The sequence below is a fragment of the Opisthocomus hoazin genome, chromosome 3 (genome assembly GCF_030867145.1).
Source record: "Opisthocomus hoazin isolate bOpiHoa1 chromosome 3, bOpiHoa1.hap1, whole genome shotgun sequence".
Lineage (NCBI taxonomy): Eukaryota > Metazoa > Chordata > Aves > Opisthocomiformes > Opisthocomidae > Opisthocomus > Opisthocomus hoazin.
In genome coordinates, this window is record NC_134416.1 from 31,073,486 (window position 1) to 31,361,843 (window position 288,358).

Consider the following 288,358-nt stretch of genomic DNA (forward strand, 5'->3'; position numbering starts at 1 on the left):
CGTGAACAGGCCTTTCTTGCTCTGCAGATTGAGCCAAAAATCAGAAAGCACGGAGAGAATGCATCAGGAGCAGGAGAGAAAACAGCAGCATGAAAATCGTCATAAGGTAGAGAAAATAAAGTTTGATATCAACAGTTACACAGAGTAAATAAGTAAGGACTTGGCTGCTTTAGTGCATTTTTTGGATCTATTCTTCATCAACTCAGTATCAACTCATGTTCCTAGAAATCTTATGAAAACGTTCTTATCAAAAAAGATATTTTTTTATTATTATTGCGTACTTCTTGATGTTTTTCTTCCAGCCATTTCTCTTTCACACTATATTTTCTTTCTCTTTAAAATTTATTTCTCTCAGTCTTCAGCTACAGAATTATATTTTCTATATCTATTTCTCTTGGTCACTTCTCCTGCCTTCAAGAGATTAGGAGATACCTGCTTTAGTTGCTGAAATGGGCATAGTCATCACAAAGACAAAAATAATTGAAACCCTGACAAATGCCTCACATAAGTGATCTTACCCTCAAAATAGCTCCCCGAGAGAGAGAAATCATCTTGCAGACTAGGAAATGATGCTTGGGTTAGATTAACTTGATTCATACCTCCTTGAACAAGTACCGGAGTAACCTAACCTGAGTTGCCTCTGCTTTGTGCAGAGAGTTGGACCTGATGACTTACAGAGGTCTTGTTGAACCTAAATTCTTCTATGATATTATGATTCTATGAATTAGAAATTCAATTCATAATTTCATATTTAAAAATTTTTTTCACTTTCAGACTTTCTTCCTCTCTGAGTTCACTGGCTCTCTGAGAAATCTTGCAGGCAAACATGAACCAAGATATTCTGAAATGATACTGACTTTTATGGCTCTAGGAATTTTCCTAGTGATTCTACAATTATGTGTGACTTTTTACCCTGTCACTTATCTTCATCTTGACTTAGGTTCTTTATAAAGCCATTGGTGGAGCTGTAAGACAATACAGTAAAGTGCACTGGCAGTATAAGTCAGTTCTACTTTCTGATGAGATAGCCTTACGCCTGCAGTGAACCTTGTCTAAATAAAGAACCACAGATACCTGAACATCGGCAATATGAGTGTGGTCCTGGCACGAATGCATATTCAATGCAACACTCCCTCCTACACTGTTAAACTTGTTTGTTGCATTCATGTCCTGTAAGACTTTTCAAAAAGTCAAACAGAATTCATATGAACACATCTACGAAAGTCTCATTCCACGAGTGAAAGACCAGGTGTTCAGAACATCTTTTCCAAACCAGAATTAAATGTACCAGTGTGAGATAAATATAGATGCGTGAGATGTGTGATATCTACCCTCAATCTTTGCAGTTTATTATATCTTATAATGAAGCTCTCTTCTCTTTAAAAGTTCCAGCTGGTACTATCAGCAGCTAAGCAACACAGAATGCAGAAAGGACAACAATTTTTTAGTTATCATATGAATTTCTATTCAGAATTGATATACAGTATAGTGAAGGATTTTTGTCCTGTGTTCAAAGCTGGACATGGGAATTTTTAACGATGTCTCTGTTTGCTTTTAGTAATCACCCACTGTAAACCTGGGACTACAGTCATCTATAAAGGAAATACTCCACAGTGTCTATGAAACCCAGTTGGTAAATGGGCTTGTTGGGACCACAGGAGACAGACCTCTTCCTGGCTTTCAAAAAGGCTAAAAAATATATAACTAAATGGAAATTTCAGTTTTTCAATTTTGCTTCCCTGCAAACGTGCTCACTGCTTATTAATTACTGCTGGTAACTGCCATAGGCAAGAACAGAAAAATCGTCTTGGTATTTGATACAGATAAAAATCTGCAAGAAACTTATAAGGTATACAACTTGAATCACTGAAGTACTTCAACAGCTCCCATTTCTTTCCAATTGCATTTTTCTGCTTCTTTCCTTCTTTACTTGTTTACTCACCCTTTCATCTTTGTTGATTTTTTTCTCTCTTTTCTTTAATGTCTCTCAATCTCATACACACATATCTACAAACAGCCCTCTGTACGGAGTTTTAAATTCTTTTCTATTACTTTTTACCTTCTTACATGTCCCATGAGGCTCTGACCCTACTCCTGTATGTTCCTGCCCACAGTTACTCATAAATATTCAAAGGCCTTTCGCACCATTGCTGGCGTTTCTTTCCTCGCATAAGCATTCCTGAATAATATTTTTCACTTCAAAGATCTTCTCTGTCCTTCATACGTCTTGTCTCTTCCCTTGGCACTCAAAACCATATGCTGCTACTCTCTTTCCTTACCAATCTCTTTCTTTACCTGTGTGGTCTCCCTCTCTCTTCCTCAAACACGCTCACAAATACTCAGGTGCTTTCATTCTCCACGATTCTACTCATACCATTGGTTTTCTTTCTTCTTCCAATGGATACAGTGTAAAGGAAGGAGGTAGCTCTATTTATGGCCCTGTGCTTTTCACAATAAATAGCCACAGCGGTCCTGACAGGGCAGATGAATGAAATTCCAGTTACAGTAACTTATCTATTTCCATTTCCGGGTATTACACCAATAGCAGACGCTACAAGATACACCAGGAAAAACAGAGCTAGCGCTTGCTGAGAGTGCAAACAAGAAAGGAGGTCCTTTAGGAGAAGAGGAAAAACAAAAGGGACAGTATAAAGTTAGTAAGTTCGTGTTTCTTTTACGTCAGTTACAGTGATTAATTCACAGAGTAACAAAAGGAAAGAAATTACCAATACACTGGAAGCAGAAAAGCTTACTAGATCTCATAATACAATCCACTGCCCTAGGAACAAAGAGAGGATAGCTGTAATACTCCTGCCTATCAAACCTCTGTACGGAAGAAACTCCACACTCCCAGCAACTATCACATTCCAAATGCCACTTCCACCACATTTCAGAAAGTTTTGTCAAACATCAGATCTGAACTTTCTGAATAATTCAGTTGATTCGTTTCTTTCTTTCATCCCAAACCCAGAAAGAATGGAATATCTCTGTCCTTTTCACAGCAACACTTTTCATATAAAGAGACCATTTGCCCTCATTCTTCTCAGACTAAATAAATAGTATTCTTTTAACTTTTACACATCTTACTTTCTACTTGTTTTAATATTTTATTTTACTCTGGACTGTCCTTAGTTTGAGACCAAATGCAGTTGGCTTCATCAATCCCTAGCATAAAAATAATTTGTCCTGTCAGATGTACTGTGCAGCTATTAATTCATTCCACAGTGAGGCTATCTTGTCTTTAATGGTAGCACGCTGCTGACTCATATTTACTTTACAGTCCATTACAGCCCTCAGATTCTTCTCTGAAGTGCTGCTGTTTTACCAGTACCCTTTGGAAGTTACTTTTTAATTTTTCTTCCGAAACGTAATTTGCATTTGTTAGTACTAAGTTTCCTCCTGATGGTTCCGAGACGTTTCTGTGATTTGTTAAGATCATTTTGACTTCCAATACTGGCCACCAAAGTGCCAACAGGTCCTTCTAGCTTCCTGCCAGCTCTGTATTTCATGGTTTCATCATTCACATCACTAAGAATCTGAAGAACAGAAAATGCCTTTAAGATCAGGCATTTAATATAAAAAAAAATATATCACATAAGGAATTCTGCTTAAATACCATTATTTTTGGTTAGGCAGAACATGCCTTCTTCAAGACACCTGCCTTACTCTTAGGATACCTAATGATGGAGAACCTACCACATCCCTACGTCCTGCTACTAGGTGTTGCCAAAATTTTATATATCTAATCTGGATGTGTTTTAATTCTGGCCATTGACCTCAACTGTCTGAGTAAGGAGATTGCATCTGTCAGGCACGGCTTTTACTTCCAGGCTGTTCCATACAATGAGCAAGTATCTTTGCATCTTTTTTGATAACCAAACAAGTGAAAATAAGGTAAATTTCCATATCTTGGAATTTTTAAATTGCTTCTTTTTTTCAGTAAGCTTGCTTTTCCCCCTTCCCCCTCCTCCTCCTTCTTGTTTTCCGCAAGATGTATTATTGCAACGCCTTGTCTCACTAGCGTTGGGGATCATCCCACCTTCCTTTGACTAGATAACGTTAAAAACGTCCCATTAACCACAACCATCAACCATAACACCACTGCAAGAGCAGCCTGCCCGCCATCATCCGAAGGCATCTTGACCATCCCAATTTCCAGCAGGAAGTCTGTCTGAGTTACAGGTGTTTCACACATCGCTTTCCCTTAAATCCACGACCATGTATCTGGACGCACCAAAATAATCAACCCGACACCCAGATGTTGTCCGGCTTGTTTGCACCTCCGTCACCCACACTACGACCGCATCCCTTTCTGCCAACTTTGTCACCAGCGACTTCGGGTTTTCCTGCGAGCCGCGGCAGGACCGGCCCGCCGCGGGACCCCCGTGTGACCGTGCCGAGACCCCTCCCCGCCCCCGGCTGCCGCTCGGGCCGCTCCGCCGCGGTCGCCGTCCCACCGCCGGAGCCGGCCGCCCACGCTGCGCGCTGCCCCCAGCCGAGAGAGTGCTGACGGCTCGGGCTGGCCCCGCTAAACCAGACCGCACCGCAGCGGGGGCGAGCCGCGCGTCCCCAGCCCCCGGCGGCGGCGGCGAAGGCCGAGGCTGAGGGACACCCGCCCCGCCGGGGACCGACCCGCCCCGGGCCGCGCCTGGGCGGTGTTCCGCGGCCGCTCACGGGAGCGGCGTGCGCATCCCCGCCCCGGCGCACAGGGCCCGGGCGGCGCGGTAACCCCCGGGCACACACACACCGCCCCGGGCACACGCACACCCCGCGGGCAAAAGGCGCGTTCACGTGGCGCCGGCCTCTGCTCCGTGAAGAGGGCAGCCCGGCCCTCCCGGCGGAGTGGGCTTCGGTACATTCGTGAGAGGAACGGTCCAGCGCTCCTCCCCGGGCGGCGGCGGCCCGGCTGCCCGCCCAGCGCGGCCGTACGGCGGTGGCGCGGCGGGGCCGCCCGGTGGGCCCTGCCCGTTACGGCGCCTACGGGGCGGGGCTATGCAGATTTCGGCTGAACATTCTGGAGTGGAGGGGAGCGGCGGGGGGCGAGGCGGGGCAGGGCAGGGCAGGGCAGGGCGGCGAGCCGAGCCGAGCCGAGCCGAGCCGAGCCGAGCCGAGCCGAGCCGAGCCGAGCCGAGCCGAGCCGAGCCGAGCGGCGAGGCCGGCCTTCCCCGGGAGGAGGCGGAGGCTGAGGGGGAGGAGGCTGGGGAAGGGAAGGGAGGGGTGGGGAGAGGAGGAAGAGGGAGGAGGGAGGAGGAAGGACAGGGGGAGGTGGTGGCTGCTGCTGGGCAGAGAGGAGTCGTGCAGGAGCTGCGGCTGCTCTCGGACGCCACATTCCCTGCTGACGGGACTGGCGGTGAGGATGAGCGAGAGCTGACCCTGCCGCCGCCGCCTGTGAAGTGTCTGCTGCTCCTCCTCCTCATCCTCCTCCCTCTCCCTGCTGTGGGTGAACCTGCGCTACGGGCTCTTCACGGACACGGAGGGGGGGGTTGGTTTGTTTGTGTATGTGTTTAAGGCAAAGAGAGAGAGAGAAAGAGGGGGATCTTCCATCCACTGAAGCGCGGTTCACTATGATCGTTCTCGCATCCAGCACTGGAAGCCGGTTGGATTTCGTGTGTCAGCCCAGGGTGTTTTTCTTGCAAACCTTCGTTTGGATTTTATATGCTACAGTGTGCAAAGCGGAACAGTATTTCAATGTGGAGGTAAGATCAGCCGTCGTCGAGCGTGTCTGCTTCCCCCTCTCCACCCCCCCCTCCCATTTCTTTCTATCCCCGAGATCGAATAAAAACCCGGTAGCCAGCCAGCCTGCCGGCCGTGCCTCCCCGCAGCCCGGGCACACGCCTGTGTCGGCAGCCGGCAACGAGCTCCCCTCCCCGGCCCCCCCGCCCCGCCGATGCGTTTCGCCCGGAGATCCCGTTACCGGCGGCCGCGGAGCGGGGGAGCGGGGGCCCTCGGCCGGGCACGGCGGGGACCGGGGCCGTGGCGTGTGAGCGCAGCTCGGGGCAGGCTCCCCCAGCCACCTCCCGGGCTGGGGATCCCGCTGCGCTGCTCCATTTCCCCAGCCTTGCTTTTTTTCTCTTCTGAAAGAAGAATGAATGGAGGAGCGTCACGGGAGCTGGCGGAAGGGAGCCGGAGATTTTGGCACGTCGCTTTGTGGTAGGGGATTTGACAAAGTAAGGTCGTTTTTCCCCTTTAGGCGTAACAAAAAGAGTTGCCACTGGAAACAGTGAAACAAACGGCATAAAGGTGCAGCTACAGCACAGAAGTTAGAGGGTGTGGAGGGCCGGGAAACAGAATTTTTCCAAGTGAAAAAGAACATCACAATGTGGGGATAGCTAGATGGGGCAAACCCTGAGAGTTGACAGTGACAGTGAGAATTCAGTGGACGCCCACTTCCAGTCACTCTTTCATACGCTCCCAGTTTTTCCTTTTGGGGTTTATACGTAGTGCCTTTTATCAACCAACATTCTTTTACTGACTACCACCTTTGCATATGTTCTTTCCTATGTTTTTCTCCCTCCTGTCACTCTGTTCTGCTGTTAGCCCTTTTTCTTAATCTGTTTCAATGTGATCTATTTCCCTCTTCCTTTCCCAGTCTGTTCAGCTTCCTCATCTTTCTTGTTATGTGTCTCTTTACTTTCTACATGCTGTTTCAGCTTCTAATCCATAATTCTGGTTTTATGTTAGATCCCTGTGTTCCTTCACTTTTTTCTGTCCTGTCAGCCCCACTGCAAACTTTCTGCTGCACCCGTACACCCCCCTCACTCATCTGTGTTTCCGGTCTCTTTCATCTCCTGCGTTCCCACATTTCTTTCTCTGAGCAATGAAGTACGTGTCTTTTCCCCTGTCTCGCACATATGCACACTTGCTTGTTTTACATGAGGTCTTGTTCTCACTCAGTGACACTCATTCTTGCTACCGTCTCTGGCGAGATTGCTCCTGCAGATGCCTCTCTGTTTCTAGACTGTCTCCCTTTTTGTCTGAAGTTCTTACCTGTACTTCTTCTCCCTCTGCCTTATGCAAGATCACCTCAAACATATAAAAAAAAATCACTTTTCCTTTCCCGATGTCTGCTTTCATTCTAGTCTTTCCCTCTCTACAGGCAGTTTCCCTTGCCACATGCAGTCCTCTCATGTTAAGAACACACATCCATAGCTTCTTTCCATGACTGGTGTCTCTCCAGAAAGGCTTGCCTTTTTACTCCACCATTGAGATCTCTCCCGATTATAAATCCTAGTCTTTTTTTCTCTGTCATCTATGCTGTAGTCACTCTTATTTGTTCCTTGTCACAAATGTGCATCTCTGCTTCTGTTTGATGGTAAGCTCTTTGGGGCAGGACGCATGTATGTCTTCTTACATGTTTGCGTGGTGTGTACCGTGCTCGAGTCTGGAGTGCAATTGTGACACTTTGGCTATATAAATGCTAAAATCGCAAATTTCAGAGCGCACGTTGAAGTTTTAGCCTTCTTTCGCTCGTGTCCTCAGCTGCCTTCTGTGGTGACGAGCAGGGGAAGGCAGCGTGGAAGAGAGGAAGTCGCTCTCTGTCTCTTCTCCAGGCTTCACGGGCTGTCCCCCTGCGGGGTAGCGGGAAGAAATTCCAGCGACAGAACTTTCTCCTCCCACAGTAGTCTGCTTTGCTGGCATCTGGCTCTGCTGGAGAGACGGGCGGCAGATGGAGCTAGTGTGGGAGGAGAAAAAGATTGGTTTAGTCAAGTGGAATATGAACAGGAGGCCAACTCCAGTCAGAAGGAGATTTTATGAGGAAAGAAGGGAAACACTTTCGTTTTTTCAGCCTCTTCCATATGGAAAACAGCGCATTTTGAGGGCAAAGGCAATATCGGGAGCAAGAAACCCTGCTGGGTGGAATGAAGTAGCGCGCGTGTGTGATGAGGGCACATATTTCTCCCTTTGGAGTTACACCATCTCCTGTTCTTCCTCCAAGCCCTTCTGAAACAAAGTGTGTTGTCATATGCCAGTGCTCCTAGTCTCTTTTCATATTTAAGTCTTTGAGCCACAGATTGCCAGGAGCCAAGAGAGTGTTCCAGGGAATTACTCTAGTATTCAAGAGCTGTCCTAAAATACGGGACTTTACCCGAAGCCACTGCCTGTGACCACTGTCAGTGACATGGTCCTGGGCTAAATGCACTGGAGATTTGGCCCAAAACAGCCATTGCCATGTTCACACTGTTTGTATAGTGCTGAAAATTCAACTTTCTTTTTGTTTGGAACAGCAAAGGCTAAAAGCATCGGAAATTTGAGGCAAAGGACTTGGCAACAGCATGTATAAATTGTGCTGTACAATCCTCCGTGTCAGCACAAGTGCATAGAACAGTTGTACTTTATAGTAAATTGTGAAAATATGGCAAATATTTCTTGTGATGGTAAGAATAAATACGCAAAGTAGGGTTCAGGAAAGAAGTGGTGTATGTTTAGTTGAATGAAAGGTCACTGAATAGATGCTTAGAGTGGTTGGATAGCAGATTTCTTTTTTTTTTTCATTCTTTCTTGTCTCTAAATAAAGTGCGGATAATACCTGTTGAACTTTATAAAATGCGGAGTTCTTCTATTTCCTCTTGTTAATCTGTCTGATTTAGTGTTCATTCCTGATTGATAAGCAAAATCTTTGTAGCAGTGTTAGATTTTTTGGTTTGTTTGTTTCAATGCAGGTTGGTTAGGCTGTGAGCCAGGGCAACTTTTAGGAGATTTTACTGTAGGTCAAATATACTAAATAGTAATGTTACGTTTTCAAAGAAGAACACAAAGCTGAAGTTTACAAGCTTGTATGGACGTTATACTGTTCTTCATAATTTTGCTGGCCCATGGTAAAATTTCTTTTAACCAAACACCCACCTGGATGAAGTCCTCGGGTTCCAGTGATAGCTGAGTTGTCAATCCTGAAATGCATTCCTGTATGTAGTGTCTCATGTAACAGCTATAGCTGGATCTAGGCTTCAGGTCATGGAGTGTGGGTCTCTGGAGGGGCACGCTTGCACTCTGAGTCAGTGAGAGCTTTGTGGTAAAGCTGCGTGAGAGATGACTGTCAGCTGACAGTTTAGGTAATCATGCTGGTGTTTTAAGATTCACATAGTCTTACAGATAGGAAGATTTTAGTGTTAATTTTCAAAGTTCACTGATTATCAGTGGCATTTTTGTGAGACTTTGTTTCTGGCATCATGAGAAAAACTAGGCGATGCACTGTTAGCTCCCTCTTCTCAGTGCTGAGCTATTGGTCCAAAACAGTAACTGCAATGAGTAAGTGCACTAACAGAAGAATGTGTCCATCAGTGTAGAGTTTTTCTACTATTTTCAACTATTTCTGTACACGAGCAGGGGAGAATGTCCATCAGTGAGTTAGTGAATGGAATAATGGTTATTAAAAGAATATTTTAAATTTAAACAAACACACAGAAGAGAATTTGTTACTAGAAAATGACAGAGCAACCAACTTTGTTCACACACACCCCCCCCCCCCCCAGTTCCTCACTACGGTAATAATGTCTGGTGTTGCTCCAAGATTACTCCTTTGTGTGTTATTCAGAGTGTCTATAGATGGTCTTTCACAAGTATCATCTGTACAGACTATATTTACATATATTTATGTTTTCCTAAACCAAATAATATTGTACTATTTGAGCTGATATTATCCTGTGAGTTTATCATCTAATGTTATCAGTTAGTTTATGTATATATTTAAAGAAGTATGTGTATATGTATTTTACTATGAAATATTCAACATAATTTGAAAAACAATGTCACTATTTTGTTAAGGGGGAAAATAAGATTACCTTGGTCAGAAGACAGGATCGGCATGAATCTAGAAGAAGATTAATCTTCAGATCCTAATACTGCCTGCCCTTACTGAGCTGAGAATCTGCGTAAACCCTGTTGAGCAAAGAAATGTTTTTAGACTTACACCTATTTTCATTGACTGTATCTGTGATGTGGGAAACACTAGAGAGAAAGCGTGCTTCATCATCTCTCTCCTCAAGCTGGCAGTTACGCTCTATTTTCCTTCCTCTAATGCTAAATACAAAGACTTGACTCCCTAGGGGAGATCTTAAAATTACTGTTATTTTAGTGTGAGCAGCTGTTTAAAACAATACAGTCTTTTCTCTCCTCCCATTTTCAGAGGTGGGTATGTTAAATCGCATATTGTGGAACAAAATACAGTGGAGTCCAAACTTCAGAAAAATACCATCAGTTTCCTGCATGGTAATAAGTGACTAAGAACCCTGTTGTTTTCATTGTTAGTAAACTTTACAATTAGCCTCCAGCTCCTGCTGAATGGCAATGTATGACCTTTTCTTCCATAGGCTTTGCATCTTTTAAGCTTAAAACCAGACCAGTTTAATTCTTCCGCTGGTAATTGAAAAGGAATATACATGTGGGAGGGGAAAATACCCTCCAATATCAACTTTACACACTTTTCCACTAGTGGGCTTGGTTGTCAGGTTTGCAAGCACAACACTGTGTTTTTATAATTTGTTAAAATGCAATATCAAAACTATAGAGAAACAATTAAGGTGGTTTTGGTACAAATAGTGCCGTGTGTCCTAAAAGTAATTTACAGTATTTTCTGCATTGTTTTGAGTTACAATCAGTATGCATGATTCTTAGTTATTTACATTCTGAATCTCACTCTTGCATAAGGCATCAACTAAATTAACTGGATTTTTGTTAGAACAAGAAGTTCAAACTGAAATTATTAGAAGGATGAAGAGGAGTTATTGAATCAGGTGGTGGAGGTGGTTAGTGGGTGAAATATTAGTCAATAAAAATATAGATATCATGTGATGTATTTCCTATATGCTTACTGAAGAAACACAGATGCATAGAGAACCTGCTGTAAAGGCAGATAAGGAAAATAATTGGAATGTTACGTGTCTGATAGGCAACAGAACACTCTTTAGTCACAGAAGACAAATACCTGCTGTATAATGAACGGGCTCTCATCTGGCATGAAGAAATACAGGTGGAGGCTGCTAGTTGGCAGAGTGCATTCTCTGCTGTAATTTAAACAATAATTCCTGTTTACAAAAATTCCAGCAGATCTATTTTCTGCTGTAAAGTATGAGATTATGTTGTGCTACTAATGTTGGAGGGAAGTTTATGGGTTCTGTTGCCTGTATTTTGTTCAAAGACAGATTGAAAATATGGTCGCAGTTCTTATGAGTTCACAGTTGTCAAAGTATGTTAGATCTTCGGTGCAAGACATATTTGTTTATAATTGTAGTTCGTCTTGTTTTCCTGTTGCCAATTTTTGACTGTTTAATGTTTAAGCATCACAGCTATTAGTGATTCTCCGTTCTACTAAAGAAAAGAAATAAAATGGTTAAATAGATTTATGTAATCACCTTGTGCAAGATAAACTTACCAAAACATGTATTCCTAATGTTTTCTGACATGAGATGTTACTAAAATAAATACACGATTTATTAGCCCACCAAAAAACCCTGAGCAAACCCAAGCTCTCCTGCTTCCATTATTCAGAAGGCATAGTGTAAAAGTCCTCCGCAACCATTCATTGTTTCTTCAGAGTGGGTATACTGTATTCTTTAACTGGTTTAAGATTTATGCTGCTCTTTGTCAGTTGTATTTGAATCCATCTAAAAGGTCAGTGCGTGCTCTAGGCACCTCAGCTCTGCTTATGCACTCAGCAAGACTGAGTTGTAAGAGTTTATAAAGATAGAATGTGGTATTATATAGATTTTAAAACATTTCAAACTGCATCTGTTTTCAGTATTTTAAAGTCTGTCTCATCCTTCTACTTTACCGAATGATCGTTTTGTGGAGTTAAACTCTGGAGGACTTTGTGTTGATGCTTTTTGAAGATCCTCAAAGTAACAATGTAACTTTTTTAAAAAAATTATTTTAATTACCCTGTTTAAATTGGTTAATTCTTCTCACCTCTCTGTTTTGGATTCCACTTTATTGTGTAACCTGTTTGCTATCCTCAAACTATGCTGTTGACCATAAGCTGAAGGAGCAGGTTGAGTCTGCTTAATTGGTTATCTGTGATATGTCAAATGACAGACTTGCTTTCATTTTGTATGAGGAAGACCAGGATTAGTGCTGCAAACATGATTTTAGTTGGCACTGAAATGGATTTGAAAAATGATTATGATTAGAGCTTTATCCTTTAAAGAAAGGTCATGCTATTTGAAACCTTTATTTATTGGTTGCCTGGCAACTGTTCATTCATGTTTCTGCTTATCATCATTCATTATAAGCATCTTTGCTGTACAGTAAGAGCAATTAAGTGGTAACAGTTTACTTCTGTGATGAATTTAAAATTGACATAAATTACAGAAATAGAAAATAATATTTCTGTAGTTTTACTTATTAACCGAAACTGTAGGTAAAATGTTTCTCTGCTTATTAACAGCTAGTTTATACCAGCTGAGGAATTACCTACACTTCAGCTGTGACCATAATGTTCCTAGCATACCTTTTGATGTAGTACAGCGCATAATTGACTTAGGGGCTTGTTCAGATGTTTTTGTCATGTTTAAAAACTCCTGTTAATTTCAAGAGCAAGGATTCAGGGTGCAAAGAAACTTGTCCCCTGTTAATTTCAGTATTTAGCGTTAGGCAATCCAATCTCAAGTGCTGAGGCTTGAACCCGGTATTGGGAAAGAGGTTTAAAATTCTGGGATTAAAACTGCTGTGACAGGAGATGTGCAGCTGAAGCAATGAATCACAATAGCTCTGTAGAACGTTAAAATTACTTGATGCTTTCTCTCTGTAGAACAATAGCAGTTTTTATGACACTGTGAGAAAACATTCATAAAACATATTATTTGACAATTTTTTTGTGACTGTGGATGAAAATATTTGCTTCTTGTATTAATTCGTTATGGATCGTATTGTGATTGACCCTTGCGTGGAATAGCAGTGCAGAATGGGACAGTTGTGTATTCGTGCAAGATGTCTCTGTACATTGGGAGGAATAATGGAACAGATTCCTTATGGCTGCACCTTAAAAGAGCATCTGTCACTGTAGGGCCAGGATGGAAGTAGATTTGTCTCTCTGCTGCTACCTCTTGGTAGCAGTGGCTTTGCCTCTCTAACAGATGGCTCGGAGATTGGGGAAAGAATGTCTCTCCAGGACTGACGCCTTCCCCCTTGAGCTTCTGGTTGTATTAACTCTCCAGTACTCTTCGTACCAGGCCGTGATTATGGGGGACAAAGTAACTGCTGTCAGACGAATCCATATCGATTTTCATCAGCTTTTCCCAGTCACATGGCATGTCTGTAATACATGAATGAATGAATGAACTGAATCATAGAATCATAGAAAAATGAAGGTTGGAAAAGACCTCTAAGGTCGTCAAGTCCAACCATCACCCCAACACCATCATGCCTGATAAACCATGTGCTGAACGAACTGGTTTGACGGTTGTAGAGATAATTTGAAAAGTAATGCTAACCTCAGAAAATCTGATCTTTATAATGTTTTTTGTCATGATCTTGTAGAGAAACAGTTGTTTTATTTCATTGGTCCTGTTCATTTTTGCTGACATGTAATCACATCTCCACTTACAAGTGTGAAATACAGGTTGGTGAGGGGGAGGCGTACCTTTTCGAGAAAATTACCAGCTGAAAGGCAGACAGAAAATTATCAATTTCTTTAAAACATAGATAGCAAACCAGGAAAGCAAGCATCCCTTTCAATAGGAAGGAACATACTTCCTTTAAATGTATTGGTGGATATTTACAAAGTGTACCAAAGAGGATATTGCTTCCTTCTTGTTCTGTATCCGGATCTGAAGGTGATGATCCTGTTATATTTTTCTTTCTTACCTCAGATGTTGGTTGTGTGATGCTCTTCTAGGAAATCGTTTTGATCCACTGTCTTTGGTGAGAAATTGACAGATTGTGTTTGTCTACATGTTGTGGTTTACATGCTGTACAGAATAGTAAGAATACATTTAATTGCAAGTAAAATAAATGATCTGTCTTCCACACAATAAAATCTACTATTATTACTCAAAGTAATAGTATTATATTGCTAACTGTACAGCATGATTTTGGTCTTGCAAGTGAGGCTTTTTTTTCATCTCATTGCTTCTGTGTATTTAAAAAAATAAATCCCCCCCCACAACCCAAGACTGTGGTCCATTTTACAGTTTTCCTTATTGATTATGAAGTGATGGATTCTGATACCTCTGTCCTTTGTTACTCATACCTGGAATGTCAGCTTTGGAAAGGTCTTTTTTATCTCTTTCTCTGTTGCATGTATTTTTAAACATGTAGGAAAAAGGAGGTGATGTGAGTAAGTGACTGAGGCACTGTGCTGATGGGCTGGAGATCTGGGTTGTGTGCCCAGTTCCATCATGAGTCTTCATATCAATCACATAGCTTATCCATCTTTGTAACCTAGCTTGCACAAATGTGAATTGGGCTAATTCAAGAGTATTTGCTGCTTTTTCCAATACACGTCAAGAACAATAGAGGTGATGTAAAAGAGGAAGGAATACATCTTCATCATTTATTTGTCTCATGACTGTTTCACTTTTTTTCATAAAGAGTGGTAGAGGGTTATCATAAAATGTAAATACAGCATTTTAATTTGATCATCTGTGTAATCATTCAAGTAGTGAATATGTTCAGGAGATGAGTACTGGAGCAGAAAAGATGAAAAACATGTCTGTAACACTTCAAACCCTGGTGGCTTGTTTAGTTTAGTTTAGTTTTTTTTAAAATGTAGGTGCCAAAACTTGATAGAGAACATTGTCAGTAGAATTATGTGAAGGGTGTGATTAGATGAATGAATATAGAGAACATCACATTCTCTTTCAGAATGAAAGTTTGAATAAGATGATTTTTGTTAGCCAAATATAAAAACAAATAGTTTGCTTCAAAATATATTTAAATAAATGTAAAAGTCTTAACAAACAAATTGAATTTTGGATCAGACTGTAAATATTATGCAATTGTTCCACAAACATTCATATTGCCCTATCATCACAGTACCTAAGCTTCTCCTTTTTTGTTTGCGTATCTGTGGATTTTTATGAAATACACTAAAAGGTTGGCCTTTCACTGCCCCAGGTATTAATGTTTTTTATTAGACACCACTAACAGGCAGACACGCTGCTCACATACTCCTGGATGTTAAAAACTTAATGGTGGGAGGATGAGGCGCAGGGGAAATAAGAGATTTGCTACGCGGGCATGTTAAGTATGACAGAAGTGGAAAGTGCATCTTGTTCTTCAGGGTTCCTGAACCATGAGTTCATCTTATGACTTTCCTTTCTTCTTTCAGCTTTGCTCCTTGATTTTCTTTTCTTTGATTCTTTTTTCTTATCTCCTGTTTTCACCTTTTTATTTCTTCTTTTTTTTTGTCTTTTCCCTCAGCTTGTCTTCCTACAAACCATTGCTTGCAGCCAAGGAAAATCATTGATCATTATTGAACCACAGAATCAGAGATATTGCAGATAGGAAAGACATACCAAGAGCCAGTTTCTCTACCCTTGAAGGATTGCTAACTATTGTATATTTGTTGGAGTTTTGTCAAGTCGAGTTTTAAAATCCACAGTGGCGAGACTTCCAAAATTGGAATTGAAAAAAAATTGGTAAAAGTACAGTGGGGAAAACTACAATGGAAGAATTCTTTTCAATAGACTTTTCCTTTGGCTACTGGCAAAAGTTTGAAGTTGGCTCAGGTTAGGCAATTTCTGAGAGAAAGTGATGTCTGTTCTATAATCCAGGATGACAGCAGCTGTTTATGAGCATAGATGGCATGCACTGATTGGTAATTCAGTGTATTTGTTTGACTTTACAGAATGAAAAATACAGGAGGGGCAGAGAGAAATGAAGGATTGATTTAAATTTTCATTCCATTTGAAGTCCTTAGCGCAGTTGGAAGGGACTAACGCTGCCTGATTTTGAAAGACAAGTAGATATGTATGGATTGCTGACACGGTCTCAGGAGGGCTTGACTAGTTTATGATGATTTTCATAAAGCACTATGCCTTGTTGTATTTAAGTATTACTGCCTGGTGAATAAAAATGGATATTAGTAGGAGTGTTACGGATATCTAGGTATTATACTTTGTTAAAAAAAAAAATATTTTTTTGGAATTTCACATATTACATCATTAGTGTGGTCACAAATACAGACTTAAAGATGTTCATGACACTGACATGTATGAGCTATCATAATGTCTATTGCAAATTATGTAACTCTTGGGAAACAAGGATCTTAAGATATTTTATGTGGGAAGGTTGAGTTTGTTTGCTGATATACATCCTGATGAGATTTGTGCAGGATGATTTGCATGTGATGTATTTTCCAGCAAGTGTGCAAGCTGCGGGGTTGGATTGGGAAAAGGATTAAGTTTGAGAGAACAGTACTTAAATTTAGGTGCTCAAATGTGCTGTACATGTTTCCTATATATTAATAACAGTCTGCTTGGTGAAGTCAATGAAACAGACAGACTAATTCAGCTAACCAACCAGTTAATATCTGTATGAGAGTGAGCTGAATCTTTTTTCCGGACTCTGCGGTTAGTAATGACTAGCGTGATTCAGTTGCTTACGTGTAGGCATCCAGCACCATTTAAGGTGCTCTTGGCTGAGATATGCACAAGGCTGGCAGGAATAACCTGGGACCTATGAAAGCCTCATCTTTTCAGGCTGGCAACAGAAAGCCAGACTGTGTGTCCTAAGTCATCTTGGAGGACACTAGACACTTCTGTTTAGGTAACTGCATCCTGTTCCCAATTTTAAGTGATGGTGGAGGGTGTCGAAACACACAAATCTATGGGGCTCCCCCAAGCAGACACTGGCATTCAGATGTTGTCATTTGGGGTTAAATTGCTTTCCTCTGCAGGGGGAATTCATTACGCTCATCTGGGTACCCGGTGCTGTTTAGGCTCTGTGGTCTATCTTGCTTGGCCTCTAGATAATGTTCCAGGAAAACATGGGCTTCCTAAAGGTCTGATGAGATGTCTGTCATCCCTTGAGTAATGTAGATCATCTCAGATCACACCAGATGCCTGTACTTCTGACAAAACCAAGAGAACTCCATTTTTACAGTACTACAGTTTTTACTGTGTCACTGTGGTGCCCTGCACATTGTTAAATACTTTTATCCCTTAGCGCAAGAGGCTAACACTTTCTTACATCTTTAGATCTCAAGTATTTTAAATATTTAGTTAGGGCTATAAAGAACACAACATTTGTTCACTGACAACAAGGCGGTTTTGCCTTCAACCTTAAGACCAGACCTGGGTCTGTTTAAATCCGTGTGAAAGATATTGCCTAACTTACAGTGAATACTTCTGGCACGTTTTATAAACTTAGCGATTCTGACTGTTACATGGCGCCTTATCATAGATGATTTTAAAGGCTGTCTTTCCTTTGTAATCATACAAACCTCTAAACAGCTATTTGTTGCTCTTCAAAGGAGAGAACAGAGTGTTAAGCATTTTTATAAAAAGTAAGTAATTAGACAATATATTTTAGAAGAATAAGCTCGCTAAATGTCTATTGTCTGATAGACAATCCCCAAGAAGATAAAAATGAAAATGAGATTTGAATAATTTCTTTGGGTAAGAGCCCTAGGCCCTCAGGAATAATTAGCTATATTTTCAAGTACTTTTGTTATGTAAACTAACATGTGGATTAATTCAACAGAAATTTACATTTCTGTGTTAATACCAGAATTTAGATCTCAATGTAGGCAGGTATGTAATTTCATTGATTTTATTTACACTGCTTGCTTGAGGTCTTCAGAGCTGTGAAATTAACTGGGTCAGAATAAGAGTGCTATTGGCCAGCTTATGTTTATGTGTTTGCTTATATACTTATTTATAAGTCCAAAATTTGAAATACCTGAGTATGCTACCTGGTGTACTATTTAAATGAGTTTTCTGCTATCAGATAATTATAGAGAGACTAGATCTGTTGTTGGTTTTTAGGTCTGCATTTGGGAAGGAAGAGTGATATATCTGCAATCTTTTATTCCAGAAGAGCTTCCTTTGTAATATTTAGCTCTACTCTATTGTTTTGCACTGACAGGCTCATTTAGAGAAAAACCAGTATTTTAGTTCTTTTGTGAATAATCCCATCATTTTTCCTGGATGCCAAGAGAATTCACTTTTTGTCCCAGCAGTCAGATAAAGATAGAGTCATTGTTCTTCATAGATTAATTGCTTAGATGCCTTTTCCGCTGAGATATTAGAGAATTTTTCTCTACATGCAAGATCTTTCTGAGGAGGTGATGTCAATTTAATTTGGACCGAAAGATTTGTATTCTATGGAAATGTGTTCTTTCTTCAGCTTTGCTCAGAAGAAGGATTCTGTTTCATTAGAAGTTGGTTTTTTTTTTGAATATCTTTATGAATATTCCCTTCCTTCTCTAAATTTTCAGCAGCAAAGGAAATGATTCCTAAGGTGAAACTAAGCTAAATGTTAGAACAATATGTTCTGTGATTTTTTTTTTTTTTATAGATATGAGTGACTAAGGACAGGAGAGCGTACAGCAACTATAGCCTTTCTCATGTTACAACTCTAATACAGCAGAGAAATTTATCATGCCTATTAGCTTTAGCATGATAGCGAGAAAAGGACAGAGTGGGACTTTTAGCTTTAAATGTCCTACAATGCAAGGGTTTTGTAGTTGTTAACTTGTTTTTACAAATGAAATAGCTACATGTGTAGTTGAAAATTGTGTAATGGTGTTTGGTAAAGTATCTAATAAAAAAAAATAAAATTGGTTATTTTTTTTCCCTTGGAACAAAGAATTCACAGAGCTGTTTAAAGAAGTCAACATCCTTCAGATTTATATAGAAATTGAGAGTATAAATACACTTTACTGTATGCTTTCTTTTTTTGGAGCTCATACACTACTCATGTTTCAGTGATAAGAAGAAACTATTTAGAAGAAGAAGGGAATCCACCCGTATTTCATCTATTTGCTTTCACATAACTGTTGTTTGTATACTTATGTACTTACTATCCTAATAAGATATGTGTGTCTAGTAGTCTTGTCTGGAAAACTTCAATGAGATTCTTCATGGAATTGGTCAGATTGTGCCATTAATTTCATTGGGTCCAAGGTTTTGCTTCAAGCTGTTTCAAAAGCACTGAATTGCCAAACATTTTAACTGAGAATATTAAGATTATGTATATATTTAATACATAAGATAAACATTGGTATGGAAATCCATAGGCTTAACCTGTACATAAGGGATAAAATTGGTACAAAAAGAAGTGGAGATAAACTTTGTTTCAACTATAAGATTCAGTTTATGCACAGACAGTGTAAAATCATTACAGGAGTGCTAGTCTTGAACCACTTTCCAGAAAGAATAGTAGGAGAGGTGATGTAGGGAAGAAAAAGTTAACTTCTTTTGCGATGGGATCATACTATTTAATGAAATGGCTTACATGGTATAACTTCTCTCATCAGAAATAAAAGACTGGATTCCTTCCTTGTCCTATACCCTCAGTCTAACAGTAATTTTCCTCATTCAGAAAGGCCGATGGCTCTACTGACAGCCATTGACTGTAGTGTTTATTCTTCTGCATTAGTCTGTCTACCTTAAGAACTCTATAGCTATTGCATTAGACCAAAAATGTGGACTATATTGCATCAATTGAGTTCTCTGCTTCATTGCTTTTTGTCACTTACTCTATTAAGACACCGTGTACAAAAGTCTCTTTTTCCAATAACATTTAATTCAATACTGACAATTGTGAATAAGGCCTGTGGTATCATCCAGACTGGTTTGAAAATCATAAAAGAGCTTTTGGAATATTTTTGGTTGTCTTCCACTTCTTGAGCTCACATTTTTTTTTTTTCCTGAAATAAGAATAAGAAATTCACCATTAAAGAAGAAACTGAATACTTTCATTACATCCAGCAAGCCAAGTCTTCATGAATCGTACCAAAGCTTTAAGATGAATCCTGTCTAGCACTAGCCACAGTGCTCACTTGATATCTCTTTTCAGTTTTGATTGTCTTCAAAATTGTATTTACTGCTATTTTTGCTGCTGTTAAAACTTGCCACTTCAAAAGGTCAAAGTACTTCTAGCCTCTGACAAACACTGTTTTTCACTCTGTGATGACTACTAACATTATACAGTTTGCATAACACCATTAAACTGTTTAACAGTGGCTAACTGGCTGGCCTTGTGCATCCCTATTTGCTTGACCATGGGAGAAGCTGAAGTTTGGTTCTAGAAGTTAGCTAGTGATTGTTTGCAGCACCAAGGAGTAGGTAGTTTTCTAGAAATTTAGCTTTTATTTTTACAGGAACTATGATTTCTCTGATAGGAGAAAAGCACAGATTTTACTGCTTTTAAACTAGGTTTGTGATTTTGTACTCTTGACTTGGTATTGTGTAGCATCTGTGAGAGACAGAGTTGTAGTGAGGTAGGACCATTGTCCTAGAGGTTCAAGATTAGACCTCCAAAAGCAGTATATTAAAATACCAGTATCAGTGGTGACATGTACTTCTAGTCATAAACTAACAATAATTTTTGAACTAAGGAGGTTAATTTAGATAATAGTATTTATATAATATAAATGAATTTTTTGATGAATATTTAGATAATATAAATCCTCCCTCCTCCTATATAATCAGATGTCTTTTCTCTTTCTTATTATATTCTTGTATTTTCTTGGTTTATTTTGTTTTACTTTGATTGAGATACATGAAATTTAAGAAGACAGGACTACTTAGTAGCTGACGGCTTAGATAATATTTTCATGAGAAAAATGCCAGTGATTGATACATATTCAATGGATATTGATTGGAGAGGGGACGACATGACATGATACAGTTGACTGCTGAACAATATAAATTTAAACTTCAGAATTCACATAGTGATTCACGTCATGCACGAGTGAGGAGTTGAAAATCAGGGGAATGAGGGGCCTTTGGAAGACTTGGCAACAGGGATTCTGCTTGTTCAAGAAGGCAAATAGGGAGTTCAACATTATTTTAACCATGTATGTCTATAAAGTGGGGTATTTTAAATCAGCCACCATAGAGGAGGGCCACAAAAATTATCAGAGGGATGGAACACCTTTCCTATGAGGAAAGACCGAGAGAGTTGGGGCTGTTCAGCCTGGAGAAGAGAAGGCTGCGGGGAGACCTTAGAGCAGCCTTTCAGTACCTGAAGGGAGCCTACAGGAAGGATGTAGAGGGACTTTTCACAAGGGTGTGTAATGATAGAACAAGGGGTAATGGCTTCAAGCTGAAGGAGGGTAGAAATAGATTAGACATAAGGAAGAAATTCTTTACTATGAGGGTTGTGAGGCACTGGAACAGGTTGCCCAGAGAATCACAGAATCACAGAATCACAGAATCACAGAATGGTAGGGGTTGGAAGGGACCTCTGTGGGTCATCTAGTCCAACCCTCCTGCCGAAGCAGGGTCACCTACAGTAGGTTGTAGAGGACCTTGTCCAGGCGGGTCCTGAGTATCTCCAGAGGAGGAGACTCCACAACCTCCCTGGGCAGCCTGTTCCAGTGCTCCGTCACCCTCAGAGGGAAGAAGTTCTTCCTCATGTTCAGACGGAACTTCCTCTGCTTCAGTTTGTGCCCATTGCCCCTTGTGCTGTCGCTGGGCACCACTGAAAAGAGCTTGGCCCCATCCTCCTGACACCCACCCTTCAGATATTTGTAAGCATTTATAAGGTCCCCTCTCAGCCTTCTCTTCTTCAGCCTAAACAAGCCCAGCTCCTTCAGCCTCTCCTTGTAGGAGAGATGTTCCAGTCCCCTCACCATCCTTGTAGCCCTCCGCTGGACTCTCTCCAGTAGCTCCTCATCTTTCTTGAACTGGGGAGCGCAGAATCCCCCCTGGAAGTGTTGAAGGCCAGGTTGAATGGGGCTTTGAGCAGCCTGGTCTAGTGGAAGATGTCCCTGCTCGTGGCAGGGGAGTTGAAACTAGGTGGTCTATAAGGTCCCTTCCAACCCAAACCACTCTATGATTCTATGATTTCTTTCCTACAATTCAGAAAACATTGCTTGAGTGGAATGGAGACAGCAAGTCATGAACTTCAAAGTAAGAGCTAAACAGATACACACTGTTATATGTCAGATAAATGCAGTGGATAGTGTGGCTCTCGGTTTTGAAAGAACAGAGGAGGTAATCCCCAGGCATTGCTCTTTGCTTGTATTAATAGGGTTAGATTCAGCTTTTGAGCTATAGTCCCACAAAGGGTCTCTCTAAGGCTAGTGGAATGAATTTAACTTACTATGTTCAGCTTGGATGTGAAGCCCTAATCACATTAATGTTGGAGACAAAAAAACATTTGAAGTGCAGTCCCAGATGACCATAAAACCCTTGTCTTATATAAGATGAAGCAGAGTCTGTACAAGAAGGTATCCCTTGAGCTCACTGCGAGTTTCAAGTTACACCACATGGGTTTATGCTGAATGAACACATTACTGAAAGACTTTTGAAAGAGATCTGACTGTGTTTATGTATAATATGTTAAAATAATGTAACTTTTTGCAGGTTTTCTGGAGAGCTCTATGTAAAAGTATCAATACCATTTAAATTGCTGCATTACAGACTAACTGAAAGTGTTATAAGTCTTGAGTATCTTTAAGTATGTTGAGAAATTTCCAGCACAGATGGTAAACTGAAAAGGTTTGGATGAATTTTCGTATCATGTGGGACTTCTGTGTCTTTCACCTGTTGATTCGCTTGACGCAACATACCAAGCTAACGACAAGTTAACTTGTGGGATTTAAGTTTCAAGGTAACATTTCATGTTTTAAAAAGTGTATAATTCAGTATCAGAGTAACTCTGTCTATGTTGTAAGCTAAGCAATGCCAGAGAAGTCTTCATCTGTCCGTGCAGTTAAATTGTTTGAGGCGTGGCTTCAGTATGTACCACCTAGCACTCTTACTGACCACAGACAGCCACCTGAAGGATTTGAATTCAGGCATTCTGTGTGTTTAACAGTATGGACGTGAGCTGTTGTGCCAGTAATTTTTTTGTGCTGGAGAGTGGTCTCGGGCATATTTAATTTAGACATGACCAGTCTTTTTTGTGGGTGTTTTTAAATGAACGGATCCCGATTTGTCCTTGGTGATTCACTCTGCTGAGATGAGATGTGAGGGGTAAGGGTCCAGAACATCTGTGTCCTTGTTACCATTCGTTGCAGTTTCTCTCAAAAAGTTTTGATGACAGACACTGTTGGAAACCTGATTGTTCTGTTGTTTCTTTGTTCTTGCATATCAATATTTTCTTTGGAACTGCATCATCCAGGGACTACAGACAAAGGTTAGCCCCACGCACTTCTATGGTAGAAGGAGAGTTTAACCAGATTTAGAGACTTGAGGATCAGGGCTTTATTTAGTATCTGTCTGCAGTAGGGTCATACTGGTATGTTAGGCCAGGGCTCAGCCAGGTTTGATTTACGGTCCAGAATGTGTGCCTTCAAATGCCTGAAATAACTTTATTGCTGTTTGTTGCAGACATTAGATTGAGATTCAACACTTTGTCTGTCCTGCATTGTATTTCTTTTGATTCTCTGCTTTCTTACGATCATGTTTTTCCTGGTTGTAAGTTTGAATTACATTAACTGACTATTGAGGAGACAGACATGCTTTTCCCATCATTGTCTCTAGAATGGTTAGTGTCAGGGCAGGTTACCCAGTGCTGTGCTAAAATTGATCAAACCTGAGCTGGAGAAAGCAGCACCCAAGTCTCCAGGTGAGAGAATAGAGTCAACTGACGCAGAAACATTAATTATTACCTCTGATTATGACCTATGCAGTTGGCTGTCATGAAATGCTTCCCTGCAGTTTATATGTTTGCAGCTGCATGTTACAAACTTCCATTAAGGCTGCGGATTGTGGATGATGCAAATGCGCTGGTGTTGCCTCACAGTCAGGTCCGTATCTCTGTGTAGGGTCTCACACTGGATGAAATTTTGCTGGAAAACATGTCCTCTTTGGTGAGAAAGCAAGGCCCCTTTGTAGAATGTGGATAGTTGTATGCTGGTATTTATCTGGGATATGATTCAGGCAAAAGAAGGAACCAGTGCTTGGCATCTCCTGTGCTGAAGGTGAGGTATGTCAAGAGAGCTTTCTAAGGCTCCTTCATTGCTTGGTACTTCCTGGGTCTGTCAAGGAAAAATGCCACCGAGAATTGATTTGAACTGCATTTTTGGGAACTGAGCTGGGATAATCAGCTGTGTTATGTACTAGCAGCCCTCTGAACTCCTCTAGTAGCAATGATCTAGCACTATTACCCTTTAAGACCACATTCAGAATAGTACTGAGAGAGGGAAAAATGAGCCGCCTTCTGCTTTTTCCTTTGCATTTCTGTTTAGAAAGCTCGGCCTGCTACATAGCAGAGGACTTTAGCCTTGATCTGAGGAAGCATGCTTTTGAGAACTGTTTTTGGAGAAGTTAAAGTCAGTTTCTTGAAAAGGAGAAAGTCCAGAGTGGCTTTTTATCATTGATTTTATTAGCCTTCTCTGATACCCTGTGAAATACTGTCTTCAGTATAAACTGTGTACGCAAAATCAAGCTCTTGATATCTATTGTGCTTATTACTCCTACACAAATCAAATGTTTTCTCTTGATCTGACACCTTCCATTCTTGTTTTCTAAGCCACTTCTTAATCTGTATGAGCAAGTTTTCTGATGTCTGACCTTGTAGGTGAAACTGCTGTGTGATGCAGCATTAACTGATTTGAAATCGAGATAAATAAATTGTTCGTCGTGTCACATTTATTGTCTGTCGTATCAGCAATCCATGCAGTAAATTTGTCATGTGCAGTTTTTTTATGAGTTTGGGTTACTCTGGCTGGTCTACACAACATACAGCTTTAAAGGTTTGTAAATCAGGCCATAGCAAGCATTTCCAATTTCTGTCCTGAAAGTGAAGTCAGAGTTACTGGACTGCAGCTCTTCAGATCCTCCCTTGTTCTTTATGTAAATATAGTTATTACCATAAAACATATGGTGCTTCCTCTCTGCTTTTTAACTTCACTTCTTTATTCTAAGTAAAAGAAAGGGTATTGAAAATACAGCAAGACTAGCGACAATGAAACTCCTACAGTGAAATTGTGTCCTGACTGAAATTAATGGGAGTTTTACTCTGACCTGTGAGTGGCCATGGTTTCAGCTGGAGCACTTCTCTTGCAAAGCGTTCAGTTCAAGTGCGAGGGGACTATGTCTGAAGCCATGGAATCCCCTGTCACCAGCTAGAATGTTTCATATTGCTTACTTTTCACTTACGGGGTTAGCTCTTGCTAACATCAGTGCTATTGGATGAGCACTGTAGAGTATGGGATAACTGTAATTCAGGAGAGTATTGCTTGCAGGATGATAATGTGGCTGATAATTTTCCAGAAATGTTTCTTGTCTGCTTGGCAAAGTAGCTTTAAGTCATTAAGACTTACTTCTTTTATTTTATTTAGAAAATGTTAAAATACAACAAAATATCAAATGATGCACACAGCCGCTGGCTCTCTTTCCCCCCACTTGGATGGGGGAGAGAATCAGAAGGGTAAAAGTGAGAAAACTAAACTTGTAGGCTGAGATAAAGACAGTTTAATAGGTAAAGCAAAAGCTGTTCATGCAAGCAAAGCAAAATAAGGAATTCATTCACTACTTCCCATCGGCAGGCAGGTGTTCGGTCATCTCCAGGAAAGCAGGGCTTTGTCATGCCTAACGGGTACTTGGGAAGACAAGCGCCATCACTCCGAGTGTCACGCCCTCTCTTTCTTCCCTTGGCTTTTATTGCTGAGCATGATGACATATGGTATGAAATACCCCTTTGGTCTGTTTAGGTCAGCTGTTCCCTACTTTTTGTGCACCTGTGGGCTCGCTGGTGGGGCAGTGTAAAAAGCAGAGAAAACTTTGATGCTGTGTAATAACTAAATATAGTAATAACTAGCAATAATTAGAGCTTCCCTATGTTATCAACACTGTTTTCATCACAAATTCAAAACATAGCATGAAGCAAACTAGTATGCAGAAAATTTACACTATCTATCTCAGCCAAAACTAGTACAGCAATTAAAATAGTGGAACAAAAACTTAGGTGTCCATGATTCCCAAGTGCATAGGAAGAAATATGGGGTGTCAAGACGAAGTGAAGTTGTGGTGGTAGTCTGGAGGAAGAGCCTTACATTCTTTCATAGTTGCCTAGCAGCTAAATATGACTGTATTTTATTATTACTGCATATAAATGTGCCGTTGTTCGAAATGCTTGACAAACAACGACAAACAAATTCTTACAACGATAATAATGCTGTGTAAAAGCATTATCTCTGCTGCATTTTCTGTAGCACTTTATAGGACGTTTATTGAAACCTTGCATTCATATGCTAGAAAATATTAGTCATCACTCCAGACAGACTTTTCAATCACTCTGTCACAGTCTTATCATTCTTTTTAAGTCTCCAGTCTGTACCGCTTTCATGTTCTAAGACATGCTTGCACTTTGTTTCAACATCCCATTCAGTAAAAGCACACCATCCCTGGTGATTCCTATGGATCCATCACATGCTGTAGGAGTTATCTTGGTTTGGTGGTAAAGTCGTTAAGGCATCATAATATGTATCCAAAAGTTCTTGCTCCAGGCTTCCTTATATATACTAGCTCAGGCATAAGTAGGAGGTTTGATAATTTGGTCTGTGTGATTAAAGGCAAGTCACAATACTTCATGCTTGTTGATACTAGTATGTTTGTACGATTCCAGCCTTGTGAAACTTCAACAGACCTGTGACAAAAGTATGCATTCTTACTTTGTCAAATGGAAATCTTCTAGGATGCTTTTTTTAGCCTATCATACATATACAGATGAGGAAACTGACGTCAGTTATCTACCCAAACATCACTGCAAGAGCCAAAATCAGACATTGTGATTAATATCTTTGGCAAAGTGGTGTCAGACCACTATGTCACACATTTTCCTAATAAGGAGTTTAAAAACCCTTTGTACATGAGCTCAGAAGCCACATTCTTTGCAGGGGTTACACAGAATAAGAAGAAATGTGGATCAAATAACTAACAGCAGAGTGCATAAGGGATGCTAAAGCAACCAGGAGACGGAAAGAGACCGAAGCAACCGTAAAGAAAGGAGAAAACAGCCTCCCTCTGTTTAAAGGTGTGGCTTCCCAAGGCAGAGGACAAGGGCTTGTGCATTCTGAGCCATTTTCCCCTCCTGCTAAGAGCATACAGAAGAAAGACGAAATTGCTTTGGGACAATATGAAATTTAATGCAACTCATGAACAACTATTTCTCTACCTTCTTCTGTGCTAAAAGGATCCAAAGCTCTGTAAATGACATTTATGTCCAGTGTAGGACTCCTGTACGTAGAAGATTGAAAAAGCAGGCTAGTAGCTGAAAACCAAGTCCAAAAGAACCCATTTCTGATGTCCTCTGTCTTCCGTATGATCATGATGACAAAGGAAGAAACTTTATATCAGGAAATGTGATTTTTCTTTATTTCCTTTTTTTTTTTTTTTACAACATATAACCTCAGCAGCCACTTAATCAATCTGTAACAATGTTTCCAGCAAGTTTTCATGGTAATGCTGCGTTTTCTACTTTTCCGTGTGTCCACTTATGCTGTGTCCTAAAGGGAAAATGCAACAACGAGCTCTCATCTATGCCTTTTCTTTGCACATTTTAGAAATAAAGCAAATGAAACTATACATTTTTTCTTTTTTTTTTTTCTTTTTACAAGTAACAGTTTGTAGAAATCAAAAGAGATTTATTGACAGCAGTAGCTGCAAGGATTTACAGGAGTGTAAGTGCAATATTTGTGAAACAGTAGATCATTTTAAGGCAGATGAATAACAACTTTTCCCAAGCTATGTATGTTCAGGAGAGGATAAAAGGCCTGGCTCTGGCGTTACATGAAGGCTGAATTGGAAGTAACTTGCTCTTAGTCCCTATAAAATCAGCGTGGGCATCAGAATCATTCAGCACATTTCCTCAGCTGTCCAACACTTGCTGGTGTTTGTGTTACCGTATCTGGATTTTTTACACATTCATAATGAGGTTTTCAGATCCATGATACTCAGGCTGTTCTGTGTGCAGCCTTGGAGGCAGACCAGACCTGTCAAATCCAATGGAAAATAAATGTAATGGCCAGCTGGCTTAGAAGGCTGCAGTTAGATCATCAAAAATGAAAACTCCACCCGGAGGTCTGCCCTCCTCCTGTAGTGGAGTTTAGGCCTCCAGCAATAGATCATGCTATCCCTACCTGAGCTGCAAGGCTTTAACATTCGATTTTTTACTATTTCGTAATTGAGCACAGGGATTCTGCTTGTTCTTATTTTCTGTCTGGAGTGCTTCAGAGTATCAGCAGAGATTTTTTTGTGATTTAGTAGTCTTTTTCTAGATAAGGGGAACTTTTGTTCTCTGTGTGATGAAATAGTGAAAAGATGTCCCACATGCCTTCTGTCCAGAAAATATGTGACAGTGTCAGTCACATATTGGTACCTGGATTTCTGCATTGTTTCATGCCTAAATATTATTCTGAAAAAAAAAGTCTTCTCTAAAACCAAAAAAGATGTGTTTATGAACTCTTTTAACTCCTTCGTAATTATACAGCTAAGACAAAAGACATACATCAGTATCATGGGTTTTGGTGGGTAGACTGGGATTTAAATTTGGCCTGGTGGTTCTGAGATCAGAGGTTGCCTGACTTGTATCTCCTCAGACTTTTTTCAAGAAATGCACTGATCTCCAGTTCCTATCTATCAGCTTTACCTTGAGAGAAATTGGTCTCAAGTTCTGTATGGCTTACATACATGCAGTTGCCAGTGAGGACACCGCTGAAAAATGTGGGGCTTCTGTTTATGAACTTTTATTTGAACATGGAGAATCTTTTGTGGCAGTATCAGAAATCAGAAGAAGAGGTCTATTATGTCCACTCAGCCCTGCTGTACTTTGGCTACAGTTTTTAGTAACCAAAAATCTGGAAGGGGAAGCGATAGACAAGAATATCACTAGACAGCATTGAGGCTAAGCAGAAGGTGAGATTGGCAATCATAGAGAAAAAACTTAAAGGGGCTGTTCCATACTAGGTTCAGGGTTCTGCAGCCCTAACAGGAGTGGGTATTGGAGGCAATGGCAAGCTCTATAAGGACCTGCTAGGGCAAGCAGTCAGAGACGGTCCTCTTCTGGTTTCAGGGTTACCACACAGAAGTCATGTGGTCCTCTGACTTATGCGCTTGTGGTCTCATACTGTAAATTTTCCCATTATCACCTATAGAGAGCACCCTGTGGCTTGCAAAGGTTATATATATAGTACTATGTTGTACTCATGTGATGTCAGCATTCTGCAGAATCACTTTTTCCAATAAGTGCATAAGCTTGAGGATGTGGGAATATGCTAGAGGGAGTGGTTTTATACGGTTTCTGGAATAAACAGGCTTAGAAGTAAGAAAAAAATCACAAACTGTATTCTAGGAGGTTGCAGAATGTAGTTTGTTTTAAGGTTTATACTTTGTATATCTAATAAAAACATGACCAGTCTCTTGCTTTACAGGTGTTTCGGGGTAATAAAATATGGTGATGTTTAATAACGGGTGCCTGGAGACCAAAATAGTCAAAGAACAGCAATATGCAGCAGGAAAAAAAGGAAAGAATACTGGTTATAAAGTTAAGCTGATCTACTATAAATAATTCAGAAAAGGTTTTCATTTTTTTGTTGATAAAGCATACACAAATGCTAGTTTCATTTAATGACAAACATTAATTGAGAAATAAAATAACCCTTCAGTAAACACAGTTCAAAAGCATTTTTCCGCTTTGATGTAATTTTTTACATTTCTGACGACTATTTTTTTTGTTTAGATAATAAATATGCCTGTCTTTTTAAAGAATGATGAGAGAATTCTGAAAATCAGTATTGTATAGCAACTGTATGTAATATAAAAGGGTAAAAGAAATCTAAGCAATAAATCTTATTTCTGTGTTAGTATTTCTTTTTACCCCTGCAACTGTGTTTTAGTAACAAAAGTGAGTTTTAAAGAGCATGTATCTTTAGTAATTTGTCATCTGCAATGTATGGGATAATCTGTTTGTTTGAAGAGCAGCAATAGCTCTTACTAATAATGGGGGGTTAGTACTTCTCTCATGTAAAGTAATAGTTGTATTTGTGTAAATAGGAACTGCTTAATGAGTCATTTGTCATTTAAATCTTTCAGCGCAGTTACAGCAGATGCTTTTATATCCTCATTTTGCTGCTGCTTTTTTGTTTTTATTATACCTATTGTTCACTGCTGAAATGAGCACGGCTGCTCAACTGATGCCGTTTTTTGTAGGCTCTCTCGGCAAGGGAGGGAGCAGGGATGAGGCTGCATGTAGGTCGCCATGGCGACCTTCATCTTGGCCAGATGCCTGCAGTCTGGCCTGCTCGCAAAACTCCATGCCCTGATGAATTATTTAGCTCTGCTGAAGAAAAAAAATTACAGCAACAGGCTTCTAGTGAGTAACTGAGAAGAGCAGTGAGGTGACATCAGTCAGTTTATGTGCCCCAAGGTTCTCACCAGCTAGCAGAGGGATCAGTTTGCTCTTGCTTTTCTTAAGGCTCTCCCATTAGTCACTGTCCATGTTGGATACACGTTTTGTCAATGGTTATAGACAGAGAATAACAGAATAATAATTCTGTAAGTTGATAGTCTTTTTTCCTTTGATCATCTTTTATTTATGTTTGAACAATTTTGTTCTTCCATTTTTAACAATATACTTTCATAGAGAGTAATTACGATAAGAGTGACAATATCATACATACAAATTATTAAGCCCAGAAATAATGATGCCCAGAATTGCTGTGTGTTTCTGCGTGTTTAGATGATTGTATCGGTTTGTTAAAGAGCATTTGGTAGTCATCAGTTGTTTCTGACAAAGTTAACTGACCTATATTTTGTTTCTGCATTGTTATTGTGCTTGGATTACGCGTATCCTATCCAAAATGCACATAGGCAGTTTTGGGTTTTGAGGCATACTTGCAGGTGGGGCATTTAAGTAGAACAGACAGAAGTTTTTGTTATTTTTAGCAGTATTATCTGCTGCAAGTATGAAGAATATTTGGAATATTGAGGGAAGAGGTAATGTATCAACAGTACACTGTTTTGTGTGGCACCTCAGACTTTGGAGACAAATTTTGTCAGTGAGCCATATTTTTAAAAGTTCAGTCTATAAAGTATTATTCATGTGCATGTATTTCAGGACAGAGTACTGTTATATGTGTGTATAAGACTCAAAATCCCTCTATTTCAGAAGAACTCGTAATTGGAAAGATTTGTTTCATATTACCACTGACTAAATCTCTGTTCGTGTTGAAAAAGTGAAATGTTTCAAATAGTTTTTGAAACAAAACCCCCAAAACACTGACCCTGGTGTTTTTTTGCCTACTTTTGAGCCATGCAATAACTCATCTTATGACCTCTCCTCGTACAACAACGCTAAGTAGGGATTACAAATGAGTTGTGTGTTTGATGAATTCAGTGGGGAGCATGTCTGTGTCAGGGGCTTGAAGTTCAGGTGTATTTTATTGCTTACTCACCACCTCCTTTCAGTTTTGACACGGCAACACGGCATTGACCTTCTGCATGAAATCTGAACCGTCAGAAGGAACGTTCCCTACCTGGCATACTGTATAATTAGACTATGTGCATCTTGAACTAACCCATTGAACGCTACCGGTGCTACCTCTCATCATCAGTGGCTCGCAGATGAGTGGTGTGCCTAACCTTCACTCCATTCGTCTCTGCGGCGTCAGCCTCAACCAGGAGAATACTCTTCACAGCTCTGTCAGTTTGTAAGTTCAAGGCAGGACTCGGAATGAGGTGGCTGAGATTGCTCTGTCCCCTTGCACTCTGCTTTTGTTTTAACCAGAAGTATTAACTAAACCAAAACAGTAGCTAACTATAGTTATTAGAAGTAAAAATCTGCATGTCGGTTATTAAATCCTTATTTTGAAAGAGAGTAAGTCAGTCTAATAATCTCATTTTTCCTTGGGACTCACATTTCTTGAAAATAAAACATGGAACGGTTTGCTAAAGGGAAAATTGTAACTCCTCTATATTTCAAGAAGTCACATGTCAAAGTCTCCTGAGAGTAGCTAACATCTTTGCATCTGCCAGCTGCAAATAAAGATGAATTAGTAAATACAGAGCTCAGTTATAGTCTAGAGAATACAAGAATATGAAGACCTTACAAAGTCACTGTAAAAATATACAGTATAATTCAAAGGCAGACAGCAAATGATCAAAAAAAAAGAAAAAAAAAATGTCATTTTTTATCCGGCAAACATACCATAGTAATAGAACACTCCAATGAAGAGGCATTGCTGGCTTCAGCAGAAAGGAAACACAGATTTCTGACTATAGGAAATTATAAAGTCCACATTTTCTGTGAATAATCAGCAAGTACTATTCTCTTTTTTCATTAATGGTTAGTTTATCACCAGCTTCGTTTTTCTTCATTTACAGGAATATTCGTCATTCTTGGGTGAACTGATTCTGAATCTGGGAGTGGTGCTCTACGTAAGGCTATTAGGTGGTTACTTATAGCTGAAATCTGGAGTTTACATACTCCTTTCTTTTAGATTATATTATTTTTGACAGATGGAACATCTGGATATTGTTATTACATGGATTATATTTACTCCCAAACAATCAAACATGTAAGCTTATACTTAGCTTCACTTTTAAAATCTTACAAAAAACCTGACTTCAATATTGAGAGCATCTTTGTAGAAACCAGTGAAAATGATTGTCTGTGTATTAAATAAATTCCTTGAAATACCATTGCAACAGTGCAGATAAAATCCATTATAAGATCTCATTAGACTGATCTCATTAACTTAGTTGGATAATTTGTAATTCTGAAGAAGGTACTAAAAGATGGGAATGGATTCTTTTTGCTTTTAGAGTAATAACATGTATGGGATATATTTTATTTTGACATATGCATATTTTTATATTTTATATAGTGTCAGTTTATCAATCCCGGTGATTTGCATTACTCATCCAAGGTAATGGCCATCTTGCTAGTGCCATGGCCTAAAGTTATTTAGGACCCTTCAACAGCTTTGATTACTAACTGATAATTACATTGATTTATGAGATAAGTCCTGATTTTTCCAGCTCTGGCTTTCAAAATAACCTGCATGTTACCTGGTGGACATGTAAAAATAATTTCTACCAGCAATATAGTGTTTGGGTTTGGCTGTGACATTTCAGCATTAATTTTAGTAAAACTGGCTATTTTAATAGTACCTCCATGTGCCATTTGCCCTGTTGAAATACCTCAATTTGCCATTGAACCTAGTGAAGAAAGTATTTCAGTCTCCATATCTTTGCTATTCTTTCAAACACTTGAAAGTCATGGTCAAAATACTTCCCTCCCTATGTTGAGTCTGTTGCTGAATGTCTTAGCTATGTTTAGAAGTCAGGTGTAGAACCTCTAATCAGTAGGCTTAAACATTTATCATATCATTAAACTGATTTGTCAATGGTCTAGCTGTATCATATGGTATTAAATTACAATATTCTCCATACTTTTTTTTTTATGTTTTCTTCTGTGGTTACAGAAGAAAGCATAACAACTGTGTTTAAACAGAAGTGTTTGGAGCAAGAATGAATGACATTTTAGAGAAAAATGAGGCTTGCACATCTTTAGTTTGCAGTTTTGTTTAATGAAGGGTTCCTTTAAGATAATGTGACTTTACCTATGCCATAGGAAATGCATTTAATACTTCTTGAAAAAAATATTTATTTTTAAGAAATGTTATAATACTGGCAAGCAAATTTCCCCCAAACAGTTAAAACCCTGTTATTCAGTTTCGTATATTATTGTGGGTGTTTTCCTGACATGTTTTCTGAAACAGAACTTTTTTTTAAGTGAGTTTCAATTTTGGACAGTTTTTATGTAGAGAAAAATTCAAATGCACTGCTGCTACACCTGTCATTTACATCCTAGAGAAAAGGGAAGAGACTTTTGCCCTGTTGTTCTGCAGAATTCATTCCCATGTCCCTGAATTTAAGGAGGAACTGAAAGAAAATATCCTAATTAACATTTAATGCACTGTATGATCTCATAGTTCTGCTGAAGTAGAAGACTGTAATCCATAATTGAAGAGTGTGAAATGCACTTTCTTTACTTTGTGCAATTAAACCCAATATTGTTTAAGAAATACTCATATTAGTTAGGCCTGCCTTTCAAAAAGGCGGCACAAGTGCAATATGGAAGGAGAAGCTTCTATTGTAAGTTGTGACTCAAAAAATGACACTTTAACTCTTGTTTGTTGGTGCAGTGGACTGAATCTCCTTTGACAACTGATTACCTTAATCCTCCTCTGGTATTTTCCATCAGTTGAACATTCGCATGAATAAAACTGAGAAAAAGAAACATGGGATGATTCTCATGACACATTTAAAATTCTGTAGAGACTGCAGAGGGGGATGAGCTCTCAGGGCAAAGATGTTGTCTGGCATGGGTTTGGCGATTGGCACAGCTATGAAAGAGGCTGTGAGAAGGGAAGCAAACCTTAGGGCATTCCCTGTGCTGCCAGACAGTTTCCCCTGCATCCTGGCCCTCTGCAGCTGCCCACCTTCTTGCATGTGTTCCTCCAGAAACTGCTGCTGGCGTGGGTAGACTTCTAGCATTCCAACGAGCACAAACATTACCTTGAAATTAGTCTACATCATTCAGTGTGCTGTTGTTAAAAATAGAAAGGAGCAGTTTCAGACTGATTTGGAAAGCATACGCTTCAAAATACATTTATAAAAATTTGATTTAAGTTAAGGAACAGTAAGAATAAAAAAAATTTGAGGAGTATTATATAGCAATGTCACAGCGCGAGACCACATTGACAGTGTAGAGACTAATGGGGCTGCAGAGAGGTGATTTGTGCTGTGGTTTTGGGTTTCCTTGTTTCAAATAGCTGGGTTTAATCTGACTTCGTCATTCATGAGGCACTTCTTACTCCTTCTGGTAGATGATTGTCTGACAGCAGGCAGAGGTAAAAGTTGAGGGGGGAGGGGGGTTGAGTCCTTGAATTGATGGCCAAACCCATGACGTTGCAAGAGCAATGTACTAGGTACAGCTGGATTCTGTTATTGGTTGTTTTTTGTGGTAGTGGCTTGCTTTGTTTGTTTTTGCCAGAAACATCTGAAGCTTTTCTGATTTGAGAACTTACTTTTTAGTGCCATGGGACCCCAAGTCAGTCACAGCTGTGAAGCAGATGTGTGTAGACCTTTCCCTTACAAGAAACTCTTCAAAGAAAACTGAAAGGCTTTTAAATAAACAAGTAAATAAGTAAATTACCTTAAGGTTTTGTTAGTTTCCTAAGAAAATTCCAAGAACTTAGGAAAGGCAATAGAAATAAGAAGGATTTATGAACAAATGCCTTCCCAGAGTTGATGCTTGTTACCAGAAAACCCATTGACCTCCTGACTCAGCACCATCCTGTGGGGCCCACTGGGGGGAAAAAAAAGCACCCCATGAGCTCTGAGGCCTGGTTATCTGCTCCTTGCAATCATTGCTTCACCTTTTCAAATGAGTTGCAGGCTGCCAGCTCTGTACTGTTATGCAGGTTCCTTTCTTGACCTTTCTTCTCTTTGAGGAAGCTTGGTGTCTTCCCCATGGAAGGAGCAATAGCCCCTTTTCAACAGATTCTACTCCAACAAGTGTTCGTAACTGCCATCAAGAACGACAACCTAGAACTGCCCTTCACAGTTTGTTCACACTAAAAATTATTTCGTAGCAGTAAATGAGACAGATAAAGAAGCAAACTCTATGCCAGTATGACTTGGTAGAATTGACATGAGCATAAACGTGCTCTGTGCTGGTTTATCTATTTCTGTATGTGCAAGCTGGAAGTTAAAAACATAAGACGGTATGAAGAATCAAATGTAGAGAAGGTATAGCCATGTCTAAATAAGAAGCTGCAGTTATAGGATATAATTACTATGCTAAAAGAACCCACAAACCAAAATTTTTATTATGCTATAGTCTGTGTTTAGAACAGCATAGGTATATGTGCACAAACTGGCAATTGCAATGAAGAATGTACAGCATTTGAGTAGAATGACAATTTTAGAAATTCTAATAATTTGATAATAATTTCAGAAAAATACTCAGGCTTGTGTGTAAAGTTTGTTTTTTTTTTTCTGTTTCTGCCTGTGCTTGCTTTTAAAATTGTTTTCGTTCCCTTGCGCTTAGACAGATTTGTGATTTCATCTGAAAATGATCCTACTGCACTTCAAGGAAGAAGGAAATGCATTTTATTGGGGAGGTCATTTCTAAATGTTCCTTCAAAACACACTCAGGCAGAAGTAGTTCTCTGAATAATGCATAATTGGAGTGTTATATAACTTTTATTAATATGATGATCAATTAATTTTTTTCTCAGAAGAGACATTCTTAAGAGCAGTGATCCTGGTACCTGAGAACATGTCATTCAGTCATTGGTGTCTTCTTGATTGTGCTGGTCTGTCTGTGTCTGTGTGTATGTGTGCAGCTCACGGGGTTGATGACTGTGTACATAGATGATAGATTTTTCAGGGGTCAGTCTTAAGAATCCAGAGTCCTTACTCATCCCTTTGGGGACAGGCTGTTTAGTGTCCAAGAAAATGCTGCAGGTTATTTCTTTTCCTTTCATTCATTGTGGAGTTTAGCTGGTGACGTGTGTAGGTTGGACATATGAAAGCACTGCTGCTGTGATGTGGTAAGTGTTTCAGAATTGAGCACTTTTCCTTCTGGAATAGGCTATATGGATTTTGTAAGGCTTGCTTGGTGTGCAACTCCAAATGAAAGCAAACTTTCAGTTTCCATAGAAATAAGTACAGCATGTCTTTAAAAACTTTGAATCATGGCCCTATTTAATGGTATCAAAGAGATTCACCAGCAGTGTAGATCTGTGTGCTGAAGTTGCGAGCTACATGCTGCTTTATTGCTATCTTAACATTTTTTGAATTTCTGGAAGTATTTGTATATGTGGTGTTTCTCTGGTTTTTGAAAAGATGTATTACATCAGCAGCTGTATGGTAGATTGAAGCTGAACAGTCATTCATTAAAATTAATGTTTATGTTCACAGTTTAAAGTAAGGAAATAGTAAGCTTAATATCTGGTTTTCATTTCTGATGGTTACATGTGACAAGCATTGCTGTCTGTCTGAAGCAAAGACAGTGCAAAGCTGCTCAGAAACTGAAAGGCTGTATATGGAAAAGCTTCGGCAGGGCAGCATGCTGGCATCGACTGGGTGTTACTGGAGATTTTGGCTGTGTATGGAAGAGAGAAGAGAATATAAAAGCAAAGAGATATGTGGAAGTTTCAGCATAACTTGATTGACACAGGCTTTCCAGGTCTGTTTGTTATCCTGCTAATATATCCTTATGCATAATGAAATCTTTGAAGAAGTGTCTGGCAAGTAGTCTGTGATAAACCGAAGGCTGTCGGTCAGAAACTGAATCCAAAGAGAAGAGAGTTATTTGAAAAGCAGACAGTAAGTCAGTGAGATCAGAATTTATTGTGAAATAACTAAGGTTACGTGGACATGGATCGTTTTCCATTCCTTTTCAGATATGGAAGGTTTTGCAGGAGCCTGTTCTTGTTTTGCTCAGTAATATTGCTAAACTAATATTGCACAGACGCTGCACAGGTTAAGTGAGAAATGCAAGCTAACAATATTTAACGCAATGTCATTTTTTCCTTTTCAAGCACTGAAAGCTCTTTTCATTTCTCTAGTTTTAGGTACTTACATGCCAAAATTCTTTAAAGCTGAACATACATAGCAGTCTTTACAGTCTAAGAACAATGCCTAAGCATACCAGTGTCTTAAGAAGGTGGTACATCACAACAGGAGATGTCCAGATTTTCCCTAGAGAAATAATTACGCAACCTTGTAGTTGTGATTATACTCTAGAACATTTTCATCTAATTTTTCATCATTTTTATTCCAGAGAGGTTTTGTATCCCTGCAATAGATTTTATGGTTCAGGATTCTTGAGGAGCAGCTAGCTAAGCGGTCAGAAAAAAAAATCTGAAATGTTACTATTGATTATAAAGTTAAAGCAGGCATGGGCATAAACACGATAATGCTGATGTCCTAACCAAACATTGGATGTTTTAGGACAGTATCTAGATGAAGAACAAAAATTGGATGTACAGGAGGAAAGTATGCATGCTAAGAGAGGTTTATCACTTTCCATAATTCAATAGACTTAAGATTCAAATCTGTTTTCAGATCTACTGAGAACTTACCCAAGAAGTTCCTAATGTCAGGGTAGACATTAGTGGAATATGAACTGGTAAATTCATCCACCCTACATTGTAAAGTGCTCCTCAGAGTACCTGAGCACCACTTTTAAATCAAAGTGTGAAAGCATAGCTTTTGAAGGGGAAATACTTGGAGCAGGATGTAGGGGAAGCCTCCAGGTGAATGATATGAGTAACCACTGGCTGTTCTGGTTCAGGAAAAGTGAGTGCTCTGTTTCTATAACTGTTTATAAAACTATCAGACTGCTGGGTATTTCAAACAGGGAAGAGATTTCGTGGTATAACATAGAGTAGGAAGATGTGGGAAATCACTGCACGTGAAATAAGCTTGCATTACAAAGACAAGTTGTTTTAAGATGGAGACAGCTCTGAAAGTTCCACGTCATTCAGGGTTTACTTCTGGAGTATGCTGAGATTTGGGCGTCTGCCTGGAACAGAAGCTGACAATCGTGTTTGCTTCACAAAATAGCCTGAAACTTACTCCATAAGAAACTAAGGCTGTGACAGTAGCATCACACCAGAGGCTGTGACAATAGCCAAGGCACAACCGAAAGAATAGATTGGTTTGGGTGTTCTGAGTCAGTTCAGATGGGAATGCACAATATAGAAAGTGTTTCAAAAGAGCATGAAGCAGTAGAGGTTCAACAAAAGATACAGCACATTGGAAATTAAAATCTAAAAGAGAATTCTGATGTCAGATCTCAGGAATTCCTGTGAGGACAGGCTGAGGGAGTTGGGGCTGTTCAGCCTGGAGAAGAGAAAGCTCTGGGGTGACCTTATAGCAGCCTTCCAGTACCTGAAGGGGGCCTAGAGGAAGGATGGAGAGGGACTTTTCAGAAGGGTGTATAGTGATAGGACAAGAGGGAATGACTCTAAACTAAAAGAGGTCAGATTTAGATTAGATATTAGGAAGAAATTCTTCACCATGAGGATCGTAAAACACTGGAACCGGTTGCCCGGAGAAGCTGTGGCTGCCGCCTCCCTGGCAGTGTTCAAGGCCAGGTTGGATGGAGCTCTGAGCAACTTGGTCTAGTGGAAGATGTCCCTGCTCATGGCAGGGGGGTTGGAACCAGATGATCTTTAGGTCCCTTCCAACCCAAACCATTCTATGATTCTAAGTCTCCTAAGGTATGTTCCCACAACATGATGCAGTGGTTGGTCTAATTAGCTGTGGCAAAACACTTCCATAATGCAACTATGCTGCCTCTAGTTTTTGAGCTAGCTTGTGCAGCTCCGCAGGCAGCATTGTATCCTGCTGACCTACCTTGGAATTCATCTTACTGCCTATGCAGAACAAGAGTGTTACAGCTCAGAGCCAGTCTGCATGGAAAGTCAGGTGACCAGGTAGAAATACAGGCAGAAGAGTAGGAGTCTAATTTCATTAAAACCATTTCCTATGTTGATGTGTCTCACAGCTTTCTGCTGACATGCTTTCCTGTTTCCACCATGCTGTACCTCCCGGTTGTTTCATAGCAAGGCAGCTGGGCCCTCGATCATTACTGAGTGAAATGGAATGGATTGGTTAATCCCAGCTTCCAACAGTACCAAAGCAAGCGTGGCAACTCTGCCACTGGTTGTGGAAGATTTGAGTGATGATGTTCGAATGATTGTCTCATTTTCTCTTAGTCTAGAATTATAATGGGGAATTATTTGGAGGTTGTGTAGTCAATGCCTGCATTTGTACATAGAAAATTCCATCCAGGTCAGGAAGGTTTCTAAAGGAGCCCTTGTGAGGAGAAAGCTTTATATCTTCCTTCTGTGTAATCGCTGTTGAGAAAATATCCAGAAAGCATTCTGGCATGTGATTGGAAATCCAGGTGGAATGTTTGCACTTGAATCGAAAGGGTGTTCTTCAGAAGCCCTGCTGAGGGCTTACCACTTACCTAAAAATGTTTGGAGATCATATCATTTTTGTGCAGAGTGCTCAGGACCTATAACCCAGTTGAGTTTATCGGAGCTTCACAAACAAGGAATCAAACTCAGTAATCTCCTCAGCAGTCAAATTTAATAGGCAAGTTTGAGCAAATTCAACTGTATGAAATTAGAGAATCTCTTTTATAACCAGTGCAGTTGTGCTGGTTTTGCTCTAAAAAAAAAAAAAGGCAAATAGTCTGTTACGTAGATATTTATTTCAGAGAAAATAATTCCAATTTAGAGAATGTTAATCAAAGGCAATCCTGGGGTGAAAAAATATAGTATGTTCTAAGGCGATCTTTATCTGAGGCCAAAAGATGACACACTTTTTACAGATGTTGAGAAAACGCTGAAAGAATTTCCTCTGTTTAAACAGGATTAGATTGCTGTGACTGGAGATGAATTTTATGTGTTAAGAGATACAATTAGAGAGTCAAGGCCTTTAAGGATAAAAATATTTAAGGAAAAGCTGTATGAAATTTGACTTTCTGGTTTTCTTGATAATCCATCTCTTACAATTCTGAAAAATAATTTTCTTTCAAGTATTTGATGGAACACAGCTTGGTCAAGTGGTCTTCACATATCAGTGAAGAATGTTAAAAGCAGATATAGTATACTAAAATTAAGGTTGTAATAACACGAGAGACTAATGTCATTGATTAATCCCTGTTGTGTGAGAACATGACATCACTGCAGAAATGTCTAAAACTAATCTCTAATGTGGTCCTGTCTTGGGCTAGCTCTGTCAGTAGCTGTCAGCAGAGCTATCATTTTGGATGCAGACAGTATAAGGGAGCTCTTAGAAGACAGCACTCTGAAGACGTTTTTATTATATTGCTGATTTTATGACTTCAGTGAGAGCATTTCCTGCTCACTGCTTTTAGCATAGGACAGGACAAGGTAAGAGCCGGATAGAAATTTTTTTAGGGAAAAGCGTGTGTTGGAAAACACTTAACTTGCTAAAGCAGAAATTTTTCATGAGTAGGATTTCTTTCTTCACTTACTTTCTCTGTGATGATACAGTCTTCTAAAAAAATGATGAACTTAGACTGTAACTCTTAATATATTGACTTACAAGGTGTCTGGCATGTGGATTGATAACTCCCTATATTCATCCCACTTTGTCAGTGTTCCATGAGGCTGCTTATGGTGAAATCGCTTAATCATTTGTTTTATAACTTAGAAAGGCTAAGAGCAGAAGGCGTTATTACATCAGATAAAGTGTTGCTGTGTACTGCAGATGCCATGCTAGTACAAGATACACAGTCTATGGGGACATCCTCCCATATGGTCTGTGGTAAGCTAAACTCCTGGCTGATGCTGATGCCCACTATATTTTACATTCTTCTGTAAGTGAATGTAAATGCTGATTTGTAAAACCTGAGTAATCACTTATTTAAAATTTATCTTCTGGGTGGCTGGATTGAATGTTGATTTTGGTAAGCTCTCTCACTAAGATACTCAGTTATTTTTCTTTTCTTGTATGTTCACTGGAATTTAAAATGTGTATGAATCCTATTAGGAAGAAATAGCATTGTCTTTTTACAAATGGTATGTTGTCACTCCACACTGTGTTTGTGTATTGAGCTGTTACGTTCAGAGTGTTACTGCACATTTCATTTCTATGTCTGTATCTTGAAATGCTTGTACTAGCTCAATGTAAGTGACTGCAGCTGCAGAATTTTATTTAATCCTATTGAATGGCACTTCGCTGACTGTTTGAGGCTTCCAGAATTATCTATCCATGTTTATTTTAGATTGTTCAGAATATGATTACTAGTCAGGTTTTTTGTAAGTAGGGAGACAAAAATAGACTGCTTTGCCATGTTCTTCGGTCCGCTATATTTGCATTTTTTTTCTTTTCTTTTTTTTTTTTTTTCCTAAAAGCAGTTTGAATACCTTACCAGGAAGATATTGCAAGGAGTTGTCTGCTAGTCAGTTGTCTGGTTCTTTAGAGTGTTCAATAACTTGATATCTGCTTCCCATGACTGTGGTTGAAAAGGAAATAAATGTCTACTTAATGAAGCATGCCACTAGAAACCAGTTTTTCATGTTTTGCTTGATTTTATTGTTTTCAACAGAAGCATGCTGAAATTTCAAAGAAGGAAAATGTCTTGCAAGCAATTCTCAAATTACATTACAGTTTTCATCAACTAGTTTTTTTTTTTTTAATCTATTGTTTAAATTTCCAGTTAGTATCACATAGTTCTACATGGCTGATGAGTTTTGAGAAGTAAGTGTCTTAGATGATATTTCTTGTGAATGGAGCAAATTTTTGCATCTAAGAATGGAAGATATTTTTGGAGGAGAATCACCATGGCCCTGGCTTCCTTTGGTGAAACAGACTGCATCAGCAGAAGTCAGCTAACTTACTTTCCTGTAAGGACATGAAGGCAGAGTTAAAAGTTCAAAGAAAAGGTGATTTTGCATTCTTACCCAGAGATTTTAAAAAAAATATTTTTTTTAATAGGCATAGCTATTTTTTCAGTGTTATACCTAGAAATTACTAAGATCAATGAAATTGTTCTAAAATGTTTAAAAAGCTCACTGTAGCTTCCTGTTTCTTTTTCTTTTCCTTCTTCCCTTTTTCTGTTCTCCACTTTCTGCCGTTGTCTGTTTACCTCACTCCCTTTTCTGCAGAATTTTACCGAAAATTATACTCCCAAAATGCTTTCATAACTGTGCTGTGTCCCCAAACCTTCTTTCTGCCTTCTCTTTCCCTTTCCTTCCTCAATTTTATCTCTCAATATTTATTACTCCTTCCAGTCTATTTCCATTTCTCGTTGTCCCTGTCCCTCCCTGGACACCGTCCCACCAGCTACCTTATTCTGTTCTGCATTTGCAAAAGCATGTCCCGGCTGATGAAGTTTTGTTAACATCTCAAATGAGAATATGGGCTGAAGCATCTGCAGAACATGGCCTGCTTGACTGTGGGCATAGCAGGTGAAGCAGTTATCCAGGCGTAGCAGAGAAATGGTTAAGTAAGCCCTCCACAGGTAGGTCTGGCAAAAGCTATTTCAGTAATAATTGGAATACCAATATATGCATAAAAATTTAGAATAGGCAAACTTCTGCTAAAAGATTATTTTATGAGGAAGGAATGGAGCGAAAGCCATTGTGTTGAGCTCACCCATATAAACTGAAGAGAAACATGCTGTTCTGCATGTTTTCTTGGCCTGTAACAGCACAGTGACAGACAACCTGCGGTGCTTATCCCAGAGCTCATCAGCTAAAGGCAGCTGTACCTGAACCTCTGACCTTAATTTAACTTGACTGTGCTAAACTGTGGCTGATGTTTAGTCCCACAGTACCAGCTAGCTAAAGCTATTACTCTAAGATTTACTATTTGAAAAACTATACTTTTCTGTCTGTAAGTGACTGCTGAGTCAAATACATGTAATTCAAAGATGGACTGCAATTCCATAAATGCAACTAACTGCTTCCCTGCTACAAAGTGAAATACCCTGGGCCAGCTCCAGTTTTCTACTGAAACAAATAAATTATGTGGAAGATTTTATTACAGTTTTTAATATGCTAGGCTTTTTAGCCAAAGTCTTTTTAAAAAATAAATATTGCCACACAGGGGCATGCACAGAAGAGTTTTTGTTGGGAAATAACACCTCTGTAAAGGTGCTCTTTTTTCTCAATGGAATAATAGCAGAACTCAGGGACTGTCCTCAAGGTCACTCAGTCTTCCTTTTCCAAATGCCTTTGAACATCTGCATCTGCAAGTAGCTAGAACTATGTGGTTGTAGGGAGACTTGCAATTGGCTCCATGTATCACCCATTTACAATGTATGATGCATACAGTATTATTTGTCTGGTTAATTTTTTCTTTGAGACATAAATAATTCTTATTTACTAGTTATTCCTTACATTTTTTCTTCCCTCTCTTACTAGAAGTCAGACTCTTCAGGGCATGAGCAGGGCAGTGTTTGTTAGTATATTATCAGTACAAGAAACAAAACCCAGCTTTTTATTCAAGTCCTTAAAGGTAATGTGGTCAGACTACTTTGATTGTAGTGTAGCCAGAAGTCATCCAGATATTAGTCTGGCATGATATATTTATTGTGTAATAGTATGTAAGACATCAAGTCAGGCTCAGTTGTTGAGTATTACCTTCTGCTGGGTTATAGTCTTCAGATCCCCCATATCTAGGTGGAGTTGCTCTTCTTTTATTGTATTATGATGTAAGGATTGTAAAAATCCCTATTTCTGTGGAGTGCACAGTATTTTTGGTTCTTCCGTTGTTATGCGGATACAGTTAAAAAGCAATCACTATTCCTACAGCTATGCAAGTATCAGTCAATTGATGGTAGTCTGCAGACAAAGATATATGGGAATGTCAAGACACTGTGCAAGTTGAAGTTGCTGTTGTTGTTAAACAAATGCAGACATGCAAATTTCACTTCTGTTCAGGGCACAAGAAGAAAAATCAATATTTTCCAAATGGTGGAAGTATAAATCAGTGTGAATGTGTGAAAGTGTATCTCTTTATTCTCTTGCTGTGTGTTACAGTTTCTAATGGGTTGTTGCAGGCGGTGCACTGGAGAATAAGAACATGTATTGATCATTTTCTTACCTAAAAAGAATAGAAAGTACTGCTAAGGAGAAAATTTTTTTTTCCTTCAAGTTATTTGCTGATATTTGAAATTATTTCCTCAGTTTCTGAGTGTGTAGGTTTCTGAGAATGTGGAGTTCAAAATGCATATGGTTTATACACTTTATATATTGAAATACCCATTTTATGTAACAATGAACAGCTATAACTTTACATAAGCATATAAATGAGAATAATTTGCCTGGTTAAGAACCAGCACTTGACTGAAATTAGACAATAAAGGGAAGCAAGCCATTTTTGATGGGTAGTGGGTTTGGTCTGAATGACCTCTAGTCTAGTCTTTGAAATGGCTCTGTATGATGTGTACCAAGATACTAGAACGACGCTAATATAATAGAGTAGGTATGATTTTCTGACAAGTTTAGGTATACAATGAGCAGTTGTTTGAAACACTGTTTGCAGAAGAGGAATGAGACCTGAAAAGAAATGCTGCAGATTAGAAAGAGTGATATAGGGCCTTCAGATCTGATATGATTTGTAAATTCAGGAGGGTAAATATCACTTGCAACATTGTTGACATACATGCTGCTGTGTGAGAAATAACGACTGTTCTTAGCTTCTGCTTTAATGCAAACACCACCTTTTCCCCATTAATTTGAAATAAAAGGGCTTTGCACTTTTTGTATGGGATTCATTAAACAGATCTATAGGCAGATGTATATGTCCTCTACAGAATGATAATCAAACACTGATGTGACAGGGAATTAGTTCACATAATCACAAGTCGTGATTCATTCTTAGGCTTAATCCTTTAGTTTTGCAGTTTGTATAAAGATACTTTTCTTATCTGGGAGGGGCTGGTGTTTATGGTAAATAGATAACATTTCTTCTTAACCTTTGAAAAAAAATTTTTTTTTCCTCTTCAGAGCAACCGTAACTGCAGAACAGATTCACATGTATTACAAAGCATTCATTTCTCCCTGTTTGAAACACTTTATCCACTCTTCTTTCCTTCTTTCTGCTGTTTACTTTTGACTCAGCACTTTGTGAAACAGTGAAACATTGCAACTGTTTTCAGTCATTCTTCCTTTTATTATGCTCTGTCTTTTTTTACAATTTAGATAGACAAATAAAAAGAACCTTTTAGAAACAGAATAAAAAGGATAGAGGTATTTGCTTCCTGGAACACTGGAATCCGGAAGAGACTTTTAAGTTCCTAAAAATGACTAAAATTAATTCAGAGGTCTCAAAATGCTCTGACAATATAAATGTGTTTTAATTATTCCTTTGTGGCATGGCCTTCTAAAAATATTGTGAACATTTTTGCACTGAACTACAATATATGGCTGTTCCTTCCAACTTTTTATGTACCTGAATGCTTGAGTTATGAAAAAAGGAAGATATTTACATTTTCAATAATTCTATCATCACACATCATTGATGTTATTCTCTGTTTTTAAACAGTTAAAATGAGACATGTTTAACTCCTCTGAGGTCATATCGGATGTTTGAATGGAGAAATAGGGTAATCAAACTTTCAGGGAACTTTTGGGTTGCTTTTCTGTATTGTGCTTTATTGCAAAACTCAGAAAGGCAGTTTGGACCAGATGCTCCGTTCTAGCTCAGTGACTCCAGTAAAATGTCCACTACATGAATGGGACTGGAGCCTTGCTTAAGGCAGACTAGTTATATCCACCCCTCAGTGAGATGCAGGCATGAAACCATTTCCTTCCCCCCAGATACCGCAAGGTCCTTCCACAAGCAAATCTTAAATCTTCCCAGTGACCCGCACCAGCCTTGGAGCACAACTGCTGCTGCAGTCTGTGTGCTGGTACTAACCTTCAAAATTTCCTCAAGAAATTCTCAGCTTTACTTACGCCTTTTCAGTAGGCCCATTGACTTAGATAACATCAATTACATTCTTAGCAGTTAAATATCTGGTTGAATTACAGCACAATGAATCATGATAAACTACACCTACAGTACACAATGCTGGGCATTATTAAGATACAGTTAATGAAGATAATATTTAGAACAAGAGGGGAAGTGTTTAGCTTGGGAGGAATACTAAGGCAAAATCATTTTATAACGTGCTTTATAACTGAGCACCACTCCTGCTTATACCTGTATGACTCTTAGTAGGCATGCTATGCTGTAGTGTCTGAGGCTTATAGTCTAATTAAAACTTCTGAAAAGGTGAGTGAGAAATACAATTATTTCATAACCTAGCCATCTTCTTGATCTGTTTAAAAACACTTTGCAGCTGAAGAATGGTTTTAGGAAAGTCAGCCAGGACTTACTACTTAAAATAATTGATTTTTTAGTTGTTGACCTTAGACACTCCGGCTCAGTGCTGCACCTTTAATTACATAGCCAAGGGCTGCAAAATGCAGGTGCTTGATTAGGTAATCAAGAATTTAATGTCTGACTGCCTAAAATGTTATGAAAGGTAGAGGTTCTTTTTGTGCAGTCAGAATGATTAGCTGCCAGAACTAAAATCTCTGTTAACACAGATGATACTTTACCCTTAAATGTTTCAAATGAGAATTTGATTTATGGTGAAGAGGTAAGGTTTTCTACTGTACTATTAAAAAATACAGAATAGTAATTAAACCACTAATACAAGCAGACATTAAATAAAGCAGTTGGGATCTAAACAGTTATATCCTCTTATAGCCTGGATTTATGCAGCAGGTGAAGGTGGTTGGAGCCTTCCTCTTTAGCTGGGGCACACAGTCTCACTAAGTGTGATGCAGCTGCATGACTGCGCTGCCTGTTGATGCTTACTGCCTGTCTCCCATCTTCCAGCCTCTCGCAGACTGTGGCAGCATCCATCCCTTACTGATGGTGCTCTGTCTGTAGCAAGAACAGGCGACAAATTGTTATTTTTTAATGTTTTTTAATGTTGCTTGAGCCACATCATCCTCAACTGAAATACCCCTACCCTTTATCCCTTCTAAAAATTGAAAATGGCCAGTCTCTCCAGAACTTATTTCTTCACAGTGATTAAAGAGAAGAGCATTCTCAAATACTCCCAGTCACCTCTTGCGGCAGGCTTGGAGCACAACTGCTTGTGCAGTCTATCTGCTGTTGCTAACCTTCAAGAAGTGTGTAAAGACCATTTTTTTTCAGACAAGTTGTGCACCTGGAGTTTGCATCTGCCCAGAATTTGGAGAATTTGAGGTAGTTTCCAGATAACGTTTTAATATGTATATATGATTTATAAATATTATCAAGCAAATAATAATTTTATTAAAGGTAATTATTGATGTCCACATTTACTGATGAAGGCAGTAGTCCAGAGAAGTGATCCTTGCCATAGTTGTGCATTTGCTATGTACAAGTTGGATCAAGATTACTGGGGAGAATGTGAGAGAGAAACCAGCTTTCTGGATCCCATGCTGAGAGCTGGAAGGGGTTGTGGTGGGGGAGCTTCTTTATAGTCTAGTTACCTGTAAACTGATAAAAGCCACTGAAAAGCAGTAAACATGGAGCTATGAAGTACTGTTTTCACAGGAACACTCTTTGGAGCTGAATCACCCTTTAAAACTGACTGCAGTCACTGGTTCAAACGTATTTTGTTGTGCTACACACTATGCCCTGATGATGGCTAAGGCTTCACCAGGGTTTGACGTCCTTGGTGTTTTGAATTTTTTTTTTTTCTGTGTGTGTACCTGCATGGCTGTCAAAATGCATTTCAGTCTTATTTTGAATATGATTATTGCTATGTCTAAAAGAGTTAATTTTTCTACAAGAAAACTGTTGCCCAGTGTGGAAAGATGTGAGAGAGAAAAGCAGTGCTATTGGCATTGATTCCCTTTGGGAACAGCATGGATGTTCTCTAGGCAGGGCCGTTTGCTCTGAACAGCTCTCTGGCCAGAAATCCACTAGCAAATGACAGGAGCATTAGAGCAAAGAGAGCTTCCACTGAAACTGCAGAAGTAGGAAAGATTTAAAAGGACCGTGGTCTCCAGAGGAAGAAGGCTATTTTTACGCAGAAATGGAATCTGAAGGGGGAGAATGAACTCAGCTTCTGGATGAGCATAACATTCATTAGAAGTTTCAGAAGTGAAATTACATTCGCGTGGTTGTTGTTTTCCTGATGAACTTATCTCCACCTCCCTTTTTTTTATTATTGTTCACTTTTTTTCTTTTGCAGGAAGACAGTAATTCTGTGTCTTTTAGAAATTCGTTTGCTCACCTTGAGTTCTTTCTGTTACCAACTTGTTCTCCTTTAAGAAATTGATGATAAGCCAATGTCTCTGTTATAGCCATGTGTTGTCTAGGAGAAATTTATTCAATTAACTGTGGCACTTATAAGGCTTGAAGGGCTAGTTCCAGAGTTGAGGCAGCTGAATCTGAGGATCCTGCTCGCCTGGAATAGTATCAGATTAGAATTTGCACTTGAGAGGGCCAAGCTAACCATGGTTACCATCCATTGCTTAAGCAGAGGGAGCTTTATAGCAAGTAAGGTATATAATTCTGTCACAGCAGACTAGCTTTCACTGAGAACAGAGCTGATACAGGGCTTGGTTTTGACAGTTTTATCAAGAATGAACCCATTTAAGGTGTATGCTTATTGGATCATCACTGGAAGAGAAAAATATGTCGTGGATTTTCAGCAAGTTAAAGAGGGAATAGATTATAGGCTTTTCATTTTAGTGTTTGCATAGCAGAGGAAACGGAAGACAACAGATTGAAAGAAATGGCCCTGAATATAAAGTGAAAGAGAGAATACACTAGGTAGTACTTATCCAGTCCATTGAGTTCACAGGAAACCTAAATTTTTTCACTGCACTTTTAAAAGAAAAATTAATAAAATTTGGATACTGATATTATTTGTAGGGATGCATTATGTGGCAATAGATGATCATATTTTTTTAGTGCCTGAGTAGTTTTTGAAGAAGAATTTAGAATTTTCACAATGGAAAAATGGACGTATGGATGAAGGAATCTGTTTCTTCTTAGCAGAATATGTAGTGCTGGCTACTACAGCAATATTTTGCATATAGTTTGCATATAGCATGTGGTTCAAATAAGTATGAATCAAGTAGCGTATGGAAGTGAAGTTTAGACATTTTGGAACAAGCAAATGAGAAAAAAGTACGTTTGTCACGTTTTTTCGCTGGTGGAATTATGTCCTTTGCTGATTTCCAGTATTAAATCCATAATGGACAGAAACATTGCACTAACGGGAGAAGCCAGGGTGTGGACTTCAGCCAGATGTGTCATTTTCTCATTTATTTTTGTGCCCTACTTTTGCCTTTCCCCTGTCACGTAAGAAGATTGTTTTTAAGTGCCTGCAATTAGATGCCTACTACTGTCAAGCCTTCCTACCCAGTTATGTTTAAGGAAACTGTCAGTGAATGAGTGCTTCTCATTCTGCCATGCATCGGTAATATTTGAAGAAAATTGGAGTGGTCTGTCTCCTTCGGAGAAAAGATTTTGTCTGTATTTGGTAGCTGTTTCTTGGGTGTAGCATCTGTCCCAGATAGAAGCAGTATCTGCAACATCACTGCTCATGCAAATGAATTTCAAAAAAAATGAATAGGCTGCAGGGTTACTTTGCTGTTTCCCAGGAGTAGAGAGGTGCCCCAGATGCACCTTTGTGCATTAGATCTACTTAAAAGAGTGCTAATAAGTCAATTCTCACTTTTAATGTAGGTGTTTTACACTACAAAAGAGGAGAGAAAAACAGTGTTAACACTAAGAAACTGTGATTGTAGAAATACAAATTGGTGTGGGAATAGTGGGCCTGCAATATACACACAACTGCTTTTAGCACTGTATTTGGAAACTAACAATATTTCTAACTCAATTTCCTAAGCACAGATTAATGTTGTGCAGGTTAATGTGGGTAAGTTTTTTCTTCCGTAACAGGAAATGACAGTTTCTAATCTTGCAGGTACTTAAGGCAATAAGCAAAACATACTGGAGTACTTTGAAATAAGGTGAGAATAGATTTTATTAGGTTTATTTTAAGACTTTGAATTTTTGTAGTTCATACATATCAATGTTTTATGCTAACCACAGGCAAAGGAGGTTTACCCACAGTTGTCATTAAACAAAGAATTCAAAGCATGATGGTGCTGTCGTAGACTTAATGAGAGCTGCAAAACAGATACTTGCTAGCATATTTTTTCAGTTAAAAAGGTAAAATCTTCTCTTGCTTAAGTTGCACTTTTAGTATAGTTAGGTAGGTAGGCACTGTATTTCATGATTTGTTTTGAAGGAAAAAGAGGAAATTTAATGCCAAAGTGCCACAGCAGAGCACTGGAGTCGGAAGATCTGGATTCTTTACTTGACTTTGTCTTGATCCATCTTTGAAAATGAAAGACATACTGCATATATAAAATGAATGTAAATAAAATTTCTCTGTTTTTTCATTATAAAGCAGCTGGAGACAGGTTATGCAATCACTTATGAGTCTGTTGTAATAATTACCTTTGAGCATTTCAGAATACTGATTGCAAATTGATGAATGTATGCATAGTTTACAGAATTTGCAGCTTTCTTGAAAGAGGGTTATTAATCTTAGACTATTAAATTAAAAAAATATGGTTTTATGGTAAATTCTCAGGTCTCAGTCTTCTTAAAAAAAAATAGACTTCAGAGGACTGAAAATCCTGTATCGTGTAATGATTTCAAGATCATCCTCTCTCATAAGAGCACTCTGGACATCTGCAGGTTGGACAGGAAATCAGACGTCCCAAATCAGCAGTTCCAGAAGAATCTTGAGATTATATCTCATTAGATGTCCAGAGGCAGAGGTGTATGAACATTTGTGTGAGCAACTGCCCTTCATTCACTGCTGTTGGTCAATTGGTCAAGTCTCGCTATGTGGCCTCTGAGTTGCTGTGGAAATGACCCAGCAGGAGCTAGCAATGACCTGGAAGACTGAGAACTGGCGTGGCAATTATAATAGTGGTCAACACTGAAGTGGCCTTGTTTGCACCCTTGGTATAAAAAAATAGAGGGAATTCAGAGTCTGCTTAAGACTATTTCACATCCAGAACTGACAACAACATTCATTCAGAATTACCTGTCTGCACCACAGGTAAAAACAAGATGGTTAGCAGGTGTGTACATTGTGAGTGAAAAGTAGATTGGAAGGGTACAGTATGCTTTAAAAGGCTACAATATCACAGCAGCAAAGTGCCCCTTAACTTAATGAAAGCCACATGGAACCCCTGCAGAGCAGCAGGTTTGGATGATAGCATATATTTCAGTCTGGAAGCGGATTAGCACAGTTGTAACAAAAGATACAAGCTGATATCTTAAAAAGTCAGGAAAAAGGTAAGTTTTGAGGTCTAGATATATGTCTTTTTTAACATGATTGTGATAGGCTGTGGCTGGATCTATAATCAAGCTGGCTTTGTTGGAGGAGTCCACTATGGGTGTTTTCCATTTGGGGAAGAGAATTGATTGTCTCTTCAGCTGATCCAGAGCTCTTCTCTTTGATCTAAAAGCAGGACAAGTAAAGATTTGTACAACTGGGTCTACAACTAAGGCAGAAAAGTGTCACTAGCTGACTTACTGAGTAAGAATTTAAATGTAACTTCGCAGTCACAAGAGCCATAATTAGAGATGTACATTGTTCAAATTCACCCTTACAACAGCTATTATTATTTTTTCTTTCATAAAATCGCTGTAGGCTCTTTTAAGTGCAGTCCAAAGCCATTAGTGTGTGAAATTAGTATAATTAACTTCTAGATGTTTGCTAGGAGGTATTGATATATTGCTTGATGATGATTCCTGTTTATTTACATCTAAGGTTGAGTATTTAGCCTGATACCTGTAAATGTAAAATTTCCACTTACCAGAGTGATTGTAATTAAACTAAACTAGATCCTTGCTGTTCTGAGCAACAAGAAAGCTTTAAGATAAAGAGGCTCCTCAATAACACTACTTAGACAAACTCGACTTGCTGTTTAGAGAAGGCAGGAAAGCTCTAAGATACAGAGGCTTCTAAAAAATTCTACCCCAGACAGCTCAGCCTTCGGAGGGCAGATGTACCAAGCTACAGAGATAAAGAGGCACCAAGAGGGCAACAAGACCGGCGCAAAACAACCTGGCAGGACACGGTATACGTAATCTTAGAACTGAGTCTGCGCAGAAACAAAGGTTAACCAGCGGACACTGTGATGAGGAGTATAAGCCTTCATATTGAGATCCCCAAAGACCCGAGGACACTAACAGACATGTGTTAAAGATATTAACATATGCTAATTTGTTCTTGAAAAAGTCATGAATATGCTAAACATTTCTTGGAAATATAATGAATATGTGTATTGTGATTGTATTTGACCTGAAATGACAGGGTGTTTGGTGCGCACGTTTGGAGGAGAAAACCCCGTGTGCCCGGCGCCGCAATAAAAAATACCTGCTTAATAGCCCTCTAACTATTGAGTCTTCAGCTCCGGCTTTTCACGGCATCAAGCCTAACTTCTTATTTTAGGCTAACTTTTCCAAAACCAAATAGAACAGGGGCTAAGAAATATTTTAAAATATTTTAAAATACCTATTCATTCTTCTGTAACATTTTCTGTTGAAATGCGGTGAACTCTAGAGTAGAGGCAGATGTTTTCTCTCTAATAATCTGAAGGCATCTTTCCGTTCATTTATTTGACAGTACAAGAAAAGCTGTTTAGAATTACTAAATATAACATCTTTGCCTTGTCAGAAACAGAATGGTGCGAATTACTTTGAGAATTAACCAAATACAAAGCTTAGGGATTCTAGGAGAAGCAGAGAAATAACTGAAAGCTGAGGTTGATAGCTGCATATGTCTCCTTCATTAAACTCGTGCCTCAGGCCCAGTCAATCCAAGGAAATTAAAATTAAGTTCAGTAAGCTAATATCTACCATGCACCTACTATATGCATGTAAATGTCTTAGGTTTTGGTCCTGCAAACTATTGCGGGTTCTTAATGAGATAAAAATTTATACATGTGTAACTGTTCACAAAACATGGAAATGTAATCTTTACGTAATCCCATGATGTGTTAAATATGACCTCATTGTTGTTTTGTCATGTTAGTACATGATAAAATAAAATTTAACACATCCAATTTCAACTGCGCTTTTCAGAAACGAGCGAATGGGGAAGAAATCTTTCAGAATTTGTGATCACCTACGTCCTGTGTGAGCATCAAGTCTCCTAGTACAAAGAAGAGTTGCAGGGAATAAATTACAGGTTGCTAGGATCATTATGTGCTTTCCTTCCTGTGCACTTTCCATTCTGCAGCCTACAGATTCTTGCATGTGTCCTGCAACTGATTGCGAAAGAGTTAAGGGCTTTATTATAATCATAAAAGGCAGATTTTTAGGTGTGTTTTTGTTTTTTTTTTTTTTAATTTAAAGCCTTTAGGTAATATAAGTACGTGTGTGAGAAATGAAAGATATTGTTGAGAGGGGTTGGTCTAGAAAGTTTGGATCCCTGACTCTAGATAAAATAATTGTGACCCGATCCATATTCATTTGCAAAACAATCTTATTTCTTAAATTCCTGTGATGGGTAATTAATTCTGCTTTGTTTTATAGGACTCTAAAGTTCAGTGGACTTTTTTCAGAGTTCTACTTTAGTCAGAAGTTCTCAGTACAGTTCAAGCCTTTTGGCTGTTATTGTAGCTGTGATTCTTGGAACCTGCTCCTGGATAGCAGAGTATGTGATTTCAGTACAAATTTGTGCGTAGCACAATTACATTTAGTTTACTGATAAATCTGTTGTTTTATGGAGAATCTGGTAGCAAGGATCTGATTCCAGTAAATCAGATATTAAATCTTAAAAAATACATCTTGTCTGAGTGCCTGCAACTCATCACAGTAAAAATTCCTTTTCAGATCTCTGTAGCCTGTTGACCTCTTTTTGATTCAGTGATTTTCTGTCTCACAGGCCTGTTCCTCAGCTAAAACATTTTTTGACAAAGTTCATATGAATTCGAACAGATTCAACCATTGTTTTAATGGTCTCCTTTTAAGTTTCTTTAGCATCTTAGTGTAATTCTGTGAACAAGATTTTCTTCAATTTGTCGGTTGAACTTTGGGAACATGTTACTGAATTTCTATAACATGTTCTGCTAATAAGAGAAAAAGCTTTGTTCATTTCTAGAGGAAACTGTAAAAACATCTTACTTTGTTGTCTCAGGTGGCGTAGGCTACTGCAGAAACAGATCAGAGCTAACTTATTATTTTAACGTCAAGGATGAATAAATTTCTTTGTGACAAAGTCTAAGATGGATTCAACCTAACATTTGACCCCTCTTTTTTTTAATCTTGAAATTCTTAATTTATTGAATTTCCCTTGAAACTTGTATCACTTATACTTTTCCTGTGACTTTTTCATAGACTACATTACCCTTTTCAAATCTTCTTTTCATTATTTTCAGCACTACAATTTTATTTCAGCTTTGAAATTTTTAGTAAATTGGAACAGTGAAGTGATGGTGTTACAGTGTCCTGTGGAAATCTGGATCTTGTTGAAGCTCGCGGTTCTTTTGTTGATTTTAGTGTTCTCCTTACTTTTAGAGAGTTATGAAGTTTGCATTTGACCTTTTGGCTTTACTGAGCATGTTTGCGCAATTCTGAAGGTTATTGTGCTATAGACTATTTAAGTTGTCTTCTAGAGAAGAGATGTTATCTCTCAGTATATAGATCTGTGCAGCTTCTCTTACTCTTCTTTAATATCTGTTTATTCTCCACACCAGAGCACACTACTCATTATAGTCTACCATTATCATGAAATTACCATCATTAAATTTTTGAAATGAGCTAAACTATGAAAAAAGTGTTTCTCTGTTACACTCTGTTCAGCACAGTGTGAGGTAGACAGTTCACACAGTTTCCGAAATAGAACCAGATTAAAGCACCTCTGGAAATCATGTAATACATTAAATGCATTTTTAGAATCTCTGATAGTTTTTTTTTATAATGCTAGCTATCTTGTGGTGGGAAAGACTTTACATCTACAGTGGTTTTAATGTTTAGGTTTACATAACCTTAAAGACCACAGAAACCACCTCCTACATCTTGTTGAAGAGAATGCAACAATAAATTCAAATGAGCTGGAGATAAGGTCATCTTAAAAACACATTAGAGAAAGCTGCCTTCTCACCATATTTAGGTTCAGCTAAAAGAAACAAAAAACCCTGGGAGAATTTTCAATGATAACAGCCTATTACTGTATCAAGAACAGGACAAAGAAGTGAGCTTTCTGCCCTCTGGGGAATTTTTAAATATTTTTAAGCACGTGGAAGCCATAATGATTGACATTTTCATAAATGTTTATACTGCAGAGAGACTGTTAAATTGCCAAGCATTTGCTAGTGACAGTGTAAAATAAAGCCTCTCTTAAATATACTGCAGAAGACTGAAAAAGTTTTAACCTATCGGAATTGTGTAGAAAGAATCACATACTGAGGAAATCTCATGCAAATGCAACAATAGCTTAATGAAATGTAAATTAAACAATAAAATGCAAATAATGTCACTGTATTGGATAGTTTCAGAGTCAGTGTTTCAGTTTGTTTGCAGCAGAGTATGTGAAACAAGGAAAATATTACAGAAAATATAGAGTCTTCTTGGAATTTACTATTTATTTGAACTCTCTTTTTCATTTAATTTGATTTTAGGACAATGGAGTGCTACATTTCTGACTCAGATGCCCAGTCTTTAAGTTAGTATTAGTCTGATAAATCAGCTTTATATGAGCAGTGGTTTTAGAATTTAAATTAATCCTTTTAAATTTTTATTGCATTTTTCTAATACATATAACATGCTGAATATGTGGAGACTTTATAAGTTTTGTTATATCCATTTCAAGAATAAAGATTATGTCTTTACTTCCCAGTATATATCACTGTTGACATATTTGCATGTGTGTATGTTTTTATCACTATGTATGCTTATAAAATTATAGATATGATTATTGTATTTTTTACGCAGAAAGTTTTTACAGGTTCAGTTTTTCAATAGATATGTTTAGCTTGAAAAAGAGGTATGAAGTATATGTTGCAAAATGCTCATCTCCTTTCAAAGACAAGCTTGTGATGGTAGGAATCAAACTGCTGTGGTGGCCTGTTGGAGGTTTGTTACTGTGAGAGTGAATGAATTTATGTATCCATCCTTGTTTTCTCCAAAGCCTACTCACTGAGGAAGTAATCTTCCATCACTAGTCTGCTAATATAAAGAAAAAAGGCCTATAATCCCATAAATTATCTGTCATAATGAAGTTGCTATGCAGGTTACCACAAAATTGCAGCTGAATGTTGTAGTGTGAATGGTGGAACTTTCTATTGCAGGTATAGCGTTGTTGCACAATTATCTCTGTGCTGTGACTTCACTGAGAACAGCAGCTAGTTACACCAGGTATTGTCCAGTGTTCTGAATACACATTTCCAGTGTTTATTTTAGTGTAAACTAATTAAGATATTTTAGTAAAGTCACACTTTTAAAAATTATAATCTTTGTAGTTCAGAATTTCCTCACAGTTCTGAAGATACATTAATGAAAATTCCAGTCATAATAAGGTCAAGGGACATGACTGACAGGTATTCGCATCATACCTAGTACTTAAGAAAGCATAAAGGCACTTAGGATTGCATTACTTCTGCCTAAAGCAGTAACAAAAATGTTCAAATCCTAAAAAAAATATCTGTGACAGAATGGGTTTTCTGTTGTTTTAAGTATTAACATTGAAAGACTTGATTAATTTGGATAACAGCATTTATTGTGGTGTTCATAAGTTTTGTAAACACCTTTGTTTTCCCTTCTTTTTGATTTCACTTCTGTTAACATACATGTATATATAGGAACACAATTAATAAAACTCTTATGATGAATTTTAGGAAGGGAATATACTCCATTGTCAACTTGCTCAGCCATGGGGAATGGGGTGAGTCAGAATTCATAGAAATGTAGAATAGGTTGGGTTGCAAGGGACCTTTTAAAGATCACCTAGTCCAGTCCCCTTATAGGCAGGGACGTCTTTCTTTAGATCAGGTTGTTCAAACCACTATCGAGCCTGACCTTAAACATTTCTAATGATGGGGTATCGACAAGTTCCCTGGGCAACCTGTTCCAGTGTCTCACCACCCTCGTAAAAAATTTCCTCCCTTCCAATGTCCAATCTAAATCTACCCTCTTTCAGTGTAAAAAAGTTCCTCCTTGTCCTATCACTGCAGGCCTTCATAAAGAGTCTCTCTCTGTCTTTCTTATATGCCCCCTTTAAGTATTGAAAGGCTGCATAAGGTCTCCCCAGAGCCTTCTCCAGGCTGAACAACCCCAACTATCTCAGCCTTTCTTCATAGGAGAGATGTCCCAACCCTTTTAAATTAAGTTTGAAATGCATTAGTGACAAGAACCTATCTGTGAGTAAAGATGTCACCGATAGGCTGAAGTATTCACAGAGCTGAAAACTAAGGGAGGAACCTGGAAACAGAAGGAAGAAGCTTAAAAATTCCAAACATTGAGAGTTCTCTACAGAGATGTCTGGGGGATAAACTGGAAGATCTTGAAGTTGAACATACATGTAAAGCTATTACTTGGTATGTATTACAGAGATGCCGTGAAGTGAAGTAAAGCAAAGCTGGACTACTGGGTTAGAAGAGTGTGATTTGTTTAGAAAAGACAAGCCAAGGAAAACTGGTAGTTACACTTCATTTGAAAAATGGGTTTATAGCTGTTGATGTTCCAGCAAGAAAGTGAGAAGTAGACTTCTTGAAGGTACACCTTCACTAGCCTGGATAAAGTTATGAAGGGAAAAGGGACATTGTCATTCTTTGAATCTGTTGTAGACAGCTTGGTCAGAAGAACAGAGTCACTAGAAACACCTAAAGGATTTGGTGTGGTTGTATTGGAGAGCGTCAATTACTCAATTCCAAAAATTGTATGGAAGGGTAGAGAAGGTCTGAGATACAAACAACTTTATTTTAAAAGATAAAGAAAGTTATTACAGATAGCATTGCTTAGATTTGGCTGTGACTAAGAGATTTCTGAAACTGGATGAGAATCTGCACTTCGAAGCCAATTTGGGTGAAAGTGACAGTAAAATGGCAATGTTTATGGTGTTACGAAGAAGCAGCCATAGTAGCAGAATGCAAACAACTGACTTCAAAAAAGCATACTTGAACGAATTTGGGGACCTAGTAGAAATGGTCTCCTGGGAAGATAATCTAGAGTATAAATGAGTGAAGGAGAGCTAACAGTTACTGAAAGAGAATGTGTTAAAAGCGGAGTTGCAAACTAGCACAATGGGGAGTAAAGACAGGAAGTATACTCAGAAATATGGATGCATCAGGCTACACAAATAAGGCACATGAAGGCTTTGGGGAAAAAGTTCTGAAGATGTTAAAATGATAGAAAGATAAAGGATAGTGCTGGTCCATTGCTTAGCAAGAATGAATAGCAAGAAACAGAAAAAATCTTCCCCTTCGGCTTTGTAGGCATGCATTTAACAAAATAACATTACTGGGTAGGTACAAACAGAATTGGGAAGGAACAATTTAAAGAATATTAATGTAACATGATGTATTCATGTTGACAGGATCCAATTACATTTGCCCGAAAGTACTTTGAAAACCTAGCCAGCTCAATCCCTGAACCATTAGCAAACATAGTACCTAAATTTGTAAAAGGAAAATTAGACTATTGTAGAATTATTGATTAATCAGTGCAATTTCAACATCTGGAAAGTTACTGGAACAAATTATTAGGCATTCAGTTTGTAGGTACAGAGAAGATAATGAAGCAATATAACCAGCTAGTATGGTTTTGTCAAAAACAATCACATCAACATACTCTAATTACTTTCTTTGATGGGATTTCTGGGTTAATCGGATGTGGGAACAGATCGGATTAATTTTGACTTCAGGCAAGGTTTCTAACACTGTCCCATAAAGGAGTCCATAAATAAATTAGGACAATATGATCTAGATGAAATTAAGACAAGGTGCATAACTAGTTGGAAATGATAACTTAAAGCTGAGTTATCGATGTCTGACTGTCAAGGAAGGTGGACAGTGCTGGGCCTCATTTTGTTCAACATATTTGTAAATGACTGGGTGATGGACTAACAAGTATTCTTCATACAATTTATGGATGAAACGTAAGAGTTTGGAAGCATTTTGAACAATAGGAAAGAAAGATCATTATCTTGAAAAATTTAAAATGTTTTGTATCACTATGATGAAATTCAGTAATAAAAAAGTGTAAAATGTTAAGGGGAAAGCATGAAATGCATAAATACAAAATGAAGATAAAGAACTAGCTATTTATTCTGAAGAGTAGTATCTGAATGCCATATTGAACCACAGACTTTGTCTGCTTAAAAAATCATGTTTTTGAAAATAAACATCAGATGCTATTCTGGTTGTATTAACCAGAATGGTATATTCAGTGTATGTAAATTAATGATTTTACTCTAGAGCTGATGGATACTTGACTATGAAGTAATGTGCCCATTCTTTGCCTTCACACTTCTGAAGAGAGTTTAAAATTATAGCATACTCAGAGGTGAGCAGCAAAATTACAAGAGGTGTGGAAAATTCACTTTTCAGCAGAGAAGACATATTTATTAGGGTTCATATAAATGGTGGAACTCATGACAGCAGTCTTTCAGTAGGTAAAAGGCTGTTGTAGTCAAAAGACATCCATGTGGAGAAACAGCTAATAATTATCTTAGTCTAAAAAAAAAAACAATCCCAAAACCTAAAGCGACCAACCAATCAAAGCCCAGTGCTTTAGACGTGGTATAGGAAAAAACTTGACCTTTGTGAATGAAATGCAAGAATGCTGATTAACATGAAACAGTGTGGATTCTCTTTCACTGGGGATTTTTGAGAAAAAAATCTGTCCCAAGTAGTCTAGATGCACTTAACTCTGCTTTTGGGACAGGCGACTGAATGTTACATACCTTGACTTCAGCAAGGCTTTTGACACTATCTCCCGTAACAGCCTCATAGGCAAGCTCAGGAAGTGTGGGCTATACGAGTGCACAGTGAGGTGGACTGAGAACTGGCTGAGTGGCAGAACTCAGAGGCTTGTCATTAGCGGCGCTGAGTCTAGTTGGAAGCTGGCAATTAGTGATGTTCCCTGGGGGTCAGTACTGGGTCCAGTCCTGTTCAACTTACTGATCAATGACAGAGTGTACCCTCAGCAAGTTTGCTGATGACACAAAACTGGGAGGAGTGGCTGATGCACTGGTAGGCTGTGCTGCCATTCAGCGAGACCTGGACAGGCTGGAGAGTTGAACGCAGAGGAACCTGATGCAAGGGCAGGAGCAGGGTCCTGCACCTGGGGAGGAACAACCCAATGCACCAATACAGGCTCAGGGCGGACCTGCTGCAGATCAGCTCTGTGGAGAGGGACCTGTGTGTCCTGGTGGATGACAAATTGACCATGAGCCAGCAGTATGCTCTTGCTGCCAAGAAGGCCAATGGTGTCCTGGGGTGCCTTAAGAAGTGTGTGGCCAGCAAGTCAAGGGAGATTCTCTTTCCCCTCTACTCTGCTCTAGTGAGGCCCCATCTGCAGTACAGCATCCAGTTCTCGGCTGTGAAGATGTTTAAGGGCCTGGAGCATCTCTGCTGTGAGGAAAGGCTGAGGCAGCTGGGCTTGTTGAGCCTGAGGAAGAGAAGGCTGCGAGGGGACCTTATAAATGCTTATAAATATCTTAAGGGTGGGTGTCAGGAGGATGGGGCCAGACTCTTTTCAGTGGTGCCCAGTGACAGGACAAGGGACAACGGGCACAAACTGAAACATAGGAAGTTCCATCTAAATGTGAGGAAGAACTTCTTTACTTTGAGGGTGACAGAGCACTGAAACAGGCTGCCCAGGGAGGTTGTGGATTCTCCTTCTCTGGAGATATTCAAAACCTGCCTGGATGAGGTCCTGTGCAACCTACTCTAGGTGACCCTGCTTTCGGTCTAGATGATCTAGATGACTAGATGATCCCCAGAGGTGCCTTTCAACCCCTACAAATCTGTGATTCTGTGATTCGTTACTCTTGTACACTTGGCCAGCCTTCCTTTTTTATCATTCTTTGCAGAGTGCTGTCAAGATTCTAGTTTTGCCCTCATCTCTATTACTTTTAGAATTCTATTTAGCTTAATGTGGCTTTTTGATTTGGTCTTTGTATCTGGGGAAATGGAAAGGTTACCTCAAATATGATGCCTTCCTAGTTAATCAGTTATTCCAGATAGGTTTACACATACAGAGGCAGGGAACAGAACTTCTGAATCAGCTCAGGGTGAGTCACTTGCCAGACTGCTGCTATTTATTACTCCACAGATACTCTCTCTGCAGTTTTGCATGAACGCTTTTCTGTCTTGTGGATGCTCCAGAAGTGCATCTGGAGAACAGCAGTCTCTCTGCTGTGAACTGAGAATAACACCTCTCCAGGCTTCAACCTTGTCTATTTTGGGGCTATTTGATCGAAATAGCATCCACTGTATCTGAACACATCACATTAGAGCTAGCTGGAATCACAAATTTTGTCCTCTAGGCAATTCCAGTATTTTGACATTTGTTTTCTATCTCCGTTACTAGATTAGATCTCCTCTGTCACATTGGTTTAATTTAGGTGAGACTCATGGAAGATGTAGTTCAGACAGGCTAACAGGTATTTCACCACTATCTTGGGACAAATTGCGCTGGGCATTCCATTTGCTTGTATGACTGTTGTACCAAAGTAATTAAATAAGCTTTGATGAAGTTATTCCTGATTTGTGGCTGTGTAAGCAAGAGTACCCTAAGCAGATTGTTTCAAACTGTGATTCAGTAAGACAGCAAGGGCCTCCTTTCATAATTGGGACGGTTTCTTTTAAAAAAATACTTTATCCTTTCATTTAAAAGCTGAGAGGTTTGTATGAAAGCATACATGGACAGGTTTTATTTTCATTGCTGATGAAATTAATTTCCATAGATATCCCCATCTTTATTACTTCAATTAAGAGGGGGGCGGGGAGGGATCCTTGGTTGGGGTAAGGAAGGACATTGCTTCAGGAGCAGCAGTAATGTAATCTTTTGTTTATTTTGCTCCTGCACAGCTGATGGGTGATACTTAGGGGTATTTTTTTTTTTTTAAACAGGGTTCTTCTCTTTTTCACAGTTTAAGTGATTATTTATAACAGTTGTTTGTTTTTGGTTTGTTGGGGTTTTTTATTATTTTTGGCAAGATAGCCGCATTTTCCCTTTGGTACATTATGCTCTGGTTGTAACAGTTTATTTATTCTGAAAAATAAATAGTAGACCACCATGTCATGTTGTTTTTCAATGGAAGTTTACTAAAGCTATAAAGTTCCTTGAAATCATTGAAGTATTTGCTGTTTTGTTTTAATGAAAGTAACCTCATGCGAAACTTCTGTCCATTTAAACAACAATAGGAACCGTATTTCTTCATCCATTGCAATGTTTTTGTTTCTGGTCCAATGAATGACAAGTATAGTTTTCATTATTCATTTACCTTCATTGATTAGTTTTGCATTTTACTTCTCTTTGAGATTAGATAGTTCAATCTCTTTTTTTTTTTTTTTACATGGCTGATGTCCAGTAAGTGAATGGGGGGAATTTCCAAATCGTTCTACTTTTTTTACTTTATAGCAAGACCTGCACAGATGCTTTCTTAGCTTTATGTGTGTTTTCGTGGTCTTATTTGCAGATTTTCTCCTTTTACATGGGAAGTGACAATCTAGTATTTACATTTTTTTCAGTCCTCAGCAAGGATAAATTATTCTGCCTTCATTTCCTTTCCTTTTCTCAGAAGAACATGGGCAGAAAAACCTAGGAAAATGTCTTCTAGGAGAGACATTCCAGAAGAAGTACCTGTCTAGTGGAAAATCCATGTGAGCTTGCTTCCTTGTCCTAACATAACTACCTCTGAAATGTTTCTGGTTTTGGGGAGTTCTGGAAAATCGCTGCCATGGCATTCATAGGCTCTGTAAGCATTGAACTAAAATAGGCGCACCTTATCCAGCAGGCCCTCCCTGCTTTCTGTTGCAGAGAGCTCTTCAATCACTTTGACCTGAGTCTGCATCTCTCATATCTGGATTTTGACTTGTCAGTCTACTTCTAGTAGTAAAAGGTCTACTTCTAGTAGTAGAAGTCAAGCAGCACCAACGCCAGTCTCTCTGCTGCAGAGCCGCATGTACTTTGTTGGCTTTTATCTGTGACTTTGAAACTCCTCAGGGTTTTGTCCTTGTTATTCAGTATAATTACATGTTTTAAGCACTGTGTAACTTTTGGCAGTACCAGCTTATATAACAGAATGCAGAAAAGACATTTTTTGATAGCGTTGGTAGTTCATATTTTTTCATGAAGCAAGATGGTGTTTCCATTTATTTGTTTGAATTTGTGATAAAGTAATATCTTATTAGAAAAAGCTTTGTTATACTGCAACCTCTAGTAAAGCAGACATGCAGTTGATTAAATAATTTACTTCTTTTCACCTTTTTCTTATCTTTAATTGGATCTAGCCCATCTCAATTGGACAAAGAGGGCTCTTTGAAGTTTTTCCTCCATGTCAGCTTGCATGTGTAGCAACAAAAAAAAATATACAGTTAATATATAACCAGATTTGACGCAGGTTATGGACCATTCTTATAACAGTAATTAAATGTAATATTAAAAAAACCGCAGTAGATATCTTGATGATTCTTTCTCCAGTACATTGAGTGCGGCCCTCTGATTGTTACCCGCTGTTGGTAATGGAGATTGGCGGTGATGTAATCATGGAGAGAATTCCCAAGGCCATCAAAAGGGACTTCAGGGCATGGGGGCGATTGGTTGAAGGATCGGGGCACAGGTGGTGTTTTTCTCAATCCCATCAGTGGAAGAACGAACCGGCAGGGAAAATGACCGGCCTGGCTGAATAGGGAGCTCTTGCTGGGACTTAGGAAAAAAAGGAGGGTCTACCACCTATGGAAGAAAGGGCAGGCAACTCAAGAGGAGTACAGGGCTCTCATTAGGTCGTGCAGAGAGGAAATTAGAAAGGCAAAAGCCCAGCTAGAACTCAGGCTGGCCACTGTTGCAAGGGACAACAAAAAATTTTTTTACACATAGATTAACAACAATAAGAGGGCCAAGGAGAGCCTCCATCCCTTATTGAATGTGAGGGGGAATACTGTCAACAAAGATGAGGAAATGTCTTAGGTACTTAACGCCTTCTTTGCCTCAGTCTTTAATAGTTAGACTGGTTATTTCCAGGGTATTCAGCCCCCAGTGCTGGAAGATAGGGAAGGAGAGTGGGACAAACCTCCCATAATCCAGGAGGAAGCAGTTAATGGCCTGCTATGCCACCTGGACACTTACAAGTCTATGGGGCCAGATGGGATCCACCCAAGAGTGCTGAGGAAACTGGCGGAGGAGCTGGCCAAGCCACTCTCCATCATCTAGCAGCAGTCCTGGCTACTATCGGAGATCCCAGATGGCTGGAGGGTAGCCAATGTAACTCCCATCCACAAGAAGGGCCAGAAGGAAGATGCTGGGAACTACAGACCTGTCAGCCTGACCTCGGTGCTGGGCAAGATTATGGAGTGATTCATCCTGAGTGCGCTCACCGGTCATGTGAAGAACAACCAGGGGATCAGGCCCAGCCAGCATGGGTTCATGAAAGGCAAGTCCTGCTTGACCAACCTGATCTTCTTCTATGACCAGGTGACCCACATAGCATTTGAGGGAAAGGCTGTGGATGTTGTCTACCTGGACTTTAGTAAGGCCTTTGACCCTTGCAAGAAAGAGACACAAAGTGCCAGCAATGTGGGAAGGAGAAACAAGAGGGAGTTGTGAACAGTGTCAAAAGCAAGAAAATGGATCAAAGGCACAAAGATGATATCAGAATAGTTGAAGACTGGAAGGCATCTTTGGAGACGTTCTAGTTCAAACTGCTTACTCAAAGAAGTATCAGATAAGCAGGTTGCTCAGGGCCATATCCAGCTGGTTTTTTAATGTCTCCAAGGGTGGAGACTCACAAGACCTCTCTGAGCAACCTGTTCAGCGCTTGCCCACCCTCACAGGCAGAAAGATTTTTCTGATGTATAAAGGGAATTTCCTGTATGTCAATTTATGTCAATTTGTACCCATTGCCTCTTGTCCAGTCCCTGGGAACCACTGATGAGAGTCTGCTTTTGTCTTCTTACAGTTACTCATCAGTTAGTTGTACACATTGATGAGATCCTCCCTAAACCTTCTTTTCTCCAGCCTGAGCAGTCCCAGCACTCTCAGCTTCTTCTCATATGGCAGGTGCTTCAGTCCCTTAATAATCTTCACGGCCCTTTGCTAAACTTGCTCCCATGTGTCTGTGCCTCTCTTGTAGTGGGGAGTACAGAACTGGACACAGTAATCCATGACATGATAGGAAATGCATTCAAGGTGTGGAAATAGGAATCCCCAAAAACGTGACAGCATCAGAAGCAGGGCAACTGTGCCTGAGTGATGAACAGCAGGGGCTAGTGGTCCTCTATATCCCCATGGTCCTAAGCAGAGCTGGCTCAGGTGTATTTGCACCTTCAGCAGAAATTTGGTGGGAAGGGGATTTTTTTTTTTAACCCAAAAAACCAAGACTACAGAGGAAGTAGCAAGGGTAAACAAGAAGAATTACTCTGGAGTATGGCCTGCTCCTTTTTCCTTCACCCAGGAACCGTTTGCACACATTTGTATGAATGCATGTGGAGTTTGTGAGAGGAGGAAGAATTAGAGGAATGAGGAAAAGTCTCCAGAATGTTCTATAGGTGTATTTAGAGTTTCTCATTTGGGCTCTGAGAAAGTGCAATGCAAGATGAGCTGAGTCCAAAATATCTGTGCCTATATTGACATAATTCTGAGTTTGATCTGATGTATTGTATGTCTCAGGAGGGCTTTTGGAATTCAGACTTAGCTCTGTGTAAAGCAGGTACCTCTTGGCTAGCTCACAGGGCAGGCAGAATGAACTCAGCATCTCCTGTAACGCACTGTGTAGACTTGTATGGGCCATTGCCAGACAGGCTATAATCTGCTATGGAATCTGTTGGCATGGAAGAGGCAGGGAAGGAGGATGGGGTAAAGCCTGAGTGAAGTGAGTGAGCGAGTACTGTACGCAAGCTTTGTGCTTTGAAATCCCAAGGTGCGTAGTGAAAGAGCAGAAAAGGTAAAATTTTCTTGGAGTTTGTAGAGAGGTCAAATGGGGTGTAAGTAGGAATAATCCATAACTGTGTAGAAGCTGAACAAGGCAGAGGCAGAGCATTGAATGTAAGTCTAAGGAGGCACAGAAGACAGGTGGATGACAGCAGGGAAAGCCGTAGGAAGAGTATCAATCAGGTTTTCAGAGACAAGTGGGCAAATAAATGGAAGCAAACTATACAGTCACATAAAAGAATATGAAATACATGCTTTTTAAGAAGGAAGACTGTTTAAATAGCTGGATGATGAAGGAATGTCTGATTCTTCTAAACTCAAAATTTATTGGAATTTATTTAATTCACAAAGAAGCTGTGGTGAAGCGAGGTGCAGTAGATATCAACTCTCTCTCTATTCCTACGTCTTTATAATCAAAGGGTAAAGCTAAGAAGTTGTTGATTTTTCCAGCTGCAGTTTCTCCCTTTACAGTATAATCACCACACAGCTGCTTTAGAGCATACTTCAGGTTGATCATATGAATTTAGTTCTGCTGATGGCTGCCTGCATGTTTTTATTTGAGAAAGCTTATGCATGTCATTCTGTAATGGTGCCTATTTTCATTTTAGGTCAGTATGGTTATGATGGCAAACAGCTATAAATGGCACTACCAGGTGCAGGCGTGAGAAACCAAGCAGAAGAAACTCATTACAATATACCCTCAAGTTTTCCCCTTGACAGCAGTGTTTCTCTTCTGGAAGATACAAACCCTACGTTTCCAAATAAGTCATTGTAACTCTTCTGGAAAAAGATGTTATATTGCAGCATTATCATTTGTGAGGCTCTTTTTCTTTTGTAGTGGAAGTCTAAAGTGTGTTATATGATAAAAAGGTGGTGGGACTTGAGGTTGTGATGTGCTGTGCATGATCTTTGGACGTGTTTGGGTAAATGTACCAGGTTACATGGTAACCAGCAACAGTAGCACAGGTGTTCTTTTCTGAGACAGATCTGACTGTAAAATATTGTTCTGACTTCCATGCTGCTTTAGGATAAACAATAGGTAGCTCAGTTTTGTACTTGTTCTTAGAGTGGAAATATTCAAGTGCATATATGTTCCGTAAACTCCATAGAGCTGTCATCAGGCTCCAGGCACTAATCCACCAACTGCTTGTCTTTTTTGAAATTATGATGGCTTCTTTTGTTTTCATCCAAAAAACCCTTAAGGATTTTGTGTGGGAGTTTGGGGTTTTTCCCCCCCTCAAATTGAGGAAAATGTTTGACAAAATTATTTGGAAATTATTTACAAATATGAGTAATTTATAAAAAGTCAACTGACAGTAAGGCAGGCACCTTAAACCATATATGGCTTATGTGTCGTGCACAGTGTAGAACAGGAAATAAGCAGCAAAATGGTTTGCAGGCATCATAGGTATACTGCAAAATGTTTCCTATAGGCATATATTGCAAGCTATTTAGAGCCAACTTATTTTTTTTGGCTTAGAAATACCTTTGTTTAAGAAGATCTTATATAAATTTGAATACATACTATTTTACAGTTCTTGTCTTTTATGTCTTCCATTGTATATCCCACTTCTCTCTCTCTCTTTCTCCTTTCCCTCCTGTGAACCCATTCCTGAAGTTTTCCCAGACATGCGGCATTTCATGGTATATGGAAGAGGGTTCTGGGAATTAACAGCCTCCCATGTGAGGTGTATGGCTCCCTTCGCTTAAATCTTTTGTGCGTTATGTTAGGAACATGGAAGTCACCTGCCACAAGCCAGTTTATCCCAGAGATCTGTGAGATTGCGTTGCAGTCTCTGGGTGAACTGTGAATGTCAGGTGATGAAATGTTCTGAGAAAGAGTCTTGAAAGCATGAAGAAATAGTGTAACCTGTATGAAACGGAGGAGAAAACTTCAAGTCAAATTTGTTATGAAATTACAGAATCACAGAAGCACAGAATGTTAGGGGTTGGAAGGGACCTCTGTGGATCATCTAGTCCAACCCCCCTGCCGAAGCAGGGTAAAATTTAGATATCATTCTAACTGGTTAGAATTGCATGTCATTCTTAACTGAGGTTAACTCCATTTTTTTGGTAATGTTCTTTCACAAGTAGCAGCAATATTTCCATCTGTGGGATATACGGTTTCTCTGATATACATATTCTCATGTCTTAGGGGTGTCAGTTTTCCTAGACACTTCAGCTGTATCGGTTCTGCTTTGCTTTTGCTTGATGCAGTATTGAAGTGTGTATTGGCAGGGCTGTATTGTAAAATACTGGTCTGGTATTGTTGTACTGTTTTCAGAGGTGGGCTTTGTAAATGTATCTGCGACATATAGCAGCATATTGTGTTTCAAAAGCAATAGCAGAATGTTATGTTATTTTAAAGTGACTTTTATCACAAGATTAAAAGAGAGAGAACCTTAGAATAGAAATTCAAATCTCGTCTGTCCTGTTGTGTTTCTGGACCTTTTTTGTCTGCATCTGTACTAAAGATGATACTGTCAAGGTAGCTGGAACTGGATCAGAAACTGATCTGCCTTGACAATTTTACCATCTGGAAGCTCTTATCTTTTGTAAGTGAAAGATGTATTTGTGCTTTTTTCAAATAAGAGATATTTTGATTTAGAGTCACAGCTGTGGCCAAGTAGTGCTTGGCACATCTTAAGTGGTGGATGGTGCAAACATTACTTCAAGCCAGGCTGGTTTCTCTTAGAGTCAATCGCTGAGCACAGGTGAAGGCTCTAAGTGGTGTGCTTTGACTTGCGCTGGTTGGCTGTGATCCCAAAGGACTTTTAGGACAGCAGAGGTTTTGCTTTCTTTTGCCTGGCTTTCCTGCCTGATGTACGTTTTTCAGCTGGGGCAAGGCAGAGCTTGGTGCAGGCTGTCAGGATTGGAAGGTTGTGTACATTTCGTGTTCTAAAAACGTGTGAGAGTCGCTGTTCATCCTGAAAAGCACTGAACTTAAACAGGAGTGTGCACTGTTTGCAGTAATTAACATTGCACAATAGATGAGGGGGCAGCACTGTAATGAAAATATCCTAGCTGGACTTCTTCATAATTAGTATAGAGCTGCACCACTTCCAGTAATGGACTGCCATCAAGTCTAAATTGTTCTTGGATATAGCAGAACAGTTTGATAGCTGTTGTTCTAGTCCAAAACAAGGATGACCAAACAGTGGCGTACCTTTTTTTCACAGTTCATACACCATGTATTTCAAAGCAGCATGCAAAATAATAGTAGTAAAACAATAATATGACATCTTGCTCCTTCATTTGCAGAGCACATGAGTGACAGCTGTTGGGTGGATGGCCAGTAAATGCCCTCTCCTGCACCTGTGCAGAGTTTGGCACAGAGATGTGCCAGCTACCACCACTGCCATATGGAAGAGGTGGGACAAGAGACTTTGTTAATGTGCATGTGACTCAGCACTGACTCTGCAGGAGTGACTGCTCATTATACAGGGGAACCTGTGTGGAAAAAATGCCATATTAGACAATGTCACAACCAAGGGGGGCTAGCCAGAGAGCTATGAGGTTTATCAATAGTTTCCTTGCTTTCACGGGCTTGGTTTTGAATAAAGAAGCCTATGGCACGACTGATGAAGTAAAGCTCACTTACAGTTTAACCTAAGGTTAGTCTTAAGTGATTACCTTCTCCCTCCCATTCCACTGGGACTTAGAGATACTAAACCAACATGCATGAAAAGTGGCATCATGCTGTCTGCAATGTGTCCACATCTCTCTCCGCATTTTGTTCAGAGCACTGATTTTGAAGCATTCTTTAAAATAAAATTAAAATAAATCGTGGAATTTGAGGTGACTTTTGCAGATTATGTTCATTAGGTGGCACTACAGCAGCTAAGAGCCATGATAACCTTTAAATCGTTCTCCTCATGTATGACTCATCTAACCACTGCAGATGTATTTTTAATGACAGTGACTGTCATAGGTTTGAGCATCTTCTTCATACTCCAGTTTTATTTCATGTTTGCACTTCTATCTGTAGGCTGCTACACTAGATAGTTCCACGGGACTGTCTGGTCAACAAGATAAATACGACTATTTCTGAATTGTTCTTTTAGTGCTAATAAAATGAAAAGGAGAGATAACTATAAATGGATGAAAGAATTAGAGCGAATAGTACTTCTGGAAGATATAATCTGTTTATGGTAAGTTAGGATGGTAGTAAAAAGATACCATGAACTACTCGAAGAAATAAATACGTTCTTGAATTATGTTACTTGAGTGTTACATTCTGCCAAAGAAATGATTATCGTCATATGTAAATTATTATTGCGTATTATCTCAACAGTGGAAAGTAACCAAAGAGTTTTGGCCACATTTATACTCTTTCGTAGACTTCTGACTGATCCGTTAGAGCTAGTATACCATAAAGCATTGTACCATATAGGTCAAGCAGTTCTCAATACTGATATGAACAGCATCATACCCCAGACTATCACTCTGTAGCTTTCTGTAGTGTTACTCCTGCTGTTTTTCCTACATTATTTGCTTTAATTCTGACAGAGGTTCATTGCATACATACATACTTCTATGTACTATTTCCACTTCCATTTTTCATACTTACGTATGTAGCTACAAAGCTGGCACCACCAAAAAGTAACACCGAGCTTCCTTCAAAACTCAGATGTTGCCCGATTACTGTAGCTACTTTTCTAACATGTCCATGGAAAACCTTGAACTCTGAGCAAAGCACAGTGTAAGTAATTCTACCTTGCTGTCACATTTTGAAGAGTCATACAGAAGGCCAAAGTGTTCCTGCACACCAGAAGCGCTGAAAAGTTCATGAAGGGCATTGTCTGCATAGACAGGGTTGAGTAACCAATGAAGGAATGAAATAATTAAAGTAGTTTGGTGGCCTGGAGGCTGTTGGACTGAGCAACACTGTAATTAAACAGAATTTAAACTTATACCTATTACTGAAACTTGGTGGGACAAATCCCATGACTGGAGTGTGGCTATCAATGGCTACAGGCTATTCAGAAGGGATAGGCAAGGAACAAGGGACAGAGGGGTCACCCTCTACATCAAGAAATGGATAGATTGTGAAGAGCTCTCTCTGAAGAGTAGCCACAAGCAGGTTGAAAGCTTTTGGTAAGAATCAGACAGAGGCAACAAAAGGAACCTTGTGGTTGGTGTTTACTACAGGCCGCCCAATCAAAGGGAGCCTATTGACAAAGCCTTCTTACTCCAGCTACAGGAGGCATTGCACTTGCAGGCTCTCATCCTGCTGGGGGACTTCAACCACCCCAGCATTTCCTGGAAAAGTAGCATGGTGAGCTGTAGATAATCCAGGAGACTCCTGGTGTGCATTGAGGATAACTTCTTAAGCTAGGTAATAGACAGCCCTAACTGTGATGTCAAGATTGGAGGCAGCCTGGACTGCAATGATCATACACTGGTGGAGTTTGCAGTCCTAAGGTGTAAGGGTCAGGCAAAGAGTAAAATCAGGACCCTGAATTTTAGGAAAGCAAACTTGCAGTTCTTCAAGGAGTTAGTCAATAAGACCACCTGGAAAACTGCCCTCAGGGACAAGGGACTGGAACAGAGCTGGCAGTTCTTTAAGGACACTCTCCATAGAGCACAAGAGCTCTCGATCCCCAGGTGTAAGAGATCAGGAAAGGAAGGGAAGAGACTGGCATGGCTGAGACGAGACCTGCTGGTCAAACTAAAGGGCAAGAAGGAAATGCACAGGCAGTGGAAGCAGGGACAGGTACTCTGCAAAGAGTATGGAGATGCTGCCTGGTTGTGTACGGATGGGGTCAGAAGGGCCAAGGCGCCAGCTGGAGCTGAACTTGGCAAGGACTGCAAAGAATAATAAGAAGAGCTTATACAGGTATGTCAGCCAGAAAAGGAATGTCAAAGAAAGTCTGCCCTCCCAATGGATAGAATGGTGACCTAGTATCAACAGATGAGAAGGCTGAGGTACTCAACAAATTTTGCCTCAGTCTTCACTGGCAGTCTCTCATCCTACACCTCTCGAGTGGATGGACCACAGGACAGGGACAGGGGGAGCAAAGTCCCTCCCACTATAAGAGAAGGTTAAGTTCACGATCACCTGAGGAACCTGAACTTACATAATCTATGGGACCTGAGAAGATCTGTCCCAGTGCCCTGAGGGAACAGGCTGATGGAGTTGCCAAGCCACTCTCCATGATATTTGAAAAGTCATGGCAGTCGGGCAAAGTCCCTGGTGACTGCAAGAAGGGAAACATTGCATCGATTTTTAAAAAGGGTAGAAAGAAGAACCCTGGGAACTATTGACCTGTCAGGCTCACCTCTGTACATGTGAAGATCATGGAACAGATCCTCCTGGAAGCTGTGCTAAGGCACATGGAGGACAGGGAGGTGGTTGGAGGCAGCCAGCATGTCTTCACAAAGGGCAAGTCCTGCCTGACCAACCTTAGTAGCCTTCTATGATGGAGTGACTAGATCAGTGGACAAGGGAATAACTGGATATTGTCCATCTGGATTTCTGTAAGGCTTTTGTCATGGTCCCCCACAACATCCTTCTCTCTAAAATGGGGAGATGTGGCTTTGATGGATGGACTGTTCAGTGGATGGTGAGCTCATTGTATGGCTGCATCCAGGGGGTAGTAGTCAATGGCTCAGTGTCCCAATGGAGATCAGTGACAAGTGGTGTTCCTCAGGGGTCCGTACTGGGACCAGTGCTGTTTAATATCTACATCAACAAATGTCACCGTTTAAAGCAGAGCGGCAATAAAATTGAATGGCAGACGCTCTGTGTTAAACCCCTGTGCTCCCACCAGAAGAAGGGAAAAGGAGGAAAAGGGAGAAAGACTTACAAATTGAATATAAAAAGTTGTACTAGTAACACTAATAATATTAGTAATAATAAGAGAAATAATGCAAAATATACAAAACCGATGCTGAGTTTCCTGGAGTTAGGTGCAGGGGCGCTGGCCTCCCACCAGCAGCTGCCAGGCAGCACTAGAAAGTCTTGGACTGGCCTCAGCAGCAGACAGGAACTGGACTCGGGAATGCATGGATCGGGATCTGGATCAGGATTGCAGGCAGAACAACGAGCAGGGTCCTCTTCTGAAGCCAGCCATGGAAGAAGAGAGCGAGACTCTCGTGATTCCCCAGCTTTAAACTAAGTATGACGTGCATGGCGTGGAATACCCAGTTGGTCAATATCGGGTTGAACTGCCTTGTCCACCCCTCCTTGCAAGTGCGACCCTTTGCAACTCCTCACTTGTGGGAGCTAAGAGATCTGTCTGTGACCTTGGCTGCTACAGTAATAATTATAAACAGGGGCCTTGTTTTGCATTCCTTTCCTACCTTTAGCTCAGTGTAATTATAAACATTGGGTGTTATCAAAGCTTTGGCGCAGACAGTGTCTGTAAAATACGCAGCCAGCTTCAGAAAAATACAGTTACTTAAAAGAGCTTGTCTATAAGAAGGATTCACTGAAAGAGAACTGGTTCTGTTTTACCCAAAACCAAGACAACAACGTAGACAGTGGGATCAAGTGCACCCTGAGCAGGTTTGCAGATGACACCAAGCTGAGTGGTGCAGTCAACACGCCTGAAAGATGAGATGCCATCCAAAGGGACCTGGACAAACTCAAGAAGTGGGCCTATGTGAACCTCCTGAAGTTCAACAAGGCAAAGTGCAGGGTCCTGCACCCAGGTCGAGGCAACCCCTGGTATCAACACAGGCTGGGGGACGAAGGGATTGAGAGCAGCCCTGACAAAAAGGACTTGGGGGTACTGGTGGATGAAAGGCTGGACAGGAGACAGCAATGTGTGCTTGCAGCCCAGAGGGCCAACCGTTTCCTGGGCTGCATCAAAAGCAGCGCGGCCAGCAGGTCAAGGGAGGGGATTCTGCCCCTCTGCTCTGGCGAGACCTCCCCTGGAGTCCCGCGTTCAGCTCTGGAGCCCTCAGCACAGGAAAGACATGGAGCTGTTGGAGTGGGTCCAGAGGAGGGCTACGAAAATGATCAGAGGTCTGGAACACCTCTTTTGTGAGGAAAGGCTGAGAGAGTTGAGGTTGTTCAGCCTGGAGAAGAGAAGGCTACACTGAGACCTTATTGTAGCCTTTCAGTACTTAAAGGGGGACTATATGAAAGATAGGGACAGACTTTTTACTAGGACAAGGAGTAATGGTTTCAAACTAAAAGAGAGTAGATATAGACTGGATGTAAGGAAGAAATTTTTTACAGTGAGGGTGGTGAAACACTGGCACAAGTTGCCCAGAGAGATGGATCCCTGGAAACATTCAAGGTCAGATTGGATGGGGCTCTGAGCGTCCTTATCTAGTGGTAGATGTCCCTGCTCACTGCAGGGGGGTTGAACTAGATGACCTTTAAAGGTCACTTCCAACCCAAACTATTCTATGCTTCTATGATTCTATTTTTCAATTAAAAGTAGATGTTGGTTACAAATACTTTGAGGCATTTTAAAAGCTGTGAATAAAAGAGCATGCTATTTCCTGAAGAATTTTTTTTCTGACAGCTTTTCTAATTCATTCTTTTTATGATGTCGAATGGTTTGGAGTAGTCTCCCAAACTGGGGTATTATGCAGATTTGAGGGTGACAGTAGTGTTCTGAGACATTGCCCCAATATTGTGTGATCAGACTAAAGCAAAACATTTTCTTCATCCAAGCTGCTGAATTCCATTGTGGTGGATGCGGCAAGCAAAGTTGTCCTTCTGTATTGACCTTTCTAAAGCTGAACGTGTCAGAATCTCATCACAGATGGCATGCTTAGAGGCTCTTTGTCAGATCCCTTGTCATGGAGATTGTGTTTGAATTTTTTGGTCAGTAAATGGAGGCTGATAAAAGACTTGAGCATTATTTGGGCATTATCTGAAAATGTAACTCTCAAAATCATCTATCATACGATTACATATCAGAAAGTTGATAAAAGTTTTGCCAGCAAAATCAGGTGAAATGAGAACTGTCTTTCCAAAACACTGGTCAAAGTTTATTTAAATTCTAAAAATGTTAAAAAAGTAGGATTTATGAATTCTTGATCAAAATGACAGTAAGCAGTTGACACCAAGTCTAACTTGGTGCTGTTCTTAAGCATTTCACAGGAATAAACATCTGGTGAGGCCACTTTAATCCCAATTTTAATAATATCCCTTTCAGATAATAAATTTCTGACTTTCATGTGCTTTAAGCTAAGCCTTCCCTCATGTGGAAGTCTGCATGAATTTGTAACACACAGGGGAGGACATCTGGGTCTGGATTTAATTCCATGTTTCCACAACCAAATGTTGAAAAAATAACATAAACTTAAGACATTGTGAAAACCAGTGTGTTTGCAGTTCATTTTATTAATTGAAGCACAGTTATCAACAAGAGCTTGGGTGTTACAAGCAACATTAAAGGCATTGCTTTGATACATTAAAGTGCGGTGACACACAGACTTCTTTTTCAAAGTATTGTACAGATTTTGTCGTAAAGATGGAAGATATTGAAATGAAAGCCAAGCCATTGTTACTGGGATGAGTTACAGTAAAATGATAGTATTTAAGGTGTCATATGGATCTATGGGCTTTGTCACTGAAAATAGACATGAAAAATGCCTGATAAGAACTGTGCCTGTGGAGACTCCCTGCCTAAATGTAAAGCTTCTACCTAGCTACCAATTTGTGTCGGTTTTTTATGTAGTAAAAAACTACCGAGTATATACTGTAATAAAATTTAATGCCAGAGCAAACTGAAATGCAGTATGTTTTATCAAATGAATGGCATTTTAAACAATAGAATAGAAGGAAATATACCTCTGAAGGACAGTAAGCAGAGTCAAGTGATAATCTTTAAGCTATTTTGAAACCGTGAGACACTTAATGTAAGAGCAGTGGAAGTAAAATGTAAACACACTGTGAAATTCATAACTCATTTCTATCTGGCTGCAAACACAGTGAATGTGTGTAAGGTATTTTAGTTTAATCAGACTAGTACATGTAGAGTCTGCCTGCAATTCCAGCTGGAAAAATCCATGCTTTTTGGTTTTGTCGCTTTATTGACATAAAAAAGAGCAACTAGATGTGGTTTTAATATCTCAGTGTATTTTTTATGGCTTAGATGTATTGTGCTATTTACATATATGTGCTCTTGTGGTACTTTCATTCCTTGTTTTTATTCCTAATTTGATTTTTTTTAAACAGTTCATGTTCACAGTCACTGTGGAGTTCAGTCTTGTGCATCTATCTGTGAAGTTATGCATTTTATATACTTTATATATTTCTTAACTATCCAGAGTAGTAAAGAATAGTATACATTTTGAAAATATGATTTTATTTGGCAAAAACCTTTCATGATATAACCATGCTGGCCACTTAGAAATTTATGTTGAAGAAATACTCATAGTATCTAGCCTGTGTATGGTTCCACATGACCTACCGAGCTATCTTCCTGAAGAGGCCTTCATTTAATTTTCCAGGCTTTTGAATTTAACAGAAGCATTTCCAGATAATAATTTCTTGCTTGCAACCAACACAGAATATGTGTTTAAGTCCACTATTAGATTTCTCAGTATACCTCTTAGGTGCTGCTCTGGACTTAAACAGCTTAAGCTACCACTTGAGGACTTCTGAGGATTTGTTGTTATTATCCATGTTATTCTTCTCTTTGTGACATCTATGAGCCTTACAAAAACTGAGATGCATTCAAAATTTTACATACAAGAGCACGGAAGACAGTGAAAATATTTGCTGGTTTGGATCACAAAGGTGAATGCCTTCCTTGGTTGCCTGCTCTTCTATATAGGACCCTATCTTGTTTTCATTGTCATGTTCTTTTCCCTAATTTTTTTGGGTCTTTGCTTTTTAAGCAGTTCATATTGATATTCACTGTAGTATATGCTGTCATGTGCAATCACATGTGAAAAAGTCTGACCCAGGAAAACAGGAAGATGTAATGTGATGAAGTTGAGTGTTAGCAGGGCTCAGACTGGGAAAAGAATTTAAAAAAATCATGTCCCAAATTGCATTCTTTTTACAGGGAAGGGAGAGCAGGGTATTTATCAGCATGGATTATACAATACCTTCAGCTTCCACTCAGAAATATGGAAAAGAAAGGTTTGTTTGTGACATCTACTCTCTTCAAGTTTTGTCAAGCTAAATAAGCTCTACTTCACCATCGTCTTTGAGAAGTACTGCCAGAGGGCTGGTTGTAAGGAGTCATCAAATTTTCTGTTATAAAATAAATAGAACCATAGAATCATTAAGGTTGGAAAAGACCTCTAAGATCATCAAGTCCAACTGTCAACTCAACACCACCATGCCTCCTAAACTATGTCCCGAAGTGCCATATCTACATGATTTTTTAACACCTCCAGGGATGGTGACTCCACTACTTCCCTGGGCAGCCTGTTCCAATGCTCAACCACTCTTTCCGTGAAGATTTTTTTCCTAATATCCAATCTAAACCTCTGCTGACACAACTTGAGGCCATTTCCTCTTGTCCTATCGCTAGTTACTTGGGAACTTAAGATTTATGGTCTTGGCTCTTGTCTGCCACAGTCCCTAGCAATAGTCTGTTAGACTGGAGGCAAGTTTGAAGCTCTCCGCCCTCTGAAGAAATACTACTGTACAGGAGGAATGACACCTGAAGTAGTGTGAATGCCTCCACAGAGAAAAGCACAAGTAATAGTGTGGATTTGTATTCCAGTGGTTAGAATAGAAACAGGAGAATGGGACCAAAGACCACTTACTGCTTTTTCTGTTAAAGAGTTTTTCATGCATACTTTTGTGATCTAACGATCTTTTTGAATAGCAAAATCCTGAATTCAAAGCAACCTGAGGAATCTGGGATAATGCTTATGCTATCCAAGGAAAATGCGTTTGTCTTAAAAAATAAAACAAGAGTTGCACTATAGGTACTGCACTAAGACCAGTCAGGGAACCAGGTATTCTACAATAAGTGGTTTAGAGGAACCCTGAGGTACATAAGTTTCAAATAACAGCTTTATAACCATGAAAATATCTGATAGAAGAAAAAATGGAAAATATTCTGTGAAACTGTTGTTCACATTTCTGTAAATTGACTGAAATTGGAAAATATTTGATGATATTTATTAAATATAGTGAAATTGTGTATAAATTGAAGTTTTGGAGGGAAATTTCTGTGTAGTGCAGCATAATTTTTTATGAGCTTTTTTCAAAGAATGTATGCAAAAGTACTGGAAAAATAACTCAAATTCCTCTATAACACTGAAATAGGGAAAGATCTATTTTTAAGAACAGGTCTGTTTGGATGTTCTTTCTCCTACAAAGCAATTCAGTTCTCACTAAAATCACATGAATCTTTTCCAGTTCCTTCAGCCGCAGACTGGTCTGTATTAGTCCCTCTGAAGACCTATGCCCTGTTATTTGTCAGTCCCTGCTGCTTTTTTTCATTAAGGCGTTTGCACTATTCCCTGGAGGCATCCACTGCCGGACCTCCCAAACTCTTCTGATGCATATCGCTTAAATATACAGCTTTTGCTTACAGTAAGCATTACCTCTTTGTGAGGTAAAGTGAACAGGCACAAAAGAAAGACTAATGATTTCTAGATCATGATATGCAAAAATGCAAGTCTAATAGCTACTGCCGTGGTGATTGTATAAGTATCTGTATAAGTATCCCATCATACCTTCCCATTCATGAAGAATTATTATCTCTAAGAAGATTGTTAACTCTAGGAGGAAAATAATGTGAGACCCGTTCTCATAGAAGACTGTTGATCATCCTGCTTTCATAGTAAAGGTCATAGGACTTCCCTGAACTAATTCTTCTTTGAAATGAAGCACATCCATTAGGGAAAAGACAATCTGTCCTGATTTTCAACTTGCCAGTGATAAAAATGTTTCTTAAAACTTTGAAACTTACTTCATTAGCTACTTACCCTTGCAAGACTTTTTCTCACTTTTTTTGTGATTTTGTTGAGAATTGAGTTTATGGTGAGATTTTGAATTTATTTTGAGAGAGAGGTTATTTGCTGAGTGCTATAGTACAGTTCTCAGAATGTGTGGATCGGAGTGAATGGTTGTCAATTTATTGAGGGTGGCAGGTGAAATTCAGTGCTGATAAGGTAATGCATACTAGAGGGGATAATTTGAATTTCTCACATTGCAGATTTCTAAATTAATTGTAGTCACTGAGGGAAGAGACTTGGGCAATGTATTGGACAGCTCAGTGAAAACAGCTGTTCAGCATGCTACAAAAGAAAAATGCTAGGACATTTAAAAACAATTCTAAAAACTTTTATTATCATGAAGCTAATCTGTTGCTATTTTCTTACGTAGCTTTTGTCAGATTCTGACAACGTCATCTCAGGAAGCGATTCGTCAGGAAAAGACAGAATTCTAGAAAAGGGTGAGGAGAAATTTAAGTAAGGGAATGCCTTTTTGTAAGGGCTGTATTAATATTGTTTCATTTGAAGAGAGTAAATAGTGTCAGCCTTAAGAATAAGCAAAGATAAACCGAGTTCTCGTATCCTATGAGGATACATGGAAGGCAGAATTACTGAATGCCTTCTTTGCTTCAGTCTTCACTGCTATGGCTGGCCCTCAGGAATCCCAGTCCCTCTATATAAGTGAGGAAGACTGGCGAAAGGAAGGCCTTCCCTTGGTTCAGGAGGATTGTGTGAGAGATCAATTAACCAAACTGGACACCTACAAATCCGTGGGACCCAATGGAATGCACCCAAAAGTGGTGAGGGAGCTTTCAGATGTCATTGCTGAGCCACTCTCCATCGTCTTTGAGAGGTCCTGGAGGACAGGAGAGGTGCCCGAAGGCTGAAGAAAAGCCAGTGTCACTCCAATCTTCAAAAAGGGCAAGAAGGAGGACCCAGGGAAATACAGGCCACTCAGCCTCATCTCCATCCCTGGAAAGGTGAGGGAACAGCTCATTCTGGAGGTCATCATTAAGAAAGTGGAGGAAAAGAAGGTTATCAGGAGTAGTCAGCATGGATTCAGCAAGGGGAAATCGTGCTTGACCAATCAGATGATAGCTGTCTGCGATGGCATGACTGGCTGCATAGATGAGGGGAGAGCAGTGAACGTTGTCCACCTCGACTTCTCCTCCCCCTCTACTCTGCCCTAGAGAGGCCCTGAGAAACTACTGGAGAGAGTCCAGAGGAGGACTACGAGGTTGATGATGGGACCGGAGCATCTCTGCTATGAGGAAAGGCTGAGGGAGCTGGGCTTGTTGAGCCTGAAGAAGAGAGGTCTGAGAGGGGATCTTATAAATGCTTGTAAGTATCTTAAGGGTGGGTGTCAAGACAATGGGGCCAGACGCTTTTCAGTGGTGCCCGGCGACAGGACAAGGGGCAATGGGCACAAACTGAAGCATACGAAGTTCCATCTGAATGTGAGGAAGAACTTCTTTACTTTGAGGGTGACGGAGCACTGGAACAGGCTGCCCAGGGAGGTTGTGGATTCTCCTTCTCTAGAGATATTCAGAACCTGCCTGGATGAGGTCCTGTGCAACCTGCTTTTGCTGACCCTGCTTGGGTAGGGGTTTGGACTAGATGATCCCCAGAGGTCCCTTCCAACCCCTAAATTTCTGTAATTCTGTGATTCTGTGATTTAGCTTTTTAAAAAATAGTGCTCATCACTTGAAATGGACAGTAGACTTTGAAGTGAAAAGTGCTTTTTTTTAAAAAAACACCTATTAACTGATGAGGTGGAAATAAATTTACCCGGATATCATAGAATCCTAGAAAGTTTTGGGCCGGAAGGGACCCCTAGAGGTCATCTAGTCCAACCCCGATATAGCCAGGTTATTCCATAATTGTCCAGTAGGAATTGTTTAGTAAGACAGGAGATAAAGCACCATTGTGACTATCCATTGTGGAATTTCCCATGTTTAGTTCCATATTTAGTTTCCAATTACTTGTCATGATTATCAGTTTATGTGATAGGGATAATACCCTGGCCAGAGTTACATATGATTAATTAAGAGCTTTTGATGTTATCAGATCCTTCAGCTTTACTTTGCTTTCAGATCATCTGCAAAACTTACCCAGTACAGAAGCAAGACTACATTTCTGCTCTAGAAGGGAGGAAAGGAAGAGCAGGGGAACTAGAGGTCAACTAAGTTTGATGAATTTAAAAATGACATTTGCGAAAGACTTACTTTGTTAGGCATACCTTATTTTTTGGCAGTATGGCTATATGGCCGTATCTCACTTTTCATCTGTAGCACTGAATGAGGAGAAAACTTCAGTGTTCCACTTGGCAACTTTAGGTTCGTAGGAGTTATAATGCTGAACTTCATGGAAAAGACACATGAGATTCTTCAATGACTCTAGGTACCTTAATAACTAATGGAAAGTTGTTCGTAGTTTCTGTTAAAGTAATGTCTTATGGTCTTCAAATCTACTTCTGACTATTAGGTGCTCAGTAACTTTGAAGCTCTGTCCTTCAGTAGCTGTAAGATAGAAGAACTTTCTTCAAGTTTGCGTCAAATTACAAACTTGGTCTCCATCACTGCTTCTTCAGACTTTCTGCTGTGAAGAGAAAGAAAAGAAAGGTTGCTGCCACTCTTTGAGCCTCCATCTACATCCCTGTGTTTGCTACAGGTAGCTTTCTCAGCAATATGATTCCTCTCAGCTTTCACTCTCTAGGAACTTCTCATTAAAGTCTTGTTCATATCTCTGCTCCTCCTTATAAGATAATCAAAGAGCAGCATGAGCACTTCAGGTACTCTTCTGTAGATTCAGTAAGTCACCTTTGCACCGGTTTCTCTTCAGATAGTGGCTGCATTATTAAATCCACTGTTAAATTAAAAAAAGACTTGAGTCCTAATGGTATGTTTGAAATGCCTTTAAAAAAAAAAACAGGTTAGATTTTTGAGTTAGAAAGCTATTATTGCTTTAAAAGCTCATCTGATACAGCATTCCAAAGTTAAAAAGGTAACAGTAGGAATTTCTACTTTTTAGTAACATGCAATTCTTGTTAAAAAACGTGGGTAACCTTATCACTTTTTTCAATATGAATATTTCTTAGATTAGGAGAAAGAAGAAAGATTACTTTTTGTGAAAAATTATGTAGAGAGAAAAGTATGTGGCAAGCGTGTATTAAAAAAATTGAACCTTAGAATAGATACGATGAAGATCAGTTGCATCATTTTAAGGTAAGAAAATGGTGCTTGATAAAAATGAAATTTATAGTGCAGTTGTTTATCATACAGACATCATCCTCAAAAAATGCAAAAGGATACTGTTAGCTCTTGTAGGAAGTCAAAAACATTGCCAAGTGTCTGAAATAAGGTCTTGTTTAGCTATCATACAGAAAAACAATACTGAAAAATGAGAGTACTACTTCCATGATGTCCACCACCTATTGGAAGATCTTAGCTGGGAATGTTCTGTGCGTTTCTGTTCTGTTTTGGGACAGGATGGACTAGAACAATGTATGCTAACCAGTTTGTGCCACAACAATCATCATCTGTATTTTTTTATTCAATATACATGAGTCACAGACTGGAGGATTTTGTGGTGTTGGTTCCATAGTTGCAGTTCTAAGGTACCTTAATCTTGAGGACAACTTAATGTTTGCAAAATGCAGGACTTCATTTAATTCCTAACCCTGTTTTCTCTCTCTTTGTTTTGTTTTTTTGTTTTATCAGTATAGCAAAACTTACATGGTTCCTTTTTCCTAAGGTTTCTTCCTCCTTCCTGATAGGAACTGAGAAATCAAATACTCAGTTTGTCCATTAACAATTGCTAACTCCATCACTATACTAAAACATTTTTTCTTCTTGCTAAGAGCAAAACTGAAAAAATGTGTAATTTTTCTGTGAAGTATATGTATACATACTCAGATAAACAGTTGTAAACACCCTTGGCTTTAATACATGCAAAAGCTATTCTCATGTGCAGTTTGAACCTGTACAACAAAGTATAAATACTATTAGAAATTCGAATTTAATTGCTGAATGGAGAAATACCAGTTCTAATTTTGCCTCTAGTCTGTGGCAGACCAAGTCTAAAAAACTTATGTTAAGCTGAAAACAAAAGAGTATCAGATAAAGTAATGCTTGGCATACTTAAACATTAGGTTCACAGGATTCGCTTACTGATGACATTGCTATGGGAATACACTACCTATTATGTTTATTAATTGCAAATGTAATTTCTAAAATATATTAGGTTACTTGTTTTGCATATTGTCCTTCTTAATTACATGGAAGACCATGTCTCAGAAGAAAAAAAATAGAAAAGCATGCAAATATTATTTTCACTGGCCTTTTGTGGTATTTTGGTTTTATTTGCATGTTTGAGCTAGAAAAACAAAGTATTCATAAAAAAAAATCCTCTGCAATGCCTGAGCTTTATAGATGTTACCAGTCACGAGTGTAAGGAAATTATTTTCTTTCAGTAACTTATTTTTTTAATATATATAAAAGTAGAGATCAATCCTAATCTTGCTGTTAGTTGATAGAGACATTTGACTGAGTTCTGCCAGGTACTGAGTGCTCTAAGCATCCAGCTGAACCTATGGCTATTGAGAGTACTCAGGAATTCACAGGATCAGGTCGTAATTAAGCGAAGCTAAAATTGTTCTACATTTTAAAATTGCAGTACACATGACCATAGCCCATCGGGGAGCTAAGAAAAGATAATCCCGTGGTTTGCTTTGAGGCAATTACTGTATGTCCCTTTCTGCCTGCAAGAATCACCTTGTCACATCCCTCACTTGCATCAATCCACCACTTCCTCTTCCCCCCTTCTATTTTTGTAATCCTGCCCTTTAACAAAAATAGAGTTTAGAGGATGACATGAAAAGGAAAGTTGCAGATGTACTGAAATATGTGCGGTCTTTCTGCTAGTTGCAGAAGGATTAGAAACAGCTGGTGAGTTAGTGTACTGCAAGCAAAATAGACTTACTTATCAAATGAAAACTACAAAGCTAATACAGCTAGCCTGAGTTGGTCATATTCTGCCACTAATCTACACAGAGATGGTTTCAAGGAAAGGGAATGTTTTGCTTCAAAATTAATATGTCTTTATTTTAGCAAGCAAGATAACTTTTTCTATGCTTTCTGTCTTTTTTCTTCACCTTAACATCTATAGCGGGAGTAAATTATGATGGATATTGTGGTGATGTGAAGCAAGGATAGTGTCTTACCCATACTAAATTCACCTTTTCTTGCTACTTAAGATTTGAATTCCATACAGAAAAGCTACTCTATTCATCTATTGTGATCCGTGCTAAAAAGGAATTTATGAATGTATCTGATCACTGTTGAAGATGATTATAAAAAAAAGGGTAAAAATGTTTAACCAGTATTGTTTTTACCTCTACAGTTGTAAGGCACTGCCTGGCTCCGTTTGAACCACATGTACAAGAGGAAAATAAGACAGGTGTAATTTGCATAAATTATTAGAGAGAATCATTAGAAGCAAGCATGTGAAAATGGAAGTGCTAGATTCTGAGTGATCCCTGCCCTCACTGTGGCAGAGTCATCTCCCATGAGCATTTTCTGGAGAAGGGTTGGAAATGAAAGTGGGAAACATTAATTACAGATCAATACCCCATGGAAGCTCCTCTACTGGACCAGCATTTTCAAAACTGGGGAGTAAGTCAGAAACTAAAAGAGGATGGGACAGAGAATGAGCTGGTTTCTGTACTGCCTTTTCCTTTTCATGGTTGCAGATCAGATAGAGTTACTGTGTAGCTGAAAATATTGACTTCATTGCAAAACAGTTAGAGTGTGGCTGAATTAAAATGTTGCCCTTCTTCCTCCCAGCCGGATGCATTGCTCCAAAGAAATCATACATTTCAGGGATTTTGCTTCCTTTCTTCTCTGTTAGCTCCCTGGCCTCCTTGCAGAAGTTACAAGGTTTTTCTTTCAAATGATGTTGTGTTGTAGTATTTACTTTTTTTTGTTGTTTTTTTCATTCTGCTGCACGGACTAAATACAGTAATTTGGGAAGCCACAGGATTACCTTTTATGTTCATTGTTATTCTCTTCCTGTCTCTCCCTGGGAAGTAACAAGCCGATACTATCTGTAGATTTTATGTACTTATAAAATCCATGTTCATGTTCTATCTAAAGATTTCTGCAGGAAAACATGAATCAGATTTTTCAAAGAGCTGTTGTAGTATTGAAAATATTACAAATCTTATACCAGTTTGATTGTAAAAAAAAAGGATTTCTAAAATATGGAGTGATGTCCAACAAGGAAGCGCAGCATCTTGAATTTTACATCTTAGATATCTGACTTTGAAAAGCAAAAGACAGAAAAAAAGATATTTGCAATTTAAAAATGGGTTTAGTATCAATCTATATTTAAAAACTCTTTTGACCATGGGAAACAGATATATGGTGCCACAAAGGCTTAATTGCAAGTAGTAATGACATAATTAATTGATGGAAAAGGCATAGAAAGGAAAAAAGTAAAAGTAACATTCAACAAAATAAAAGACCTGTCAAAGACAGTTAAATACCTCCTTTTTCCACTAAAGACAACTTTACTGTTGACTTTAGCATAGCCAGTTGTTTTTTTACAGTGGCAGACTCTCAAACGCTTCTTATGTGCTGTACGGTGTGAATTTACATGCAATCTTGTCTGTAAAAATGTAGTAAAAAAACCTGTGAAGTATAAAACCAGAAAAGATGTGCAATGCATTATTGCATTTCTATTCTTTTGCTTTAATGCAATTTTAATTTAATCCGTAACATTACAATATTCACAATATTGATATCTATACAGGAAATATTTGCATAGATATTTAATGGATGTGTTTATGATTAAAAATAATGTGTTTCTTATGTCTATGAAATGAGGAAAAATCAATTATAATAAAGAAAATTAAATATAAGTAACATAAAAAAGCACCAGTTGACCCAAGTCACATTTCCTATAGATGTTTAACTTGCAGTTCATGTATTTCACTGAAGTAAACTTCAAACTACATAAACTATAATAGTAAAATTATTTTAGCTAACAGATTCAAATACCAATTGTCAGATATGGTTTGAATAATCATTTCCCAAAAGGAACTTTGTAGCTTGACCTTTTGATTTTATTACAATGCACTACCTTTCCACAAGCCTTTTTAAAGTAGCACAACACCATCTGTGGGTACATTAGGTATTTATTTATTTCCTATGTAAATGTCTTAGAACAAAGTTTGAGTACATTTATTAAGATAATTTGAAACAACCTATTGGGACATAGAAAAAAAGGGCAGTGCTGATTAATGTATTTTTTTGTTAATACACTATTGGTATCTCTTTTTTTTTTTTTTTACATGACAGCATCTGATTCATAGTTGTGCCATAGAAGACATTCCAAGTAACCAAGATTTTGTACATTAGTCAAATGGTATACAGTTTCTACTTGTCTGATGTAGCTGCTGCTACTAATGACTATAGTCTATGAGGAAACCCCCCCTATAGTACCATTAAACTTTACTGATATGAATGCCTACATGACTACATGATTGACTGCAATGATAGTCTCAGAGCCTAAAAATGTCTGTGGCCATTTCCAGCCAGTGCCAACCACTATGAGTCTTTGCTGGTTGTAGTATGGCGTTGGAAGTAGTGAGGCAGTCCTTATGAATTCATGATGAAATGCATTGCTGTGCTTGTTTTGCATATGTGCATGAGGGGAGATAGGCCTTTCTCTCCTGGAATCTAAACCAGAAGAAATAGAAGTCATCGATACGATCTAAGCAGCAAACTGTGTTTCCCTGGTTCATGGTCAGGTCCCTTCTTGCTTTTAGAAACAGTGAAACAGAAGAAACAACTCTGCGCTACAATACTGTGATGGTAAGCATAGTCAGAATAATGCCAGCAATATATAGATGGATGACACCAAAATAATCAGCTTGTGGGTGAGGCACTGCAAAGATGTAGGGATCAAAGATGCTAGTGCCAAGGCAATGAAAAGGTGGGGTAATCTTCTGGAGTGTGGTGAAAGAGTCACTCTGAACTCTTGCCTTGCTTGATACATCACCAAACAACAGTTGCCTTTATATAGCATTTTATATGTTCCAAACCATGTCTGGATTCTTGCAATGCTGTGCTGAAAAACGTTCGGAAGCATCGCTCATCGCTCATTCTTATTTTTTACTACCATGAAAGCCAGCTGATCTTCCCAGGAACCTAGTGGGCCTGTGGCTCAGAAACACAGAATCACAGAATCACAGAATGGTAGGGGTTGGAAGGGACCTCTGTGCGTCATCTAGTCCAACCCTCCTGCCGAAACAGGGTTACCTACAGGAGGCTGTAGAGGACCTTGTCCAGGCAGGTCTTGAATATCTCCAGAGAAGGAGACTCCACAACCTCCCTGGGCAGCCTGTTCCAGTGCTCCGTCACACTCAGAGGGAAGAAATTCTTCCTCATGTTCAGACGGAACTTCCTGTGCTTCAGTTTGTGCCCATTGCCCCTTGTCCTGTTGCTGGACACTACTGAAAAGAGCTTGGCCCCATCCTCCTGACACCCGCCCTTCAGATATTTGTAAGTATATATTAGGTCCCCTCGCAGCCTTCTCTTCTTCAGGCTGAACAAGCCCAGCTCCCTCAGCCTCTCCTCATAGGAGAGACATTCCAGTCCCCTCACCATCTTTGTAGCCCTCCGCTGGACTCTCTCCAGTAGCTCCTCATCTTTCTTGAAGTGGGGAGCCCAGAACTGGACAGAGTACTCCAGATGAGGCCTCACCAGGGCAGTGTAGAGGGGAAGGAGAACCTCCCTCGACCGGCTGGCCACACTCCTTCTAATGCACCCCAGGATGCCATTGGCCTTCTTGGCAGCCAGGGCACACTGCTGGCTTATGGTTAACCTGTCGTCCACCAGGACACCCAGGTCCCTCTCTGCAGAGCTGCTCTCCAGCAGGTCCACCCCAAGCCTGTACTGATGCATGGGGTTGTTCCTCCCCAGGTGCAGGACCCTGCATTTGCCTTTGTTGAACCTCATCAGGTCCCTCTCTGCACAACTTTCCAGCCTGTCCAGGTCATGCTGAATGGCAGCACAGTCTTCTGCTGCATCTACCACACCTTACAGTTTGATGTCATCAGCAAACTTGCTGAGGGTACATTCTAACTCTTCATCCAGGTCATTGATGAAGAAGTTAAACAAGGCTGGGCCCAGTACTGACCCCTGAGGGACACCACTAGTTACCAGCCTCCAACTAGACTCAGCGCCTCTGACAACAACCCTCTGAGTTCTGCCATTCAGCCAGTTCTCAATCCACCTCACCAAACACTCATCCAGCCCACACTTCCTGAGCTTCCCTAGGAGGATATTATGGGAGACTGTGTCGAAAGCCTTGCCGAAGTCTTGGTAGACAACATCTACGGGTCTCCCTTCATCTACCCAGCCACTCATGTCATCGTAGAAAGCTATCAGATTGGTCAGGCATGATTTCCCCTTGGTGAATCCATGCTGACTACTCCTGATAACCTTCTTTTCCTCCACTTGCTTGTTGATGACGTCCAGGATAAGCTGCTCCATCACCTTTCCTGGGATGGAGGTGAGGCTGACCGGCCTGTAGTTCCCTGGGTCCTCCTTCTTGCCCTTTTTGAAGATTGGAGTGACATTGGCCTTTCTCCAGTGCTCGGACACGTCTCCTGTCCTCCAGGACCTCTCAAAGATGATGGAGAGTGGCTCAGCAATGACATCCGCCAGCTCCCTCAGCACTCATGGGTGCATTGTCGGGGCCCATGGATTTGTGGACGTCGAGATCGCTTAAGTGATCCCTCACACAGTCCTCCTCGACCAAGGGAAAGTCATCCTCTCTGTAGGCTTCCTCTCTTACCTCTGGGGCCTGGGATTCCTGAGGGCCAGCCTTGGCACTGAAGACTGAAGCAAAGAAGACATTCAGTAGCTCTGCCTTCTCCACATCCTCTGTCACCAGGACACCTGCCTCATTCAGCAGCGGTGTCACATTGTCCCTAGCCTTCCTTTTGCTGCTGATGTAGTTGAAGAAGCCCTTCTTGTTGTTTTTGACATCCCTTGCCAGCTTCAATTCCAGGTGAGCCTTGGCCTTCCTTGTTGCATCCCTGCATGCTCTGACCACATTCCTGTACTCTTCCCAAGTGGCCTGCCCCTCTTTCCACATTCCATGGACCTTTCTCTTCCACCTGATCTCCACTAGAAGCTCCTTGTTCAGCCATGCAGGTCTCCTGCCTTCTTTGCTCGATTTCTTTCTCAGGGGGATGCACCGCTCCTGAGCATGGAGGAAGTGACATTTAAACAGTGACCAGCACTCTTGGCCCCCCCTGCCTTTGAGAGCCCTGTCCCACGAGATTCCTCCCAGTAGCTCCTTGAAGAGGCCAAAGTTAGCCCTCCTGAGGTCTAAGGTTTTGATCCTGCTTATCGCCCTGCTTCCTCCACGCAGGATCCTGAACTCGACCATTTCATGGTCACTGCAGCCGAGTCTACCTCCAACCTTCACATCCTCCACCAGTCCCTCCTTGTATGTTAATACAAGGTCCAGCAGCGCGCCTTTCCTTGTTGGTTCCTCCACCACTTGCATCAGAAAGTTATCTTCGATGCTCTGTAGGAACCTCCTGGATTGCGCCTGCCTAGCTGTGTGGTCTTCCCAGCTGATGTCAGGGTGGTTAAAGTCCCCCATGAGAACCAGGGCCTGTGATTGTGAGGCTGCTTGCAGCTGCCTGTAGAAGGCTCAGCTAGGATTGTTCTGACTTCGGTCTCATCTTTGTTTTTGATATATGCCAGTCACCTTGATCTTGCCAGTGGTGTGCTGGGATCCAGGCATCTGAATGAACTCCACAGTTACATATAACAACCCACAGAAAGCAGTAAAAGAAAGAGAAAAATCAAAACCCAGCAAAGGTCAAGGATATTCCAGGTAGGAATACATGAGTAACGTCTCAGAAGATACACAGAAGGAGGGAAAAAGGGAAAACAATTAAAAGGTTTGAGAAATAATATGAATCTTACAGGGACTGGAGGTTATGGAATCTTGTGGGCAGTCTCCGTACTACACAATATGATGGCTGTCGAACAAGAAGACCACAATTCTTGCAAAATGTATACCAGAAGCCAGACTGCTTAGCTATAAGGCAAAAAGTTGTAAGATTGCACCCAAGTTCTTCCTTAGTTTAAGATTCATAAACAAAATGTGTTATTCAATCGGAATCGTAGAAAGAGAGCTCTGTATACATTTAACTTTCTCGGACTTCTTTTAACCTTTGCACATGAGGACTTTTTTCCCTAATCTTGCAACACTCTGCTAGACAGGTTATCTCCACCATTTACCTCCTGATTTTTTTCTCAATGACTGTGGATGACTACGAAGAATTACTCATTATTTTTTCTACTTTATCTTGTTTAAAAGATTGAATTACTCAACACCCCTTGTACATAAGGATTTTCACTCTCTCCTTCCTATAAACTGTTTCTTCATTTCACACTGAACTAGATCGTCTGTTTCTGATGAAGGAATTGACTCTCATTCTTAGTTTGTTCAGTGTAGCAGAATGGGACTCTTGCTTCTTATAGAAAACTGACTTCTACTGCATAAATACTAATAATTAGTGCTATTGCCATGTTCGTATTTCTTGATTCTCTGCCAGTTCTTTTTTCATCCTCACATTAGAAGCAGTGTCAGTGCCTTATAGGCCGAAGGTAAAAGGGTCCATGAGACATGCTGGCTGTTTAGGAATATAGTATGTAGGCATGTTTTCCCTCCTAAACAACGACTGTTGCTTTCTTAGAGATCTTGGAATGACACTGGGTACAAGTATGTGAGTTTTAATACCAAATGAAGTCTCCTCCATGAGCAGAGTGTTTGAAAAAAATCAGTCACTATAAACGTAATTTGAAGGAGCACCTGCTTACCCAAAGTTAGAAGTCTTCTGTTTCAGACCAGAGTTCTGCAGTGAAGTCAACTTAGCAATACTGCTGGAATTGCTAATTTAAATCAGCCAGCCTTAGGACATGTGCATGCACCTGTCTACCTTTCTCTGTGCGAGCTAAAATATACATTCACTTCAGTTGAGAGTAGTGTACACAGTAAAAAAATCTATTGTTTTGTTTGACCATAGGAGAATTAGTCTGGAGTAATTTTAGAGTAATTATTACGACAGACCTTTGGGGAAAAAAGCTATAAAAATGTCCATAGTGACTTAATGGGATTTCTGATCCCTTGGTGACTTTTCCATGGTTTGAGCCAGTATGAGCAGGATTCTACAAGTCTTCAGGATATTACAGTTTGGGGAGCTTCAGTCCAGAATCACAGAATCACACAGAATGATTGAGGTTGGAAGGGACCTTTGGAGGTCATCTGGTCCAACCTCCTGCTCAAGCAGGGCCACTGAGAGCAGGCTGCTCAGGACCATGTCCAGATGGCTTTTGAATATCTCCGAGAATGGGGACTCCATGACATCTCTGGACAACCTGTTTGACGACCCTTACAGTCAAAAAGTGCTTCCTTATGCTTAGAGGGGACGTGCTGTGTTTCAGTTTGTGCCCATTGCCTCTAATCCTATCACTGGGCACTGCTGAAAAGAGCCTGGCTCCATCTTCTCTACTTTCTCCCTTCAGTCATTTGTATACATAGATAAGATACACCCTGAGCCTTCTCTTTTCTAGGCTGAACAGTCCCAGCTCTCTGTCTTTGCTCACAGGAGGAATGCTCCAATCCCTTAATCATCTTCATGGCCCTAGAAGTTTCATTTTTTTTTTCCAAAACAGTCATGACTTATCCAGCCAGATTATTCAACACAGCATTCTTGTCCCTACAGAGCACTTCATATTTTCCTAGAAGCTATAGAAAATCTAGTAAGATGTAAGTAGAGTGTCTCCTAACATGCACTCTATGATTGAGCGCTTACATCTACTAGAACTGTTAGTTCTATTTGTGGAAGTTTTTCCACTGGTCTGGGTCCATGCCAGACTTCTCCAGAGATTTCTGTTAGTGACTGGAGAAAATTTCCCTGATCAACTAATGAATATGGTCGGCATTCTGCAGTTATAAATGTGCAGACTGTTACAGGGAATGATCAAGGTATGAGTTTCTTTCCAGGGCAAGGAGTTGTGGTTTTAACACTAACCTGGTCTCAGTACAGGCACTCAGTAGAAGTAATGAACGAAAAATGTGACTCCTGCCTTTGGAGCTCGGTAGTATCTGATCCCTTTTCCAAATGTATTTCAGAGTTTCTCCAGCACAGCGATAGATGCAGATCCCACATCTGTCACTTACTAGTAGGTCCCCACCTGCCTGGGATCTGCAAATGGCTCTGTCCTGGTGCTCCTGGATGCTCTTTTACACCTTCCACTCCTACTGCTCTCAAGCTATATTGTTGTTTTTCCGTGCACAAGTGTGGCAGTAAAGGAAAGGATTTATAATATTTAAACTAAATTTGAATTATAAATGAGTGGAAATCAGCAAACAGTTTTGAATATATTTTGCCTTTTTACTTTTGCCACTCCTTGGACTCTGAGTTTGGTTCAAGTCACTAACCAGGCAGAGCTTCTCGCCTTGGGCTGCAGTCTTGATTCTTGCCATGGAGTTTCCTCTCACTGGGAACAGGAGCTCCCTTTAAAAATTATCTCAGTCACTATGCACTTGCATGGGGAAATTCCAGACTCTGTCCGCTCTGTCCTGACTTCATGTAGGAAGAGACATACAAGATCATGTATAGGTGAGTCTGGGTTTGTACTATCTTAGACTTATGTAATATGAACATTCAGTTTCACATCCATTTAGTAGCTGGAACGCAGAAAAAACTATAAGCATCTACATGCTAGAACAGTGGAGATGCCTCCGCTAATTTTGAATTATCTAGCTTCAGCAACATTGAACTCAATGAGGCCTAATTTATCCTCTTTTTCAGCCCACTGTGAGCCCAACTCCACTACTTCTAGTACTGCGTGTCGGTATTTACTATAGTGCAGGCTGCAACCTAGACATCACACAGACTTTTCTGAATTATTAAGTCTTTGTTACAAATTCTGTAATCCTGAGTAAAATCACCATCATTGATGTGTGTAAGAATATACGAATACCACATCTAAATTGTTTTTCTGGGAGTTGCCACAGTAGTTCACGAGAAAAGAAGATGGTCACTTTCTAGTTTAGGTCGCTGGAGAATTAAATTTTGCAAGTTGGTATTTTGACTTTGTGGCATTTTGATAATGATGAACAAGATAGTTGCTTGGTCTGAAGGTGATTCCTTCTATTTAAGATCATTTCCATCCTGCTATACAATTTCCAAGAAGTGGATTTGTTTGTGAGCTTCAATTCATTCCAGACCAGTATGTTCTTAACATGCAGGCTTTGTTTTAGCTGTTGAGGGTTATTTATCTCAAATTACAACCCTAGGTAGCAAATCAATCATAACCATTAAGCTATTAAATTATCTATCATAATTCATATTCTCATTCTGTAGGCGTTTTTGATAGACTAAGTTAGACTCTCCTGGACTATATGTTCTTGTTATATGCTTTTTTTTGGAAGTATTTTTCTCACTAGATAGGTAATATACACAATATACCCATTCTGTAAGTTCTCGTCAGTGTCTTCTGTTAAAAAGAGAAAACATCGCCAATGAGGAACTGATGGCATTAGAGATATGAGGTAGGAATAATAGCAGAAGATTCCCCATAATGCTCTGTGTAAACACTTTTGTCTGTCTCTGGCTGGCTGGCAATCAAGTTGTCACTGAAAAGTCAGTATTGGCTGCAATAGTTAGGTCTGTAGTTAAAACCCGCCATTAGCCATGATTAATTGGCCTAAATGGAGAAATGACCTGGTCATGAGGATATTAATTCTGGAACTGGCTGATTTATCCAAACCATGGTAAAAGCCTTCAATCTCTTTTCAAAATGACATGAGCACTTGAACTGCTAAATCCTGTTGTGATCAATGTAAGTTAAACTCTGAAATGTATGCTTTTTGAAAATATAAATCTCCTGAATTACTCAGGCATTTAAAATCATTTCACTTATAGTCTCTTTGTTGGAAGCATATTAAAAAAAAAAGTCAAAATATTTTGAAATTATGAAATCTCACAGTTTTACTCAGTACAGACAGGAATTTTGTTTGCATGATAAAATCTAAGAAAGGAACAGGAATACATGAATAATAATGATATGCAGCTGCACTACTGAAGGTGTTTATGAAATTGTTTTGATTCGTGCTTTATTAGACTGTTTGATTTACTAAGCTTTCAGGTTCATAGAACATAATTGTACTGTAGCTTAAACTATGTACTGTCATTCAGGAACATTAATAATTTGTTCATAAGATATCTTCTTAGAAATCAGTAAGCTCTCTGAAACTCTGATTTTCTTCATAATATTCTTGCTTAATCTTTAATGATAATGTATGGGTTTTATTTGTTCTTAGTAACAGTTTGGTGTCAACATACTGTTTTTAAGAGCACGCTTTCTTCCCAAACTAGCAAAATTCTGAATGATTGAAATCCATTGGTGTATTTGATACACTTCAAGTTAGCCCATGTTTTATCCTTTAGAGGAGACAAGCATACAGCTGTGTGGAAAAATGCCATCTATTCCATAGCCAGATGATTTGTATAGCATTGCATCATAGCAAAAACATCCCCAAACCTTAGGCTTCTAGTCCATGAAATCCAAAATCTGGAAGGTGATACAGTTCGTGTGCTGAGCACTTACAGGTTCCATGGACTCCTGCAGAAGTTGCAGGTCTCAACAAACTCCTAGCATCTCTACAGCTTTCATCACCAATGGATTCTGTTTATCTTTTTCCTTACAATTATGAAAAGAGAGGGTGGAATTATGGTCAAGGATTTTTCCTGGTGGAGAAAGTGTGTGTAAAGTATGGTTTTATAATTTTAAAATGTGTAGATAAATGGGACATAAACCTTGAAGTTCAATTAGTAAGACAAAAAATATTTTTAGGCTAATTTTATTTCTGGGTTTGTTTTTTTTTTCCCCCAATGAAGTATTTGAGTGTCTGTGTTCTTCAGAATTACTCCTAGCACTTCAGCTAAACTCCAGTGTTTTTTAATAGGCTAACAATGGGAACTAACACACAAATCTAGTGCAAGCCGATGCTTAGAAAAGATAGATTTTTGCTTCTAGTTTCCTGGAGGTTAATGTGGACAATGAAAAAAGATTAAGTGAAAGAGATTTCTTTATTTAAAGGAGATTAAAAAGAGTGACTCACACAAGTAAGTTCAAATACATAAAAGGCTGCTGCAGAGGGGAAAGGAATAATCGCTTCCTCTCAGCCGTAGCAGGTTACTCCCATAGCAGGTAAAATGAGAAGTTACAGGCTTAAATTATAGTAAAGGAGATTCAACTCTAAGGCAAACTTCACAGCAGTAGGATAGTAAAGCACTGTAACAGATAGGGAAGTGGTGGAACCCATTGTATTCCAGCTATGTTTTTCTGTGGTTACCATGACAGGTTACCATGGCTTTCATTTTGCTGCAGGACAAGAAAGTCCTGCCCGAAAGCTTCACTTGAAGTATCAGTATTTTATCTTCCTAAAGTGTATAAAGGAATGGGACATATCACTGATTTTGGAGTCTGTGCAAAGGGTGTCTGTTGGCACCCCAGACATTATGTTAGATGGATCTACTTTACTATTTCCGTACATTCTGCATTAAGACAGAAAGACATCTAATTTCAGTAGAGGGGGAAGAGGAAATGCTTGTGGTCATAATTTCTTTAATAAGTTGCCTCAAAAATACAAGGCTGTGAGAAAATGATTTTCCTTTGTTCTCCTGCTGTGTCTGTTTCTTTTCTTCTTTGTTGTTTTACCCACCTATATATTTTGGACTTAATTTTAAAGTTAAGCTTCTCCTCTGTAGTTCCCAGCGTTTGGACTATGCACAATAGCATCTGAGGGGTATATTTCAGGTATCTGGCAGACTGAGCCAAGGACCTTCAAAATTTGTTAATAGAAAACTAAGGAATCTGAGGAATGCAACAGGAACTAGATTTGTTGTCTCTTACCTTGTTTCATGATCCTGTCTCATAAGGACAGAACGCTAGTAGCGTTTAGTGCTAATAAATGCTACTAACTCTTGAGCATTCACCAGATTTTAGTCTTGGTGGTCAATTTGTCTGAATTTTTAAACAAGAAACTTGCTTTCAGAGTGCTGTGTGACTTTCTGGTATGTTGGCTGTGTCTTCTAGTTGCTATTGTGAAGGTTGAGGGAAGACCCAGGTGGTTTATTTACTTTGTTCAATGATAGGGAGTGACTATCAGGCATCCTGTACTTAACTTGTCTTTAAGTCTTTTTAGAAGGGGAAAAGCTACACAGTCCTCTCCTGCTGTTTCTGAGCCACCTCTCTTTTCTTTGTGTACAGTGGCACTGTACTAGATTCCAGTTTGTCCTCTCTACTCCACTTCTCCCATGAGCAGTACTCCGCAAGATATTTTTTCTGTCTCTCTTTTTATAGCTTTTCTAAAAGTCAGATATCAGAAGGTTTATCTCCTGGTAAATTTGGTTACTTGTAACCGCATACTGCTGTCTCCTTCAGTTGTGCCACCGTGAGAATGGTTTTAAGTGGTAATAGGTGGCCTCACAAGCCTACCAAGAAATTTTGTGTGCCCTTAACACCCAGAAGAGAGCTTCATGAAATGCTCTGCTCTGTGTCTGCATACCAAATTCATGCTGAGAAGGTGACAAGAAGGAGACATCATTTTCAACAACAGTGACATGCTGCTCAGAATTTTCTTCCCTGACTGATCATTTGTTTTAGTACCACTGACTTGAGAAGATGAATCTCAAAAGAACGCCATTCTTAAATATGCATATTGTAAATATTAATTCAAAAGAACTCTACAAGCTACATTGAAATCAACCCACCCCATGTCTAACTTATTTTTTACTTTCCTTGTCTTATTTCCACCTATTGCATTGGTCTTGCCAACCTTCCAGTTCTAGCTGGCGTTTCAGAGCTGTCTTCCAGTAGTGGAAGGAAAAACAGACTTCCTGTGCAAAGTGAAACATAAACTAAATTATTCGTGTGATGACCCGAATCTAGCACAAGCTTAGTGTTCACAAGTTCACCTTTGAAGCTGAAAGGTACAAGAAGTCAGGAGTAGATAGCGTTGGATGTAGCTACTGATTGTAGCAATTAATTTATACTGGAAATAATAGCATCTTCCTATATATTGAACAAAATTTTATTCTTATTCTCAATGGCTCCTGTGCATAGGGATAGTGTGAAGGTGAAAGAGATTTGACTGGGTCTTAATCCTGCCTATACTGTATCTCCATTGTGCGGAGCTCACAAACTTGTGTCTGAACTGCACTGTGGGAAAATAAACCTGTTTAAATTAGAAATATCTAAACTCATAACCTGAAGATTTCCTCTGTCTTTAGTGCCAGTTTGATGTTTAATTTATGTTGAGCCAATGTTCACCTGTAATACACATTCAGTGTTAGTAAAGAGAACGATAGCAGTGAGTTCATCCATCATCCATCTTCACTGGGTCCGTAAAAGAGTGCACCTCCTACATGATTAACCTGCTGTGGAACTGAATTGGATGGGCTCTTTAAGGTCCCTTCCAACCCAAACCATTCTATGATTCTGTGATTGTATAGGATAGACTCTGCAAGCTAAACTTAAGGCTGAGAATTGCAGACTACGCAGTTTGGTGTTAGGCTGTGTATAAACAGTGTGTATAAACAGATAAAAAACCCAGAAGTGTTGTATAAGGCAGACAGAGCCCACGACACACTAGGAAGGGAGAGTGGGTGGGTAGCATTCATTAATGTAATGATTCAGAATCCAGGAGCTGGGGTGTGATACGTTTGAAGCAGGTGGCTGAACCATTTTTTTAATTTGTTTATCCATTCATTTTTTTTTAAGAACAGAAGATCAGATTTATGGGGTCGCAAGTACTTTGTTACTGGGTAGAGTGAAGATGCAGCAATACAATTCAGCTGTGTCTTATAGCTTGGCGATATATGTACCTTTCATTCTAGTGAGTAGTTCCAGTCCTTAGATGAGAAACTGAGACATTTTTAGAGATGCATCAGTGCTCTCCTTGTCTCAAAAGTCTTATGCTGTGCTTTGTGTAGGCTAGATTTTGAGAAAGCTTAGAAACATTAAGATAACTGCAGCTACTTGTTAATGAAACATTGCCTCAAGAGGACAGCATTATTCAGAGGGTTTTTCCAGGTGTTCTTAACGTATTGGCTTTCATCTGTAAAGCTTTCAGTTGTTTGGACCGTGTCTTCTCCCTCTCAACCCTACACAATTAAGATCATAAACAGTTGGCAGTAAATCCGTCTTGACTTAAAAAGGAAGATCCTATTATCAAGGTGTTTCCTGTAAGTGGGGACAGATTTTGCTGCTTCACTATCTCCTGGTCACCTGCTTTGCCTAGAAGTATGTGATTTTGATATTCTTCTCAGAAAGCTGAATGCCTCCCTGCCCTCTGCTTCATATCCTTTGAGAGACAATAACAATATAGTGTGTGTGAGAGCTATTGTGGATTTATTACTGTAGTTGGTGAATATTATTATGTACCCTGTGGACAGTCAATTATATGTGGCATATATTGTAGATTTTGTATTTTGTCTGCTTCAAAAATTTCTTGAAGTGCCTAGAGCCAGAGTTAGGTGCTTAAGTTATAACTTCAAATAAATAAATATATTAAGTAAATAATCGAAGCAGGCAGATGCAGATAATAAAGAGAGTTGGCTCCTGGGTAGAAAACACTGTAAGTCTAAAAGCAGCAGAATCTTTAATAAAGGTGATTAAATAAAAGCCTCAAAGAATTTCTTCTGTGCAAAAAAACCCCAAAACCAACCCCAAACTAACAGGATTTATGCTTGGTGAATTTGAAACTTCATTATATATGGTACAAAACTGATTACTATAGAGCATTTTATTTACCTATAATTTCTATTTAATAGCCACTGCACTTGTCATTGCAGGTATGGTTACAAAAGTATGGCTACCTTCCACCAACTGACCCCCGAATGTCGGTGTTGCGCTCTGCAGAAACCATGCAATCAGCTATAGCTGCCATGCAGCAGTTCTATGGCATTAATATGACAGGAAAAGTGGACAGGAACACAATTGAGTAAGTAACCAGTACTGAACTGCTCTTGACTTTTCTGTTTCAAGCAGGGTAAAGTAGAACTGGAAAAACTTTGTAACACATGAAGCAGGGTGACCCGGATATCCAAATATCATTGCAGCTTCAGATGAGGAGTTTAAGTGTTTCTCTCTTTTTTTTTTTTTTTAATCTTCTGAATTTCATGGCAGCAGGTGGTCACCTGCCTAACTGCTGTCTGCCTTTGGGCATGTGATTGTAAAGAAAATGTTTGATGGTTAACTAAAGAACGGGCCAAAAGGTTATCAGTGTGGAAATGGAGAAACCTGTTCGAAATTGGCAAGAATTCATGAAATATTTCACAGTGGAAAGGGTCTTTTCATACTGGAAAATCTTTAGCGTAAATTTCCATATCCTCATTGAAAAAATCTGAGCACACTTCACTGGCCCATTCATTTAATGTTTTCTAGTAACAAGTGTGACCAGGTGCGGTCATTTTAACATGCAGTAGTTTTGGACTAGTTTTGTATGTCCTTTACAATTCTGAAGTAGTGTAAGGCTGTCAGTGTCTGACTTTACTAACAGACAAAATTTATAAAACAGCTATTCCAAACAACTCTATACTATGACAAATTTTAAAAATGTGCCAGGAAAATGCAAAAAAAAAGAAGAAGTATTAGTACACAATTAAGAAGATGTATCTGGGATTAAAATTTGAAGTGCCTTTTGGACTCATTACAGTTATAATGCAATAAAGTTCATGTTGTGATTTTAGGAGAAGTTACTTTGCATGAAAAGCAAACCATAACAAAATAGTACTGTCACTACATGTCCAACATTTAGTTTATTGAAATATATTTCTAGTACTTCTCTAAAATGCTTTTTTGGGGGGAGGAGATCCTCCTTCATTTCCCATTTACCAGTCTCAATGTGATGTGTCATCTTTCATTATTCTTTTTTGGCAAAGTAGCTGACATAAATGATTTTTCTATCATTTAGAGTTTAGAGAAGAGAATACCCAAAATGCTGACAGGATTGGAAAAATCATTTTATTCCACTGGCACATGCATTATTGCATTGAAAAGCAATAAAGCAAAGCAGATTTTAGGTCTGCCCTAAGGGGAGGTGAGTTGATCACACATCCTTCAGTTTAGGAATTTAAAGGACCTTGGAACATGCAGTGCAATAGCAGTAAACGCCTAGTGAGAGAGCCATGCTCAAAAGTATGTTTCTGATGTGATCTGCAGGGTGGAGAGGCTAGGCTCTTTATACAGCTTCAGTGACTGATCCTTGAGGGGAGAGTGCTGCTATACCAGTCACTAGTAGCCATTTAAAGACACATTAGTGACCGCTTTATGAGAGGCAATATGTTTCACTAAAAGCAAAATAAGCTGTTCACAGTTAGCAGTACAGAGAAGACAGTGGTAATATAAGGAAAAGCAGAGGCCACCTCTTAGTTTAGAGTATCAGCTAGTGAGCTGAAAAAACCCAAACCAATCCAAAACTTTAATTGCAAAGGGAAGTGGTTTATGTTTGCTAAATTGGGCTAGTTGGCCAGCATGTCGGCAAGGTTGTCTTTACTTCTTCTGCTATGTAAGAGACAAAGGAATCTATCTATGCAGTAGTCTAAAACATTAATTTTACAGTCTGGTGGGTATTGAGTCTTCCAGACCTTTTGAGGCATGTTTTTCTTCTACACAGAAAGATATTTTACAGCATGACTATTCTTAGGTACATATAACTTATGCTGGCTGAATTCTGCATTTGCTTATGCGTTTGGAGTTGTGTTAACTTGAATCAAATTTGTAACAGAACTGATTCTTAAAGGCTTATCACGTTTGCATTAGTGTTGAGAAAAAAATAAACTCATTAAACTGTGACCTCCAGTTACCATCAATTAATACGACTGAAAATTCATGAGAGATATGACTATATAACAAAGGATAAATATTTTTTATCAGTTGTTCATTTATGGCAGTATTTTGTAAATGTTTCAAAAAATTCTCACTTTCATCTACACAAAAAGTACATATACTCTCTTTTGGCCAGAGATATGTGGTAGTTTACCATTTTTTTCTCTGTGATTAATATGTTATAATCACGTACGATTCTGGGATTATAAAATAAAGAGTACAGCAGGAACCTCGTAAAAACATGTTCTGATCTTGTACTTGAGGATTTACCTGCTTCTCTAGCATATCTTGAGTAGAGATTACATGTGCCTCTGTCTCAGAACAGCAAACAATTAAAAAAAGTTGTAGTAGTAACTTGATAGAAACCAACTTTGGGGATATTAACAGAGAAATAATGTCCTGCAGCAGCAGAATCAAAAGTCTCCTGGGGGCATTTTGTTGCTCTAAATAAAGATAATCCCTCAATGAGTATTTTGGTATGCATAGATATGAACAGTGTTCTTCTTCCCCCTACTATTCACCATTCGCTTGTTTTTACTATATTTTTTGATTTATTTCTCAAGTGTCTTGAAAAGCATAATGCATGCTAATTGCTGGGAATAAGGAAGAGTAAGTGGTAGAAAAAGATATCATTATAGTGGCATAAAACTATGACGAACATTCTGGATACAAGTATCATGACAACGGCAAACCCAATGGAAATACTGTCTGATATTTGCATGGGGTGCCACAGTATTCGCTGTGATTCATTTACATATTACCAAACCCAGTCAACGATTCATTAAAAAAGGAGACATCTGAAAATGGACCCAATGTTGGTGTTCAGGTCTTTCACATCCGCAAACCAAACATACTAAGCAGAAGACTAGATGTTGTCTTTTCTTAAAACTGCTATACATGTTAATTTCCAAAACATGATTTGCAGATTAAAAGAGTACATTACAAACTTCTTGGTATACAGATAGAATTATTGTGTATAGGATGATGACTAAATCTATGCAATAGTTACAAATCATTAATTTTATTTTAATGTCATCCTGTGTAAATAATGACAAATGTGCTATTTTAATGCTCAGATGAGCTTCTAACCAAGTTTACTTCAAGGTTCATAATTAAGATCTAATCATATTTATGTGTGATCTCTGCTGTTTGCATATTAATTATCAGTCACAGAGTAAGAGTGAATTTTGAGCTGTTGAAATCAACTCAGTGGTCTATTTTATTAGTAAATGTTGTTTTACAAAAGTTATACATATGGTCGTGTACCCTCAGCAAACATTCAATGAGAAGCCTTGCAGACAAATCATCATCAATAACAGGGCTGAAATACAGTATCTTACATCACTTTTTGGCTGCTTCCTATTACTCAGAGGAGTGTCAGCAAAGTCCTTTAATAATGGACTACACTAGGGAAGAGTAAAGGTATTTAGAAAACATACCTATCTCTCCTCACAAGAAGTTTAAGGGCACCATTCAGTTTTCTTAAATAAATGTGGATATTTTTTCAGCCACTAAGTCAAGTTGCACTCTCCCTTTTATTTTCCTTTTTTGCTATAACTCTGCCAAAAAAAACCCAAACCGAACCACCGCTACCAAAACCATTATACAGCCTAAGGAGCAGTTTTGATTAGGGATAGACAAGGGCAGGCGTTTAACCAAATGTAGACGTTTTTAACGTTTTGATTCCACGTTAGACCGAAACATTTTCCTGGAGGCTTAATAAAGTAAAGAGACAGAAAGACATTCTTCCTCTTAACCCGCAAAGAACAAAACATGGTTAGGCGACTGGCTTGAGTTATTAGAAGTTAAATTGCAGCTCACTCTCTACTGGAAGAGCATTACAGTTTTGCTGCATATTTTTATTTTAATCTTTTTTTGATTTTCTGAGTGTCTAAACTGTTTTAATTCTCTTGACATATATAACTCCTCAAGATTCAAACTAATGGAGTGAAGAGAGGAATTTGATGTGACATAGTCTACAAGTAGAGTAGATTAGTCACAATTAAGCCTCTTTATTGAGTACTGATAAAATATTAATTTTGAGAGGCTGCTGCATAGAAGATTTCTACAAGTCCAGAAACAAATAGATGAAAGAGGGACAAAGTAATTACCGGTACACACCTTTTTTAAATGAAAAACAATTATTTAATTACACTCCAGCAAGCAATCAAGAAGATGGAAGACCTTCATCATATTGTGTTAAGAGCAGTTATATTTGGAAGGAAATATAAATGAATGTTTTATTTGTCAATTCCCCCCCAAATGGAAAAGAATATTACACATTAAGCATCCCCAAATGTAGTGAGCATTAGTGGTTACTACTGACAGAAGTCTGCTTCCCAGTCAATGTGAGAACAATTACTGCTTAAAAAAATATTTTTAACATATTAAAAAAAAGGAATATTTATGTGGCAGAAGTTGTTAACATTTTGCCTTATTTCTCTGCTAGAAAATACTGAACTCCAATACTAACCATGTAATAATTTGTTTAACATTCTGACTGCTAATCTTAGCTCAGCTAAGATCTAGATGATAGATTTGGTGATAGTCCAACTCTTCAGCTGCAAATTGCATCTTTCCTGAAATTTGATATGAAGATAATTTCTTGAAAGCTAGTGAACCACTCGTGGAAAGGCTTCCATTTGATTTACACAGGGATTTATACTGTGTGTGAACCTCAGTCCCAGTTCTCATGCAAGAACAGTAAGAACATCAGTGGGCCAGACAATATGACAACATGGAGCATCCCTTGCCCATCCAAACCAACAAGGATACAAGCATAACGTTCTTGATAGGTACATACTACTTGAAAATCAATGTAAGAACAAATTGTGACTGCTTGAATTTCATAACATGTTATTTTGCGCTATGTTTTGTTTTGCTAAAAATGGATTGTCAGTAGTTCTATTAAGATAATACAAAGGTGAGTTTTGAATCCATGCTATCTACTGTTCTTGACTTCTTGTATTAAATCTTAAGTGTAAAATATTTTATGCTAACATTTTCTATAAGAGTATTGAACCTTTGACATTATTTGAGAGATTATTTCAATAACAGCTTTGCAGATTACTTTTTAATTCACAGCTTGGAATATTTACACCTGTCTGCCCCTGGCTTGCCAGTGACCAAACCCTGTTATTAAAATAGGTCTCCATCAGTTAAACCAAATAATTTAAACCTTTTCGAGGGGGGAGGAGGCCTAATTCAATTGATTTAAAGTCATTGCCATTGAAACAATACGACATTGAATGATATATTATACATTTATACAAGACCTTGACACTTTTGTACAGTGTTTCTGACAAAATAGAATAGTTATCTGTTTCTTTATTCCTTGCTTCTTTCTTTTGATGCAGTGATATCACCTTAAGGTGCGAACATGGATCTTTTGTTATGTATATGTCTTTTTCTGCAATGTGTGTGTACAGTTTCAACAGCATAATTTAAATGTACCCTGGCATTAAAATGCATGATAACTGCATGCTGATCTAAAATGCACTGCAAGCAAGTATTACGGGCAACATGAGACCTGAGCCAATTCTAATCTCATTTGCTGAAGTGCAAATATAATATAATTTTACAAAGAAGAATAGAACCACCCTTTGGTCTGTAACTAAGATCTACTTTTTTCCTTCTTTTCTTTTATTGTTAGAGCATATTAAACTTTTCAATAGTATTTCATCCCAGAAATCACTAATGTCTACTTTGTTGAACTGACACTTCTTTTAAAAAAACAGAGGAACCTGCAGTAAAGCTGCAGGGTGTTTCAACAAATACTGGTGGGGTAATGTTTTATAGATTTTACAGTATTGTCTTTGTAGACACTAGGGAAAGAAGTTTGTCTTCCTTGAAAATACAAATAATGTTTTATGTGCGTGCATACTTTGTAATTATTCTGACCAGAAATTAGAGCAAGTAATTTTCTGTTTCTTATTCGAAACGGGTAACTACAAACTCAGTGTCAGCAGTTGATGCAGTCAAATTCAGAGGTTTTGGCTTTCTCACTTGTACTACTTCATGGATGTGTCACCCATCAAAGTTCTTGCAGACACTTCTATAGTTTATCAGTGCAAGTGGGGTGTAGTGCCATCTTGGTACTATCACTAAAATTTTGCATTTCCCTGCAGGCTGGTGATCTTAACTCCTACTTGTGCATTTAATCAGTAGTTTGCTATATATCCATCGCTACAACATATATGAAGTGGTACAAGTTTTGCTGTACTTTTAAACCTCTTCACATAGGTTTATGAAAATGAGTGTGGCTGATTTGGACTGCATTAGCCCATCTCTAAAAATGAATTCAGTATGCAATATGATTTGTCTTGTATTAGAGGGTGTAAGACTTACAAATGCATATCTCATTCCTTGAGTACAGAACTGAAAAATCAGTAATTTTGTTAGACTATGTAGTTTTTAATACACTCATATACACTACGCCTTTGTGCTGCAAATATTCCATGTTTTCTTTTGGACAAGAGAAGATGGTTTTCTTAATTTTGCTTATATTGAAATAAGAATATCTACTGGAAAAGATGAACGATGGTTAGCTGGTTATTTTTTTGAGTTTTTGTTACCTGCGCATGTTTTAAAAGGAGTCTGCATTCTGAGATGGCATTTCATATTACTTTTCTGTCATCTGGTCATGTGTACATACATACAGCTGCTGTGTGTGTATTTATGAAACAATGCTTAAATACCAGTTTAATGGTAAAAAATTCATTCATGTGAACCTGAATATACAGTATGACTACTCTTGTGGTAAATACCATCAGAAGACTATAGCCTTTACATCAGTAATTATTTAGCATGACAGAGATAAAGTCAAATGAACTGGAAAAGTAACAGAGGAGATTTGTCTTTTACTCATGCAGTGAGCGTCTTTAATCTTACTGTCTTCCTGATGGTAGATTGTTCTGCAGCTATTCAGCTCACATGAAATAATAACTTCAGATGATTTTTCACTTTTATTCAAACTAAATAACCTCTTACACTGCAAGTGAGAAACAGTTCAATGATACTGCTGTTGAACTCATGCTTTTTAATTAGATATCCCAATTTTGACGTATTTGGAATGCTGACAAATTTGAAATTTTTGAAATATTGGAAAACATTGAAATATTGAAGGCCACTGTAAAAATTGAGCGGTGCTGTGGAAAGCCTGGTTCTGCTGCAATGGTCATTTTTGTTGTTTGTGATTAAATATTCTTAAGCAGAATTCTTGAGTTAAATATCTCCACTAGGAGCTTAGAGTTGCAATGAGATACTCTTCATTGTGTGTAAAGAGAGTAAGATAGAAGAACTTAATAGTACCATGAAGTTAGCAGTTTCAGTGTCTTGAATTAAAAAAAAAAAACATCTGGCAGTTGACTGGGCTCTTTCATTAAAAGAACTTGAGGCTTGTTTAAATATCATGACAATGGCACAAAAGAGAAGGATCATAGAATACAACAAATAATGTGAGAACTGTTGATTTGACTAAATCTTTGTGTATAAACTTTAACTTCACATTCAGCAAGCAAGCTAGTAATACAGATGATAATTACCCTGAATGAATCAGAAGAAATTATTGGCTGTGAAAGGCTTGTCCAGTTGTGAAGTCTCTGTTCAGAGGTTGTAGGAAAAGAAAACTAACAAAAATAACAACAAATAAATTGGTTTCTGAATCTCATGGGATGCAATTAAGTTCCACAAACTATACATCTGGTAAGAAGGCATCTGTTCCTGTTGTTAGTCATTGTTGCATGTGGACACAAAATTGACAATACTGTAACTTAAAAAAAGTATGATGTATTTATTAGTTGGATGCAGTGGTTATGATTTTTCATTTCATGTGGCTTTAACTATGTGGTGCTGTTTCTTGCAGCTGGATGAAGAAGCCTCGATGTGGTGTGCCTGACCAAATGAGAGGTAGCTCCAAATTTAACATTCGTCGGAAACGCTACGCGTTAACAGGACAGAAATGGCAACACAAACATATCACTTACAGGTACCAAAGATATTCATATAGATATAAAAATATCACTAGTAGTCCTGACTTTTAAAGTAAATACAACTTTCTGAAATATTTTTCAGTATTTTGAGAACTTTATTATTAAAATGCTATAAAAATGCTGATTTGGATAGCTCTTGGCTAAGTATGTATGTGCTACATAAGAACCAAATTATTTTAGTGGATTAGAATTGCATGCATTTAGTAACCAGTAAATTCTCTGAAGCTTTCAGCATTGATTTAACACCCAATATGTCCTTAATGTTACCTTTCAACCCTCTTGGCAACTTCTCAGGGAACATTGCTCTGAAACTAGGAGCGCTGTAATGAAACCAGATCTCTAATTGAAGTATTTAAAATAGGTGATTGAAAGGAGCAAGTCTCTGCAAAATGTAGGGGCCTACACGTCTGTTCTGAGTACAAATGAATTTGATTGTAATTGGCTGAGTCACTGACCCAACCATCTCCTGCCTACATGATGATGGGCATAGGGCTATCTGCGGGGGTGTACATCTGTATAACTCTGGAGTTTGGCATGAAGTTTACACGGTATGTTGCCTACTGTCAAACTGGGCTTTGCAGGGAAAGTTAGGTGTGAACTGTGTACTTGGTTGAGCTCTGTCAACTAAAGAAAGTGTCATTTACCTAATATAAAGTCTGTAATTTGTCAGCAAACTAAGGATTCTAATACAGTTTGTTTGAAAATTTACACAGCCTCATTGGGATTCCTGTAATATCTAACAAGGGTAAGTTCTGAGCGACAAAATAGTTTTTGAATTCATTAACTGGTGCTATTATTCATGAACCCATTTAAGTATTAAATTTTAAATACATGAGCTCTAATGGTCATATAGACTGTTCTTCATAGCACAGTGAAGAGATAATTTTATTAGTAACTGTATCGACAATATGGTTTATGTCTGAATTGGAGAATTGTATTTTAAGACATTACACACTGATACAGCTTCAAACAATAGAGAAATGACTGTAATGAGATTAGCATGCTACATTAATTGAAGTCTTATTGTTAAAGTAATGCATAGTTGGTTAGAATAAGAATGCCCACCTACAGCACTTTACATTTATCTGAATTTTAAAATTTAAATGTAGTGTGTGTGTGCACACATATGACAAGGCATGCATGGTTACCTACAAATATGTGTGTTTTTCTATCGCTCTGATTTATGCAGAGTCTGATTCTCTATTTCATTACAGAATTTTTTACAACAGTATAAATCCTGCCACTTCTGTATCTTCTGTACTGTCACCCAAGGCATTAATCATAACAACAAACGAGGGTGCCCAGTATTAAACTATGTGGCAACTATCCAGTAATCTTTCTCACTTTGAAGAATTTATAGCAATTTTTTACCTCCTGCCTTCCCTCTTGTAAAATGTTCACTTTGACAAGACCTCTAGTCAACCAGAGCTTTGAAGTGAATAAGCCTATAATGTTTTCTTTCTAGTGAATTACAGACCAAAAGACATTTAAAGTAGAAAACACAAATTTTATTAGAAAAAAAATTACTGTATTAATCTTTCTGAATTAAAAAATAAAGTAAATAAGAACAACAAAAAAAGAAATAAAATTCTTTACACGCTTCTCACCTGCTTTGCTCTTCACAGCAATTCCCTGCTTACGGGCTTAATACCAGTTAACTGAATGACATTTTAAGTTGCTTTGTTCCCTAAACTTTTGATCATATCTCTAGTGCCACTTGACTGCTCCATTTTTCTCAGTGCCACTTCTCAGTCGCTTTATAACCTGCAGGTTTCCAGCTGCATTCTGTGTCTTCCTGGCCAGTCGAACCTTGTAGTCTGAAGTGTGCCCGCTAAGCAAGCTTAGTAATTTCTGCCTCATTTCAGTGTCTTCTACTTCTTCCACTTTTCTGGAAAACAAGACTAAAACCAAAACCAAAACCCCACAAAAAACACCCCCAAAACCAATTCCTCCCCCACTCCCAACAGAACAGACACAAAATAAAGAGTAAAAAAGATGCCATCCATCACAGTTATCTTATCATAGGATTGCACACACCAGCTTTTCTGAACGGGAAGGGTAATAGCAAAAAAATGTTTTTTGTGGACATATCCATTATGTTAAAAAGAGAGCAACATATGAGCAGAACATGGACCTTAATAACAGTTAATGGCTTTTTGTAAAATATTTGGTGATTTTTTTTTTCCCAGGGATTTTGTTTGGAGCGGAGTAAGGCAAGCTTTTCAAATTTGTTGCTTATTTCAAGAAAGTATTTAATATAATACTGTAGATGTATAAACTCTTGTTGGACTCTGTGAAATCCACAGATGTGAAGTTCTTCTTTGTTTGCATTACTGTCGAATAGGTGCAATTCCAGTGCTGAGGAGAGCCTTCTGAAAGAGACCAAAAGCTACATTTACCACTTACTTTCTCTCTGGCTATTTGGTCTTAGAGTGTATCCTGAGATACTCTATTTAAATGAAATAATTGTCACTTCAGGCAAAACATCAAGTCATTATTAATGGAAAAATAGAATTGAGATCACATATAAATGCATTTTAAACTGTCTACTTATATTTTTACTCTAGCATTTTCTGTCTGATGTTATATTTTCCCCAAGAATAGCTCCTGGCACCTGTTAAATTTAAGTTAGTTAATGTTGTTCAGGTTATATTTCCTTTTAGATTGTGCCTGAAATCATGTGTAAGAGGGTCAAAACAGATACATGTGACATAATATTTTTTCTACATTTCCATATTTTCAATTTTTAATTTTTCAAGCTGAAACAGTTCCCTGAAATTTCAAGATGGACCGTAAAAGAAGTGACTTACTATTATAATTTACATTAATTATGTCCTTTTTGGCCGCATATTACATTTTGGACTTAGGTGATAATTACTCTGAGAAAAAAAATGTGTGTGCAGACAGTATTAAAATGCAGGTTCACAGTATTGGGAACATTAGCATGGAATGGACATTGTGTTGTATTAATTATACTTTCTCTCCCTCAGCGAATGCAGCTTTCTGCTTATTTGAACTGGTGAATAGGATGTTTGTAAGAATTTCTGTTTCTAATGAAGTTATGCAGCAATATTGCTTACTGTATCTTTTCTGCCCGGTATAGTTAATGCCGGTATACCTTGTAAACATTACTCGTACTTATGTTATATATTAACATGTCTTTTACAAAGAGAGAAACAGAAAGTGTTTATTTGAACCTTTTTATCAGTCAGAAGAGCTTAGGAGTGAAGGAGAACATCTAGAGTATATGACAATTATAGCCCCATTACAGAACAAACTACAAAGATCTTAATGAAATGGTCTTGACTCTTCCTTAGTGTTTTGGACCATATCAGGTTGCACAATAATATCTGAACATTATGTAGAGTTAGAGAAGAAACCTGTGAAGCCTATTAAGGAATTATTTTTTTTTAAGATGGTGTTTACAAAGACACTTATGAGTCTCAAAAAACAATCACCTGCTCTTTCACTAGGAAAGTAAATCACTCAGTACTTTAAAGAAGGAGCAACAATGTGAATCAATAAATCAATCAGCATTGTGAAAATGGAACATGAATGTTTAAATGTCCTTTTTAGACAGACAATTATGGAATATAAAGTCCTCCTCATCAGAATTCTGGGCATACTATTCATAATTTCAACTCCAGCAGTCAGTCATTGGTCAATTGCTCAGATTATTCACTCTGCAGAACACTTTTGCAAATAAAGCTGGAGAATGCTCTCTAAAAAGCCAAGCTTTGCCTTGAATTACAACCATTACTTAGAACTCATCACAATTTAAAATAAAATAAAATAATAATATAAAAACTATTCTGCTTTATTTTGCTGTTTTAAGGAAGAAAAAAAAATAATTTTATTGTTCAGCAGTATGTAATAATTTAATTGGTGGAGGAAACTTAACAGTAGGTTGTCAATATATTCATCCCAAACCAACTACAATTAATTTAAACTTTTTCTTGACTTCAGCGGACATTGAGTCAAACCCTAGATTAATGTCTTTTTCCTTTCTCAACAAGTTGGATACATCCTGGATTTCAGATCTCCAAAAACCAACAGATGATGAAAGATTTGGACATGTCTAATTTTATGCTGTTCACTTCAGTGAATTAATGCTATCTGGGAGCTTCAGTGTACAATGAAAAGTTCTATCTGGGTTGTTAACAATAGACTATACTATTTGTATGGTCTGCATGATCCATATTGTGTGGATTATGGAAAGAGAATATTCTATGCTTTAATCCATTTGTACCTGACTAATATATTTTCAGACATGCCAGAAGCATTTACAGGATTGGGCTGCACATACTTCCTACATACGTATGAGGCCTACAAGACCTTAAGGCAGTGGAAATACCCAACTCTTATGCTCTAGAATCCTACCCTACCGTTTTAAGTCAGTAACAAATTTTGAAGTTCTTAGCTCCTCTATCACAGAGCACACAGTGGTGTAGAAAATGCACATGGATTTATATTGAGAAGTGTACGTCCAGATGTGGAAAGCATTCGGAGTGGCGTGGTGAAGACATTTTCAGGGTTCTCTGAGAACAGATGTTTTCATAATGACCCACCCATGAGTTCTTAGCATTCCTGCTTAATTTTTTTTGCTGGTACTCTTACGATCTATAGCTGCAAATCTAGAAAAATAGTAATTTGTACTAGAGAGACTACTTGTTTTCTACAATAAAGTTCTCATAAACTGTTAGACTATCATAGGGCTTCAACCCTTAAGGGCTAATGGGACAGGGGTGCTGTGATTCCTGACATTAAGCATTAGCTTTTTGTAGTAAGTATGGATGCAGAATTAGAAGCTAATTAAGGCTCTATTAAACATTCTTTTGCCATTATAACTGCATCTTCTACCAGCTTTCAGTCAGAAATACCATAATAAATGCAATTCTAGTTAACCTGATTATACACAGGAGAGTTTACCTGATATCTGCTAGTGCCATTATAAGCAATGTTTTAGAATCTGAATAAAATGGAATACTTAGTTCCTGAACATTGTTTTAAGCATATTTATCCCTCTGTTAAAGCTTGGTAATTTCCCAAAGTAAAACTTAATAAAGGTGATACTTGCCCTTTTCTTAAAGTATTCTGGTACAGTGTTATATACCTTAGCATTTCTAACCTCTGAGTGGAAGGGGGGACACGTGTAAATTTACCTAATAAAAGGAGATTAAATTACACTGTGGTGAGTCTAAAATTTATGAAATTATAAAAATCTAGATAACTATAATTGTGAGAAAGGATTCCTATGTAAAAATCAATCAAGCCAATTAGTTATGCTTTTCCAGAGTGCGATTAACAAAAAAAAAAACAAAAAACTCTTCACTATATGTATTTTTACTGTCAGGTTTTTTCATATAAAATTTCAATAGCGTAGAATGTCATTTCTCATTTCTTTAATATTTTCCTACTTCAGCAATCCTGATATAATTAAATAGTTAAATGTCAATATGCTCTAATTGTAAATGTTTGTGTTGCATTTCATTAATTTTAAATTAATTAGTAGTAAATTATGCCATGGGATTAGTTAGAACATCATTCCTATTAAAGATTTCTCTGTCAAGTATTTTGTTAATCTTGGTTTTGATCTTGGAAATCTCATTTTTGTCACTTTTCATCTCCTTTTAATTAGTTATGGGGAGAATATTATCCATAAAAATGAAGAGACAAGAGAATTATAATTTCTTTCCAACATGGCAGCAGTAGGTTGACTTTTAATGTAGTCATAGAACAAGAAAATGAAAAGCAATGGTTCTGACTTAGGTTTAATCAGCTGGAGCAAGAGCTATGTGAACTGAGGTCCCATTTTACATGAGAGACATTCTTAGGTTATAGCTACAAAGAGTTAGCAAAGTGAGGCTGGAAAGAAGTTGAAGCTAAGAAAACCAACATCAGTGAGAGATTAGTGAAGCAACTTGATAGAAAGTATCTCTAGAGAAAGGATGGCACAAAACGAAATATACCTTTGACCAGAGGTAATCTATTAATTTCAATAGAAGTAACAGTGGGATTAAAAACAAAAAGAAAAGAAAAGCTTTGGTTCAGTTTTGGTTTGATTTACAGCAATGGCAATGAGAAGGTAGTTTCAACAAGTTACTCAAATTTAAGCTGTGTTTCGATTAATTTTATCTTAAATGTTTCATATCAAATACAGATCTATAATTGTCTTACTTCAGACGGATTATTGACTGCATCTTTTTCCCTGCTCAACGGAATTTTCTGCTCTTTTATCTTCTGTGTCCTTTCTTTCTTTACAATGGGGTTTCCTATTTGTGACTTTGCTGCGAAGAAAATCTTGGAACATTTGAGAGAAATGGCATTGTAGAAATATCTTCTCCATTTGTATTTAATTTATAAATTTATGTTCTAAAAAAAATGAAATATCTTGCATCATTACAATTATCTATTAGTTCTAAAAGCATTCATTAATAGCCAGTTTAATCAGCACAACAGGGTAGTAAGATATTGATGATCTTATACTATGGATTTGAAGCACAAATGAGCATAGAACCAATTTAAAAAACAGTATTTATTATATGCAGTGGAGTCACTGAGTTATTACAGCTCTTGTGGAGCTCATTACTGCTAAGGTAAGCAGTAATAATAAGCTTTATGTAACATATGGAAAGCAGACTCCACAATCTGTAAGACTGTAAAGTAGATATGTTTATTCGGCGCCGGGCAGCACGGGGGGTAGTCCCACCATAATTTCCATATTATAATTAGTTCCAAGAAGTAATTTCCATAGACTCCTCCCAGTTGTGCTTGCCCAGTGCCTCCTAATGGTGGTCGTCGGGGGTCCCTCTTCATCACGGTGTCTGCTGATTGACCTTTGTTTCTGCGCAAACTCAGTTCTCTTCTGGCTCCCATCCATATAGCAGGGTCGGTCAGACCGGTTCGAGGTGACTCCCAGCCCCTATCAGGAACTGACCCCTTTGTATGGAGATGCAAGACTCTCTGCTTCAGTTAATTTAGACAATAGATAGGCACTAACAGTTTTTTAAATGCACAGCAAGTATTAGGTACTTCCACTTCTATTAAAATCCCTTTTAACCCCTTCCTTCGTATGCATTTCAAACTTTGTCTAGCCTTTGTTGAACTGCCCCTTGGATCTAGCTTGGGTCAGAAGAATGGATTTTATTTACAGAGTTGTAGCAATTTATGTGAAAAATATAACAAACTGTTCTAATGACAGCTCAGGAAGAAAAAAAGGAAATAGTGAAATTTAATGGCGAATATGTGCTACCTAAGGTACTGTATTTAAATTTCAGGTGACTGATTTTACACAGCCAAGGGAGGTATCTCCTGACCGCCTTGCAAGGTTCCTGAACCTGTTGCAGCCCAAAATGTGTCACTGAAACATGGACATTTTTTTTTTAAGGATATTCTGGGGAAGCAGGGGGAGGGGAAGGAAAACCCAAAGCTTTTCTAAAATCAATAGGACTCAGAATTTCAGAATAACAGTCTCCAAAACAAGACTCTTCAAGCATCTGTAGAAACAGTAAATCAGTATGAAAAGTGCATATCACTGGTGAAATCTCACTCTTCTTGTGCAAGACATGTATTTAAAAGCTATAATGCCTAAAGCAACTATCAGATTGAAAACCATGTTTGCATCAAACAGCAATAGTAACCACAAAAAAACTAAATTTAATTGATAACAAGGATGTGATTGTCTAAGAATAACAGCTTTCAAAATTTATACAAAACATTGCTCAGTTAAGTAGTTTGTGAAAAAAGACATCGAGTTAAATGTGTCATCTTATAGATCATCTTTTGCTTACTAAAATACTTTCCCTTTGGAAAGAATTGTGAGTGTGTTCTTCAGCCTGTTTATAAGGTCAAGGTCAGCATTGGATCTTTCTCTCCATTGAATACCTTTTCTGTGAAACAATCACTAGACTTGGAGGTTAGGAGAGTAATACGTAGGAAATACTGTTTTCTTACTGTGATGGCCTTTGTGTTGCTGTGCTGCCACCTTGCAATATGAGTGGTTCTGAGTTGGCATGTGCTCCACTTATTTTTATTTGAGCTCCATTATCTGGACATGTTGAGTGTAAGATACCCAGTTCCTCTTTTTTTGTTACCAGTGATAGTTACCACTATTTCAGCTGACTGTTGGCTTTGAGATGTAGAGCCAAATGCAACAGGAGAAGAGTTCGTATAAGACTTCGTTTGCTATTACAGTGATGTGTCTGAACTGAAGACTTTTTAAGAGATGAGTCCTAGAATCTCTAGTAGGTGATACGTTGTCTGTATGGATTGATCTTCTTACTGTACTTCCCCTTTGGAGGTTATATGATCAATACCATGAAAGAAATGTAAAATAACTTGGATTTCATGTGTCTACATTGGTGAATTATTCCAAGCAAAATTCTCAGCTAGACAACTTCAACATCTGTGTTACACACAGTGTTGGAATTTGCCCTCTTAGGATTGGACATGGCTTGTGTTAAACACATTAAAATGGACAATCATTTTCTGGAAATACTCTTACACTCGAATAACTGCTGATTTATTTCAGTCCTTTTAGAAGCTACATTTTTCAGTACAATCTTGCCCTCTCCAGAAGATTGTTTTGGAAGCCAGAAATCTGCCTAGTTTTAATACAGAATGCATGCTTTGAAAAGTCTTTCTTCTTGGCAATGAATCTGGAGATGTGGGATGCTATTTCAGAAGTAATTCAATAGCTGAATCCCTTGGAAAACGTCTCCCATCATAGATAATCACCCCTAGTTAATGTGCATGAATCTAGCACAATGGTTCAATTTTTCATTTGTAATCAATGACTAAAACTTAATTCTCTGCACTGAAAAAACAAGAAAATATAAAGTTGATAAGGTTTAAAACATGAGCTAAACAATTTTATGCCAATTAATTAATCAGTTTACTACCAATACAAAGTTCAAATCTGTTTTTATCCATTTCCTCATATCATATGTAACAGCATAAGATCATCCTTTTCCTGTTTACATAGCCCCAAAGTGTGACTTTGACCCATTACTAAGATTCCTAAATACAAAACAATAAAAAGATAATCAACTGTATCTTTCAGATTAACCTTTCCTATATCAAAATATCAGTTTTGCTAGACGTACTCTATTTTCTGTGAAAGCCTGTTGATTCATTTGCTGTATTAATTTTATGTAGCAAATAACAGGGGCTCTAATCCCTCAATGAGCTGTGCTTGAGACAATTTACGCGCTTTAGAGAGCACACTGCAGGACTGACTAAGAGCAAATTCATCAGCTTTGTAAGTGGTATTCTTAGTGTAGCAACAGGTTAACTGTTGTCAAGTTTTTGGTTGTGGCAGAGTAAGTGTGCCTTTGTGAGGTGTTTTGATTTAGTGCCACATGACACTGATTGTAAAATACTGTACAATCTGAAGGGGCACAGGATGAATAGTTTATGAACTTGCTGGCTAAAACATCTCAAAAATTAATTCACGAAGAAGGGAGCTTTCAGAGAGGGCTTCTGCAGGGACTAATAGTTGGTCCAGTGCATCCGATGTTTTTTTAGTCAATGGAAAATTACCACAACACTGATCACAAAATAACTGATGAGTAAATCACTATGAAGAAAAGGCATCATACAAAGCAATTCAAATCACATGCCTGTTACATCACAGAGGGTAAGGCTTTGCCTACAGATTAGAGCACTTTTTCTCTCTAGCAGCAAGATCAGTACAGCAGTACACTGTAGTTCTGACAGAGTCAGTTTTAAAAGAACATTGCAAAATCGGAGTAAGTTCAATAAAAATCACAGAAATTATTTAATAGACTGGAAAAAATGTCTTAAGAGATTTAAAAAGTTCAAACTTTTAATTTCAAAGAGACACAAAATGGTAATGACTTTGCAGTACAGAAATGTCTTTTAAATGTCTATTTTTAGGGGGAAAAATGTTCTTAAAGCTTGTGTATGTGAAAGAGAAAGGCAGAAAAAGAACCAATGTTACAAGCCAGACTAATAAGAGAATAGGCACAAGTATGTAACGACTGGTTAAATCATCTTTGGAACAAAAGATCAAGAGAAGCAGTGGATTCCACACAGTATACTATCTTATAATCTATCTTGATATTTCTTTGGAGCATGCATACTAGCTAAAATGAAATAACGCTTTGGTTAAAGGCTGTGCTGCCATTCAGCGTGACCTGGACAGGCTGGAAAGTTGGGCAGAGAGGAACCTGATGAGGTTCAACAAAGCCAAATGCAGGGTCCTGCACCTGGGGAGGAACAACCCCATGCATCCAGTACAGGCTTGGGGTGGACCTGCTGGAGAGCAGCTCTGCAGAGAGGGACCTGGGTGTCCTGGTGGACGACAGGTTAACCATGAGCCAGCAGTGTGCCCTGGCTGCCAAGAAGGCCAATGGCATCCTGGGATGCATTAGAAGGAGTGTGGCCAGCAGGTCGCGGGAGGTTCTCCTTCCCCTCTACACTGCCCTAGTGAGGCCTCATCTGGAGTACTCTGTCCAGTTCTGGGCTCCCCACTTCAAGAAAGATGAGGAGCTACTGGAGAGAGTCCAGCGGAGGGCTACAAGGATGGTGAGGGGACTGGAATGTCTCTCCTATGAGGAGAGGCTGAGGGAACTGGGCTTGTTCAGCCTGAAGAAGAGAAGGCTGCGAGGGGACCTAATATATACTTACAAATATCTGAAGGGCGGGTGTCAGGAGGATGGGGCCAAGCTCTTTTCAGTAGTGTCCAGCAACAGGACAAGGGGCAATGGGCACAAACTGAAGCACAGGAAGTTCCATCTTAACATGAGGAAGAATTTCTTCCCTCTGAGGGTGACAGAGCCCTGGAACAGGCTGCCCAGGGAGGTTGTGGAGTTTCCTTCTCTGGAGATATTCAAAACCCGCCTGGACAAGGTCCTGTGCAGGCTGCTGTAGGTGACCCTGCTTCGGCAGGGGGATTGTACTAGATGACCCACAGAGGTCCCTTCGAACCCCTACCATTCTGTGATTCTGTGATTCTGTTAGTCTGGCATTAATTGGACTCAACAGAAGAATATTTTTGGGTGGAAGTCAAAATAGGTAACTTTTAGGTTTTCTACATGAAACTCTGAACAAAATATTATATATGTGAAGTCAAATCTATAAAATTAGACTTGAAGGATTTATTTCCATTTATATAAATTTACCATACCATATAATCAAGCACAGTTAATGCACCAAACAAATCAGTCATTCCAGGTTTATTCATGAAAATATTTTTGTTCTCCATTGACATTCTATGCTGTGTAAACTTACAGAAATCTTACATATACTCTAGAACTATGTAATTTCTGAAATTTGTGTTGGACATTCAGTCAAGCACATGTCAAATGAACAAAGAGCATCTGATTGCAGCTGTTTCAGAACAGAAACAAACCTAACAGTTTTTGTTGACCATATGAATTGAGTACAAATGATGGAGGAAATTGGATAGGTCTGAAATTGATTATTCTCATTCTTTTCTTGAATTCAATAGTAAAAATAAATAAAGAAGTTTTTTAAAGACGATTCCCCTATAATTTGCTAGTAACTGTGACTCTGAACTCAAATGTAATTTTGATTTTTTTGCCTTTCTCTTATGTTTGTCATATGAAGAAGTAGTGGAGATTGAAATTTCTATTTAAATATATATTTATGATTTTGCAAATAATTGTCTTCTATAAAATTATTTCTCTGATGAAATCTATAGTTGTTTGCAAGATTTATAGAAGTAATCAGATCATAAAAGGACATTTTATCCTGTATTAAAATAAAAAGACTTTGTTTCTGATAAGGAACAATCTGTCCAGTTACAAGTGCAACAAGAACTTTTTTTAAGGCTTTGTGAATACTGATTGGTGGTCACAGTATGGAGCTCTGCTATTGTTAATGGACTTACTAAGAAGTTAAAATTTCATTTAACTGGAAACATGTTTTCTTTTGATCAGAAATGACATGCCATTCTTTAGCTGTGATAGATTCTAATTGTGGTCCAGGAGGTAAACAGTCAGTGGTTGATTAATCTGGTTATCCCACTGTTAAAAATTTTTCATTTTAAAATATTTTTAATCTTCTAAAAATAAGATTTTTGTACTGCTGAGAGTAACCTAGCTAAGATACAAGTTCTAGCTTAAAGGGCTACACAGATTGATACAATAATTTTGCACGAGCTTCTTTAGAAATACTCTTCTTAAAGGATATAATGTCAGACTAGCACATTTTATTAAGAGCACAGTGCTTTTAATATTTAGGGGGAAATGGAATAAGCAGTGTCACTTACCACTCTGTCGAATTTAATCTATTTAATGTTTCTCTGTTTCTTTCAGCATAAAGAACGTCACTCCAAAAGTAGGGGATGCTGAAACTCGTAAAGCCATTCGCCGTGCCTTCGATGTGTGGCAGAATGTAACTCCTCTAACATTTGAAGAAGTTCCATATATTGAATTAGAAAATGGCAAGAGGGACGTGGATATTACAATAATTTTTGCATCAGGTTTTCATGGAGACAGTTCTCCCTTTGATGGGGAGGGAGGATTTTTGGCTCATGCATATTTCCCTGGGCCAGGAATTGGGGGAGACACTCATTTTGACTCAGATGAACCATGGACTTTGGGAAATCCCAATCATGATGGTAAGAGAAGATTTCAGTTTAAACCAAATAAATAAATTACATGAATTTTCAGCTAACAGAACTATTTCCATGCTTCCCTGTCTCTAAAGTCACTTTCCTAAGTTCACGTTGCTTGAGAAGTATCTTCTAGTTCATAGGTCTGTTAGACTCTGAGGCAGAAAAGTTTCTGTCTAAATGTAAGTTACAGTATGAAAACATTTTTCTCTTGAAAAATACCGAATTCTTGTTAGGAACCTTTGTGTTCATTCAAACATTGTACTGTTGAATGTTTGTGTAAGCTACTTTCATTTTGAAATTGTTTGCCATATAGATCTTATTTGGGTTTAGGGAAAATATGGAATGTTCTTTAGCAGTCATATAAGAGAGGTTAAGAACAACTAAGACACCAATACAGTGGATTCCAATGTGCATAAAACGTACTCTGAATTTTTTTCTTTATAGTGATGTAGTGGCAGCATTTAAAGTTACCTCTTAAAGATGCCATTCCAAGAACAGAGTTAGTGTTTCCCAGTAACTTTTGAAAGTCTTTTGGAATCATTAAGTCGAACAATAATTCCAGTTTATTGAAGTTCTGCATTCCCCATAGTCAATTAAGTGACTGCATAGTGCAGTTGACATACCTGAAATTTACCAAATCAACATTAAAGATACTCTTTAAAGTTACTCTTCACAGAATTATAATCTGTCCCTTGCCGAGCTCCACGTTCGCGTAACTAAATTACTGCCGTTATCTAGGAAGCCTAATTTAAAGCTAGCCTTTGCATATCTGCAGAACAATATCATAGAAGGTTTTTTTGTGTAGACATATTCTGTGTTTGATGCTTTGATACTTTGACAGGTTTTGGTTCCAGGCAGCCTCCTGGTAGAGGTCTCCAAACCAGTTACATAGAGTTTTAGAGACTCTCTTCAGCAAGCAGAAAAGCTTGATTCAGCTCAAAAAGGACTCACAGATGCACAAAGAGGATGTTTCTGGTGTAAAAAAGATGATAAAGGTGACAAGAAGTGCAGAACTGTTGTATTTCAATGTTACATTGAATTTGTGAATGAGAGACTTTATCTAATTCCTTTCCTTTTCTCACCTGAGATCTTCCGAGTAAAATTCAGAGCTTTTTTATGTAGCAGTATTTGTAGCCTGGAGTTTGCAACAAAGCTTGAAGTTAATACTTCAGGAGTATAAATATGGTATTGTCACTGTTCTAATGGTGCAATGCTTCTGCTGTGCCAGGGTCAGTGAAGCAAGAGCAGTATACTGCCCTGTGAAGGCTCTTAGTAGTGGAATGGGTTCAAGAATCACAGAATCACAGAATCACAGAATGGTAGGGGTTGGAAGGGACCTCTGTGGGTCATCTAGTCCAACCCCCCTGCCGAAGCAGGGTCACCTACAGTAGGCTGCACAGGATCTTGTCCAGGCGGGTCTTGAATATCTCCAGAGAAGGAGACTCCACAACCTCCCTGGGCAGCCTGTTCCAGTGCTCCGTCACCCTCAGAGGGAAGAAGTTCTTCCTCATGTTCAGACGGAACTTCCTGTGCCTCAGTTTGTGCCCGTTGCCCCTTGTCCTGTCACTGGGCACCACTGAAAAGAGCTTGGCCCCATCCTCCTGACACCCACCCTTCAGATATTTGTAGGCATTTATAAGGTCCCCTCGCAGCCTTCTCTTCTTCAGGCTGAACAAGCCCAGTTCCCTCAACCTCTCCTCGTAGTGGAGATGCTCCAGTCCCCTCACCATCCTTGTAGCCCTCCGCTGGACTCTCTCCAGTAGCTCTTCATCCTTCTTGAACTGGGGCGCCCAGAACTGGACACAGTACTCCAAATGAGGCCTCACCAGGGCAGTGTAGAGGGGAAGGAGAACCTCCCTTGTCCTGCTGGCCACACTCTTCTTGATGCACCCCAGGATCCCATTGGCTTTCTTGGCAGCCAGGGCACACTGCTGGCTCATGGTTAACCTGTCGTCCACCAGGACACCCAGGTCCCTCTCCGCAGAGCTGCTCTCCAGCAGGTCCGTCCCAAGCCTGTACTGGTGCATGAGGTTGTTCCTCCCCAGGTGCAGGACCCTGCACTTGCCCTTGTTGAACCTCATCAGGTTCCTCTCTGCCCAACTTTCCAGCCTATCCAGGTCACGCTGAATGGCAGCACAGCCTTCTGGTGTATCTACCACACCTCCCAGTTTGGTGTCGTCAGCAAACTTGCTTATTTCTTGTGCACCAAGCCCTAGATTCTTACTGGAGCAATATCTATGGTATTGCACTGCTCGTATTTTCCCAAGTCTAACTCAAAGAAACAACAGTGGGAATCTTCTGTTCGTGCAGTTCAGGTACACAAGTCAGTGTACGGCATTGTGAGGCTAAATTAAGGTGTTTTTATGGGCCTCAGTGGGAGACCAACACTGCACACAACGTTCTGTGTCTTCAGAGCTATTACTTCAAGCACTCAGGAAAATCTACAGGCATGTGTACGTTGAAGTCAAGGTATCAATTTCGAATGTGGTAACTCTTTTGGAGCAGTTCCACAGATGGATACTTTTAGTCTGTATGAAAGTATGCAAAGTTCCGGCTATCTCCTTCTCTTTTAACTTAAATAATGTTCAGAGTGGAACAGGGCGTTCATGTCTTTATATGCCTTTTTGTGGTTGAGTTTTGTAAAGCAGTTTTCAAAACCTATTTCTTGCATTAATTAATTTTAAGATATTTTGAAGGAAAAAAATCAAGTGAAAGTAAAATGAAACTATCACAAAAAACATGCTTTTATGTATCTTAGAACATTGAACTTTCATAATAAAAAAATTTTGCTATCTATATCATAAAGGTTTAATAGGTATCCCTTGAAATTTATTCTGCAAATTAAATAACAGATACTTTGGTGTGCTCATATGTACTTTTTTGAGGGAGACGTATTCCTTCTAGAATGGAATAGTCAAAGTAGAAAACGCAGGATATTTTACAACTGGAAAACTTCTGCAAAATACATGACAATTAATATAAATATCTTATCAATGCAAGTTTTCTGAAGAATTTTGGCAACTCCTAATTTGATTGCTGAGGTGGTATGAACCAGGGGTGTTAGGTCACAACTGTTGTCCAGGAAAAAGCCTTATGTCATTGTAACTCTACAAGTAGCAATGTTTGTGCAGGTTATCTGTATACGCAGAGTGCCTGTTTGGCTGATTGTTGACTTGCAGTTATCAGGTAGGCCAAGTTCTGCTGATGATCGTATTGCATTAGCTTATGTCTAGGAATTCTGAAGGAATGTCCAGATTTTTTTTTTTGGTGGCGGGAAAACATTTCCATGTGGAAAAAGAAGACAAGCATACCATTTGGGATTGACAGGAAGAAAAGACCAACTCTCTTAGGCTCCCTATCATCTTGAGCTCAGTCTCAAAGCACTGGAAAGCAGAAGGTTGAAAAATATATTTATGATCTTAGCTATGAGTCATTTTTCTCAGGTTGATGTCATGATTTTTTGAGGTTCATTGCTCCAATAGTCCAGTAGTCATCTTCAGGTAGTGTTATTAGAAATCCAATAGAAAGGGAAAAGTATTCGGTGATTTATTTTTGTTTTTAAATTAACTCTAACCCCAAAGGGCTGATTTTCTCTGATTCCTATTCTGTTATTCCAGCATGATTTGAAAGCATGGACCAGCTTGGTTATATAGCAGCAAAAATGCAAATGTAAGATCCTCTTGAAAAGCACTGGCCTCGTGCTCCACCTTCTCCTGTTCTAATGAAAATGATTTGCAGACTGTCTACATCAGAAAAGACAGGCAATTTCTTGAAATGCTTTCATAAGCTCTTGTCCTTTATAAACAATTTTCATTCCAAGTAAGGAAACATATACAAATTCAGTATTCTGAGTATAGTTAATCCCTAAGGTAATTTGTCCTGACTAGTTAATTGCAATGTCTTCATATTTTATGTTTGGGGGTGTTTTTTACTGTATGTTTTTTTTTTTTTTTTTCTTATCAAGTTTGCTTGATTTTCTTTTGTTTTTCTTGATTTTAATAATGTTCTAGACTGAAAGGGCAGTTCCAATAGAAATACGTTGTCTCCACAGTGCAGTGCTGCTTTCCTGTGTTCTCACTTCAGTGATATGTTTTTGTGGACTGCAGATCTATCTTATCAATCAAGTTCTGGGGAAGAGATCTGTGCTTTGACTCCTCCCTCTTTCTGAGGAATGAATAAGGCTCTTGTAGGAGTAAAAACTAAGGGGCCCATCGCTCAGGAAAAAACCTCCTGTCATACGATTTAACACTTGCAGTCTCTCTAAAATGATGTATGTCTTTGCTTTCAGAATATCCTGTAAGCAGAGTACAGCTGGTACCGTAACTCCGGCTGAACAGTAGAGGTCTTTTCTCTGAATTTCCTTCCATAGTGCTGCAAGTGATGCCAAAAGTATTGGCTGGAGAGAAGGGCAAGAAACCTGCCATCGCAGGGAAGCAATGGAAGCAAGGACAGAATTCCTTTTGCTAGAGAAGGAGGGATATACTGGGGGATAAAAGGTGTTTGGGGTTTTTGCAAGGTAGGGAAATGGTAGTCTTCCAGTACTTTGGACAAAGTGTTTGAATGCATTGTAGCCTTCCTCCAGTCAGCTTTCATGTTCCACTTGTTCTTTTAGGACATCGACTTTTCAAGTTGTTCTGTGGGAATACTCTTTTTCACCTATAGCAGAGCCCATTTCCTTTATGGTCTGCCTATCCAGGCTTCAGTGTGAGATGAGAGTCTTAGGTTGGTAAATTATTTGGGACAGGATGGTTTCTTCAGGCATCTTATGAAGTACCTGGTGCTCCTAGGCAGTCTCAGTTAAAACTCTGATTATTCTGGTAACACTTGGCAGCTATAGTAGAAGAAGGTGATGGAGGAAACAAACATTAAAGATGAAACACTGTTCAGGAATAGCAAATCAGAAAGGATAGAAATGTCACAGGAAAACATTGCACAATATGTACACTTAAAGATACAAAAAGAGAAAAGAATAAACAGGAGATGAAAATCAAGTTAAATAAGCAGCTATCTGAAAAATCAGCATTTATTAAGAAAAACTTTAAATCCCTTCTTCTGAATTTAAACGCTGGGAAGAGAAAGAAGTGGAGAAAAAAAAAAGAAAAGGAAGAAATCTAAATATGCCAGTCTTCAGGCTAGGGAGAGATTTCATTGTTCCCGTGACTCCAGTCCATTTAGGTGATATATATCACCTCATTTTTTGAATGTAAAATTCATGGACAATGAATAATCTATCTAAACCCAGAAAAGGGCAATAACTGCTTGCTAAGAGTGGCAATATTTTGGAGATATTGTATTGTCAAAATCCTCAACAAAGTTTTTTTTCAAAGTTTTGTTTTCAATTACAAGATTTCAAATCTCTCTGGTGAAATTTGAAATCACTGCCAGGGAGTGAGGAGGATAGGGACTGTCTCTGTAGTAAATTTTCTAGTAGATAGCAGAAAAATCCTATCTTATGCTCTGTCTTCCCATATCAAAACTGAAAATGCTGTTCTTATTAGCCTTAATAAGGCTCTCCCACATATTATCTTCATTGGTCCATTATTAAAACTGCAGCATTGACATTTTTTGATACACTGCAATATAATTTGAAGTATCAGATTGTAGTATAACAAGTAGCGTGCTAGATTTCTGAAAGATGTCCTTCATTATGGAGTTGGTACACCTCAGAGCCTATGGTCTCCTCCTCCCCTATCCTCCAAGTTACTGCAGCATAATGAGCCACACACATTCACAAGGTCTTACAAATAAGGTGCTTTCCCTATGATAAGACCTGCAATTATTTGTTTCTACTTATACTCTCCATATATTGTTCGAACTTTGAGCAACAGTCTTTTGGAAGCTGTTAATAATGTCTGCTGAGTGTAGATGTTTCTTACTGGAAAAAATGGAAGGTGTATTTCTACAATGACACAATTAGGAATAGAACTTACCTTGCAACTCTGTCCTGTTAACAGCATATAGTAATAAAAGCATTAAAAAAATCAGTAGGCCAGTATTCCTATGTGTACTTCAGAAAATGCAAATTAGAAAGAAGTCAGAACATATATTATATACAGTACTTACTAGATTTTATTTTATTGCCTCATTCGTGTGACTGAAGGTTGCCTATGATCCCATAACATAACTTTGAAAAAGAGTGGAGGCAACAAGTGATCTAAGAGCCGATAAATGCCGTCTACACAGTGGGGGCTGCTTCTGAAGTGATGAAGCAGATATATGTCCCGTATTATAGGTTCATTAGCTGCTGTGTTTTGGAGAGTATCTGTTATTTACTTGTTTGTTTTTTTGTTTGTTTGGCTTGGGTTTTTTTGAGAAATTCCTTGTAAAGCTTTGGAGAGGACAAGAACTATTCTTTGTTTAATTTGTAGTTTTCTCAGTAATTTGTGGACAGTTTCAAAAGCTAAATGAATCTCAGACCCTTCACCCTTTTGGAAGTAAGATCTGAGACAGGTACAGGTGAAGAGTCTGAAAAGAGTCTTCTGAACAGCGACTTCAGAGAAAGCTATCTCATCTTTAGAAATCTGAGTGTCCTGACTACTGCTCTTGGCAAACCCCAAGGACCATTTCGTGGATCAAGTTTGTGTAACATTCTGATGTTCCTTGGCAACCTCAGCCCATCAAAGCCAGGTTGCTTAACTAGTGACTTAGAAGTTTCATTTTGGCAGACAGTGGCAGGGAAAGAAAGAAAGGACTGTGATTAATTTTGCAGTTAATAGTCTCTGATACCTTCATGTTGAATGAAACACAGACTATTCCCATCAGTTGGGAATAATGACTGAGATGTACCTGTTCTTCTTCCTCACTATAACCTTACATATTTTCACCCCATCTCTTTTGCCTGGATTTATTGCATGATTTATTATAAACATAATTCCTACTAAATACAGGAAAGCTCTCAGATGGAATCCTAAAAATTATGGCAGAAAGAGCAGAAAGGAAGACATTCAGAGAAGGGGCCATCATAGATGAAGATAGATACACCAAGTTCTAATAGAGAGCAAAATCCAGTACTCCTACATGTCATCATATATTTTAGGACTTCTTAATTTATATATTTTCTTTCTTCACCTGAGAGTGTATGAAAACATTTTTCCTATCTGTCAGAAGGTAAACATCTCTAACTTAAGGCATAAACTCTTGCGACTATTTCAAAAATTGCATTGGTTAATCAGAATTGATTTGACATTTATCTGGCTACATGCACTTAAGTTACTTTAAACATTGCTTAAATCAGTTATTTTTTCTGGGAAATTACTGAATGCATCTAAGCCTATCTAAGGAAGTGCTAAACCAGGTTAAATGGAGAGTGCACTACTTTTAACTAGATTAATTTAAGATTGACCTACTTAGACAAGTGCAGCTTTTTAAAACAGAGCAATATTTAGAAGTGGCTCTTGGGGAAAACAAGGATTTCTTTGGAGCTTAGATTTCAAGCACACTAAACATGATGCTTAATGTACCAATTACTGTGTAAAATCTGACCATAGACCTGTGTCTTCCAGTGGCAGAAAATACTTGGGAAAAAAGAAGTGTAAGTTTTCCTTAGATAAACACTGTAGATCAGTAATGATAGTTTGATACTGTGATCTTCGTATTCGTATCTGCAAAAGAAATAGAAAACAAAGTAAAATGCATGATTTTTTTACTTCTGTAGCAAATTTACCAAGGCTACAGCTACTGTACCACACTGAAATTATGCAGTAACCAGTTCTTCCATCAAAGAATATAAAATAAGTAACAGCAAGTGAAACTGCATTACAGAAGTAATAGACGTTTTTAGTGTATGGTTACATTTAAATGTAAGGAGAGTATTACCACAGAGTGCTTACATTCATGTGGAATATTTGTAGCTTGTATGTACATGAAGCTTTGTTTTCAGGAAAACAAACCCAAAACTTCAAGAATTCAGGTTTGTGGGTGGTTTTTTTTTTGTTAACTCTCCAGCATTCGAAAAATTATTCAAATTTTGCAGGCAATAAAAACAAAAAACCCAAAGCTGTCACTTTGTGCCATGCTGTTTGTAGATTGCCAAGTAAAAGCTTCTTGGGCCTGATACAAGTACAGTATCTAGTGTAATGCACTTGGACTCTAGTTAGTGCATAGATTATGCTGTGGGCACTGTGTTGGCAGCCAAGCAAAATTTATGAAAATCCTGATCTCTGAACTGCATAGATCAACTTGTAGTAAATTTCTTTTGGCTGCCAGTGTAGTTGACACAGTGGAGGAGATACATGCTGCTGGAAATATGAACTGGTGGAGTAGCGAAAACGAAGTATCCTAAGGGAGCTCTGTGTCTCAAACTGTGCGCATGTTATATGCTATGGTTAGGTATAGAGAAAGCCAAGCATTTCAGGTTAAAGGAAGCTCTGTATTACAGTATTACCATGACTTTAATTTTATAAAGCATAGTGCTCTTACTTAATTGATTATATATATGTTTTACTAAGCTCTTATCGATATCAAATTTGATCTGTAACCAAGCAATGTGACCTTGCAGTTGTCACATGCTTGTTTTCCAGTTCAGCACTAGGATAAATACGTAAAAGATTGATATTTTCTTTGAATTTGTATTGCATTAGACTTTTATATATACTTTTAAACACAGAATTGCCAACATGGGTTCAGAACAAAGGTTATCCTACAAAATATCCTATCTCCAGTTATGGCTATTAACAGATACCTAGGGAAGAGAATAAGAGCAGGGGCAACATATGGCACCAAAACCCCAGCATATTCCCTCTTCGCTTCCAGCAGTCTGTGGCTCATTGAATTTCTGAGCCACGGGCCATATTTTTGTGTTTAATAGCCTTTAAGGGATTTCCTTTCATGAATTGGTGTAATCTCTTTTTGAACTCATGTAAGCATTTGCTATCCACAACATCCTGTGGCAATGTGTTCTGTAGTTTAAGCAGATGTGAAAAACTACATATTTCTGAATTTTGAACCTGACACTGACAAATTCACTTTAGGTGGACTGGTGCTTATATTGTGAGGAAGTAATTTCCTAATCATTTTATCTATGCCATTCATAATTTTATGGACCTCTGTTATATGTTGTTTCCAGGTCACAGATACCTAGTCTGTCGAGTTACAGCTTTGTTTATAAATAGTTGTAAGGTTAAGCAAGCATAACTTCTATTTTAAACCAAAAGTATTTGAGTGCAAAATGAGAGAATTAGCAGTACTTCAATAAGACAGCAAAAAGCGACTATTACATTTATAACATTGCACAATGGTAAAGATGCCAGGATATTATTTAGAAGAACTTTGCAAGTTGCAGACGAATGGAGTAATGATTGTTTCTTTAAATTTCACCATTAACTCCGAAATCCAATTTAATTCAGGAATCGGCTAACACAGATAATACTTTCTATTGCTCAACCTCAAGGCTTCCAGTATTTAAAAGGCAAACCAGTCTTTCCCCATCAGTAAGTGCATGTTGTGCTGAGAGATCTTCAGGGTAATCTGTCCTCAAACTTCCCAAACCTCCCGTGGATTATACTTGCTTGGTGTGCATATGCCCACGTCTTCCATATCCAGTAACCCCAAGTTCTTACATAAAATGGTAACTCTGAAACATTCAGTGTCAGCTGCATAAAATGTGCCCTTGAAAGTATTATCATAGGGTGCAAAGCTGCACTTGAGAATAAAAAGATCCCTTTCAATTGTTGAAGAGATGGAAAATGATTAAAAAATAAACCATAAATGACCCTGGCTGGCTTGTGAGGACTCAGTCATTAGACATGGGGCTATGCAGATAGGAGAAGAAGATCTGTCTGCTAGACCTCGTTTACTGGCTGGAAGCCGGATGATGAAAAATATTAACTGTTGGCAAGGTGATGACCTCATTTTTATTGTTTTGGGGGATTTTTTTTGCTTTCATGGAGCACCCTTTGAGAAAAGCATTTCATTTACATGTTATTAAATGGGAAATCTGTTAAACAAAATCTATTTTGTCAGTGAAAGCAGTCTTAAGGGTCAATGCAGCCTCATGTTCTAGATGTGTGTTTAGCTGGCTGCTTTTAATACATTCCAGGAGCAATCAGTGTGCAGTATCATGCTCTCAGCTTCCTGCTTGGCATGAAATTGCCAAGTGCGCTATTATGCAAACTGAAAGAGAGGCCGAGGAATATGTCAAGAAGATGGACTTTGTGATGTTCTGAATTCAAACAAGGGAAGGGTAGACTGTTACGCGCATCTTACATTGTGCTTTTTGTGTCTATAGAAGCAAGGCGATACTTACACTGTGGCTTAATTGCCAAACAGAGATGGTCATGATGTGGGTCATAAATGAAAAAAGGTAGTACAACCTGAGACCCTAAATTGCACATGGCTTCCATCACAGTGTAGTTAAGCATAGATCATTGCAAGTCTATGTGGAGTAGTTAGGGAAGTTGCAAACTCAGTTATCCATTGAAACTGCAACTGGAGGTTGTTTCCCACATACCAGGGCCAGCAGAACAAACTGCTTGCATTTGCCATCTGCCTCAGTTTGTGATCAGCCAGCCTATCTTAAACTGCTAATGAAAAGTGTTAAAACGAAGCTGGCTGACTTTGCATGAAAAATAAATGAGGAAAGTTCACATTGTCTGTTACATCAACTTTACTGCCAAGGAAACATCTAGTTGAAAGTCAGAATGAATCCTTGCAGACAATTTTGGCAACTGTTGCACCTACATTCACAGAAAAAGAACTGCCTTTTTTTTCTTTTTTTTTTCCACAGACGTCTGTGTCTCAAACAACTGTTTATACAACAATGAAGATAAGTTTATCTTCCCAAACTGAATACATTTAATCAGACAGTAGTATTAGTATACTAAGAGTTCTGAGTTAACATGGGGAAATCTAGTTGAAAAATGTTTGTTAAAATTATTAGCAAGCCGAAACTAACAATGTTGGGGGTTTTGGTATTTGGTTTGTTGTTTTTTTTTTTTCTTTTTTTTCCTGTGGAATGCTAGAAAAGAGTATTAGGAAGGCTTTTTTGTTCAGGCAAACAGATGTATTTTGAATGAGCGCATACATAGAATGTGGGCCAGCCCCTTCATGATTATTTTTATAACCCCACAACCCCTCATACATGGTTACTGTGTGGGAATGACAAGGAAAAAAAAAAGTAACACCTCACACATAACATATAAATAAATCTAGCTCCTACCTTAACCTTTCCTTCTCTTAGAAAGAAGCTTACCAGATTTTGAGTGCTGAATCTGAGAAAGCTCCATATAAATTCTTGTACATGATGGAAAGTTATAGAAAAGGGGGAAAAAAAGGAAAGAATTTAACATATTTCAGTACTTTTTTTTCTTATCCCCTACGCATCTTTCTATAAGTGTTCTCCATCAGCTTACAAAAAGACAATTTTTTTTAAAATGTATGATACAGAGTAATACTAATAAAAAAAATGCAAATAATAAAGAAACTACCTTATGACCTATGAGATTTCACACCAGAGACTGAATTTCAGGTTCTTAAAAGATTACTTGCTATGGAGAGCTTGTGAAAAGCCAGACCCTCAAACATGTTGGATTATAAAAAAAGAAAATCACCGTTATTATTGCAAAGAAGTTGAAATCAGTTCACAACTAAAAGATCACTTACTGAATTAACGGCTTGAAATTATTTTTTTTTTCTTTTCAGTCTGATCTGCTAGTAGAAATAATTTAGGAAAGAGAAACTATCTATGATCCTCAAACTATCCTTTTAAATAGAAAGTGGCATTTCTGTCATTTAAAGCAGGCACCAGGCTTAGCACTCCGACTCTTATGTGATCCTGAGATCTTCGAGTCTCTGTCTGCTACTAGGACCACTTCATGGAGACTTCTTCACCAAGACAGCAACTTCAGGAAATCTGACTTTTCCCGAAGATGTTCTATAGAATATCATTACTTTGCTGCCCTCTTCTTTCAGTTGCCTTTTCAGGGGCAAACAATCTGAAAAATCACTTCGCCAATTACTATGTATGTTGTCATGGCTTCCTAAAGGAACAAGACAAGAATTGTGCAGTAATTACATACTTATTTATCTATTGGGCAGAAATTTAACGGATCTTTGTGGCAAAAGTAGAAGAATGTAAGATAACCCTAAAATATAAGGTAATACTATATATGACTTTTTAAAGAATAATATATAACTAACTAATGAAAGATTTTCTACAATATCTGTGCTCTCAAGCCTAGAGAGAAAATTGTGCTTTATCTTGACAATTCTTCACTTCAAAATGCTCAAACCGTATGTTCTTGAGGCCAAAATGTTTTAATCTATATTTAGACTCCTTCCTAAGTAGCTTGGGTTTCAAAAAGTGCTGAGCAGCTAGCACCAATACCTAGAAACATCTACAGCTAAAACATCAAGTTGGGAAAAAAAAATGAAAGCAGAAAAATCAAAAAGAACTAGCTAAATTAAAATAACAGTATTATTTTGTGCAGAATGTTTTGTTGTAGTGGAAGAGTTTAAGTCTCTAGTTCAATTCAATGATGAACGCTTCCTGGTTTTGTTCATGTATCACTGAAGTCCATACCTGTACATTTATAATTACTGTTTTGCCACTGACTTAAATGAAAAGAGCTAAGTCAGAAGCCAGAAGACTTGAGGGGGTGGAATTAATCTGACCGTATGTTGATGTTTATATCTGAGTTAATCTCATAGAGTCCCTTTAGAGTTAGAGGAGAGATATATTGCCTTCCTGGGTAAGATTTGTTGTATCCTGAAGTAGGTGTCTAAAATAACCTAGATGAATTATGTCCTGAAATACCTGTTTCTCATCACTGGCTGTGAAAGGGGCAGGTATAGACATTTGTGTTACAGTTTTCTGTAGCTAGATGACTTCCACCAGTGGTGTTGAACTGAGTGCAATTTCATAGTAGAGGAGAACTGAACTGATAAGTACTTCCAAATAACAGCTCCAACTGGAGTCCAAAGAAATATGTCTCAGCAGCTGAGATGCCTGTTTTGGGAACAGCTCAGTGTTACACTCAGAAAAGGTAATTACTGATGTCGGCTATCCCCTGTCCCTCTCGGTATGGCAGGACAAACACTCTCCTGTTCGTCTAAATGTGGTAATTCACAGATGGATTGCACCACTTGAATTTTGAATGCGTAGTTGGTAATATGGTAGTGTGCAAGCATACTTTTAGTTTACCTTTTCTAAGAATCATACATAGCTCCTTTCTTATGATGCGGTTTAGGAACTGATACAATGTAAGTAAGAGGACATGGGATTATCACTGAGTGTTCAGGAAACTGAAGATAGGGTGGTGACATAGGACTGATGTCGCTAGCTGTACTCTAGCTGACAGTGCTAGCAGAAGCAAGAAAAATATTAGGGCCTGAGCTCCAGGAAGAGTTAGCAACTACAATATATACCAACAGTCAGTCCTTAGCTGGCTTGTGTTTTTAATGATTGCTTGTGTTACTGGCAGGGCTGGCCATGGTGGCTGGCAGAGGTGGAGAGATAACGGTCCCGGACCTGCCTGCATGTGGGATGTGGCAGAGCAGCAGTGGGAGCAGCGTGCCTCCAGTGACTCTGCATTCAGCTCCCTGCTTTCCAGTGGGAAGCTCTGGTCTGAGACCCGTCAGACATGGGACCTCTGGTATTGTCCCTTCTCCCTGCCTGTGCCAGCTGCTGTTCCCCCAGGCCGGGGTCCTGCTGAGATCCTAACTCACAGAAGAGAAAGTGTGCCAGGATCAACCTCTGACCTGGCTAACATTCACCTGTCCAAGCTTTCCTGCACTTTAGCAGGGGCAACTAACTCCTGCCTTCATCTTCCCCTCCAAGCATCCTCTTGCATAGGCTTTACTCTGCTGGGAGGCCTGGGAGGATGGCTTGGCTGCCTAACCAGCTTGGCCTCTCCAGCAGCCTTTTCCCTGCCCTCTGCAACCTTCCATCCTGGAGGCTGCCCCTCCACGGTGGGTGCTGAGGCGTCTCCATGCTGATGAGTGCCAAGAGTCACTACTGCCGAACTGGGAGTACTCTTGAAGTGCTAGAGAGGCTTACAGTGGTTCCTCTAGCTAGAGTAAAACAAACAGCTATATGGAAATATCTACTAAGAGTAACAGGTTATCCAACAGATCAAAGAATTTCATATATGTAAATTTTAACAAAGTAAAACTGAAGCAACAGATTTGTCTTTCTGTCACTTTCTCCATATGTATGATCCCCGGTTTGAAGTTGCCTCAATTTAGAGCACGGTACACACTTGGATCAGGTCTCCCTTTGAAGTTTGCAGACTTCTTAGAAAACATATCTACTTTTCAGATCAGAGAACTTTTAATGATTTTTTTTTCTTCTCCTAATCACTTCGCCAATTAGGATTCAAAATTCTCACTTCTTTTATCACCAGTCCGAGGAAAAAAGAACATAGGCAATTCTATCTTGACATTTTTTTTCATAATAGGAATTAAATAAGCAAACTAACAGTGAGGGAAGAGGAACTGTTCTTATAAAATGCCCAAATATATATACAACACTATGTCACTTTCTCTTTAAAAAAATCTTAAAGTCATATGTATGTGTTAAGCAGAGACAATGGTAGGGTAAGAATAGTAACCTGGTTTTGATGGCTTTAATGTGACTTAAGCTAGAGGATAATATCATTACTTTCAGTAGTTTAATTGACACAGAGTGGAATTTTATCTCTGCAGTGAGCCAACACAAGATTTACACATAAATTAAATTCTATGTACATTCTATTGTGGTAATTTCAGTGATCTAGGACCCTTTCACATTTCTGCCCCATGGCAAGTCACATGTATTGTGAATATTGGCATTGTAACTTTGACCTTTCTCTGAGTAGTTACACATATTTCTTTATAGTAGGAGACGTAGGACATTAGGGGAAATGAAGGAAAAAAAATCATCCCTTTGAAACAAAAGCAGCCACAGTGTTCTTATGCAAACATTTTAGCTGAGTGGCTTAGAGACAGAACTTACATTTGATTTTGTCAAATGCAAGGATGTTATTTGAATATGGACTCATGCACAATTAGGATCCTTTTACGTTTATTCTCAGCCAGACTGGCACTTATTCAGGAGTTGTAGAAAGATGTCCATTCCCTTCACGTGAATGACCCTCAGGGTCAGAAACACAGAGGATAGCTGAGAATTGTATGATACATGCTCTGTTCATGCACGTATCCAAACCTTCAATCCCAGCATGTGTTCATTCTCACAGCCTTCAGAAAGGAGTTTTAAATACTTCTTTAGCTTGTTGTTCCCACAGCAACAACTGAATCCAGAAACAAAGAAAAGATAGGAAAGAGAATAAATAGATAAGACTGCTGCAGTATTTGCAGCATTAGTAATTGCATTGAGAATACTGAAAAAATAGTGTAAATGCTATTTAGCAACCTGGTCATTTGTGATGTTAGGAGAATGATCATTGTATTATCAAACATTTTTATGGGGGTGAGCTTGCTGAGAGAAATTAATTTATTAAGATCTTTTCTAGCAAAATGCAAAATTGCATTATAACTTTAGTTTAGTTTGTTTAAAATAGGTATTATCTAAAGAGGACTGTGAAAACATCCAAAATAAAAGTTCTCAGTCTGTTAACTGATATGACTTTATTACTAATAGAATGAAAATGCCATTTGAGAACAGTATGCAAATCCAGCATTGGACCTGCATGACGAAGAAGTTAATCCCAGGAGCTAGAGATTCAGCATACATGTAGTTTTTCTCAATTTGTGAGGTTCACTGTCACAGCAGGGTTTCCTCAAAACATGAAATAAAGCCATAAGCATTATATTTGCAGAAGAAACACATACCATTGTATTTACAGCTTTTTGGGAAGCAGCACGCTCTCATGTCTTCTTTACCTCTCTAGGATCATCTCCAGCTGCTTCACTTCTCACTCTTTTGAGAGTTTGGTATTGATTCACTAGTCAGAATACTCTGCGGAATTTTTCAGTACTAGTGATTGAAACTGTGAGAAACAATGTGGAAATATCCTTATATCCATGCTTTTTTTAGAAAGAAAATTTTGAATATAGTAAATATTTAATTCTACCCATTTCAAGCAATTTACTAGAAAGTTGTAGAATGTACTTGGTAATAAATCTAAGTAGTAAACCAAAGAATCTTACCTTTTGCATGTCCTTGCTATCTAATATACAGGCTGATCTGTGTTATAAAAGAATGTGCGCTCCTTTCAAACATGTTGTTTATTAGGCTTCTGACTTCCTCTAAATTGTGCCCACAATATACAGAAACAAGAGAATTCTGCCAGGAAGGACATACACACCTCTAAACTCACATGTCCTTATCGCACCTCATCAACAGTCACAGAGTCACCTGAAGAGTCTTGCACTATAGGAATACCCGCTTGTCAAATTTCAAGCAAGCAAGTCCAAATTTCACACTAATCTGTTGATCTTTTTTAAATGGAATAGGTTTTCAAAAATATGCACATGTAGGTGTAGGTATACTAAATTATGCACAGAGTATGTTAGTACATCGCATATAACAAACTGTCTATATCTTCCCTTCTGTCTGCAAACATATATATGTATCAGTAAGTCAACTTGCACAGATTTTTGTGTATATGTTAGTATATGTAATAATAGAGTGAAAGAAACATATTTTTATGTCATTCTCTTCTGTCACAATGGAAAAAAGGCTAAATGTATAGATACGTTATTGAAAAATGATTGTTTAACATACAGTGTGTACAAAATATATACACTAAGTTCACAAAAAAGGGTACACTGTATGCGATTCATGTTTATTTAAAACCACAAAAATTCAATTTTGCTCTTCATTTTTCAAAGGTACTGCATCATCTGAGCTCCATCTTTTTTTCAAAACTTTCTTTCCAAAATAACCACCAAACTACCAGATTTCAGTGCCAATGACAGAAGTTTGAGGTAATGCCATGCAACTGTATATGATTTCTTAGGCTGGAAAATGTGGTATCTTTATTTGGGTAAGAATATGCCTGTGATTTACATTTACTCCATGTATACTTTCTGTATAACATATATATGCATATATGGTGCTTATGTAAGTGCACACATAATGTATATGCTCAATTCTGCAGTATTGCAATAAGGTCAGAGAAAGAAAGAATCTTTTAGCACTGTCTGCTAAAATAGCACATTCAAAATTCTGTCCTGTCTGGAAAGAAGAACAATAAGAAAGATATAAAACTTTTTTTTAATTTTCTTTTTTATTTCCTTTTCTTTTTTTTTTTCCTTTTCTTCTTTTTTTTCTTTTCTTTTTATTTATGTATGCTATGTAGAGTAAGAATCTCACCCTGAAGTTTGCAGCATTTCAGCTGGTTGGGTTTAGCAGCATTGGTCTGATAAGTCAATGGTACAAGTGAACAGAATAATGAAAATGCAAATTCTAAACACATTGGACACAAGTTCATGGGTAGCGTATATGTAATATTTTCTGATGAACTGTAAGCTTGACTTTGAAGTACTGTCTTGTTGATAATAGGGCTGTAATAGAAGTCTTTATTGTAAAGGTTTGGATTTCAGATTCTTATGGATTTAATCTGAAATCATCTAACTGCATCACATGAAATATGAAGTAGAATAATCTTTGGAAGAAACAGTGTATGTCCATACATAAAACATTCTTGTGGTTTTCCAGTCTGTCATTTGAAATTCAATTTCTAGATTTTTTGTTTTTCTCTGGATGATAAAGTCTTCAAAATTGAGGTCACATGGCATTTAAATGACAGAGAACTCTTGAGCTCACAATGTGCTGTAGCAGTTACTGTCATGTGGCAAGGAGAAGAGCCAAGTAACATGTCCTGATGTCATTTAGTATTGCATTAAAAAGATGGCCAAGTGATGAATCAAAGGCTTACTAAGCCATTAGGGTATTGCTTTTATAAATTAAGCTCATATACCATCTAAAACAGGAATTAATATCTTCAGAACTAGAGTTTCTTAACAGCTTGCTGTGGACAAACATCTTAGCTTTGTTTATCAGTAGACGTGAAAAATAGTGTATCTGTTAGCTACAGGCAAAGGCTTCCCCATACACTATGCCACAGTGCTGGCTGTTGAATACTTGATGTATTAATACACATTTATATTCTGGAGTTTGGACAGTGATTGTAAAGTCAGACAGCTTTAGTGCCTAAAATAGTTTATAGCCTCCGAGAATAGTGTTAGTGCAAAAATAACCATTTTGTCCTAGTTCTTTACACACAGTATCTTTTCTTTTCCTGGTGAAATCAAACATGAGATAAAATAAGAAAAACAATCACAATGTTTTTGAGCCTGTATCTATTCTATTCCAAATCTCCATGCTAATGAGGAATGCAAGAACAGAGATGCACAAATTTTGGACTTGTGAAATATATTTTCCAGTATTTCTCTACTACTCTATAGATAAATGCAACAAGACGTAACTGAGACTATCACACTGAATATTCATCATCGTATATCCTGCAGTGGCAACTTTTAGTTTAAAAATCATCGTAATCATATATAGTTTAACTCTGTTACTCATGACTTGTTACAGTTTTGCGATGGTGCTTCATTTTGCCAAATGGACTGAAATACATGTTTGTATGGGTAGTGTATACTGAAATACAAAATCATTTGGGACTTTCTTCTTCAGTGGCGGGAATTGAAAGTGTTTAAAAAATTATATCTAATATCAGTATGATAACAAACGTAGCTGGAGCTGGTATGAATGTTTACTTGCCTTTACACTCCTTCATCTTACTCTGACCGCTGGCCAAGGAGCTGAAGTTGACCTCCTATCAACCTTGGAGTCACAAGTACACTTCCATGCAGCCTGGAGAGAACGAGTGAGCGCTCAGGGTTATCCTGCACTCTCAGTAGCTAGCTACAGTAACAGTGAAATGCTCAAGGCAAGTCTGCGCCTGAAAGCAAAGAGTAACTGAGTAGTTGTTGCATAATTGAAGAAATCTAATTATATACAAAGGAAAAAGGGTGGAAACTAAGATGGTAGTAAGTCCTACCTGCACTGGTCTCAGATAACACATCTTGAACTGGTTTAAACCTCAGTTTCAACTGCACCAGGTTATTTGGGTCAGTTTAATTTCAGGATGCCCTGGAGACAAGCATGACTCTTGATGGAAATTGTTGTGAATAATGGGGCTATTTGACTATAAGTAGAAAATATGTTCTCTGTTAAATCGCTGTCACCCCAGGCAAGAATATTATTCTCCTAGCTCTTTCCTGTGACCTTCTCCCTTCCCTCCTTACCCATTTGCTCCAAGGGCTGCGCTGTCTTTACTACATTTAATGGCTCCCCTGATGGCTACAAGTTGCATTGCAGGAGGTGTAAATTACGTAGTCCTTTTGCCATTTTCCCTTTTGGACTTAGGCTTTAACTAAGTCCAGAGGGGCAATGAGATGCTTAATATAATTTTTATTAATTTTTTTTTGCATAATCACCCCTATCCAGAAGACAAAGGGAGAAAGACATACTAAGAAACAGCCACTCCCTGCATAATATCTGTTCTCTGACACAGTCCCACTGTCATTTAGAAGTACTACTTTTGAAAGTGCTCTAACAGACTCATTATCTGTGATCCCAGAAGGAAGATATGCCGGTAGATGACACTGTATTTTATTGATTTTCCCGTTCCTAAGTAGTTCACACCCCTTCGAGGTTAACATGGAACAAAATATGGAAATTCTTGGAGATCTTTATGGGGACTCACTGAGGACTGAGAACTAAAGGAAGTGTTGATTCTTCATGCAGTGCATAAGTGACACAACTAGAAGCACTAGACTCTTCCAAGACTATTTATTAACTGTGGTTTCTTGAAATTTTAGAAATTGTAACAAGCTAACTTCCCAGACCACCTACCTCAAAGAGCAGAGATTGTATACCACATGTAAAACACTCTGGTCTGCTAATACTGACCAGCCTAATAACAGTGGTAGAATAAAATATTATTAATTTAAACCTATTTAAAAATGATTCGGTAAATACTGTGGCCAACTTATTAATACACTTGTTAATATAGAACCTAGACTGGTTAATATTGTGCTGTAGGAAGCACAGGTCTAAGAGGCAAATTGACCTTTCATAATGTCTAAGAAGCAAAAGAAAGTTGCATCTTAAATATATGAATTAATGCCAGACAAAGAAACATATCAGTTGAATAAACCTGGGTTAGAACTCCAGCTTTCACAAAACACAGAAAAGACTTGAAAAATAGTGTGAGACATGTCACAGTACAATAGTTATAGTACAGTAACATCTTTCTCCTTCATGTCTTTCCATCTTAAAACTATCATTTTTTTAAAATGGTATTAATTATTCTGAGAGCAGAATGAAAGTTGCACGGAGTTGCTCCTGTGCATCACTTCCAATGCTGAGGCTAGCTACAGAAACTGTGGATTATTCATATGACATAATGTCAAGATCATCTTTGACGGTCTATAGAAGGGCAGATTCAGATGTCAAAAGCATTCATCACTGGGACAGTCAAGCTTATCAAACCTGTTACAACAGCACGTTGACAATCTGCTTTACTGTAAAAAGAACAGCATCCAAGAAAAAGTATTGTCATGAAAATATTTCATCTGGAAACCACATAATTATAAATGATAGGACAAACACTTCTCATTTCTGATGTTATGTCACATTAATTTTTGAAAGACATGATTTGTCTGAACAGTTATACTGAATAAAACAGCAAGGGAATTTAGTTTTTATATTTCTTGATACAGAATTAGAAAGACACGAAGACTCTGTCAGCTAAGCCCAGAGTTTTTGTTGTGACTGTTTCCATGCTTTCAATCAAACATTTATTTTACAAACATCACCGTGGCTCCATACATCGTGAAGACATCGGCTGCTAAGTGTTTCCCCTTTCATATATACTTGGGAGAAAGTTTATTTCTTTGTGTCAGTAAGAGGAAATACTTGAAAAATTAGAATGCTGTCAAATGCGTCCTCAAAGTTGTGTAACTATATATGTATATGTAAATTTTTTTGCTAAATTCAACTTTTTAGTATTATTACTATTAGTATTATAACAGTACTGAGAATTCCAGATCAAGTGCCAGCAGTGGAAAACAACTGTCTACCCGCAAAGAACTGACAGAGTATAGGATAAGAGTTAATGCTGAGCATTTTCTTATTGCAATGTACAACTGTCTATTAGGCCACAATATAGGCCTTTTGTTATTTATACTGCTCTTTCAACAAGAATCTTCCTACTGTAGATGGCACCTGTTTCGCTTGAGTCCAGCCGTATACAAAGTTAGATGTTCAGCATAAGCTGATCATCTAGAATACGTCTCTTGTCAGTTGGACAGGAACACACTTCTGAAGGATAATTCTTTCCATCCCTAGATAGTGAAAACGAGCAATACCCTGGATGTGACCCTCTCCAAGTGACCAGAATCTTTCTCCTGTTGTAAAACAGTTTTCCAGAGTTTCATTATATGACAGGTTCAATACAGACAGAATTTGTACAAAAGACTCACAGAAAGATGTACTAAATAGGTAGTCCTCTGTTTGTATAGTTTACCACACACAGCAAGGATTCTTTCCTTTTGGAACCATGTCTTGATGGAAGCATTTTTAGTCAGGTTTACTGTAACATCAGCTTTGAGTCACAAATTACATTCAAGCCCAGATATAATGTATGACACTTAAACCCTACACTAACCATGTGCATCAGTTAAAAAAGATTATGCTTATGGTGTCTGTAAGAGTATCATATATTATAAGTAACAATAATGCTTTCCTTGTTTAAAAAAAAGGGAAAGCTGCCTTTGCTATCACATTATCCTTATAATACATTATTAATCGTTATCTTGTAAAATTCAAATTCGGTGAAAATGTCTTTGAAGTGCAGAGTCCTCCGCTTGTGTTATTTCTGTTACTATGCTTATGGTTTCAATGGTCTTTTTTCCCTTTCTTCCCTTCATAGGAAATGATCTGTTTCTAGTTGCAGTCCATGAACTGGGACATGCTCTGGGCTTGGAGCACTCTAATGATCCCACTGCAATCATGGCTCCATTTTACCAGTATATGGAAACTGACAACTTCAAACTACCTAATGATGATTTACAGGGCATCCAGAAGATATATGGTAGGTATTAAGCAACGTTAAGTTTTTCGCTTTAGAATACATTTGAGGTCCTCCTGTCCATACCACCTCTCCAAAAGAGCTTGTTAGTGTAGACTCTGTTATGCCAGGGGCCTTCTTGTCAGTAGGCAAAAGATTTTGATGAAGCTCTTTTACTTTGTTTCTCACTGTTCACAACTTGCATTCAAATATGCACTCAGCTGGAACAGTAATTTTAAATGTTTTAAAAAGCCATAAAGAAAATGTCCACAAAAGGATACCAAACTATGAAAATATTAAGAAATGCAGGCCTTTAACTGTAATGAGTTTATTTACACATTAGTCCAAGCTCATGTAACTGGATGAACTGATTGCCTCATAGTTTATCAGTTGTAATACTAAACAGTTCGCTGGGTGTACAAAATCTGTGGTCCCAGAAAAAATCTTTCTTGAGATAAATATAGCAAATTGATGTTGAAAGAATGTTGTTACAAGCCCAAGATTTTGAGCTACCTAGGGGAAAAAAGGCCCACTTATTTAAAAAATGTTTGTTTAGGATTTTTGTGGCCTGATAAACGACACATGATGTAAATAAAGTCTGCATATATTGAATTAAGTTTGACAAGGCTGAAAAAAACCCACAACAACAACATTATTCTGATTATGAGTTGAATGTAACACTGTTTCCCATGTTGCTGTTCCTTACATTTACAAAGACGTGGTTGTATTCTTGGTTTTAAAGACTTTGATTCTGTTGGTATCAGTTAGATAGTGTGTTTTTTTCTTCAAAAATGTGTTTTATGTATCTCTCCTAGAGTAAAAAATCTGTGGTATCTGGATGTTAATGCTATGTATCCGGTACATATCACTTGGAATTGCCTTGCTTAATATTTCCCAATCAATTCTGTATAGGATTCAATTTTGTACTCACAATTATTTTCAGGTAAAAGATTTGTCAGATTTATTTTTAATATTATCAGGGCCATTCTTGTATATCTTTACTAAAAGAAAGGACAACTATGACCACGTAGAATTGCTGTACTGCTAACTAGAACTCTGCAGACTCCATAGAATCATAGAATAGTTTGGATTGGAAGGGACCTTTAAAGGTCATCTAGTCCAATGCCACTTACATAAGGAGGGACATCATCAACTAGATCAGGATGCTCAGAGCACCATCCGATCTGACCTTGAATGTTTCCAGTCATGGGGCATCTACCACCTCACTGGGCAACTTGTTCCAGTGTTTCACCACCCTCATCATAAAATATTCCTTCCTTATATCTAGGCTGAATCTACCTTCTTTTAGTTTAAAACCATTACCTCTTGTCCTGTTGCAACAGGCCCTGCTAGAAAGTTTGTCCCCGTCTTTCTTAGAAGCCCCCTTCAGGTACTGAAAGGCCTCAATAATGTCGCCTGGAGCCTTCTCTTCTCAAGGCTGAACAGCCCCAACTCTCTCAGCCTTTCCTCATAGGAGAGGTGCTCCACCCCGCAGATCTTTTTTGTGGCCTCCTCTGGACCTGCTCCAACAGGTCTATGTCTTTTCTGAGCTGGATGCAGATCTCCAGGTGGGAGCTCACCAGAGAGGAGCAGAGAGGCAGAATCCCCTCCCTCGACCTGCTGGCCACACTGCTTTTGATGCAGCCCAGGATATGGTTGGCCTTCTGGGCTGCGCTTCCAGCCCAGAACTTGATGTATGTGCAGGTTCCTCAGGTGGTCTCGAACTTAACCTTCTCTTATAGTGGGAGAGACTTTGCTCCCCCAGTCCCTGTCTTGTGGTCCATCCACTCGAGAGGTGTGGGAAGAGAGACTGCCAGTGAAGACCGAGGCAGAGAAGTTGTTGAGTACCTCAGCCTTCTACTCATCTGTTGTTACCAGTTTGCCAGCCTTGCTCATAAGGGGGGGTGCACTTTCTTTGACCTTCCTTTTCTGGTTGACATACCTGTAGAAGACCTTCTCGTTATTCTTTGCATTCCTCGCCAAGTTCAGCTCCAGCTTCACCTTGGTCTTACTGACCCCATCATCCTCAGACAACCAGGCAGTGTCCATATATTCTTCGCAGGTTACCTGTCCCTGCTTCTACTGCATGTGCATTTCCTTCTTGCCCTTTAGTTTGACCAGCAGATCTCATCTCAGCCATGTCAGTCTCTTCCCTTCCTTTCCTGACCTCTTACACCCGGGGATCAACAGCTCATGCACTCTATGGAGTGTCCTTAAAGAACTGCCAGCTCTGTTCCAGTCCCTTGTCCCTGAGGGCAGTTTTCCAGGGGGTCTTATTGGCTAACTCCTTGATGAACTGGAAGTTTGCTTTCCTAAAATTCAGGGTCCTGACTTTACTCTTCACCTGATGCTTATCCCTCAGGACTGCGAATTCCACCAGTGCATGATCAGTGCAGCCCAGGCTGCCTCCAGTCTTGACATCACCGATTAGGTCACTTGTGTTGGTGACCAACAGGCCCAGTACTGCATCCCATCTGGTAGGTCTGTCTATTACCTAGCTTAAGAATTTATCCTCTATGCACTCCAGGAGTTTCCAGGTTTGCCTACAGCTCACCATGCTACTTTTCCAGGAGATTTAGGGTTTTATGTTGTTCTATATTAGCATACACCATGGTATTTTATGTTAACAAGCTTTTTAAAATTTTATATTGACAAGCACTTGTTTTCATAAAGCATAAATAGGAATTTCAAAATAATTTGCTGATCGAGTTTTGTTTGGTTGTTTTTTTTTCCTGTGTGATTAGCTGGAAGGCAGGTTGTTTCTCATGACCTCAGATGTTAGTAGTCTAGACTTAAGGGCTAGACAAGAATACTTTGCTGAAAACTAGCTGCTAAGCTCTAACAGCTGTGGGCTATACATTAGGAGAAACGTATTACCCCTGGGAAGTAATATCTGACATCACCACCGAATGGCATATGAAAACTTTGATTTGGGGTTAAAAACTTTCCAACAAGAGCAAACTGATTCCTTTTCACCCTTTAAAATCAAGAAGTGATCTGGAATCATATGCCTCAATAAAAATGTCACATCTATTAAAATAATTACTTTGGTCTGCAGTATTCCTTGAAACACTGTTATTAACTGTAAATTATAAATGTCACAAGCCTTAAAATTGTGAATGAAATAAATGCCATATTAAATTGTATGACAACTGTTTGGTGAGTTTCAGATTTCCTTACATAGTCCATCTTGTTCTTTAAAAAGTATACTTTTTTTAAAAAAGTATCAGATATTCAAATGCCATTTTTGCAATTTTAGAGTTGTCTTACTATGCAAAAGTTTTTCTGAAGCTGGTCATGCAAATGATATTTAGTTTTTAAAGTCAAAATTGATTATATATTTAAATCATTTGGCGAGACACCTAAATAGAATGAGCAAAATTAAAATGTTCACGTTGTTACTAGAAATCTTACTGATCCACCTGAAACGTCTTATCTTTTGGTACATGGAAAATGTAAGAAAACATAGTAATATGTGTAGAAAGGGAATGACATTTTCAGTTAACCCACTGCAAGTCATTCATTATGCCATTATGGTTGTGAAGAGCATCTGTCTAGGACGGCCTCTTGACTGTCAGGTAGAAAAATTGTGATTGAAATGGTTACTTCACCTGCCATCAAACTCTGTATATTATGACAGAAAATATATTCAAAAGAAGAAAAATGTTTTAAAACTGCTGTATAGAGTTTTAGTTTTTCATGTTAGTTTTTTTTAATCCATTTATCCTTGGAACAGTTCGTTTGATTACTGGGTAGCTAGCTTTGTAAGACTCACTGGAAAATAAAAATAAGAAGTAATTCAATTCAGAATACTGAAAAAAACATGTGAATTCTGGTTTTTGTTTATATGGATGCCTAGGATTTGAAGTCCAGTTTCAAAAGCTTGTATACATAGCAAAGGGCCTTGGGGAAAGCTGAGAGTGTCCTGTCACTAATGCACAGGACATTACTTGGTCTACAGATTGGGTCAGTAGGAAATAATATCAGGTATGCTACATATATGCATATGTGAATTGATGAGGGGACGTTAAAAACATGGGTTTAAAATCCGTTGACTGCTGATGATTTTATTAAGAACAGGTTTTTTTGTTTTCCATTATTTTGTACAATAGGTAATGATTCTGTTTTAACACTTCTCAGTTGGTAAAGTATGTGCTATGAGTTACTTCTCATCTGGAATGATGGTGGACTATGCATCCTTTGCAGCTTTTGTTGGAAAGTTGTTCCAATAAGGAAGGAAGATTCTGGATATCGAAAAATAATTATTTTCTTCATTCGTGCCTTGGTTTTATGGTAGTTTTTCATTAGACCCTCTAACAACGTGGGAAAGGTATATTAGTTTACTTTTTCCATCCCCATTCCACTGTAGGACTCGCACTGCTTACAGCAGGGGTTTTTTTTTGTGTATTTCTTGTCCGAGTGTCACTGGTGGGCATGTAAATTGTATCCTGCTGTTATATTTTTAAAGGTCCACCTGACAGGATCGCACCACCAACAAGACCTCTGCCAACAGTGCCCCCACATCGTTCAATCCCTCCAGTAGACCCGCGGAAGAATGACAGGCAACCTAAACCTCCCCGGCCACCCACTGGTGACAAACCTTCCTATCCCGGAGCCAAGCCTAACATCTGTGATGGGAACTTCAACACTCTGGCTATTCTTCGCCGGGAAATGTTTGTTTTCAAGGTAGGAGGCTGTATAATTTTCAATGTTACGTCAAATGTCTACATTTCTCCTTTTTTTTTCTTTAAAGCAAACACTCATTCATCATGACTCCACTTTCCCAGCCTGCTCACATTTAGAAAGTTCAAGAAACGAATTTAAAAAAAAAAACATAAACATGGCTTAAATGTCTAGCAGAGGACTGCTGTAATGTCCTGTTTTGGGAAAATACCAATGTCAGCAGAAACTCCAGTGCCTCAAAATGTAAGGGTAAATAAATGCTGCATGTTATGGAGAGATAAAGTGTAAATCAACTCATGAATAATAGTAATTATTTTGTTGGGAATGCAGCCACATCCAGACATACAGTAGATATTGTCTTCAACCCTTTTTTTTTTTTTCCATGGAACTATAATTTTAACTTTGCAATTAGATCTGTCATTTACAAAGGAAGTTTGTCATTGTGTTGTGGTTGCATTGAAACCACAATATGGTAAAGGTCTTTTCCACATAAATCTTACTGCAAATGTATCACTTTTTATTTCCATTCATCTTCTTGCTCTGAGCTGAAAAATGTGGTATATATAACAAATCGAAATAAACAAACTGAACTGAAAGCCAGTCTTTTGATAGAAGGACTTTGCTAAGACTCATGGACATCAAAGCTGTCTTAAGAGGATAGTCTGCAGTATGGTTTCCAGAAGGCACTGAATGTTGAAGAATAATTACAGAGTCATTATTATTCAGTCTCTTAAATCTTAAACCGATTTGCTGTCAGGTAGTGCTGTACAAATATTCCAGAAACAAGCAACAGGATAATCTATTATTTTGAACTGCTGGTGTGTCAAATTTGCTTAAGCAATAGGAAGCGTGGTATCTTTGTTTTGCAAATATATCATATGATTCTTTCTCACTTCAACATTATAGGTAGAGAAGAAGGGCCTTTCACATAAATAGGTAACATTTTTCCCTTCAGCAATAGTGTTAGTACAAGGGAAGTGCAGTGAATTTGTCCCAAAACAAGAAGCTCTCAGTTCAATGGCTTTTGTTGTCCTTTCTGGTAGGACCGATTTCTCCCTCATATGTTTTCTTTTGATGTAATCTAGCACTCCAGAGAAATCTTATTGGCAATGCTACCCAGGCCTTCGCTTTCTTTAGCATACCTCAAAAAATATGTACAAATAGCTTTACATGAATTCATTCAGAATTATTGAGCTACCTTCACAACACAATGCGCAGGAAATATTTTTCCCCGTAAACAGCTAAGGATTTTGCCAGCCCTGGGGCCTTTTCCATTTGAATAGACGGTATGTCTTCAAACACTGGGAGGTCCTGAAACATCAGTCTTTTTATGACTAAAACTCAAAGGTTAAGGAGGAATCTAATTTTCTAACTTGACATTAAACAGGATATTAAAATACCTACTTCAATCTCATGTCATCTACCTCAAGAGCAATAGAACATACTCTCATGTATTTTAGACATAAATTGATAAATAGTGAAATGCTGTCCGACTAATACAAAATTTCCTGTCTAGTCAAGTCTGTGTTCCTGGATAAATAGATTCACCACCACTACTAATCGCTCTTCCTTATTCTGATTGAAAATACAAATTAAGCTTTTTCCAAAACTGTTTACTGCTTACTGCCTTGACACTACATTTTCACTATACAGTTTGTATGCTTACTAGTGTGCAAACTGCATTTATGTTCTGAAATTGAAACTTAATTCGTGATCCACACCCTAATGAGGAACCACAGTAAATCTTTGTCAGAGAAAAATGACCAGTAACAGAGTGTTTACAGATTTCATGTTTAGAATCTGACTCTCCAAAATGAAGTTGCTGCAATCATAAAAGCAAACTGTTGAGAAGGGAAGAGATAACCTTTGTCCAAATGAATTTGTTAAAGGGTCCCACAGTTCCTCTTTTCTCCTCACATTAACTGGGAACACGGCAGGGCACGTCTTGTGTTAGCATGCTAAGCAATGGAGTTTACTGAAGTATACAAATCTTAATTTTGAAGTCTACATGTCTTTGAAGGCTTGAGTTAATAGGCCTTAACTTTCTGGTTTGTACATTAATATGCAAATGAAGATTTTTGTCTGCTAAAGGAGTTTCATTACCTATTTGAGATTTTTTTTTCATGAGGTGGTGTTTCTTGATGTATGGGGAGGAGTATGAAAGGAGCAGGAAAGGGGAGAAGGAATCAGAAAAGTCAGGTGTTAGTAATTTTCAGCTTGCTTTGCAGAATCTCAGGGAGGCAGGTTATAAGAAAAAGCTTGGCATGTCAGACTGTAGCAGGAGCAGGGCAGGAATTAATTCTCAGAAGGTATAAACGGGTACAGGGACCGAATACATGGAAAACATCCAGCAACGGAGGAAGCAAAGCTGGAGATTCTGTGCTCTGACACAACAAAAAAGAACACGCCTCTTTGCCCTTGCCCCTTAATGTAGCACAAGGATGGACTAGGATGGGCTGAGAGCCAAGTACAGAGAGGTGGAGAAGAAGAGGGGATTGATGGCAGTACTGTACCAGGTGGAAACAATTAAAGAAGAATTATGACCTTCATTGGAAGAATTATTGCTGGATAGTTCCCAGATGAGTTAAATTAATAAAGTTGGAGGCTAATCAAATTATATCCTTTTCTTTCTTTGTCTTTACCCACAGGTCTGTAATGCTTGTGTAGTGGCAGATTTTACTGCCTTCTGAATGACATGTATGCCATGTACCAATTTCAAATTGAAAATAGTCGCTTTTTTATCTCATGGGCAAGTCTCAAGCCCAGGAGCTCAATTAGTTTAAATAATACTTGAAATTGTTTGGGAACTTAGCCACAGAGTTGAAGAATGCTAGCCATTTTGAATAACTAAATTCTAATTTAAATGTAAAACTGAAGCATGAAAGATAACAGTGTGAGATACACTGTGGATTTTCACAGTAGAGGACAAACAACATGAATTTCAACAAAATTGTTTTCTTTTGGCTGTTGAGCTATTAGGTATACTTAGTAGTATCAAAATATTAGAAACAATTTCTATGTTCAGTCAAATTGGTGAGCTTTGTCTGCAGTTCTAGGACTGCCTGGCATTCTCAAATGGATATATCAGAGTAAAACAGAATAACAATAAACTTTAATGAAAAATAGAATTTACACTTATCCATCCTTTTTTATTGTTTTGCCATCGCTTTGACAAAGTAACAATCCTAATAACACGATAAAAATTGTACATTATAGAAATGAAATAAAGAGGAACTGTTCTTGATCTAACATGAACAGTAAACACAAAAGTAAAGCAATCAACTTGTTAAAGGTTCCTCAAAGATCACCAGATAAAATTAGAGCTTTTTGGATCAGTTGTTTTGGTAGAAATGATTGGATTTTAAGGAAAACAAAATTAATTTTTCATCAAATATACATGGATTACTGAAATATAAATGCATTGTCCTAAAAGGACTTTTTCTTGAATTCTTTAAATTAGATGCTATAGAAGAAAGATATTAGTTAAAATCAGTGTATTGTAGCTATTGGTTTAATTGTCATCAATAGGTATTTTACAGCGTATGAAGTTTGTCTTAATTGAATGTTTTTTAGTATACTGCTATTATTAATACCTGCTTGAACTGGTATAAGCAACCCTCAGGACAGAAGAATTTCTGTGCCAAAATTCATGAGTATAAAGTTTTTATCTTGAGATTCCAGTTAGCTTCTGAATTAGCTGAATGCAATTAGTATTTAGCTGTCACTCTTATTTCCAATCTTTTCTCCAGCTATTTTCTCTCTCTGTTTAGTTAGAACTCCCCTGGGATACAGAAAATGGCTGAAAATGGAGAAAAACAAATTTGCCTTCCTTTTCTGGGAAAGTTGTGCAGAGTGGTATGACACTGTCTGCCTTTAATGGAAAAACCTCTCGGCCATTGTATATAGCGATATGTGAGATCCAACAGTACTATCTTCTCCTTAAAGTCTCCTGATACTACTTCCAGGGCTACTGCATCATGAAAAGGAACCCCACTGTCTAAGGTCACCAGAAATGATGCATCAGTGAAGAAATTTACAGCATATATTTCCACTTTCTTCCGGTGTTCTGTGCAATTCACACTGCTTTTCCAGTCTTCTGTAGCAAAACAGTTTTGAATATAGTCTAGGATGTGCTATCAGTAAAGTACTTATGTTAACATCTTCTGAATGTTTTACACAGTTAAAAAAAAAACATGCAAGGGAGCCAATGGTTGCACAGAATGTATTATCTCTAAAAGGAAGCAGATGAAGCAAAATTGTTTTCTTATTCTGTTATTTTTGAAGTGTGTATAGCTTGTGTTTGACTATATATGCTGATTGTTCCTTAGCAACAAAATTACCTCTAGCTCTGCTTCAACAATCTATGTTACTGCTGTTAATATCCTTTTTCTTTATGTCCCTTTCAGTTTCACAGATTTTAACAAAATCCTTAGTTTTTCTGAACAGGTTACATCTAGTAAAGTAAGCACTAAATGTGTGGAACTTGTACTGCTTAATCAGCAAGTTAGAGAGACAGGTCACTGCTCTTTGTTTATGTGACACAGGTTTTTGCTTCACAGAAGAACATCTCATAAAGGTTGCACTGGGCCTTTCTTTGTTTAACGATAAATCCTTAAGAAACAAATTAATGGATCCTATATAATCTGTAATGGTTTTAGTATTCATGTTTGAAAAGTTAACTCACTCCTTGAATCAGAACAGCATTTTTATCCACTGTTGTATATCAGGGTGTTTGTTGAAATGTAATGTAAGTGTAACAGAAAGAAGCTTGTCCATCAGATGAATAGCATTTACAGCTCAGAGAAATGTCTTCTGGAATGTTAACATTACAGATGGTAGAATATGGAACCAATTTTAGGAAGGCTGTGTTTTACTGTTTCATAGTAATTTCTCCACAACTTGCATAAATTTATTTTCTGACTCTTCATCTGCTAAGAACTATTGTAAAAACATTTATGACGTGCCAAAAAGCCAAGTCAATTAGGCTGTCATTACCTCTTGGCATTAGTTTAGACTGCAGTTCCTTTCATACGTAACTGTATAGATGCCATTTAATATCCCTTTCAGAACTGTGTATTTATATAGAGTATGCTGTTAAACACATAAGAAAAAAAGAAAACCATGTTTCTTGATATGTGGTAAACACATGAGGAATTTTTACAGCATTTTAGCATTGGCTATTTATTCATAACTGGTACGTCTAATAAAAAATCTGTGAGACAGAGGAAAAATACTAATAATAAAAAGCAGAGACAAAGAAACAGCTACAGTATGAGACTTGACTCCACTGTGTTTGAAAGCAGACGGTTTTTCAAAGCTCTCCTGGTCTGTTTGTGTAGCTGGTTTTTGTCACGTGATGCTGTGGGTGTCTGGGTTGTCAGTTGCAGCCTGGGAAAGTTCAGCAGACGATGCTGTGCAAGTAGGCGTGTTGGGATCTGAGAGGGAAAACCACTGAACGTGGGAACAGGAGGTCAGAAGTAGGTAAGTCATCAGAAAGCGGACTCCTTTCCCTTACGTTTTATATCATTATGTTAGGAAGGAACAATCTGGTGGAATTTGCGATTTTTTAACTCATCAGGAAGGAGGGCTGCTTTAATTCAGGTAATTCATGTTATGCATTGAAAAGGAAGGAAAAAAGCAGCAATAACTCAGTGGGGACTTCAGTGTGTTGCAGTAGACCAAGCCCATTGGACATGTACAGGATGGATGTTTTGTGGCACAAAAACAAATTGTAGGATGTCAAGAAAGAAAAAAGCAGGGATATGCTGGAACGCTAAAAAGTTACAGCTTGTATATTTTTGATAAATGGATACTTTCACTGACAGATGTAAAAATACTTTCCAGATGTTACCTAAACTTTTCATTGTGCTTCTAAGCTAGGGAAGGGTTTTAGCTAACACATTTCACAGGTTTAAAATGGAAAGCGCGGTCTGTTCATCAATGTATGGAAAGTAGGTAGTATACTGCATCCAGCTACAGAGGAATTCAGACAAGAATGTAATCACCTGGGTAGTTCAATTAGAAATCCTTCTAGCCTCTCACCTTTTAGAAATTTGTCATGGACTTTTTTGCATAGTTTCGTGTCCATTTGAAAGACGGCAACACAGTCAGAGCTATACGTATTATCTAGCACCTACTAACCTACAGGTATGTTTGTACACATATAAATATTATGTACAGAAAGTTCTAAAAAATCATAACTGTATTATTAGGACTTTATTTACAAGAGCACCAGTGTAATGGATATTTATGCTATTGAAACGTGTAAGCAACTTGAACTGATAAACAATCTGTACTGTCTGGCTAATAGAATACCTATTCATGTACTAGCCCATTAAAAAGTATAACCTTAGCAGGATGTGTGACTCAGTATCTTCAGCAGGGCTTTAGATTTGTCAGAAGAATGAGTACTGTATTTTTCCGAAAGGCCATGTTTTCATTGGCAAAAAATGGGGTGTAGAAGGATTTGATCAGTAGCAGAGCAGATGGTACTAAGCTCCTCTCATGTCCATCATATGTGCTTTGCTTTTAATTAGGTACAGTCTGTCCTCTAAGGGCAAACAGTTCCACTATACATGCGGTTCAGATTTTTCTGAAGGACAGCTATCCCTTAGGCACTGGCGTCTTTGACTTTGGACCCCTCGAGAGTGTACCACACAAGTGTTCCATCTAATGCAAGCGGTGGTACCATCTTGTTAACGTGTAATTGCTCATGCCATCTTGACCCAAATAAACCCTCACATGCAAAACACATATTATTTCTCCTCATATCATTGTTTGCATGTCACGATGGTACCTGTTGCTTGACTACCTCCGTACTGCTAGTTTGGATGATGTGCATAGCAATACAGTCCAGGGAGAAGAGATGGATTTAACAGTTGTTATGACCTGTTATGACAGGACATAGACCTGGTAAACTGACTGTAGCTGACTCTGCTTTGAGCAAAGGAGGGAGTTGGTTCTCCAGAGATGCCTTCCAACCTCGACCCTTCTGTGATTTTGTGTAGCAATAGAAATGTGAGCACTAAAAAGGCATAGCCTCCCAAAATGTTTCTGTGTTACCTGTTTTCCCCACTTTCCTCCAAAGGAGGGATCAAGTATTTCTTCATACTTTCCCGAAACCTTCAGACGTCGCTTCCAACCTTGGCCATTTTGTGATTCTGGGAATCCACTGAAATTCGACTGTTTCACCCACTCATTTCCCAGTAGCATTTGATCCATCATCTCTTCTGGGATATGGCCCTCACACACAGTAGCTGGTGAGATTTGGTTGGAAGACTTTGTTGTGACTTCTGTATTCATCTCAGAAGAGACCAGGCAGAGGAGATTGGGGGTGGCTGCTACTCACAAAGCACTAACCAGGGGACCTGAGGGAAGGGAATGTCCACCCCTTCCCATTGTGCGAGACAGATCCTCCACAGTCTCCTTCCCCATTCTTAGCTTTTAGGGGACATCACTTTCCTTTCTAGGGTCAGGCTCTAGGCAACAACACTTTGAAAGTCCCTGTGAGACTCTCACCGTCTCATGATGAGCCTTTAATACCCACAAGGTGCACTCCCTCCCCCAGAGAGTCCTCAGAGATTAAAAAGAGGTACTTCAGACTCAAACTTCAAGAATTTTCACAATGGGGTGGGCAGATTGAGTGTAACAGAAGTACTCAAGTACTTGTGTGAACCCATGTACAAATGTGATGATAGAATTTGGGACAATGTTCGTAAAGGTTTGGACAGTTAAATGTGAATCTTAACAAATTTTTATTTTTTTTTTTATTTCATTTTAATCTAATAGATACTGAAAAATGTAAGACTTAAGTATTTGCAAATGATAGGCAAAAATTCCAACAATTAGTCATTTTTTACAAGTGTTTTTTTTCCTTTGGAATCTGAAGACCTCTATTACTTTCTATGCAAAAACATGGAGTGCGTCAAATTTTTATATATTCTTAGAAAAGTATTTGTAACAATACTGAACAAAAAATAGAATTATGACTTTTTCTTGATCCCCCCAAAATATGATATAAAACAATGACAGCATGCTTATATGGTGTTACTAGAGTATTTAGAATTACTATTTTTCTTAGTCATTGAATATAACTGTTCTTTTTTTCTCCCCAGATGTCAAAAGGTTGGTCTGGAATCTACTTGACTGTTAACTTAATTGTGCTTTCCATCCGAACAAGTTTTACATACTATCAAATGCAAGAAATGCAGAACAATTGTAGTTCTGCATAGCACTGTTAAAGAAGTGAAATACATTAAAAATACAGATAAACAAGTGCACGTGAAAGTTGTTGATCTGGCGGATTTACTTCTTATGAATAACTCAATCCTACACAGAGAATCTCAATGGGGAAAATATATGCACATAAGCCCTCAGTGGGCATAATCACTTGAGTAAGGAATAATGATGTGAATTAAAGCTGAAAGATCAAATCCTGATGTTTTTTCCTTACAGTTACAATGTTTGCTTGCTACACTCAGAGAATCTTGTGACCCTATTAATTTTTTACTTGTTATTTTACTACAACAAAAATGACTAATAAAAAGCTTTAACTGAATACTAGGGTACAAAAGGTATTTAATTTTGTAGAACTTGCCTGTTTCAGAGACTCAGTGTTTCAGTGAACTGATTAAAAACAGTTCATTGGCAAGAGAATAGAAAAAAGCATTACTGACAAAAAATAATTGCAAGAACTCACAGCGAGGAGTAATCTAAAATTACATGGAGGCATATCTTCAATTTTGTACCACCAGCAAGTGTTATCTTGTAATATTAACAATATGTTTTAATTGGGGCTACATCCTAATGGAACCAAAGGGAGTAATTGCAGAAACACTTCAAGCACAAGGCTTAATTAAATTTCTTGTTGTACAAAATTGTGGCCTTTCAACTAATTTAGGTAAACATTTTGGGAAACAATTGGAATGGCTTGTAATGTAAGCTTTTTCAAGCAGTGGCATTGATCAGTTCCTGGAATTATTTGCTTAACCTTGATTTACAGCTAAAGATTTATATTCCACAAGTATTTGTGTATTTTTAATCTCTTTGTTTCTTTTTTTTGTCCCTTTCAAGGGGTTGAGAGTCCACAATGCAGAAGTTTAGTAGGCATTTAAAGGAAAAGAAACTAATCTCATTTGTTCCTCTGAATTAGTTGTTTCCCATGCAAAACACTGCACTACTAAACAGTTGAAGTCTTAAATAACTTAGAAGAACATCCATGTTTATTTTTTAAACAAATCAGTGAAACACTATTCACGCCATTGAAAATCTATTGAAAAATGTAAAATAGTTATTATAGACATTTATTTAAATCCTATATTTTCTTCTTTTTTATAATCTATAGCTTTAATATTTTGAAGTGTTGCCTTCTTTGCCTACTGAGTGAAAACTTGGCCCAGTTGGAAGTAATGGGAAAGAATTCCATGGACTGTAGCATTTCAAGATTTCACTCAGAATTAAGTACCTTTGACATGACAGGAGACTATCTGGTTTGAGTAATACGTGTTATGTAAAATAACACAAGAAACAGCAGATTAGCTTGTACTACCAAGCATATGAAATCAAAAACTGTTTTCCTATACCAAATCAATTTTGATTATATTACTTGTCCAGTCTATAAATCAAAATGAGACAGGGACCATTTTAATTAATTATTTGATGTATCTGTCTGGAGAGAATATCTTCACTGAGAAGAATAGACTGTATAAGGTCAAAGGTTGTACTTGATAATGACAGAGTTCAACCCACTCTACCTAGAAGTTCACCGGTGTTTCTCCTCAATCTTATCACCATGGAGCCTTTTACTGATGTTTTTGAGTTATGTCTGGCCAGCCTTTTATAATACGCGTAGTCATTTACTGCTTCAAATTGTACATTCCCAGTTTATCTGTAATCAGATGTAATTTACAGTATTGCTAATTCACTGTTAGAAATTCCTTCACTGTCTTCATGATCTGATCTCTCTGTATCTGAGTGACAGAGATTGTGAGCAAAGACAGTTGAATATCTGCTCTTTTCAGATTTACATTGTCATGACAGATGTCACTGTTGACTGTTCTTTGGTGAATATGCCACACTTAATAGCCTGTTTTTCTCTTTGGCCATTGCTGTTAACCCCAAAGCTGAGTCACTCCCAGAACATTGCTGTTCACCCACTGATTACCGTGAGAACTTCTATAGTCCTTTTCTAATTCTGGCACTTCCAAATGGAAGAAGATTTACTTAGCCTTGCTCCATGCTACTCAGAACTAGATTTGGTATGCAGATTTTTTTTATTTTTATTTTTGTTGTCATTAAACCGAGACCAAACATCATGTATTAGCATCTTAGCTTTCAGTGGCTTGAATCCAAAATAACCCCCATACACTCACTTAGAGAGTTTCTTATGTCATGTCTTTTCCTATTTTCGCTTGTTATCAGTTATCAGAGCATATTGCTTAATTCATACCCTAAACAACAGGAAAGACTGAGTTATCAGCAACATATATTCAATTCATGTTGTATATTTTTAGAATCTGAATTTGGTTATGCTCTGGCCTGCACATCTTGCTCTTTACAAGTGACTTGTGTGGACTTCAGTAAGCTATTTGATTATTTACAAATAGCCTCTTGTTAGTCCATTACCTAAGCATTTAGTTAGCTAGTTCGTTAGTTTCAGTTATCTCAGAATGCTTGTCTCCTCAACTGCATGATCACAATAGCTAGATTTGGGGGCAAAAGACTGGGACATTTTGGCCTTTGGAGTATCACATTAGTTGACTTCCATGGCCACTGAGGATAATACTGGAACAAAAAAAGGAAGCGTAACAGAAATACATACTTATTTGCATTTAGAAAGCTTGGCATGTGTAAAATTAAATGCATTCTTACATTGTTTACAAGTGACTGGTTCCTTTTGCAAAGAAATCACAAATCTGACCTGAATAACTACATGTTTTCTACTTCGTGATTTCAGAAATCTTATTTAGGTATATCAACCTATGCAGTTTTAAAGGCTGATATACATCTTTTCACATGTACAGGTCGTAGGTATGCATGTGTGGACAAAGCTGGTATGGCCCTATAATGAGTAGGGTAGGTCATCTTCCATTTCCCCTATAGAGAGTGTATAAAAGGAGTGGGATATGCTCTTGAGCACCTGAGCCTGGTTAGAGCAGTTTTAGTCTCTTATTTATGCATGGACTGTCCTAAACTACTGCAACCGGGAGGAAATACTTAAATTAATCACTGTTTCTTGCTCCCACCTGTGGTTCTGACATGAGTCATCAGGGTGCTGCACCTTCTTTTGGTCTCTGCAGAGAATCCACACAATGTGCCATGTGGGGAAGGCAGAGAGACAGGCTCAGTGGTAGGAAGAGCACATGCTGCATCTGCACTTAGGATCACATCAAATTGCATCTGTATTGCAAAACCATGAAATCTGGCTTCAGTGATTATGAAGCTTCAAGGGAGGAACATGATTATTTTAGGTCTTCAGAGAGGCAACAAAAGTCAATGTGAGAGTTACGACACAGCTGGTTTCATGCGTTGTGCTTGTGTATGTGTGTATGACGCGTACATTGTGGTTTCCATAGCTCATGCTATGTCCTCACCCAGTGACATCCATCTTTCTTTAGAACTTGCAATGTTAGTATTGTATTAGGAACATTTTGCCCAATTTTCATTTATTCTTTAAATGTTATTTTCCTCTTACTTTCTTGTGAATGCTTTCCTAATATTATATTATTATGATCATAGAATCATAGAATCATAGAATCATAGAATCATAGAATCACAGAATGTTTGGGTTGAAAGCGACATTCAAAGATCATATAGTCCAACCTGCCTGCCAGGGAAAGGGACATACATATGCATAGAGAAAGAAACACAGATGTGTATGAATTTAGGGATACGACAGAAGATATTACGATATGAAATAAGACAGGTGATATAGTGATAAGTCATATAAATATTAACATAAACATATCACAATTCATTCTAGAGTAAAATGATCACTGCTTAAAGGAAATTAAAACTACATTACATCTACTTGGAGTACTAATTTCTGTGTTCCTACAATACCATTAGATTTTTGATAGTTGGTTTTGGCTAATCTTGGTGCATATAGTTTATTACTCCCTCATCTTCATATGCTTTTGACCAAAAAGAGCGAATGATGATGACTCATATTTTATTTCCACAGTGAAAAGAGAATAGTAGCTGGAAATTATACTAAATGACCTCCTAGACATGCCATAGTTCCCAAGCCACAGGCTTATTCATGTAGGTGAACATTATTTTTTACTGAATGAATCCTTCTGTGCCCTATTTGGAGTTTTCCAGTGTTCTTGGTTTGCTAGCGGTATCTAGCTGGGTTAAAGAAACTAGAAACAAGTATTTATGTTTTTGGCTTAATCATAATTTGTCCATTTGACTTCTTTCAGTGTTTTCCCGGCCTGCATCTAGAAATTTTGATGAAGTAATTCATACCTTCTCTTGGATTGTCAGTAACTTTTGGTTACCTAGGCCCATAGCCTCCATTCTATACTGATTTAATACCTATGTTTTGGGGCTGAAAATAAAGAAAGGGAGTTAAGTTTGGTCTCCTCTGGCCTTTTTGATCTTCAGGGAGTGCCCGGGTTATTACAGAGAGACCGATGACTTGGGCATATTTGTAGTAGTTGTTAAAATAGACTGCTCACCCCTCAGGCAGATGGTGAAGCATCATATTACAAGCAATAAAGTGATAAGGGCAGACAAGTACAGAAAACGCAATTATTCTGATTTCATTAGAACGGTTGGTCTGTTTTGCTTGGACAACGATAAGTCTGTCCTGGACCATTTTCACATACTTTTGTGTCTATTCCTTACAAATATGAAGTCAACAATGTCAGATGGATAAGAAATAGATAGAGTAGAAGTCGGGGGGGGGGGGGGGGAACATTGCAGAAAATAACATAGGTATACAAAACCATATATCCTTTATTCTCTTCTCGTGGTCCAAGATAGATAGCAAAAATTAATTACAAACAACTGTAGAAAAAAATGCTTATTTTTTTAATAGGATCCTAGGTGGTACACTTAGTCTTCTCCAGGAAGATTTCTGTTCAATAGTCTGTGCTATTGTTGGCAAGGCAATATGAATACTGTGGCTGGAAGTCAGATGCCCACCAAAGCTGCTCTATCACTCCACCTTCTCAACTGGACAGGAGAGAGAACAAAACGACAAAAGGCTCAAGGGTCAAGTTAAGCACAGAGAAAGATCATTCACCAATTACCTTTATGGGCAAAACAGACTCAACTTGGGGAAAACCCCGTATCCTGTGCTGCATCAAAAGAAGCGCGGCCAGCAGGTCGAGAGAGGGGATTCTGCCCCTCTACTCCACTCTGTTGAGAGCCCACCTGGAGTTCTGTGTCCAGCTGTGGAGCCCTCAGCATAGGAAAGACATGGAGCTGTTGGATCGGGTCCAGAGAAGGGTCACAAAAATGATCCGAGGGCTGGAACACCTCGACTGTGAGGAATTGCTGAGAGAGTTGGGCTTGTTCAGCCTGGAGAAGAGACAGCTCTGGGGCAACCTTTTAGCAGTCTTCCAGTACCTGAAGGGGGCCTACAAGAAAGCTGGAGAAGGACTTTCTACAAGGGCATGTAGTGATAGGTCAAGGGGTAATGGCTTCAAGCTGAAAGAGGGTAGATTTACATTAAATAGAAGAAAGAAATTCTTTACTATGAGGGTTGTGAGGCACTGGAACAGGTTGCCCAGAGAAGTTGTGGATGCCCTCTCCCTGGAAGTGTTGAAATCCGGGTTGGATGGGGCTTTGAGCAGCCTGGTCTAGTGGAAGGTGTCCCTACCCATGGCAGGGGAGTTGCTACTAGATGATCTTTAAGGTCCCATCCAACCCAAACCATTCTGTGATTCTATGCTATGATTCTATGAAATTAGTTTAATTTATTACAAATTACAAAAACATCTTCCCCTCCCCACCTCTCCCTTCTTCTCAGGTTTTACTTCACTCCTGTTTTTCTATCTCCTCCCCCCGCGCTGCACAGAGGGACGGGGAATGGGGGTTGTGGTCAATTCATCACACGTTGTCTCTGCCGCTCCTTCCTCCTCAGTGGGAGGACTCCTCACACTCTGCCACTGCTCCAGCGTGGGGTCCCTCCCACAAGAGGCAGTCCTCCATGGACTTCTCCAATGTGAGTCCTTCTCACAGGCTGCAGTTCTTCAGAAACTGCTCCAGCGTGGCTCCCTTCTATGGGGTGCAGTCCTTCAGGAACAGACTGCTCCAGTATGGGCTTCTCATCAGGCCACAGCCTTCTTCAGGCATCCACCTGCTCCGACATGGGGTCCTCCATGGGCTGCAGGTGGATATCTGCTCCACCATGGACCTCCATGGGCTGCAGGGGTCACAATCTACCTCACCGTGGTCTTCTCCACGGGCTGCAGGGGAATCTCTGCTCCGGTGCCTGGAGCACCTCCTCCCCCTTCTTCTTCACTGACCTTGGTGTCTGCAGAGTTGTTTCTCTCACATATTCTCACTCCTTTCTTTGACTGCAGTTGCTGTGTTGCGCAGTAAATTTTTTCCCTTCTTAAATACATTATCATAGAGGTGCCACCACTGTCGCTGATTGGCTTGGCCTTGGCCAGCAGCACATTCATCTTGGAGCCGGTTGGCATTGACTCTGTTGTATGTAGGGGAAGCTTCTGGCAGCTTCTCACAGAAGGCACCCGTGTAACCCCGCTGCTACCAAAACCTTGCCACACAAACCTAATACAACTATGCAACTGGGAAAAGAAACTTGAAAATATTTTTATGCTGATATCCTGTCTATTTCTAGGGAATCAAACATGTTTTCAAATCCTCTTGACAATTTTATTGAAGGGAAAAATGTAGTGCAAGGTTCTTGATGATTTTTTTTTTAATGAAATTGTAAAAGAGTCTGTAGAAGGGTAGGAAAAAAGTGGAGAGTGTGTCATATAATGTCAGCGATTACTTGGGGAGTGAAGTGAGTTGTAAAGTTAGTATTACTGAGCTTTCCAATAGAATAGAGGCTCACATGTTTGTCAGATTTAAGCTAGCAAACTGTCATAGAAAAGTATTGGTTATTTAGTTTCTCACAGAGCTCATCAAGACGGGAATGTGCTAGTGTAAGAGGAGTACCAAGAAGTAGGGGTTGGTAAGTGGAAAAGGAGAATTAACTCATTTGAATATTATTTTCATCATATATCCTGTGATGTTTCTAAGAAATGTGATCATGTGTTGACACAGCCTGTATAAACGCAGACCTCCCTGAAAGCCAGTCTTCATTTCAACTGTTTTTTACACTATTATCTGTAAGGAGACAAGGATAGCTGCTGCAAAGCAGACATCTTCACCTCATATTGTTATGACACTACTTATTAAACCTTTTCACCGCTTTCCATTGTTTAGCCCCTACTGTATGCCTGCCTGGTTTCAAAGAAGTATCTCTCAAGAATTCCTTGTTTGATTTATATTACATAGACAGGTGCATGTATTAATGAAAATATCATACTTTTTCCATTTCAGTCATCATTGTTAGCATGTTTGCCATTTAAATATAATGTATACCTTAACAGAACAGTTTTTTTCTCAAAGCCAGGAGAAAGTTTTTCAGTTTTAATCAAGAAAATTAGTAATTCTTTTATAATAAAAAATGCGCAATTTTCCTACCTTCCCATGGTGCAGAATGCATCATTGCTCCATGAACTCATGGAACTCATTGACTTTTATGTGAACTCCCTATGGATACAGGCAACAGAACTGGATTCAAGAAAATTTACAGATGTTTTTGTAGGCTCAAAGTGCAATCACTACTGGGGAAATAAACAGTCAACTGCACTGTGAAGGCCTAATGTTCATCATGTCGATGAAGGGTTTTGTGCAATACTTCATGTGCATGTGCTGTTACCTACAGAGCATTAGAAGGAATGTGAGCATTCCAGAGATTCCTGGCTGCAAGCCTGGATTTGATGTCTTTAGAGGTCTTCATTGTGCCTCTTTTATGGCTGTCTGTTTGTTTCTTCATATTTGATCATCATCATGTGGCAATGGGAACATTTTATAGAGTCTGAGTCTTTTTAGTTATATGGACAAAATCGGAATGAATTGAAATGCTGAATTCAATTAGGAATACAGAAATGCATCCAAAGAGAGGTAGTTGTTTCTTTTTTTTTTCTTTTTTTTAATTGAATGATCAGTTGGCAAGGATAAATCATTGACGACATGACTCTCATACCTGAGTTGTTACCATTAATATGTTCTGGGACACATCAGAAAAGCAATAGCACTGTGCAGTATCATCTCCAGCTGCACCATAGTGTAAGGTCTGCAGCTGTTAGACTTCTAATCCGAAATAGATACACTGGACAAGTTCTGATGTGGAAGATCTTCCAGGAAGAGCCAAGTGCTCTTGGAAGTATGTGGCAGTGATAGAGTAAACAGTAATTTTCCACGTTAAGGCCCAGATCAATCCATGGTGTTGTTAGGGCTCTCTTAAGATGGCTGATTTTCATGTATGATATAAGATCTAGTGTCACCCAGCCGCTGGTGGTAAGCAAAGATTATGCAGCACGTTTTAGAAGTATTGTGTGTAACAGTTTATTCTTCAACCGAAAGTATTCTGTAGATACTTTCAGGTTTTCATTGCTTCAAAGTAGTTTTGAAAGGCTAATGTAAATAAAGGAAAGAAATGGATAAATGACATTGCTACTGTCTACGCAGGAAAAATAGAGATGACAAATAGATATGCATGAAAAATTTTATGAAAAGCTCACGTACAATTTGATCATTAATAGATTATAAAAAGCATATCTGAATAACTCTGAAAGAATTAAAAAAAGGTTATAATGAAAGAATCATTTACTGATGAGAACTGAGCTGTAACAAAATGAGGATACACTATTTCAAAATTAAATAGTAACCAAATGTACATCAACATTTTCCTAAATTAATTTCTTCCATAGAACAACAAATACTAATAGCAGTCTTAAGAGATGTTAATTTTAGAATGTATTTATTCATATGCAGTAATTAAAATTTGTTCATTCAAAATGTAGAGAAGATATTTTTTTAAAAACCTGTTTTCATCTGCACTGGAAAGGGCAACAGCAATCACATGCCCTTTGCAGTGCAGATGAAAGTTAGTTAGTTACTGCAGTTAGTTACTGCACTCAGTTACTGCACTCAGATAAGCACAGACAGGAAAGGTCCAGGATTTAAATCAAGACATGTCATCCAAAAGAGAACTATAGTGATGGGTGTGGATGCCTCTGCAAGTAGGCTATGTTCAGTACATCCCTTTAAATAAGCCATTTCTCTGGCACTTCTCTCTGAATTATACCAAGCCTGTTTCCTTAAAAACAAAAAAACAAAAAAAAACCTTACTGGCCTCTTTGGGCATTTTTTTAAGCCTAAAATCTATTTTTAAGAGCTGTTTTTCTTTGTGTGTGTGTGTGTGTGTGTGTGTGTATGTCTTATACATTCAATATTCAAGGAAGCACACAGAATATTTGAATATATTAATAGTCGACCAAATAGATGTCCAAAACCATTTCCAAATAGATGTCCAAAACCATTTTTGCACAGCAAATGACCAAACTGCATGAGAGACTTGACTGGATATTTTTCTGTATTTTGTTTAGGAAGAGGTAACGTAAGTTCACAGTATTATGCACTTTTTTCATATTTGCCTTGTATTATGCAAGACATTTATCAAAATTTGGACACACAATTCCCAAAGTAAACTTCACAGTTACATTCTAAAAGTATGAATAGTTTTATATTCCTTTCATGTTGATCATTTTAGACAAAATAACACCTCTTTTAAATAGTTCAACAATGAATGTTGTCTTTCAAATGAGAAAAATAAAGAGCATGATTTGCACCCAATACAAATGGCCAAAGTATGCATGAGAGAAAGAGTAATAGAACGCAGCTATAAAGAGAAAAGAAGAAATTCAGCGATAAAATAAAAGAGCAGAAACTCTGCATCTTGGATCTACCACTGTGCAGGGTGAGAAGTGGGAAAACCGGGATGCAGCTGATAGTATTTTATTGAAATCTCTACAGAAATTCAGGAGAAGTTTCAGAGGGATTACCAATGTTTTGGGTAATAGTCCATACTTTAGAATTTGATGTTGAACGTAAAGGAGGCATTTTTGCCCCAGCTTCAGTCACAGTTCCTCATGTTACAGTCTGTCATCCTGGTGGTGTATAAACCAGAATCGGATCTTCAGATGAGCAAGAATACACATTCCAATTTTATTGTATATAGTGTCCGTAAAAGAGATCTGTACAGCAGTTTACAGATGAACGGGGAAAAAGGAGGTTTCTCTTGTGAAGAAAGTCAGAGTATAGATGGAGTGCCATAGCCCTTTGAGTGCTTTGGGAAAATAAATGATATTTTTTGTAGTTTCCCTAATCTTTGGAGCCTATTTTCCAGATTACAGTGTCTTTTTTTTTTTCTTTTGAAGCACAGCTGTAGATTTCAGCATGAGCAATGAAAAACAGTTTTGCACATATCTCAAGTAAAAGAAGCTATTTGGGTCAGTAGTTAGGACTCACAATGTGAAGCCAAGAAGGCAGATTTTAATATAAACAGAGCCATTTATGACCTTGAATAAATTACTTGACATTACTTCACTTTCTCTGTTACATAGAAAAACACGTAAGAACAGATACTAGGAAAAAAAATATATGCTACTCCTTAGCAAACATTTTCTAGATAAAATCACTAGATAATTTCTTTGCTTGAAAATGTGTTTACAGCAGTGAATTTTTCATGTCAGTAACTTAACTGAAGACTGACACTTTAAAGCGGGCTCAGTGCAGTACTTTTCATAAACAACTAATGGGTAAGTGTACCGGTTTTTTACTTGCTCCTACTTTGAGTCACAGCAGTTAGTTCTTTTGCTCATGGTATTGCTTAGTATTAACATGTTGTTAAGAAAAAGAATAAGATCATAACAAACAATAGTTTTAATTTGGCTGGAGGAGTGCTTCTGTGTCTGATAGATGCCAAAAAATGTTAATTAACAGCGGTTAATAAGTTGCATGGAGGAAGTACATTCCTTGTATGGGAATGTAAGGAACCAACAGAGCTAGCAATATCATTTGGTGATGTTTTTGCATCCCTTTGTTTTGAATCCAGTGAGTTGATCGCATCTCCAGTGAGGATATGATCAGGAAGTTCAGGATCTCAACATAGGAAGTGATGAGGTTTTCCTGAGCAATGTTATTTGCTCTGATTTCTCACAGTGGTTCTTGACCACATTTTTACCCTGTTACAACCATGTTGTTGTCTCAAACACATTAGGAAAGACAAATTGTTTCTAGAAGTTCAAATAAGTTATTTTCAATGCATAATACATTCATCTGTTAATGAACTGATAACAGTCCTTTGTAGTTGTAAAGGAGCTTTATTTGTTCTTAATGTGAATCAGTTGAATAAGACGCTAAGCTGAAGTATTCTGTGTGTGTATAGAATAGCCTGTTTAGTCAATTTTTTCCTAAAATGAGCTAGATTGGTAGCATCCATTTAATATCTGATTCCAGTCTCACTACAGCCAATTGTTTTCGGCTGTGGAATTAAGTAGGAACATGAGTATGGCTAATCTGTATGTTTCCTTGCAAATTCTGTGTTGAAAAAAATGCAAAACAGAAATGAAAAATGATTTCAACAATCATTCTCATAGCTGAATTGTGCTAATATAATCATAGTCAATATATTATAACTTACAGTTGTTATTTGTCCTTGTTTTTCACCTATACCACCGTCTGCCTTATATCTTTTCCTGCTTTGTGTACCTACAGTGTGTTTTAAGATTCCTTGCAAAATAAGCACAAAACCTAATTTCTGCTAAATTCAGCTTAATCTTCATCTCCACATAGTTACAAAAGTTACCCCTTGGACAGTTTCACATTTTTTCTTCTTTCTATCTCTTTGTAGATTTTTTAGAATGTCTATCACATTCCGGTTTTAGTGGGTGTTATTTGGACCTCTGAGTCAGAGTGTAACATGTCATTACAGAATTGCAGATGGAGTTCATTACATATAAAATAAAGGGCAGAGCTCTAGAGATTTTGTAGCAAATTAATGTTTTATTGTTGGCAATGGTTGTTGGTCCAGAGACGTAGGAGAAAATGAGATACTGAGAGAAGAAAGCTGCATTAATTCTGGACTAAAAACTCCACTGGTTTGTGTATTATGGAAGAACTGAAATAATTTGAGATTATTTTCAATTCTCCTACCCATCAGTTGTGTCCCTTAAGGAACCTGAAGTGTGTTTAAGGTGAGAATAAATACTGAAATTGAAATTAATTATTAATGGGAGTACAGATTTAAATGTTCATTTGAAAAAAAAAAAAATGAGATGGCAGCAATACTTACCAGCATCAAATAGAAGTGGATAAAGTTACAAACTTTTTGGTTTAGAAACTTTGCTAAGACAGTTCATAGAATCAAACATGAAGAACAATTTAACATGTTCATCACTAAAAAGCTAGAATCGGTTTATTGTGAGATTAGGCGAAGACTGTATCTTACAGTAAAGTAAAAAAATTACACATTATGATTTTTCTAGGCTAGTACCCTCTTCCACTCAAGATTCTTCAAGCTATTAATAAAGAAGTGCTTTTATGAGGAAGCTATTTGCTATGATCATACATGATGTAGTACGTATTAGTCCCTTCATCTAATCACTGAGTTACATATGCACAGGAAACAATATCTAGAGCATTTACTGAGTGCAGAATGATTTACATATAACCTCTGCTCAGTTTGTTTTCTCTAAAAAGCTTAATTGTCTCTTTTTTTCTCAGAAGTATATAATCTAATTTTATTTTACTAAATAAAATTATTTTCATAAGACTCAGTTTGTGTGACTGCTCCTGCTTCTTCATCCTACTTTTACTCTTTATACATAATAATGTTTCTGGAACAGGTTACAGTCTCAATGCTCATTTTCTGATTCTTAGATATATTTCTCATTTTTCATTTAAATTTTGATTTTTTTGTTTGTTCCAGTTCTGATTTTTGAACTGGGAATAATGGTCCTAGTTTAATTTACTTAGTTTGTCTATAGTCAGAATATTTAATGATCCATTACATGCAAGATCCCAGCTTCACAGGAGTGATCCATGTATTTGGAGTTATTGGGTAACTACAGATGCTTACAAAAAGGTATTTGCTAGCTGGCAAGGAAAGGCACTAAAAGCTATGCATTCAATGTATATGTTTGTCAGGCTTGGAATTGGACCCCATGTGTTCAACCTGTCTGCAGCATTTAATGTGTTTTGGGGAAATAAAATAATTAAAGGTATATTTAACCAATATAGTGGGAAAGACAAACAGTTTTTCAATACACAGTATTTCTCAAAAGAGACAAAATTTTGTTTATTCAGTAGAACCTAATACACTGAGACGCGTGTTGTCAGAGAAACTGTTTCAAGCTATTTACTTGAAGTGTGAAAGAGCTTTCGTAGAGCGAATACACTTTCTCTTGAACTATGTCTCTTTCAAATTTCAATAAGAGTTGAACTGTGTTGAAAACACATTTTCAGTAATTGTACGTGTTTATGAAAATGCAGATGATAAAATTGTTGGTAAATATAACTTTGTTTAAGATAAATTAAATACATTTATTTATATGTGCTGAAATGATCCACTCCTATAAGCAGAGCCTATCCTATCTGATAACTCAGAAAGATCCTTGGCATGCTTTACAGCCACATGGTAGAATTTCTTGAGTTCCAGAGCTTGAGCTCTGGCAGTCTGAAACCATTGAGTCCAGTATGTTCATAGGAAAGTCAGCCTGGAAAATTAAATGTACATAAACAAATTATCCTGTCAACCTCTGCCAACATCTACCTTGCCCAGTCTTATAAACGATCCAAACTTCCAGTTCTGTTCTCAGATGTTTCCAGATAGTTGCTGATTCTTGTCAGTCTGGCTATCTCTAAACATATATCGATTGGCAAATCGTGTGCCTGCTCCTGTCTGTTTAAATAAGACCATAAAAATGCTAAAATTACACATTTCCAAAATTAGACTTCTGTGGAAACCTGTAGGGTCCTTACTGATGAGCAATACACCATTGTTCTTGATTATTTCAATCACATGTAAATCTACTGAAAACAGAGTAGGAAAATAAGGAATCTACAGGATTCCATCGGCAGAAGAGAGGGCATGGTATGTTATGTTTACAGTTATGCTTCAGAATGAAATATTTAGATGTTAAAGGCAATGGCACAGGAAGATCTTATTTCAATCCACAGATCCTTTATCCCTAATATTGGCCAGATCTGTTACAGTATAGAAAGGTTTCCTGAAAACAAGCAGAAGGATTTAGTCTACAAGATGGTTTTAATATGAAGCGACAAAGATCTTGGATTAGATCTTGCAGTCAAAGAGCTAAAATTCTTGGTGATAAAGAAAAAGAAATAAGTTGAATGAATGCTGAACACCAGTGGGCAGCTGTGACTGTTGCTGATTGCTTATGGCTTTTCACACTGTGGGTTGTTAAATTGTCATATACATTTCTGCAGATAGCTGTGGATGCTTTAAGTTTGCATGTGTTTAGAAAAGAGTCCAAAGGAGTAAAAGTCCATCAAATGCTACTAATCACAAAATTATCACCTTTGGTTCAGGAGGTCCCTGAATCAGAAGTGACGGGTGACTGGGAGAGTGTGTCAGAGAGGTGTCATTTCATGTTCCTTTTGTTTCTATGGTCGTAGAGTAGAGTAAAGTAGAGCAGAGCAGTTGGAAGGGACCTACAGTGATCATCTACTCCAACTACCTGACCACTTCACGATTGAAGTCTTATCTGTTAATTTGCTCGTGACTCTACTAGAGATAGGATACAGACCTAGATGAACCCTGATCTGGCCCGGTGTGGTAATCCTTAGAATTTTATGTTCTTTGGCTTATGGTGGGTTGGACCCAGGAGACAAAAGATAGCGAATGGACAGGATTTATCTCACTTGCATTTAGATGCCCACATTGTGCTTTGCAGGCATCTACACAGGAGCCGGGTTTCTAGATTCCCTTTTATAATCCGTGTAGACAAGTAAACAACCAAGTGAAGTGTACCTTAGAATGTTTCTATGAAGGACCTTTATTATGCCAGGCAATTCATTTGTAAACAGATTTTTATGTTGTAGACATATAAATCTGGTCAAATCAGTTCTACTTACGTAACTCACTGAACACTTACCTAGTAATATTAGTACAGAAGTAGTAGTCTCATTTCTTTGTAGAATATGGGAAGTAACAAGGTACATATTAAAAAAAGAAAAGAACTTGAAGATTGATGGTTTTCATGATACCATTTCAGACACCATTTCTATTGGCAGTATCTCTAAAATGACTATAGGGCAGAGAGGGTATCTTCTATACTAAGTCTCAGATGAAAAGGCCTGCACCAGTCCAGGATGGATATGTGTGCACAGTAACACTCTGCTGAATTAATTTCTTGTCAGATAGCTTGAATCATTTCTTGTTGAAAGCTCATGGACACATAGTATTGACATTGCTGTATATGTATGTATATATATATATGTACTTAAAAGGAAATTCCTGGTGCTACGCTGCATGAATCAAACATTTCAGCTTTGCCATAATTGTATTATTGTGAAGATTTTAACTGTGGTATAATAGGGCAAATTATTGGTTTGCTAAAGAATTTGAGCAAAAAATAAAAAAGAATAGTCTCAATATTGTTGCAAATCGCTAATATTAAACATGAAATACACAATTTGACATACAATTCAATATAAAATCTGCAGAATATAATTTTATTGGTCTTGTTATCAAAATAAGTTAATGCAAATATATTCTGCAAATCACTGAGGCGGAAAGATAACTCATTCTCAGGAATTGGATCTTTGTTGACGTGTTGATTTTACAGGTTTTTTCACACTGTGAGATCTGTGTTTGTTAGAGTCAGTTTCTTTCACAAATGCATGTTTAGTGTTTTTGCACAGGTCATTCCACTGACACTTTGGTATTATACCAGAAATCAGCATGGTGAGATAGTACCAGACAATCAGCAGTGCAGTACTGCCCAAACTGAAATGACTGCTTGGCTACTCTGGCCACATCTGTCTTAACACTTGGAAGTTTGTGAACTATTGTATACAGCCATGACTATTTAAAGTTCGGGTGTTTGTTTGTTTGTTTTTAAAAAGTCAATGGAACTGATTGAATATTTAACAATGGTGTAGTTTAAGTCTGATCAAAGGAAGATTATTCCTGTCATTACAACTAGAGAAATCCTCCTCTTGTAACACATCAATGTGGTTTGCAAGATCTGCTTTGGTGTACTAGCTGAAAGTTGAGATTCATTAGCCAACCTAGAATGTTATAAGCTTTGTCTTATAGCACTGATGTCCAGACTTTCTGGAGTATGTGCATTGTATTGGGAAACTCCTGAAAGCCTGAACATTTCAATTAAGACCTTTGTTCAGTGAAGTGATTATGTGTATGCTTATGTCCTTTTGTATTCAGCTAAGTAGTCAGCCTTTGTTCAGCTTTAAATATCTTGCTTATTTTGTACCCACAACTTGTTCAATGTCCTTCTGAGTTGGTGGACATTTTATGGGAGCTGGATATATTCTTTCCTGCAACAAAATATTGTTTTGTAAGATGTGCTTTTGCAACCAAGTTCAGACAAATAAAAAGGGTTATCTCTATCTTGGAATGAAGAAAGACAAGACTGGAATGTTCCATTGTGCTGAAGACAGTAACAGATGCCACAAAGACTGCAGTTTTAAATCACTTTAGCATGCTATTTTTTTGTCCTGTTTTTAACTGTAATGACTGATCTCTGAGATGCTGCTTGGCTTTTGAGGGTTTTATAGAAATATGGAGAGGACAAAGAATTTTTTTGGCCTATTCAGACTTATCATTACATCATTCCTCCCTAAGTCATTCCTACATTGATGATGACTAAAAAATCTGACCTGAAAATCCATTTCAAGTGTTTATTACTATTTCGATGGAAAAGTACTTCCAAATGTCTGTTTTGAGGATATTCCCACTAATTTTAATTGTTCAAAGCCCTCTTATCTTATCTACATAACAAAACAGCATTCAGTTCCAGCATGTTCCAGCATTCAGAACACATGCTTCAGTTAGGCCTTACTAAATACTTGCATTGTTGTATTCCCCCACTATTTCCAGTTCTCTTTCTGGAATTTAGTCAATTAGTCCTAAAAAATTGCTTTGCTGACATTCCTTAAATGTTACAATACATCTTACAGTAAAAAAAAAAAAAAAAACAAAGTTGAAAATAGGAATGTAATCAGATGAGAATAGTGCAACTGTGTTACACTAGCAATGAAATAGCTAGACATTAAAAAATGTCAGGGATTTTAGTAGCATTATTTCCAGACAGTTGTAGCTTTTCAATATAATATTTTTCAGGTTGTGTAAGCTATTTGAATTTTTTTTAATAGTAAAGTTCTCAGAAATCTTTGAGTCAAAACATCTCTTTCAATTTTAGACTCATTTATGTACATGATTAAGATGCATTTATATATATATATATATTGAGCTGGTTTGTATTTGTATGGCTAATACTTTTTGTGGAGATTTATAAATTGTTGAGTCATTTGAAAGATAAACAATTAGAGAGAGCTGTGATCTCAGGTTTGGAAAGATTATGAACGCAGTTCATCGTAAGCCTGCTCCTGAAAAGTATTAATCTTCTCTCTAAGCTGTGCCAGTTCCCATGAGCACAAATCTCTTTTGCTTGGCAAGTTGACCTGTACTGAAAGAAGGCTGAACTGCTATGTAAAACTGTGACAGATGTCTGACAGAATAGCCCTTTCTTTATCATTTAAGCGGTTTTGTTTTATATAGTATTAATGCAGTTAAATTGTCCAAATGTGTGTAAAAAGTTGAAGACTTACTTACTCCATCCTTCATCTCTGAGTACTGGATGAAATGGAACTGTCCTTGTTATAAGAGCTAAAGAGGTACAGCAATGACATCTTTGTCAATATCCACATAACGTGTCACATACTCATTTCTCGACTTGAACATTCCTCATTCCTCAACAATGCAACTTCCGTATGACTCACTTAAAGCAATAGTATATCCCACAGGGAGAAGCCACTTTAAATGGCAACAAGCTAAGAGAGATTTACCAGGACACTGGATTTAGCACCTATAACTGGCTGTAATATTAACCATTCTATTTAATATTACACAGAAAGACTTCACTACAGCAAAGCTGTCATCAAAGTGTAGTTCTTATTGGACTGATGTGGTAATGTCGCAGCTGTATCTATCAACCTTTCACTGTCAGCAGCCACTGCAAAAAAATTGCTTGCAGAATTAGTTGATCTTCAAAGCCTGTCTGTAGTCCCATTATATTAGGCTTACACATATGCATTTGGTTCCATCTAAAAGCACTTGTAGTCAGTTAACAAATTTTAAGTTGGACCGCTTATAGGAAAGACGTTGAGAAAGTTATAACCTCTCATACAGCATGCTGTATGTTCTGCTGAAGACTATGTACACCAAACACACAGTTCACATGGGTAGCTTATTCCCACCTCAGGGAACAACTAGTTCTGACACATTTATGATGTGTGAGATGACACAAATGCAAACACAAATATGTTTATGCAAACAGTGAAAGGTCATGCTCTAAAGATGCTAGGTTAGGCTATTCAGTATTTTTGGGACAGCAACTGAACTGGGGCCAAGCTCTTTTCAGTGGTGCCCAGTGACAGGACAAGGGGCAATGGGCACAAACTGAGGCACAGGAAGTTCCGTCTGAACATGAGGAAGAACTTCTTCCCTCTGAGGGTGACGGAGCACTGGAACAGGCTGCCCAGGGAGGTTGTGGAGTCTCCTTCTCTGGAGATATTCAAGACCCGCCTGGACAAGGTCCTGTGCAGCCTGCTGTAGGTGACCCTGCTTCGGCAGGAGGGTTGGACTAGGTGACCCACAGAGGTCCCTTCCAACCCCTACTATTCTGTGATTCTGTGATTCTGTGAACACATATAAATGCCTCAAAGCATAGTAAGAGATGTATATTTGGTTTCCAGGATCAGTGGTTTTGGCGAGTCAGAAACAACAGGGTGATGGATGGATACCCCATGCAGATTACCTACTTCTGGAGGGGACTACCTCCCAGCATTGATGCAGTTTATGAAAACAGTGATGGGAATTTTGTCTTCTTTAAAGGTAAGAAAAGAAGAAAAGTAAGCTTTTGTGTAATACTTTCGGCTCCGATGACTTCTTGGAACACGTCTTGCTTATTTTTACTAATGATTTGTAAATCATGTTGCAAATTGGTAGCTAAATGAAAAGTATAGGAGTTATGTTTTCTCATTTTGGCAGCTACAGCTTTAATTTATGGTTAACCTTCAGATCATTTACTCTTACATATTCAGTAAGAATTTGGAATTATAAATAAGTGACATCTACTATGAAATCCTTTTTGGAAAATGTGGGTTAGGGAGCAAGAATGAACACAGTTCTATTTTTTTTTATGGTTCTCTTTGCTCTTCTTCCTTTTTACAAATGAAATTTGCATATATTTAAATGTCATCGTGATACAAATATTTCACTGTACTGCACTGTACTCATCTGAGAACTGTGATGTTAGGATTTTCTAGTGGGAAAGATATCTTTTTCATAGATGTGTATTTAGTGTTTTTAAAGAAGCATAAACTCCAGAAAATATGTTGTATGGATTGAATTGTTGCTAATCATTGTTTTCAAAGTTTCACTCCAGGCATCAGCCACTTTTGAAAATTAAAGTTCTTGAACATGCATCTAATTTAGATTTAATGAGAAAATTATCTTATATGTTAAATAAATAGACATTTAGCAATAAAAGAGTGGAAGCCATTTAAAGTATGTTTTATAAGGTAATAATTTGGGAGAAGAAAGAAGAAACTGAATCAATATGTGAAAAACTGTTCAGCTATTTAGTGTTGTGAGTGATTCACTTGTTACAAGGTGGCCAAGAAGGCCAATGGCATCCTGGCTTGTATCAGGAATAGTGTGGCCAGTAGGAGTAGGGAGGTGATCGTGCCCCTGTACTCGGCACTGGTGAGGCTGCACCTGGAGTACTGTGTTCAGTTTTGGGCCCCTCACTACAAGAAGGACACGGAGTTGTTGGAGTGTGTCCAGGGAAGGGCAACAAGGCTGGTGAGGGGTCTAGAGCATAAGTCTTACGAGGAGCGGCTGAGAGAACTGGGGTTGTTTAGTCTGGAGAAGAGGAGGCTGAGGGGGGACCTTATCACCCTCTACAACTACCTGAAAGGCGGTTGTTCTAGTGAGGTGGGTGTTGGTCTCTTCTCCCAGGTAACTAGCGATAGGACGAGAGGCAATGGCCTCAAGTTGTGTCAGGGGAGGTTTAGATTGGATATTAGGAAAAATTTCTTTACTGAAGGAGTGGTCAGGCATTGGAATAGGCTGCCCAGGGAGGTGGTTGAGTCCCCATCCCTGGAGGTGCTCACAAAACATGTAAATGTGGCACTTCACAATATGGTTTAGTAGGCATGGTGGTGTTGGGGTGATGGTTGGACTTGATTATCTTAGAGGTCTTTTCCAACCTATGATTCTGTGATTCCCTTCCCTGGAAATGTTGAAGGCCAGGTTGGATGGGGCTTTCAGCAACCTGATCTAGTGGAAGGTGTCTCTGCCCATGGCATGTGGATTGGAGCTAGATGTTCTGTAAGGTCTGTTCCAACCCAAACCATTCTATGATTCCATGAAGTCATTACAAAAAAAACAGATTTTTTTTTTAAGTTGTTATAGCAAAAATGAGTTCATTTTTAGTAGTAGAATCATTAACAGGGAGATAGAAGTAATATCACATTTACCATGGAAACATTATCATCTTGGGAATGATAAATGGAAAATGTTTAATAACATGCAGAAATACTGCATGACAGTACAATGAAGATGAAGTTTATGTTTTCCTGATAGAGAAATTTTATTATTTGTGTGAATCGTAAGGAAAATTACATTCCGTATAGTATATTTTCTATTTACGTGACTTCAATACAGCATCTGCTTTTACTACTGTGGCCATAAAATATATTTCATTTCATAATTTCTGGGAATTTAATAAGATCAGGAATCATGATCAAGGTACCTCCAGATCTCCATCCCTCTGCTTGATTTTTGGGTCCATTAGACATGGAAGGATGTAAATATTATTCTGTAGATCTTCATTTGTTCATCACTACTACATAGAGGAAAGGAACTACCTCGTGCATTCCAGACCTCTAACTTGATAATGCTGGGATCCGTTACCTGAGCTTCAGACAGAAATGATCAAATTTAGTCCTAATTCTACTTTCTTTTCCTTCCCAGAGACGCCAAAATATGTTTTATCATTATTTAACTCTTCACCCAATGCTGACTGACTCCTGTTAGTCTTAGAGGAATGGGTTGATTCAGTAGTCTGTAGGTTATAGATAATAGAAAAAAGGAGGGGAGGAACATCTGTTTTCTACCTGGGAAATTAAATAATCAGGATTAAATAAAGCAAGCAGAAGCAGTGGAGTTATACTCTTATAAGTCAGAATATTGTGTTCTTTTCCTTTCTCATCACCTCCAACTTATGCTCTCTGATTTTAGACCAGCTAGCTTTGTTCTTTCTAGATGTTATCGTATGATACTTGGATTTTCTGTTGCAGATACTTTTCCACCTGCTTTCTTTCCAAAGTTCCTTCCCCTGTTTTTCCAGTGACATTTGTATTGTCCCTGTGTTTGACAGGGTCAAAAGTCCTCATATTTCTTTGTGTGATTTTTCCAAATTCTTGCTTCTCTGCCACTTCCTCTTCATGATTCCCAATATCTACCTGATGGTGTTTGTCAATCAGTGTAATTCATGTCACATAGAATCAATGTGTTCACCTGAATCTCTTGTATGTGCGTCCTTGAAAATTCCTGTTAACCAAGAATCTCAGCTGCCACGTGGAACACGATTGCAGAAGTCTGTACAAATAGACTGTAGGTAACAATCATTGTCTTGTTTATTCCATTCTCTCACAAAATTTCTTCCTGGGAAAAAAGTATGTGACTTCCTCCCAAAGGTGCTAGAAATAGACAAGTTGATTGTTGCTAAGATGAAGAGCAAGCAGAATATGTGCTTTACCAATCTAAAACAAACAAAAACAAGCACGTTCTAGAAGGACCTTTAAATCTGAAGTCTGGCATACAGAGATGTTCACAAAGCACATATCTAAGCTAACATTTACGTCCATTATTCAGAGAAAGAATAGAAAAGATGGAGTAAGTGCAATCACAGAGCTTGGACTGGAATAATGTCACTCGTCTCAGAAAACATTTTCTAGATCACTTAGTTTTAAGAATGGTCAGTTCTTCACAGCAGAAAAGCGTGGTGTTTGCGTGAAACCAGCCCTTGTTTCAGATTTTTAAATAAAGTCTCCAAAACGTCTTCTCAAGGTATCAGTAACATCCAATAACCTGGAAGGTACAGAGTCTTGAATCTTTGGTGTGTGTTGGAGAAACAGATCAGTGTCTAAATAACGTCCCTTCAGAACAGCCACTGCTTCTTCTACAGATGCTCAAAGGAAGGTCCCAGGCACACCTTCCATCTCCATTGCTCTTTTTCACTCACTTTGGAGGCTTTTTTACTAATTTAAAACAGGGTCTCCTTGTTTTTCACTCCCGTTTTCATACTTGTGGAGCAATCTCGCTGTTCTCAGAGGAAGGTGAAGAAAGGAGTAAGCCAATTTACTTATCTGTGATTGCTAGTGAGTAATTGCTACCTTGCTTCTCCTTATATGCCTACGCTGTCATAAGTTCGGGATAAACAGTATTCTGTTAGGCTACTGATATTTTTAAGATGCTCTGAGAATAGACCTTGTGAACCATCCTGAATTGAAACATTCTGTTTATCTCTTTAGAAATCCACAAAACTCATTTATTTTCAATAATCTATGCTCTGTTTGATTTGTAAAAAAATCCTTGTAGAACAGTTGATTTAAATTATAAAACAGGTTTAGATCTTTATGACTTTATAATGACTAATATTTTTTTAAATGTGAGCTATGTTGTAAAATATGAGCCATATGCAAATAATAGTACATGGTAGTTCAGGATGGAACAATTGTTTAAGAGCCTTTGAAACGTCTTCATAGCTTATGATTTTGCTGTGAAAAATGTAGTTATTCTGAAACTGTGCTAATAACATCTATCAGTATATTTATACATACTTGACATTAGTCTCCTGACAATACGTGAAGAGCCTGTGAGATCATGCATTATGTGTTAGATGTCTATAGAAAATCAAGCTGAATCGAGTTCAGGACGATTGGATCAAGTGTCTTCTTTGGTTTTGAAATTTCATTGGTTTTGATTTTTTAAATAATTTTACCATTTTAACTTTTATCTCTTTTTTTTGCATTAATGTTTATTTACACAAGGAAAAACAGTTGTAAAAATTCAGTAGCATTCTTGTAGTGCAAAGTGATGCTTGCTCATTTCAGGTGGCTAAAGATACTTGGCCTTCCTTCTTGTGCCTCATAAAGTACATAGCAATCTGGTGGATGGCTGCTTATGAAAAGCAGACGTTTACATTCTAATTATTTACTGATGGTGTCCATGCCTAATGATAATAAGAATATGGCACCAGAATGATACTTCTATCTTTTCTTTTTTTTTTTTTTAATGAAGAAATGTGAATAGTAAAATTTATTCTGTGTACCTGTGGGAATTTGTATGGTGCTGAAAATGAAATTGTCAAGCCATCTGCGCTGTTGAATGTTATGGTTAACCAAATGTAGCAATAGAAGGGCTGCTGTAAAAATCATACTACCAGTGCCACCATCATAACTTTCAACTGCACTTATCTCACTGTTTGACAGTTTTATTTTGAAAAATAGATTTATGATAGTGTCAGATCATGGAGCAGAGAACTGACAGAAACTTAATGTGGGAAATAATAGAGAATGAGAAAAAAGGAAGCATGAGGAGTAATTTGGGGGTACTAGTAAGAAGACACTTGATCCTGCCTTGAAAAGCCAAAATAAAAAGCAAGAGTGACTGGAGAAAAAGTCCTTCAGAATTAGATATTAAATTTTTAACTGGTTTCAACTGAATATAATTCCTACAAGTTCTGAGAATTTGTCTCATCACTGTAACACGTTATAACCCATACAGATCTTGCACTACACACGTATCATAATTGCATATAACAAGAACAAAAAGCTTGGTTACTGAAAATCCAGAAGCACAACCGTTCAGCATTCTGAGTCTACAAAGGAAGAGCTACAGTGGCTAAAAACTGCATAATTGTTTGCAGTAGTCAGTAAGTGGTTAAATAGTCTGAAAGAATATCTGGAGTTAAACATTCAATATTTTAGTAATTAACAAAGCATACCAATACAGATACCCTTTATTTCCAGTAATTTTTTTAGAATGTCAAAGCTAGATGTCTTCAAATAATTGCAGTCACAGTTCATCCTTCTCAATTGTTTCCCTACAGTGATGATATTTAACAAAACGCTATTCCAAAAAGGAAGACATTTTGACTTTTTTATCACTTGCTTCATTCTCAGCTTGTGACCTTACCATTCTGCTTGTTATTATATTAGATCTTACATTAGGGAATAAAAGCAGAGAGGTGAAACATTCTGAAGGTTGACCAGACTTCATGAAACATGTGGTGCTATATTCTCTGTGAGAATAACAAGCCTACCAACCAGACCTTAAAAAACAACTTTGTAAAATAAACACAGTGGTGATTTCTGCCAAGGGCATAGGTTAAGACTCTGAACAAACATTAGTTATCTATAAGAAGGATGAAACTATAACTATTCTACTTTTGTGATATATTCTTTATTTCCATTATAATCACAATTATTGAAGTGTGTTGACTGTTAACTAGTGGAAGTGGAATATGAGCTAAATGAATGCATACTGAGTTAAGCATTCGTTTTTAATACATTTTAAGATACATAAATACGAGTTAGAAATAAAAGGAGCTAATTCTCATGACAGTCAGGCATCTTTTGCGCTGTATTTCAGCTTTAGCTCCTCCTAATATTTGATTCTGAATTTGAAAGCTTCTAATTTTTTCTGACTTTCTGGAGATCCTCTGATCAACAGGCACCCACTTTCCTCCAGCTGAGGGACAGAAGTTGAACAGAAAAAAACCCCAAAACAGCAAAACTGACAACAAACCACCTAAAGACCCCTGAAACAGAGGAAAAAACAAAAAAAAAAGCCAGAGTGAAAACTGGCAGCCACATGGAACTTTTGGATTTCTTACATACATTCCTTCCCATTAACAATCAACAAAGTTGTAGCAGACTAAACAAGTCTTCAAAAGCAAATGTTAAATACAATTCCCTCTAGTTAGAATCAATAGAAGTCTTGCCCACATGTTAGAGCTCTCAATGCCCTACAGTCTCCGTAAAATAAAGTTAAATTTACCTTTTCTCCATTTACCCAGAAAGAATTTGCTTCTTAGTAAAAAATTATGTGAAGAAGAATTTAGTTTCTTGTGTTGCCACATCTACGCTTTCCTTCTACTTCAGCATATCTGAACATGCAACAAAGACCTGGCTCAGTGGTGCTGTCACTTATAATAGTGTGTGCTCAACTCTTGCTTATTTTGGTATGACCTGATCTTGTTAATAGCTAAATTTGACTTGTTGGGTATGGCTGGTAATGATCTATTCCTAACAATTGCCGTTACTTTTATTCCTTATGAGGCACAGAGGAAGGTAATGGCATTACATACATCACAGCATATGCCTCTCAATTCGGTGCAACAGCTGTCATTTTGAATGATCTTCTGAAACAGAAATGAGCTGGCTCAGTATCATTCACTGGATGCCATCTGTTGTTCACACCAAAAGTACCAACTAGTAAGGTCCAAAACGCATGACTTCTCGTATCATTACATTTGAAACTGCCATTACCATCTGAAGCTTTCTCTGTCAGTCGTGTGAATTGGCAGAAGGATGAACTGCATGGGAGGAGGGACAGTGAATGGCTGAAGATGCTCACCCCTGTCACGATCAAACCCTATAAGTGATTTTTTTTTAAGGAATTTCAGTAAAGGCAAATGTCAGTTTAGCACAGACCTTAATCCCAGGACAACACAGACCTCAGCTTTCCATGACTATTCTTCATAGTTCTCTGTGTCTCTTTTATTTTCAGTACTTCAGATGGCTCTGTACATACTCGTTCTTTGAACCCTTTCTTCCTTCAACTGGCAGGGGGGAGAAGATGGATCTGTTGAGCAAACTGTAGTGTCTGTGTCTGGAAGTAGATGACAAGCAGCTGTAAAGAAGCTGATAAAAAATTTACTCTGGAAACCCAGCATGGGAGGGACTGAAACTATATCCCTTCTCCTAATTAAAACTGTGATAAAAAGAAAACATACTTTAAATCACTACAGTACAAACAGGGAGATTAAAAACACCTTCCCTTTAAACAACAATTTAATACAACCGAAGGATAGCTAAAATATAAAACCAACTGGAAAACAGGTCTCTAAATTTCACAGAATCACAGAATCACAGAATCACAGAATCACAGAATCACAGAATGGTAGGGGTTGGAAGGGACCTCTGTGGGTCATCTAGTCCAACCCTCCTGCAGAAGCAGGGTCACCTACAGCAGCCTGCACAGGACCTTGTCCAGGCAGGTCTTGAATATCTCCAGAGAAGGAGACTCCACAACCTCCCTGGGCAGCCTGTTCCAGTGCTCCGTCACCCTCAGAGGGAAGAAGTTCTTCCTCATGTTCAGACGGAACTTCCTGTGCCTCAGTTTGTGCCCATTGCCCCTTGTCCTGTCACTGGGCACCACTGAAAAGAGCTTGGCCCCATCCTCCTGACACCCACCCTTCAGATATTTATAAGCATTTATTAGGTTCCCTCGCAGCCTTCTCTTCTTCAGGCTGAACAAGCCCAGCTCCCTCAGCCTTTCCTCGTAGGGGAAATGTTTCGGTCCCCTCACCATCCTTGTAGCCCTCCGTTGGACTCTCTCCAGTAGCTCTTTATCTTTCTTGAAGTGGGGAGCCCAGAACTGGACAGAGTACTCCAGATGAGGCCTCACCAGGGCAGTGTAGAGGGGAAGGAGAACCTCCCTTGTCCTGCTGGCCACACTCCTTCTAATGCACCCCAGGATACCATTGGCCTTCTTGGCAGCCAGGGCACACTGCTGGCTTATGGTTAACCTGTCGTCCACCAGGACACCCAGGTCCCTCTCCACAGAGCTGCTCTCCAGCAGGTCCACCCCAAGCCTGTACTGATGCATGAGGTTGTTCCTCCCCAGGTGCAGGACCCTGCATTTGGCTTTGTTGAACCTCATCGGGTTCCTCTCTGCCCAACTTTCCAGCCTATCCAGGTCATGCTGAATGGCAGCACAGCCTTCTGGTGCATCTACCACACCTCCCAGTTTGGTGTCATCAGCAAACTTGCCGAGGGTACATTCTAACTCTTAATCCAGGTCGTTGATGAAGAAGTTAAACAAGACTGGGCCCAGTACTGACTCCTGAGGGACACCACTAGTTACCAGCCTCCAACTAGATTCAACGCCGCTGACGACAACCCTCTGAGTTCTGCCATTCAGCCAGTTCTCAATCCACTTCACTGACCACTCATCCAGCCCACACTTCCTGAGCTTCCCTAGGAGGATATCATGGGAGACTCTGTCGAAAGCCTTGCTGAAGTCAAGGTAGACAACATCCACGGCTCTCCTTTCGTCTACCCAGCCAGTCATGTCATCGTAGAAAGCTATCAGATTGGTCAGGCATGATTTCCCCTTGGTGAATCCATGCTGACTACTCCTGATAACCTTCTTTTCTTCCACTTGCTTGATGATGGCCTCCAGGATAAGCTGCTCCATTACCTTTCCTGGGATGGAGGTGAGGCTGACCGGCCTGTAGTTCCCTGGGTCCTCCTTCTTGCCCTTTTTGAAGATTGGAGTGACATTGGCCTTTCTCCAGTCCTCGGGCACCTCTCCTGTCCTCCAGGAAATTTTCCCTCTTCGTGACTCTGGCATACACTTGATACTAGATCTTTGGGGTAATACTACATTTCCTTATAAAATTTTTATACAGCATAGTGCCTTAACCTCCGAAGTCTGTGTAACAGCTTGCCTAGCCTTACAGGTAATTAAAACATCTAATATGAACAGCCATGATTTTATCTCTTAGGATCTCTTTCCAAATGTGTTTGAGCAAAATGTATTTTCAGACTTTACCCCTTATATTTTAGATATCATCATCATGAATAACGATAGATGGACCAAATTGAGTTATCCCATAGACTAATTCAATATATGTGTTCATGGATCTTCTCTAGACCTTTCTGTGATATAACTCAGAAGGGTCTAGAAGATGTCAGAGTATCTTCTCCCTCAGTGTTATTATTACTAAAAAGAGCAATGCTTTTGGGGAACACAGATGAAAGTAGTGTTTTGAAGAGAAAATAAACACACTGGAGCCTATACTCTAGCTCAGAGTGTCTCTGTGGCCTAGAAGACATAATGCAAAGACAACACAGGCCTGAAAGCAAGCTCTTCAGATGCATACTGAAATGCAAGTTATGCTCCCTTTTCCCCATTTTTAGGGGGCATGATAGGATCTTTATTCCCTTTTTTCAGCCAAAGCTGTCTTGTGTTTGAAAGAGAAGTCTCTACTGAAAAGACAGAGGTGAGAAGTGTATTTTGAAGAAGAATTAGAAGAAAGTAAAAATGTAAAAAGCAGAAGATAGTTGCAAGAATAGGACAGGAAGCACAGTATGTTGAGAAGACCCTAGTAAAGAGTCTGAAAGACAACACAATTACTGGGAAAAGAGATAGACTAAAGGCTTAATACAAGATGATGAACCAGGTGAGATAATCATAAAAGTGTTTGGTGAGGAAGAGCTTGGCTAGGAAGCTAGAGCAAACTGAAGCTGGGAAACTGGAGTTGTGGGCTGTTGAGGTAAGCAATGCAGTTACGAGAGATCACAGGAAGCATCCAAAAACAGGTACGGGTAGTGCTATACTACAAAACACTGGTGCAACTGCTGCTTCTGTAGGCATGCATACATATATGTAGGCAGACAATATGTTTAGCTAGTAAGTGCAACAATAGGGGTTCAACCACTGAGCATTGCTCTTCACGAGTCACTAGGCTACTATTCATATATCATAGAATCATAGATTCATTAAGGTTGGAAAAGACCTCTAAGATCAAGTCCAAGTGTCAACCCAACACCACCATGCCTGCTAAACCATGTCCCAAAGTGCCATATCTACATGTTTTTTGAACAGCTCCAGGGATGGTGACTCCACCACCTCCCTGGGCAGCCTGTTCCAATGCCTGACCACTCTTTCAGTAAAGACATTTTTCCTAATATCCAGTCTAAACCTCCCCTGATGCAACCTGAGGCCATTTCCTCTCATCCTCTTGCTAGTTACCTGGGAGAAGAGACCAACATCCACCTCACTACAACTGCCTTTCAGGTTGTTGTGAGAGGTAAGGTCTCCCCTCAGCCTTCTCTTCTCCGGACTAAAGAATCCCAACTCCCTCAGCCGCTCCTTGTAAGACAGTTTAGGTAAACTGAGGTCTGTGCTAGCATCAGCTAAAGCCATACAACTGCCTTGTCCTATCAGCGTTAAGAAGTCGATTGGGTGATTTTGAATGATTCGTCACCCACAACCAAAGGTTAAATCTTACTGCCACTGGTACTAAAGGCAATCACCCAATAATTTCAGAAACAGAAAGTTTTCATCTATGGGACTTCAGAACCTCAGTTTGCTGTCTTTAGGTCACATTAAAGAAAATATGATTAAAAATAAAATTCTCTGGTTATTTCATAAATAATCTGTACGTCCTTCATAAGTAATTTAACTTCTTGGGGAGAAGAGTACAGAGTAATAAAAGTCTCTATGAGGATAATAATTTCTATTTTTACTTACATGTTTTCTTACCTCATTTTGTCTTAAAATTCACTCTTCTCTCCTCATGAAACGTCAACCTATTGTGTACTATTGCTGTAAATGTATTGCATTATCAACCACAGAGCCTCTTGAGATGACTTAATTTTCATTCTGGGTTTGATCCCTGTATAGTTGATATCAAAATATTCTTTGGGCTTATTGAATGAAAGTTGCTTTAGAAATGCAAGGCATCTGTAAGGCATACTTAATTTCGCATTATCTGCAGTGGTAGAACATTTTTCATTTCATCGTGTTTGTCAGAACCACTATAGCCCTTTGGGAGTCTTTCTTATTTCTTAGGAGTGTATTAACATTAATACTGGGATTACTGAAGACTAACATGCTTATATATGTGTGTATGTATATGCTTTTGTACAGGTAACAAGTTCTGGGTTTTCAAGGACACTACTCTGCAGCCAGGTTATCCTCATGATTTGATAACACTTGGAAGTGGAATTCCTTCCCATGGCATTGATTCAGCAATTTGGTGGGAAGATGTTGGGAAAACCTACTTCTTCAAAGGAGATAGGTTGGTATAGGAATTCTGCAAGGAAGCGGTTTGGTGGATATCAGCTAGGCATGTTAATCTTTTCCTCTGTTTCTCAAAAGAAGTGATTAAGCCACTTAAACAGTTCATTTTCTGTGGATGAAATTAACTCCTCCTACACAGAGGCCCATACTGTTTTCACATTTCTTATAACTTAAATTATTTTGGTGTGAAATATTTTTATTATTATTTATTTTATACTGAAATAAGTATATGTATATCCAGTGGAAAAGTTATGTTTTAGAAGCCAACAGGCAAGTCACAGTTGTGACAAATTTAAGCTGAAATATTCAAAATAATGTAGTTATGTACACACTTACCTACTCCTTTTTATCCACATTTCTAAACCCTAGCACATAAACAGGTAAGGCATGATCCAAAACTTTTTAAAGTTGGTGAAAATTATTTCTCTGCTACTTAAAAATGAGGTAAGAAAGGTAAATGACTGATAAACTAGGAAGCTAGACAACAATTTGAGCAGTTCCCTAGGAATTATTTTGAAATAAATCTTACAGTTCGCTTCAGAAGGGACGCTTACTTTTATGATTAATAAAGAACAGAAAAAAATTGTAAAATCTGAATCATTTTCCAGTCCTGAAAGAGACTTGCACTAGTCACTTAGTGTCTCTGTGTATTCATTTCTGTAACAATAAGGGAAAGAATATTTGTCTGCTTTATAGAGATGTCAAGAGAACTCATTAATTTTTGAAACCCTGCAAGTTATCTGAATGATGGATTTCACAGGTTTCCGAGATGTTACTGTGTATGTTGACTGATGTATCACTCTGCAAATTCTGTTATGTTTGTATTAGTTTGTATATATATTTGTTATGTTTGTATTAGTATTATTAAAAGTATGAGGGCTGCTTTTGTTACTGTGTGGTATTAGGATTCTGAGACACTAATAATGTTCATAGATCACTTAAGACACTAATTTAATGCACATCATAGAACATGTTTAGCACATTACAGTTGATCATTGTTTAGCAGTACTGTAATATTGCACTACAGATTACTGTGACCAATTAAAAAAAAAAAAAGATTCTCCATTACTCGTGATGAGGAAAGTAGATAACTAAGTAAAATTGTTATGGTGTTTGAAAACTAGGTATAAATTCAAGCAATCAGTTTCCATAGTGAAGAAGAAAGCCACTTAAATAATTTGCTTCCAATGGTTGAGTAGGTTTTTAAAAAAACGTAAATTCGTTTTCAGTAATAATATTCCACCTCTCCACTCCTGAGAAAGCAGTTACACTGGGAATCTTATGTGACCTGTACTTCCTTTAGGCTTTACTCAGCACTGTCATTTTATGTTTCCATCCACAGGCAGTTACTTATAGTCAAGACTTTCATAAAACACTAGTGGTAATAACAAGAAGACAAAAGGAACTATCAGACAAAACATCTGTTGATGGAGAAGTTGCTGCTTAGAGGTAGCAAGCACAATGAAACTCAGCAGGACATAAATGAAATATAGTATGTTAGCAGAAGATCAGATAACATGAGCCTTGCAGAGATAATTGAGCTATCACAGGATATTGACCAACAGTGGAAATATACCCATATACCACAAAGCTTCTCAAAGTGTATTGTTTATATCACAGTTTTTTCTTAATGTAAAGTTTGAGTTGGTTTCTCCTGCTGGTTTTAGTAGTATGTATGAGTCTACCATAGGGGCGGATGTTTTCCTGAAGAATGTATAACATAAATGTAGCTTCTTGATGGCAGGAAGTAGGAATGAAAGGGAGCCAATAAGTACACCTGCATCAAAATAACAATGTTCCTCCTTATGTAACTCAGGGACCTGTATACTTATTTTATTTTTACAGTAATCTGTAGTTAAGGAGCTCCAGGGCAGAATCTAGACAGAATTAAATGTCCCAGGACAATGGTATACATAATAAAGTTAGAGCAATAGAATACAAACCATCAAATAATGGTTATAAAATGAAAAAAAAACCAAAAAACAAAAACCAGAAGATTTAAACGCTCAAATAGTAAATGGTATTGTCATACTTATATCTCTAAAGCAGCTCATGTATGGAGCATTATTTTTAATATTTGAAATGTTCCATTTAAACACTAAAGATAAGTATTCCAAATAGTTGTACGAAACCTAAAGGTAGGACAAAAGATGAGTGCAGAAAACATTTTGCCCTCTTTTATTCCTTTCCTACCAGAACTGAGTAGCATAGGACAAGATGATGGCAGGTTTGCTGCACTTTTTGACACGTGGCCTTGCTTATGCCCCTGACTGGTGTGACTGATTTTTGTACTTTAGAGTTTAAATGAATATTTTTTTCTTCATTAAAAATTCTTAGTTATCCAATAGTTAAGAATATCATTAAGTAAACAGGACTAGATAAAGGAAAGAACATATTTTAGCGAATGTTTTCCAAATTCCATTTTTCTAAAGCCACAGAATGCACTGTTATTCATTTTCCTTCTGTTAATTTATCAGTCTTTGAGATGCAGTAACACAATTTCTGTAGTTTGTAAAGTTCAAATTGTTCACGTTATCACTGGGGACTCTGCTTGTTAACATTTGGCATGCCAAGGAGAATCAAGACTAGGCTTTTCCTTATCCTGTAGACATGCTCATTATTCTAGCGCAGGTTGCCAAGATAGTATCAAGATCAGTCCTTCCCTCATAGGATTTCTCATCAATGCTGAGAAAACAACAGTTTTGGGACTTTTGAGAATGCACCGGGTGTGTCCTCAAAGACTTGGTTTCTAATGACAACATGTGTTTTTGAAAGTTGTATAGGACTGTCTATTTCCATCATGCAATATACTGGAAAAATACAGAGGTTAGTAAAAGGAGGTGAAAAGGCTGGAAAAGGGAAAAGGAAAATGAATGGAAGTATGCAGGAAGGAAACAGAGTTCTGGGAAAGAGGGGTAGAGGAAAAGGTAATATAGTTGATAAAGAAGAAATGCAGATAAAATGGAGATTAGAAAATAGAATATTAAACTCAGCGAAGAGGGAGAATAAAGAAACAGAGAGGAAGGGAGAACAGGCCAATGTGAAAAGAGAAAATGCAATCTAATATGAAGAAACGCAGAGTCAAAAGATGAGCAAGAACTGTTTGCAATAGTATTGATGTCAGAGCTTTGTTTACTGCTTCTACATGTTGACTCTTTCTCCATGTAAACTCCAAAAGACGTTACATTTCAAAATAAAGAGCATTGGTTTGTTGGCTGGTTACTGATGCATAAGTGGCTAGATTAAGAAATCAGACTATAGAAATAATTTATGCATAAGAGAAAAAATATATACAAATTTTTTTTTAATGTAACTTGCCAACTCTTAATCCACTTGAAATCTGCCACCTTTTATTTTTATTAAAAGTTTTAAAGCCATAGAAATGGGAAAAATATAGAGGAGTTTAGAACATTTGGTTTTTAAAAAACATTAATATGTGAAATGATTAGAGTGTCTAAGTACCTTTGCAGGGACAAAATATCCTCCTTAAGGACTCTTTAATATATCAGGAATGATCATAACAAGGATTTCTAAAAGCTGAAGTCAAATGAATTAAAATTAGAAACAGGGTCAGGCGTTTAGCAGTGACCAGATTATCAATGAAAAAGTGACGTATTCTCAGGCTCTTGATGTCCTGAAATGGCAAGTGGCTGCCTTTTTATGTAATTTTTCACATGAATAAAATTGATTTTAAAAAAAAGTATTTAAGAAAACTATCCTCTAAATTGATACACTCTAAATTAGTGGAGCAAATCAACATATGAAATGACCCATGCAAATATTGTATCAGGATGCACAGAGATTCTAGAAATATGGTAAGTGAATTCTTAGAACCAGCATAGAAGATATTTAGCCAGCTGCATAAGGACAAAGAAATTATCAACATTATCTGTAAGAGTAAACAAAATCACAAGTGTAAATGCTTCTTACATGTTCAGATTGCCTAGAATTTGCATGCTGAAGCTTTTTAAATTGGAGAAGGACTGGCTGGCAAAAGGCACAAAAGCAGTTTGAATTCTATATTACACCTTATCTATTTAATGATAATGAAAATGAAAGCCGCTGTAATGCATATGCATGAGGAGTAAAATAAAGATTGCTGGGAGTACTTAATCTGAATCTACTGTCTTTTTTGTGATTAAAATGTTATGTAAAATTTTAATGTATCTTTTTGCATATATTGCATCTCTCTCTGTCACTGTGCGGAAGTCCTAGGCATCAGAATAGCTGTGATTATAAGTGAAATGCATGCTGATTTAGTTATCAATGTGCAAAAACCTTTTGTCTTCTTTCTGCTTGCATGAAACTGTTGTCCAGTCAGCAAATAGATTTGTTTGTAATCTGGTAGTATGTTCAAAGAAAAGAAGTCCAGTATCCCCATTTGTGGCTAATGAATATAGCAAACGTTAGAAGGAAAAAAAAAAGTAGTTATTCTTATAAATGCTTAAATGCTTTTTTTGTTTTATTTTCTTTTTTCTTTTTTTGTCCTTTAAAAAATATTTCAGGTACTGGAGGTACAGTGAAGAAATGAGATCCATGGATCCCGGTTATCCCAAACCAATCACAATTTGGAAAGGTATCCCAGAATCTCCTCAGGGAGCCTTTGTCCACAAAGAAAATGGTATGCAAACAAATTCCTGTTTTAATGATTTACTGACACCCTTTATGAAAAATAGAGTAGTAGAGGGGTGATTGACTATTCAGGTTTAATAGCAAAGGAATTATTGATTTATGAACAGAATATTTCCTGCTGTAGAACTTGCTGTTGTGAAAATGGCTGCTTGTTTACATGTACCATTTAACACAGTGGAAGAAATTCTCTCAAATTTAGTATCACAAAATTTAATTTCCATTCATTTTTTATTATGTCTTAATTCACCTAATTATTTTTGTTCTCTGCTGAATTATAGTACCTTGTAAAACAATCTTCCTAAACACAGTATATCTCTGTTTGAATTGTCAAGGTGTTGGCTGTTTGAACAGCTTAGAAGGTATTACTTTAATTCTGAACAACTAGCAAAGGGAAGCAAAATCTTTATCTAAGCAGAAATACCCCTAGGAATCTATGTAAATCAGAGATGTCATAAGCCCATGATGCAGAAATGCAGATCATAGGGATGTAAGTATGAAGTACTATTACATGTGTCAAGATGCATCATCACATAGAGGAACCTAGAGTCTCAGCTGGCCATACCTCCAAATGAATGAGAGCAGCCAAAATCTCCTCCGTCTTATGAGCATTCAGTGCTACCCAGGGGCTGCTGGCAGGCTACCAGCAGAGCCCTCAGTTGCACAGAGTTTAGATCCCTTTAACAGAAATAAAAATATGCATTTGTCGTCATTTATCATTGTTGGAGAATTGTGGTGTGGCATTGATGATTTATTTATTAGTAGGTTCTGAGTTTATTCTGTTTACCTCACAGACAGCACACATATATATTGCCATATTATTTTATTTTGTTATTTTAAAATTCCTTCTAATAAGCAGATAAAAATATTTCTTTCCTTGTATAAACCATTTCAGTCTCCTATTTCAACCTCTAACTTGATTAAGTAATTTACCATGGAAATGTTTGGGGTTTTTTTCAGAAATATGTTTTAATAGCTTCCTCGCTTTGTCTCTGTTTATCCAGAAGCAGAAATCCTCTCTGGATTCTGGCCTTTTGGCTAGACTGGATTTTTTTGGTGGTGTTTTTATTGGTTTTGGGTTGGTTTTAACTGGAAAGTAGGTCAATCAAGATGATAGTCTGCATGCATCACACTCAATAACTGTTTGTAAATACACATATATGTGGAAATGGGCACAAACATTATAGATGCACAGACAAACATAATGGGTATAACCTCTGCTTTCTTTCGTTACTTTTCAAACATTTTCAAAGATTTACATCCAAAAGGAAGTTGACACGTATATATATATATATATATTGATGTATGTATGGATTTGGGGTTTTTTATTATCTTGATTGCATTCCCCTTAAAAAGATTTCTGTACTGAGCTCAGGTACATGTGTGTCTCATTACAAATGAAAATTATCTTACTATAACACTCAGGGCAGTGGGTTTGAAAGTACTGTAGGGGCAGAGCACGCATTCCTAAGGCAGGGAAGACTCTTGGTTGCATCAAAGCCACTTCTCTTTTTTACCCCAGTAGCTTTGATATTCTGTCTGACTCCTTGAATGAGGAGAGCGGTAAAACACGACATGAGGAGGAGGGGAAGGGAAAGAGGGCATTCCTGGGCTTTTCAGAAAGCCTAAAAGGGCCCCACAACAGAAAGAGGGACTGAAAATAACACTACAAAGTTCCCAAGAAGACCACTAAGATATTTTCCCTGAAATCAAGAAAATAGACATCTTAAGAAATAGTTCACAACTCCACTGTTGTTTGTATGAGGGGAGAGAAAAACAAAAGCAGATGCAAATAAGAAGTACCACAGCTTAGCTGGAAAGAAGTTGATTGCATTTTGCTATATAGCTTCGTAAGGGAACATCCGAAAGAATATCTCCCCATTAAAATCTTCCATTTAATTTTAAAGAGTACTTTTTTCCTTTCCCTTGTGTTTCTGTTGTGTAAACCATGCAAGTGAAAGCCTGCAAGAAGTCTGATCATAAAAGGGTTTCCTTCAGTGTCCACAAAAATTTTGGGTAATCTTGCAGTAAGAGGCTTGGGAAAGACGAGAAAAAACAATTCTCTCCTGTAGTCAGCATCCTGACTCAATGTCCTAGAGGCTTCGCAAGGTACGGGTAACATCTTTGAAAATCTCCCTGCTACTTCCCATATTGTGATTTGGTTTCTAACGCTGTGGTAGAAACTCTCAGGAGGAGATGAGGAAGAAATTTTCTTTCTGTTGCTCCATGGAATCTGAGATCACACAAAGTTCTCCGAACTGGTGAAATCTTTCTTTCTGCTTTGAGAGCAGCAGAGAAAATCTCACCTCCTAACTAGAAATCCTGCTAAAATGGATGGTGAGGCAATTTTTAGAGAGAAAAAAGAGAAAAGGTAGTCTATTAGCCCATTGAGCTTTTTTTGCCTTGTGCTTACTACCACTCCTAATTTGAGTTTATATTTGACACGTTAGTGACTGCTAAGCCATTCCATGCTGTTTGGGTCAGGCATTGTGTTCACTGCACTCAGTGTCTAGCATTGTAGAAAATTGTAAGAAATGGCTCCTAAAGCAGGCTCAACAAGTCAATTAGATTAGATGAAATCACTTTCAACAGTTGTGTGAAGTCACATGTTCTGTCATGAGAAGTAGTAAAACTACTCAGCCTCTACTCAGCTACCCTTCTCTGCTGGTAACTTCTGTCCTTCAGCTGTAAGTGACTGTTGTCCTGGTTCTTTCCTCAGCAAAATGACAGAAAACTTTGAACTACCTTCAGAGTTTTCCAGTGGAAAATATGCTCTGACTGAAGAATTTTTTACTGAATCTATAGGGGCTGGTGATTTCTTTGCTGCTTTGATTTTAACAGTTTTAATTTGATATTTCAATGTATAATAATAATTAATAATAACTAATGTCAGTATTCTGGCTGATATGTACCCTGATGTATGCGTATATGTATTCCGTATATATGTAAGAATATAGATTTAGAGATGTCATATCTGTATATGGTATCTATATGTGTATTGAAATATTGATAATGTATCAGATTTCCACACCTGAAATATTTATCCATGGCCAGTATGTACAGTGCTTTCTTACATACATGTTGTTATATGAAATGCAAAAATAGGGTAATCTGTCACTCAAAGTACTGAAATTTTGCATTTGATGTTATTTTTTGTTTAAACCACATACTGTGTTATGGAACATTGTATATGCTGAAATTTTAAAACTTCACTGTATTTGAAGAATTACGATCCTCTTTTTCATTTTGTTCCAATCAGAATAGAAGGCATTTTGTGAACAAGCCTCCAAACTACTGTTTTGATGTAGCTCTGTGCTTTTCTTTTTTCTTCTTAGCCAGTATTATAACTCTCTATAGATACACTGACACATTCTCGGATAATAAAACTGCAAGGTATTAAGGAAAGGAAAATAGTATCTTTTCAGTGGCTAGGAAGGCCATTAGATAAGTAGCTAATGTAGAAGAATGTTCAAATATTCTAAATATTCTGAGAAGTGGCAGTAGACAATGAAAATTTTTTTACAGTCTGAGCTGAAAACTATACTGTCAAGTATTTTTTTTTTAATTGAAAGAAACCAACTGCTTTTTGCATAGCTGATTACTAACATTATTTCCAGATAGCCAGTTATCTGTCTTTTCAGGAAGCATTGTTAAAATGACAAATAGTGCCTAACCTGTCTTAGTATTCTTAGTGGCCTTTAGTACTGCAGGAAATAAGCTGAGGTCTATAGTAAAGATAAGGAAAAATCCAGCTGTTTACATTCAGTTCATAAACAGTAGGAGGAAGTTTACCCATCCTGAAGGTTTGTTTCTTGCCAGATCAATGCGATTTTTCAGCTGAGATAAAGTAGCGTAGATTTTTGGCAAAGAGTCTTTTTTTTTCCCATTTAGACATGTTTAGTAATAATGTTGGATTGCACCTGAATATCAGCTCTTTGAAGAAAACTTAAATCTGGTTACACCTGTTTTCTCCTGGCAAAGCTGCTGTTATTTCATCCACTTTCCTTCTTCTGAAGTGCAGCAGTAGGCTATGTGACATTAAAGAGGGTCAGCTCTCACTTCTGGCTAGCATATCATTGCAATTTTTTTCAGAAGACTTCCCATCTTGAAGAGGTTGTGATGCTTTAAAGTCCAGGCCCTAAGGATTCCAACTGTGGTTGGGTTCTCAGTGAATGAACAAATCATCTGGACCCTGGTCTTTCAAAGGTCATATTCTCTGGAATTCCTGGGATTTTTTGTAGTGATGGCAGAAAATAAAATCCCAGTGTATTGAATTAAAAAAAAAAACAACACACCAATGTTACATTTTCTAGAGAGAGTAAAGAAACTAAATTTGTAAAGAAGATTTGAAAGACCTAAACTGAAGTCTATTCCTTACACCTTTTTAATGTTTTAATTACAAAATAATTCAATATCAGTAGTTTTGGTGATGGTGTGTTGATGATTTGATCTGATATGACCATGAATAATTGCAATTTTCTTCCTTAGGCTTCACATATTTCTACAAAGGAAAAGAGTATTGGAAATTCAATAACCAGATGCTCAGAGTGGAACCTGGCTACCCCAGATCCATCCTCAAGGATTTTATGGGTTGTGATGGACCAACAGATCGAGATAAAGACCGACACAGCCCTCAAGATGACGTTGACATTGTCATCAAACTGGACAACACAGCCAGCACTGTGAAAGCCATAGCCATCGTCATTCCCTGCATCCTGGCCTTGTGCCTCCTTGTCTTGGTTTACACTGTGTTCCAGTTCAAAAGGAAAGGAACACCCCGCCACATACTGTACTGCAAACGCTCTATGCAAGAGTGGGTGTGATGTAGGGTTTTGGGTTTTTTTCTTTCCCTCCCAGGAGTTTGTGGTAACTTGAGATTCAACACAAGAGCTGTTATGCAGTTTCCTAGCTAGGAGCGGGCATATGTCAGTCTGAAACAAAGCTGATCTTTAAAACCCAGGGGGTTGCCTGTCCTGCGCATGAGTGGCGATTTGCTCAGCTGGGAAGCTTCCATGATACACAGTATCTGCTGTTTCTTCAGTCCTTTGTCTTTCTTTGTCATTCAATTCTAGGCCTTTCCTCTGCACGCTCAATGCCCTAAAAACTATCAGGATTAACTAATGAAGAGGAAAAAAAATCTCCAGTATTTCTACATTTTTCCCTTAAGGCCTGTTCCCCTTTGAAAAATTTTTTGCTGAAAGTAAATTTTTTTAGAAAAACACAACAACCCACAACGGAACTTTCAGGAAAGTGAGAAGACCCAAAACAGCTTTGTCTCCAAAGAGGATTGCTTTCTGTCTGCTACGGATAAAGTCCTATACTCCTACTTCCAGTTTTGTCAGGTGGGAGACTCGGATGACACGCAGGACCTGAGACTGTTCGGACAGCCATTTTCCAACAAACAAGGGGCCAAAATATCTGCAATATAGTAACAGCCTTAATAACGCATTCATTTTGTGTTTTTTACAGCTGCTCTGGGCTACATCTTCAATGTTTTAAACTCATTTATATTCATTACTATATTCAAGCAGAACCTTTTTATTGGTTTGTTTGATTTTTGGTCGGTTTTCCTGCATAATCTTTCCCAAGCTGTACCAAGCCAACTGCTCCAGGCCTTTCATAAGTCTGTCAGGAGCACTCATTCCAAAGCATGGTAAAAAGCAGTGTGTCTCTGAAGTGGATTTCAATGAACTAAAACAAAAGTCATGCTACAGAGAAACTTGACACTCGTATTACATTGGTGGTGTAACCCTTTGAGAACTATTGCATCTGTTGTCAGAGTCTGGTGGATGTTAATCTTGGTTGTCATTAAATTACAGGATTGTGTTTCGGTAATACAGGTTTTAAAAGAAAATCAGTTTTTCAAAGCAGATTTCCTGTGACTGCAAGTGAGTGTTTTTAATTATTTGCATTATTGATAGAAAAGCATTTATAACATAAACAGAAAACAAAGTATGTTTACCAGCTACTTTCTGGTTAAAGGAACCAAAACTATTTTAATAACTTCTACCACTTACCAAGAATTTTTCTGAACTGGCAGCAGTTTTATAGCTTAGCCTTTTATCTTGGGCATCTTGAATTTCTCTTTTAAACTCCGTTGCATGATAATTCAATTTTCCTCTGCAGAGGTAGAGTTACAGTTTCAAAAGAAAGCTACAACGATGACTCTGATATTGCATGAGTATCCTCCCATGTGTTACCCTTTTGCTTGTTCACCATAGTTCTCAAAGGGTTAGTCAAATTTCTGGCCTTCAGTCGAACGTGGTATCACTGGCAGAGCCAAGGGACCACCAAAGCATTTTGTCATTCAGTGTAATTTGTGGTAACAGCAGTATTATCATTTTCATGTGACCTGCAGAGCAGGTTTGTATCAATATTTTTTTCCTAGAGAAAAGTCAGCAACTGACAGACCTCTTTATTGATTTTAGGAGCTGCTTCTTGCAGTGATAGGCTTTACAGTCACTGGGCTGTGAACTTATTAAAGATGGTCAGAATGATGCACCCCAAAAGTCAGATACCTGGTTTTTTATGAAAGCCAGCATTTGAGGGGAGTAGCTTTTGCAACAATGAACAGCTTGCCTTGAACTTGATTATAGACCTGTTGACTGTCATTACCAAGTTAAACATTGTCTTCTGTGAACAGCTTCACTGTCTGAATTTCCTTAAAGTGTACTGTCCAATGTCTTTGATCTTTGACCTTTAACTTGCAAACTGGCACAAACTAAAGGGAATCTGGTGTTGCGAATGAACTAAGACAAGTTTTATTTCTTAAAGGGCCTGATATACATTATCCAAAATTCAAGGAAAAAACGCAGAGTGCTTTCATAGAAAAGTACTGACGGAAACTAAAATATTTATGATAGATCTGTAGAAGGGTATTTTGCTATGTATACATGCACACTCTAAAAATGAACTACAGTAGAAGTTAATTTTTATTTAACTTGAATACAATTTTCAGCATAAAATTATCATTTCTACAAACAGATAGTTATTAATGAAAAGGTTATAAGAAAGTATTAAAATACTTGAAATGGCCAGTATTGGCTTTTACATAAAATGAGACTTTTGTACTACATTCAACCAATTTCTTACTGGTTTCTTAATCCACATAACTGGATCACTTTTTAGAGGGTGTAGGTATATATACATATATATTATGGTTATTATTATTTTGGTAATGGATAGCTTGACTGCCTTGAATTTATATTTATATTGAGCATAGCATGAAAAATAGTATGCCTTTTTGTTCAATTACATGATTTTATATTGATTTGAGGACTCATTTTATGAAGACATGTGGCATGTTATAAAGCATTGCAAACTTATTTCTTAGAGCATAAACAGATATACATATGTATGGCTAATAAAAAGGAAGATTAGAAAAAGATATAGTTGTACAACAAATTTGCAATGCAGATGGCATTTTGGAGACGTTTTGTAGAGGTACTGAATACTGTAGGATAGAAGTGCACCAGTATCAGCCCATAACATTATTTAGTAAATCCAATTCAGTTGTTGCTAAAAATGTAGATTAACTGACAGTTAAGCAACATAGGATGTTTACTTCACATCAGCTCATTTGGTGAATTCTGAATTTATGCCTATTTGTCATGTATATTAAAATGTGTGTGTGTGTGTTTGTATACTTATAAACGCACACAAACACTCACACCTACATGCATATTTTAATCCATGAAGAGATTTTTATTGTCAACAAACTATTACAACTTATGTTCTGCTACAGACAGAACAACATGATTCATGTTGCTGTTCCAATTTTGTCCTTTGGATACTTGGTTGAAAATACTAACAGCACTACTTATTCTGCATTTTGTTTTCCTCTACAGTAGGAGAACTTATTTTATATTAACTTTAAGTCAGAAGAACATCTCATCTGTTTTTTTACTCACTTGAAAGTTTCACTTCAATTTTGAAATATCTTTCATGGCAGCTTAAACTTTTGTGCAACTGTTTCCCTGACAGTAATGAAGTGCTGAGCATGTTTACTGTTGTTCTTTGATAAGGTAACAAAAGTGTTTGTGTTTGGAGCATTTAACTTTAATTATGCAGGAAGGTAAGTGTGGTAAATCTAGTGCTTGGTATATGGTACATCATAGATACATGAATACATGAGAAGTTGATTGCTTAATCTATTTTCTTTTACTTAAAAATGCATATATATTATATACAAACAGAGGGAGAAAAAATAATAATATATTGGCGTGTTTATGTCATGCAGAGTAAGATTGTGTCAGCATTTCTATTGCATACTCCTATTTTCAGTAGGGTATAACACAGTCATAAAGGTTTGCTTTAAGTAAAAGATGTAGGAGCAATTGTGTTCACTGTAATTCCCAAATATATACTGGCTAGTTTCAAATTACACAAGTTCAGAGTAAATTAGTGATGTTGCCTGATCTAATTTTGAACTGAAATGAGTAAAAGTTCTAAGACAATGTTAACTTTTGAACAGTTGTTTTTCTACCAGGGCCTATAATTATGAGAATTAAAAAAAAACAGGTTGAAAGCATTTTCAGTTCTGCAATCTGGGTTCCTGCTCATGTGCCGTAACTTTTTTTCATAAAGTTTTTAATAAACATTTCCATATTGCTATTGTCATGATCTGTACTGTGGAACAATACAAAGCAGAATATGCGTTGTGTTAATCAGTTACAGTCTATCAAGCTGACTATACAGGGTTGTGTATCTTCAGAGTACTGTGGTCTGTATGATGCAGGAGGCCAGAGTAGATGATGGCAGTGCTTCTTCTGGCCTTTTAATGTATAAGCCTATGAAAAGGTTATTGACTGTAGACAAAAATTAATTTTTATCAAAAAATACATTTTAAAAACTATGTAACTGTATATTTACTGGATAGGCTGGGATGGAGAGACTCAAATGGCTCCAAAGGAGCCCTTTCAAGTCTCCTGAATAAATATAATACATATTTTATATCTTCCTATGAACTTTTGTTCTTTTTCTTCTTTCAAAGTGGGGCAAAGGGGGGGGATACTTAAAGAAAAAGATTTTTTTAAGGCTAATTTTGTGAATGAAAATTAAGAGAAGCTAATAGATTCAAACATAAGGGTCAGACTTACACTTTTTCTTAGAAGTGTACTTCACCTCCCCAGTTGTTTGGTCAAAACTCCTGTACCATTAATACTGTGGGTTAGGAATAGAGTGTGAGGCTTAAGTTTTTAATTTTCAACCTTTTTTGGGGGTCTTACTTCACAATCTTAATGTCAGTTAAATGTAGGTTTTGGTACCAAATTCTGTAGAATCGAATTCTAGATTGTTGGTTAGACAGAAAAGCGTAGAATAGAGAGTAGCTCTGCCTATAAGCAATGGAAGCATTACATTCCTATTCTAGTTTTTTGCATTTGAACCATCGTTAGGGCAAACCTTAAAAAAGACACATAGGAAACTGAACAATGAATGTTCCAGGCACTGCATTTTTAAGAAAGCAGAAATGCAAGCTACCACACCATTAGCAGCCTGAATTGGAGATAGCACAAGATGACTGGACTGAGGAGCAAGGATATGACTGCAGGGACTTGCTAGGTCCTGGCTTCTGTATCTTCTTGCAACATGGTCTAAGTTTTATCACCAATTGCAGAAGCAGAGGAAGCTGTGCACCATGGCAGTAAGAGATGTGCAGGAACCATTACAGAACAACAGCTCCCTGTCACCTTTTGTTGTTGTCAAGACTGTCTTTGGACAACTCTGTTTGCAGAAGCATAAAGAGATGACTGCAGCCCTATGAACCATAAGGAAAATCATTGTTATCAGTGGAGGGAACAAATGACACTGGCCACTTAGGTGTTCAGCTATGCTGTAAATCATATAATATTGTGTGGGAGATGAGGAATAGACAGCCTGTTATTGACTGATACACCAGCACTGTAACATTAGGCATACTTCCTTAGCTCACACTACACAGGCTGCAGACAGAGTGGTTCACATAAGTCCATTTAAACATATGTCAGTTACAAAATCAGGTGTAAATGAACCATATACTCATAAAATTAATCTCTGATTTATGCATGTAAATCAATGAATTGTCTGCCACTGGTCTCACAAGAAATGTAATGAGTGAGTCAAATCTCTCTAACCCATTCTTGTGCTTGCCATCTGAGATATCAGAGGCTGATAGGGAAAGCCATTGTCATCAGTACCATCAATGCTGAAAATGTCGGGCAAGCATCGAAAGCATACCATCACTTGTTGCACACTATTTCCATTTGATGCTGGATCTAAGGTAGCCTCTAACATTAGGCAGTATAGATTCTGTATGATGTGGCATCATTTGATGTATGTATGTAACTAGGAAAGCCCAGTGATAATCAGGAGATCATTTTGAAGGATCGTCAGTATGTGACCACAGCAAGCATTTGTTCCTAAAATCAAAATGTATTTTAAAGAAGCATGTAAACAGCATTAAACACATGCCTCATAAACAGGTCTTGTTTCCCAGTGTACAAGCCTTATCATATCATCTACAAATAAACATTTGCAGTTGCAGCTGCCCATTATGTCTCTGAGATATGACATTCTGTGAGAGGTGTACATAAAGTGTGTTTGTGCGGTGGAGATAGCCTTAAGTACTGCTCTGGTCTGCCCACAATATAGATGAAATAAATGTTAGAGGCAGAGAAGACATAAAGGAAGAAATGCTGATGTAAACTAGCATGCTAAAAAAATTTTCTACACTTGGATGTGCATGCAGCATGGTGCTACTTGCTGTCACAGTAAAACTACATAAACAATAATCATTACATGTGCCAGCCATTTATGGTAGCACAAAGCTTTCCATTCACACAGCTTAATTTCTTCTGCTTCTATAGGATGACATTGTCCATCAACGACAATTATAATAGCAACCACATAAACCAGAGCTTTCAGTTTAGTTAGTAGTAATTTCTACCCTATGAAATCGCATCGCATCCTTTTTATAACTACAACTTTAATCTCCTTGGCGAGCTATCGACATATCTTAATTCATAGCCTTTCATGCCCATTATTTTTTTTACTGTTGCAATAAAATATATACTGAACATTCTCTCCACCTTGCCATCTGGCACTATCATGTGGAATAATCACTTTCATTCTGTGCCATGCATGTGCCCTGGATCATCCATTTGCCCATCCATCATTCCTGGAACTCACTTTCTGGGAAGTGGGATTAGCAACAGAAGGCTGTGATAAAATAACTTCCTAATGTACCTGGTTAGCTGTTAACAATATGACAACAGAATCTGAAGAGTTTTCAGTGAAGTATTTTTTACCCACTGGCAACAAAACAGAGTAGCTCTGCCAATCAGTGCATGTCCACTTGCAGAATAGTGTGTTAAGTCAGAAAACAATGTTTCTAATCCGTATTTCCATCCTGATGTGTTGGCATAGTTTAACACCCAGTCTACACACATATTCATAGCTTACATGGCTGCACATAAAATCTTCTGCCTTGTGAAGCTGACAGTGCTTAAAGTCAGCAGACAATCAGTGCTAACTCATTTATAAGGTGTGAACAAATTTTGGTTCCCTTACTGTCATTTTACAAGCTCAAAGAAAGGAAAGTAGGTTTTTCCATAGCTTAGAATGATGGTTTATAATACTCTTTGTCAGTGGTAACAATTACAGGATATTATATATCACTCAAGAAGTATTATTGTACAGCTGGTATATTCCAGTTGAAATGCACTGCCCCATATTTAGACATACAATGAATCTAAATAGACTGTGTATGCTATGCTTGACTATTGCCACAAAATTGTCAGCGCTCACGTGCTGATCATTTCTTATGGGAGCGCCATATTGAACTCAGCTCCGAGCAGTTTGTCTGCTTCGATAGAAGCAGAGTTGTGTAAGTTAGGTAATGGTACATGTGATGGCATGTATTCAAAAGACATCATCAGCAACTTACAAAGCTGTTTTAAATGATCATGACAACTACAACATATACGTGCAAGGCATAGGTGCAGCTTGTATTTACATGGTTGTCTTTTACTTCATATGATAAAATGCTATGAACTCTGGCCATACATCACAAGGTAGATGGAAACTATTAAAGGAATCTTTCAGGACAGCCATTGTCAGTACTCACACGGCTCACAGCAATACCTGAGATTGTTATACCCAAGAAAATTTAATCTTCAGTAAGAATCCAGAATGAAGGAATGTGTGATGATGAAAACAATCTATTCCTGGCTCTTACTCTTTGTAATGCAATTGGTAAAACATTGTCAACTAAGTATATGCCTAACATCCATCTTTACTGTGTTTCCAAAACTCTGCAGACATCTCTTGTCAGTTCGTGCACAGTACTGTCTTACTGTGTCTGGTTGAAAACCATTTTATTGGATAGATCAAGGATTATGATCCCCCCTTCTTGTAATTCAAGATACACAAGTCATCATCTGCCATCAATATGCATTCCTTTGAAGGTGGTAGTTCTTGGATCACAAGGAAGACAAATGTAGATTTAAAAGAGCACCCTATTGAAATCTTTCTGAGAGGAAACTTCTATTAGTCATTAACTTTCTTTCAACAACTTCTAGGATCCACAGGAAAGCCAACTAGGTCTTTTGGTCAAAGACTGCAGACAGACACAGAAAAAGCAGCATAAGCATATTTCCACTTTTCATTTCCAGAAGAATACAAGAAAAGGAATGAGAACATTTTGGTTTATAATTGCAAGCACAAAACCATTTTGTCAGAAAAGGAAGAAGCCTAGGACTACTGGCACCACTGAAATTGCATGTAACTGCTATGCAAGCAATAATAAAAGAGAAGAGATATTATCAGGAAGTTGATGATAACTTTGAAAGCATTATTGGTCTCCAATAACAAGGACACCCGTTAGGCTGTAGAAAGTCCACTGGATTCTATATTTGGTGTCATAATCCACGAGAGAACAGTCAGTCAAAAGGCTCCTGAGTATAATTACTCTAAACCTGTCTACAAATATACAGAAACAGCACTTTATTTATCTGCCACAATCAAAAATCTTTCAAGAGATTTTTAGTCAAACAAACATCAGCCTCAATCTAAGTGCAAAAACTTGTCACAGTGAAATGTTGTTACATTTGTTTTCAGAAACTAGATCCAAAAAGTTATCTATCATTTTGAAGAACTCCATTGGATGAAATGCTGAAGGACAAAGAAGGCTGTACCTCTATTAATCTGTATTACAGCCAGGTATCTTTATCTCCATAATATCTCATTCCTGAAGTGTCTAATTTAATAGAAATATATTTATGACCTTTGGGTGAATCATCTATTGTTATTTTTTATGTAAATTGATAAATACAATCAAACTTCTGATTCCTCTCCACTCCCTTTTTTCACTGTGCCCTGACATGTTTTCTGACTAATTAAGGCATTATTTAATTGTATATGCTCTTCATAGACAAGCAAGAAATTACCTGTTCACTATACAGAGAAAAGAAGAAAATACAATTTTGTTGTCTATCCATCTCATTTAATCACACACAATTTTTTACTGTCTGTCACTAGGAAATGCAGCTTTTTGTGTCTATGGTAAAGAGTTAGTACCTTCTCAAAAACTTCTGTGAACATTTGCGGAGCCTTATGTATATCTTTCACTAGATCTTGTTCATTGTCCGGTCCCCCAACACTGAGCTCCAAGTTACTCACGTCAGATTATTGAAGTCTCTGCCATCCATTGACACTGCCATCCTTTAAGTCTTTTATGAAAATCATGTAGTACAGCTAGTACTGACCATCATGTACTCCTTATTTGCATCTTGTGGCTACTTGCCTGGTCACATGTACAATGGCGTAAGAGCAGAGACCTATCATTTTTCATGCCAACCATTGCATACCACTTGCACGCATGGTTTGTACCATCTGTGAGAGGTGAGCAGTCTACAAAGCTGCATTTCAGAAGTGTTTATATTATTTCCAGTGGTTCCAGTTCTCATCTTTAAACTTTTATCTTTCTCCTTTGCATTCTGATGCCTATAATCTGTGTCATGGATATTCGGACAATAATTACATGGCCCGGACTCCTTCCTCTACCACAAGTCAGTTCATACACATACATCAATTACCTTACATTACTGCTGCAGCATGGTATGCTAGCATTGTTGCATCGTAGAATGCTTTGCTATTATGCATTGTTTTCTGACTGATCCTAATTTGTAGGTATCATAAATAACATTCATAAAGAGGTCTCTCTGACATCCGCTACTGTAGGCTGGAAATAGGAGTCATTGCACAGTTCAGTCACAGCTTGCAGAGAAAGATGCAGTTGTTTGACTTCTGTGGGTTTATTGTATGTGATAAGTGTTCCCATGTGATCAGAAGCTTCTTGAGGGAGATGATGTCTGCTCCTTGCCAGTCCGATGGTTAGTGTTGTTAGCAGTTAAAGCATTTACAGCTGGTTTTGTCAATTTGTAGTTAATTAGAGTTTGATATGGATATGTACAAGAAGGATACATTGTTTTCCATGCTTCATACACATTCTTGTTTCTCTTACTTTCTGAATAACATCCATCTTGCTTTCTCTCCATGTGCTGTACTGTTGTATCTATCAGAACCTGATTTCTTCCTTAGTTCTGCTTGTTGGGTGTTGTTTTAGCAGGTGATTCCATTTTCCATCTTGTTGCCATTCCTTCCTCCCTCTAATCCCCTGTAATTCTAGCAGAAATTGTTCTGATTCCAATATGTTAGCTACAAGCTACTACAATTGTAACTCTTCCCACGCTGTGATTTGCTTGTTTGTCCTCCTCTGAGAAAGAAGAAATCATCCTTTTGTGCAGAGACAAGGATTTTAGTGCAGTTGTTAGGACATTTCTGAAAGCGGTTTTACGCATAACATGACCATAAACTCACACATTGTTAAACGTCAACCCTCTTCAAGCTCTAACCACCCAACAACTGTTCATTTAATTTACAAAGCCTGAAAAACAAGTCAGAATATGGATATGATGATTTCTTTGTGATGCAAATTTCTCATTTTTATTCCCTTTTTTTTACATAGCCCCATATGCATTTCATGCCCATGTTTGGCTCACTAGGATGCTTGTTAGTAACAAAATAACTGGAGCATTTATTTGTTTTCTGCAACCAAATTTCATTTTATTATTGTTATTTTATTTTATTTTATTTTATTTTATTTTATTTTATTGGCTCACACAGCATTCTATACAGTAACCTTTTTATAACTGACATATGTTATTCCTTCAGGTAGCTTCTATTGACAAACACAAAGCTTGTTTGTGTGCAAATGCAAGGCTGACTAAATGGTGCTAAAGCGTATTATGACTGTCAGATATAATCAGGCAAAATTTTGTGGTGCTTAGACTGATTTTTTCATTGATTTTACTGATCAATGCATTGAACAGTGTTTTATTATACACAAGTTGTCTTTTATTAGTAAATCAAGACCTCGTAGTGCATTGTTAAACAAAATGGGTTAATTAATCTATGTAACAGCTCACCAAGCTATTATCTCTTTAACTCCTTATAATGTTGTGTCATTGAAGGTCAAGGGGTCATGATAATAATCTCATTGCTGTAGACCATTAACACGGCTGAACATTTTCAACAAAGTACTTATGTTTACAATGCTATAACCCTTTGACTGCTGCGGCAACCTTTAACCACAGAAAGTCACATGCTAGAATCAACGTTCTGGTTCTTGCCATGGCAATCAAAGAGTTAAGGGCTGTGCAGTGATTTGTTTTATATTTATTAATTTATATTTATTTTTTGTTTTCATTTGAGGAGGGGGGAATTGGGGTGGGGCAGTTCTTGTCTGCTGTAAGTGTCTTAACTAAGGGAAGGGTTAAAATGGCTTTTTATACTATTGCATCTTATGTACTTACCATCGTTTCATTGTGTTGTAATTAAAAAAATCTGTCAATAAATAAGAGAACAGAAAAAAGTTTCATAAAGGCATTGTTGTTTAATTGGCATATATTACTGTCAGATTTATAGCTGCTGCTTTTTAGGTACTGTATAACGTTACAGCCAACTTCCTCAGAAGAGGAATGCCTAACAGATAATGACAATATATATTATGGATATATCTCGGTATGAGCAGGGTGGAAGAAATGTTAGTTAATTTTCCCTATCAAAATAGAGTAGGAAAAACTAATTTGCATGGAAAAGAGGTGGAATGTGTGACAGTGGACCTAGTTCTGTAATGTCTGAAGGGCCACTCATTAGAGATTGCTGTCACAACCACTACAAAAATGGTGAACAAGTGGCTGAATTTCCTTCTTTGTTGTGTGTAGGAAAAAATCATAAAAAATGTAATGTCAAGAAAAGGTGAGTGTAGTGATTCAGATTAGAAAATACCTGAAGAATAAAACCAAAAAAATATATAGTTTTCTTGAAATCAAATCACAGCAGAAGACCATCAGACTAAGATGCAAAGAGACTTTTGTAAAATTTTGTCCATCTGGCTCAGCTTTGCGAAGATCTGTGTTCCTCCCGTGTCAACAAACATGTAATTCTTTTTAGTCTATAGAGGATTAAAGGTTTCCTACACCCATGCATATTTGTGGGTGTAGGAAACCGGGAACAAGCTGGATCCATTTGGAGACAAACTGAGTTATTAGTGTTTCAGAGTCCTAGCAAGAAAGAAGGCAGTGCTTGCAAGCTGATCCAAGACCTGAGGCCAGACTCGTTACATATCTAAGTTACCCAAAACCTCACTCCTTTCCATTCTAAATCAGAGGTGCATGTGTTTTACACTTGCTAAAATTTAAAAGTAGCTCATCATTTGAAAAAAAAAGGACAAAAAAGGAAATTCTATTATTTGGCCGATTAAAGGAAGAAAGGAAGATAACTGAATAAAACAGATGCTAGAGAAGTCACTGACTGCAGTTCTCACACACAAGGGAGGAAAAAGTGTCTTGTCTGCAGGTGACTGACAGGAAAAACATCAGTTCTGAGTGGAAGGGTACGGGGAGTATCTTAAATGTCTTTGTATCTTAAGTTCATGAAAGTGTGTTGTTTCTGAAGGACACAAATTCAAGTAACTTCCAGGCTGCTCCGTGTCTTCTCAATACCATTCACTTCTTAGGTAAATATGCTGCCACAGACAGAAAACCTGTTAGTAAATATCTAGCAATCGTAGTTAACATATGAGAAATCTGGTGCCATAACTCAATCTTTTCCAGACCTATATTCACATAATTGTGTGGGCCCAAATTCAAAATTTAGCTTCCAGGAATTGTTCTTCTCCAAAAATCTTTCCAATGAAGAAACACAATCAATACTAGGTTAACCAAAACTGATTATATTATAACAAATGTTCTTAATCATAGCTTGCCAACCAATTCCATGCTACTTGTTGGAATTATTACAATCAGTGAACAAAATCAACTAGATATATGGACATCAATAACTGTCAACAGAATTAAAATACATTAATGTATTATTTATGACTTTCTTCAGTTCTAAACAGCATACAATGACATGGAACATGCTCATTTTCTACTCAGAAGACGCTAAGGATAAAAGAAACAAGTATTTTGTAGACAACCTACTAAGCCAACTGGGAAAACTCTGGGCGCGTACTATGAGTTGTGAGGATTGCACTTCAATAAACATTATTCAGTCCTAAAATCTACAATACATGAGTCAAACTGCCTTTTCTCCGAGCATATTGCCAATGTACTACTGCTGGTGGTGAAAATGACTCTGTACTGATAAGATTTTTGTTATAAGGTATGCAAAGTTTAGGTGCACATATGAATTGTGCTTCACTTGTGCAAAAAGCTAGAACCTGATCAATGCCTAGCCAATGTTTGCCGGAGTCTCTTTCAGCCCAAAAGGAAGTGTATTATGATCTTCTGCACAAACATTCAGAATGCAAAGGAGCTTTTCCAAGACTTAAAACCATATTTTTTTACTTCAGTGTGTGTCACATTAAATGCAACATACAGACATTTTCACTTAAATACTTCTTTCCCACATGATTTTTTTTTTTTTTTCCCTAAATCTGAAATAGTCAAGTTATAATTCAGGAAAACTAGGGTAGGTAAGCTGAAAAAGTAAAGCAACATCCAAGAAAACAAACAAAAATAAGTATTTGAAAAAACAATATTTTAAAAGATTTTTTTATATTAGTATTTAATTTCTGGAAAGTTTCCAATATAAAAGAAGTGTTGTTGCTACTACACTTTTCAATATATTGATGTGAAGTTTGGTTTGCAACTCATTCATCCCTTCGCAAGTCACTGCAAGAAACAACTCCTAAACAGCATGCTTAATTTCCCAGATGTTTGTGTGAAATTACTGTCATTAATCATCATATTGATTATCTTTCTTTACTTTTCCAGGATTCTTCTGTTTGAAATGTGCCCCTGAAGTGACACGTAGAGGCATCCTTGTTATCCGTGATTTGCTCACTTGCTGTCTAATTGCTAGATAAGAGATTCATTGTGCAGTGCTTTTGTGTTGTGGCTCATAAGTAATTTTGATTTGATTTTCATCATCAGTCAAACATTCTCACCATGACAAATGACAACTGTGGCTGCACTCCCCTTGTTTCTACACCAGGAAGTTGTTACTCTTGTCACACTGGCCAGTTTCCCACTGCGTGTCTTTGCTCGAACTTTGAAAGTAATGGATTCAGGTTGAAAAGATCCCGAGGAGCTTTGCTATTCGTGTTGTTCTTTTGTAAGGAAAATATTATCTGTGAAGGACTAGTTTTGAAAGGAAGATATGGAGTATTTGAATACTGTCACAGTGTCAGATAACTTTGTTCCCAAATCTCTTCCAGGTCCTGTTTCCCTGGCAGTCCACACTGTGTGTGCATTGCAGATTTTCTTTTGGAATGCACTAGCTAGGTCTTTTAGAATTAAAAACTGTGTTTTCTTTTGGGAAGCAGTTATTCCAGAAATCACTCTGACATACCGGATAAGATAACGTCATCCCTTCTATATGATCTCAGCAGGTATAACAATTTCAGGCATAAGGCATGTTCTAAAAATGCCACAATTCAACAAGAAATAGAACCTCAGAGTTCACAAGAAGATCAGTTCAGTTAGAATGATGAGTTTGTAAGTCTTTTCTGGGTATAACTGACAACTGGTCAGGCACTGTTTAGACTCAGAGCTGTAGCAAACTCAGAGGTAAAGAAAAGTTACACCTTCTCCAAAGTTGGCCTAGCCTATCAGAAAATCACTTCGGGATACAGGAACGTAAATGCCCCTTAAAAGTCTAACACAGGGCATAATTTCCAACCTGTACCTCCTAACCTGTGCCTAAAGTAATCACGTTAGAGCTCTACCTCACTGTAATAGGTTTGTACTTGAGCTGGTGGCCTTCCGAAGTTGGTTCCACTCTCCACTGAACAGACAGCTAAATTTGGGAATTAATTTAAGGCTCTTTCTCTTGAAAAGACAGATAAATGAAATTAATTGTATCTCTTTAATCCCTCAGTCGAGAGAACAGAGATGCAGAAAATAGAAAACAATGTTTGGAACAGCAATGCTCAGAGATCCCACACAATTAAAAAACATGAGTTATGTCAGTGTTAGGTTTGGCTGCAGCCGGCAACAAAAGTGCCACGCGGCTGCCCCTCCCCCCACCAGGGTGCGGAGGAGAATGGAAAGAAACAGGCAGAAACCGGTGGGTCGGGATAAGGGCAGTTTAACAGAACAGCAAACAAAGGGAACAATAACAACAATGATACAGATAAGGAGAAAACACAACACAAACTGCACAACCCACAGAGCCGTTCTCCCGAACTGCTGCCGCCCGCGCTCCCGAGCCGCGAGTGAGAGCTCCCGCCGCCCATCTCCCCTCCACCGGAACCCAGCATGATGGCACATGGTATGGAATACCCTGCTCTGTTTGGCCAGGTGGTGTCAGCCCGCCCGGCTGTGTCCCTTCCTGGAGTGCGGTGAAAATTAACCCTGTCCTGGCCAAACCCTGGACATTATCCACCCCTTATTCCATGCCATCTACGTCATGCCCAGGTCCCCCATTGTCCAGTTGATCACCACCACTTCTCCTGTCTCCAGATATCATTCCCTTAGTCTATGCATCATCACTCTAAAGTGTCTGTTGAGTTCATTTAATCCATGACTTTGGGCTCCATCTGTCGTAATGGTCTTCCGTGACAGGAGAGGTGATGTGTGGTGATGGGTGGTCACTTGCTGCATCCGGAGCTCACGGCTGATGTATCTGGTGCAGCCCGTGCCCACAGTCTGCAAGAGATGTTGATCTTGATGAAGTTGCGGGGTGCCAGTTGTTGAAAACCAGGTCCAGTCCCATCATCGCTGTGCTCTGCTAGGTTTTCATCAAAAAGTCCATCCTTCTTTAATCTGGACGATTCTTACTATGCTACTACTGGTATAACATATAACAATTATAACAGTGATAACAGACAGTGACAGGGTTATTTTAACAATTAACTTTATACAATTTATCTATGGACTATTCTCACCCAAAATCAAATCCCCATGAGGTACACATCGGACTTCCCCATCCTTCCACCTTACCCACCAGGTACACCCAGGTCCTTGAGCAATAGCAATCCCGCAGATGGGCTTGCCTTTGCCCGAGGCAGGACTAACCCAAACTGTCTTCCCTAACATGTTGCGCATGTGCACTACAGGGACTTTATCTCCTTCTACAGGGTGCTGAGGTTTTGACTGGGCAGGACCAGGCCGGTTGGTGGGTCCCCTGATGTTAACCAACCAGGTGGCCTTTGCTAAATGAGTATCCCAATTTTTGAAAGTCCCACACCCCATTGCCCTCAAAGTGGTTTTTAGCAGCCCATTGTACTGTTCGATCTTTCCAGAGGCTGGTGCATGGTAGGGGATGTGATACACCCACTCGATACCGTGTTCTTTGGCCCAGGTGTCTATGAGGCTGTTGCGAAAGTGAGTCCCTTTGTTAGACTCAACTTTTTTGGGAGTGACATGTCACCACAGGACTTGTTTTTCAAGGCCCAGGATGGTATTCCGGGCAGTGGCATGGGCCACAGGGTAGGTTTCCAGCCATCCGGTGGTGGCCTCCACCACTGTGAGCACATAGTGCTTGCCTTGGCGGGTTTGTGGCAGTGTGATGTAGTCAATCTGCCAAGCCTCCCCATATTTGTATTTTAGCCATCGTTCTCCATACCACTGAGGCTTTACCCACTTGGCTTGCTTGATTGCAGCGCATGTCTCACATTCATGGATAACCTGTGCGATGGTGTCCATGGTCAAGTCCACCCCTCGGTCACGAGCCCATCTGTATGTCGCGTCTCTTCCTTGGTGGCCCGAGGTGTCATGGGCCCACCAAGCTATAAAGAGTTCACCCTTATGTTGCCAGTCCAGATCCACCTGAGCCACTTCAATCTTAGCAGCCTGATCCACCTGCTGGTTGTTTTGATGTTCTTCAGTGGCCCGACTCTTAGGGATGTGGGCGTCCACGTGACAGACTTTTACAACCAACTGCTCCAGATGGGCAGCAATATCTTGCCACAATGGGGCAGCCCAGATAGGTTTGCCTCTGCGCTGCCAGTTGTTCTTCTTCCATTGCTGCAGCCACCCCCCTTCAAGGCATTGGCCACCATCCAGGAGTCAGTGTAAAGATAGAGCACTGGCCACTTCTCTCGACTGGCAATGTCTAAAGCCAGCTGGATGGCTTTCACCTCTGCAAACTGGCTTGACTCATCTTCTCCCTCGGCAGTTTCCGCGACTTGTCGTGTAGGGCTCCATACAGCAGCCTTCCACCTCTGCTGCTTCCCAACAATGCGACAGGACCCATCCGTGAACAGGGCATACTGTTTCTTATCTTCTGGCAGCTGGTTATACAGTGGGGCCTCTTCAGCAGGTGTCACCTCCTCCTCTGGCGATGCTCCAAAATCTTTGCCTTCTGGCCAGTCCATGATTACCTCCAGAATTCCTGGGCGACTGGGGTTTCCCATTCGGGCACGCTGGGTGATCAGCGCGACCCACTTACTCCACGTAGCATCGGTGGCATGATGCGTAGAGGGGACCCTCTCTTTGAACATCCAGCCCAGGACCGGCAATCGTGGAGCTAGGAGGAGCTGTGCTTCAGTGCCGACCACTTCTGAAGCAGCTCGAACGCCTTCATATGCTGCCAGAATCTCTTTTTCAGTGGGAGTATAGCGGGCCTCGGATCCTTTGTATCCCCGGCTCCAAAACCCCAGGGGTCGACCTCAAGTCTCCCCTGGTGCTTTTTGCCAGAGACTCCAGGTTGGGCCGTTCTCCCCGGCTGCGGTGTAGAGCACGTTTTTAACATCTTGCCCTGACCGGACTGGACCAAGGGCTACGGCATGAACTATCTCCCGTTTCATTTGCTCAAATGCCTGTCATTGCTCAGGGTCCCATTCAAAATCATTCTTCTTCCGGGTCACGTGGTACAGAGGACTTACAATCTGGCTGTAATTTGGGATGTGCATCCTCCAAAAACCCACAACACCCAGGAAGGCCTGTGCTTCCTTTTTGCTGGTTGGTGGAGACATAGCTGCTATTTTGTTGGTGACATCCATTGGGATTTGACGGCGCCCATCCTGCCATTTTATTCCCAAAAACTGGATCTCTTGCGCAGGTCCCTTGACTTTACTTCGCTTAATGGTGAAACTGGCTTTCAGAAGGATCGGAACTATTTTCTCCCCTTGCTCAAAAACTTCCTCCGCTGCATCACCCCATACAATGATGTCATCGATGTACTGCAGATGTTCTGGAGCTTCAACCTTTTCGAGTGCAGTCTGGATTAGTCCATGGCAAATGGTGGGACTGTGTTTCCACCCCTGGGGCAGTCGATTCCAGGTGTACTGTATGCCCCTCCAGGTGAAAGCAAATTGTGGCCTGCACTCTGCTGCCAAAAGGACGGAGAAGAATGCATTAGCAATGTCAGTTGTAGTGTACCACTTGGCTGCCTTTGACTCCAGCTGATATTGAAGTTCTAGCATGTCTGGCACGGCAGCACTCAGGGCCAGTTACAATGTGGTGCTTCTACCACTCCTGCCCAGTGAGGCTCACTTCAGCCTCCAATACACTCAGCTCTTGGGACCCCCCTGTCACTCCCAAAATACAAATGGACTCTGACCCTTGGAACTCTGATGGCATTAAATTACACTGTGCACTAGTGTCCACTAGAGCTTTATACTCTTGTGGATCTGACGTGCCAAGCCACCAAATCCACACCGTCCAATAAACGCGGTTGTCCCTTTCCTCCACCTGGCTGGAGGCAGGGCCCCTCTAATCCTGGTCAGAGAATTTGCTGCTCACCTGCTGTAAAAATGACTTGGAGGTCCCCTCCAGAGGATCGGAATCAAGATCAAACTGCCTACCTGGTCTGGAGAGCTGGCTGCCGGAAACTGGAGTGGCATTTTTGCTAACAGAATCCCCTTTTGTGATTGTTTTACCTCACAACTCACGCACGCGTGCCTCTAGACTTGAGGTGGGTTTTACATCCCACTTCCTCATGTCCTCTCCGTGGTCACGCAGGTAAAACCACAGGGTGCCCCGTGGTGTGTAGCCTCTGTACTCTCTCTCCTGAGCAGAGGAACCCTTGCCCCTAATAGCTGAGGTGCTGGCCCGTACAGGGGGGGAGTAGGGTATATTCTCTTTGATTTGCCGCACCTCCCGGGCCAGTTTCTTCACAGCTGAGACAAGGGAGGAAGAGAGACTTTCCTCATATTGGTGGAGTCTGACAGCCACCTCATCCACTGTTGGTGCCTCCTTACCTTTCCAGTTTACAACTGCCAGTGAGTTGGCATATGAGGATGGTGCGCTCCGCACAAACTTCCTCCACATAGATGGTGTGCACTGGACTTCATCTGGGTCCTTGGGCAACTGGTCATCGTCTGGTTCATAGTAAACCAGCTCCCGCACAGCTAATTCCTTCAAGTACTGAATACCCCTTTCCATATTGGTCCACTTGCCAGGATGACATACAAAATCATCACTGAAGGGGTACCTCTCCCTCACGCCTGACAGAAGTCTCCTCCAGAGGCTGAGGACTTGTTTCTTTTTCCCGATGGCCTTGTCAATGCCCCCATCCCTGGCGAGGGATCCCAGCTGCTTGGCTTCCTTGTCCTCTAACTCCAAGCTGCTGGCACCGTTATCCCAGCACTGCAGCAGCCTGGTGACAATGTGCTCCCCTGGGTGTCGGCTGAAATCTTTCTGCATGTCTCGCAGCTCGCTCAGGGACAGGGACCGGGTGATGATCTCTGTCTCTATCTCCTGCGATGACCCTGGCTCATCGTCATCCCTCCCGGAGCGATCTGCTCTCTTTGCGTCTTTCTTTAGTTTTACAGGGGTGACTGCTACCGGCACAGGCTGGTCATTGGGCTCAGCCGCGATGCCTGCAGCTGGAGCTGGGGCTGGAGCTGGAGCTACAGCAACTGTAGTGCCCACCAGGGAAGCCGGGACAACGCCAGTGGCAGCGGCAGTGGTGGTGCTGGTCCGGGGGGGCTGTGACTGCCTACTGGGCTGGAGGAGCTGCAGGGCCGGCTGGGGGGACAGCGCCAGCCGCAGCGCCTGGCGCTTCATTTCTCCCCCCTTCCCCTTTAGAGCACTGAATCAGGTTGAACAGGGCTCGGTAGGCGTGGGCCAGACCCCAGCACATTGCGGTGATTTGTATCTCTCTGGAGTTCTCAGGGTGACAGAACACTTTTTGCAGATATTTTACTAGTTTTTGTCTGGATTCTGTATTTGTTCAGGGGTGAGTTTAAAACACACTGGGTGTGCCCACTGCCCTAGACACCTGCCCATGCTGTCCCACACACCCAGCCACTCACAGCTATCCAGCCCCAGGGCAGGTCTCTGCATGATGTTCTTAACTACTTGTTTAACCCTAAACAAGACCCAAAACCCATTCAGGAGGCAGAACAAAAGGAGAGTGCTGGCCTGAGCATCCCACGGGTACTTGAAATTCTCAAAAGCCGTTAGGACTAGCCTGAAGGAGAGAGGGGGGGTGACAGAGTCGGGGAAGGTATCCCCTTCGGTTTTCCCCACAGATTTGGTTCAATTATTAAAAAATTCTAAGACATAGGATCCGAGGTACGGAAATGACCGCAGTGCCGCATGCAAATACAAGCCTAATTTCATGCACAGTGATGTTATCATGTCATAAGTCGGAATCATACAGTACAGCAAAATTATCATCCTGATCCTTTTCCCAGTGATGACGAACAGCATGTCAATGAACACATAGTGCAAATACGGATTTATATAGCAGAGCCACTTTATCAAAGTCAGAGACATTTTTTACCGGCGACTGTTTAACTAACACAGAAAATGCGTGTCACAAAATTTAACAAAATCTAAGAAAGCTGTTTCAGCACCCGCTGCTCAGCCCTGTCGTTATCCCTGCCCCAAGCTTGGGCACCAAATTTAATATTATGCCACCCCTCCCCCTGCCAGGGTGTGGAGGAGAATGGAAAGAAACAGGCAGAAACCGGTGGGTCGGGATAAGGGCAGTTTAACAGAACAGCAAACAAAGGGAACAGTAACAACAACGATACAGATAAGGAGAAAACACAACACAAACTGCACAACCCACAGAGCCGCTCTCCCGAACTGCCGCCGCCCGCGCTCCCGAGCCGCGAGTGAGAGTTCCCGCCGCTCATCTCCCCTCCACCGGAACCCAGCATGACGGCACATGGTATGGAATACCCTGCTCTGTTTGGCCAGGTGGTGTCAGCCCGCCCGGCTGTGTCCCTTCCTGGAGTGCGGTGAAAATTAACCCTGTCCTGGCCGAACCCAGGACAGTCAGGACTGTCAGGACGCTCAACATATGCTTCTCTGTGTTTAAATATGTGGCAGATGCTTGCACATCCAGCTGTCCTACAGTTGTGTACTACCACTGCACACTGCCCAGGTGACAGCCAAACCAGAATCTCCCATTTACAAATGTCAGGCAGAGATGCATTTTTTCCAGGTGCACCGCTTCCTGATTTCTTTTGTTTGAGTCAACTAAAATTCGGGTATAGTGAAGTCACTCTTATCACCTGTAAGGAAGGTGCCTCCACTGATTCACTGTTGAAATTCATGTGTGTCGCCGAGGCTTTGCACATTACAAACAGCATAGAGAAGACACATTCATTGAGCTATCCCATATGGACATCAGTCACCAGGACAGCACACAGGCGAGAGCAAAAAGAGGCCTTGTGAGGGCACCAGTGCTAAATGCCCTGTGACTGTGATGCTGAATGCCACCTATATCTTTTGCGTACACAGCTGTTCGTACAGTGCTTTGCTTATATGCTGGCTTATGCCAAACAGCACAAGCTTATATCTTGGTGAGGAATGTTACTATGCTGTGTATACTCAGGTCTCTCAGAGGGTGAAGGAACAGAGAAACGAGGACACAGAGCATATTACTGATGTAATAAAGAGATGGAAAATGGGGGAAAAATAAATATTCTTGAGAAATGAAAAAAGGAGCAAACACGAGAGTGTTTAGAAAGAGTAGTTCTGAGCTTTGCTTTATACAATATGGAAATGAATTTTGACAGCGGAGTTTCTATTTACTTGACTGTTGGGGAAATCTGGATTATGCACATTTTTCTGTCTGCGTTACTTATCAAGCCCATGTACAATCAGTAGTTAAAGCAGAAGCACCAAAATGAATCCAGATCAACAGTACTGGGAAAGTATAAAATGCCTGGATGTGAGAAAATTTCTCAAATCCTTTGATATGAAAGGGACATTGCCTAATGCTGTAAAGTCCTAACGACCTTTGAAAATGCAAACAGGGAATTGTAATCTCATTTAAATGTTAATTAAAAGAATTGAACTTAAGTGGTTCAGAGAAACAAGAAATTGAAAGTTCTGAAGATTAAATTATTCCTTTGATGGGTCAGGCTACACGGAGTTACACGGTACATATACCTCTGTTGACGTGGGCTGCAGGAACAGATCCTTGAGGGACAAAAACTCTTGCTTCACTTCTCCCACAACCCTCTAAATTACACTGGCACAATCATACATGCCTGTTTATCTCAGAAGCTGTACAGTTCATGCAGAGCTTTCCTCTTTATACATAAAAGTAATTATTTTAGCATTGGTAATTTTATTCCCTCATGTCTCTTTCCCTTCATACTCTTTACATGGATTATTACAGAATCACAGTCTGCAGCCTGGCAACTTCAGGAGTTCCTCTAAGGCAGATTCTTTCCATCTGCAGAGAAGGTAAAGTGATTTTGCAGCTGCTTTTGTAGTCTTGTCGCTAAAGTGAGAAGGATACCTAGGTGATTGCAACACTAACTTAACTGGATTAAGATTCAACTTCCCAGTGCAGTCAGATTACTTTTTGACCTTTGGTGAATCACATAATTACCACTGGCCAGCTGTTGTAATACTCTGTATTGAAATGAGTAGAATTGCCAATACAGAGTTGCATGTCTAGGCTCTCCACACCCTGAGCACTAAAAGTATAATTCGTAGTAGTCAACTTGTTGAACAAGGTGACATGTAAGCTTACTATTAAGAAGCACTGAAGGAGGAAGACAGTGCAACTCTTCTTCTAGTCTCAGCCACCAGCTAGAGGAAGAGCCAGGCACATTGGGAGCTCTGGGTCATCTTCAGCTGATGAACTGGGTAAATTTCGCATTTGGAGATGGGTGACTCATTCAAGCATCGCCCCAGGGGTGTGGAGATATCTGGACTCCAAAGCCCCCTGAGCTTAAGGAGGTCTGGCTCTTCCTAGGAATTAGATGGTTTTCGTCAGCTCAGTCTTCTTTCCTCCATGTCTAAAAAGGGAAAATTTGGATTTTTAATCTCCAGAGAGTTTTTTTCATTCATGTTCTTAACCCAGAGAGAGAAGAGTAATTTTAAATGCTCTGTTTCCTCGGTGTTTCTCAGTACTGTTTTTTCCTCAGCATTCATATAGGGAATATTATGACAACTGGTGTGAATCTGATTCTAAACTGCCTCTCCAGTCAATGCAGAAGGAATTTAGGCACCAGCTTAGATATGAAAGCAAAGATTTTGCAGTGGATGTCTTAAGCTGGGTCACTAATAAATTCTGTGAGGATTCTGTGTTTCTCCGCACTCGAAGGTTGCATTTGTCACAGCAAATTCATTCCGAGCGGAACAAGTTTGCTGATCTCCTTCCCAGGGACCTCTTGGTGGCTTACAGGGATTTAGTCATTGTATCTGCTGTTGGTGCCCAGGCGTTGGCTGCTGGGAGCTGCAGGACAGCCTCTGTGAGGAGATGTCAGGGCTGCTCCATGCTGGACACAGCCACTTCCAGCTGTTTCCAGCCAGCTCCAATGGACCCACTACAGGACACAACAGAGCCTGTCCGTCAAGTGGATGGTGTCTCTGGGAAAATGTGTTTAAGAAACCTGAAAACATTGCACAGGCAGTGAGGAGTGAGGAAAAAAGGTGAGAAATGTCCCTGCAATGGCCAGGGTCAGAGAAGAAGTAGGGGGAGAAGATGCACTAAGCGCCAGAGCAGAGTTTCCCCTGAAGCCTGTGCAAGAGACCATGGCAGAGAGGAACTGTTATGGACTGACCAAAATGCCCATTTCCCACCACCCTCCACCGATTAGGGAGGAGAGATATAGAAGAGTCAGGAATGAAAGACTGAAGCTGAGCCTGGGAAAAAGGAAGAGATGAGGGCAAAGTAGTGTTTTAAGTTGTCTTGTTTCTTGCTATCCAAACTTATTTTAACTGGCAATAAATTTAATTAATTTCCCACTGCTGAGTCTGTTTTGCCTGTGACAGTGACTTGTAAGAGATCTCCCTGTCTTTATCTCAACCCATGAGGTTTTCCATCCTGCTTTCTGCCCCTGTCCTGTTGAGCAGGGAGAGTGAGTGAGCAGCTGTGTGGGTGTCTGGCTGCTAGCCCAGGTTACCCCTGCCAACTACTACTTAAGTTTATTTTACTTTATTTTTCTTAGCACAAACTTCTCTGGAGATGCAAAATTCTGTGTCTGTGTTAAGAGTGGAAGAACATGGAGAGGTACAATTATCTTCCTGGATATGATTATCACAGTATCATCTCATCTGAAACGTCAGTATAACTTGTTAATAGTTGATAGGATGATAAGGATCAAACTTCTGCTGGAATTAACTTAAGTGTTCTCAAGGAACTAAAAAGGAAATAACTGATGTAATAATTGTGCTGTATCACGTGTTCCTAAAACTGCCTCTTGACTGGTAGGTGATTACAGTGACAATAATTTTTTAGAGAGCTTTGTGCAAAATCTGAAAAGCTGTGGCCAAGTAAGCTGTCATCTCTAGTGACCAAACTGACCTTAGGAGAGGGACTTGTAAACACACAGATAAAAATGATATATGAGAGTTGACTCAGAATTACTTTAGTAATGAATCATCTATTAGAGTTCTTGAAACATGTAAATAATGCTAATCAAGCTGATGATACACTTTTCTGGATTTCCAAAAGGCATTTAGTAAGATCCTTCTCCAAACAATCTTAAAGAAATTTACGTGTGATAGCAGAAGAGGTAAGGTCCTCAGATGGATTAGCAAGTTATTAAAATATGGGAAACAAAAAATAGCATTATTACCAAGTTTCCACAATAAAGTGACATCATAAATAAAACTCATAGGAGTCTCTGCCAGAGACTATTTTTCACTATATTCATAAATGATCTGAAGAGAGTTATATGATAATGTTTTCTGATGACACCAACAGTAATAAAGACAAAGAATGATTGTTAATAATTGTAAGAAGAAAAGCTGCACAATACTAAGGGACTTGGAAATTGAATTGTATATAAATGAAATTATGTACAAATGAAGCACATACAAAAAAAAAATAAATTGTATGTATAATGATGTTCTCCAAGCGAAGTGTTAGTGTTTAAGAAAAGCTCTTAGGAATATGAGAGAGAAGTCTATGAAAGTGTCAGTTCAATACACTATGGCAGAGAAGAAAAACAAAAGAGATGTTAGAAGTTCTTAGGAATTAAATAGAGAACAGAACAAAATAATAAATAATCATTATGCTGCTGTATAATTCTGTTACATACCTGCATCTTGAATTCTGTTTGAAGTTCTGCCTCCTTTTCTCCATATGCATGTCAAAATTCATGTAGTAGCAAAGTAAAAATATTTTATAATGTAGCTGTGTTTAGGTAAAGGCTACAAGAATGAGCAAAGTTATCAAAGTTTCTCTTTTGTAAGAAATAATTACATATAGGAGGACTATTCAAAAAAGATAGCTGAGGGGAAACACAAAAATGGTCTAAAAGCCTGAATTATATGAATAAGCATATAGGAAGTTATTTTTCACTGTCTTACTTATCCCATAAGTGAATGAAATTAAACTAGCAGGTGGCAGTCTTAAAGCTAGCCAGAGTAGATGCTTTACACAACACACAGGTAAGATGCTCATCTACTTGTTACAAATTATCATAAACACTAAAATTTGACATATACTCAAAAAGTGAATTGACAAATGCAAAGAAAATCTCTTTAGAGCTATTCAGTATAAACCACCACCATGGGCACAAGAAGCCCTCCAGACAGGACCTGACACAGCAAGATGCAGGACTGTGGAAAAGAATAAGAATGATGCAAATTCAAAACAGTATCTCTGGGGACATGGCTTAAGATACTAGACCCGATCCCATACTGTCATTTATGTGTTTCTATGTTGAGTTGGTAAACAAGCAGCATTTGTTATGATTGACTTGACTCAGTGATGAGTAAACTGCCAAGCTTTCCTCTGCTTTGGGTAACTGAGACTTCAAATCTAAATGTGAAGGATCTTCATTTACTGAGCCCTCTATTTCAGATCAACTCATACATTAATAGATATACTTAATATCAATATTTAAATGGGATAAGTGCTTGTAATTCTTTTCTGCATCTTCAATGAAGCCAGGCACAATAATAATCAGCCATGTGGGGGATGATGAGTCTTGGGATAATAATTCTGAAAATACATCTTTGAAAGCTATCAGAAGAGTCCTGCTCACCATTAGAAATTGAATCTTTACGCAGATGAAGGCCTAATCTGAGACAAGGATTCCTGTATATCGTATTATGACAGTCTCTCTGATACAGACCTTTACATCATCAAGATTTCCATTGAATATTCCTTGTGTGTGTTGGTACTCAGGGTGATTCATGAAAAGGATGACTTGGCACACTGAGGCCAGCTGAGTACTTCTGTATTAAAAACTAAATATTAATCTTTGGAATAGTTTTCACGTATCTTTTGCCTCCCTAACACAGTAAGTTCGTATAATTCTATGTGCTCATCCTATCACCTATTCTCTAAAAGATTCAGTATGTATGTGTATACATATATATATGCAAGCAGAAAAGTTGAGTAAAACCTATACAGCTGATGCATGGTTTGCAATGAATGCATGATTTGTCATAGTTTCTCAAGAGAATGAAAGATTTTTCCTGAAGGTGTAAGAAAACAATTCAAGATATGTGATGTAGAAAGTGATTGATTAAGGAAGACTTTCTCAGGTGGCTTCCTCAGAGATCATCACTTTATAAGTTTAAAAACAAGATTCCATTGCTTTTAATGGTTTTAATAATGGTGGTAATGGATTAATGGATTAATAATGGTGATAACCTATGACCAGCATATAGTATCTTTCTGGCCCTTGGGAGCAAGCAAGGTAACACAGCCAGATTTTGCCTCATAATTTTGCACTGGCATTTCTGCAGTAATTGCCTCCATAGTAAACAGCTGTTCAATTCTTTCATAATTTTCCATAAGCAAACAGATGAGGAAATGTCAAGATCGATCTGGGATGTGAGTGACATTTTTAATCCTAAAAGAATTAAATATGTCAATGCAATGGAAAGTCTTCCCTTCAGTTAAAACTAAAGAGTTTGTTCTAATCTTTCATATATGTGCCAGTGTTTTGAAGGAGGCCAAGGAAAAGCGATTTTGTCAGCAGTCTACATATTACTTACATAGATACAAAATAGTACAACAATAAAATAAAAATCAAAACAGAATGAGAGAAAATAGCTGACAAAAGAAATAGCACTAACATTATTTCCCCTCTGTCACCGTTTCTTCCCCTTTCAATACCCTGGAAAAATAAAAAGAAATGGGTTCTTTATCAATAACACTTGGTCATGAATTTTTGATACATAAAAGGAAACATATTGCACTGTATTTGTACAATACTAAATTGATTTCATGCTTTAAATTTTCCTCTGGGCACTTTTGTGGACAAGACAGACTTTTTCGCTCGCACTTGGACAATTGTGTATCAGAACTGCATTTCACCTTCACTAAGAGATTCAGAGGATGGGCATGCTAGGTACAGGACACGGGAAAAAAATGTATTTGTGCTTTTAGTAGTGTCAGTGAGTGTGTTGGGTGTCTGTTTAATGTGCCCCAGATCCAACCAGCTGTCAGGTCAGAGATCAAGAAAAAATTATGTCTGCTTCCAGACCAAACTCATGGGAACAAACAGCGTTTTGGAGGTCTACTCCTTTGTGCGTGATATAGCTTTAGGCTCCTTTGGAACATTTTTCACCTAATTAACTTTCCATTACTGTACAAAATGGGCCATTGGCACCCTGATTCTGCACTCTGGCGGCTATCCTCTCTCTGTGTTGTATTGATTGCTTTTGGTATTTCCACACAAGTTTTGTGCTTGGATTTGGGTTTCTGGAGGCATGTGAGGGCTCTTGTGGGTCTAGGGGCTCCTGGAAGCAAGAGTCAGGGTAAAGCTGCTTACGAGCCCGGTGCCTGCAGCTCCCTCCCTCTGCATGCAAAGTGTGATTCAAAAGAGTCCCCTAAGACTATGAGCTAAAGGTATGCCAAATCCAGTGAACTTCAGTAGCCAAGACAGTTATTGTTCCCAGTCCACCAGAGCCAAAGACTCAGGGAAGTCCTCCTGGCCCAGTCCCCAAGAGCCAGCTCAGGTTTGGGCCCTGGTGAGGCCGAGCAGGTACACTCAATACACACACACACAAATTTGCATACATGCACACACAACAGACCAACAGCAAAGTAACACAGACAGGAGACCAGTGCCCCTTCAGGCACCATGTACCCACAAACAACTCTCCCACAGACGTGAATCATACCAGTGGCCGGATCCAAGCTCGGGAAGCAGGCCTATGAGAACCTCATGAGGTTCAACAAGGGTCAAGGCAACCCCCAGTATCAATGCAGGCTGAGGGGTGAAGGGATTGAGAGCAACCCTGTTGAGACACTTGGGGGTATTGCTGGATGAAAAGCTGGACAGCAGACAGCAATGTGTGCTCTCAGCCCAGAAAGCCAACCATATCCTGGCCTGCATCCAAAGCAGCGTGGCCAGCAGGTCGAGGGAGGGGATTCTGCCACTCTCTTCTTCTCTGGTGAGACCCCACCTGGAGCCCTGCATCCAGCTCTGGAACCCTCAGCACAGGAAAGACATGGAGCTGTTGGAGCGGGTCCAGAGGAGGGCCACAAAAATTATTAGAGGGCTGGAGCACCTCTGCTATGAGAAAAGGCTGAGTTGGGACTGTTCAGCCTGGAGAAAAGAAGGCTCCATAGAAACCTATTGCAGCTTTTCAGTACTTAAAGGTGGCTTGTATGAAAGATAAGGACAGACTTTTTAGTAGCGCCTGTTGCGATAGGACAAGGGGTGATGGTTTTAAACTAAAAGGACTGGATATTAGAAAGACATTTTTTACAATGAGGGTGATAAAACACTGGAGCAGGTTGCCCAGAGATGTGGTAGATGCCCCATCCCTGGAAACATTCAAGGCCAGGTTGGACGGGGCTCTGAGCAACCTGGTTTAGTGGTAGATGTCCCTGCACATTGCAGGGGGGTTGGATTAAATGACCTTCAAATGTCCCTTCCGACCCAAAACATTCTATAATTCTGTGATTCTATGATCCTGTTCGCACCTGCAAGCTAATCAGCTTCAAAGCTTACTCACACACTCACAAATGGGACTTTCTGGTGCATGGTTCTGTCCTAGGATCCCTCCAGTAGCTGCTCTCAGTCTCCCCAGTCTGCAGCCCCAGATCTATGGTCTCTGCAGTAACTGGCTCCCAGACCTTATGGTGTGACTTGCTGGCTACTCCAGCTTGCAATTTAGAAGCATCACACACACATAAATGGAGGGATCTCCAGTGGCTGGTCTTTGACCCTCAGCCCATCCAGTAGCTGGCCCCAGGCCCCAGTCTCTTCAGCTGCCAGACCCCACTCCTATAAGACCTTTTGATCCACAGGCTCTATCTTCCATAGCAGCCATTTAGATCACTCTTGCTACTTGCCAGCTAGTCCAGCTTCATGCTCACTAGCAGGTCTCACACACACATGCACATACACATGGAGCACCCTCACATAGGAAAACACTTAGGAGAAGGGTTTAATAAGAAAACTTAACAAACTGTGATGATCATGTGATGGGCTTAGCCAGTCAAGGGAGCCAGACCAGCAACTTGTTTACCCACCAATTTCTTTGTCTCTTCTCCTAAACATCCTATTATAAGCTTCACAATCTCACGAGTCCCTTCAAATATCACGTAATAAGTTTCCCCTTTCTAGTGAGACTAAGGATAATCTTGTTTCTCCTTTCATATCAGTTACAAAACATCTGGATGCAACTCCTCAAGGCTTTGAGTCATTCTGTCCATGGCCTGTCTCAACCAGTCACCTCAGAGGTCTGGTCTTTGATATTGTCTCTGTTATCTATGGCTTGTTGTTGTACGTGTATCTGGGTGTTTAATTTACTGCTTCTTCTGTCTCTTTTCCTAGTCTTTTGTGTCGAGTACCCACTAGCAAGACATCTTCACAAATTACGCATCCTGATTTCCACATATTTCACTGCATCCATGCACTGCACACATAATTTATTTGATTGTTCAGTTTAATTAGACTATTTCCTAAGTATATACATCTTCATGAGAACTATCATTGCAATACTTCCTGCATTTCAAAGCTTTGTTGGTGAACCAAAGTCACTGTAATGATTCCAGCAAAGGTTCCAGGAACACTGATTACATCTAAGTGTTGTAAACGTCTGAATCAATTAAAATATCTAACTGGGAGAAGTTTATAGTTCGAAGTGCTTCAACAGCTATGCAGTAAGTGTCAGCTGATTTTTAATGGGTAATTAGAACTGTTCACATGCACTTCTGAAGAGAGATGCATTTCCAACTTGCACACTTATATTGAGCCCCTGTAACCCCAGCTGTGTGAGGCATTTAAGCTGGAGGATTAAATCCTGTTCATCAGGGAAATTAAGTTTAAATGCTTTCCTAAAGGAAGATGGGCTTCCAAGTTTGGGCCCACTTGCCTGAAGTATGTGGTTGAAGTAGAAAGGAACTGATCAATGCTAAAAAGCCATGGTGTGTGATGTACTGGAAGCAATGATCATCTCATAGTCCCCTAGAATCTTTTAGCAGAACATTTTTTATGAATCAAAATATGATTGATAAGATTGAGGTAAGGCAAATATCTCTTCTGAGATTGTTGGGTACCAAGCAAAAGTTGTGGTCATGTTGTTTCTTCAGGTTAATGACGTTAGCAACTCTAATTCTTTCAGAATGTTTTCTTTTCCCTAACTAGATCTACAGACTACTGATTGCAAACATCACTAAAAGATAGCATCAAATAGCTTAGCAATTTCTCTGGCTTAGGAGTCAAGGCAAGTAGAACAATTGTCAACAGAAGGACTCTTCTATTTGTGAACTTCTCTCTCATCTGCATCTCCTGAGTGTGCTACATACTACATTAGATGAACAAATAAATTGTTAACTGGAGACAGAGTAGACAGCTGCCTTCATTTACTTTTTCTTACTGCTTCCTATGGCTGGAAGGATTGATGCAGAAAATTCAGTCTTGTTTTCTGTAGGCAGTTAGGCAATTAGGCCTGCCTAACCCTGGGAGTGAAAACTATGAAGAGCTGCAGGACAAGGCTATTTGTGAGAGGCAGACAAGATGAAGGTAGCCATGGACTCCTGTTTTCAAAATGATGGACTTTATTTTTCTGCTGGGGGTGCCAGTGGGGGGCTGTGCTGCCAGGTCCATGCAGAGCCCGAGTGCCACAGGGTTATATCTGGCAGGGTCATGCCAGCCTTGCTGCTGATCTTTCCTCTCCAAAGTCTCTCTTCTCACTGTGAACATTTTAGTATTCCTTATACTTCTTTTTGAGCTGACTCTTCATGTGCTTCAAAAGTCCCTTGATAATCCCTTGGTTACTGTTTAACCTGTCTGTTCATCATCATCCTTGCTACTGTGTTTGAACTGCGGTGAAACGATCTCTCAGGCTGTTTTGGGAGTCCCATTCACACACTCTGTTATACCCATGTTCCTGTCTTGTCACCTGACATTTTGGCAAGGTGAGCATCTCTGTGAGCACCCCAAAAGCTGAAATATCTTACAACGGATTTAAAAACCAAACTGAAACCCAATTTTCTTTTCAATCACTCACACCATCAAGATTTTTTAAATGAAACATAAAAGCAGAAATAAAGTTGGGAAAAAGCTCTTATTTATATCGATATTTACAATAATAATATGTGAGTATTATACACACCTAGGGTCTTACAGAATAACTGAATACTTCCCATATGTTGTTTTTTTTATGATCTCTTGCAAGCTGTACCCTGGAAATATTTGTGTTCCTAGTAAGCAAAGTTTAAACTTCAAATCTAGATATTTTATTCAAACAGAATTATGTAGTCAATGAATTTCCTTCTGTGAAGATATGCAAAAATAATTTTCCTTCATATTCTGCATTACTTTGAGATTTATTGGAACCTAAAAGTGTCTGGGCCTCTGGAATTCGTCATAAATTTAACAGTGACACATTTAGTCTAACTTCCCCTGTTGGAGCCTCCTTAGTTAACAAACATCTTCTAAGTCTTCCTAGGGCATACACCTTTGAGTTTCAAAACGTATGTTTTCAGTTCCACTTGAACACAGAACAAAGATCTCCTTTCACTTGGATGCTATTGAAAGATGTTTTAGTTCTTCCATCAACACTAGGAGTACCCAGCACATGTAGCCAAGGAAGTTTTTCCTGTGCCTCTTGGCAGCAGGATAGAGATCCTAATGAATCCATTATCAGTAAACATAGTCTTTATTTTCAGTTTCTTTCAGGTTGTGGATCATTACGTGAGATGTCGGTTGGGTGTGTGAAAGCACTACTGTTCTTGCTCTCAAAAGCACAGTTTTTTTCATAAAAAGGGATATTTTTCAGTCTGCATTTCAGAGCCTAATTTATAAACTGAAACTTCCATGACAGAAGTAAAGCTAAAAGCATTAAACTGCATTTTTTATATAATTTGTCATTTTAAGACAACCCTATATAAGGCAAGAAATGATTCCATGAGGTAAATGTGGAGTCCAATTCCAACATAAATGGCTGAAAATTGAAATTTTCACACATCCTTGTGCCTGTTTGGACCTGTTTTCCTATACTCTGGATTCCCCATTTCTAGAGGGACACTTTAGCTCAAGGGTGTATGCCTTTATGATAATCTTGAAGATGGATTTGTGCAGTTCTGAATCTGCTAAAAAAATTCAAGGTGTTTCAAGCAGATGTGGACACCCTGAAACCAGTCTGGGGAGATATTACAATAAAGCTTTTAGGATCATATACCCTCCTTTTTTTTTTTTTTTTTTTTTAAGTAGATTTTCTACAGTCTCAGTTCTTTCAATTCTGAGAAGGTACACAGTCTTTAAAATAACCAGTAATACAAGTCAGTAATATAAAATTTTTTTCTTGTTATGTGAGGTCAATGCTGGAAGATTTAATTGAATGAATAGGTATGAGAAATACTACAGCTGGGTTGCTGACATTTTTAGTTTAGAAAAAACAGTCTTACAACAGCTGAACTCTACTTCCAGTGAAGAAAAAAATTCAGTGAAGGTTTTATTTCCTAAAGAGATGATACTTCAGATAGTGCCAACTGAGAAGTCACTCAAAGAAAAACAGTTTTCCACTTCTTTTAAGTGGCCTCTACTCGTAAACTAAATATGTCTGTAAAAGCCTGTCAGTGATTATTTTTTCACTTCAGATGCAATGACAAATGACACTGAAAGCGAGTTTCAGGATATATGAGAAATCTAAAGCTATGGATTTTTTTTCACAATTGCACAACAGTTCAGTGAAAATACTTAAGATGCTGAGATTGCATCTGAGGTGAAGTCTGAACAGTGTCTATTTTCCTGAATTATACAAAGAAGTCCAATTTGTTTGAATGCTAGTGATTTGTATTGTGCCCTGACATAACAGGGTCTGTGGTCTGGGGGTTAGAGAGTAATTAGAAATTTGTGTTGATCTAAGATAACTCATGAATCATCTTTTATCTCCCACTTTTTTTGTCTCTCTTACTAACACCGTTTTAATTTTAAAATTTGTTCTGCACAATGAACAAAGAGAGAGCAATGAGAGCAATGGCAACATGAGGGTAGCTGGCTGAAATTTAAGCTTAGTATGCATATCATTGTTTTAAGTAAATAACTTTATTATGGTCATTTTGCATAATCCAAAAAAATACATTAGTACAAGTTACTGGAACAATTGTTGGCTGCTTAAATAGCTTCATCTCAAAACACCAGGTGAAAAATTCACCCTAGCTATTGGTAATGGTAGATATTGCTTTGTCGTTCTAACAAATGTAATCTAAATGCCATTCTATTCATCTGCTTTCGTCACACTGATAGATTTTAGCGACTGGCTAAACTGGACCCCCAAATTAGGGAGGCCTTATAATAGACAGCCTATTATCAAACTTCCATTCATGTCATGCAAACACATTTTATTTAGAAAAGTGTAGAACTAGAATATAACTCCAAGTTTCATGCTTTACTTTTACTTAAATATAAAACTGTAATAGCATCATCTCATTTAAAATTTCATTTAAAGTTTTTTTTTTCTCTTAGCTCAAATGAAATTTTGCTATGATGGTGGTCTAAGAACATCTGCCATCAGCTTTAAACAGCTTGCTGTCATCTTCCTGCAGATTAACTTTTTCTTGGGTTTGTTTGTTAAACAAGCTTCAGGAAATCCAGCAACCATGTCAATTTACTTTGAGTCTGACAAGAACAGGACAAGTCACTTTAATGGGTTCTTAGCTGCCTGTTAAAATTAAAGCTCCTCTGATCCTGGAAGAAGCGGATATGTAATATACATCAGCGGTGTTGGCTTTCTTCTTGTTGAAGAAAGCCAGGCAAACCAAGCAGAGTATAAAATAAAGGGAGGTGAATCACAGTGGCAGGCATCACCGGACTACTATACAACATAAAAAGGCTGATTTACCAGAATTATATGCAATGCATCTGGGGCAACTGTTCAATTCCTGTTTATTTTGTGTTTTGAAAAATCAGTCACTTCAAAACTCCTGCTTTTTTAAAGTTAACTTTTAGCAGTATTTGAATATATGGTTGAAGCTCCTGTGAGAATGAGTACATTACCGTGCATAGTTAACTGACAGGTGACAGTGTAAAGACCTATGTTAGAGGGAAACAGAAATTATATTTAAATACTATGCAAATACTGAGGTCCAGTGAATTCCTTGTCCAATATGCTGAGTGTTCACACCAATCAAATTCATAAATTACATTATATGTAAATAATTGAAGAATGTGACATTTGGAGGGCAGCTAGGGGCAATGATACCTTACAGAAGACACTGCCCCTAGAGGTGGAAAAAAAAAAAGCAATAACCAGGCAGTATTGAGAAGAATATTTTTCTTGACATCTGTCGTAGTACCACAGAATATTTTGAGTTGGAAGGGACATTTAAAGGTCATCTAGCCCAACTCCCCCGCAATGAGCAGGGACATCTACCACTAGATCAGGTTGCTTAGAGTCCCATCCAACCTGGCCTTGAATGTTTCCAGGGATGGGGCATCTACCACATCTCTGGGCAACCTGCTCCAGTGTTTCACCACCCTTGTTGTAAAAAGTTTCTTTCTTATATCCAGTCTAAATCTACCCTCTTTTGTTTTAAAGCCATTACCCCTTGTCCTATCACAACAGACCTACTAAAAAGTCTGTCCTCATCTTTCTTATAAACTCCCTTTAAATACTGAAAGGCTGCTATAAGGTCTCGCCGGAGCCTTCTTTTCTCCAGGCTGAATAACCCCAAGCCTCTCAGCCGTTCCTCTAAATAGTTATCATTCAGATAATGGAAGCCACATAACAGGTGCTGTATTTCATGGCTATACATCTGTCCACTAATGTGTGCAAAAGAAAGAAGATACTAAGTGCACAAAACCAAGCAAACAAAGGAAGTCACGTGAAAGCACAGATGTTCAAACGACTGAAAGGCTGATATCCATTATAGAGTTTGAATTCTCCCCACCCTCTTTTCTGTTAGTGGGCAAGTAACTGGAAAATCCCAAGCCAAAATAGGTAAAGAGAGACCACCCCTTCTAGAAGTGCCTCTCTCCCCCCACGAGTAAAGGAATCTAGAAATATCTTTCCAACTTAGGTGCATGGGATGGAGTGAATCCTTCCACCTCATTAGGTCTCACATTTAAATACCACAGAAGTATTTTAAAGCTCCACCTGGCTGCTAATTGTGAATTCTTAATCAGCCCATAATAATGTTTCTGTCAATTAATTCTTGCCTCGTCTACAGAGCCTGCTTTAGCAAGTGATATTAGGGAGTACCTACTCAAGTGACTAGACAGGGAGAAGTAGAGGCTTCCTGTATTGCATAATGTAGACCTTCAGATTCTTCCTTGGTCTTAGGAATTATTTATTAGGCTTCTGTCTGGAACTAGACGTGATGTTCGTGGGGTTAAGAGAAGGCAAAATAAAAGCAAAAAAAGCGGTACCTTTCCATTGTGAATCCTTAGATAAGTCGGTAATGCTTATGTCTGAAGACTTATTGAAGTGATTGGCAAAAATTTTTACATTTGTTTATTCAGATTATCATTTGCACCTGGATTCATTCAATATATTTTGAGTGTCAGGGTTAAAGTACTCATCTAGATTCTTTCCAGGGTTACTGTTTTGAAGTAGGCATATCCAGAAAGGAGATAAGGGCATCCCTGTATGGACAGATTTCCTATGGCAAAGAAAAATGCTATTTATTTTAGGTGTTCATTTTGTGATGGAATGGATAGTCTTTGTCTGAACATTGACCTCACAGGAAGCCTGATCCTCTACAAAGCCTTCAAGACCTGCTTATTCCAGATGGATATTAATGTCAGTTAACATGATGTTGTCCCCATATTCTATTTTGCCAAGTAGAAAGAAGGAAAATGTGCCTATTGCATCTGTATTGTACTTGAAGTTCTTAACCAAATTATAGGGTGATTGAGACTTGAAAATGACCTACACTTTTCTCTTTACTCCAATGCTGAGAAAAATAATAATCTCACATGCTGTTATACATCCATGCTCATATATTAGTTTAGAAACTAGATATTTTGGAGAGAGGAGGGATTTATGCAAAAAAAAATTCTAATGCTGAATTTAAGATTAAACGAATATGTTTTCATCTATTTTGTTTATGTGTTTTATCTACTGACTGGGGCATGTGAGTGATTCTGTGTTTGATTGTCGACGATTACTCGTTTTAAAATCAGAGGAACTGCTGGCCGTTCATGGCAAGCAAAGAAATTTGTTGAACATTCTGCGGTATATTGTAAAGGACTGAAAAATGCAAGGTGCCCAGAATGACTTCCTCTTGCACACACAGCTCCTCCCCACCCAGGAAGTTAATGTATGTAAAATGTTCTTTTGGCTTGATTCTTCCTTTCCTTTTCAAGTGCAGTCCTCATCTCTGTAATGCAATAAGAGCAGAGCACTACAGAATAGTCTGAATTGAAGAATTACTGCCTAATGCTGTTTAAATGAGAAAGTCATATTATATGACCTTGTCTTTCAAACTGCTCTGAGAATTGGAGCCAAGGTCTGTTTCAAACAAAAGAATCAGAATGCCAGAGAGGCAGGATTCACCTCTTGCTGTTCCTCGTAAAAACAGTTTTATTTTTAAATCAGAAAAAGTAATCCAGTGATCAAAAAGACAGATGTAAAGGAAGCAGTTCACACATACTGCAGCCGTGTATTACCCAAGAGACGCCATCGGCAAGCACTGCCTTGTAGCTGGCACAGTTAAACTTCCAGTGGATAGGTGCTAATTGAGAGAAGTGATACACTATGCATGTGGAAAGGGTAGATTGATCACATCAGGTGAAACAGCAAGTACTAAATCAGAACATTTATGATACATCAAGCAAACTTCATAGATGTCAGCTGCATTCCTCTGGCAGCTAAATAGGGAGGGACAGATCCAGAAAGGAAGCAAAATTATGGCAAGGTCAAGGCCATGAAATGGCAAATAAATTCAAACATCTGGACAATAATCATACAAATCTATATATATTTCCCATCTTAAAAAGCAGAAAAAGTGCCTTTACCAGATCATGTCTCTGGGTGGAAAGCTGCCACTTACCTGTACAGCAAAGTAATATAAAAGTCTGAAGTAAAGTATAGGGCTTTGTGGTGTTACGGATTGTTGAGGAAATTATTTATACCTGCCTCGCCTAAGTAGCCTTGTCTGTAAGTCATTTAGTCGCCTATTAAAAAAAGATTTGGCATACTTGCACAACCTGAAGCTGCCTGAGTATGTTACAGGGAGGAACATTCTGGTACTGAGAATGTGTCAGCATCTTTGTTCTAAACAGAATTTTTCAGGTGGCACAGAATAACCTGCATCTGCATATGTATTTCCTTTTTCATTTAAACAGGACTGTTTTTCAAAATCCTTGCATGCCTCTATTCTACCTTTGTAGTTAAGAAAATGAAAAGTTGAACATCTGACAACTGATTGAATGAAACGCGTCTGTGCATTCAATGCAGTGGTAGGTGTCTGCTTAGAAGAAGTGGGAGAAAAGAAACAGAAATGAAGGTCCGTGACAACCACTATTACAAGCATTTCATGGAAGAGTTCCCAACACTCTGTAGAAAGCAGGCACACAAGCACCTGTATGCAAAAGATGTTTTTTGCATGGGACCCATGAGGTGAGAGACATCTCCTGGACCCTTGAATCCAGCTAAAGGAAAAATTTAAGGCTTTATTTGTGAGTGTGCAACCTGAACAGAACAAGGGCTGTGAAGGGGAATTTTGGACTCCCTCTTAAGCTTAAGTGGATAAATGAGTGTTGCTCTAAGCGTTGGGCTGTTGGGTAAAAGAGATACCTGCCTATATGGTAGGTCAGAAACACTACCCAAGTTTTGGAAATCCTACTAAAACAAGCATGAGAGATGAGCTAAACATGGAAACACATAATTTGTGAATATTCCTGACATGTACAAAGAACAATTCACTTCTGTTGTGCCATTGGAGGCTTTGGGGTCAGCAGTACATGTTCAGTAGCCAGGATATCATTACTGGTCAAAGCTTAGACATCTAAGGAATTTAGGTCCCTCCAGATTTAGCTGTCAACACATAAACTGCGTTATGGGAGTTTGTATTTTAAATGCAAGTGTCTGAGGTGGCGTCTAGACATTTAAGCCGTTGTGAGGAGGTAGTTCCCTGCGTTTGTCTAAGTTATAATACTTAGTAGTTGCATATGCAAATTAATAAATATTTTTAATCAAAATGCTCAGCTAAGACGTCTAAATACCTACACAGAGAGCTGAATAGGCAGCCTTAATGACTGGCATTTATCTCCCAGTTAATCATATTCTCATCATTTAGTAGCACCAATTAGTCATTAAGGCACTGCTATTAAAGGAGGGTCATTTAAGTAATAACTTCACTATTTGCTTATGATTTAAGATTTTATCAAATGAATATAATGAAAGAGAAAAAAATCACTTTTTTTTTTTTATAAGATGAAAGCTTTGGTCTTGCACTTTGATTTTACTGGATTTTAAATTTAAATTAGAAATCAGAATGATACAAAACCAACACTGAATATTTAAAAATCCATGTCTCAGAATGACATTCTGAATAGAGAACCATCTACTCTTCTGATTTTACTGGAGCTCCATGGGGGTTTATTCTTGGTTGTACAGTACTTAAAGTTTGCCAGTGACATGGAAGACATAAAATCACTGCTGATAAAATTTGCTGTTGACAAAGATTGAGGGAGTGGTAAATATAACGAAGAATATAGGTCACTAATGTAGAAAGCTGGATCGTTTTGTAAAATGGGCACAATCCATATATTTCTGTCTCACTAAGTATTAGGTAATACTTCTGGGAGCAAAAAATGTAGGCTGGGCTTCTGGTATGAAACCCAGTAAAAAATGAGTCAGAGAGAGATCATAGTGGAAAGTCAGCTGAATGTCAACCTCCAGAGTAACACTCTGGCTTACAGTGTTTACATACAGACAGCTAAACACTGAGTAGTAGTAGAAAGCATTTGATACTGCTACCAGTAAGTACGACTGCTGCTGCTGAGATGGGATGTGTGACCAGCTCTCATGCATACCTTTTATAAAAAGAATAAATGGGATGAGCAAGAAAACAATTAAAAACAAAGGTTAAAAGGATATTGAAGTGCAGGATATTCAAGGATGAGTCTGGTCATAGGTCAGTGTTTCGTACACTCTTCCTCAGGCAACTTTCTTCTGACAGTAATCTCTGAAGTATAGCAACTTCCTTTAAATCTTTCTTTCTCTTACATCTAGACTCTTCACAGCCTTTTCCCCCTAGTCTTATTTCAGTAGGCCTCTAGCTGCTTTCCCAGATTACTAATTATTGAAGAAAAGACTTTCTGGTGGCCAGGTAAGAAAAGCTCTTTCCCAGTAGTGAGAGCTCAGTTCTAATCCTCAGTCCCGTGTCAGCTTACATAGCCAGAGGTAGCTCCCTTCTTGCCAACGTATTTACCTGTCTTTTATCTAAAGGTAGTGACCTGCAAAACTATCACTGGGGATGTAGTTTGAAAAGTAGATATAAAATTAAGATAGTTATGCCCTAAAAGGTCAGAACACGTGTTTCAGAGCACTGGATTAGCCTAGTGTGCTTTACTATGGATTGTTGGTATAGTTATTTTTTTCTGAAAATTTTTCAGTTCCTAGTGTTTCCAAAAAAGTGAGCCAGAATAGCTTTCCTCTGCAAAATAAAACAGATCAGATCAGAGAGTAGATCCAAAATATCTCCAGTGACTTCACAGGGGACACAAACTTAATTTCATTTGTGTGTATTGAAGCTACAGCACAAGTGCCCGAAAAGCACACTGTAACACAATGAATCTAGCCAAGTGGGGCAGGAGAAAAGTTAAAAATAATTAATGGATTAAAAAAATACTGACTTTTTATTGGATACATTTTTCACAGATGTTCAAGTATCTGAATACAGGCTGAAATGTGAAGTCATACATGGTCAGATAAAACATAGCAAATTCTGGAGAAAGTATCTGCAGCAAATTATTCCACTTGGCCTGAGTTTCATCTGTTATCCTGAGAGTGTACCACTGGAGAGGAAAAATAGGATGAGGCTACTAGAACTATAAATAAATAACACTGATAATTCCCATTTAACATAATTAACATTTTCCAGACAGACTTGGTCTTTTTCCTCCTTTTAAGTCCATCAGGACCCTGCATCGAAACTCCTCGCTAGTACCCACATAAGAAAGCAGAGAATAATAATATAAAAATCAGTACCACCTGTGGTGGTATATATTACTGCACCTGGGGACTTGAAGCAAAAGCATCCACCTCAGGCAAGACAGAGAACAGAAGCTGAGGATCTCGTCCTCCCTGATCTGGATCTGGTTTTCAGGACATGATTTAGCGGGCACGGTTGTTTAGCAGGCATGGTGGTGTTGGTTGACGGTTGAACTTGATCATCTTAGAGGTCTTTTCCAACCTTAATGATTCTCCGATTCTGTGATTCCATCCTCACACAAGGTGAGGCTTCAGGTGTAAGAAGAAAACTGGGAACTCTTCATGCAGCAGTTTGCTTACCCTATACTGAGTACCTGATGCTAGTCCTTTCACTTTTCAGTTTTAAATCAGAGTTTCTTGTTGACTTTCTAGGCCTGGATGATCTCTTTGTATATATTAATCTGTCACTGTTATTTTATTCAATTTTAATCCAGGATTTCATCCAGTTATCCTTTATACACTTCCTGATTTTATTGTAACAGTTGTAGGATAGCTCTGATACATAAAAAAATCCGATCTACCCTAACCTTTTTCTAAAACAGTCTCACTATTTCCTAACAAGATTTCCTTTTTTCTAGATCCCATGCATGTTTTCTGATTCCATCTTCTTGAACATCTTCTCAAGCTGATTTGTTTATCTTCTGTTAGAGCAGCAGCTGGTAAAATTTGGAAAAGAGATCTGTAATTAACAAGGGATTCAGAGAAAAAGATTCTAAACAGAAAATGACCACATCCCTCCTTCAGCAGTTTTGTGATGAGAAAATTAAGACTTTGAAAATGAAAACAACCTGGATTAGTCCTAATTTTGGTACACAAACATACCTACCTACCAAGATATTTAAGCAAAGGATAGAGCATTTTGTTACATTCGGCTTTGTCAAATGCTGAAGTAAAGCCATTGTGTCTAAATAACAAATCTATGCATCCAGGATGCCACCTTTTGAGTTTTCAAAACAAACCCATGGTAACAGAATGCTTCCTCCAGATGGCAAAAAATATCTTTAATTCTCCCTCACAAATAAATTACAGTACTTTAACCATGTTTGTTGCTAAAAGGGGTTGTTCCTCTTCCGGAACTGCAGGACAGAAAGAAATTTATTTTCTGTAACTGCAGATGAAATTCTGGACTTAAACTCAGTAGACACTTGTCATTGATTTGAGTGGAGTGAGAGCTTGACAAGTCATATTGTGATAGAAACAGTATGTATGTATATATGCTGAATATAATTTTTTGAGAATATATACTGAAAAGAACTCTGAGCTTCCATTTACAGAGGAAATAAAATGTCCAATAAAATCAATTAACCTGAAACAGAAGAGAGATGCTGTGACTCATCGTTGGAAATACGGATATTATTTGGCTTTGGCTAAAAGGTGGCAGGCACACATAAACATTTCTTCAAGTCTCTTAAAATACAAACAGAGAAAAAACATAATCTTTGTGAGTGGTGAAAAACTAAGTCGGCATGTATAGGAGGAACTGGCTCTGCTATGGGATCTGTACTTCTGCAAATGTGCAGGTGGGAATGAATTGCCTGCTTCTCCCATAAAAAGTTGTCTTCTTGAAAGTGGAGACTGAGGGAATTAATATTTACTAGAAGGAAGGAGGAGTAAACTCATTTTGGAAAAGATCAGAGCAGATTACATTTTCATAGCTGTACATATTGTACAGAGTGGGATTTGCAGCACCGAGCATGTTGAGCAGGGAGATGACAAATATATGCAGTAGGAAGTGTGAAAAAAAGGATTATAGCTCTTTCTCACCTTCCCCAGACTTGAGTATCTACCTCTCCTAGTGTTAGGGCAGTAGATATGGAAGTAGCTGGCCTAAGGCTCAAGCTTTTGTTAGCATGACTGTGTCTAACCTTGGCTTTTCACTTCCAAGAAGAGTGCCCTAAATGCTTGACCTTCACACACTCTTTATACCTTCTCTGTAGAAAGTACGCCATTCACTAGAAAGTTGTGTGTTGAGCCAGTGAGGGTGTCCAAGAGATACAGTGTTATTCTAATGACAAAGAAAACATGCCTACAGGAGAGGAAGAAGGAAATATAAGCTTTTATGTTGCATTGCAAAGCGTTTTGTGTATTTAATTTCCTACCTTTATCATGCTCTGCCATTGATGTCTCAATATGTGTCTGGTACTAAAGGAGATTTGGCGCTTGGGCCCCTTCAGTGCTTCTTCCCTATAAGTTTGTCAGTCACCTGTGTAATGCACTACTTGCCTAGTTCCTTGCGATGTTTTTAGATGTTATTACAGCTGTACATTATAACCCAACCCCGCATATCAAAATAAACAAGAAAAGGAAAAGGCAAATTGCACTTATTTGTAGTGGAGAGAAATGGTTTTTGTTAGGGAAGCAGAATGTACCACCTGGTGTATGAAGGATAGTTACAAACAGTGATATATACACATACTCAAACCTTCCCCCCACACAGTCTTATTTCACCCACACACTCTGGCTGCTTAGTAAGTAATTATATTTCATTAAATTCAACTTCAACCACTTGAATAAATCCTGATGTTCTTCCTCAGACCAAACTCCTCTTTATATAGTAGTAATTCAGCTTTTTGAAGACTGTTAGAATCTGTGCCTGTTTACTTATCATTTAACTGTGCAATGGAAATAATATAACTTTTGTGAATACAGAAAAAGCAACTGGCTGGATGGGGAATTTTCAGAGCTCCTAGTAGAAGTATTAATGTGTTAATCTAGAATTTGTTGTGAGATTATTTAGGAAGTCTGTGGGCTCTTTAGCAGTCAAATACAGTAGTGATAATGGCCTACTAAATGTGCAAATTCTATTTGGAACATCAGGCAAGGATTCCAGAACATACCTTTCCTAATGAATGAATTGTGACTGAAACACAGCCAGATCCACAAGCAAATTTAGGTGTAATATCATGACATGTTACCATACAAAACATTTACGTGTCAAGCACCTAATGAAATTCATTAATTGAAGCTAAGCATTTAAGTTCTTGAGATATATTCTAGTGTGCCTAGTAATAGGGATTCACAGTAGCCAATAGGCTAAGCAAGACAACTTCTCAGCCAGCCTGTAGGAAATAAAGTTGCAATGCTATAGCAACAGAAATCTAGTAAAGCTCAGCTTGAGGCATCACAGCAAAAGGTGAATTAATTTTAAACAAAACCTATTTCATCCATTCACACTCACACCACCTTGCTCACATGCTCAAATACACTAAAACCTAAGTCTCCAAGTACTCCATCTACTATCCTAGGTACTGGTATTCAGGTGGTCTGAGCAGGATTCCTTGCAATGACACAGAAGGCAAAGGGTCCTCTCCTCCTCGTGCCTCCTGTCACTGTCTTTTTCTGGTTTTGGATAGATTTTTTATCCTCTCGGAACTGACAGTCTTTCCATTCTTTCACATCTGTGTGAATAATGAGAATTTGCTCACCATCCTTTGTCTTTCAGTCTGGTTGTCCTAAACAAGTGCAAGGAAATATACTGGGATCCCCTTAATCTGAGGGAAACCAGCATATGGCATTCTTGCAGCCATTCTTCTGACAGATGTTTGTTCCTCGTAGTGCCCCATACATTCCTGTTCAGAGAGACTGGAGTGTGTGCATAGTGTGTGGATGTGTGTCGGTGTGAGATTGTTTGTGAATATAAAGATGGACTATTTGATATGTAGGGTAAGTGGCCTGGGAAACACATACTGAAATGGCCAGAAGTGGAGGCTGGACACTGGAGAGACCAACGAATCTGCCAGGTGATTACTGAAAGGAGCAGGAGGACTAAGCCAGCTGCTGGGCTGACCATAGGTTCTAGGGTTCAACGGAGGGACCCATTTACATGTGTGTGTGTCAGTGGACGAGACAACAGGCGGTGAAAGGATCTCAAGGCAAGTTACTGGATACACTGAGTGTCTAAGATCACTTACTACGTGCATCCACAGTGTGGATGTAGGACTCTACCAGCAGCTGGAGTGGGGCTGCAGGCCTTGGGGCTCCTGTATCCAGCTGCTAACAACTGTGGAGAATGGGATCCAAGGACCAGTTCTGGTGCAGACTGAGTGTCTAGGCCAGTTACTGGAGTGATCTATATTGTGTGTATGTGCACATTTCCACTCAGATGTTTTTATCCTGACGGACTGGAGAGGTGAACTGGAGGAGGCCAATGGTGCTGCCTGCATTTGCCCAAGTGCTGTGCTTTCTGCCTGTGCTAGCTAGTGTGACTGGCCATGTGGATATGCGTGCTTTATATGTGTGGATTGTTGGGACTACATGCTCAGCCTCATTACTGGCTGGATTAATGAGCTGGGTGGAGCTGCAGCCACCACACCACCGTCAGGCTGCTGGACTGGACAGCTCCTAACAGAGAGTGGATCGTTTCCCACCACATTTCTCCTCCACTCTTCCTGGTAATGATGCCAGTGAGACTTCCATGTGCAAAATGCATAAGATTGATGTTGTTATTAGCTCAAATTTTCTAGCATGATTAATTACCTCAGTTACCCAATATATGGCATTCTAAAGAAACGCAGTTTTAGGAAGTGCATGGTACCTGCCATATGAAATTCATAAACCTTTAAGCACTCTTTAGCTGGACAGATGAACATTGTTGCATACAAAATGATTAATTATGTTTAAAAATGTGCACCAATATTTATACAGTGCAATAGGATGGCATAATAGTTTCTAGGAAAGTGAAAAATGGCTTCTGCCTTGAAGAGTTTATAGCCTAAACTTGGAACTGACAAGGTACGTGACTGCAAACAAGACAGCACGAGAGTTGCAGTAATAGGAAAGTTGCATTGGCTATTTTGTCCCTTTCTTGTTTATACTTGTACCTGTCTTTGGGAGCAGTTTATAATTACTAAATGGGGACGAAGTTAAAGTTGCTCTGTGGTGAAGCAGTCACATAGAATAGGTGTGTGGAAATGAGAGGATGTGAGAAAGAAAGGGACAGGGAGAAGCACAGGACTAGAGGAAGGTAAAGAGAATAAAATAACTGGGTGGGTACAGAAACAGTCATGAAGAGCAAGATGGAAAAGATGGAGGGAAAAAAAAAAGTAAGGTAAGGATACACAGAAGACCTACTACAGAACGTCTGTAGGACTCCATGAAAAAGACAAAACGTCTGTTACACATCCAAGACCAAGATGCTGAAAATTTCAGTATGACAGATACTTGGAGGCCTCCGGAAAAAATCCCTCAGGAAGGTGGTAGTGGAAGCCAGAGTAGGGTATCAGCGGTCCATTCCAGTTATTACTGCTGGAGTAGAGAGACCTACAGAGGAAGCTAGAGCTTGCTGTTTGCATGGCTTGTAGATTTTGTGCAGTTCTATAATAACACAGCAGCCCTCTAGGACAGTGGTCTCCAAAAATTTTTGATTGTACACCCCTGTCAGTAAGACATTTTTGAGAACACTATCCCAATACATTTATTTAGTTATAAATTATATTAATTTATTACTGTAATATTGCATTATGCACATTACAAAACATATATACCCCTTAAAAATTAAAAATGAATGAGGTAAAGATGAAATAAACACTCCTTTTAATTTTTTATTTTATTTATTAATGATACAAAGCATATTTTTTTCCCAAACCTCAATGGATTGTGCATCCCTTGGGGTGCAGGCACCCCAATTTGGAGGCTGCTGCTCTGAGGTACCCTTCACAGGATGAAAATATATGGCAGTAATATACATTTCTGGGCTAAGGTCAATTTACAGTTCTTTGCTTAAATAGGATTTTTCTCTTCTGGAAGTATGCTTTAGTACTACCAGTAGAACAGAGAAAGACAACAGAACAGAGAAATTGCTCTGTAAGATGAGAAATGTTAATTCAATGGGCTCCTTTTCCTGGAAAAACTCCCTCATGAATCTAAATGTGTGTCTACAGCAAAAAGGGAGGTATCTGAGATAAGAAAGGCATTCAAACTGGTGAGTAAAATGGGAGAAGCTTTTTGCTAAACCCAGGTTGGAGATAAATATTGACAACATTCAATCTGTACAAATGGTTAGATTCCTAACATGAATTACCCTTTCTTGTTAGTAATTCATGACTCTGTTCTACCTTCCTGTGATTTATGGTCAAGAAGAATCAACCTACTGTGGAAAGAATAGTATATATTTTGTAATATAAGTTTTGTAAGTCAGAAAAATGTCACAGACTTAGCTAGCTCAGAGACATATCCAATTCTTTATCAGTGTTTGAAGAATATGCATTGCTGATTCAAGATAATAAGGAAAGTTATTTGTATAAACAGTTCCTTGTCCTGGCTATATGCTAAGAAATTTTATTTTTAAACAGTCTAGACATAAATGTGAAAAAACATAATGAGAATGATATTAATATGGCAAAAGAAGTCTCCAATTTCTCACCATATACATTATCTTCCAATGAAATCTGATATATTGTCTGTATGGACAGTATCCAAAATTGCAGTTAGTGAACAAAACCACTGTCAACCAAAATTTGAAGTCGGGCATGCACAATTTGCTATGTTTAGATTAAAAATTAATTTTGAACTCTATACATAATTCAACTTTGTGAGAAATTCTGAGCTTTTTAGGAGAACGTCCAAACTGTGATAGATCAAAGAGAGTGTTTAGCCATTTACATAGCATGTAGAAGATTCACATTTATTTCTTCCTGCAAAGTATAGCCAGATTGACACTGTGTTCCTGTAAAAAAGAAAATAAAAGGCAAATGAAGCTCACTGGACTAGTGAAAAAAATACTGCTTCAAGAGTAGATCTGCTGGTATGAGTACAGGGCTATTAGAATGTATTAAAAATCAGATTTAAAGTAAATTTAGATTATTTTGAGAAGCCAAATTATTTCAGCTAAACTTGCAGTTTAAAACATAAATTTACCATATAACAATGAATGGCTTTGAAACAGTTATAACGGAAAAACTAAACAGTGAAGACTACAATTCAAGGTTATGAAAAAACATTTTCTTGATTTCAGTCACTGGCATAGGAATAATATCTGGAAAGTAATAGCTGGATGACTATTAAAAAAAAAAAGATGATTTTTTTAAACCAGGAGTTAAAATTTAGTCTTGTTGCAGTAAATGCGAGATACAACATCCCACAGATCTCACTGAAAACCAGATCAATCCTACATACATTTCTAATACTCTTCTCATAAGCTGTTATGCACTGGTTCACAGCCATATAATCTAAGATAGGTGTGGTTTTGCTACTTTGCCTTTTAATATTTTCTCTAGGAAAACATGTATGTCAGTAGGAAAACATATTCAGTTGTAATTTTTATTACATTTTAAAAGTTGGGAGTGTATGACTTTTTATGTGTGTGTGTGTATTGATATAACTTTTGGTGTTCTCTGAAAACCTCTTGTCAAAAAGAAAACATCAATATTTAAACTTACCATATTTAGGATTGATGTCTTATATTACTATAACTCCTTCTTAACAGATTTTGCAAATTAGTCTATTGTACAACAGGATATGAACATTTCCCGCTTTCCTCTTTCATTAATGACAGACAATTACTGCAGGAAAAAACTACAATAATCATGCTAATTAGCAAGATGGATTTTCATATGCTAGACTATGAACTTTGCTCTCCTTCATGGTGCAAGCATGTAATAAAAATTCCTAGGCTACTCGATGAAAAAGAACAGTAATAACTCTCCCATGGGTATTGTTCTGGTTGTGCTTATAAGAACAAAAGAACAGCTTTACAGGTACAGAGCAGCCCCTCTAGCCATTGCACATGATTCAGGAAAAATGCCAGAAGGTAATGGTATAACAATATTTCTTTGGTAAATCCTCCAAACCCTTAGGAACCAGCAGCACTGGGTCTGACCTTAAGACAAGGTCGTATCTACTTGTTCAATATCTCTTGATGGACTTCTTTTTCTGTGACTTTTCCATTCTAAGAAATCTTCCTTGGAATTCCTGAAGTGTCTTCATTATGAACAGAAGAACAGATACATTAAAATAAATTTGGGAACAAAAGAGTCACAGGAGTAGAGGAAAAGGGCAAGTAGCTCTAGACAATTTAATGGGATCTCTGTGCGGAACAAGATTAGTGAAAGGCTTGTGACTGATCTCTGGAACTAAAGCCAGCTAGCAGAACACAGTCCATAGATTATTATTAAAAAATTAAATTCTCTTACCATTCAAAACAGCCTGCATAAAATTACCTATGAGGAGTGGATTCTGGCCAGCGAAAATCCAAGATTCAAATCTAAATATTGTTTGGGAGAGTGTTTTGGCTCAGGGCGAGGTCATGCTAAGGACCAGACTAGAAATTTAAAAACTCTGCTAGCATTTTAACAGCTGATGAAACTTCGGTGCTCGAAAGTCTTCCCTGACAATATCTAATTAACTATGAAAGGTAAAACCTATGTGTTTCTGCTGGTGTCTTAAGTTCTGCAGGGTTGTGTTAGACTGGAATTAAAAGATCTGATAGTAGTATGAAATTTCTTTATTTTAAGAATAGCTTTTCTGTCTCTATTAGAAGTTACTAGTGCATACTGAAGAGATGATACAATAGAACCAAGCCTTAAGAAAAAAATAATTGCCTATTAGGATACATAGAATAACACAAGAGAAAATTGTCCAGCCATTCAAACATGGTTACATCCATTCTCATCAGGATCTACAGAGATGTCAGAGAGGTTTTGTTACCAGTGGTAGTGAAGGAGGTTGATCCATCCTTGTGAAAGACTGACCTTTCTCTCTTGTCCGAAGGAGATCATTAACCACAATAATAATCCTGATTGCTTAGGTTATCTTTTCTTCTCCATCTGCTCTTGTCATGTAGAAGACAAGAATTTAAACCCTGATTTCTGCTGAATACAAATGTTCCCAACTCAGCATTAATGAAATATTTAGGAAACACAATACAATCAAGACACATTCATTGTTCTGAAATAGGCAATGAGGCCTTCCAGCTGATAAGCTTAGTGTACACTTCCTGACTACTTAGGTCATATAGATTAAAAACTGAAACCTTACTTTTATGTCTTTAGACTGCAGCCCATTACAAAATTACATCTTATAAAGGAAAGAAGATTGATTAACTAGTTTCAGGAAATTTTCCATGCTACAAAACCATTTTCTTCTAACAGCCAGTTAAAATGACTAATCATAGAATCATAGGTTGGAAAAGACCTCTGAGATCATGAAGTCCAACCACCTACCCAACACCACCATGCCTGCTAGAAGTTATTATACTCAAGGTTGCCAGCACACTGCAGTTGATCATGACGATTCTTTGTACCACAGCACTGCTAACTTTGATATCTAGTAGGTGATACTAAATAGAAAAGACAGACAATCCTACCTCAACTTTCTTAGGAAGTTCAGTAAAGTCTTTTCACAGACTACTGTGCCTGGGTAGTTCCCAATGCTGCTCTTTGCAAGATCAAGCCAGTATCAAGCCTGTTCTTGCACTCAGTGAAGCTGACAAAGTGACCTAGAGAGACTGATTTATTAGAGAAGAACAAAAGACATATATGCATAGCTTGGCTAAAAAATGGTTAAGGGAATGACACTAACAAAAGAAAATGCTGCTTAGCAAACAATACGTAGTGGCAGAGAGTGGGACTAGATGTATTATTACTTATATATTGTGTTGCAGTTGTGCCTAGTGGGCCTGGTTATGTTAGCTACTATACAAACATACTGTAGGAGACAGTGCCTAAACAGCTCGCAATGGGAACAGGGAGGAGGAGGAAATGCCTTGTACCAGGGTCACGCAGCATGGAAGTAACTGAGCCAGCAGTGGAAGTCCTGAGCCTTATTCAAGACTGCTGAATTTAGCAGTTTCACTGGTGATCTCTTTGAAATGTACCTTTGGTTATGATCCAGTGGGCATAACAAGAGTATTATTTCAGAAATATGGTCTGGTTTTCAGTGTATTGAGATTAGTCCATTTGTAACTGTTGGAAATCCTGTAACACTGTTGTACAAAATATAAGACTAACTATGCAACCAACAGGATTCAGACAGTATTAGACAATAAGCGTGCTCATTATCCATGCGAATCAGCTCCACAAATGAGTAGCAAACTACAGCAAATGGAGATCTAGCTTTGTTGTTATAGGTTTTCATTGCAAGGTAAAGAATGTCTTCATTTGCAGCACCCCAGCCCTTTCCATAATGAAAATGAACTCTGTCTTCTCTCCTTTTCATATACTTCTATATTATGAAATGTAAGAGTTTTGAACATCATCTTCTGATTGTTCTGATTCACATAAAACTAAACTTACTGTGTTCATCACAGATTCTCCTGCTGAAGCCAGCCCCATCTGGACTTCATGCTGGCTCATTGCCATGGTGGAACTTGGCTTCCAATGCTGCCGACAAACCTCTCTTCCAGCCTCTGTGCTGGTCAGGAGCCACCAGCTGCAGAAGAGAGGTCAAGTCTGGAGCACTGTCGAGACAGACACAAAGCCAACATGGACTCACTGTGCGGAGACGGGGAGTAGCCCTCACCGTCAACTGCTGCATGCACCACTCACTTCCACTACACAATGCCTTGGGTGTCCCAGAAGATCATAATCAAAAACGCACTGTTGGACAACTAGATATTTGCCTGTGGGTTAATAGGAATGACAAAGGAACAAACACATTATCTAAAACAAGACTTTTCACTCGTGTTATAGCTTTGCAGACCAGTTCAACACAGACAGGCTTAGAGTTTAAGCTTTTGTCCTCATAATTAGGCTTTACTGTCCCACAAGATCTATGTCATAACCTCTCCTAAAGAAGTAATGGATGGCTTGCCTGCTGCCAATCTGAAAATAAGATTTTTATAGTACAGAAAATTCAGAAGTAATTTCTGTTCAGAGCGGAAAGAATACTTTAATTGCTCTCCAAGACAGATGTTTAGAGAGCCTTAGAGTAAACACCAGTACCATCTGGATGACATGTCACCCTAATCAGATGGAAGATTACTACTTAATACTGGCTATGGGCAAAGTTGTGTAAACTACTACAGAATTTCAAATTAAACAATGTTGGAAAACCCATTTAAACTACCAGTAATGACTTCATAATTTCCAGGAGTTTAAAGAAAAAATATCAGTATGAAAATTAGCAGAGCTTACTATAATAACAGAACTTGACTCTCTGTTCTGAGGTTTTCAAATTCATGAGGAGTATTTTCTTTCCACTAAGAGATTTTTAAATGTGCTGACTGAAAATACTGCTGAAGAAAGCTGCAGCTTGTATTTTTTTCTTCTGGCAGGTGCCCTGATTCCTGACTCTCATTTTCCTAATAAGAATGAGAACAATATTGCATAAGAATGATATGTAGATAAGAAGATGTATTATTTCTTGGAAGATAAGATTTTGAGAGTAGCTCATATCTAGATTTAAGACTCTACCAAGAGAGCTGTGTGTGTTACTTAACAGGAGCTTTGGAAGAGAAAACACGTAGGTCCCTCTATCTACTGTTTTTTCTATGCTCAGTTGACTCTCTGAGCTATCATACTGCAAAGTTTGAAATAAAGAGAAACCATTTAAGAGAGTTTAGAAACTGTGTTCGAAGGCCCATAAAGGAAGAACAAGTATTTTGCTACTGACCCTGTTGACACAGTCACCACCTGTGCTGGATACTGAAGTATTTTTCTAGCTGTTCCCAAAAGTAACACCCAAAGAAACAGAATTTCTATGAACGACAGTCCAGACTTGTTCTGATTCAGTGTTTTGGAATACAAGAGGACCCTCTCATAGTGGCAGTGAACGAAGTGAAGGTCTTGTAACGCTGAGAACAAAGTCCCATGGTGCTCCTTGGCTTTGAGGCACATTTCTGTTTACAGTAGCCTCTCATTTCCAGGGACTGAGCTGTGTGTAAATACTATGCCAGACGTGCAGCGAGGCTTTGGCATGCAGCTAAGGACAGCATCTACTCCCTTCCCATTCCCTAAGCCCTGCAGCCCTGCGGCCAGCACAGCCTTCCCCTGCTCCCCACTCTGCTCCCCCTGGACCTCTGGATTGAGTCTGGTTAAACCCCCGCTGCCAGCCTCTGAGCAGCGTCCGCCTGCTTCCCACGCCGTCTGCCACTCCGCCTGCCACCCTCCACTGAAGTGGGCAGATATTCCTCCAAGCGCATCTAGGGCAGCCTGGTCTGTAAACCTGGAGACTTTTTTTCCTTCTCCAGTACAGAAGAGTACTCTTCTTTTACTGTAAAAGAGGAACAGTGCTGAAAAAGACACCACTAGTCACTCACCTATATCTTGACCATTCTGTCACGTCTGGAGAGGGAAATATCCACTGACAACCCAGGATGTCCAGCAGGCTAGCTCTGCACTGCTGACAGAAATCTGGCTTTCAGTGTCTGTGCTCACCAGCAAGATGACTGTTACTTCTTCCACAAGCCCCGTTGAAACGCTACATATAGAAAGAGATTTCGCATTGGCTTTTCATTTAGGAAAACATGGTGGGGTATATTAAATTAAAACCAATTGATTTAAAGGCTTTTGCTGCTAAACAATAGTTATATCATAAAATAAAGAGCTATTAGAATCAGAATACATCAGAAAATTTAAGTGGATCCCATGGTGAAAGTTGACTAGGAAGGCATAATGAATGCTAATTGTCCCTGCTAACTTCTGCTGCAGATTTGCTGAGTTTAAAAACAAAACAATTGTAATAATAGCAGTTATGCAATAATTCCTCACTGCCCACAAGACAGACTCAAATCATGACTGAAAAGCTGCACCCCATTCTCTCTTTATTTTGTTTAGTCTCATGTAGATTCTGCAGGGTAAATTTTCTTTTGCTCCATCTATATACTCATGTTGCCATCAGGTAGATACTTCGGTCTGTATGTGGTTGCCTGTTGCTCTGCACAGTGATTGGTGAAAGAGCTGGTAAATAGTTTGCTACACTGTTTTATCAGAGAGTTACAACAACGTTTCAACATTTACCTCCGTGTACTTCCATTGTTCATATTGATAACTGAATTACAAATTTGGCCACTGTTTCTGTAATGTGTATGAATCTGGATAATAAGTTGCTTTTGTTACTGCCTTTAAGTCTGTATTGGGTTTGCATGGCAAGGTTTTGGCTGCGGGGGGGGGGGGGGGGGGGGGGAGGGGCTACAGGGGTGGCTTCTGTAAGAAGCTGCCAGAAGTTTCCCCCATGTCTGACAGAGCCAATGCCAGTCGGCTCCAAAATGGACCCACAGCTGGCCAAGGTCAAGCCCATCAGCGACAGTGGTAGAGCATCTGTGCTAACGTATTCAAGAAGCAAAAAAACCCTGTGCAACGGCAACTTCAGCCAGAGGGAGGCATGAAAATCAGTGAGAAAAACATCTCTGCAGACACCAAGGTCAGTGAAGAAGGAAGGGAAGGAGGCACTCGCGGTGCCAAAGAAGAGATTCCTCTGTAGCGTGCTGTGAAGAACATTGTGAGGCAGGTTGTCCCCCTGCAGCCCCTGGAGGTCCATGGTGAAGCAGATATCCACCTGCAGCCTGTGGAGGACCCCATGCTGAAGCAGGTGGAAACCCAAAGGAGGCTGTGACCCTGTGGGGAGCCCATGCTGGAGCAGGTTTGCTGGAAGGACCTGTGGACCCATGCAGAGATGAACCCACACTGGAGCAGGTTTGCTGGCAGGACTTGTGACCCCATGGGGAACCCATACTGAAGCAGTCTGTGAAGAACTGCACCCCGTGGGAAGGACTCGCATTGGAAGTCCGTGCAGAACTGCCTCCCATGAGAGGGACCCCACACTGGAGCAGGGGAAGAGTGTGAGGAGTCCTCTTCCTGAGGAGGAAGGAGCGGTAGAGACAACATGTGATGAACAGACCACGACCCCCATTCCCCATCGCCCTGTGCCACTTGGAGTGGCAGTGGAGGCCCCATCCCTGGAAACATTCAAGACCAGGTTGGACAGGGCTCTGAGCAACCTGATCTAGTTAGTGGTGTCCCTGCTCGCTGCGGGGGGGTTGGACTAGATGACCTCTAGGGGTCCCTTCCAACCCAAAACTTTCTATGATACTATGATTCTATTAAACTTCAGATTTGGACAGATATTTACATCATACATGGGATTTTGAACTATTTTACTAAGGTATTCTGGACTTTCCACTTAATCTCTTGTTTTTTTTTCCAAATGTAGCATTAACTTCACTTTTCTTTCCATTCCCAGATGACCATTCAGCATTACGATCATTTATTTTATAGTGGTTATCAAGTAATTTCTGGAAATTCAAGTAGACAGTCAAGAAAATCCTAAATAGTTCCCTGAGCAGCTTAAAGATCAACAGGAGATAGAATTAGAAAAAGTTTAGAAACAAGAACTTTTAAAACCAGGCACAAGGTACCATAGTAGATTTACCTTGCAAAGGGGATGATTTAAATATTAGAAGCTTCTGTATAAGTTGGAGGTGATTACATTATCTAGTGAGAGGCCTCTCAGAGCCCTTGAACTCTGAAGTTTGAGGTTACCTGGGCTGAACTACAGGGATCCCTCCCTACTTGAGGCTCAGCTTTTCCCCATTGAGCAAAATCATCTGAAGTGAGTATTTCACTCAACTCAAGGGAATTTTTAACCGATACTTTTATCTATGTGTATTGTCTGTGTGCACGTGTGTGTGAATCAATTAAAATCATAATATTTTATTACTGTGATTGTAGTGAATTCTTTTTAATCACTTTGTGGAAGTTAATCAATGATTAATTTTTGCTATATTCCCATGATTTTCTCTCTCTCTCTCTTTAACAGTGAACAAACCTTACACTGCTGTTATACATAGCATTTACACATAAACCGTTGTGGTCTGAGGCTAGGTCTGGATCCAGCCATATCTCGGCTGCTCTCTGAGAAGGAGTTTAGAAAGCAAAGGAGTCCATTCTGAACCTTGTGACTCAATGGGAGGGTCTCTCTTACCCCTTATATCTTTCTTCAGTCTCTGCATAAATCATTCTGCCTCAATCCTATTTCGCTTTTGTATTCCATTCTTTTTAAATGTAATAGAGTGAACCTTGCCAACGAACTTTGTTAAATGACATTTTATAAATTCCTATTAAAAGCATTTCTTACAAATACCCTTGATGGTGATACTTTAAGCGACCTAACCACTCATTCATGACAAGCTGCTGAATGCTTTGTTATGGGGATCTCCTGTCATGTTTTCTGCTAAATATCTCCATGCATTCAGTGATTCAAAGTAATGCAGACTACAGCTTGGTGTCCAAGTTACTGACCTTAGAGGCAGAAACCCAAAGCTTATGTGCACAAAGAAACACAGAGGAAAAGGTTTTGTTTTTCAAGACAAGATCATCCAGAAACACAAGTCTTTGAGGACACGAAGTCTGGCCCAGCTGGCTGAGCCCTCAGCGGTCAGCTGAAGAGTGTAGTCCTACACTCTTACAGTAATCACAGAATGACTATCAATCATTCTTCAGAGCAGAGAAAAAGTGCCAAATCTATTTCTTCCAGTCGTCTCTATCTTCTGTTGCTCTTCTTCAATCTCTGCATTGTCCATGGAATGTGGAAAGAAGGGTAGGCCATTTGGGAAGAGTACAGAAATGTGGTGAGAGCATGCAGGGATGCGATGAGGAAGGCCAAGGCTCACCTGGAATTGAAGGTGGCAAGGGATGTCAAAAACAACAAGAAGGGCTTCTTCAACTACATCAGCAGCAAAAGGAAGGCTAGGGACAACGTGGTGCCACTGCTGAATGAGGCGGGTGTCCTGGTGACGGAGGATGTGGAGCAGGCAGAGCTACTGAATGCCTTCTTTGCTTCAGTCTTCAGTGCTAAGACTGGCCCTCAGGAATCCCAGGCCCCGGAGGTAAGAGAAGAAGCCTACAAAGAGGACGACTTTCCCTTGGTCGAGGAGGACTGTGTGAGGGATCGCTTAAGTGATCTGGATGTCCACAAATCCATGGGCCCCGATGGAATGCACCCACGAGTGCTGAGGGAGCTGGCAGATGTCATTGCTGAGCCACTCTCCATCATCTTTGAGAGGTCCTGGAGGACAGGAGAGGTGCCTGAGGACTGGAGAAACGCCAATGTCACTGCAATCTTCAAAAAGGGCAAGAAGGAGGACCCAGGAAACTACAGGCCGGTCAGCCTCACCTCCATCCCGGGAAAGGTGATGGAGCATCTTATCCTGGACGCCATCATCATGCAAGTGGAAGAAAAGAAGGTTATCAGGAGTAGTCAGCATAGATTCACCAAGGGGAAATCATGCCTGACCAATCTGATAGCTTTCTACGATGACATGACTGGCTGGGTAGACGAAAGGAGAGCCGTGGATGTTGTCTACTTTGACTTCAGCAAGGCTTTCGACACAGTCTCCCATGATATCCTCCTAGGGAAGCTGAGGAAGTGTGGGCTGGATGAGTGGTCGGTGAAGTGGATAGAGAACTGGCTGAATGGCAGAACTCAGAGGGTTGTCATCAGCGGCGCTGAGTCTAGTTGGAGGCTGGCAACAAGTGGTGTCCCCCAGGGGTCAGTACTGGGCCCAGTCTTGTTTAACTTCTTCATCAACGACCTGGATGAAGAGTTAGAATGTACCCTCAGCAAGTTTGCTGACGACACCAAACTGGGAGGTGTGGTAGATACACCAGAAGGCTGTGCTGCCATTCAGCGTGACCTGGATAGGCTGGAGAGCTGGGCAGAGAGGAACCTGATGAGGTTCAACAAGGGCAAGTGCAGGGTCCTGCACCTGGGGAGGAACAACCCCATGCATCAGTACAGGCTTGGGGTGGACCTGCTGGAGACCAGCTCTGCAGAGAGTGACCTGGGTGTCCTGGTGGACGACAGGTTAACCATGAGGCAGCAGTGTGCCCTGGCTGCCAAGAAAGCCAATGGGATCCTGGGGTGAATCAAGAAGAGTGTGGCCAGCAGGTCGAGGGAGGTTCTCCTTCCCCTCGACACTGCCCTAGTGAGGCCTCATCTAGAGTACTGTGTCCAGTTCTGGGCTCCCCACTTCAAGAAAGATGAAGAGCTACTGGAGAGAGTCCAGCGGAGGGCTACGAGGATGATGAGGGAACTGGAACATCTCCCCTACGAGGAGAGGTTGAGGGAACTGGGCTTGTTCAGCCTGAGGAAGAAGAGAAGGCTGCGAGGGGACCTTATAAATGCTTACAAATATCTGAAGGGTGGGTGTCAGGAGGATGGGGTCAAGCTCTTTTCAGTGGTGCCCAGTGACAGGACAAGGGGCAATGGGCACAAACTGAAGCACAGGAAGTTCCGTCTGAAGATGAGGAGGAACTTCTTCCCTCTGAGGGTGACGGAGCACTGGAACAGGCTGCCCAGGGAGGCTGTGGAGTCTCCTTCTCTGGAGATATTCAAGACCCGCCTGGACAAGGTCCTGTGCAGCTGCTTCAGCAGGAGGGTTGGACTAGATGACCTGCAGAGGTCCCTTCCAACCCCTACTATTCTGTGATTCTGTGATTCTTACAAAAGGCTTTCCCAAGTTATTTTGCATTCATCACTCCCACTATAAGCTTTCTGTAGCCTTCCAGTCTTATCTCTCATACATGTTAATGGTGTTTTAGTGTCATTGTAAAGCTGTAACTATACTCCCTTAGACGTAGTTTATAATTTGACTTTGAATTTAATTCAAAACAGTGTACTTTTAAAACTTTCTTGCCTCCGAATTTTTATATTCCAGGGAACAAGTAATAACTACAAGAGAAGCGGAGAAGTGATTGTACTTTTTTTCAACTCTTTCTTTTAGTTCTTGTTTTCATAAAGGCAAACAGTGAGGAAAACTGAGGAGTGGGTCCAGCGGGGGAGAGAGGTAGAATCAGGGTTGCTCAGACTTGAGGGAAGAGGTTAATTTTCAAGAAAAGATGAAATCCATTCTTCGTATTGCATTTATATCCAGTGAGCCAGGTTTTGTCCTGGATTCAAATTAAACCAAAACCTCTAGGCACAATACATATTCTAACCTCTGAATTTCACTTGCTTTGTGTCAAAACTAGAAATCCGTTTCCCAAACTTTCTTTAAAGGATTACACATATTTTGGTTACCTGAATTTGCTTTTGAATCCACACTGAAACATTAAAATCTTCCACATGATTCTTACAGGGGGTTCTGAAATGCTCTTAAATTTTCTGGGTTATGAGCATTTTGTGATACTGCAACTTCAGTTGTTGCAGCTATTAAATGAGGATAATGTTTTCTGAGCTGTCAGGGAGGCTACCAGGATGAGTTGCTTTCTTTAAATGACTTTGAGATTCCAATCACAAAGTACGCAGAAAGTATACGTAATATGTTTTGAAAGAACATGAAAGGGCTTAGCATCTGGTTATTTCTACTAGAGATGTTACATATGTAAACAATATATTTAACTTCCTGAAATCACATAAGGAAAATACATGGGACGGAAACCAAACAAATCCATTTCAGATTGTTTATACTTTTCAAATTTAGCTCATATTTCTTTTCAGTGAACACATAATTCTAGAGATGGTTGATTGGAATGCATAAAACATTTCAAACAATCTTCCTGCTGAAGAACTCTAAATAAATACAGATAATTTTTTGACTGTATTATGCAATTTTAAAAATAATGGATTATTTAATGAAGCTGTATGTTGTTCCTTTCAGAAATACTGGGGAAATTAATGAATATTAGAATTTTTGATTATGTCTTAATTCCTTTCTCTTAAAAATATCAAAAAATAATGAACCTAGAAGTTTAATGTTTTTAAATTATATTGTTTCACTTCTACATTGTGTTAGAACAAATTTTAGAGAATATATGACTCAATAGAATGTAAGTAGGGTGTAATAACTGTGCACTAAATAGAAAATATAATGTTTCCTACAACACATACTTTTGGCACAATAACTATTGACTTACTCTCTTACTATTTAGAATTTGCTTTCAGCTCTCTGAGATGGCTATGACTCCAGGTAGAATGCCTGGAGCCCCAAACACTGTAATAACAAGGTCATATTGTATATTGAAAAAGCAGACACACGTCAAAATGATCAAATTTGTGACACACTGAATACCAGCAAGTTTCCAGGAGGAATTATTTCATTGATTCAGCTGATAGAGGATTCAGAATTCCTGGTCTGAAATTATGTTGGAAATTCTTTGGTTAATCTTTGTCTCCAAACCAGAAAATTCCATGACATGACAGAACTGTGCTAGGTGTAAGGGGCATGGCTTGGAGCAAAGCTGCCTAGTTGTTATATTAACTACCAGGACTGTAAACCTTCTTAGGTTTAAAAAAAAAAAATCTATTTCACCTGAATTTTTAAGCAAGAACACTTCCCACCTGAAAAATAACATTATGTTTAGGAGATGGGTGAATGAAGTCTGTATTATGGAAAAATATGCAAAGTGTCATGAGAATGTAGGAAGAATTTGAAAACGTTTTTATGAGTATATTGTTCGCAAAATAGTTTAGAAATTTATCTTTCAAATGCCATATTCCAGCAATGAATATGGTTCATTTCCTTGGAAGAATGGTGTTGACAACAAAAAGTCCTTTAATAGCAAACACTGCTCAAGTCACGATAATAATGAATCAGAACATGCAACTTAAAATGTTTGAGCTAGAGAGAAGTAACAGTACAGTGGGACTTTACCTGGGTGATACAAATTTGTATTTTTGCAGTTCATATTGAATTGAAAGCTCTAATGTAAGAGCTTTTGAAGTGATTGACACAATATTTGGATATGTGCTTGTGGGCTGATGTCCTTGCTGGACTTGTCAATGAAAGAGGAAAGACATGCTCGGACTCAGGTGTCAAGAGCCGAGCAGTTAACAACGGGAGCAATTGACTTGCGCATCTCTTATCAGGCAGAAATAAGGGGGGATAGCCCATCACCGTAAATTTAGTGATTTCTGGGACGTGATAGAGGCCACATAGCCAGAGGTTGCTTCGGATAAAGAACAGATGGCCTGCTGAGCACTTACCAAAATGCCTGCTCCGAAGGCATGTAGAACTGCTGAGTCCCACTTCTGACGACACCACAGACCACGCCAAGAGCCAATCAACACATAATAATTGACTCAGTCCCACCTCGCAAAAAGATTTTCAAAAGTATAAAAATTGGCACTTGAAAACTCTCTTTGGAGGAGGAGCCAAGAAAAAACCTTACCTGATGGATGGGTTGACAGGCCTGAACCTCTCTTCCCCCGCCCAAGAAGGGACACATTTTTGTTAAAAGTCACATCACCGACTTTGTCACGTGTATCCCTGGGAGCACATTGTTAACTAAAGCACCAAACTATTACCTTAGCTCAGCTTTTGTAGACAGTGCATTTATCAACGGCAATCCCAAATCTGTGACACCTGTCATTTGAATAAATTCCCTATTGTTTCAACTTTGTGAAACTGTTTCAGTGAAAGTCCTTGAAGGGGCTCTGACAGGCTGGTTGAATCTGATAAGTGGCTACACACTTAACCCTTTAAACATAAACAGTTGACCAAGTCTGGGACTAGGAATAGATCCAACCGCACCTAGACTCTCCTCTGAGAGAGAGTTTAGAACGCAAGGGGGTCTGCTCTGAACCTCGTAACTCAACAGGAGGGCTTTCCTTTTGCCACTTATCAGACTTCCTTACCCCTTTTAATGTGACAGTGCCTGATAGCCTCTATTTTTTTTATTGTTCTTTCTTATATAGAGGTGGTTGGTAAAGTGGAAGTATATACAGATAATCGATTTTAAATGTCAGCATTAGAAATATCACGTCTGGTTTTTATCTCATTGTACTGAAAGACAGAGTATGTGATAAAAGTATTTGTACTTCACTGGAGGAAGGGGTTAGATCTGAAACAAAGCCACTTTTCCACTAACGCTCTTCAGGAGCATTTGAATTAACAAGATGTTAAAAATTATTCACTGAGAAAGTAAAATATTTTAAAAAGTCCTAATGAATTAAATGAATTCAGTTTTGTTGAAGATTTGACTTGTTTACTGCTTTTCAAATTAGTTTAGATTTAAGGTTTATTTATTTACTGCTCTTCAAATTTTCTAATTCTAGAAAATAAGACCTGGACATCTAAGTTAATAATGTGAAAAAGTAGCAGAAAATTAGAAATAAATAAGATTTTTAAATTCTTTCTATATTTTTTTAAAATAAAAAGGTTGGAAATCTAAAATTATGTTATAGGTCATCCTACAGAAGAAAAACACTTTAAACTCAGATTTTGTCAAATGCCAATCATAACACTTTCAAATACAAATTATGCAAGAGGTTATTCCCTATGTTCCACTATCAGAGGATCCAGAAATCATTTGCTTTTGTAACCAAAGGGATTTCTGGGTTTTAAGATAGAGGAATGAGCAGGTTCAGAAATGTGCATAAGCCCTGATGGGACAGGAAGGTTTTTGCAGCATTGAACTTTATCCTCTGTTATTAAATTATCATCACTTTGGAGTTCAAAAAAGGAAAGGGCAGTTGCAACAATAAATAAACAATGTGCATGCTAGTGTTAATACCTGACCTGGAAAATACTTCCTTGTTCTGCAGACATCTGTCATTTTTAATTTTAAAGTATAAGGAAATAAGATTAGGCTGCATTTCTCATTAATAATAGAATATTTGAAATAAGAAAAAATTAGGCCACCTTCAAGTTGCTATAATACAGCATGCTTAATGTAAAAATTGATGTATTTGTCTCCACAAAAATGTAGTAGAAATGTACAGGAAGAGACAGAAAGATATCCAAGAGTGACGTAAGAATTTTCATTTGAGTTAAACTGATTCCAACTGTTCGGGAAATTAGTTGGACCCTGAGAAAGCTCCATTTGTATTAATACTTTTAAACTAAAGTTGTTTAATATATTTTTGCACTTCTGTAGCAGCTTCATTCCTGCTTTAACACCAGCATCCAGAACCATCACTGAAAGCAGGATGACAGTAGATACTCAAGAACTGCAACAAAAGGGTCAGTGTTCCCTAAAAGATTTGCATCAAAAGGAAGGCATGCATACAAACAGGGGAAGAAAAAAAGAGGTTGAGAGGAAGATGGTTGCCTCGGTCATGTACAACTCCATTTCACATGAGAGATGCATGCTGGTCTAGTTCCTTCTCTGTTCTTATTCTTTCTCACTGAACTGACTGCTGCTCAAAAAGATCAGTGTGCAGAATACTTCAGCAGACAAGAACATTTTCCCAAAGTGTTCTGGAAGACTGGAGTCACTGCTACTGGCAAACAACAGTGCAGAGGGTTTTTGTTAGACCTTCTGCGCACGGTCAATGTTATTGATTAATGAACTAAACTGGAGATATCCTTCTGTGCTGGGCAAAAAAATAACTGCAATACATTTAGTTTTGTAATAGCATAAATTCAGGGCAGAAATTAATAATCACTCGCAGCTCTAAAAGTCTGAACACCAAGTTGTATAGATGATTTGTTGCAGTTTCTTAGGAGGCAAAATTGGAGGTCTGAAACTACCCATGGAAATTATACACAGTATTTGCCTCATATTTAGTCTTTCTCTTACAAATGAGCAGGTCCCTGTTCAGTCTATTACCTCTAAACACTGAAAAACTTCTTTTTCTGCTATATATTCTGTTCTTGTCAGCCTTACCATTCAATACTGATGAATGTGAGTCAATCACAGCACATTCCAAAACCTGCATTTTTGTTCAAGATTTCTGCTTAATTTTAGTTGAAGTCCAGTCTTCTCTGAACCGTATTCTTTTCTGACATTCTCCATCCTTGTCAATTTAAAAGGCTTGCTGGAATTGCAGTTTTTTATGTGAGATTAGATTTTTATGTTTAATAATTGTGATTTAACAGCAACACTCATGTACATGTATTGATTTCGATTATCTAACAAGGACAAACTTTACTTCTACCACCTGTAAGAGGAAAGTGTTTTCCTCCTCCTCGGCAACAAAATTCAGAAATGTATTTACAAGGTGGATGTCAGCCTCCTTACTTGTCCTTATTGAAGGAAGACTGGTTCTGTATGAACCACGCAGAACTAGTTCTGATGTAATTTGTGTGAAATGTTGGAGCTAGGACTGAAGTCTAAAATTCCTTCCCCTGCTGCTGTAATTTATCCAGCAGTCCAGGTTCAATGTCCTCTTTAACAGGCTTGTCTAAAACAGTAGTATTTAAGACAAAGTTTCCACTAAAATACTCCCTTTATTAATTTATGAAGAAAATGGGGATAACAGGAAGATTTTTAAGTTTTTTTTTTTTTTCCAGTTAAGTCATTCTTCAATTTCTAGTACACTTTGTAATGAGTTTCTCCATAACTTAGTTTCCTAAGGAAATGAGGCTTATTTAATAAGAAAGCCTCTGTGTACGTGTGTGTATATGCATGATCTTCTTAGTTTTCAGAGCCTCTGCCCCACCTCAGTCATATTAAACGGAAGAGTTAAAGTCCTTGTTTCTATGAATCATAAAACCAGACTCTTCAATAAAGCAGATAAACAGTATTAGGGAAAGTTTATCCTTTACATTTCATAGAGAAAATCCAATCCAGGAGCTCACACTCAATATATACATAGGTAGGAAACAGAGCTTGGTTGCTTCTGCTTCTCACAAAGTATCACTTTTATGTCATTTTATTGTGCAGTAATCATTTTGAAAAAGAGAACCTGTGACTTTTTTGTTCACTAGTAATGATGGTATTCACTTCAGTTGAGGAGTCAACAAACCGCTTTATACCCTTGGCTTTGTTCACAAAAACCTGAGAGGGGCTCATATATAACATCTACCATCATGCTCTAAAGTTCTGGCATTCTTTTTTCTCATTCTTGTCTCACTGTCAAAATTACAATTTCACCAAACAAGTTAAATGAAAAAAGGAATAAAGAAGAAGAACACTATAAGTTATGAAACAAAACCTGAGGAAAGACATTGAACAAGGGTTAGGGCTGTTGGTTTTAATCTACAAAGGAAAAGCAGTTAAAACCATGTGGTTCATAAGATCCAGGATTGACCAGTCTTTTATAATTTTACATAACTGAAATGCAGGGTCTTATTTGGCTACATCATCTCTTTCCATCCTTTTATGCAAAGGTAGGATTATTTTTCCTTTTAGCTTCCCATTGTTTTCTAGATTTTACATAAACCTTTCACGATTTCATGTATTTTCTCTCCCTCTCTCCACCAGCTTCAAAAAATCCTAGAAACCTGGTTCAAATGCTTTATAAGCATTTTCCATTGCTGTTTTGTAGATAAGAGACTAAACCCAGCACACTGCCTGAACCCTTTTGACATCACTCCTCATAATGTAATCAGTGATTGCCACTGAAGACGTCAGAATAAAGTTTCTTGAGAAGAGATAATCTAAGGATTATAGTGTGTAGTTTTCAAGATCAGATTTTGACTCTTTGCTATACCACAGATATATTATGTGATACTGAGATCATACCTACAGCAACATTTAGGTTCACATGGTAAGATATAAATAACATTTAGAACCCTAACCATTCACTAGAGCAATCTGCATAATCCAGTAGTTCTGTTTGGTCCACTAATTCTCCAAATGCTGCACTGGATGATTTTGCACTGAAATAGGAACTCCATGAACAGAAAATCTATCAAAGAGGAAAAAAGCACTAAACATTTATTCTCTGAAGTACTGGGAAGAATTAAGTTTTAAATTGATATCCTTTAAGAGTGAGGGCTTTCAAAGAAGATTTTACTGTATATTACATTTTGGCACTTTCAGAACAATAAGCATTCTGATCACTTAACAAACATCTTTCTTCTTTTTGCAGCAAAATACATCTCCAGCATCAAGTAATTTTCCAACAAAGATTTCCAATATGACCATCTTAATTGTACTATTTATCTTGAGCTAGTCATACATTTGAATAACGGTCTGTGTAGCATTACACGCCAGGTCTGAGAAACAGAGGAACTAGAAACCACAGGAGATATAGCAAAAAGTAAAAAAAAAAAAAAAAAAGAAAGTTTCAACAAATTAGCCAAAGTAAATCCTGTCACCTAATTCACAGTGCAGCCCTTTTCAGAGACTGTGGCTTGTGGTTCCTTATTTATGTGTTTGCTCCATGTGGGAGCGTGCGCTGTCTACTTTTCTGAGGGAAAATCAAAAAAGGATTTAAAGGATTGCTTTTAATCATAGTTCAGGATAATTCCGTGTTTAACCCCCCCCCCCCCTCCCTTTTTTTTAACCTTATCTAAAGAAGATGCAGATCCAACAGCATTTGTAACTTATTTGTGAAAGGTCAAATGTTTCCAGCCTGAAAAGTTAGAAATTGATTTCTGGTGATTCTGAGGCATAAATGGTTGTAGCCTCAATATTTCGAAGTTCCTGATGCTTCTTTCTTCTTATAGATGCTCTATATTTATTGAACTGAAATATTAAAGTTGCTGATAAAATACAGGGATTAGTATATGAAAAAAACTTCCCATCTTAAATGGATGACTTCGAGATCAGAGGTAAGCTGGATAGCAACAAGGTGGCCCTTCCTTACTTCCATCATAGAGTATACTGAAAAATTGACGTAACATTTTAGTCTACAGCAGAGTCAGAGGCTTTAGAACAAAATGTCTTTTGAAGAACAGCTGCTGTGGAATCTGGATACAAAGAATTGTCTAGTTCATTTTGTCTGGATATTCTCCAAACTTTGTAAGAGGAGGAAGAAAAAAAGGAATAAAAAAGAGAAATTTAAGCAGCTTCAAAAGAAAACTAGATATCATACTGAGCACGTGCTCTTCCAGCCACATAATCTGGAGAGTATATCAGTACCAGTACTTAGACTATAGACAAATTCAAAACCAATTGTTATTGTTATCTAGATTCTTTGGCATATCAAACAGAAGAACCATTGTATCTTTAAGGTAGTTAATTGTATTTTTAAAGACTAAATCTTTGTCATTTTCGGACTGCACTACAGCGTAGTGCAGGCCAAGCGTCTTCCAACTAGAGAATTCTGTTTTAAATAACATGAATAATAGTATTTTTCCTTCAACACTTTTTTCTGTGCTCTGGGCTACTTTTTTTAAAAGAAAAAGTATTTATTTACTGCTCCCTTAGAAACTTTTGTTTAGACAGCTTGCTTTTTAAGAGAAGATCTTGGATGAAAAAATGTTTCCGGAATGACTTAGTGAAATCATTTAAATATCCCATAATATCACGCATTAATGTGGTGTTGTGATATTGCTGTAGGAATCTCAAAATCATATTCAAAGGAGACAAAAGTATATGACGATTAAGTATTAGTTAAAAATTCTGAAAGAGCAGAAGCACTAAGCCAGACTGACTGTGAACATCGAAATGAAGGAAAGGCCTTCACTGAATTTTCTTGCAATTTTTATCAATGTGAGAAGAGAAAACAAAACCAAGTCCAAAGTATTTCAGGCTTTAGAACTTTGGAGTTTGCGTAATGTAAGTCTGTTGAGTTTGAAGGTTTCAACCTCTTTTTCTTTTCAAACTTTCACAATTAAAGAATTCGAAAAGTGCTACCAAAAACAAAGTCTTTAAGATTTCTAGTTCTAACTGGTCATGTCCCATGTGTGCGTTCTTTCTTGACTCAGGAATGGTTTCTGGTATGCAGAGGGGATTATCACGTATTCAAAGGCTAAACCTGTTTTACCCTATACAGATTGTCTCTCAGGAAGATGTACATATCCACTGCATAACTAGATTAAGTACAGAGCACATACATTGTATGCCCAGGTCTCAGTATTATTTTTGAAACTATGACTTGCAATAATATTCTGCTCTATATTCTCTTTGTTAAAGAAACAGTCAACTAAAAAAAGCTTTCCAAATCACAGCTTGTGACCTGAGTGCTAGTGAATGAATAGTCAGAGCTTTTTACTGCAGTCTGATGTTCCTTGTGCTGTTCCAATACATAGCACCCCTTTCACTCACATAAAACTTATTTATTCTATTATACCACAAAACACTTGAAAAACTGAGCTTTTGATCAGGTGAGCCAATATAAACTTTTTTAAATACAAGTAAATAATTTCTGTACAGAACCACAGTTACTTTGAGGTATTAATTCAGTTAGGCTAAGGCTTGCTTTTTTATCTTGGTTATTGTGTACGAAAAAAAAAAATTATACAGTTCTTGATGAACTCTACAGCTCCTGTCAGGCTTGTGTGTGCTAGAAAAATCAAATGTAAATAAAGGCTCCACCTCCAGGATGCACAGGTTGAGACTGAGGAAAAGAGCCTTCGACGGATTGCATATGTTTTATGAAACTGAACTTCTAACTAACTCTCTGGCAGTTGCTGGACCACTCCTCTCACAGAGAGTCAGCAGGTCTGGAAGAAATACTTCTACTCAATATCTAAAAGATAGTGCTGATTAAGGCAAAGCCAACTCAGCACTGGGGCTACAAATACTTTGTATGAGGTTGGAAGATTTTGTTAGTTCTGACTTCCTCAGCTCAGAATGCATTTTGACAAAAAAATGTGGAAGAGAATGACTCCTGTTTCCTGAATTGAACTGAAGACCATTGATATGGCATCCTTGAGAGAGACTTGTTTCTCTCCTTGTCAATGATTGTCATTTCCTTTCTCACACATTGATGTTTACATCATTGCCCAACAATATTCTACAAAGAATGACCATGTCCTGTGCAAGAGTCAATTATTTATATTTAGCACATAATCAATCCTGGTAGCTATTCATGACAATCATGTGTAGCAGAGCCACAAAACTGGACTGGAACACTGTTGTGCTCTACACCCATGACTACCAAGTGCGAGAACCTCAGCCAATAAAGAACAGAAACTGAATGGGCATTAAAGAAGGATTATACTTTCAAAACAACACAAAGAGCAGCATATTCCACGGGATATCTTCTTAAATTCCAGTCCTGCCCTCTTCTCTGCTTCAGACTTCTTTACGAACAAGCCAAATTACTGTTTCATTCTCAGTCCTGTGTATTTTTAAAGAGAAAAATCTGTGGGTCTGACATTATATCTCATAGTGAATACACAGTGGAGGCCTAATCTGTGTCAGAGATTCTTGTATGTTTCTGTAATAAAAATTAATATTAATGAATGATGAAATTGATAACTGACAAATTTTCCTTAAATTATATTTTATTATAATTTTTTACTTTAGAAGCTGGCTTCATAAAGTGCAAGATACACATTTATTATAGTACTGCCTCATCCTCAGGAACATTTTTCCTCATTTCTACTCTTGTAATGAGGAACATGTCTTACAGAAATACTCTGCTACAAAACTCCTTCACTTGCACATAGATAATGTAAGCATGCCTTCTGTCACATTAACACATTGGTAAAGTTTTCAGTTTATTAGAGTAGAACACAAATAATTCTGGCCTTGGCGACAATGTTAGGAAACTCATTGATGAGAGTTTTCCTCGTATGTTCTCCCTGGTCTGTATTTGTTTATCTGCTGTCTTTTGCTTCTGCATTCTGGGTTACGTGACCCAGCTTCTTATCCCATACTTATTTTATGATGAATCCCAAATTACCGAGAAAAGAAGAAAACAGTGTGTTATCTTTCTAGGTCTAAGAATAATCTTATAATGTAGAAACAAAGCATATCTAAAGCATATTACAGAGAGAGAACAGTTCCTTACAAAAACATAAAGCTGTGGTCTCATGGTTAAGACTGCCTCGAGCAATGTAAGCGTGTATATTATTCTAACTACTACTGCTAGGTGCACTTAAGTACTCCTCATGTCACTTCACTAGTCCTTGTGTACTCTATTAAAAATTTAATTTCTTATGAGAGATGTCAAATGAGGAAGCTGATGTTGGAATCTCATATGTTTGCTATAAATTTGAATTATTTAATCTTCAAAGCTGTAAAGTTATACAGTTATTTTTCAAGTCCTTCCTATACAAAACAATAACATTCCATCCAGTGGAATGTTTTTGTTTAGGTTTCAATTCCTTGGCCAGCTTGCAGTCAGTAAGTTTTCAGAAAATGCCCATTTCCAGTCAATTAATATAACATATACTAAATGTCAATTATGTGAACCTAAAAGCTTGTTTGAAGCAAGTGGAGTTGATCACTACTAGACTATGGATTATTCATTTATCTCTTCTTTTGCTGGTGTAAAATTTTTCAAAGGTATAAAATGCAATTCATATCTCAGCATGTAGCAATCTCTTAATCAGAATGTAGACAGAGTGGAAAGAATCTCAGTGATGACATTTTCGTTTTAATTTTATGTATTCTTTTAAATCCATTCCTAGAGTTGACCTAGGATGAAAGTCAAAACAGAATTTTAATTTTCAGGGATCATCTTTTAAAGACTTGCTAATTGCAAAAAAAAAATATTTCTTTAAGTATATGTTAGAATTTTAGTCATTTTATTTTATATATACTACGACACTACACAATAACGTAAAATTCTGTAGCTTCCACAACTGCTGCCTCTGTGGAAAAATTGTATGTGTGAAGTTATTAGTATGTTTAAGCTATTCTTTTAATATCTGAGTGCTATTTCTAGAACAGGGGCAAACTCTGCAGCATGTGAATCTATCTTAAAGGCAATGAGTGTCTTTGAACAGTCACGGTGACTCAGTTGTGCATTCCCCCACAGGTGGTCTTTCTAGAAGAGGCTGAAGCCGATTAATAAGCTTGCACTTAGAAATTGGCATCAAATGTTTATTTAGTGGAGTGCATCACAGCTGAGATTTTTAAAAGTGGCTAGGAGGTTGGAGATATTTTGGGGGAAAAGTGAACAGATTAAGAATTTTGAGGGTTTGGTTGCTTTATACCTTATGATACTAGAAAAAGTGTTTAATTAGGTTCCAAGGAAAAATGCATGTGTAATCAACTAGTCACTTTTGAAAACCTTGGCCTGAGAATTTAAAGCCATAGTCTGATCAGCAGGCTTGGAGTTCTTTACGTCTTCTTTTGCTTGTTCATACAGGTGCTTATCTGACAGGGTACTACTGCAAACACATTCTACCTTCAGTAGATGAATAAATGAGAAAAATAATAGCAAAAGAGAAGAAAAAGGTGATGGAAGTCAGCTTAGATGAAGATTCAGAGGGCACACATACAAGAACTGTAAATGGGTATATTTCCTAATGGTCCAATTTGATGCTATGGATGAACTGACCTAATGGTTTGTTGTTGCCAAGGTGGGGAATCCCACTCCCTCCACTTCCCTTCTTGTTATCTCTTCGTGATTTGGTTACCAGTTCTTGCACTGGTCTTCATCTGGCTGCATAAAGAGCCAATTCATTTCACTCATTTGTCAGAACTGTATCTGGTTTGGCTTTGGGTTTTGCTGAGTTACTGAAGTGAATTGATCTGGGCAGGTCAGATGGTAGCCAGAGGTAACACAAGGAAAAGATGTGCATCATTCAGCTGGAAGTGAGGCTGGGGGAATGCAGATTGAGGGAAAGATGACCAAGAAGGAAAAGAGAGAGTAAGAGGAACTATTTTGGTATTAGTGGGACAGTGGGAAGGAGAAGTAGTGTGGTCACACAATAGCCATCCTTCTAGAATAAAAAATAAATAAAACACTGACATCTTAATTTTATATTTAGTCTGCTGTACTAGCTGGAATCAGATATTGAATAAATATGTATACAATAGCTTATACAGCCTTCTAAAAAATGAAGAGAATATTAAACAAGCTAATTTAACAGTATATGAAAAGTGTTGAGGTAAAGGATCCTTGCGACTTTAATTCCCTTGTTAAAATTTAAAAATAAACATTTTTTAAAAAGCAGAAAAGGAAATTTTTAGAAATTGTCAAAGATTTTTCTACATATTTACCATGGGTCTGATGTAAAGTTCTTGGGTCCTGATTCCAGAATGTACTTATCAATAACATGTAACAGCACATAAAATTTTTCTGAAACACAATCTGTATTCCACAGTATTAATCAACAAAGAATAACTCACTTTTTCTCAGTTTTGTCTACTTGTTCAGTACATTCTCCAGCAGGGGCTGATCACAGATTTTGCCACGTATGACCATAGTATCACATTTTATCTGTAGATGTCTATGCTGTAATATCTTCCAGCAGGTATACTTCTGACTTATATGAGGATCATTAAACAAGGCTGGACCAAGTATCAAGGCCTGAAAAATTTTTGAGAGTTTACTTAGAATCTTACTATTAAAAAACTTTCTACTGATAACTATTTAAGATATTCCTCCATCTAATTCTATTACACTTTACAGAATGAGAAGCAACAGTTAATTTCAGGCACATAAAAACTTCAGCTGTACTATATGCAGACAATTACGTTTAGGAATCAAACATGTATTCTCAGAAAAGAATGAAGCCAGCATTTTTTTTGACATGTCTTATTTTTCCTAAAGCAGATGGTTAGAAATTATGATAATTTTGATGCCTAACTAAATCACTTCTCTGTTATATCAGTTTTCCTTCCCCCCCAGCCCCTCACCAAAGCTCTTACTGATAATCTAACTGGACTATAGCTGCCACAGTTGCCTTCTCTGCTCTTTATATTACTGGTACATCGCAAGTTCCTCTAGTTTTGCAAAATTCCCTTGATATACTCTCATTTGTAAAAATTCAAAACATAAGCAGGCTGGAATCAGCCAGCTCATTCAGGACTTTTTTCTTCTTGTCAGACATAAAATCAGAATAAATATGTATATCACAGAATCACAGAATCCAAGAATGGTAGGGGTTGGAAGGGACCGCTGTGGATCTTCTGGTCCAACCCCTCTGCCAAAGCAGGGTCTCCTACAGCAGCCTGCACAGGACCTCGTCCACGTGGGTTTTGAGTATCTCCAGAGAAGGAGACTCCACAACCACTCTGGGCAGCCTGTTCCAGTGCTCCGTCACCCTCAGAGGGAAGAAGTTCTTCCTCATGTTCAGATCGAACTTCCCGTGCTTCACTTTGTGCCCATTGCCCCTTGTCCTGTCGCTGGGCACCACTGAAAAGAGTCTGGCCCCATCTTCCTGACACCCACCCTTAAGATATTTATGAGTATTTAGAAGGTCCCCTCTCAGCCTTCTCTTCTTCAGGCTGGACAAGCCCAGCTCCCTCAGCCTTTCCTCATAGGAGAGATGCTCCAGTTCTCTAATCACCTTTGTAGCCCTCCGCTGGACTCTCTCCAGTAGCTCCTCATCTTTCTTGAACTGGGGAGCCCAGAATTGGACACAGTACTCCAGATGGGGCCTCACTAGGGCAGAGTAGATGGGAAAGAGAACCTCCTGCATCTTACTGTCCACACTCTTCTTGATGCACCCCAGAATCCCATTGGCCTTCTTGGCAACAAGGACGCACTGCTGGCTCATGGTCAACTTGTCCACCAGCAGTCCCAGGTCCCTCTCCACAGAGCGTCTCTCCAGCAGGTCCACCCCAAGCCTGTACTGCTGCATGGGGTTGTTCCTCCCCAGGTGCAGGACCCTGTACTTGCTCTTGTTGATCTTCACTAGGTTCCTCTGCATCCAATTCTTCAGCCTGTTCAGGTCTTGCTGAATGGCAGCACAGCCTTCAGATGTATCCACCACTCCTCCCAGTTTTGTGTCATCTGCAAATTTGTCGCTTCCTCCAGGTCTTTGACGAATAAGTTGAACAAGACTGGGCCCAGTACTGACCTCTCAGGAGCACCACTAGTTACAGGCCTCCAGCTAGACTCTGCTGATCACAACCCTCTGAGTTCTGCCACTCAGCCAGTTCTCAGTCCACCTCACTGTCCACTCATCCATCCCACACTTCCTGAGCTTGCCTATGAGGCTGTTACGGAGACGGTGTCGAAAGCCTTGCTGAAGTCGAGGTGGACAACACCCACTGCTCTCCTCTCATCTTAACTTCTTTAACTTCTTCATCAACGACCTGGATGAAGAGTTAGAATGTACCCTCAGCAAGTTTGCTGACGACACCAAACTGGGAGGTGTGGTAGATACACCAGAAGGCTGTGCTGCCATTCAGCGTGACCTGGATAGGCTGGAAAGCTGGGCAGAGAGGAACCTGAAGAGGTTCAACAAGGGCAAGTGCAGGGTCCTGCACCTGGGGAGGAACAACCTCATGCACCAGTACAGGCTTGGGGTGGACCTGCTGGAGAGCAGCTCTGCGGAGAGGGACCTGGGTGTCCTGGTGGACGACAGGTTAACCATGAGCCAGCAGTGTGCCCTGGCTGCCAAGAAAGCCAATGGGATCCTGGGGTGCATCAAGAAGAGTGTGGCCAGCAGGTCGAGGGAGGTTCTCCTTCCCCTCTACACTGCCCTGGTGAGGCCTCATCTGGAGTACTCTGTCCAGTTCTGGGCTCCCCACTTCAAGAAAGATGAGGAGCCACTGGAGAGAGTCCAGCGGAGGGCTACGAGGATGGTGAGGGGACTGGAGCATCTCCCCTACGAGGAGAGGTTGAGGGAACTGGGCTTGTTCAGCCTGAAGAAGAGAAGGCTGCGAGGGGACCTTATAAATGCCTACAAATATCTGAAGGGTGGGTGTCAGGAGGATGGGGCCAAGCTCTTTTCATTGGTGCCCAGTGACAGGACAAGGGGCAATGGGCACAAACTGAGGCACAGAAAGTTCCGTCTGAACATGAGGAAGAACTTCTTCCCTCTGAGGGTGACGGAGCCCTGGAACAGGCTGCCCAGGGGGGTTGTGGAGTCTCCTCTGGAGATATTCAAGACCCGCCTGGACGAGGTCCTGTGCAGCCTACTGTAGGTGACCCTGCTTCGGCAGGGGGGTTGGACTAGATGACCCACAGAGGTCCCTTCCAACCCCTACTATTCTGTGATTCTGTGATTCTGTGATCTACCCAGCCAGTCATGCCATCATAGAAAGCTACCAGATTGGTCAAGCATGATTTCCCCTTGGTGAACCCATGTTGACTACTTCTGATAACCTTCTTTTCCTCCACTTGCTTAATCATGACCTCCAGAATGAGCTGGGGAATCCCATCAGGGTCACAAGGAGACAGGGCCAAAGACAGGACTGGAGACAGTCTACAAGATATGTATCCTGTAGGGCACGGTACAAGATATCTCGCGGACAGGGCTGCAGACAGTTAAACCTGAAGCTAAACTCAGACAGGGATTGAGGGCAATGGCCTTAGACAGAGACCTGGGCCCAAGGGTGTGAGAGGGGTCTCAGAGGAGTGTGGTCAAGGCTCTTAGGGGATACCAGTGCTCCCTAGGTCTTGCACTGGGAAGGAAGAAGAGGTAAAATGCATACATAAGAGCAACACAGGAAACTCTTTAACGGATGATGACGAATGCAGTGGCAAATGGCCAACGGGAGTAGGTATTTTTAATACAGTCATCAGCACTGCCCCCTACCCCATCTGAAGGAGCTGAAGCTTTCTACTGCAACATGCAAGATTTCTTGTCCACTGACCCTGGCAAAAATGGTAAGCACCTTCCAGGGTCATGGTGTATGAAACAATGATGACAATACTTTACTTCTGTATAAAACTCACATTTGCATAAGCTAAAAATGCTAAGTTTTTTAGGAGTTCATTTTCTTTACCATTTTTTTCTGGAAAGGAGAGCACTGATACCAATTATCTCAGCTGCAGACTGCCTTCAAATGCCTAGTCCTAATTATTCTTCTATTTGATTTAACCTACATATGAAAAAACAGCTGTTTCTAATACCTGTTGTTTTACAATTGTCTCTTATTATTTCAGTCTGAAACAATCAAATTATGCCAGCATTATTCATGCACTGCCAGACCATGTTTCTCCCAAAATTGCTTGTTTCAGTCCACGGTTGATAAAGCAGGCAAAGTCACCACAGACTATGCTGAATTTCCTTCTGTTATCAGAAAATATATCTACCTATCAAAGGTTTCACTGTGAACACTAGGTCCAAAATGGATTGCGGCCTTCAAGAATTTGAACAAAAGGACTAATGAACCCCCTACTCCCCTGAAACTGGCACCACTTTGCAGCCCTAAGACAAGGAGAGAGAAGATAAAGGCTGCTACTGCTAAGTTGCAACTTCAAGGGCAGCCCTTCACCACCGTGTGTGCCTAGTAAGGTCACAGACCTGGAACAGAGGGAGCTGGGAAAAGGTAGGAGGGTTGGGTGGGCAGATGAGGTGGAAGAGGAGGCTGATAGGCACTACTATTTGTGTGTCATCTTACACAATCACCTTTGTACATTTAGAAATGCAACTGATAGATCACAGTATTGATATGTCCTAAAATGGAATTAAACTTTACTTTTCTGTGATGCCTGAAATTTTCACAAGGGTAAAAAAGATCTTTTTTTTCCTTAGTAGACACTTAGTACTGACCAATTTCTTATTTCTGTGTTATTGCCATTTGCAGAAGGGCTTGTAGACCTTGTAGCTTGTCTCTATTTCAGCTGTATCAGATCATTAGTAAAAGATATAAAATCTCTCAACAAACTACCTGCATTTTATTCTTTGACGATCAGAGCTACAACAATACTACTATTACATGTGTTGGTGAGTACTACTACTGATATTTTTAATGAAATTTTTTTAAATAAATTCAGCAGGTGTTAACAAAAGAGCTTTCCTGAAAAAGAGTACGCATTGATTCTGCTCCAAGCAAGTTAGAATCTAAGGTTTGTGGTAGGGTCTTTCAGTTTAATATCCTGCTTATACAACCTAATCAGATCACTGGCAAGATTGACATGGGAAGAAATATGTTTCTCAAGCCAACCCTCACAGACAAAGTGGGATCGCATTCCATATAACACATACCAAGTTCAGTACAGCTGAGAAAGCCAATGTTTGTGTTCCAACTGTATGAGAAAGTTGTTTTTGGAGGTGGTAGCTCAGTGTGTGAAATCCCTCATTATTTAACTAGATTAAGCACCAAGCAAAACAACTTTTACTGTCTGAGTAAAATAGCAAGTTCCAGAAAATTTATGAAGGAATTCAGCTTCAGTAGGCACAGGGGCCTTGATATGCATAAAGACACACTACATAAATTTGATTTATATGGGCTTTTTGGTAAGAAATCCCAAACTTTTTAAAAAAGACTTATAGCCTTTTCTACAAATGTATTGCTGTCCCTTAGAGGGAAGACATCCTGACAATTTTATCACTGTTCTTCCTACTGGTTTACAGAAGAAATAGCTTTCTTAAAAAGTGATTATTTTCAGAGTATGAACATAAGAAAGTGGAATAAGCCATAACATTTTACCACATGAATCTGTGAGATAATTCAAAGCCCATAAACCTAGTGAAAACTGAGAACATCTTCTGTTGTTTCAATGAATTATAAAGCAGCTCTAATCAAATTAATATAGCAGGTTGCTAGAAGAAGAATACAGGTAGTTAGCTTATAATTTTTATTTGTCATGGCATATTTTTCTGATTTTCATTTTTGGGGTTTTTTTTTGTTTTCTTTGGGGCTCTGTGCTCTTGTGTGTCTGAGTGAAAATTTCTTTATTTTAGATGCATATGCAGTTGCATATGTATGTAAGTATGCTGGTATCCAGAAATCTCTCCCCTAGTCCCTTTCCATATAAGTAGAAAAAGTCAAGCAGGATATTTCATTTCAGGATGTAGAAGTATGCAGACTACAATATTTGGGCTTTCTTTTTTCTGCTGCTGTTGTTGTTGTTGTTGTTGTTGTTGTTGTTGTTGTTGTTGGAGAATTTCTTCAAGGAAAGTTGTCAGAACAGACTTAAATTTAATGCAAGGACATTATTTTCACAAAATATCAATGCATAATTATAGATCTGAATGAAAATTAACAACCAGACAGAGGATTACAGGATGTGGTTAAAATTCATCTCTCATCCACCCAAATATCGTACCATTGGTCCTTCTAACATCTTGATTTCACTAGTTCTTCAGACATGAAAAAGGGCCTAAGTAATTCAGAATAACTGAAACAAGGAAAATTTGCTCTCCAATAGTTTAATCTTTGTTAAGTCCATAGGCCTTTAAAAAAACAACTCATAAATTGCCAAAGCAAATGAAAAATCTTCTTTTTTCATTCTTTTAAGGCCACCTGCTTTCCCCCCCCCCCCCCCCGTTCAAGTTCTGATATTAGACAAATAATGTTGCTGGGCAACATTTTACTTCTCACAGCATGCAATCTCTTTTAAACTGTCTTTGAAAAGTTCAGCTCATGGCTGCAAAATAATTATGTTTTGCAGCTCTGTTCTGTTTAGATGTATCCTATGACATTTGTAATAGTTTGAGATGAAAGAGGGACAGAATTGACTTTTGTTAAATACTTTTGTTAAATGTGGATTGTAAGAAATGGGATAGAAACTCTGTATGCTGGTTTATGATGTTGTTATTAATTTTGAACACTGCTTGACTTTAATGGGAATAGCTAAAAAACCGGGCTGGGAGTTAATGGGACTCCTTGTGTGCTGGAACAGGGCCAGAGACCATAACATTTTGTAGCATGTAAGTCCAAGTTACTCTTCACAGTATCTATACAACTGGTCATTTCAAAGGAAGCATTCAGTTAATATTTCTCCACTTATGGTTGTGGTGAACATTAATTACTTTTCTGTCTGGGAAATAGAAAGTGCGTCTGTGGCTCAACTGCTAAATACACTAAAAAAAAGTAATTTTTTTCCAAACGACGGAATACTAAAAGCTCAACAAAGTAAATGCTCAACTGAAATATCCTTGTCACCCTTTCCCTCAAACCAGACCTTCAAATGGTAGCTTCTATGCCAGTTCAAACTAATCACACATAATTTAAAGGCCTGCAGCCAATCACTGCAAAGTCTAGATATGCTGAAATAAAGACGAATATGCAACTCTCCCATGTCCATGTACAGTCTTTAATCATGTAATTGGAGACTTTTTTTTTTTGCAAGGGCAATGTCACATAATTTTCATAACCTGTAAAAAAATATCAGTATTCAACATGCCACATAACTAATTTTTCATAGTCTAAAACTGGTTAAAACAAGAGAAAGTAACCCTTTCAAATACATGAAATACTAATACTCTAATATATTTACTAACTGGAAGAAAGTTGTTAAAACTGAATTAAAATTTAGAAGGGCAAACTGAAATATACACTGTAATAGTAGTAAGATGATGAAAAAATCTGCCACAATGTGGTGGCAAAGTTAAATACTATCTTTTTTTAAAAAAGTGTCTTTCAGCAGTTGGTGGAATGTAATAACAAGAGGAAAAGAATTGAGCCTGATGCATTCAGCGTGCACCTAAATGATTTAGAGGAAGACAAAACTCCATTGCTTTCATTTCCATGTCTCCAAAGAACACTAAAATATTTGGACCAGCAAACAGTATAGAATAAAATGATCAAAGCTAAGAGATTTAGATGCAACCAATATATAAGGAGTTAACATTTATGCAAGTTCTAAAAAAAGACAATACATTAAATAATGTTTTCTATAGAAGACATAACAGAAAATGAACCTAAACATTTCCCATGCAAAGTATGTATCTCATGGAAAAGCAAAATATCGGGGTATGCCAGGAAGACAAAAAAAAATCATTTTGGCTTTCAGAAAAGGAGCCACAAGTTGAAGTAAATTTTTCACAACGCCTGAAGGTGACTATGAAAATACTTTATAAACACCTTAAATGGAATAGAAGAAGCTCAGATCAGAACTATCCAAAAACTCCCCCTCACCCCACTTCTAACCTGCTTAAAATCCCTAGCTGTTTACTTTTCTTGGCAGAGTTCTTTCAAATGCCTACAGTTGTATTTCTGTACATGACCAGGAGTATTGCAGTTGGACTGGCACCCCACCTCTGTCTCTTACCTGTGATTGCTTTTGATACAGAAGCTTGGCAGTTCTGTGTCTCCATTCACTAAACATCCTCTTGAGACTCTGCATCTAAAATTGCAGTGTCCAATTCAAAGCACAGAAGCCACGTAATTCCAGCCTCTTTCAGGGGGTATCTACCTAGAAAAATGCAAAACAGCTTCTCTACTTTAAGTCAGAAGAAAGTGCTATGAACTAATAACCTTCACGTTCAAGGAGAATGCCTGTAAGTACCAGGTTGAGAGCTTTTCTAAGTGCTGAAAATTAAGTTTCACCCTTCCCCACTTCTGAAGGAGTGAGACCTGTGCACCCTGTAGGGTGCAAAATGTATGAAGAGAAAATGGTGAAGGAAATCTCTCTCCTTGATTAATGGTGACACTGAAGCTTACATTGTCTGTCTTGGATGTTGAAGTGTCTCAAAGCCCTTAAAATCTCCAACAGCAGTTCACTGGATATCAAACTTTGTCTAATCCTTCAGGTGCCTAAAGTGAATGGTTATCTTATTGTTTAACCTGTAGCTTCTGAAAGAACTGAGTTTTAGATACACAAGTAGATTCAGAAGTGTCTTTTCTGAAGAAATAGATATTGATCTCTAATTGCAGCATTTCTGCACTCCAGATTTAGTCTGACAACCCTCTAAATCCTAAAGACACCAAAAGTTTAGACTTACTGAGGTCTACAGTTAATATTGAAGGCATAATATTGGTATAAGGACAGTCCCTATGATTAGCTAAGAAGTGGAAGCGTCAAGCACCCTGTGCCTTGGCTGCTGTGGATTTGAACTTGCATGTCTTATGGCCCAGGAAACTATAAGTTCCACTGGGCAAATGAAGATGAGTTTCTATTAACATGGGTGTTCAAGAGTCTCAGGAGGACAGAAAAAGAGCAAACAAAAGTGAATTGGAAAGGAACAGAGCCATTTCTGTGTCCTACACTTGGTAGTCAGAAGCTTCCCTTGGCTGCTCTTCAGTCTCAATAACTCGTGCATTCCTTGTATGTAGTGGCTTCATTTACAGGTCTGAAGCAGTTCACCTTTCTCTTGTTTCATCCAGTTCCCAGGTGAGGCTGCCTAGTTAGGCTAAGACTGTTGAGGAGAAGTAGAATGAAAAGTCAAGTCTTGAACTAGACAGAGGATTCCCTGGATTTTGGTCCTACCTTCTTTAACTGCCTGTCTGTAATTGTCTGATATTCATACTTAAATACAGTCCAAAGAGCAGCATTGAAGAACTATGACCGTTTAAACAAATTCCATGACACCTAACGTATGCAGGCATGTTCAGACAGACCTATCACTGTTCTGCTCAGACTCTGAGCTGGTCAGAGCTAGAAACTGCTTAGCCACACTGGGCTGGTACTGTGCCAAAGCTAACAAGCCATGGGCTTATCAGGTCGGGCATAGTGCCACGGCAAATCCTCTATGTGGCTTATGGGTCAGAATAGCTTCCTGTAGCCAGCCTCAGAGCTAACACAGAGAAACATCAGTCTGTTTCTTCATGTGCATGGAGATCTATTCAGGAACATAGATCCTTGCTGGCTGCTTTCTTTGTGTCTGGACCCAAGAATTTTCTGCCGCAGGACACACAGTAGGCCCAATTCCAAGAGCAAGGATGGTGGATATTTCTTTCCAAGCTACTATGGGGGTATGTTACATTGCAATATCCTATAGCTGCTAAGGGCCTGGACTTCACTCAGTTCTCCCACTCCCTGATGGGGTCGCATTGCCACCTTTTATGTAGGGAAGTGGCATCTTTAGTCAGGAAGCATAGCTGCCTGAGTCAGCATTGTGAATCTATTCAGGAAACCAGGTCCATTGAGGATTTATGCTATTTCTTTGAGCTTGACTATATTATGTTCTTCTTCTGGATTTTGACTTCATGGTGCTATTTCAAAACAATTTATAAGCCAATCTAAACCACTTCTGATTTAGATTGAAATCCCACAGTTCTTCCCATTTCATTCTTTCTCTCTGCATTGACAACTGCTCCACAGCTGAAGTGAGACAGACGATGGAGATAAAACAGCAGATATTTTTTCATAAAGCCATTTTTACATGATACTAGCACCCTGAAATGGTTTGCCAGTTTCAGCTATGCTACAGTGTCAGGGAAGACCATGAAAGAGTAAAAGGAACTGTGCTCAGGGGGCAAGGTGGTGTCACAACAGTGACTTAAATTGGCTTTAGCAGTTTTGGAACACTAAACAAGCTGTGTGGTGAATGATCGCATGGACCCCAATCTGTGCTTGATCAGAATCATTTTATTGCTCAAGCGAATACCTTATATACTAATACAGTAGTTACTAGAACCAATCAGCTTTGGATTTGTGGCTTTGCAGATGCCAGTTCACGGTCGCTGTTTTCCAGGACCTTTTGCAGCTGGATGTGTGAAAACATCTTATCTCATAAGAACAGCAAAGGGAGGAAAAGGATGCACTGATCCTTCAGGGTCATGAGACAGGGCTGTTCTGTCTCAGGTTATACTGTTTCCCACAAAGATGCACTCACATACTTAATTTCAGACACCTAAATTAAATGGCTAAATTATGAAATCAGTCACTTCCAACTACAACTTAAAACAACACAGAGAAACAGGAACTTCCACACAGTTATTCAGAACAGCAGCCAGATACGTAGCCCTTGAATTGTCTTTTGAAAAAACCTATATCCTCAAGAAGTGTAGGGAATCAAGACTCTTGATACAACTACCTAGGCATTGAACTTAGAATTGGAGACAGCGAGCATTTACATGATCACACTGAATGTCAACTGTCGGTGACTAGAAGTGGGTTATACTCAAGGCCTCTGTCCATAGAGAATAAGTGAATGACAGGCAACTAAGAAAGAAGAGGAAATGAGAAAGAGGATATTTAAACTATTTTGTCAGCCCAGTAGGCCAGAATCCCCATGTTATTCATCTATCTTTCTTATTTTATTTCAAAAACATTGGTCTTGAAGGAAAAAATAGTCTGAAAAAAGCCCACTTGCCCTGGTGAGAAGGAAATCTGAAAAATGATTCATGCTACTGAGCATACCTATCAGCTGGTTGAAATGTGTAATGATGACTGTGTGCAGCACTCAAAGAGCATTTATGCACCTGCATTTTGAATTTGACACTGATGGGCAATGCAAGGGGGAATATGTATGTATGAGATTGCTGCATGTCCAGTCTTCACTATTTTCTGACTGACTGATTGGCTGACTCACTACTGAGATTACCTTCCTACAACTTGTAAGATTCTCTGCAGTATGATTGTTGGTGAGAGGGGGATTATTTTTTAGCAAAAGCAGTCATTTACAAAAATCGGGGAAAGAAAAGCAGCCATAGTAAACAGAGCTAGGAGATATGACCTTAAATATCTTGTTAGTACTTCACAAAGTCCTGGAACAGAATATCTGCAGTACAGTACAGAAGGCAGGGCCAGGTCTTCCAGAATTTTAATGGCAGCTGAAAGGAAATCTTCTTGTCTTTATTGATGTGATTTTGTGTTCATCCCAGGTTTAGCTGAAAAAATAAATGCTGCTTACAACAATGTTTCCATGGGTGAATAATTGCAAATAGATGACCTAGCTACAAATAAAATGCTTCAGCTGTGGCCTTTCTTTAATATGAGAGGTTTGCATAACCCTGTACCCATTATTACTGCCATGGTTACCTCTACAGAACAGTAAATAGTACAAGGCAGGGACTCATCTCTGGCTCAGCACAGTCCACGTCCCCACAGTTAAACTCTTCTACTGCCCAAACCAGAATGGCTTCATTCAAACAGCCCATCATGAGTGGTTTCTATGCCACGCTAACCTCCAAACTGTACTTGGGTACTGCCTGTGAAAGTAGTCATTGACATGAGTCAAAACTGTGCCAGGGACCATGCTAACAATTTCAAAGTTGTGTGGCAATGCCTATTCCTGTGCCTTTACCCTTTTCTTACTAACTAGTGTAGCCATAGCCTGTAAGATATGGAATGTGCTTGAGACAGTAAACTAAAATATGCCCAAATGCACGCATCCACATATTCTATCTACTTTTTGGCTATAGCTCAGTGATAGTGTCTCGTTTTTTTAGTCAAGGGAGGATATCTGCTGACAAACAGAAGTGGAGCAGACTCAGCTTTGTCCATATCCTGTAAACCATAACAGTTTGGATTTACGCTGACACATTTGTCAGCTTAACATCCATCCCACTGCACTTGGACAGTACGGGAGAATCGGCTTAAATTTGGGGTTGAAAATGGGTTCATATCTGCATTTAATGATGTTAGAGATAATGCTCAGACTATTCAACCTGAGAAAACTAAAGGCCCATACGGGCACTGATTTCTCCTTTCACTAGCTCTGTTGGGAAGGAAGAAGAAAATGTCTTTCTTTCACTTTTGGCAGCAGGTTTCATAGTAACAGAGGACAGGTGTCCTGTGGAAACTTCTAATGCATTAAGACCAGTCAGGATTTAAGTCTGTCTTCCTTAGGGATAATATTGTTATGTGAACCAACAACTTTCATTACCTGCAGAAAGTTGTTGAAATGCTGCATGTCTTTGTCACCAGGGAAGTTTTTGAGCAAAACTTCTATAAATGCTTATGAATTGCAGAATGTAAACCATCAAATACATCTCAGTCTGTGAAAGCATAATGCAAGTTTGGATACCATTGAGACCCTTAGAGACAGAGAACATTCTCCTTTAGCCAGTATCAAGCGATCTTTCCAGTTAGGTAACGCAAGCAGCTTGCCAAACCAATTGTGGAAACCTACATGGTCATGCTCCTACAACCCACACAATGATACAGTTTGTATGGTTATGTTCCCAGAAGCCGCACGATGTAGCTACACTGGCTTCCTAGACCCTTGCTAGCATCTGTTCAAAAATTGCTGGTTCTTACAAGCAACTGTTGCATTTGCTTCCCCCCATTTTGTCCCTTCTGCTCTTATCTTTTCAAGTCCTTTTGTTGGTTTCAGGTCTCCTCTAATCTTAATTTAATTTCTTTAATCTTCTTTTAATCCATCCGAAAACGGATTTTTCTCTTTGTCTTGCCATTTCTTACACAGATATTTTAACAGGGCTATCTATTTCCTTTTCACTTGTCTTTTTTCTCTGGTCTTCTGTTAGATTTTGAATATATGTATGAATATATATTTGTTTTTTAATATCTCCAGAGAAGGAGAATCAACAACCTCCCTGGGCAGCCTGTTCCAGGCTCCAGGCTGACGGAGCCTCAGAGTGAAGAAGTTCTTCCTCACATTCATCTGGAACTTCCTCTACTTCAGTTTGTGCCAATTGCCCCTTGTCCTGTCACTGGGCACCACTGAAAAGAGTCTGGCCCTATCTTCTTGACACCCACCCTTCAGATATTTATAAGCATTTAGAAGGTCCCCTCACAGCCTTCTCTTTTTCAGGCTAAACAAGCCCAGCTCCCTCAGCCTTTCCTCTTAGGAAAGATGCTCCAGTCCCCTAATCGTCTTCACAGCCCTCTGCTGGACTCTCTCTAGTAGTTCCTTGTCTTTCTTGAACTGAGGAGCTGTGGTACTTGGCCCCACCATTTTGTGATGTCTGAGAAAATTTGCCGCCATTTTTAGTCTCCCCTAGCAACTCAGTGAACTACAGGGGAAGGTTTCCATATCTGCAGCGTGATTTGCCACGGCTGGCTAGCAACTGGAGAGTCACTGACCAGACAGGAAGTACCCAGCAACGGGACAGGGGGAAGAAGATCACCAGGAGCAGCTGAGAGACCACACCTTGGAGACTAGCAGGTGCAACCATGATTGGTGTAAAAATGACAGTTGTGAATGTGACTCATGCAAGGTGATTGGTGCAAAGTGATCACCCCAGATTGACAGGGATGTAAAAGGAACCTCTGAGAGACTGGGGAGGGGGGCACTCACTATCCACTCCTGGGCTCATGGTTAACCTGTCATCCACCAGGACAGCCAGGTCCCTCTCCACAGAGCTGTTCTCCAGCAGGTCAACCCCGAGCCTGTAGTGGGCCCAAAAATGAACACAGTACTGCAGGTGCGGCCTCAGCTGTGCCGAGTACAGGGACACGATCACCTCCCTACTCCTGCTGGCCACACTATTCCTGATACAAGCCAGGATGCCATGGGCCTTCTTGGCCACCCGGACACACTGTTGGCTCATGTTCATCTGGCTGTCGACCAACATACCAAGGTCCTTTTCCAGCCACTCCTCCCCAAGCCTGTAGCATAGGGGAAGAGTGGGGGTTGTTGTGACTGAAGTGCAGGAACCGGCATTTGGCCTTGTTGAAACTCATACAGATGGCCTCAACCCATCAATCCAGTCTGTCCGTATCCCTCTGCAGAGCCTTCCTACCCTCGAGTAGATCAACACTCCCACCCAGCTTGGTGTCACCCGCAAACTCACTGAGGGAGCACTCAATCCCCTCACCCAGATCATTGATAAAGATGTTAAACAAGACCAGACCCAAAACTGAACCCTGAGGAACACCACTTGTGACTGGCCGCCAGCTGGATTTAATTCAATTCACCACCATTCTCTGGGCTCAGCCATTCAGCCTGTTCTTTATCCAGCGAAGAGTACACCCATCCAAACCATGGGCAGCTAGTTTCTCCAGGACAATGCTGTGGGGAAAAGTGTCAAAGGCCTTACCAAAGTCCATGTAGACAAAGACTTAGGGTGGAATATCAAATCACAGACAATGGTTAAAAAGAATCCTAGACAAATGGTTTAGTTCAGCCAACATGTTTCTTTGTGAAAGTGATTCAGAATTGTTTTGTACTGTGACTTAAGAAAATCTTTAAGATTTGAGTATAGTAAGATGCTTTTGTGCAGCTGGAGACTAACTGTAGAACCTCTGTGTCTCAGAGTTAGGAGCTGCTGTTGCTACTGCTTCCACAAAACTACAGTACAGCATGTATATACCCCTCCAGATCTCCTAGTCCTGCACGTGGCAAATTACTAGTAAACATAAGTTTGTTTCTAAAAACCACATCCCTACAGCAAGCAGGCATTAAGTGGGCTTGCATCCGTGCTCATTATCTCTGAGTCAGTCTCCTGCTATGACTTAAAATATGGAGAGAATGAGTTTGTACCAACTCAAAGTTTAGGCAAGGTAAACTCATATCACCTCTGAGTCTGTGTAGAGCAGGCAGTCTGCCTACAGCAGGCGCACTGTAGACCTGTGTTCAGGGCTCAGGGTGTTAAAAGTGAATGGAGTCCCTAAGAATATATGGAGACTGTAAAAGCAAAAATGCGGGAATGAACTATACCTGCAAGACAAGCTAGAGGAAAGGACACCCAGCTGTGTTTTTCAAGGAAAGTGGGGATAGATGACACTGTTCATTCCTTATCATAAATCCTACTTGTATATTCAGAGAGCCACCTTTCAGAAAACATCTAATTTCTCACACTGAACTGAGAAAGGTCAAAAAGAATGATCCTGTCCTATAGATATTTTGCATACTTGTTTATTGATGCAAAATTAGGATCTAAATTAATAAAGTTTAGTCTACTAGCATGATAGTCCCAGGAACACCTGAAGAAGGCTTCTTAGAACTACGGAAACTGTGGAATAGTTTGACTCAAGTGATGGCAATAGCAAGTTAATTTCTAAGTGCACTGAGATAGAATTAGATTGACAAGAAAGAAATCTTGGAAATACTTTGAAAATATTTTATAGATAAAAAACACACCAAAAGGACAATGACAATGATAGCATAACAAAGATAATAGTAAAAATACACTTCGATCAAGGGAAATCCTTGAAGGTAGAACAACTGAACTAAAAAAAGGAAAATAATGAATTTCAAAAAAAGCAGCAGAATACTTTTGTACTACTGGACTCAGGGCAAAATGCAATTCAGGAACAAGTGACTGAATTTCAGTTTCAACATTAATATTTCTGATGTGATTTGCTCAGCTTTTACCGAAAAAACACATGCGTAAATAAAGAACAAGAAGCATAAGCTAAAGCTTGCAATCTTGCAGTCATGCTAGTTTAAGATACCTGGAGCTATACTACCATTGACTTCAGTGAAAATTTTCCTGGTGTTAGAGGGGCAGAGGAAAGGGTGAAACAATAACAAAAGGCACAGGTTTGATCTATTCTGCTTTGGCGTACCGTGAACTAAAGACAGACCCCTACTCTTCAGTCCCCCTGCTTTCTTTCATTTCTGTGCTCATAATTTTACTATCCAGAAAAGTCCTATGTAAACAGCCTGTTTTTACCCACTTGGCGACAAAAGACTCTTATCGCTGTTGTCCTAAAATTCATAAGTCACTTTCTGAGTCAGGTTTTCTTTGATGAAGGAAATGAGTCATATTCAGATATGTGTGGAATACAAAGAGAACTAGGTCTGACGCCTGCAGATCTTCTCGTATAATACTGGGCTCAGGCAAGGTAGCAGCACTGAGACATCTCAGAGCACCAGTCTCTTCAGATCGCCTGAGCTGCCAGTGGGTGACCTTTACCAGGACTAGTTTTCAAGCTATGACAAGCCATAGCCTCTCATTTCAGGATTTCCACCCTCAGAGATACAGCTGTGTCCACATTACCTGCAGAGGGCTAGCAAATGATGTCATTAAGCTGGTCTCAAGCTTTAAATACCTCAGAGCACCTGTGGGGGTTTTCCAGGCCCATTATTTTGTTTATTCATTTGGATTGAAGTTTTACGCCTATACACAGCAGGGCACAGCAGAGGTGATCAGGAGAAGTGGCTGCACGCTGACTGTTCTGCTCTGCTCCAGGGGCTGCTCCAGACCTGTGCTGCAACTTCTGATGCCAACTTCTTTGAACCTGCTGAACTGCTTCAGTTCAAAATTGCCTGTGGCAAGAGAGGTCTAACGATTCTCTTCCCAGTCGTAAAGTTTCTCCTGTCATGGCAAACCACTTCAGCCAAGGCCTCTTTGTGGATCTACTAGCAGACCCTAGAGCTAGCACAAGCCATGTCTCTCCTGGGGAACTTCTCACTCTGGTCCTTATGCAAACTGATCAGGTCCTGCACATTGAGAAAAAGTCTCGGCCCATCACCTCCTACCTCACATCCACCCATTTGCACAACACAGTTCTCTCCTGCCCACTCCAGAAGCTCAGTCCCCAGATGCAGATAACTGGTCTGATCTCTGAGGTCCCGACCAGTAGCCTAGCACTGTGGGAGTTACGTGAAAAGAAAAGCAGAAGCACTTTTCAAAAGACGCCTGGTAAAAAAAGCACCACTTTCCTCTACAAGCAAGTTCTGAAACCTGAGTCTCTCTCACGTAGTTCAATGTACACATCTCACATCAGTATGTTAGGACTCCCAGGCTGAGGCGGAATAGAGTTGGGAAGCATGTCAGCATGGCTCTTCAGCAACGTGCACTGGCCATGGCAAGAGGTAGAATCCTTTTACAGATTTTTAATCTTAAATCAGAGCTATTGCTTCAAAACTTTAACAAAATTTCTTGTCTTACAATTCTCCAGTCATATCTAACTTCTTTCTTTAAAAATAGGAACACAACACTGGTCACCTTGCAGCCTTTCCAGTTGCTTTATTTACTGTGTTCTTTAACTGCTTTGCTTTTTAATTGCTTCAGTGGTCTGAGTGGATGAATGCCATCAGACCCTAGTGATTTACTGCTGTTTTGCTTCCTGTGCTCAGCTAAGAACTTGTGCATAGATACTACTATCTTTGCTCAGGTTTCACTTTGATTGCCCACAAAAACTATCTTCTGAACAGAAATTTCCTTACCCTTAAGAGCGAAGACTCATATAAAGAATTCATTTAGTTTCCCTACTGTTTATCTTCTTTAATTTCCCTTTTAGCTACCTGGTGATGAGACAGACTCTCATACTTGTATCTGACTTCAGTGTGCAATATTTACTGAGGTTTGGGATATCTTCACATCTTTAGCTGTTTCTTTTTCACAATTCCTCTTTACTCCCACTGCCTTCACTAGATGAGAATTGTGCTGTCGTGCCACTTAATATGTGCAATGTCAAAAGAGGATTTCTGAAAATGAAGATTACACTGAAATAAATAAAAATTAATTCATCTCCAATGAAAAGTGTGTATTTCAGGCAGTAAAATTAACTTTCCAAATTTAACTACTATTTATGCCTAGAGAAGGAGAGGAAAGGAAGACTGACAGCTCAATGGTCCAAGAATCAAAAAGCTGTGACTTCTAGAAATGAAACAAACGCGTAAATTTCCTAAGATCTGCAGATTTTGCATACATAATACCTAGAAATATTCACCCAGCAATACTCTGTAGTTACTTTGATTTAAGAACTGTACACCTCTTACAGATAAGGTAGGTGAAATCTACCTAGCACATATCCAGCACAAAAAAACTATTACTCAGGATTTAATACCACCAGTTTTAAACACAAGGCTATTTTTACATGTCACCTTTAGCAGGGCTATGTTCAGGATGTTGAGATTTTATAGAAAGACAGCTGCTGCAAAAAATCACATGGCATACAGTGTGTACCAGACACAAATATTCATGAGGTTACACCTATCTAACTCTCTTCCATTCCCATCTTACTCATTCTCTTGCTTTTTTCCAGGAAAACAGGGTCTGGTTTCAATCCAGCTTATCAAACGTGAGCTTTGATGTGTTTGAGAAGTCCAGGCTTTAGTTGCCATGGTAAAATTCATCCCACTTGGTTCTGAGAGTTTTTATTAACCTTAGTTGACAAAGAGCATTTCACTTAATAATCTCATTTCTTTCAGAAGAACTAGTTCATTAAAATGTGAATGTTTTTTATTAATAAATTGAAACACTGTATTATGTTTGCCTGCTGATGTAAAACACTAAATTAAGACTTCAGTGGGCACTAATCAAAATCAAACTGGATCCTTCCTGTTTTAAAAGCATTTGTAGGATTTTGCAGTTCCCTGATCACTTGGTGTACCTGTTGGATGCAATTGCTACTACTGCAGAAGAATTTCAGGAATTATTTTCTGCTAATTTATAAGGAGAAATTCAGAAATTATTTTATCTTGGATGCTTTGTAATGCAACTAAATGTGAAAGAAGTTAGCAGTAAATACAAATCTTTTAGACAGGATTATGAAAATAGTTACTTAGGTGTATTTTGTTGTTGCATAACTGTCTGCATGCAAAAGGAATATCATAGATGATTTGAGTGATACTGTGAGAGGAAGCTGTTGAATGATAACAAATAAAGAATGTGGGTTTAGTCATGTGAACAAGACTCTTGATGTTCTTGTATAGTTTCTAATGTGCTTTTTATCATTGAAAATATAGGTGGCATTTTTCAATGACAAATTTCTACACCTATAAATTACAAATTACTTTTTTCAATATTAGTTGATATTTTTACAAAAGTGAAATTTTTAAGTTTAGAACAGTTACCTACTCCTTCAATCCAGCAGTATTAACATTTGAAGGAATCTGTATTGTAAAAATAATTTTTCAGTTGTAAAAATTAGTCCCGAAAAACAGTAGTCTAATGTATACTCTTGATTGTGTGGAACATTAATATCTTCTCTCGGTCATGTTTCAAGGTAGCTGGCTAACAGAAAAAAAAAAATGTGTAATTAAACTACCAACAACTAGCAAAATTAGTAAACAGTGGATAAAATTAGCCAAGCCTGTGGTGTGAAGCAGCTTTGAAGGTCATGAGATTTCAGGACAGAAAACATTCAGTCCTGGCAGGCAAATATGGTCTTATATGACCTGGCTGTGGATGGAGCTCAGAGTCCTTCCCACACAGTGGTTCCTCTTCCAGACCTTCTGTCTATTTTTTCAAAGTGTGACATTTATTATTTCCCCATCCTGTGCTCTCAATAGCTGCCTTTCTAGGGAGACCTGTGAGATGCCTGCCTTCGATACAGAAAGTTCATCATTTAGACCTGTGTTCAGGTTAACATGCAAACTGGACTACTAAAGACCAAGTCCGTCAAAGTCAACAATAAATGGCCAAAGCCTTTTTCACAAGAAATACCTACAGCTCTGGAAGAGTAAGACTGCTAATTTCACAAAAAGAAAGAATTAACAAATTTATCAGGAAAACTTTGCTGCAAACAGATTCAGAGATCATGCCTGACCAGTTCTGCTTCACTACTTTCACAGTTATACAGCTTCTGCTAAATACTGTGTGAGTTTAGAAATTAATCCTGGCAACTTGGCTGGTACTGCTTGTAAAAGGGATTGCAACAAACCTCGACTCTGAATTTTGCATAAATAACAAATTGTCATATTGCTTGAAGCTTAGAGCTTTCTTTTCTGCCCTGTTGAATAATTAATGATGCATTCTGAAAGGGCAAGATTGACTCTGCAAAGCACATGATCTGAAGCACATTTAGAAAAGGTTTTCTTTACTTTCATCCCAAAAAAGCAAATGTCTTTTGTTATTCCGATATTTTTCTTTCATTTGCTCTTTTGAGCCATTCATAGATAATCAGTGCACAGCATTTTGATTTGTTTAAAAAAATTGTTAATAAAAATACTGATATTTAGTTGAAGTGTACTGATTTTGCTGGTGAGGCAGAGAACTTTGTTTGGTAATTAGAGTACTAGGGTTCAAAGCTACAGATGGCTTCCCAGGGTTCTGGGGCTTGGTTTGGTTTCCATCTTATGGAAAATTATATTACATCCTGGAAAAGAAAAGAATATCACAAGCTCTAATTGAATTAATACAGGGGTATTAAATAGAAATGTATTATGCTATATTTATAGTGTAATAAAATATAAGCTGGTGATAGTTCATCTGGTTCTGTTGATCTGTCTATCTCTCTTTGTCAGTGAGAGTCCCTGTAAAGAAGTCATCCTGACATTGAGAAGCTGGTCTGCCACAGTAAGACAACTTATTCTTTGAAGGGAGGAGGTGTTGTGTCTATGCCACCAGGAAATGATGGTTTAAGAAAGCATTATTATAACCACTAATTCACAAGCAATCCATAAAAGGAGAGACATAGCATGAGCTGTGTTTACGTAGTATGAAACCAGGGCATTCCAGTAATGTGCCATCTCTGGGTTATACGAGGTGTGTGAAGCATTCAAGTTCATGTAGTCAGAGGTGAGAGATCATTTAGTTGGCAGCACAGATGTGAGAGGTAAGGGGAAGGCTCTCTCCGGCATGTAGGGAAGGGAAAGGAGAGTTCCTCCTGTCCAGCTTCATGTATATGCTGTAAGTCACACCTGCCATCAGCACAACGATGTTTTAAGTGCCTTGGATGGTTAAATTTAATAAAAATAGTACAGTTAAATAGTCTCATTGAGTAGATATTTTGATCAATACTGTTCAAACTGTGTTATGATTCATTATCCTTAACCTGGTCATAATAGCTGATGTTTGGCATATTCCCAAAGAATCTCCAACAGAAGACGAGAATGGTGCCAGAGAGAAGTATAGTTTTCGCTCAGTTTATGTTGCTAAAGAACATAAAGCAGTTCTGTTTACCTGAGTATAATCGGGAAAAAAACAACAGGTTTTATCTTAAAATATCCTTATATGCCTTTCCAGTCAGACTAGTTTTCCAAGAACTTTGTTTCAGGTACAGTTATTTCCCTAGCTTTCTCATCTTAGAATCGTAGAAGCGTAGAATGATTTGAGCTGGAAGGGACCTTAAAGACCATCTAGTTCCAACCCCCCTGTCATTGGCAGGGACACCTTCCACTAGATCAAGTTTCTCAAAGCCCCATCCAACCTGACCTTGACCAGTTCCAGGCAGGGGGCATCCACAGCTTCTTCCACTTTTGGTTGTTGCAAGTCAATATTTTATTTCTGACAAATTCACATCTTACACTAGTCAGTGCAGTGTTATATTTGACATGCAGGACACACAGTTTAATTGCTGACTGTCTTTAGATGCAGTATAGACTGCAATTTCAGCAGCTTGCAAGCCAGTTTCATTATTAGTTGCTCTAGTTACATTTCATCTTGCTGTCCCCAGCTACGCGTTCCAGTCTTTTCCTTGTGCTGGTTTCAGTGCTTGCTGGGCATTGCGTTCAGCACAGTAAGTCAGCACAAAGTAAACTCCACAGTAAAGGCAAGTGTTTTCTGCTGATTGAGCATTCTGCATGAGCACAGCTGGAGGTGACTCAACGAAGGGCTGATGGAAGGAGAGGGAGACGCTGGCAGACAGCACTGAGATAAGTCTAGGCGTCCACTGAACAAACCCTTTCTTGTCTCCTACTGCTGTTTCTCCACAGTATCTGCACCCATCTCATAAAATAGCCTTTTCCATTTAATATAAATAACAAGTGTCTAGTGTGTCAGTCCGCTTTTGCAACATCTATCTTTATCCACAAACTGAAGGCACTCCTGAAGGCAGTCATTAGTACTAGCACTGTAGCACATTTCTGTTGCTTTAAGAGTATTGTCGAAAA

General features: G+C 38.8%; 1 protein-coding gene across 1 annotated transcript; it reads left to right on the forward strand.

The window, feature by feature from the left end:
- The first annotated feature begins 5,336 nt into the window (after nt 1–5,336).
- MMP16 (matrix metallopeptidase 16) lies at nt 5,337–205,864 on the forward strand. The gene is made up of 10 exons (XM_009945590.2): nt 5,337–5,696; nt 99,634–99,782; nt 107,532–107,654; nt 119,961–120,265; nt 142,144–142,305; nt 146,750–146,967; nt 174,019–174,157; nt 185,279–185,429; nt 189,937–190,052; nt 194,549–205,864. Exons 1-10 carry the CDS (start codon nt 5,499–5,501, stop codon nt 194,881–194,883), a joined length of 1,896 nt encoding a protein of 631 aa, XP_009943892.2. The 5' UTR covers nt 5,337–5,498; the 3' UTR covers nt 194,884–205,864.
- The last annotated feature ends 82,494 nt before the right edge of the window (nt 205,865–288,358 follow it).

Excerpts from the sequence above, each read along its gene's own strand:
- MMP16 (XM_009945590.2), top strand. The coding sequence starts at position 5,499 with ATGTGTTTAAGGCAAAGAGAGAGAGAGAAAGAGGGGGATCTTCCATCC. Across the intron at positions 107,655-119,960 it reads CACAAACATATCACTTACAG|CATAAAGAACGTCACTCCAA; the intron begins GTACCAAAGATA and ends TGTTTCTTTCAG. Across the intron at positions 190,053-194,548 it reads CTTTGTCCACAAAGAAAATG|GCTTCACATATTTCTACAAA; the intron begins GTATGCAAACAA and ends TTTCTTCCTTAG.